Source organism: Passer domesticus, chromosome Z, assembly GCF_036417665.1.
Source record: "Passer domesticus isolate bPasDom1 chromosome Z, bPasDom1.hap1, whole genome shotgun sequence".
NCBI classification, from domain to species: Eukaryota; Metazoa; Chordata; class Aves; order Passeriformes; family Passeridae; genus Passer; species Passer domesticus.
The window spans coordinates 35527509-35786597 of NC_087512.1; the positions used below are offsets into that span (position 1 = coordinate 35527509).

A 259089-nucleotide genomic window follows, 5' to 3' on the forward strand; every position below is an offset into this window, starting at 1 on the left:
CGCCATGACTTCAAATTCTACTGTTTTTGCATTCCCTTTTCTGAGTTGTTCTTCTTTCTTGCAGCCTAAAGTATTCTTTTGATTTTTGGTAAGAATTCACTTGATGTGAATTTTTTTACATAGTTTACAGAGTACTTGAGGCAAGGGAAGAGTGATCCTTACCATTACATACTTCTTTGACCTTTACTTCATTTGTTTGCATTTTTTGCTTTTCTTTGTGGTCATGTTGCACATATAGCAATTTATAAATATACAATAAAATTGGAGGATGGCTTTTATAATGTAATGCATCCCAAAGTCTACTTTTCTTCATGGCATGAGGCAACTTGTATTGAAAATCTCATGGAAATTAAGATTCTGGGAACATACAAATAGAAAGAGGCCTGTAATAGTAAATTCCCTGTAGCACACTGTACTCACTTATAAATGGAACAGCTTTAACCTCTGAAAAGCAATCTGCTCCCACTCCATCCTGTCTGAGCAAGGACGATGGCTATGAGATATGGTAGGTAATCTTGTCTGACTATATAGATCATATTGCACTGTCAGTCTCTAGGCAGATTTTAGAAGCCTTCTGGGACATTCTGAATATCTCAAAACCTCTATGCAAACTGAATAAACAAAACACAATAATGTTTCAAAATTCAAAGCAAGGAACAGACATTTTTATTTTGAAATAAAATTGATTCACCCATTTGCACACAAACTGTCATATCCACCTATTTGGAAGCTGCTAAATATGTATTCCCACTTAGTCTAGAGAGAATTACCTGAGGTAAGACAGAGGCAAAGAGACAGCCTTTGGTGGTCTCCTCACGTATCCAGAATTGTCACTGCCTGGGTGTCCTGCGAAGCTGCAAGTGGATGAGAGCTTGATGAAGTTCTAGTGTGAGTGCCACCAGCAGCTGTCGGTCTCACAGCCATTATAGCTTTTCAGGGAGGCATGAGTTCTTGCCTGGAAGTGTCTGCCCTGGCCATAGAGACCTGGTGGGGCTTTGGAACACACAGAAGAGGCCTCGGTGGCTGGTATGAAACACTGCTAAGGAGCTAAGAGCTAGAGGGGTGGTGTTGGCGGTGGCACTACAGTAACCCCAGACACTTGTTCTTGGGCCACAGTACTCCTGGAGAGAGCCCTGGGTGAGGATGGCCCATTGTGATGTTACCTAGTGCTAGATAGTGTTGTCTCCAAGGTAACTGATGTCACCAAGGGATGTGCTGATGTTACCAGATGATAAATTCTCTACACCCAGTGAGCTAACACAATGCTTATTCTTCAAAATCCACTGGCCTGTGGAACTGCACAATGCCCATTGTGTAAGAAGGAGAACTGGAAGTCCACCAGCCCCAGTGTTCTGCCAGTTTCACCTGGTGTCAGTCAGGACTGGGGTCACCCACCAGTAAGGATCACCAAAGAGACCCCTAAGACAGAAGAATGCATGCATAAAGGGGAGGAAAAATGTGTTCATGATTTTGGGAAAATTATTGTCACATTTATGCTTATTCTGGAAAAATCAATATGAATATGTATGTAAAATACAGTATATAAACAGAGACTTTCCTGTGCTCAGCATGCACAGTGTTTGCAGAAGATATCCCCTTGTGCATCCAGCCAAGCAAAGAACATCTGCTTCTTAATGAATACTGGTGTTAAGGAGTTGGGGTGTTTTTACTGAACTTTTTGCAACACTGAGATGTCCCTGAGTGACAGACTGTGATGCTGGCTACTGACTTCCCCAAGTGGTGGATTGTGATCTTACTGTTTTATCTGAGCACCGAGTCTCACTCAGTCAACTCATGCCTGCGCTCTAGCTGAGTCAAATGTTGAGAGTTGGAGTGTTGAGTGAGGTTTTTTGTGCCAGTGTTGTTTGAGGGGAGTTTTTTTATTGCTGGTCTTAGTGTCCCACCTCAGATCCATCAGAGGAACTTCCTCAGCCTTGACAGGTTCAGGCAGCTGAGGCACCCAGGAATGCTCTCAGCAGCAGAGGTGAACTGGAAGGGGAAATTACCTTGCAGAGCTGGAAATTATTTCTTGAGGGACCTGGGAACTTACACCCTTCCCCAGGGCAGATGGTGATTGCTGCACCTCTTCCCTTTCTAGCGTGACACCCACTGCTGCAGCACTCAACAGCTCCTGGCATCTCACGGCTCCCACCATCCCACTGCAGTACAGAGCATGACCGTGGAGCTGGACAACTGCTGTCCCACAGCTGGACAGCTGGGACAATGCTGCCTATCCATGCATCCTGCAGCAGGCTGAGAGCAAGCCCAAGTGCCTCCTCTGCAAGACAGAGATCCTCTCCATTGTGTGCTCAGCGCAGGTGGGCCATGACTTTGAGGAACTTGCTGTCACACCATGTGCAGTGTCATCAGTTGTTGGCCACTAGGCAGGAGGACCTCATGGCCATCCAGCTGCCCACAGACCTGCAGCAGAGCAGCCTGTGGAGTACCACCTGCCTCAGGTCTCCTACAGGTGGCTTCCACCTGCATACCTGGGCATTCCTTTTCCTCCTTCCCTCCAGTCCTTTCTTCTCTGGGTACATCAGAAACTGAGACTGACTTTTGAGAGTCAACACTTGCAAGTAGTGGAGGACTTTGTAATGCTCACCCTGTGCTGCTCTGGGCTGAGCATAGATTCCTTGATCCAGCATGAGGTTCAGCCTCAAAAACCACATGGCAAGGTTTGTAGGGAACCCCACCAATGTTGCTGTACAGCAGTGCAGCAGGGAGACCCACCATCTGCTGCACCTGGAGGGCAGCCATGCTGCTGAGGAGCAGCAGGGCAGCCCCCTGATGCCCCTCATTCTGCTGCCTCACCAAGGGGGTCTCTCACACCTGGCCCAGGCCCTACAGCAGCCCTGCTGGAGCTGAAGAGGAGTGCTCAGCACCTCAACCACTGTTCTTCATGGGTGTCAGCAGACCCCCAGTGCCCCTTTCCCACCTACAGTGAGAAGCTATTGCCCCACGAAGATCCAGGGCAGGCCATGCCAAGTCCCTTCACTTCCAGCTGGGATAAAGACCATTCACCTGGCAGGCCAGAAGCTCCCTAGGCTCTTTCCAGTCCTGCAAGAGTCCAACCCAGCAGAAGAATGTCCCAAACAATGATGAAAATGGAGCTGGGAGCTGGTCCAGCAACTGGAATGAACATTTGCCAGCCCACAAGTCAATCAGAAGGCTCTCAGTAGACTAACAAGTGAATTAAATGGATGAAAACTACAGAATCTTAATATTAATGCTGCTGGCATTGCTATCCTCATCTGTGCATTCTTTCCCTTTTCCTGGGGCATGGCCTCTGCTTCCTCATGTGTTGCTGGCCTCTATGGGTGAGTAGCATGGGAGAAGGGTTGAGGAGATGCAGCTCCTGAACAGGAGGAGTGGCATGTTAATGCTGCTAGGTCCTTCTGCATTTGCCAGGTACGATTTTATTGCTTCCCCAAAGGCAAATGCTCCCCAGCTTCAGACCTGAATCTCTACAACAGACCCCAGGCAGATACTCCCAGACAGAGGTCTTCAGGAGCAGCCTGTGTTCCAGTGTTTATCACTCCAGGCCTGTCCTTATCTTCACCACACCCTCTGCCTTCCTGGGGTTCTGCTCTCTTACCAGCCTGCATTGCTTGGTGCAAGCTTGCTATAGCTGATGCCTTGTGAAGGCTGACCTAGAACAGACTAGACAGAGTTAAAGAACAAAGTAGGTATTTATTAAGAGGCCTCAACAGATCCACCTTCCGCAGCACAACCCAAAATGGCCACAAAATGGATGACAGGTCTCAGGGTCTCACACTTCTATAAGTTTTGGTCCATTAGCATATTGGAGCTAATTGTCCAATTACAGCTTTAGCCTATGAAGTCCCATCCTTCTTGTTTTCTCTCTTCGATCCACCATTGTTTATGCTCTTGGGTCTGAGATCTGGATCATTTGTCCTTGGTCCCCAGTTAGAGAAGTAATTGTTTTGGCTACCTGCTCTGTGAAGAGAGCTTACTATCCGCTAATATGAAGGCTAGACTTACACACTAAAGCAGAACAGAATCTGAAACATATAAAGGTTGAAACCTGAGGCATCATAGCAGCAAAGAAGATCCCTCCTACACAGAGTCATAACTTCTCTCTGCATCCTCCCCAGGGTCATACTCTGCCAGGCCAGGAGCCCAAAAAGCTCAGTGAGGGAGAAGCACAAAGTCCTGCCCCTGAGGACAGGCTCCCCAGGCACCTGCACTCTCAGCTATCCAGCAGGACACCCAGCTTTGCAGACAAAGCCCTGGAGATCATGCCAGGCACCAAGTTGGTCACAAGCCAGCAATGTGCCCTTGCCACTAATGATGTTCTGGACTGCTTTAGCAGTTTTGCCAGCAGGACGAAGAAGCTGATCCTTTACCTGGAGCACTGAGTTCAGTTCTGAGCTCCCCAGTACAAGAGAGCTGCACGTGGTGGACAGAGTCCAGCAAAGTGCCATGAAGATCATCAGGGGACTGAAGCATCTCTCCTTGGAGGATAGGCTGAGCAAGCTGGGATGGTTCAGCCTGGAGAATAGAAGGTCCGGGGAGGATCTGATCAATTTGCAAAAAGGCCTGAACCTAGAAGATCCTGAAAATGATGCTACAAAGAAGACGGAGCCAGGCTTTTCCTAGCAGTGTCTTGTGACAGGAGAAAGAAAATAAAGAGCAGATTGGACATGATTCTGGATAAGTGTCTCTAGCTGTCTCTGCTGAACCAGCAAACAAGATGACATCCAGAGATCCCTTTCAAGCTCAACCGTTGCATGATTCTGTAAAAAAAAAAATAAGTTATGTAAAGAATCTAGTCTAATAATTTCATTTTGGAGATATGAAATAGGAAAGTAAGGAAGGTAGTACAATTCTGCTTTACTTATGTTTGTTAGTCATCTGCAGGACACATACTGGAATGTATGATACAGGTCCAGTTTCTGCTATTAGGCAAATGACTGAAATCTAGGACTGCTAGGAAAGGCTCATAGCCATTATGTTACAGAATAAATGCTTTATTTTCTTCTGCTGATTATTCTTCAGCTGAAACTCTTCTGTCTTTTTGACCTTACTTTTTACTTCCCAGTCTTGTCCTTGTTTTCAATGATAAAAACCACCACTTTTAAAATAATTTTTTCACAAAGAAACCAAAACAGTAACAAAATCATAAAACACAACTATTATTAGAAAGAAGCCAAATCTTGCCTCTGCTTGACCCTTCCTCCAAGCTATTTTCTTCATGTTCTTATTCTCTAACAGATGAGTAATGTTTTCAGGCTATCTGTTCCATGGTAATCTTCTTCCCTTTACAGTGTCTTTAATCTTGTCCTCCAGTCAGGACAATAATCCAATTTTTCCATAAAGTGACAGGATACTCTATGGCCAGCTCAAAATTATGTCTTCCAAACTGAGTAAACAAAATAAAATATGTATGTAGTATGTGAATGAAACAAAGTCCATAATGCATTATTTAATTAGATTAGAATGCATTAACTAATGCATTCTAATCTAATTAAATAATGTGAGCTAAAAAAAAAATCATAATAAAAAAAATAAAAACAGAGAGAAAAAAAAAGAAATGGCCTGTACATTTTCTAACAACTGAATGCCATAATTATGTCTCAGGAAATATTCATACATATATAAAAGATATGTCTTATAAAAATTTTAAAATGCACAAACAGGAATTAGGCAATCTACATGTATTCAACAACCTTTTAGAAAGCTTTTTTTAGCTTGTACTTTTGAGTTTCAAAAATTAGGAGGTTGTCCACATGATTTAAAATCTCAGGCAGCAGTGTGTATGTTTTCAGTAATGTAACCTTATCTACTTCCTCAATCAAGTACACTACAAGTGCCACATAATATAGTGTCCTTTTTCAGCATTTACATTGTATAACAAGAATGTCCTCTGATATTTGTATGACTAAACTTAAAAAATGTGTTAATCATAAAAGGCTTTTGTTCCTGTTGCATAGGCTACATGACAATGTCAGATAAATATTACAGACGTCTTTGCTGTGTACTGTATATACGATACTTAGGAGCATGTGGAAACATCACTAAGCTGCTTTTATTGCACTGTAACAGTAATTTCAACAGATTAGTCCTTTCCCTCAGTACAGTCCTATGTCTTGCTGCTTACTATCCTTTTAAGCATGTAAACCAGCAGTGCATAACTGACTTCTTCATCTTTTAACAATTAACTCTCAATACAGACAGCAAACACACTTTGTTCCAAAATACAGTGTCCGATTCCCTTTCACTCACATGCCTCAAGACAGCTGCAAAGCAAGGAGCTACAGGTCTGGGGACCTGTGATAGCCAGGGCAGAGAAAGGAGCCTTTACCCGTATGTCTAGGTACTCAGTCACCAGTGACACACTCTAGGCGAGAGCTACAAGAGAACACCTGCTCTGACAAGACAAACATTTTCACACAGCCCATGCAACCTTCCTACAAGTGATACACAGGAGCAGAAATTATCTAATTGCATACAGGACGTTAATCAGCATACACAGAAAAAAAAAGTTGGTAAGCAAATGCTTTCCTTTATCATTCAGATGGTGAAAAAAAAAACTGGGTATAAAATCAGCTGAATTATAATGTTGGCCTTTCTTTTATAGATGATTCCTTATTTTACATAAAACAATGTCTACTGTATGCATCAGAAATCAATTTAGAGACATCTTTTTTTTGCTTGCATTAAAATTTTCTGAAGATCTGCTTCAATCAGAGAAACATCTCAGTCTATTCTTACTAATTATATGGCGAGCTTCAAAACTCAGATTTTGCTGCCTATTGTTTAGATTTCTTTTAGCAAAGGTAGCATGTTGTTTCACTGAAAAAGCTGACGGATTACTTGGAAGACAGAAATTCTTACGATAATTCTTGGTAAATATTTGGGCTCCCTTTACTGAAAAACCTTCCCTGTTTGTCATTATACATGTGGTTGCCAGAAAAGAATGAAAAATAGTCCATTGTATTTTGATGACCACTGACTGTTTCCTTTTGAATTTTAATTCATTTTCTAAAGAGATAGTTAAGATAATAGATACTTAAAAATATCAGTTCTCATTAAAAAGAAATGTTTTCAATCCTTGCAATTGCAGAGGAACAGCTGAAAAAAAAAGGACTGACAAAGCAGAGAAAGTAAACAAAACCCTGCTTTTCCCTGCTTTCTGACTCTATGGAACAAAAAAGCCATGACAAATTAAACTTAGTGAGTTTAGTGACCAATTAAGTAATTAATTCAATTGAAATTTTGTGTTTGCAAATGTCAAAGCAGAGGTTATATGACAATTGCTCGAAACACTAAGTATTTTAAAATATATGTCTACCTTGCAAAGCTCATATGAAAGACAGTCTTGCAAGCACTTTTAAGGTCATTGTAATATTAACTATGAAGGCAGTTACAGAAAGTCTCTGTTTTTCAGAAACAGGTATTTGAGAGACATCTCATATTCCTTAGAGAGCTAGGATATGAAGGCATAGAGGCCAACACATAGGGCTGTTTACATTCCCCTGGGACTGGAGAACATGTCTGGACAGTCTTGCTGGATCTTCAAATGACTGAATGATTTTTGTGCTATTGCCCTCTCCAGTACATTCCTTGCCTCCCAGAGTTACCCTTCTTGTGCAAGCAAAGCTGCAGACATGTTGTAGCCTGTGTCTCAGGTGGCAATTCTGTTGTCCTGTTTTCCTTTTCTCTAGCAGAATAATGCCAGATCAGAACCAGGCAAAGAAAAAGGGAGTTCCAACTGAGAAAAGCTAGCAGTCATTTTCCATTGGATTAGTACTTCTTTGGAATAGAATGCTCTCAACAGATTAAGACTAAGGACTAGAAATAACCAGACTGCAGATTAATTAAAATCAGGCTAAAGGAATTACTCGCTTGTTTTAAGATAATTGTTCAGATGCACTTTCCAAGACTGCAGAGTAAATTTACCAAAGACAACATGAGAAAATATCCTAGAGCATCCAAGGCTGGATGGAGCTCTGAGCAGCCTGGTCCAGTGCAAGGTGGTCCATGGCAGGGAGGCTGGAATTAGGCCATGTGTAAGGTCCCTTCCAACAAAAACCATTCTATGATTCTATAATTCTTTACAGACTTCTTGGACTAAGTTTATTTCTGACCATGCTGAGATAAAAATCTTGATACACGTGCAAAAAAATTCCACTTCTTAGAAAATTGGTGAAAATAATGCAAACAAGAGATAACACAATCAGATTTCATACTTTGACAGACAGCCTCTAAAAAACCCAAATGCATCCAACCAAACAAACCATGTGAGAACTTGAAAGTAACTTAGTAGCTGATATTGTGAGAAGGATACAAAGTATTTGGTTAGACTGGAAATTAAGCATGCATTTAATACCTCCTTGGAAACAACTGGTTTGTTACAGCAAAATCAAGACTTACTTGTCATAGCACATGATTTTTTTTTTTCTCAAAGTGTTTTGAATTTGTCAGAATTTGAGAAAACATTTCTTTGTTCTGAGCAGCCCCTTCATTTGGAATGTAATTTAACTTCCTGTGCATACACTTTTGTGAATGCTTTGGAGAAACCTTACAAGCAATAATCAAAAACAAGCTAGGTTGTATTGCCAGAATACTGCAGACAAAAGCAAGCATGAGGCTTTTCATTCCAGGCATACAGCAGGTGACAACAGTATGATTTCTGCACTGCAGATGGGTGTAGGACTGTAGTCTCTCTGAGAGAGACGCATGCTCTTTTACAATAGTCACTCTTTCATAAAATTCACTCCTTCTCTCAATGTTCTATATTTTCCCTTTAATTTTCTTTGTTTTCGGTTCCATAAATAGTATTTTTCTCAAACAATTCTAAAACAAGAATTTATGGGCCTTGCCAATCACATTCAAGTGTGAAAACTAATCCTGACACAGCTTTGAGGACTAATTTTTTTTTACCTGTAGCCTGCTTATTTTTCCCTCTATATTTTTTTTTTTTTAGTTTGAATTCTTACTTATACACCATGGCTATTTTTGGCAATAGAAGTAATATAAGAATGCTAAAAGAAAGCTAGGGATGAAACCTAGTCTAACGTCATCATGCCTTTTATTTATTTTCTCTTAAGATTGTGTGTTTATTGGTTCAGTTTATGAAGTCTGTCAGTTTGACTTTGCCTGGAGCTAAATTTAGTGGTTGATTAATTTCAGTGAATCTTGCATGCTGGCAAAGAAAGCTGAGTAAAAATTTCCAAATCATAGGCAAGACATGACACTCAGGAGGTCTTCTGTTTGTGCCCTTGGCCATTAAACAGTAACATTCTGAGAAAGACAGAAAGGCAATAAAGGAGCCATATGAGCTAAAACACAGGGTCTTTTAATGGAATATCTATTGTAAGACTAAACTTGCAGCTATTTCAATTGTTTCTTAACATAGAAAGATAAGACATTTGGCCAGATAGGTAACACAGTGTAATCAAGAATTGACAGATTGCAAGGTAACTAAGAATGTCTCTTTACAAATTGAAGAGTTCGGAAATTGATGGGTTTAGAATTTTTGCTTAAAACATCAAAACATTGTGCCTCACATGCTTTAACTTCATTTGTACGTTTATGTGCCATTAATGCCAGGATGCTTTCATTTTTAAGTTGCTCTTTTACCAATACATTTCATATGCCTTATGGTTCATACAAGATCTTGCTTTCTGCAAGAATTCCCCTGAATTTTACAAGTATATTCATTGAATATTGTTTAAAATGTAAAAAAAGCTTGAGGAATATGACAAAAGTACAGCTTGTCAGTAAGATATTTTTAAACTACAGAATGGAGGTCACCCCATAAAGAAAAGCATCTCAGTCTGCTGAAGTGTTCCTGAACCCTAGATTGTCACATAAGACTTTTCAAATATTTGTAGTAATCATGGCTGAAACTTTTAAAAGGAGACTGGCCAACACTACCTATATTATGTTCTAAGGATCTTGCATGATCTTCACAAGTTGTCCCCTATGACTGTTTGAAAATATGACAATTAATTTTTGCGTAAAATACTTTACAGAAATAAATAATTGTTATGCTATAAAGGTTGTTTTCCAAACCTCAGTTTGTGTTTGTGCACAATTTTCTTTGAGACTGCAGGATGCTATTGTAAATAATGTAAATGATATAAATATTGCAAAATTATTATTCACCATTTATTGCAAATGCCAGAAAATCCTATGGTGAAAACTGGATACTTCAGAAGTATGCAGAAGTTCCACAGTATGCTGCCTGCAATTTGTGTATGTTCAGTCTGTTGATCAGACTGTTCAAACTTTTGGTCTCAAATGGTCTCAGATTCTATCAGACCAGAAAATACAACTTAGGCAGCAAAAAACAACATTTGGTGCATCTTACAGGTGTATTGTATGAAACATGCTTTCATATTATATATATGATAGTATATGCCTGCCCTCTTGGTTTTCACCTTTTTTTTAGGATTTTTCACAGGACAGTAAAAAATCTAGACATAGTTTTGATTGCGAGTTAAAAATCCTGCACAATCCTTTATTTACTCTTAACTCCCTTTTTCTTGTTTGTACTCTTGTGGGTCTTTTTATTCTAGTAAATGCCAATAAGGTATTTTTGACAGTTCTCAGATTAACTGCTGGAATTGTAATTATCTTGTTAACTTCCAGTCTATGTCTTAAAACTCAGTGTCAATTATTATAATGTATGTATTTTATATTTTTTTTAGGTCACTAAATCCATTATTGCCCTGCTCCAAGCATGCTGTGCACGTGGATTTCAGCAGTTACTGGAGGAATAGTGGTGCTGTGTGTCTCCCTGAAGATCTTTCTCCCCTATTTCTGGGCAGACCTGATCTATTTCTTGAGATGGAAGAGGTCAAAGGCAACAGTAAAAAAGTGGGCAAAAAATGGAATTCTCTCCATAACTGACCTTTTCCGGCAGACAGTGGAAAAAAATCCCCACAAGCCATTCCTTATCTATGAAGGGATGGTGTACACTTATCAGGATGTGGACAGGAGGAGTAACAGGGTAGCACAGGCCTTCCTGCACTACAGGAATCTGAAAAAAGGTGACACTGTGGCCCTGCTGATGGGTAATGGACCTGACTTCATCCATGTCTGGTTCGGGCTAGCCAAGCTGGGCTTCATCGTGGCCTTTCTCAACATCAATATCCGCTCAAGATCTCTCCTGAACTGCATTAATACCTGCGCAGCAAAAGCACTGGTGATAGGAGAAGGTAAGTTCTGTGTTGCGTTTCACTTACTGCTCACTTTCTTCCTGCTCTTATGAAACACAGAGAATTAGAGCCGTTCAGAGCTGCAAGCTCTTTATGTATACACACACTTAAAAGGAGGGAAGAAAAGGAGGGGAAAAAGTAAGGAAAGAGATAGTGTTGTCTAAAAAGGAGAGAAAAAAGATAACGTTTACATTTCAAGGGTATAAGCATAAAATAAGCCCCATGGAATTATTTAGTAAAATAAAAAGCTTAAATCTGAAACTCTCCAAGTACTGGACAAGGTACCAGGAGCAATAATCATGCATCAGCAAGAAAACAGCCTTGGGAGATACTTTAGCATAATTTAGTTTCTATTTCTCTTTATTCATTTATGTGGCTTATATAAAACTTCACTGACTAGAGGAAGACATAGATTCCTTTTGTAGTTGTGAATTCCTTCAGCTCAAAATACCCACATAAAAATTTATGTTACTTTGTAACTACTTTAAGTAGTGATCGCAAGGTAGCATTGCTTGGAGCAAAGATTACAGCACAACAAGCTGCAGTTTTGTCCCTGTTTATGACATATTATGCAATACTAGGCAACTTATTTAACCTTCTACTCTTGTTTTCCCATCTTTTATATAGGTTGGCAGTACTACCATAATTCCATGTGAATATGTGAGGGTTTGGTATTTGGTATATGCACCAAGCTTCAGAACAACTGCGATTAAATTAAATCCTATATACTAGCATCACTAAGTTCATGGTGTTTTATCAATTACAATTAAAGCCAAATGAGAAATATAGAGAAATTAAACATTATGATGATTTTTTTCACTGTCCAGTAGGCAGGTTAGCCCTCCTATGGGTGCGGTAAGTTTATACAGTGGTATAATATATCATTTCAGCACTAGTAATCAGGTCTGCAGTTGCATTTATTTTAATAATTACATTGGAGTTTTGTTTGTTTGTTTGTTTGTTTTAACTTGGCAGATTGTTTGGAATCAATAGAGAAAGAATTTATTTTGACTCTTTTGGAAAATGATGTTGCTGTCTGGCTGATGAGCGCCAGTTCTCCTTTCCAGCATGTTCACACCCTACCAGACAAACTAGACAAGGTGCCTGATAATCCTGTCCCATCTCATCTTGGAGCTGTCACTGACACAAGAAACACAGCTCTGTATATCTTCACATCAGGAAGTACAGGTGAGGACAGGTACTAACAAAGTACAGCTGCGCCTCTGAAAATTAAGGCAGTATAAATTAAGCAAAAAGACACAAAAAGACTGAACTTGAATTTCCAAGTCAAGACAGGGAGGATTAATTATTTAGAAGCACAGTACACTTTAAGTCATTTTTGCCATAACTTAACAAGAGCGTAATTTCAGTTACTGGACTTCTACATTGATACTCCATGGCTGAAATTAATTTCTTGAATATAAAGCAAATAAAGTCAGTCTCTAAGAGTTGCATAGAAAAGGAAGAACAGTGGACCTTTGCTTTTTATTCTGAAATAGGAGTTATTTTTAGAGTGATAGAATGGGGAAATCTGTCCACTAGTCAACCCAAACAACATCCTAGAAGTTATTTCTATTGCAAATAGAAGCTGAGTGACACAGTGGGTCTCCAGAAAGTTCTCCCATTCTCACAAGGAAAACCTGTATGCAGAGTTGTTCTGTGAAAGGCATGGACTTTGTCCCCCAAGATGAAACAGACACGGCAGGGGGGTTGGTAGTAGATTATCTTACACTATCATTATCCCTTCCAACCCTAACCACTCTATGACTCTAGGATTGAATAGTTTTACAGGGAGAAAGAGTGAAGGAGCTGAGAGACTAAGGAGATATACTCACAAAACAGCAAAGCATAGGATGAAGACTCAGAAGAAGAGAATTCTCCCTGTACCTTCCCAACATAATTCTACTTAGATTAAAATTATTATGTGTGCAGTATATTTATAGTTATCTGCTCTTTCCCACTGGCAGGTTTCCCAAAAGCTGCTATCATCACTCATCGCAGAACTCTGGCTGCCTCCTTAGTACTGACTCAGTGTGGTGCGGTTTCTCAGGATATTTTGTATGTCACTCTTCCCTTGTACCACATCAGTGCTTCTCTTCTTGGCATCAGTGGATGCATTCAGTTAGGTAATATTTACCTTCTAGTGAAGTTTCATTAACTTGACAAGGCTATAACATGTTAGTATTAGGTGAATAACTGCTTGGTAAATAAAATATTTTGTTTACAAAAAAATCTTTTGTAATTTTATCATTTTTATCACCTCTGCCATTTGCAGGCAATATCTAAGGTGTATGCATAGTTTTTGAAGCATAGAACAGACTCTAATTGTTGTATAAATCCAGCATAAAATGACTTGAGGTCTGTGTAAGCACCACTGCATATATTCTGTAGGTTTAACCTGAAATCATATTTCTACCCTATGCCAAAAGTCTGTAAAGGCATGCACACAGGCATCTGAGGCTTGATTTTTAGCGTCAGAAACTATAAATGCATTGTGAAATCCCAGCCTTCAGAATAAGATTGACTAAATGTGTTGTGGAGCTTTTTCAGTCTCTTATTTGAGTAGGGCCTACAGAGTTAGATTCATCATATTAAGATGAAAAACAGGAAGAAGGAACAAATCTCCTCTTCTAAATTTGATAATGGGAGTTATTTGCAGAGAGATAGCAACCAGATATTTCCCAGGTATGTCCTTTTCTGTTGTTAGCCTTGCCCAGATGCTGGGTTTTGGCATGCTAAGTACATAACTGGAGTGTTTTTAAAGACATTTCAGTGTTTTGTTTATTCAGAAACAATGCAGGCAGGCATGCTGGCTTACAATAACTGCTGGCAAGGCTGCTTCTGTCTAACAGAAACACAAACGGGATGGGAAAATGAGTCTATGAAAAGGTTTGAGGCTATGAAGTTTTTGGAACAGAAAATGTAAATGTAGGATCACATCTTTCTTTGGTGTTTAGATAGAGATCTGGGAGTTGGATTTGAATGACAAAGCTTTGAGGAGGTTTCAAGATCAGGGAGGAACAAGCAAGCTGGGAAAAGTGGACTAGAAGGGATTCAAAATTTGGAAGGCCCTGGGAAGCCTCATACAGGACAAACAGGACTTGGGCAAAAAGGAATTTTTGAAAGGATAGAAACAGGGAAATTCTTGACTGGCAACACGTAGGAAGGGATGGGGTGGCAGATATGAGAGGTGTAGAATGAAGTGGCTTTTAGAATGGAAAACTCTGAAAGAACATCAGGGTCACAGAAAAAAAAATAGCGTTGATTCTCAGTTGTCAAGGAACAGAAAAAGGGGAATGAAACAGAAAAAATAAAGACTCAGTCCATTTCTTTTCCACCACTTTTCACACAAATGAAGCTCACAGAGAAGCTGTGAGCTATCATTTCCCCCATTCCAAGATCTTATTTTTTAGAGTTAAACTGGTTCATGATCTTGACAGAAACGAAATGTTTAGGCTGTGACCTATTCCTAACAATGGGAGATCATTAAAAGCTTTGGTTGTGTTGCTTCTGTTACTCTAATTTTTTTAGTTACTACCCAAAAAAGAAGCAAGGCTTAATTGTGCAAGTTTCATTTAACAGACAGATCCTGTTGGAAATCGCTTACAATTTATTTAATGAGCGGAATTTATCATTAACTGAGTTAAGAGAATGACAACTTTTTTTGTTTTGTTTTGCTACAATAGTGGTAGAAGAGAAGGGGTTTATTTTAAAGTTTGTTTTGAAATTTCTTATCTGTTTTCATCACATAGGAGCGACCTGTGTTTTGAAGAAGAAATTTTCTGCGAGACAGTTTTGGAATGACTGTAGGAAATACAATGTTACCATGTTTCTATATGTAGGAGAACTCTGCCGCTATCTCTGCAATCAGCCCTGTGTAAGTTCCATTTGCAAATGCAGCTTTAGATATAGTAAATCTGAAAGTCAGATAGATTCCCACATTTCTGAATAGTTTAGTATTTTCAATGTTTGATAGCTTTTTACAGTGCATACAGAATTTGGGTTTTGTGTTCCTTGTTATTACCAATAGCAATCAAGTTTACACCAGCAAATGAAGTGGTGACAGAGGAGCAAGCCTGGCAGGATAGGACACTTGTGACACTCACAGAAGTGCCTCTGCAAAGCCAGGCTTGTTGGCTTTTCATCTGAGTGACCAGCAAGTCACAGGCCAGTCAGGAAAAGGTTTAAGCTGTAAAAGCTTAATCATACATGATCCCAAACAGGAGTCCAAACCAGATTGAATGATTAAACAATTTCAGTGCTCTGTTCCAAAGTAATTCTTTATCTAGAGAGGCCTATTATGTTCAGCATTTCATGGATGATAGTTATTTTTTAACTTTGAAATTGATGAATGAGTTTTTATTATTTTAAATATTTTTCTTAGAGGTCTTCAAAGGCACATTCTCTTCCATGCCTGTATATATGATGATGGATATATCTGTATGGAGCCAAAGTACTAACAGTGTGGTGCAAAATCTTGATCCCCCTTGAGATAACAGTCCTAAAGGTCATGACAACTAAATCATGATCAGGTTTGGAACAAAGTAAAATGTCACCAAACAGTGACAAGTAAGTCTGAAAATACTTACTAAGTTGGAACTCTCATTTCTCAATGACAGCTTGGTTAATTTTTTGGGAAAGCTTGGGTAATTTTTTTTAATTTTATGCTTGGGAGTTAGGATATTACTGAAGGGAGGTGACAGGAAGTTTTCCTACTTACCTCAAAAAACCTCATGTACAAGCGCAAAGTTCAAATGATCTCCAGTGGTACGGGTCAGAGATTGATGCAAGGACTAGGAACAAAGAAATATCAGAAAGAATTCTCCAGCTGGTTTGAACAGAATCTTATTATTAGGTGGTCTGGACTAGGAGAGGGATCAAAGACAAAAAGTACTCAAGGGTACAAGACAGGATAGCTGTTGGCCAGAACTCAAGCCTGTACCAACGAGCCTGAAACAACGCAAGCCTGGCCAACAGCTACTACTGTATCAGTAGTCCATGGATCAAGAAACCAAAAAGGAATAATTAGCTAGGCCAAACCAGTTGTGTAAAGGTTTCTCCTGCAGGAAAAAGCAATGAGAACTATCTTTTCTTGACTCAACAAACAAAAATTTAACAGAGAAGAAATAGATACTTAACTGGCAACTGGTAAGAGGGAAAAACAGATGGCCTGGATAAGTTGAGGAAGGTGAAGTTGCTAACAGAAGTGGATCAGGTACATCAGGAGCTCTGTCAAGATCATATCTTACTAGACTATGACCACATATAACATATAACCAGATGTTATATACATATATAACATGTAACCTCTACTGTACTACCCTGGTGCATCTACACTGAAAGAAACCCGTGCAGGGTAATAGGTCTGGTGTGGCTCAGGACTAGGACTGAACATGAGGGACCTGTTGGAGTATGCTCTACATCATACACAGGAGTCTGTCCTTCCCTCATTTCACTGAGCATGCCCAGGTCTCACAATTTGAGAAAGAACATGGATTTGGAAACTAGGAGGCACTGGGCATTTCTTCATGTGGACAAAAACTCTGTGACTAATTACATCTACTGCAAGATAACCAGCCTCATGTACCTATCAGAAGTAAATATTAAGCCCATAGAAGGTAACAAAATACTGAGAAAACATGTTTTTAAAGGGAACCATGTAACTTTTAAATAAAGACATTTAAAATTCAAGGTAGTTCAGGGAAATGCTGTAGATTGTTGAACCAGGCATGAACCAAGGTAAGAATAACAGTTTGTCCTACTGCTTGTAATCTCTCAAACTCTTAAGTTTTACTTCAAGTCTTACAGTACCACAAACTACCTTGGGGAAAAAATCAAAACCCATAATTTCTTCCTGAAGACAAAGTGCTGAAGAAGGGACAATATTACGCATGAAGGAAGTCTCCCAGTCAGCCTCCCAGCTGGTTTAAAATTGAGTTGGATTGCATACATATGATCAAAACAGTTATTCCTTCAGAGTTACCATTAAAATTGCAAAAGAAAACACATCTGATTAGGCAGAAGCAAGGGATAGCAAACTCTGGTTTGACTCCTGTGTTTAACAGTGAGGTTTAGTCTGCATTACAGTTGATCCTGTCATAGCAAATAATTAATCTGCCATAAAATGCAGTTCTAGATCAAGTGAAGTTGTCTGCTAATGCATAGATCACAAAACAATATGTGAATGTTTTTGAAAGTCAAAAGTTTGAAACTCTGCTAAAATATTTCAGTGTTATTACAAGGCAAAGCTCCGTCTTTAAACCACCTTAATAGTATTTAGAAATCAAACATAATTTTGCAGTTTTAAAGATCAGAATGACACTGCAACAAAACCAAAGGCATTTATTTGATTTGAAGAAACCATTCCTGTTTACCAGAAATAAGTTTAATTTCTGCTGACATTTAGCCATAACAGTAACTTCATTAGTCAATCCCAAATACACCTCCCAAAAAGTGAGGGCTTCTGAGAGTGTTGACCACAGTCCTACAGACAGGGGACTGAGCAGTCCGCCTCTATGGAGAAAGCACTTAAGTAAGTAAACTTTTTAATAGTGTACCACAATAATTACATCACTAACATGTAACAATAACACATTAGCCACGACATTTTGACTGCAGATTTTATTATAATCTTTTGATGAATCTGGATTTAAGACTAAAATTGAACCTAAATATACGAGGTATTTTAAGCAGCTTTGAGTTATTCTGCTGCTTTTTCAGGTTCCATAAGGAACATGGCAGATGTGCAAAATTTTCTACCAATTATTATTACAAAAAGAATCAGCCTTTGTGCATCACAAGTGTTTTCTAAGGCACAATTTTGTTGATACAGGAAATTTCTCTTTTTGATGGGAAAGGAACTTCTATTCTATGGGAAATGGCACTTCCTTAAAACTTATTTATTTACAACTAAAATCTTTTTAACTTTGTAATATACATCCTCATTAGAGAGTTCATAAGTGAAAATTCAAATAATTACAGAAATAAAGTTTTCACCTTGCAAAACCCCTCAACCTCAGACCAAGATTTCTTATGCTTTTCTGGTTTATTTTTAAAAACAACAACAACAAAATCATTCTGTGAAGTATTTTAGTCAAGGTGGCAGTTCACAAATGAAAATTGTTCTGTTAGAAAGTATCAGGTCAATTTTAGGTATTTTTCCCAGCTGCAGAGTGTTTATTTTCTGTTCACAGAAGGAAGAGGACAGAGTTCATGAAGTGCGCATTGCTCTTGGAAATGGAATTAGACCTTCTGTATGGAAAGAATTTCTAATGAGGTTTGGCCCAGTTAAAATATTTGAATTCTATGGGTCCACAGAAGGAAGTCTTGGTTTCCTGAACTACACTAATAAAATAGGAGCTGTGGGCCGTGCTGGCATCTTCTCAAAGGTAAGGGTAAGGGTTATCAAATCAACCAACTAATCAACCAATTAACCGTACAATCATTTTAAAAAATTAAAAGGCATGGGAAAGGCAGAAATTATAAAGAACAGGAAGGAAGAAAATGCTTCCTTCTTTCCAGATTCAATAATAATCATTGGTTTATGAAAACAGAAGCCTTATTCTTAGCTGCTTCCTTGCTTCCTATTCTCTACCTATATTTTGAAGCCACAGTAAATATACACAATGAGTACACAGAAGGTTGTGTACCCAACTTTTCCCCCAGAATATATTAAAAAAAAACCAGACTGGCTGTGTAGAAGTGACTACTTACAAGACGGAGCAATGACAATTTTTGTTAAAGTTTACTTATCGTCCTGAAAACCCGCATATAATAAATGATGAGGCCAGAAACTAGTTTTGATTTGACTTTTGGTATGAATCAGCAGATAGATATTCCAAAGCAAACTTACACAATTTTGTTTTTTTGCTGCATCTTATTTCTCTGAAATAAGATTAGCAAAACAAAAAAATGCAAAAGTCTCAGCAAATGGAGCAGAAAAATATTAATCTCAAAGTATCTAAGCTATAAATTTACATATACAAACACTGTTGAAAGTCTCCATATTTCTACCATTAAAATGCCCTGACAATCTACAATGTTTTTCCAATTTGTACAGTTTCTGTGAATCATGGACTATTATACTACAATTACATACTATTTAAACAATACTAAAGATTCAGATCAGTTAAGATCAAGACCAGATTAATGACTTCCAAATGATTTTTGCTTTATATCTGAGATGCCAAAAACACCTTGGCATGACAATGATAACAACTGTGCAAGACTTTCAATCTTCTAGCAATCTTAACCACATGCATGGAGGACTGAGGCAGGAAAGATTAATTAACTCATTAAGCTGAAAGTTTCCACTTGCATCTGTCTGGTATAATTATTGAGATGTCTGTAAATTTATTTTGGGTTTTTTTGGTCAGAGAATCATCTTGATTTGCATTCCAGCAATATTAGAAATGGATGGCAGTTTTAAAGCAAAACTGACAATTTGATCAAATGCACTTTATCAAATTATTTGAATCTGACCCTACTCTTAGACAACAGGGTTCTTTTTATCAATAAAGGAGATTAACACTTACCTGTATATGTATACTTAGCATTGCTTATCATGATATAAACACTTTCTGACAATTGCATCTTAGAATAGTGTCAGTTTATTTCAGGCTGTCTCAAGTGTCCAAAAGTCAATAGGGACTATGCATTAATACAAAGCAATTCTTATCAAAACTAGGAAATTTGTAAGAAAGAGGTGATTAAAAGTATGCACATATGTTTTTTGGTGTTTTTTTTTTTTTTGTTTGTTTTGTTTTGTTTTTTTAGTTTCTACATTCTTTTGAGTTGTTGAAATACGATGTATGGAAACAAGAACTTATAAAAGATGAAAATGGCAGGTGTAAGAGAGCATCCATAGGTAAGGAAAAATATTAGTTATCTATTAACTAAAAGATAACTCAATTTAGATGATGATATTTTTGTGATCAACAGATTTTTGACATACACCTAGAACTTCAAAATAGAAAAAACAGGAAAATAGATCCAAACAGAGTTCTGTTGCTAATATATGCAATCATATATCTAAATATTTATAAAGTAAAGAAAATTTAGAAAAGAAATAATTACAATCATAATTGTAAAGAAAAAATACAATAATATAAGAACGTTAGTAATATTTGGGACACATAATATTTTTATTCTCACTTGAGAAGCACTTCTTTCTATTCCTGGAAAAATCAGATGGTTTACTCCTTCTTAAAAAAAAAAAAATACAGCAATTCCCAGATACGTTTTGCTCTGAGGCCAGATGTTTAAAGATGCTTTCTAAGTTTCAGATTTAAAATTCTGAGGAAGAACAGAAAATTTTCAAATTGTGGATCACATTTTTGTATTTAGTGACAAAACCAGATTTTTCTATTTAGTACCTAGCGTTGCACAGTCTTTCCAAACTCCTACTTAAAATGGAATACTCCATTTTCAAAGCTCCAACTCTAAATAGTTGAAGCTCTCAGACTGAAAATAACATAGCCTCTTAGTTGAGAATATGCTTGAGAAAAATCCTGAAAACTGAGTTTCATGAAAGACAGCACTGCATTTATTGAAGCCACATCAAATATTCATGTGCCTGTGTACACATGCATGAATCCATCTCTGTCAAAGTTATCAATTCTGGGGAAAAGGTCTTTAACATCACTAGTTTTAGTATGTAGATTTAATTATCATAGAGATAAAAATCCTGAAGGTAGAAGAGAAGCTTGTGCAGACGACCTAATAAGTTATGATAATGCCACATCTCAATGACACACAGTAGTACTGGTCATCAAATCAGTAATTATTATTGCTCTTCTTTGGTGATATGATATGATATGATATGACATGACAATATAATATAATATAATATAATGTAATGTAATGTAATGTAATGGAATATAATATAATATAATATAATATAATATAATATAATATAATATAATATAATATAATATAATATAATATAATATAATATAATATAATATAATATAATATAATATAATATAATATAATATAGTATAATATAATATAATATAATATAATATAATATAATATAATATAATATAATATAATATAATATTGTTTTGTTTATTATATATGTTCTATTCTATTACATTCTATTACATTACATTACATTACATTTTCTAGTAGCAGTACTGGGGGAAAAAAAAGTAGCAATCTTCTATTATTTCTGATAAGATATTATTTGCTGATAATGTCCAAATCAAGAAAAATATTTATTCTTTTTTCTAGAAAAGAGCTTGCTTCCTCACTACAGTTACATTAGAAACTGCACAAAATATTATTGGGTTCTCAGTGAAATTTATAAAATTCCCAGTTTCATGACACAACCAGCAAAATTTTGCAGGTTGTTACATATATTTTTAGATAACTCTGAAGCTGTCACTTGATGAAAAGCAAGATGGTAATGACAGTAAATTTACAAACTGGACTAGAGGATCCTCCTATAAAAATGACTTGGGGCAAGAGCAACTCCTTTTTTAAATGCAACATTTTTGTTTGGTGTTCTTTTGTTATAAATTATGCATTGTATTTGCCAATTCCTCTTCTGAAAGGTAGTATGAGCTTTCATTCCATTTTCCATATTGAGTGTTCAAAAAATGAGGAGGATTAAATTTAAGATGCAGAAATACAGCTATGAAGAAAATTATCTGTTTGAGAACATCTCCTTACGTCTGCTGAAGGAGCAAAATAAGTTTTTTGAAGATGGAATTATCTTTTAACATCAGGAGCACATTGAGAAAAAAGGCAGTACTTACCACAGATAAAGAATAATAAAAGAAACATGTTTAATGGGTATTCTGAATCAATTCCAGCAAAGTCAATGGAAGTTTTGTCCTTGTTATAAATAGACAGGCAGCAACAAGCAGTGATGCCCAGTAGGGATATCCTTCAGGCTCCAGAGATTCCTTGATGATCAGGGGCACACACTGGGGCTTACAACTTGTTTTGTCACACTAGCACACCAGCGCTAGGGCAGTAGCATCCCCATCCTCTGGAAAATCTCAAAGCCCTCAAAGATCTTAAGAACTATACATTTTGCCTCTACATGTATTGTTTGACTACCATCACCCTTTTCAAATGACAGATAAATCAACTTTTCAAAGGGTAAACACTTTTTACCAGATAACTGATGTACAACACACTCCAAAAAATCTCTTCCCTGTGGTGCAGATTTTTGGAAGAGAAGGAAGCAAAATTATGTTCCCTTTTCCACTGACTCATTTCTTCTGTTCAGGGAAGAACTAAGGAAACATAGCAATAAGACACATAAAATCGATGTGGCTTTCCAAACAGTCTTAATACGATAATTTATGCTCTTAATAGCCCACTCTATATATATTTGTTTGCATCCCCTTCTCATGGCCTGCAGGTAAACCTGGTCTTCTAGTTTTTCAAGTTACTGAAGATGGCCCATTTTCTGGATATGTTGGAAATAAAGAAGCCTCAGAGAAGAAACTCCTGCGTAATGTGTTTGTGGAAGGAGATGTGTATCTCGACACAGGGGACCTCCTAGTGATGGATGAGGATGGGTTCTTCTACTTCACTGACCGGGTGGGAGACACCTTCAGGTACAGCACAAGGTTAAGAGTAAATCCAGGGAGCTTGGAAGAAATCACACATACACAGGCCTGGATTACACAGGTCAGACTCAAACATGATGAATGTCAACTTTGTTTAAACAAAAACACTAAGGACAGGATTCAAGTGCACCAAAGTTCTCTCCAACATATTGGAATTTTTCAAATTTGGCACTTCTTGTATGATGGGGATCTCAAATAAGATGGCACTAAACCAGAAAAGGATTTTGTCTGTCCATCTACATTCTTCAGTTAAGAATGTAGCCCATTAAAAGTCCTCTGTCACATATAGAATAAAACATGTGTAAGCTGTCATCTATATTAATATAAGAAATATTTTTAACAGGTGGAAAGGAGAAAATGTTTCCACTTTAGAAGTTGCAGAGATCATTGCCATGATGGATTTTGTCCAAGAAGTTAACGTTTATGGTGTAAGCGTAAAAAGTAAGACATTTCCGATAATTTAAGAATATAAAAGGAAGATTGTAATTTCTTACTGTAACTTTTCTGTTCTTGCAACTGCATGCATAAGTACATGTAAGGATATAAGTGGTTTCAGCTTGGTAATTCAGGCTTTTCTACAGTGTTTTGAGATTTCAGTTTCAGCAAAATACTGCATTTAATAAATATGATGTGCTGAAATTTTGTAATGAATGGAAAAAAATTTGGATAAATTAAAAATTGTAACTCAGAAGTGAGAAATATTAAGTGAGAAATCCAAGTTATGAACTACACAAGACTTCTCTTAGGATACAAGTTTTCGTCTGAAAAATAGTAAGATAGAGTATATTAAAAGATAATGTCTGAAAACATTATCTTATGAATACTGTCCAAGAACACATATATTTTTTCATAATTGGAATGTTCTCAATCATATATGACGCTTCATAAAAATATACAATATCATGCTGAAAAGCTGTAGGAAACCAAATTACAAAATTTAAAAATTTGTCAGAAGATGCAGCCATTGAAGGAACAGGTTGAGGAAGACAAACTTTTGTGGTGTTGAGTAACTGTTCATCATTTCCTTTGGAGGCAAATAAAGTCTAGTATTAAAAGAAACTAGTCACATGAACAAGAAACTGTCAAGAGACAGCACTGAGAGATGGGAAACACAATGGGTTCAAAGAAAGAGGATACATAAAAATAAAATTAAAAGGCCATCATCTGAATGGTTGATCAGCAGGTGGCAGTCATGCAGTGCATGCAAATAAAACTGTAGGCTAATGTTCAAAGCATCTCTCATTATCATCTACAGCTGGAGCTGATGGGAGCTCTTCTAAAGGGTTATTGCTGCCTCAGGCAGTAAATAGCACATAGAAAAAGGCCTCAAGATTCACATCAATTTTTTGTTGTAGTGTCAATAATGTCTAGATAGCATAGTCTATCATATTTCTATATTGACTTGAGTCTCAAGTATTGCCATAACAAACTTCACAGCATATCACCAGTTCAGTAACAGCAGATTTATTTTTGGGAAAAGGAATACCCATATTTTTTCTTTCCAGTGCCTTTAGGCAGACCTCAAGGCTGCTCTTTTTTCCTGAACAGACTAAACTGTGTCAGCTGATTTCTTCCAATGTAGATATTTTCTCCACTTAAAATTTTTACTTGAGTTTCAATAAATAGAATGCAGGAACTATGTCTGGCACATATTTTTGAAAAGGGTTTTGTTTCAGTTTGTGTGTCAAGCATAATTTGATGCCAGTAATTTACTAGGAGTCACTTACATTTTTTGTCACAAATTTGTCTGTGGGATAGAGTGCAAAGCACTCAGCATTGCCTTTACAGTGTACAATAGGCGTTTAACTTTATGTAGAACAAGTACAGTCTCATACATGTCTATATCCATCTATTACATTAGTCTTTGTGTGAGTGCATTCAGGTTTGTTTGGGTTTTTTTTTTTTTTTTTTTAAATTATGCTCCCTCTGATTTAATTAGGCCATTATGTTACCAGTGTTCAGGTAGGAATAAACCTAACAGGCAGTTTCCAGCTACAGAGAATTCGCAATAAAAAGACATCAGTGACTTTTTTAACTGAATAAACCCACTGAAAGTAACTTTTTAAAGTTTTCCAATACCATGTATAAATAAAATAAGTAAAGTAAATAAAATATCATATACCTTATAAATAAAATATCATATACTTTATACTCAGTGATGTCTGATAAAACAGGATGGATACTTCACTGTATCAATATATTTGTTCTGAATATTACTAAATCCCCCCAAATGATGTAAAACATTTACATATACTCTTACTTGTCATACTATTTTTCAATTTTCTTAGATTATGAAGGAAGAACAGGGATGGCAGCTATTGTGCTTAAACGCTACTACAACTTTAATGGAGAAAGACTTTATAAGCATGTTGAGGACTTCCTTCCAAGTTATGCCCAACCACGCTTTGTGAGAATCATGGTAAGACCATCAGGTGTCTCCCACTTGTATTTATCTTCTGTCTGACTTGAAAATTGGTCTCTTCAACCATGTAATGCAGAATGCATTTTACAAACTGTTTCAATAATTGAAAACAAAAGGAAATAGTAGCCTAAATTACTGTTCCTATGATTGTTATTATGATGAATTTTAGCAAATATATGATGAATTAAACCTCTGTTTTGTTTTATGGATCCACCCATACCTAAGAATCCTAGATGGGATTAATAACTTGGCTGTCGGATTTTGCTTCAAAGTTCTTTAACCAGTGTTTTCTTCTACTCAATAGAAGACTAAGCAAACACATGCATAGCCTTACTCATAAGAGTGTGTTCTTATAACAGGGTGACATGATCCATTTCAAACCTCTGCTGATGTGGCTGTTCTTGATGTGATTATTATCCACTGTTACTCACAGGACACCAAAGAAATACTCGACTATTTACAACGGATAGTAAGAGAAAAGTTTTATGGAGATTTCTTAATGTGAGAATTAAAATGCACTCACATGTTTTACAGTACAAAAGCAGAACTGGGATACAATTATTTTTAATGTCCACTTTAAAAGTATCCCTTCACAAGGATTATACCCCTTGTGAACACATCATCCACAGGGTGATCTGCAACCAGGCAGGACAGCATGAACTGCAAAGGGTAGGAGAAGGCTCCACATGACATCATCTGAAAGTTTGTAGCTCACAGTTTTCTACAGTTTTCAGGGGATGCTGAGAGGGATTTGGCAGTTTTACCTTTCCTTAAATACTGATAAATTGTCAAAAAGGTACAGATTTAAGAATTTAGAGATTGAGAAAACCTTTTTTTTTTCACTGACAGATTACTGTACTAAGCAAATGTACCTTCACATGCAGTAAGAATAGGTTATACTATATATACACCTATGGTGAATCAGGACATAAGTGGTGTCTTCTGGGAAAAGCTTTTGGAACAGATCTGTCTTTACAGCTCCACTAGACTGAGCAAATCTATACAGAACTCTAAGATTTATATATGTGGAACCGATTAAACCTGTTTGCATTTATGTGTTCGTGACTAAATTTTTTTTGATAACTGAGGAGGAGCCAAAGTAAACGAGGTTACTAGCAGTACTAATTAAATTTTACTAACTAATATTTACATGCCTGCAAATTTTTATTAAAGGAGATAAATTCAATTTTATTTTAAAAAAATCAAAATGAGAAAAAAAATTTTTGTTGCTTTATAAAATGTCTTAGGGGAGTATAACAGGATGAATGCCAAACTCACAATTTTCTGTTTGGAAGAAAATTAATTCCCTTCTCTAGGTCCTGAGAAAGAGGTCATCCTAATCAAGAGTGGCAAACAAATACTTGAAATCCTCATGCAATATTGGATTAAAAACAAAATCATTCTTGAAAAAATTTCAGCAGTCTGTATGTAGGTTTTTTCTAATATGACTTACAATTATGGTTGACTGGTCTTGTGCAAATCAGACAGACTGATTTTCTGTTTGCCATATTTCCTACTTGATGCTAAAAAAATAGTAGAGGTACGAGGACAAGGATGGAAAAAAAACAGGGAAATCCGGGGCTCTGTTATGTTTTCCACCTGAGTTTTTTTAACTTCCTTCCAACAAGAACTAAAAAGTGGTTCTTTTCAGCGTGGGAAGAAAAACAAAATGTTCACTACACTGAAAACACCTTATAAGTAATAACAATGCTTGAGAACAGTCTGTTTTAAACTTTTCTGTTAATGTAAACAATATTTGAAAGGCGATTTATTTATATACCACTTCTGTTTGAATACACCAAACATTGTCTGCAGAACAACTTGTTCATGAATCGGCATTTTAACAATTGCTGTATAGAAACTCCTTATACAGGCAAATAAGACAAGAAGGCATTTAACATTGTCAAGTTTAATGTTTTAAATTAAGTTTAGCAGTAGGAAATCAGAAGAGAGCCAATACCACAAAATCAGTCAGCTCTTTGCAGGGCATCACTGAGTACTCTACTCATTCTGTACTCTACTGATTTTGTGGTGGACTGCTCTAAGGAAAGTTAAAAGAAAATGCATATGTTGAAACAGAAACTTGCCATCTTGTGTGTTGCTTTAGTAGGAAAATGAATAAGAAATAAAATATTCATTTTGACTTAGATTTCACTGTGCTTGTGAACCTGAGAACTGTTTAATTGAAGAAATTGCATAGTAAATTGTATTATCTATTTTTTTCAGTAAGTACACCATAATTTCACTTATATAGACTGAAATGGAATATTGCACCTTACTTGAATTATTTCTTTTGTAGGATGTTATGCAAATTACTGCAACTTTCAAGCATCAGAAAATGCATCTGGCAAAGGAAGGATTTAATCCAGAAATTATATCTGAACCTCTGTATTTCATGTATGAACCTGCACGTTCCTATATTCCTTTGACAAGAGAGATATACCAGAAGGTGGTTTCTGGTGAAATACGTTTATAAAGCATAGAAATAAAATTACTCTATAATACAGAAAATTTCAGATATACTCCTAAAACCATTTCAGCAGGAGCCACTATGCAATATTTGTTTTAAAAATACAAGAAATTCAAATTAATCTTATGATATTCAAATCTGTTGCTTCCAATGATACAGACACAATAGTTATGTGCATTGTGTAGCCTGCACTGCATCTGCTCATATTATTTCCTCACACGTGGGCTCACATATGCAAATTTTTATTTTACATTTCTCACTGATTCAAATTATTTTTGTCTTAGACACCATTATCTTAACCTAGCTGAATATTTTACACACCTACATTTTATTCTGACACTGCTTCTAAAATGAATAAATAATTAGATCAATAATGTCCTTGGCATAAATAAAGTGAGCCATCAGAGACTTAAGCAAAATACTGCACAAGCACTGCATGTACACCTCAGTTCAATGTTTGATAATTATACAATGTAATATTTAATTGCAGTATTTTATGTGATGCTCAACTTCAGACTTTTATGGAAAATAAACAGTTAGTGGTGAAATATACTTGTAGTATTTAGTGTACATTATTTTCCACTATTTACACAAGAACACAGATTATTTGCAAAAATTCATGCTTGATGGTACATTATATCTTCTTTTACTTACCAGTTGTCATATTCCTGAAGCTGAGTACTCATGAAAATGGGACAAAATTTACTATAGCTTTTACTGGAACTGAACACCTAGAAACTCTTAAAAGGAGCTAGAAAGTTTCAAAGGTAGAATCAGATCAGAGAATATAACATTACCATACCTGCTGGATGTACTTTCCTTGAGTATACATATCTGGTTTCATTTAAAAATCAAACAAGTCTGCGCTTATGTGAGGTAAAACCTCTCTACTGTATGATTCCTTGGATTCAAGTGAACTTTTGCCTGGATTAATAAAATATCTGTACTGTAAAGCTAATGTTCATCCCAGTTAGAGCCTTACACACTTGCATGATTTCCCCAAGCATAAGAATTATTTTTTCTTGGTTTTCAGTATGTGCTGTTACTACCACTGCTAACCCTGCTATGTCTGCCATGATGCAGTGGTGCACAGTAACTGACCCAAACACCTTTGGTGCACTGTAGGGCACAGGACACAAGCAGCCCCACACCACAAGAACTCATCACCTAAAGTAAGGAACAATTTAACTAACAGAGAAACTCTGTTATGATCACAAAGGTCCAAACCCCTTGGTGATACCACGTATATACCACAATACCACTCAGGATTCTCTGCCATTCCAAGTCTGTGTGTGGCAGAAGCAGACACAGCTTGAGGTCTGGAATGCAATAAATGTGCGCAGAACTGGACAGATGATGTCAGATACACCAGATACACCTAGGACACACCAACATCTCCTATGAGACAGAGGAACTTGGAGTGAGAGAAGTAGAACTGCAAATAAAAACATTTACTTTTAAGAACTGTCCATTTGTGGACTAGGAAGAGTACTGAACAAAATACAGGTTTGAGGAAGACACAAGGAATTTCAATGGTTTGAATACATTATGGGACTCTCAAAAAATCTCCTTTGACTGAGGCAGTAAACTTCTTATATCCTGCCCAGTTTCTGGGAATCCTATAATCAAAAAAGGAAGGGAGTGGTTATTCATGACTGTTTAATACAGTGGTTTCTCCAACTACTTCTACTGTGGTCTTCTAACACATGAAACAATAGTTCTCACCTAGAACTCTCCTTATAAGATGCCATGTAAATTCCAAAATGTCAATAACTTTCAAAACATGACATAATATTGAGACAGCTCTGAATTGGCCACTACAAAAAAAATACTTGTATTTTTCCTACCATCTAAAGGTTTATATAACTATGCATACATATAACACTTGGACATGTAGAACATTAAACTTTATGAGGACTATCCCTATATAACTGCTGTTACCAATACACTTAATTAAGTTCACAACATTTACAAAGCTCCAAAAGCCTCAGAAAACAGTGTAATTTTCTCCTGTTATTTGTATTAAGGAGATGTACAACAAACAACTGTCTTATTGCCTGTTACTTCTTCTTTTCTCCTTCACCTTTTTACTCTCTACATTTAATTCTTTCCCAACATTTATTCTCCAGAAAAGGTTAAAATGGAGCACAAGACAACAATTGCATTTACCAGGATCTAAGTAGGAGATGGTTGAGGAATGGGTCTCTTACACCACAAAATTAATGTGGTTTCAAGATCCAGAAGAAAAGTCCCATGCTTGTGCAGAGAAGGATGACTACCTACAACTCTTAAGCATCTAAATCCTTTTCTTCCTCACCTGTTGTTATGAGTAGTTTTTTGGGCTTTCGATGGTGTAGTTTCCTCTCTTCATTTCCACAGAGCAGAAAAAGAGGATATAAGAAAAAAAAAACTAAGAAAGTGAACAACTATTTTTGATACAGAATTTTAAAGACTAAAATTTTAGAACATAACCCATTTATACCAGTTAATAAAGTTGTCTTCCACACAGAAGACACAATTGGAGAAATCAATGGGAGGGAAGAAAAAGAGCAGCAACATTAAATGAAATCTGGCTTTAATGCTGATCATGTGCTTACAAGGCTCTCCAAGGCTATTCCTCTCTGGAAGGGCAAACTTATGTAATGTTAAAGTCCTAGATCTAATGTTCCACAAAGCAAAATGCAAATGATGCCTTCTAGTCTCCTACATTATTCTATTTTGAGCCAAGACACATAAGTTTTCATATCTGACAGCTACTAAAAAATGAATTGTAATACTATTCTCTACATAGTATAATGTTATATATTTACTATATACTGTATAATACTAAAATTAAATAAATAGCTAACATTTCAAATTTTTTTTTTAACCATAAACTACCAATAATCTCTTACATCTAAAATGCTTTTTTTAGGACAAGTTTCTTCTTTTCCCTCAAAAGCCTGAAGTACTTCACTTCTCTGGTACCTGTGCTACTAAAAAAGCATTATAATTATCTAAGGTATATTAGTCAGGTTCAGAGTTAATGCAAATATATATACATGTAATATTGTATTGTCTGGATATTAAAAGGATTAATGTCTCAAAGCCCCTCAAAATGAGGTTTGGTTTTTTTTACATTAACAAAGCATTTCAGTATTTGGTGTATGTTTCTTTGCCACAACGAGATGTTATAGGGAAATTTTTTTGTTTTATCTAATCATATTTTAAAAAAAAACTTCACTCTGAATTTCACCAGAGGAAAATTAAACTGCTGCTTTATATTTTCTTATTGGGTCATTCCATACTCCAAGTAATCAAATTGTTTTGAAGGGAAATTGAGTATAATAATTACAGCACAATAAATAATTCATGGCACTATGGTATGAGTTTATGAGTTCTACATATGTCAAGAATAAAAATTATTCCAGTTAATGGCGTGTAACAAGAAGCCAAATAACACATATATTTCTTGTTATACTTTGGAGGTTTACTTATTTAAAAACAAATTTTAAAATACATTTAAAATATAAGAGGTTTTAGAGACCTTTTAGACATAACCTTTAGTACCTCCTTAAAAGGTTTCTTCACAATATGAATTTTCCACTTGCAAGTATGTGTTATGTTAGCAATTTCAATCTCACAATAGCACACAGTTTTCCCCAGACTTCTTGTCTTATCCAGTGTGGCATGTGGCAACTTGAACTTGCTTAACAGTTCAGTAGCCTGTGTTGCACTTATTGACCTATGCAGTTAATTTTATCTTCACTGATGATAGTAATTACCTTACATTAATTGAAATAATTCATTTCTTTATAAGCCTTTCAAATCCCATGCTATTTACTTAAAAAATATTAATAAATATGCATACATCTGCATTGGATAAAAGCCCTGAAAGTATAGAGGACAAAAGTATTGAATGCAAATTTAACCTACCTCCTAACTACAGGGGCTAAACCAGCTACCCAAATTGAGGCATCTTAGTACCCTTGGGATGCATGATGTTTTTAAGTCCCACTGCACACTTCAGTTTCATTTACTACAGTATGAGCACTTCATAAAAAATCGAGATTGAAGGAAAGACTTTGGTAAGAATGTCACAGGAGTGGGTACCTCTAAGCGGTGGTTATGGGAGATAAGTGTAGAATTGCCCTTTCACTTCCTGAAAATTTCAGCCTTGAAATATATTTTGAAGGATATCTATACACAGACAAAAATTAATTAAGTATGAACACTGAATTTATTTTAAAATACACTTTTTAGAGAGATTAATACTATTAAATACTGGAAATTATCAGTAAGCCAAAATGAATACAATAGTCCTCATACCTGGTTGAATAACATCTCAGAAAGAAATAGTTTTATATCAGAAAAGACAAATCTAGAAAATGACTACTTTCTCACATTTAAAATAAGTTATAATACTTCAACTGGAAAGATTTTACAGTGCCATAACATTACTTTTTAATTATTAATTTATAATTTGCTAAATTACAAGGCATATTACACTTCAGTCAGCTAAGTAACATCACAAAACAATCAGTCGTACTTATTTCCTAACAAAATAGTTCTGAATTTTAAGACTTTGATGTTACTTCCAATAAGGTATTTGAAGCCATAAAATATGGCTCATCTCACTCTAAGTGAGATTAGAAGTTGGGGACTTTTAAGAATGCTTAGATGTATAGGTTATTGGACATCGCTAAAACTATTTGAATAAGCCTCAAACAATGTAAGTATTTCTATTTTTTCTGCTACATGAAAAATAGACACACAAAGAAATATCAGCTAAAATTCTCACAGAGTGCTTGAAAGTATGACAGGACATGCATGTACATGCAGCTGACCATTCTAGAAGTACTTATTTCAGTTTTTTCTGAAATAAAAAACCACCTAATTTCAAGTGTACTTTGTCCCATTAATATTTGTCACCAGTTGTGGAGATGTTCCTCATGGAGCAGAAATCTTTTTCTTCCTCTCTTGGATTTGAATGAATGCTATGTGTGAATCACCTGTTGAAGGTTAATGGGCCTCTCCTAAAGTTATTAAGTTTTATTTTCACTACAACTTGGAGAAAGACAAAGCATAGTACAAATTCTTGTGTTGGTGCATGGAAGTGCCCAGTGATTCTGCCTCCTTCCTATTCCAGTATGTATATAGGTCAAACTCAACTGTATTTCTACAGTTTTGAACAAAAACTAAACCTTTTCATTTCAAACTTAATGAAAAAATGGAAGGATTGGTTGCATGTGGTGTTGTTGGTTTTCTATTCTATAAACTCAAATCACAGAACAGTATCACATAACACCTTAGAAACCTGGCATAATTAACTAGAAGAAGAGTTTTAATTTTTTTTGTTCCGCTCTTCGTTATCTTAATTGTATTCTTTTTAATACAGTATGTGGACAGAGTGAGTGAGTGAGTGAGTGAGTGAGTGAGTGAGTGAGTGAGTGAGTGAGTGAGTGAGTGAGTGAGTGAGTGTTTGGGCTGTAGTTTCTTATACTATTTTTGGCTAACAGTGAACTTTTAGAAAACTTTCCAGGCTGACTTCCATTTTTCTGACTTACAGTAACGCAACAAAGATTATTTAGCAGCACAACTGATGAACTGTATTAATCCTTCTGGTTATCTCCTGAAATAGTCAGGAAGTATTTTCTGATCTTTATTGTTGTTTCACATACCTATTCACTCATGTCATGTATCTAATTCTGAGTTCTATTACTGTTCTGTTGTGCAGAGTCTAAAACAGAGATGTTCCTTGTTTATAGGGAAACCAATATTAATTTTTAAAACAGACAGGTAAAACCCATAAAGCAGCATTACACATTTGAGGCACTTTATGAGTGAATGAATAACCTTGTGATCCTAGCAGAAAGGGTAAAAAAATCTCATAGAATCTGGCTCTGCGGAAGGTACCAAATGTGGCAGTCCTAGCTTCAAAAAAGAATTGCTGTAGGCACATGAAAGCATAAATGTCTATCCAAAACACATAAACACAACCATGCTATTATTTTTCTCCATGTGACTCTTCTGAGTTCTGTCTCAAATGTGCCTGCAGGTGGAATACCTCCAGCTGTAATGTAGACAAATCTCTCCAGCCACTTGGAACCAACTTTCAGTTAGGAAGTTTCAAAGAAAACTGCTGCTGCTGCAGAAAGAGATGATGCTTTCCTTTGCTATTAATCTATTTTTAGCTTGTGCTGTAGTAGGATATCAGGATATGACAGACCAGCATCATTTTTTTCTAGCATGAAATTGGAGTCATCCTGTGAGACATATTCCTGCACAGAGAAAAAACCTAAAAGAACAGAACAAACAATTCCACAATTTACAATACAATACAAATATCTATGATCAGACTGTGATATATCCCAGCAGAGTCCAGAAAAAAATCAAAACTGAGAAAACAGTACTGATTGAAGGTATGTTTCAACAGATAGAAGATTAGCACAGGAAGTATGGGCAGATTTGGGGACTGAAAACTTAATTTTTCCAGTTCAGAATTGCATTAAATTAGACTAGCAGTGTTTCTTGTCACCCATTTTGTATGCTTTCATGCAGGTATCTGAAAAAAATAAAGAAGGTCTAAAAAAAGAATGTATTCATAGTGCCATCAGACCAAGCAACCTACACCTACACCTTATCAGTAATGAGATCTCTGTGACCATTTGGAAAGGCATTACTGTCTTCCTATTAACAAATTCTGTAGCAATTTTCAGGTTTTGTACCTAAGACTTCCAAGAACTATGAAGAGTTTTAGCGCTGGAATAGACTGAATGGGCAGAGCACAACAGTAGCTTCTTAAATTAATTTAGCCTTAGCTCAAGAAATGGCACAGCATGAGCAGTTTCTTGGTTTCCAAAAATAGAGGAGATGAGCTAGATGTATGACAAAGTAGTCATAAAGTAGATAAAGTCACAAGAATCAATGTGACATTAAGGCAGAGCCTGGCCTGAACAGGACTTTTAAAGAGAAGGTGTTTAAGTTTAGGTGAAAAAAACCATATAGAAATGCCCAAAGAAACAAACACCAACCAACAAGAAAGTACACATATTGGTAAAAGCAGCTCAGTAGGTCTGAAACAGTACATTTTTGTCTTCAAAAATCCATAAGAGCATAACAATAATCCAATGGAGTCACTCATCTGGAGTAAATGCTCCATTTATAGAATACAGTTAGTTTGCAGTAGCCTCTGATCCATGATTACATAAAAATTTCAGATTCGAACATCATAAACAGGGGACTTCTACATGCTTACCTTACAACCAGAAGAGCTACAGACTAAATTTTTCAAATAGAGACTTACAGGATCCTCAAGTAAAGCATGGTAGTAGACATTAGAGCAGAAAAAATACAACAAAACAGTTCAACAACAAGACATGAGTAAGCATTTGTCATTACATAAGACTTGGTTTTATGCAAGGACCAGGTGCAGGAGATGCAGGAGAGATGAAGTCTCCAAACTGGCATTCTTCCCATGAAGGCAGGAAACTCTGTTATTAATTAATTAGTTCTCCTGCAGCATTTTTGCAACAACCTGTCATACTTTCCTGAGTAAAATTTTAACTGACAAGTTAAAGATCTTTAGATGACTAAACCCGGTCATTTGTGGTTTTCATTTAGCAGTGGTTCAAAGGTCAAGGATAAACATTTTACCTTATCACGACTGGTTTTCTTTGCAACTTTGTGAGGCTCTTTTGGGGGAACCTCTAGCTATATAACTACAAATAATACCCTGCACAGGTTTCAGTAGGAAAATCTTCTGTATCACAACTGCTCATTCTACAAAGTTTTACATATTAAAAAAAAAATGTTTTTAAATAAAAGAAAGTGTAATTCACTCCTTTTGTTGGCAAGAGAAGTGTACAAATTGAGGCATTTAAAAATTTATATCTGATTGTAACATTAAAGGCTGTCACTTATGAAGCATATAAAGACCACCTGCTTGTGTACATTCCCCTCTGCAGGTGGTTGGCAACTATTACAGAAAAAAACAAAAGCTGCTAAACTGAGTAAATATTAAAGGCAGGGGGCAAGGGGCCCGTACTTCACCTTAAAAATAAAATTTTTTATTTTTATTTGCAAGGCTTTAGATGTTCTTGAAATTGTATTCTTCAGCAGTAGTTAATCTATTCTCAATATAACAAGATAAGAAGCCTATTTTATTGCTATTTATTTCTTTTATTTTACAACCATTACCTTATCAGGACCAAGGTTGATTTTAACTGTAATTCAGCTATGCTTTTGGTTTAGTTCTTCACACTCATAACCAGGGTTAAATTTTTAAAACGACACAGAAATTAAACTAAATATAAGCCAGGATAAAGTGGATAAATGCAAAGAGAAATTAGTACTATATATTACATAGATTTTAGAAATCTCTGACAACAGAATGGAGGACATCCAACTGCAGGCAGACACCAGAAAGAGAGGGGTCTTTACTTCAGCTAAGGTTTTGGAGTAAAGTGAAACACATTCCTTAAAACTGTATGACTGTCCAATATATTAACAACTACTCTACATTTTTTCAGACCATGTCAAATGACCAGTGTCTAAAAGGGGAAAAAAAACTTTAGAATTTACACAGCAGTGGGGATAGAAGAATGGAAAATGTGAATACTGCTTAACAAAATGAAGATCAAACATCTAGCTTTCTTAGACTATTCCTTATATATATACACACACACACATATATATATATATTTGAGCATTTTGTGTATAAGCAGGTTAAAAATGTTTATGCACTAGCACAGCTAGGTACATGTAGAGGCTTGAGAGAGACTTGGACTACACTCTACCCCCAGGGACATTGAGACAGACTGGGCTGCTGTACGTTTTAATCTGCTCTGTAGAAAAATTGGTCTTCAGCAAGAAAGAAGATAAAAAGCAAATACAGACAGTATGTCAGTGAGAGAAAGAAATTATTTAAACTCTTAAGACCTTGCCAGAGCAGAAAGCCTTGCAAGACATCCACATCCTTCCACCGAAAATAGCTAAGGAAAATAGAACAAAATTATCATTCTCCCCAGGAAGGATGAGAATTACAGGAAAATGGAAAAGGCATTTTAAAAAGTCTTTGTGTCTGATTCTTCACTCTGCTAAGTGGAGTAGCTAGTGGTACTACTAATCCATACCAAAATATTTAACTAATACATAAATACAGGAAAGAGGCTAGCCAAAGCTTTCTTCAAGAAAACATGGAGCACTGGGGTGGTCTCTGCAGCCCCCGCCAGCTGGACATGAGGCACACCTCTCCACCTGCACTTGGCTTAAGTTCAGATGGCAGAATGAGTTAGTGGGACAGACCACGCTGAATAATACTGGCTTTTTTTGTCCCCTAGCGTAGTCTGCAATAATTTTGCTAACACTCTGACTATAAAGATTCACTAATCTTGTATTTGCACTATTATCTCTGAAAAGGGAGACCTTGAAATTGGTCAAGATACTGTGCTTCTGCAATCATTATTTTTCCTTCCCACTACCTGACTGGCTGGTGTGCTCAGCTGAAAAGGATTTCAACTCTTCAGAAAGGAGAAATGGGAAAAAAAAAGCATATCAGAGTGGGGATGAGGTGCTGATACTTGCCCTAACTGCAGCCTTTTCTAACAATCCTGATTTCTACCTCTCAGAAAAATTTGTCAGCAGCTCTTCAATCAGACATCCTCATCAACATCCAGGTAAATATGCTGCACCTGGACTCAGTGACTCAGATGACTGTTTCCAATCTCAGGGACCTGAATTACTGCTTTTCCTTCCTGTCCCACTACACCATCCTGCTCAAGCTAGCATCTTCTGGTTCATCTTGCTCCACTACTTCTGCATTGAGGTGACTCCAGAGAGGTGCAGTCTGGCTCCTGGTTGCTCTTGTTGCTCAATGAAACTGACTTCAAGTTCTGAGTGTCCCAACCCACTCTTCTTTTGCCTCTGACATCACTGTGAAAGGCAGACACCTGGTTTGCTTGCCCTTAAAGCTCCCCCCCTGCACCACAATTAGCTGTGGCTGCCAGGAGAAACTGGAGCTGACAAGAGCAAATAAGAAAGCTGAGCAATCACCTTAGAGGAGAGAATGGCCCTATGAATGTAATTGGTTAAGGCTATGAACAGTTTCCACATTAAATGTCTGTGTCAATTTATTTCCTTAAACAAAGTTAAAGCACATCAACTAGAAGCATTAAATGTTTAGTATAGCTTATATCTCCTGAACTCCTTGGCCATTGCTCACTCTCCCTTTCAGACCCTCAGTTACGCAGCACAGGCTGCAAGAGCTGATATTTTGCCGGTGTCAGCACCTCGGCCTGGGTTTCATGCCCCACATTTCCCTGACAGTCTGCATCTTTCTTCTGTTATGTGCATTATATGAAGAACCCTGCCAGGACTCTGCAAATTCTTCAGGGTAGATGATGGAACGATGACAACAGGCAAAAACCAAAAAGGTGGAAGTTCATCACAGTCCTTTCAGTTCATGAAGAGCTGTTTCACAAATTTCAAAATCCCAACGAAATCTGCTTTGTATGTACACAGAATTTCAAAATGAGGATCAGCATTCACTTTTTTTAAATACCAACCTTCTCCTGCTAGAGATTTCACATATGATTCTTTGTGAAGACAATCAAAAGTTCTCAATGTGTATTTGAAGGAAAGTTAGATTACTTCTTTTTTGCGTTGTGATATTGTCTTAATTTTCTTCTAGAAACGAGAGCATTTGGGTGTGTCCCTTGTGCATACAGATAAAGTTTATTGAGTGAAATGTGCAAGTCAGGCTGTTTTGCAGATGAATACAAAGTCCAAGAGTCACAAGGATAAGAGGTGGCCATTTGGAGGCATTTTCTTCTGTGATTTGTATACTGAACTTTTAACTATTGGACACAATGTGAGCAATGTAGAATTTCCTGCAAGGACAGGTTGTCTTTTGATATTTCTCGTTTCCAGCTAACATGCCACTGTACAGTGAAGAAGGCTGCTACCCACCCTGCTGTGGTGACTTCAAACTGGCAGACAGCCCAGGTTGCTTTGACTAGCAAAAATCGAAGGTATGACCTTGCTGAAGAGCAGTACTGGCATTTCAGGACTTTATGACTGACTACACTACATTTAAAATGAAAAGCAGAAAAAAGCCAAAGCATGAGCTGAGCTGAAAGCACACAACATGCCTCTGCACCACCACCAGAATAGGCCGGGCTTACTTGAAGCCGATTTGCAACATGTCACCTTTCCTCCTACATTTTTTAAAACATCTGCACCATCATAAAGCAGTTGACTAGAAAGTACCTATTTCAATGGATAGCAATCAATATCATCATGCCAAAATTACCTCATTGGCTTTGAAACAGCTACAGCATCTTGCATATAGAGTGAAAAAAATATCATTAAACCAAACGGATAAAAATGCAGGTGTTAAGGTGATAGGTGCAAGTTCATGGGATGCTACAAATGGATACAACTGGGAAAACCAGGCTCAGGCCACACAACCACTCTTCAGTTTTTTATAAAGTTAAAAATGTTTCTGAGTGTTTTGTGTTTCTAGCCTAAGGTTTGAAGTGAGATGTATTTGTGTCCCTGTTAGCTTCTCTGCTTCTGACTATTCTTAACCTAATAAAAAAACCATATAACTGCCCTACCAACCCTCTTTTCTTTAGCCTTATACCATCAGAGCTATGAGAATACAACTGCAGCTTTGGAAGGCTAAGACAGTATTTACAAAACATTAAAAATGGCACTACATTTCTACCAGGTCATTTAAAACAAAGACTTCTCCTACTTGACTTCACATAATTTCAATTTTTAAAATTACTATTGTCAGATGACTGTGTAATATAATCCATCCTACCACCACAGAAGAACATCCAAACCACTTACTTTCTTGCCAGCTGATTTGGCTTTCCTTTCACTTGGAACCATGGATCTGGGGAATAAAGCAAGGCAAAGCCACAGCTCTTAATGGAGGAGGGTATGAGAGGCTACAAGTCAATCTGAAGTCTTTCCTTCCCACAAAAGCAACTACTGCAAGAACAGGAAGTGATTGAGACTGGAAGTGAAGATATAGCATATATGGGATAGGATGGCAACAGTTCAACACATATTTCAAAATGGACTTCTGGGGGACAAGGAAGATGTATGTGAATAGGAAGGAAATCAGTGTTTTAGAGAAATTCTTACTACTTTATGGATTTTCTATGCTGCCTTTCTTACAGAATTACTGCACTGTATTTAAAACTTTCCTAGCATGCTGAGCTCAAGACTTCAGACAACAAAGATCATGACAAGGACATGGTTTCTGAAAGCAGGTTTTTTTTCAAGCTTTAACTGACTATTTTCCAGGCTTTCAGATGCACACTGCTTTGGAGAATGTATTTCTGTCCACTCTTCAGAGAGCAAATCCTTTGCCAATACGCACGTGAATGCATTGTAACTACTACAACCATCCACTCAAAGCATGTCCTTGCACTTTTACCAAAAACCATGCCAATCACTACCAAAACACAAAGAGATAAACAAGAATTATGTAATGCCACTGGATGGGTGCCAGTAGTTTACTATGATGGAATTATAGTTGGAAAGCAGTTCATAATACAGTAGCCCTTGTACCCAGACTTGTAGGTATCATCTGTGTTCCCCAAAGTTGATGGTTTTTGTCATAAACTTGTAGCATGTTTCCCAATGGAACTGCATTTATGACATGACTTCTTCTGCCAAGCACCTTCACAGTATTCCTCATTTGTTTAAAAAATATCAGAAATATTCTATACGTCATCAACACCTAATTAATCTAATTCCAGTGGTTTAAATAGTGTTTCATCACAGAGAGCTTGAATTTATTGTGAAGTGAAATACAGAAGTACACTGGCAAAAAGGACTACTTCTGTCTTCTTCATGATCTTCTTGGGCTACAGAGAACTGAAAAAAACAGCATTTACAACAGAAATTTTCCACTTACCTTTTAAAGTGGTTCAGCACTTTCAAACTATGCCAAACGGAATACATAGCACTCAGTGGGTAATCTACCTTAAAGGGACATAACAAAGCAATTTTTTAGCATTGCTGGATACATAATACTACAGAAGAGAATGCTCTTTATAGCTCCTTGCTATGAAGAACAATGTCTTCACACAAAAGTGCATGGAAGTGCTGTTATTTGTTGTCAGTATGGTGAGATGGCTAAGAGAATACACTGAGCCTTCAAATAGTTCCTTCACATTTTTGAAAATAAACAGCTCTAGAGCTGTTAATCACTTAAGACTTATCTTTACAAATTAATTAATTTTGAAAAGGACTAATGTTTAAGCCATAATTCTTGAGTGGATTTTTTTTGTGTTAGATACTTCTAAAGGCCTCATGATCACCCTGTAACTTTGACATTGTTTTGTCACACCACACCTGCAGTAACAAAGAGGAATACAAAATCATGTGAAGATTTAAAAGTTCAAATAAGACAGTCACCCCCATAAAGCTTTGCCTAAAACTGAAACAACTAACATTGCTAGGAGTGACAAAGGAAAGGAAATCCAAGACAAGAAGGATAACTTTGTCAATTACAGTTCCTTTAGTAATAGTACAGTGCAACATCATCAACCAAAATACATCTACTTGTACATAATACAAAAATAAAAGTTTATACTGTGCTAGGAATTATCTAGTGAGCTTAAAGAGTGATGCGTAACATTTTCTCTTAAATAATATGGCCAGGTACACTCAGCCAAATGGATGTTCTAACACACTCTCTTTGAAGACAAACACATAAAGAGCAGTTTCTTAGTTCAGTGTATCCATATATCACACCTCAGCTAGGGTTTGAGAGCAAGTGAAATCTTTCAAGTTTTCCCTTCGCTACTGCTCTTTAGCCATAGCACAGCAATTCTACAATCAAATGGTGAGTTGAATTTTTGATAGTGGCATTTATTAGCAGATACAGAAAAGTACTATTCAGAGCCAGCCTAAGGCACCATAGTTTCCACAACACACCCAAGACATTACTGGCAAAAATCAATTTTAAAGGCAGCTATGAATGTTTAGCTACAGTACCATGACGAACAGCAACCTAACATTGACAACATTCTCTGTTGACTAGTGTGGCTCTGTTTATTTTCTAGAAGGAGTAGTAAAATATATGATTTTAATGTTACTACAATCCGAAGAATGCATAAACTCTTAGCAAAAAAAAAATATTTTATCTCTCCTTTTTAAAATTCCAATCATCAATCTTGCAAGAAAATACTTTTACAGACTTTTTAGAAATACAGTTTCCAACACGTTACATAGTAAAAAGCCCACTAGATTATCTCCTTCTTTTAAAAGAAAGTATACTGTCCCATGTCCCTCTCTCCCAAATGCATGGTATCTGCCTCTGCTATCAACACCACTGGTGAACAATTAATTTAACCAAAATCAAGTTCTCTCCCGAAGTCCTAAAAAGCAAACATGAACCCTTGATTTCCTCAAGACTTCTTCCCTAATAATAGCCCATGATACTGGCTAGAATTTAAAGCAATATGAAGTGAAACTATCATCTATCATCTTGACAGCACCTGCCACAAAGACCAAAATAGCTACCTTGCTAAAACTCTTTTAAATTCTAGAGTGAAAAGTAGGATTACAATAGGAGTAAATTAATCAAATTTCACTACAGAAATTGTGCGTTCCATATTGAACATTGTAGTTCAGACAGAGAATCACAGCTGAGACATACTTAAATAAGTACTTTGAATTTCAGAATATGTCCCAGACACACCACAGTGTGATGTCAGAAAGTTGATTGTGACAGTCACTGTAGCTAATCTCCTTCCATTCACCAAGGGATAGAAAAATTTATCAAAGGAAAAGAATACTTTTTCCAAGTATTTTTCAAATTACCATCAACTCTCACCATACTCCTTCCACTTATCTAACACAGAATAGTTAGGGTTGTAAGGGACCTTCAGAGATCATCTAGTCTAACCCTCACTTGTATCCCCACATTTAAGAGTAGGACTGTCTGCAGCTACTTATAAAAAATAACTAATATTTTTTATAGTGTTGATACATTATGTAATAAATCCCCAAACGTTTTCATTTGTGTATTTATGTAGTTGGTTTGCCAAAACCTTGGCTCTCACCTGCACTTAGCGCAGAGTGCTGATGAGATTTTTCTGTGCCTTACAATAATGCCAACCTTGAAGTCAGACATTTTATTGCCAGTGCAGTGAATAACCTCAAGATTTTCCAATGAAAAATACCAGCAGCACATAAAATGCAAATTTGCATCTCACTACCTGTTTTCCTCTAAGGTGCAACGAGCAGCAGTCTCGTAATATTGTTTCTGCATCTTTTATGCCTGAACCTTATTATCAGCTTTCACGCTTTTACTCATTTTTTGAAATTACGTGAAACACCTCTTCAGAACTAAAGTACAGAATCATATGTTATATATGTTCAGTCAAGTGTGAAGAAACATAGTTCAGATTCTAGAAACACAATGAGCAACAGTGATTCCTCCCATTTCAAACAAAATAAATAATTTCAATTAAAGTAACAGCTTCAACCATAACAGCTGTGTAGCATATAAAAAACCAAGAACTATAGGGAATTAATTTTGCTATTGTTATCTAATCACACGAATTTTCTGAGTCAGTCAATACCAATAATTTCTAAGCTAAAACTCAGATCTAAGAATGACATAGAAAATGGGACAAGAACATTATGTTAAGAACAGACATTCTTCATCAAATGAGCTAACCACACCTCACAGTTTCAAGTAACTTTGGTCATGTTCTGAATGTGCTCAGATCCCCAAAGACCTGGATATATTGTACATTGCTTATTGATAATCACATAGTACAGCCTTATCGTTCTTTTATATGACTGGGCTAATGAGGACTTAACCAAAGAAAACTGAAGTCATCTTGTATGGTCGGTTCTGATCTCAGTCACCTAACACATGACACAAAAGTATCTATGAGAGCAGTGCAAATACAAAAACTCCAGGGGAGAAAATAACAAAAAAAACCCAAAAAACACCATCAAAACAACAAAGAAATAAAAAAAAAAAAAAAGAAAGAAAAAAAAGGCTGTATGGTTTTTCTCAGCAATTGTTTACTATTTTGCCTTCTGGCAGATGAAAAAAGTTATCTTCTTTGAGTTTAAGATGTTCTGGTAGATCTAGCTGTCTTTTTGCTTCTTCAATGTCTTCCTGAATTGCCGAAATGAGCGCATCTGAAAAAGGTAAGAATCGGGATATTTAAAAGTTGGTTTGTATTCTGAACACAATACCAAGTAAAATAAGGCACCATAAAAATAAAAAAACAATCACAGAAGTAGAATGTAACTATGAGGTTTGAAAGGCAAAAAAATATTTTAAAAGCAGAGAATTCTAACATGCTGAAGTTGCATTTTTACCTGTTACTAGTACTATCCTCTTCGTTTGCCAAAACACATATTAGCAGCTCTGTTTCAATATTAACAAAACTGCATTTTAAGCAGAAATTAGTACACTTGACTTTTATGACAAGCCCATGATTTTAATGTAACTCCTCAGACAAGCAAAAGAAAAGTGCAGGTTTTTAGTGTGATATATAAGAATATGTGGGTTATGTTTTTTGTTTTTAAATTACGAAAACATTTTACTAATGTTTTAAAGGTTAACCAATAATACATCTCAGGAGGGAAGGAGGTACGGTGAAGACCCAGAACTTGCATGAGTAAGGCAAAAAAGAAACTACTCTGAGGGAGACCTTCAATACTGACCTAAGGAATCAAAGTTTTTTTCCGGTCGAATGTATCCAGTTATGACTATACTAAGAATTTCTCCATAAAAGTCTTCTTTGAAGGTGTGGATAATGTGTGTTTCCTACAGGAAGAGAAGAAAGTGGACAATTACCGTAAACTTAAGACTTTATTCTTCTCTCTGTAAGCATGTAGACCCGATTTCCAACATTCAAATACTCCTTAACAGATAAAAAATAAAAGGGACATTTAGCACAGCATGTATAACCCAAAATTAAAAGGCCAGGGCTTTTGTTTGTATTAGGAAGTAGAACTGCATTCTGCATGGAATTAAAAAAAAAATTACTTCCTTAAAGAGTAAAAAGTGTTCAAAGAGAAAAGGAATGGAAAAAAAAAAAAAAACAGAAAAACAAAAAGCCCCCAAACAAAACAAAAAGACCCAACAAACCAATGAAAACCAATTTAAATAAAAAACCCAAAACCCACACCCCCAGACATCAGGAGCTCCTCAGAGTTAAGATTTCCAAGGCAGGAAATGTTAATGTTTCATCAACAAGTTGATACATTAAAATAACTATGAAGATTTTGACAGAAGTAGTTGCTTCAAGGAGAGCTTTTACAACTATCTCCTAAGTGAACTGAATGATAAAACTGAATGATAAAAGAGCAATTCCAGACTAAGACACAGACTTGACACTCAAAGCTTTTATGTACATGTTGATCTCCAAAATAGGCCAACCCATAGCATCTACCAGCAGAGCTACCATTTGGGAAGCTTTTAACTACTCGCTCAGAATAGTTATCTGCAAAAAAATATTGAAGTATAGATTTGCCTAAGACAAACACTTAGAAGTAGACATTCAGGTACAAATAAAATTGTTTTTAACAAATTTAGGAGAGCTTTGCAAGACTGAGGAAAAGCACCAGCACTTAACAGCAAAAGAAACCCACAGCTGTCACAACTCAGGATTTTAACTTCTCCATCCTTACATCCTTATATGCCTTCAAATATTTATTTGGTACATTAAGCTGCAGCATCTTATGAATCAATTTCATCATTTAAGAGAAGAATTAATTAAAAATTCATTACAAATTAAGCTGCCCCAACATCTCCTATCTGAAATGCAGATACATTGCAGAGAATAGCAGATTATTACTATGTTCCAGCTTATGCTAGGGTCTCATAACCAGTAAATTCAATGCACTTACCAAGTTAATGCTTAATTTGCTATCAGCAAGTCAAGCAACCACCATGTCAAGTACTATTATATTTTAATTTTGGAAGCAGTTAAGAAATGGTGGAATAGAAGAGAGGAATATTCAACTTCCTCTGCATACTCTCTGGTTACAGAGAGTATATATTCTTTTCAGAATATTAATATTAATAGATAAAATAGATAAAATATTAAATAGATAACAAATGCATTTCTAATGGCGCACAAATTCCTAGATACCATTCATCAATCAAATTCTGCATACCTTGTTAACATTCATTCAGTCTTTTATTACAATAAAAATCCCACAAAAAGCAAAATTCTTACCACTGATTTCTTAATATTCTTATAGAAGGGATTCCATCCTATGCTCAAAACCATTTTATGCACATCTCCATTTCCAACACAGGCCCATCCATAGTATATACCAGTAGGGATATCAGATGGAAAGCTTTCAACCACTTGCTCAGAAAAGTTAGCTGTAAAAATTTTATAAAGTGTGAGTGACTTTGTGTAAATCAGGTATATAACAGGATCTTCAAATACTTAAAAGCCAAACTCTGCCTACATACTATTTACAAACACAACACTGGTGATGATAAGCATAATGAGACATACCATCGGTGAATATAAAACAGCTTCATAAAATTCAGTTACTGTGGCAATACCAGAGTTATTACATCTCTTACACACATACACACACACACTGTGTTGTATATCCTTTTCTTTCTCTTCTGCAGTAATAATTAAAAAATGTGTCATACATACAGCCAGAAAACATCTCTTAGGACAATTACATCAGCTTTACCATGAGAAAAAATGAGAGGGGAAAAGTCAACTTTCTTCTGCACTATAAAATAGCATCTCAGAACCATTTATTAGTAAAATATTTACTGATGAAATAAACTATGAAGAAGCAAATGTAATCATTGTTTACTCATCTGTCATTTTTGCACAAGCTCCCATTCAGAGGCATCTGTGGACTTGAGACTTCCTTTGAAAACTACATATTTAGAGTAAAATAAAATTTCCTTCTGACTGAATTGAATCTTCTCTCAAACTTACTATCCTACCTCTATTTCCAAGCTGAATAGGTCTCTTCACTCAAGATACCAAACAGTTTTGAAAGAAGAGATGGTTACCAAATTTTTGTCAAAGCTCACAGATAGTTTCAGCTTCCTTTCCCTGTTCCCTAATACCAACACATTGTTTATAAACAACCAAGAGAAAAACGTGAAATGTTCACAGAAACAGATGTCAGAAATCCAGCACTACAAGAGTGGTCTTGAAAAGTTTCACGTCTGTTAGATGTAGTGCAATATGACTACTCATTTCAGTGTCTGCTTAAGAACAACCAAAATTCTCTTGCGGTATTCATCTGTCTGCATTTAGACATCTGAAACAGAGCTGGGCAACAGGAAAATATATTCTCTGTAGGCCAAGCCCACCTGCTCTGTTTCAAACTCTGCTTTACTCCCCTTAAAATTTCTTCCTTCCAGCGATTCTAAATGCCTCCTCCCTTTCCTATTCCTATCGGAGATTTATGCCAAGGGATATTTTCCCAGGCTGCCACACCACTGCATCGAGAATGTGACACTTATCTACATCCTGTACATCGTGACGATCACCAGGTGAGAAAAGGAACAATCATCAAGATTTAGGGAAACCTCTTCACAGACGGATGCAGGAAATAACACAAGAGAAAGCACAAGACTCTAAGCAGTGCAGGAGGGGGCGGAGGGGAAAGGCGTCAGCAAAACGCTAGTAGGTAAGAAGGCAGGGCCGCTCTGGGAAATCGCAAGTCACCACAAAAGCGCAGCTGTGCAGGGCAGCCGGGCGGCCGCCGAGGTCAGGCGAGCTTCGTCACAGCGCTGCCCCCGAGGGGCGCCACAGAGCGCGGCTGCAGAACGCCCGGCCAGCATCCCAGCCCCCCCGGGAAACCCAACCCCACGGCTGGGCCCAGCCCCGCGGACACCCCGCCCGCGATGTTCCGGGAAGATGTGCCCTCCGCGCCCGCTCACCGGTGGGGATGCCCAGCTCCTTGGAGCCCCTGCCGAAGCCCTTCACCACCTCCCCGCGGCAGAAGTACGGCAGGTGCCTCATGGCCCCGCGCTGAGGCGCCGGCGCCCCGAGCCCGCCGCGCCGCGGCGCCGCTCACCACCGCCTCCCGCGGGGGCGCTACCAACGACAGGGGAGGAGCCGCTCGGGCCTGCGAGCCGCACAGCGCGGCTCCTGCCCACCCTCCAGAGTGGACGTGCCCGCGCCGCATGCCCAGTGTGCCCTCCCTCGCCGGGGGACGGCCATCCCGTCCGCAGCGGGGCGGAGCTGCGTGGCGGGGCGGGCGGAGCTGCACGGAGATTCCGGCCCCAGCGGGGCGGAGCTGCGTGGCGGGGCGGGCGGAGCTGCATGGAGATCCCGGCCGCAGCGGGGCGGAGCTGCGTGGCGGGCGGGCCGCAGCGGGGCGGGCGGAGCTGCCTGCGCAGGGCGAGCGTTGCCGTGCGCAGCGCGGTGCTGAAACTGGTCTGGGCCGCCGCCGTGCTCTTTGCTCCTGCCCTTTGCTCCTGCCCTTTGCTCCTGCCCTTTGCTCCTGCACACTCGGCTCTGCGGGGGCAGCTAGGTCTGGCCCGTCCTGCAGTTTCTATCGAAGAAACTTCCATAGAAGCTGCAGTGACAGCTGCGCCTGCCGTGCTCCAGCTGCCACATCCCGACCCTGTTACCCACGCGTGTAGATAGGGATTGTTGCTCCCTTGGTAGCCCTAGATTTGCCTGTTGGCTCAGAAAAGACAAAATGCTTCAGTGCACAGCAGACATTCAGGAAAGCCGTGAGAACAGGTCTTTTTGTAACATGCTCCAGCAAACTGCAGTTCCTTGCTTAAAACAAAAACAAATAATGCAAACAACCAAACCCCAACAGCAAACTAAACTAGAACCAAACCAAATACCAAACCATTTTTACCCAGCCTCTGGTTTTACCAACGTGCTCGCGTCTCCCCTTCTGCCATTACCGCTGCTAGTGCAGGGGTCTCCTTTGGAAGGAAAGCACCAAGAGAGCAGTGCTCATTCTGTGTCTGCTCAAAGGAAAATGAAGGGCTACATGAGCATTTCCTTCACTTCCTGTCTCTTCATTTTGATAAAGCTTACTAATGTGCTCAGATGATTAGCACTCTTTTTTCTATTGCCCTGCCTGATCCAACTTAAATAAATTTGAGATGGTATGAGTTCAAAATAGTATTACGTGAAAGATATCCATAGTCTTAGTAAATTACAGAACATTCAGCCACCAGCAGACAGTCTCTTTGTATCAGTGATACTATAGGCCATTTGAGTTCTGGGGTCTCATTCAGCACTGCTGTGCTACATATAAGCATATTTGTGTGTAAGCACATAACTGTTATCCAGAAACACCATCCAGAAAATCCCTGAGGTGAACTGGCACTTTTTATCTATTCCCCCCGCCCCCTGCTTCTAGAACAGCTTCTAATTTCAACAGTTTGATATTAGCCATAAAAATATTTCAGGACTTACCTCTAATTTGGTTTGCTATTTTTTTAATGTGGAACACAATTCTTCAGAAAAGCAGTATGAACATCTATGGCTTGTGCTTGTATTTAATTGTATTCCAAGTAAATAACTTTTTTTAATGGGCATTGTTTGAAAAAATGGACTTATATATCATATGATAAAGCACTGACTGTTCATGGAAGCTGTGGACACAAGTAGTTTTATATAAGAAGGCAAAAAAAAATTCCAAGTGATTTTGCCTCAAACTTATCCTCTTCTTCTTTCATTTTTCTTAATTCCCTGCCATCCTTTTCATGATAACATTTAAATTCATTACTTCAGCTTGAGTAGCTTTGACTGTCTTAAGGAATGACCATATGCATAGCTGGAACTTGCAACAGAGTGGTGATGGTAAGAAGAAAAGTGGAAGGTATCCTAAGTATGCTGCGAGCAGATCAGTTCTGTTCTGCTGTCTCTGAGTGGGTAGAGAATAATGCTACAAGGGGTGTTTAAAGGTTTTGTAATGGAAATGTCTTGCACAAGAAGACTAAATCTTGAAGTCATTGCCTAGTTGCTTAACTAATGACAGACCATTAACAGTTGACAGTGTGGCCTCACAGCCACTAGCACTGCCAGTTTATTTTAACTGAAAAGCAAGAAACGAAAACAAAACCCCTCTATTTTCTGGAATGAGTTTCCTCACGATATTTGTATTGAAGGACATACACACTTGTGTTCTTCTCCCTCGTCCCCACGCCTTTTTTTTCTTCTTTTTTTTTAAAAACAAATCTATCTTTTCAGAACAGATGTTGCTGTTCTTGTGATATCCACACGATGGCACGCAGTGACTTCTTTTTCAGCGTCTTTTGGTTTGGACAAAAGGTTTACAATCTCAGTAATACCTTGAGAATTACTAAATCAAGGAAGTATTTGTTTAATAACTTTATGGTTAAGTATTTTCACAGAAGTCTTGCTTGTGACTTCTATCTCATTCTCTCAAACAGTTGTAACATTAATAATTTTTATCAGTAATCATGATAGGCTGCCATGATTCAACTAAAATTTTAGCCATCTAAGGCAATTTTTGGGAGACTGATTACATATTATGTCCTCGTTTTTCTTTTGTTATTAAGTATACTAGTTCATATTGGAGAGGGGGGTAGATCTTAAGTAGAATTTAATTACTTCCACTGACATTTACAGTAGTTAACTCTACTAAAATTTAGTAGTGTTAGTAGACATGTTTCTTCGAAAAACTTAATGAAATTCTAGTGATGAACATGTCTTCTAGTATTGTCAGTCAAAAGAACAACTATTTAAGTGTTCCTACCTCCAGTGAGAAAACTGAAGTGCTATTTCAGGCAGCTAGAGAAGAAATTCTGTTCCCTAATGATGCTACTTTAACTATAGTTATTGTAAGTGAAAAGTATTTTTCTTTTTTTTCTAGAGCCAGAGACATCAGAATAAAGAAAAGAGAGCACGTGTTATGTCACCTGTGTAGGGCCCGTGTCAGGTTACCTAACTGAACACAAGCTTTGAGGACTCATCATACTAACCAACATTTAATGCAGAGTAGAACATACTTTGTTCATCTTGTTTTGCAGTAAAACATAAGATTTGCATCACATCACAAGCCTGTGCCAGAGTCCCTGTCTCTTACTACTGTGCTGCAAAAGCCTGCATTCCTATGCAAGGCTAAAGGTGAGAGCAGGAATATCCTGTTTCCTTCATGTGGTGTGGAAAAATAGCAGAACCATATCTGCTGGATACTGAAGTATTTTAGGGCTGTCCCAGCCAAACTGGAAATTCTGGTTGCACCAGGCTCAGTGAAATATTCAGGAGCTGACTCAGAAAAGAGTGACATGTAGTAAAACTAGTAGCATTTTAGCCAGTTCCTTGGAAGTTTCCATTCCCAGCATGACAAAACACTCATTGATTCAAGAGTTCAATTCAAGGACGCTCTGGCACTTACGTTCAGTATGCTGAAACCAGGTGATGAAATCACAGATATGTACAAAACACTCTTGCTACAATGTCTAACAAATACCTGCTTTGAAAGTACTTTTTCTGTGTTTTAGTCTGGAATAGAAAACCACATAAGTTATTCTTTTACTTTTTAAAAAAAATTATCTTTATTTTTAGTAGTCTGAAGTTTTGTTCTAGTTGAATAGATGACTTTCTTCTAGGAAAAATACCTGCACATCAGTATGATGGTACTGAGACTCTTAGATTACAGTGAAGCAACAGGTACTATGAATGTCTGTCTAATAAGGCATAGCTGATATTATCTGCTGAACATCTGATAATTACATAAAATTCTAAGAACTACCATTTGTATGTTAGTAAACTGTGTGTGAAAGACAAAACTGGTGTATTTCAGATATTGCAGAAATATTACATAAAAGTGTAGAACTTGATGCTTTTTGAAAGTTTATGTCAATTCTCAATAATTCCTCCAGCTTTTGAATTCCTATTTCTCTTTCTGGTGTCATTTCTCCACACCAAATCTCCAGTTAGCTCCTTGAAAAATACAAAGTGTTGCTTTCAGCTAGCTTCCCATTATCTCTGCACAGCATTGTATTCTGCCATGTGGACATATTCATGTTTAGTGCTCAAAAATAAGCCTTTAAATGTGTTTCAAGTCCTTCCCTCTTTGTCCATTTTCCTAAAATGGTTTAATATGTGTCTGAGATTAAATATCTGTAATTAACTGATTAGACTGGATTATATGGTGACCATCTTAATGGCAGGTGTATTGTCACACTTTTTTTTTTGCAGCGACAGTTGACCCAGATCAAAATGTTTGTGACCACTCTGTCCCTTATTATAAAAGCAACCTTCAGTTAATTGTATGGCAAAATATTCAGGAGAATATTACCTATAGAGACTTTGGCAGCACAAGAAAAGTTATGCAGGACAAGGCAGCTCAGGCAGCTTACCTCATTGAAGATAACAAAATGAGGTTCTCATATGTTTGACAGATTCTGGTCCAAAGTATCTTGCATTTCTCAACAATCAACACACATTGCTGTCAGAAGACTCACAATGGAATGTAGAAGAACAAGACTGGGAATCTAGGTGAGAGGTTAGAAGATGTTTACTGTATTGTCATGATGTTTGCAGATGAATAGATGTTAAGCAACTCAGAGGTCAGTGTCAAGCTACTTCTACAGAAATGGTGTGCAAGAAATGTAGGAAATGGCATGCAAGAAATGTGTTACAGGAAGTAACTGAGATAGATGAGATCTTTTAAGAAAGTAATAAACAATGGGACAGGCAATGGATTTTTCAGCTAATTTAATTTAAGAAATACCAGGAATAACTTAATTACAGATTTTGGTGAATCTGCATAATATCTGCTTCTTATGAGTTGTAAAGCAAACAAAAATTAGATACCAAAATATCTTCTGACCTAGAACTTAGTATGACTTGGCTCTTATTTTCTGCTTTTCATGGGGAAAAATAGAAGACGAAGGTGCTAAAGGTTTATAGAAAAAGGCAATCACTCAGAGGGAAAAGCCTGTTAGAAGGGCATAACCTCAAATGGGAATGAGTATGGAGATAAAAGGAGCAGATATTTGATGTTCATGAAGCTTCTTAAGTTTGGGAACACTTTACAAAATAAAGTAAATCAACAAAAGAAAGGCTTTGTCAAAACTGTTTGTCTTTACTACAGGAACTGGTTTCACAACAACATAAGATTGAACCAGTAACCACTGAATTAATTCATGGAAATGCCATGAAGAACAGTACTCTCTCAAAACCACAGGAGATGTACTGCCCCAGTGGTAGATTTGCTTTTTATTTATGTCCAGGAATACCCTGCTTAGGCAATGACCTCTATTCTCTTTACAGAAGAGATTTTGTTCGTTTTCAGTGTACGAGTGATAAAAGTTTTTCACCGATGCAGTAACATCAGAAAGAGCAGAAAATGAAAATTATTGTTGTAGTGACTAACATTGCAGGGGGGATGTAATGAAGGAAGTAGCTACAATGTTTTTCATTGCATACTAATTATAATTTTTAAGATAATTTACTTATTACCTTCTCTGGGCTTGCTGTTCAAGCCTTTATCACAGAGTATGAAACAGGTGAGCAAACAAGAAAGACTGATGAAAATTTCTCATTGCTAAAAGGAACCTGTAGTTTGTAATACTCCTGCTGCCACCAATACGTGATGCATGTTCAAGGCATACCTGCATTTGTGACAGCACTGCCATCTGTATATGGTAGTGCTCTTTCAATAGCAATCTTCTTAATATTGCCTATTGAAGAAATAGCCTTAATTATTACTCGTGTCTGCCACTGCAAAGAAATCCTTCTCTCTTCAAATGTGCCATTTGAGTGCAAACTCATTTTCTTAACACCAGAAGTATTTGCACAACAGCAATGGAAAAGTGTTAGCCATAATTTCCTTGATTCTTGGGCTCGATCCCATATGCACACAATCCCACTAGTCCTGCAAGAAGCCTGTGTGAGACACGACAGAGCTGAGGGCAGAAGAGTAAGGCTGCATCAGTCTCCCAAAAATTGCCTCAGTGTGGGCAGAGTGCCATCACTTGTCCTTGCTAGTAAGCCTAGCTGGGTGCTGCCCTACTCATTTTCCTAACCACACCAAAGCTATGAATACAAAAGACATGTACAAAGAAGAATCCCAGAAGTAATGCAAGGCTTGCTCTGAATAACACAGCTGGTATGTTTGTTGCTAAATCAATTATATTGTGGAAACTTAATGCTGTGTGCTGCTTCTTCAGTTTTCCCAGTTTAGCTGCATCCAAGTGCAATGAAAACTAGTTATTTTTCTCATTGCGAGTTACAATCAAAAATAATTCTTTCCCTGCCCCCCGCCCCTCAAAAAAAAAAAAAAACAACAAAACAAAACAAAACAAAAACCCACAAAAAATACACCAACAAAAAGCTTCCAATCCAAACCAAAGAAAACCTAACAAAACCCCAAAGCTCAGAATTGCTCTAGGACATCTCCTATTCCACTTACTTTCTCAAGGGTATCCTGAGCTGCAGAGGTTCAAAACAAGTTATCTAAATCAGTACTAGCTTCATGTGGAGATGTTCTAACCAGTTTTTCCACATTATTAATATCCCTACCTCCTGCACATGGATTGCTCATTTTGCCCCACACTGTTTACCTTGGCAAAGAAATAACAGTGGGAACCCATAATTTATGCTACAAAACAGGTTGAACAGAAAATTCAGTAGAGCCTGCTTTACATAACAGAACTAATTACACTCAAAACTAAGGTTTTTCATAGCCATCTTCAGCGTAGTATCAGACACATTTAATAAAAAGATTAACATAGTTCTTCATTGCCTAAAAAATAAACCAGAGATTCATGAATGCTGTCAACCCTGTACTTGCACATGTACTTGGCAGCCAGAATGTACTAACATGGAACAGATATTTTGAGATATTGCAAATATCTCACTCAATGAGTGAGAAAGGGCACCATATCCTGGGTGGTTTGAATAATCTTCTACTTCCTTCCTTGACAGCAGCAAAGAAATAGTATTTTCTCACATCGGACAAGTGACTTCAACTATCATTAACTGTCTCTGTAGATAAGTAAGAAAGTGGCACAAAAGTACTCAAAATGTTTTATCTGATGCCAAGAATATATTAAAAAAACCCAACTGAACAAACTAACATCATCTTCTTTTAAGGAGAAATCAAGCCATGGAAGAGAATCCATATAGACATCTGTTTTGATCCACACATTTGTTTTTATGCCAAATATTTAACAAATGTTTACAGCCCATAGTAGGCCTATAAACTAGAATATAAGTTTCTGAATCTGTTGCCTTGTGAAAGAACTTAGATTCATAAAATGGTTTGGGTTGAAAGGAACCTTAAAAATCCTCTTGTTCCAACCTCTAGCACGGGATGGGACACTTTCTGCTTGACCAGATTACTCAGAGCCCCATCCAACCTGGCGTTAAATACTTACAGGGATGAAGCATTCATAGCTTCTCTAGGCAACTTGTTTCAGCACCTCAGCAGCCTCACAGTGAAGAATTACTTCCTTATATATATCAAGAATATTCCTAATATATATCAAGAGTTTAACACCATTACTCCCCATCCTATCACTAAATATTCCTGTTAAATCACTCTCACCCTTTTTCATAACCTTGCTTTAGGAACGAAAGGCTGTTCTTAGGTCTCTCCAGAGTCTTCTCTTCTCCAGCCTGATCACCACCTCTCTCAGCCTGTCATTCACAGGAGAAGTGCTGCAGCCCTTTGATGATCTAAGCGGCCCTTCCTTGCATTTGCTACAAAAGGTCCTTATGTTGGGGGCCCCAGAGCTGGATGCATTACTCCAAGTGGGGTCTCATAAGAGCAGAGTAGGACAGAATCCCTCCCTGGCTTGCCCTGCTGGCTATGCTGCTTTTGTTGTAGCCCAGGATAAAGTTGGCTTTCTGGGCTGCTAGCACATGTGGCTATGTTGCTTTAAAGTTTCTTGTCATACAACACACCCAAGTTCTTCTCCAGGCTGCTGTCAATCCATTCTCCTCCCAGCTTGTATTGGTGCTTAGGATTGCCCTGATCCAAGTGCAGGACATCATGCTTGGCCTTGTTAAACTTCATAAGGTGTTGTGGTGTGCTGTCATGTCTTACCTCAGTTCCCTGGGTCTCTCCCTGAAATTACCTTTCCCAGGTGGGCTGTCAATCACCTCTCCTTTTCCCCACCCTTGACCCCTGCTGGGCACTGTCTATCAACCCAGAAATTCCAAGAGAGCATCGAGTGATTGGCAGGTTCAAAGGATGCTCTCCACCCTCTGGGGGGCCACTGGCCCACCCAGGTGTCCCTCTCACCTGAGACCCCCTCCTCCTGTGCCTGGTTGGTGCTCCCTGGGTCCCCTCCCCTGCCCCTCTCCCCAGGTAAAAGGACAAGCAGAGCACGAGGTCAGGAAGCTGGTGGAGAGTTCTGGTGGGAGCGTTCAGGGGACTGTTGCAAGATTCAGAGGCCGTGCCACCAAAATAAAAACTCTGGATTAAAAACTCTCCATCAGGACCTGCTCCTTTCTTCACCTCGCCTTAAGGGTTTCTCCAGCTCGGGAAGGCCTGAGGAGTGACCCCCTCAGCAGCAAGCTCCAGCCGCAAGCTCTGGAGCTCGGGACATGCCCGGACTTGTCTCCATGCGCCCAGCTGTGACCACAGGTACTGAACAGCGTCTCTGGGGAGAAAACTCCACAGGTGCCGCTATTTGGTCAGCAGCCGAGGCCAGACAGACCAAGGCAGTGCTGTCTGTAATACTGGCAACACCAATAATAAGGTTTGCACAGGCCCACCTCTCAAGCCTATCAAAGTCCCTCTGGATGGCATCCCTGCCCTCCAGGGTGTAGATAACACCACATAGCTTGGTGTTGTCAGCAGACTTGCTGACTTAATACCAAATGACCCAGAAGTTTGATATATTTTGAAAAATCTTTTAGAAGCTGTGAAATAACACACAGCATCACCAAATACAGTTACACTTTTTTTAGTCTTCCAGTCTACCACACTCCCCTGTTTCTGACACCTCACTCTCCACATCACTCCTGAATCAACAACTCAAAATCCTCCAGAATGTTGAATTTAGAAACAAAGAAACCAGCAAATTTTGTAAAGCATGGCACTGTGATCGTTTCCCTGGGGAGCCTGTTCCAGTGCCCAGCCAGCCTCTGGGTGAAGAATCTTTTCTTGCTATCCAACCTAAATCTCTCCTGACACAACTTCAGGCCATTCCTTTGGGTCCACAGAGAAGAGATCAGTGCCTGCCCCTCTTACCCTCAGGAAGAAGTTGTAGCCTGCAATGAAATCTGTTCTGAAGTCTCCCCCACACCAAGTGACCTCATCTGCTTCTCATACAGCTTTCCCTCAAGGTCCTTCAGCCATCTTTGTGGCCCTTCTTTGGACACTCTCTAACATTTTAATGTCTTTCTTTCATTGTAACATTCAAACCAGCCCCCAGCACTCGGGGTGAGGCTGCCCCAGCTCAGAGCAGAGCAGGACAATCCCTCCCTTGCCTGGCTGGCGATGCTGGGCCTGGTGCCCCCCAGGACAGGGCTGGCCCTCCTGGCTGCCAGGGCACTGCTGACCCATGTTCAACTTGCCATCAACCAGGACTCTGAGGTCCCTTCCTGTGGCCCTGCTTTCCAGCATCTCATTCCCAGTCTGTCCGTACATCCAGGGTTGTTCCATCCCAGATGCAGAATCCAGCACTTTCCCTTGTTGAACTTGATATGGTTGGTGATTGCCCAGACCCCCAATTTGTTGAGCACTTTCTGCAGGATCTCCTTGCCCCTGGAGGAGTCAGCACCTCTTAACAGTTTTGTACAATCCGGGAACTTGCTCACTATCCCTTCCAGTCCTACATCCAAGTAATTTATGAAGATGCTGAAAAGCACAGGGCCGAGGATGGCATGCTGTGGTACCCCACCAGTGACAGGTTCCCAGTCTGCTGTCACCCTCTGATGTCACCCTGACCTGATGTCACTGTAACCCTTTGTGGCTGACCTGTGACCCAGCTGCTCACCCATCCCATGATGTGTTTATCCAGCTGTGGGCTGCACATTTTGTCCAGAAGGATCCTCTTGGAGAAAGCACTGAAAGCTTTTCTGAAATCCAAAAAGATTGCATCAACTGACATAAGGATACTTAAAGATCAAGCTAATTCTGATTTCAGATAAATAATCAGTAAATTAGCTTAAATAATCAGTAGATTTTTTTTAAAAAATCAATTGAACAATAATGGTGCAGGTAAAAATAAATTACAGGAGCGCCTCCCTTTATACTTCACTTTTCACGATAATGAAACCACATCAGTTTTGGTCTTGTGGGATATTTGTCCATGTCCATATTTCCCAGGAATATGGATTTTTCAGTTTCAAACTGGTAAAAAAAAAAAAAAAAAAAAAAAACAAAAAAAAAAACCCAAAAAAAAAACCCAAAAAAAAAAACACAATAAATTTTTTTTATTCATAAATTCCAAAGTTGAGGTAATTATTTCCTGTGCATTACTTGGTGTTATATATAGTGATTTTTTTTCAATCAACTTTTGATCCTGAACCAATTTCTGAAGAATCATGACTGATACAGAAAAGATCCTATGACATGCACTTGCTTTATTACCAAATCCTTAGTATGTTCAGCATGAACCATCTACTACTTCACTTCATGACTCTTCACAATTAGAATATGCAATGCAATATTTTGCTATGGGGGGAATGAGGATTTCTTAAGATAATTTTTTTCTTTGAACATAGCTCTTGCTATGTGTGTATACAAAAGGAGTAATAGGATGAATGATACATGCTTGTGTCTTTATTTTTGTGAGAGCACCAGACCAGTTTCCCAGCATATTCTATCAATACACTACTTCATACAGAAACCCGTAGCAGTACGCCAAAGAAACAAAAATGTCAACATTGGACCTCACTCTGAGATTTAAATTAATATTTCCATATTTTGTGTTCAGACCATAAATTGTCTTGATCATATCTCAAAATATTACTCAGGAAGTGGCTGCAAGAAGCAAAAGTTGCAAAAGATTTGAACACTAATGTCAATGACTGCAGCAATGCAATCTCTACATCTATGCAGAACATTTAGTCAGTAAACCTAAAAGCACTTCCCTGAAGAAACAACTTTCCTCTCTATTTAATTCAGAAACTACAGATACAAGAAAATCCATACATCAAGTCCTCTTTTGTCTTGGTTTTTTCAAAAGTTTCATTCTTTTGAGCTTTTAAGATAACTGAGCTGCTACTGAGGACTTAAGTACAGCATTGACAACAAGAAAGTAAACCTTTCTTTCTCATAAGGTTCTGACCTGTAACTCATCCTCAAGACATAAATACTTACTGCTTTTTTAATTATTATTATTATTATTTCCATTTCAAAAATATTTACTTCTACCACAAAACACTACCACTTGTGTTTATCAGAGCACTACATGATAATATAAGGCTTAGAAATAGAAGGACCAATGAAAAAACCCGTAGACATCCATCAGGAATTTTGTCCTTCAGGAAGGTTTACTGAAGCTGCTAGAAAAAAACCCTGAAATGCGCGAAGTGGGATTTTCTTCACACTGGCTTTCATGACACTGTGTTTTGCATTTGTGCTGGAAACAGTGTTGGCAGCTCAGGGTGTTTTCATGAGCAGCCCTTACACAGTGTCAAGGTCTTTTCTGTTCCTCATCCCCCCAGCGATTCGGCTGGGCAGGCACAAAGAGTTGAAAGGGACATATCTGAGACAGCTAACTCCAACTGACCCAAGGGATACCACAGTTCATATGGCAGCGTGCTAAACAGACAAACCTAAGAGAAGAAGAATAAAGGGGACAGTGTTTGGAGTGATGGCATTTGGTTTTCTTTGTTTTCTCTTATGAGTGAGGGGGCCCTGCTTTCCTGGGAATGGCTGAACACCTGCCTGCCCATGGGAAAAGGGGAGAAAATTCTTAGTTTTGCTTTGCTTATCTGCACTGTTTTTGCATTACCTGTTAAACTGTCCTTATCTCAATCCATGTGCTTTCTCACTTTTACCCTTCTGAATGTCTCCCCTATCACTTGTAAGGAAGTAAGCAAGCAGTTACATGGGGTTTGGTTCCCAGCTGGGGTTAAACTACAACACAGAGAAACTTGTTTTGTCCTGGATATTGAAATGACATTACTAATTGATACGTAAATTAAACTACATGTTCATCAGACTGTACAGTAAAGGTTCTAAGTATTCTTGACTTAGAAAGTAGGAAACAATTAAAAGGTATCATGTACAAAGAAGAAATTTAGGAAATTCTTACAAGAGACCTCAATTTTATCGGCAGTCTTAAAATCTTAGGGAAGTTCTTGTTCAGTATCTTCCATGACAAACATGAGACAGGCAAATCTGAATAAAATATTTACATAAGACACAGATTTAAACTTAAGAAAACAAAAAAGAAAAGGAGCAGTGAAATGCAGAACATAAACTGACTGGTTTGTAATTAGGACCCCACATGTACCCTCCAGGGCAGAACAATAACCAAACCACTGACTCCTGGGAACATAAAGAAACAAGGCAGATTTGGAAACTGCAGTCTAGAAATTCAACAGGACAAGTTTGGAAAGGGCCCTGTGAAAGATATATAAAGGTACAATAAAATACACATCCGAGCAATATCCACCCTTTTGATAAAATTTCTCCATTTCCACAAATTTACACCATCTTCAAAAGCCTGTGGACAACAATGAAATTCCTAATAAAAATGAAATTACACTCTTATGCTGCAGTACACCACTCTAGGAGCTACTCAACAAGCAGCTGCATCTAGTTGTATGAAAAACTCATTGTAATTTATGGTAATGTGCAGTTTATATGATTGTATGATGAGCTTACAGTAAAGTCCCAAAAAGGAAATAACTGAATCACATACCAGGGAACAATCCTTATTATAGATTCAAGTTACTAAATATACAAGTGAAAGGCAGTCTTGTGTTGTGGGAATTATGCAGCTACCACCTAGTTCCATGTTAGGAATTTTGCAGATGCCACCTCAACAGGGCTCAGCCCTAGCTTCCTGCCTGAAGGAGACAGGCCACCAATCTGCTGAGTAAATAACTTGTTTCTTTATCTGACATACAGAGAAGCTTGAGCTGTGTGGTCCAAGGAGGGACCCCCATTTCAAACCACACACCCCAGGTATACTTTGGTTGTTGGGCTGACATTTGTCTGAAAAATTACCATGTTCCCTTAGAAATGTTTCCCTGGTTCCTAGCTTCATTGTGATTGCATCTGCACTTTTCATCTAGTTTGGTGGTTGCATCATTGGCTTTGTAAAAAGGTTTTCTCTCAGAGAGTTCTTGCAGCCTAAGGCCTCAAATACTTTAGCTTCAAGTGCTATGCAAGGCTATTAATCCTAACAATTCTCAACACTTGGAAATACACACTTTATTATTTCTTAGGGAATGGAACACCTATTCCAGGGACAAAAAATATCAGACTATGAATTTTATCCACAATTGACATGATACAAAAGAATTCTCGTGGTAGTAACACATGAAAAAATTCATGTGTTCAGATTTTTTACCTCCATGCAGTTTCTTAGGAATCACATATACAGTACTTTTGTGAACACATTATATGGAGACTGACTGCCCAGAGGGACAAAGAAGGCCATTCTGTTTCCTGCACAAGATTTAGTAAAAAAAATCCTTAAAATTGAAATCTTGAAAAACTTTTTGCTAATGCCAGTAGAGCAACCTTGCTATAAAAAAGGAACCCACAAAAACAGATAACATACAGTGAAAGTCTAATTGGAAAAAAAAAATCCAGAAATAACAAAAATACTGCCTTTTTTACAGAATTTGCACAAAATGTCATAAGGAAAGCTGTACAAGGAAATTATGAGTAGATGTTGAAAGGTTAATGCTAAATATAGAACAAAGTAAAGATAAAAAGCTTATTCTGTACATACAAACAACACTTAAAGGAACTTTAGGTTCATGGTCCTAAGCTAACATTTCTGTTTGGATATACTGGAAAAAAGTGTTGATACAGAATTCTTTTTTTTTCTCCTGTCTACAAGTAGCAATACCAGACAATATAGCATGAAATCATATTAACTATAGATCTTATACCAACAGTGAAGCAGCTGTGCCCCTGCAGCCCATGGATATACATGGTAGAGCAAAATACTCACCTACTGCCCATAGAAAATCCCACACCAGAGCACCTGGATGCGTGAAGGAGGCTGTGACCCCATGGAAAGAAGCCCACACTAGAGCTTTTTGCTCTGCAAGTTTTTTGGCAGGACTTGGGACCCCACAGGTGGCCCACGATGGAGCAGTCAGTTCCTGAAGGACTGTGCTCTGTGGAAGAGACCTGTGCTGGGTCAGTTTGTAAAGAACTGCAGATTGTGGAAGAACTCACCATGGAGCAGTTTATGGAGGACTGTCTCCCATGGCAGGGACCTCACACTGGAGCAGGGAAAGGCTGTGAAGAATCCTCCCCCTGAGGAGGAAGGAATGGCAGAAACAACACATGAAATGACCACAGGCTACATTCCTTGTCCCCTGTCTCACATGCAGAGAGAAGACAGAGAAAATCAGGAGTGAATCTGATCATGGGAGGAAGGTAAGGGGAAAGGTGTTTTTTTAGATTTAGTTTTATTTCTCATTAACATGACATTACTCTGATTTGGTCAGTAATAAAATTTCCTCAAGCTGTGTGTGTTTTGCCTGTGACAATAATTGCTGAGCAATGTCCCCCTGCCCTTCTTTGGCCCACAAGCTTTTTGTCATATTTTTTTCTCTCCCCTGTCCAGCTAAGGAAAGGGAGTGATGGAGCAGCTTTGGTGGGCACCTGGCATCCAGCCAAGATTAACCCGCCACACAGCTGTAACAACAGCTTTGATGCCTTGAGAGGCTGAACCTGGAACAGAGACTAGACAGAGTTAAAGGAATAAAGTAGGTATTTGTTAAAAGGCCTTAAAGGATGCACCTTGGGGAGTACAAGAACCTGGCCAGGGCCACACCCAAGATGGACCCAGAATGGTCACAAAATGGATGACCAGTCACAAGGTCTCAAATTTTTTTTTTGGGGGTCCATTTGCATATTGGAGTTATTTGTCTAATTATAGCTTCAGGTTATGAAGTTCCTTCTTCCTTGTTCCTATCTTCAGCACTCCATTGTTTATACCTTTTGGGCCTGAAAACTTTAACATTTGTCCTTGGTCTCAAGCTGCAAAAGGATTGTTTTGTCTATCTACCTTGTGAAGAGAACTTACTAACACTTAATATGAAGCTCAGAGCTACACATCTAGGCAGCACAGAATCTGAAAAATTTGAAAGCTAAAACCCAAGGCATTGGCTTCAAGTAAGCAAAGAAGGAAAAATGAAACAAACTTCTCTGGGAAAGGTGACTTGTGAACGCATCAACAGACAATCAAACGAAGGGCTTGAGCAGACCACTGTGGATACATGGTCTGCAGTCCTTTCAGAAGTCTGCCATCTGTAAGCAATTTTGAGACCAAGCTCTGAAATTTGTGAAATGTTTCAAAAGTGTAGAGAACAAGTGAAACCAATCCAAACATTAGTTCAGAATTCCTGACACATTCATACACATAGATCTGCATATATGTATGTATTTATTTATGGTTATATACATAATATCATTACTTATTTATTATTACTTTGGGAGAGGGGACATATTTATTTATTTTCATAAATAAAATTTGAAATAGTTCAGAGGGCTGAAGTTTTTCTCATTTGTTATTGTCTTAGGAGGACCTTGACTGATTGTCCTTCTGGTTAAAATTCCGTCTTTGTCAGGCTACACCAGGCTGAGCTTTCACCACTCTTGCCAAAGCAGTCAACAGGAGTTGTTCATTCCCCCAACAGACAGGGTAACATCAGGCTTGCTTCTCACCTTTTCAGAGAAATCAGCAAGTCATTCTTCTTAACTGGATTGGAATAACAAAAAATAATCTAAGTAGTTCAATTTGGTTTATTTGGCAAAGTTGGTGGGATGAGGTGGGAGGCCTCTGCAAGAACAGTTCAGGGGATGCCTCGTATGGGACGTAGCTTGTTCCAGACAGTTCCAAGATGGACCCACTGATATCCAACGCTGAACCTGTCACAGGTGACACCGATGGCACCTCTGTGATAATGTATTTCAAAAAGTGTAACAACCACTCTACAGCAGCTGTAAGAGAGAGGAGTGAGAAAAATATGGGAAAAATAGCCCTATGGACACCAATGCCAGCAATGAAGGAGAGGAAGAGGGTGCTTCAGAGGGAGCAGAGGAGCAGGCCCTGGAGAAGAACGTAGTGGAGCAGACTGTCCCCCGCCCCCCATGGATGACCACAGTTGAACAGATAACCACATGCAGGCCATGGAAGATCTCATAAGGAGCAGCTGAGTGTGTGTTTTGAAGAAGGCTGTAGGCAGTAGAAAGCTCATTCAAGAGGAGGCTCCTGGCAGGAGCAGCTGCCTGGGGTGGCAACCCATGCTGGCGTATCTGTCTCTGAAGGACAGCAGCCCATTGAAAGGACCCACACTAGATTTGTTTGTGAAGGACATGAAAGGGAAAAACAGCACCAGGATGAAGGACTCAGAGAGAGGAGCAGTTATAGGACAATGGCAATGACAATGACAATCATATTTCTGCATGCTCCTGCAGCACTTGGGAGGGAAGTAGGAAGAGTCAGAAATGAAGGGGTGAAGTTGAACCTGAGAAGAAGCCAGAGTGACTAAGGGGAAGGTTGTTTTAGTTTTGTCCTTTTTTTTTTTTCCTCTCACTATTGCACTCTATTTTTAATTGACAGTAAATTAATCTTTCCCAAGTTGAGTCTGTTTTGACCATCATGGTAACAGGTGAGTAATCTCTCTGGATTTATTCCAATCCATTAGCTTTTCCATTTTATTTTCTAATCCTGTTCTGTGAAGGAAGAAGAGAGCTGGGTAGGCATCTGGCAGCAAGCCAAGGTCAAACCCACCACAGTGGTAGGATAAGAGGCCCCTGTTTTACCCAGTATATGTTCTACAGTAATTTTGGCAACTCAGGGTTGCCATGCACTCCATATTATTTTTGATTCTGTAATTAGTACTAACTGCCAGCCAGTGTCTTGGAAGAAATTTGTCCTAGCATGTCCTTCATCATGCAGTACTGACATAGTCTATTCATATTAAACTTATTTTAAACTTACCTGAAAAATTTGCCTCTCAAACAGTATCAGAATTCTGTGTTAGCACACACAAGCAAAGTGAAATATTCTTTTCAATATGTATTACACATAGTCTGAGGAAGAAAACATGACTTTCCCCAAGGAACTTTAGGCATGAGCCACTCCTGTCCCTACAAATTAATACTGACCCACATCAGTAGACATTTGTTTCAAAAAGAAGCACACTACAATGTGCTTTTCTTTATTTTCAAAAGTGGGTTGAGGTGTCTTCCGTCAGACGGTATTTTGTGTTAAAATGGTTTTGGCAGCTGCAATCATCTTTTTTGGACCTTTTACTTCAGCACATGGTGTTTGCATTTTTGGCACACTCCACCCCCATCCCCTTATTTAGGTGGAGGCTCAGCCCTCAAGAGGTCATCTGCAAACTGAAGATTACTTTTTTTCTCTTACTCAGGTACAGAGCAAGCAGAATTGGGAATCTAGGACAAGAACATTAAGTCTCATAAACTTTACAACAAAGGTAAATGTTGCTAGGGACATTTATGGAGAAGATAATAAAAATTTCTGGACTGGAGCAACTCTTTCCTTAGAGAAGGCTAATACAGTAAGATCACACTCTCTTTATGAAGTAACATTCAAGCCCTAGCAGGATTCAAAACTGAGGTTAGGATCCTCTGTCTGTCTGAGGATAGATATTAGGACCTTGCATCTTTCTAGTGTTAGGTCTGAATTTTCAGAAGAAATAGATATTTGGGTTACACTTATATGACAGAAAAATTAAGACAAGTAATTTTTTTACAAAGGTTAGTAGGGAAGGTCTTATTACAAAATGCTAGATCGTTGTCTGACTTTCCAGAAAAACGAAACTTTACTTCCTTAAAACTAGTACAAGAATTAGCAGTAAGCATGAGGTTTAAAAATTCTCTACTGCTTAAACTTTTTACATAGCATAAAAAATCTAGATATTTAGAAACATTTGGTATACTTTATGTTTTCCAAGAAAAAGCCTAAAATCCTGGAGGCAGATGTCAAATTACAGATGAGATGCTAATATCAAATCAAATCACAGAAAGCATATCTGTGAGACAGCTGTCCTCCTTATTCAAAATACATTTAAACTGTATTCTCCTGCATCATAACTATTACGTAAGTTTAGCCATTCACAGAAAACTGTTTTTGAAACTTTCTCAATGTTGTTTGCATGCACTTGTTCTCACTGGGTTGTTAGTCTTACCTCATCAATCAAATATTCCTGTACAAAGTGATTTCATTCAAACCAATCAAAATTCACAGCAAAATAATTTATGTATTTTAAATTTCCCATATTTGTGACTTGCTTTTTGTTCACTTTTGTCTTTATTTTGCCTCTGAGATCCACTTTTTCTATTGTTTTATCTGTCAGTAATTCCAAAATTGTGAACAACATAACTTTTTTCTTTTGTTTTACAGCTGCCATACAGTCACATCTGTCACTGGCCTGTCACATGTGGCCCTGTCATCTTCATATTCCAGGCTCAAGGTTAGAAGAGTAAAAACCAGGCACAAACCCATTTAATCTCTTTTTTTCAGGAACAGCTAACAAAAACTATCCATGAACAGAAACATAAGTGAAACACAGTCCTTGAAATGTCACAAAGCTGCCCTAAAAACATGATGGGTCTCTGCCAGCATGGTCAGCTAAGGATCACAACCTCTGTAATTATGTCAGTGTATAGAGAACTCCATTTTTTACTTGTGCCAAAGTTAGAGAATAACAGACTTAACTTCAGTACTCTACCTGAAATAATTACACACAGTAATGACTTCAATGCTTTTTTTTTTTTTTCCTTCTCCATAGGAAGTACTTGTTAGACAGTACTTTGTTAGTGCACCAATATATATCAACTCTAGTTGGTGACTCTAGCATCAGACATTTTTGCATCTGTAGCTTTGTAAGTAATTAGGGCAGGGTGGATGGAAAACAGTGAAATCAAACATCTGCCCTTAAAGCTTACCCAATTAATTCTTAAGAATACTGGTGTTCTGCTCTACTGCTTGTACTGTGACTGCAATACTTTTGCAGGTGGTTTACCAAGAGAACAAATACTTAAATTTATGTTATGATTTATTTTTCTCATTTACATGGAAGACAAACAAGACACAGTCATTGTCTATAATCATAAATTATGAGTAATTATAAAACATTACTCTTCATGGGGAAAACTAATAGGAAATCTTGTCCACTCCCCCAGATTTCTGTCTCCTGCTAGAAACCTCTCTTACCATCCTCTGCTGGATTTACAGATAAAGGCCTTTTTGGCATGGTGCTCCATAAACAATCAGAAGTGAACAAGTTCAGCCTTATAAATAACAGACACACTAGAAAACCAGCTTCCCCTCCCCATCTCTCAGGAAAGGGGGAAAAAGGGAGAAATGCCAAGCTGGCATGCAGTTACACACTAATTCTTTACCCTATATATAAATATATAAATATGTAAATAAATAAATATGTACAGACATTAAACATATTAAACATTATCTTGACAACATGATGATGAAAATTTGAGATCTTGCAGTCCATTCCTAAAATAAGCTGTCTGATCCATGTGGATGGATATGATGTCTGGACACAATTCCCTCTCCTGCTGGCAGTGTGTTCCAGTAAGAGCCTTGAAAGCTAATCTCATTTTCTTGTTAGCTTCCAGTCTCTTGATCAGTGCAGATGTGAGACCTCTCAGTACAATTTCATGACTGAGATGAGAAATGGCCAGGAGAGTCCATTAAGCGTGCCTCCAGCTAACAAATCAAGCTGCATGCCAAATAATACTGATGTGCAAAGATTTTTGGGGAATTCTGTAAGCACTGTTCAAGCTGCTGCAGGCTGCAGTACTTGGGGTTTTTTAATAAGGCACACACTCTCTTTGAACTTTCTATTTCCTTGAAATTTAATTTTCTGTTTTCTTTCAAAATACTTCGCTAAAATAATAAGAGGCTTGCCCCTAAGCTCCACCTTCATCTTTCACAGCTCTCCAAACCCCGTGGACTATATTTATCGTCCGACAGATATTTGAAGCGACAAAAAGAACAAGAAATCTGAGTCCTCTTCACACTCTGCCTAGACACGTCTTACTCTTCACCGCTGCAAGTTTCCTGCACCCCTTCCCAGCCAGGTCTGCTCCCCTTCCACCCCAGCCTCCCTTCGACTCTCGCTGCTCCCTCACGGCGCCCTTCCAAGCCCCCACGCAGCAGCCGGCGAGCCTCGGGCCGCGCAGTGCGGCCCAGGAGCCGCGGCCCCGCGGGCTCCTCGCTCACCGAGGCGCGGCCGCTGCAGGCGCCCCGAGCCCGCCCGGCGCCTTCGCCCCCGGGGCACCCGGCCCCCCGCGCCGCCGGGTGCGCGCTCGTTCGGGGCTGGGACCCACGAGACAGCCCTTCGATCCCATGAGCCGCAGACGAGCTGCTCCTACGTGGCTTCCAACGTTACCGGCACTGCAGGAGGAAGCGTTAAAGAGAGCAACAAAAAGGACGAACACGCGCAGCTGCCAGGGCCGCCGCGGGCTCCGCGGGGGTGAGGCGGGGGCCGGGCGGAGCGGCAGGGGCGGGACGCTGCGGGGGCCGCGGCGCCGCGGAGGGCCGGGCCGGGCCGGGCCGGCAGGGCCCGGGGGTGGGAGCCGGGAGGGGCGCGGGCCGGGCGGGGACCCGCAGCCCAGGGCAGGAGCCGGAGTCCGGCTCGGGGCCGCGCCCGCCGGGGAGGTGGCCGGGCTCCGTGCCTGCCCCTGGGCTGCCCCGCACCTGGTGCTGTGGGCGTACCGGGAGCGGTCCCGAAGCGGGTGGCAGCGCGGGCTGGTGTGGAGCATCGCTCTTCCCGGGCGCCGTACCCTGCGGAGCCTCGCAGTATTACTCCAGGAGCCGCCGTGTCGTCGGGCAGGTGCTGCACTGGAGGGCAGGGAGACGCATCTGTTGTGCCTGTGTCCTTTTTTCCCTTCTTTCCTTCTTTTTCCCCACTTTTTTTTTCTTTCCTTACGCTTTTCCCTCTGTCCCACTCCTTCCCCTCCTCTCTCCCCAACACCACCCCCCCGCCACTTTCCATCTCTCCTCTCCTTTTTTGTTCCACTAATGTCTTTTTTCTTCTTTCTTTTCCCTATTCTTCTCATTACTATTTTCGCCTTCTTTCCCTGCTTTTTTCCCTGTCACACCTTCTGTTTTCTCAGTGTTTTTTTGTTTCCCCGCTTTCTGTCTGTCTGCCTTCCGACCCTCCGTTCCCCCTTTCCCGCGGCAGTGCATGCGGAGAGCCCCGGGCAGGCTGTTGCCCTCCGGGCAGGGTGTTGCCTTGGTGGGAAATCTGCTGGCCATAACAAGGATTAGGGTTCATGATGCTCCTGAGGTGTTGCAGTCGTAGGTTGTGGTGCTTTCTCTCTCTTTAACCCAGTGTAACTGGGAAAACCCTGAAAAAAGTTCTTTTTGATCAGAATTAAAAAAAAGGGCTGTTTAGAAGGTTGTAAATAGTTTTTTTGTGGCCCAGGTTGGGTGAGAGGACTGAGAAAGAAGGCTGACAGGAGACTCAGTTGTGCTCTGGCACTTTGCCTTCTTTCAGCTTTACTGAAAGTGGACTTCTTTGTGGGAAAGAGGAGGAGTGGCAGCAGGAGGGAATTGCCATTTTGGAGTCTGCTATTTTAAATTTAATTTTTAATGGAATATGAGGTATTTGACCACAGAGTTGGCAAGAATGAGAGTCAGAAATGGTGGTGAGAGAAGAGGGGACAAATCTAGCTTTTCTGTCTTTCAACTTGAAAATCTTTGTGAAAAATAGTGCAGTATTTGTAGCTCTAGTTGGAGATCACTTAGATTTTGAAAGTAGGTGTTGGAGGTCACCTGGATTTTGAAAGTAGGTGTATACCCAAGAAAACGTTTTCTCTCCTCAGTGATTAACTGTTTTGCCTATAGTGTATACCAGTTACCAGCATGCCTTTCCTAAAAAATCTGAATTATCTGGGGTAATACTCACTTCCTGAGGCGAGAAGAGCCAAAAGTTGCTAAAAAAACCTGATGAATACCTTTGCCAAGTCTGCCTTTTTCCTAGCATAAACCAAATGCAAAGCAAACATACAAGCTAAAGACTTGCAGTCTATTTGCTGAAAATACTATGTTTACTGAGCAAAATCCTGCTCTCCAATTTTTTTCCACATTAGAAAACCCACTTCTAGTCTTATTAAAAGAGTTAATTTTGGTTTTTTTAATAATCCTTCTCAGATTTGCTTTGGATTTTAACATAATTCAAAAGTTCTCCTTTTACACTAGTTCATAAGCTCCTGAAACTGGATAACACCTATCAACATAGAATTCTGTCTTAGAAAAGGCAAAAAAATGTAGTTCCACAGAAATGTATCCTACCCAGTAGTACAAGTAGAGTAACTTTCAGTGTTAGGTTTACTTCATAGCTCCAGAGACACCACTTTTTGCAATGTGCAGCATTATTATACATAGGATAATTGTGGTGCTGTTAGAGGAACTTAATAAAATGAACAGAAACCTCCTCTTGGAAAACTGTGGTAGAGTATCTCAGGAAGTTCACTGATGATTCTTTAGCTCACTGATGAACTGTAGGCATGCTTTAAAACGCTGGCTTCTCCATAGGGCTGAAGAAAATCTCAGAATATTTTCTGTGTTGTGCTTGAAGAGGGATTCAAGTACTCAAAAATTTGACAGCTTCTTACTTCCGCCTTCCTTCTGGTTTTATAGATAACTTTTCCTGCTAGTGTGTCCAGTTATGAAATACAGCATTGTCACAAGGCAGCAATGAGCAAAATTTTTTATGTGGGCATGAGGAGTGCAGCAACTGCTCTCTTCCAGGGGATTATAGGTCACAGTTTAGAATAATGTGAAAAAAGTAGGTGTTTTACCTTGAAATAGCCAACGTGTGCAAATTACCTTGAGGAACAGCGGGCAGTTCTACTGCATGTTAAATTGGTCAACATTAGTTTAAAGATTTCATTATTTTTTGTTTTGTGATTCCTACTTTCAGTGTTAGTAACCTTAAGGTAAAACCTATCTTTTTGTCCTTACTAAGAGTCACAGGCTTCTTGAGGTAGGAACTGGTCACTGAACTGGTCGCTGCCATAACATCTTTACTCTCCTTAGTTGAAATATCTTACTGTTAGCTCTGTCTGAGGGGCCTCTAAGGACAGACAGGATTGGAAATAGTAATAAAGCTTTGAACTGTTCTGCAGAAGGTTTACGTGATACAGTAGTAGAAGAGAGTACTAGAAAGGCTAGTAAAACTGACTGCCTTTTCAATTTACAGTCTACACAGAGTAGTAGTACAATCTACACGGCTAACATGTGAGTGTTACTCATTTTTTGAAACAGAAATATTTTAGAGTGTAAGATTCCTAACAATTGAATATAACATCTCCATGTAACCTGGAGGTTTGAATTTATTTTCGTATTTTTTAGCTCTGAAAAAACAGTTGTCTACTTTTAGCTACTCTCAGTATTTAACTTCCATGTAGTGGTGGATGTAGCAGTACTAGTCACTTGTGGACTTTTGTCTAAAGCCATCTTCCAAGTTGACAAAGGACTATAAATGCATTTGGGTTTTTTTTTTGCTGTAAAAAGGGAGTGTATTTTCCCTTTTTTATTGTTTTCTTGAGCACCTCTGAGGGAAAAACATCTACTCCTAGAGTGTTGTAGGAGTTGCAGACAACTGTGCCCATATGCATATGCATATGATTTTGGAATTAAGAGTCCCATAAAGGCTTATGATAAGCCAACTACGTGGCTTATGACCGGTTCTCATTTTCACTAAGACCCGAGACTCAACACTACCTAAGAGAACAAATACGAGTTCTTTGATTCATTTACAGGCATATCAACTTTCAAGATTGTGCTGCTTTGTGTTATGGAAAGCTGAGTAAATGACTTCTGTGTCTGGCAGATCTTTGCAGATGACGCACAGGCTGTCTTTGTGTTTATGCATGTTTGTGTTTATACAAGCTGCTTACTGGTTTGAAAATCACTTCTTCCTCAGAATGAATGTTCTGCATAACTGAATCTGAATGGAACTATGGTAATTGTAGTAACTACAGGATGTGTGTGCTTTGAAGCATTCTGGATATGCCTTCATAAAATCTTAGGACTTCCCAGCAAATCCATCTTCATGGCCCCGCTGGCTGGAGAGCTCCCCAGTGGCCGTCTGGTTGGATTTGTTGTTGCACTCCTCCTGGCCCAAAGTGTGTGTGCCAGAGGTGGCAGTGGGGTTGCTCCTTCCCCAGCAGCACATCATGGTGCCAGAGCAGTGGCGCGGTGAGGCAACACAGGCTGTGCTGTGCCGATGGCCAGAGGCTGGTGTCCTGGCTGCTGGAGCAGCGCTGCCCTGCTGGCTGTGCACCCTCACAACCACCCTCATTTGTAGGACCAGCTGCTCCAGTCCAGCCTGTCTGCACAAAATCTCCACACCAGCTCTGGTCTCCCTCCAAGCTGTGGTATACTATTGTAAAAGTGTTTTGTTTGGTGGGGCTTTTTTTCTTTGTTTTGGAGATTTTGGGTGGTTTTTGTTTTGAAGACCTAGGTTTCTCATGGAATTTTGTGTTTGCTAGAAATCTAGCTGAAATTACCTTGGTTTTGTTTAGTCATACCATACAATTTGTAGACGGTTTGTAGACAGCAATAAAGAAAAATTTTGGCAGGAAGGAGGGAAGTGGGCAGCTAACTCAGCCTTTGTACTAACTTCCCCAACTACCAGCAACGGCTGTAACTTTCCCCTTTTAATGGTGACTGCTTCAGAAACACAGATTTTGACTTGAGGAGAAAGCAGAAAAAAAGGAAGCAGGTCAGGTATGTAAATTTGCAACTGAACTTCAGTTGACAGTGAAATGAAGGCTGCCATATAAAGCGTTTCCTCCACAGCCTTGCAACCTTCCTCCACGTCTCCCACAGTGCAAAGTGCTGCCTCTGATAAGGTAATTCTCTAGTGTGCGCACTAAGGCTGTGCAGAGCTGAAGCTTTAGTGATGTTAAAAGCTTAACTGAATGTAGTCTGAAACTATATTAATGAGTGTTCTAGGATCAGTAAGTCTGTTAGGTGTGTTATTAGATAAAAGGCAGCAAATCTTAATGCTGTAAAGATCAGCTTTTGTGAATGGGATATGATCAGATTTTAGGACTCTGAAATTCTGAACATAAGCAAATAGTAACTTATTGTTAAAATTGGTCTGAGGAAGCAGCATGCTAGTGAGAGAAATTTACCGGGGAAAAAATTCCTCATAAAGATAAGAGCCATGTTAATGTGTAAATGTTTGCAGATCTCTTGTTTTGGTATAATGAAAATGCCAGGTCTGATTATTCTGAGCTCTGAACAATAGAGGAATTGCACCCAGCTGGGTATACAAGGTCTTTCTGAATGGGATTCTTTATCTTACACTCAACTAAGTTTTATTCTAAAATGGGAGCAGGAAAGACTTCTTAGCAAGCTGTATTCTTGAAAATTTTAGAAGGTGAAGACTGCCATAGTCACTTCCAATTAAGACTTTCTCCCTCCATTTGAACAGTGACAGGTTGGTAATCTTCTTGAGTGTGTGATTTCTCAATGCTGGTGCTCCTATAAAAACTAAGAATAGGATAAAATAATAATGCCAACAGCCTAAAGAAAGGATTCCAATGTCTGTCAGCTAAAGTATCACAAATATAACTGTATTTGAAGTACACTAAGTTCTAGAAATGTCTTAATTTTTAAGTTTGTAGGCAGAATACAGTAATTGAAGGTTAAGCAGTATCACAGGCTTCATCCTATGAAACTATATACCCAATGGACACTATCATATATATACTCTCCTTCCTCTGTTAATGTAATATGCAATGAATATTATTTTTGGAGGATTAGATTTACTAGTGAAAACAAGCAGGACATCAAGTACAAAAGTGTGATAAGTTACAAAGTGTGTTAAAACATGTTCTAAATTATGTTGTTTGGTTCAATGTCACATTGCAAATTGAAAGATAGAATTCTAGAATTCTCCTTTTAAATTTTTTTAAAATTCAAAGTGTAAGACCTCATTGTAAAAATTTGCCTCTGTGTGCTTTCCACTGTAATTTCATGCTAGCTCACTGGGCTACTTTCCTTAAGTTTTAAGTTTTCTTCCAGTTTGACTTCACTGTACATGAAAAACACAGTGTGAACAAATGTCTGCCTTCCTTAAAATAAATTAGAAATGCAGGATAAAATACTTACAATTGTAATTCTGAAAACAAGTACACTTCAGTGTAAATAAAATGTTTATATGATGCTGTTAAGTGACAAATTTATGTCTAGTTATGTCTATGTCTGCCTGCTGTTGGCTTGAAATACAAAATATTTGACTGTAGTACTTCTATAGTCACTTGTGCAGTGTTCCACACCTTCCTCCCACCTGCTGCTTCCCCCAGTCAGTTTGCAGTGCCATGGGCAAAGTGGTGGACCCAGAATGCAGTGCATCACGGACAGCACTACTAAGGAAAACTCTGGGTGCCATGCCTCAATTTCTTAAATGCAGCTGTTCTGAGATCTGCAAGTAGCAGCTTAAGAGCCACAGTTTAGGAATTAAAACTTAAAAATATACTGGAGCAGGTTAAAGAAAAGAGGGAGGAAAAGGAAATTCTTATGCTGAACAACCTATGGCAAAAGAGCAGTGGACACAATACCACTTATTTTTGTTAAACAAAGTTTCTTATCAGTTTTTCTGAGTAGCTGTTATTTTTACAGCTATTCAAAACGTTTTTATGAGGCACTATCTTTTTTCTTGAAAGTAGTAAAAATGTAAGAAGCCTTGTATCTCTCAAATACTTTTTGTTTCATAAAATTACAGAATCACGTTTTGGAGGACATTCTCTGTAAAGTGTGTGGGCTTTTGCAATTAGAGCCTGGTTTGAAATTCAAACCTGCCCTAAATTATTAGGCAGTGAATTTGTGATTCACTCATCTGTGCAGCAGTGTAAGTTATTTGAGGATATCCTGTTCCTGACCAATTTACCTGCATGACATAGTACTTTTAAAAAAAATTTAAAAAGACACACAGTTCTGCGATACAGTTCTAGAGTGCAGTTTTCTCAGCAGCCAAAGCTGTATCTGCTGCACAACTGCAGTGATTCTGTTCACAGAGTATTGAAACAGAAAAAAAGGTGCTTAATGAGTAACAGAACTAACAAACAAAAATCATCTAGGGCTTGTGCAGTAAAGTAGAAAATAAAATTGGCTAGAAATCATGTTGCAATCCAGCATTGTAGCATACCTCCACATAAAAGTAATTGCTGAATATTAAAAACAATTGTGTTTAAATGATGGTAATGCAACACTGCTGTGCATTCAGATTAGTGCACTTGCAGTAACTTGATACAAATCAGCTTGAGATACAAGTTGCAAGTATTGCCTCTTACCTTAAAAACCTCTCTCAGCAATTCAGTAACAGTTTTTCTCACAACTCAAAACTGAGGTGCCCTGCTATAATAACTTTTTTCCCTCGCCCTTCTCATCAGCTCTTCCCTGGTGGTATTTCTAAGCTCATATGAAGGATGTTGAAGAGACTGTCTCACATAAAGATCTTGAAAGGCTGCAGGGACTTCTTTGCCAGCGAGAACTAAAGCATGGCTGCCATCCAGGAAGTGAGTGGTAAGTCATAATGATAAAGAAATCTATGTCAACCCCGAAGTGGGTATTAAACATTTTTGTCAAACTCTAAAGCATGAATTAACAAGAAATATTTGATTCTTAGTGTATCTGACTTCAGTTTTGTTTTAGAGGCAGCTGAATCAGCTCTGTTTTTTTACTGAACTTCAGTTTGTAGTGTTAGTCATGTGGAAATTTCATGAACACTGTATGCTTCTCCCAGTGTTTTTCTATTAAAAAAATTATTTGTTAATTTAAAATTTTCTATGGAATATCTTTGGCTGAACTATTCAGCTTTTTACTGTCACTAAATAAGAATGTAGTTATTAATCACTAATATGTTTAAGAAACCTTTTAGTCTAAGAATGACTATCATATTCCATTTTGTTTTAGGATTTTTCATTCTATTTCCCTGAAAAACTTGCCAAATTCCTGAGAAACAAGGGTTTTTTCTGAAGTTGTTGAAGCTTATATGAACAGAGAAGAGGAAATTTTTTTTTAGCCCTGGAAAGCTACCTGGTATTTGAAATGCTGAAGAGGAAATTACGGTTTTGCTACAACTCACGCTTCAGGCTTTTCTTGGGTCTAACTCTCATTTTAGTAGTAATTTCAGTTTTGAAAGTTAACCAGAAAGAAGACTTCCTAAATCGGAGGCATCTGGAGCTAACAAAAGAAGATCCTATTAGCAATGTTAACTGCACCAAGATAATTGAGGGTGATATAGAAGAAATACAAAAGGTACAGCTTGAGGCATTATCAGTATCATTTAAGAAACGCCCCAGACTAACAACAGATGATTATATTAACATGACTGCAGACTGTGCCTCCTTCACCAAGACTAGGAAATACATTATGGAACCTCTCAGTAATGAGGAAGCAGAATTTCCAATTGCTTACTCAATAGTGGTTTATCACAAAATTGAGATGCTTGATAGACTTCTAAGATCAATCTATGCTCCACAGAATTTTTACTGCATTCATGTAGACAAAAAGTCTCCAGAATCCTTTTTTGCTGCTGTGAAGGGAATAGTCTCGTGTTTTGATAATGTCTTTATTTCCAGCCAGTTAGAGAGTGTGGTATATGCTTCATGGAGCAGAGTGCAGGCCGACATTAATTGCATGAAAGATCTCCACAGAAGAAGTTCAAACTGGAAATACCTAATAAACCTATGTGGTATGGACTTTCCTATAAAGACCAACAAGGAAATAGTAGAGAAATTGAAAGCTCTTAAGGGTGAAAACAGCTTGGAAACAGAAAAAATGCCTGTTTATAAAGAAGTAAGGTGGAAGAAACACCATGAGATTATTGATGGTAAAATAAAGAACACCGGGATAGACAAACAACTACCACCTCTCAGTACTCCAGTTTTTTCAGGCAGTGCCTATTTTGTAGTTAGCAGGAGTTTTGTAGAATATGTACTAGAAAACAGCAAAATACTTAAATTCATTGAGTGGGCGAAAGATACTTACAGCCCAGATGAGTACCTGTGGGCAACAATTCAAAGAATCCCTGAAGTCCCAGGCGCTTTTTCTTCCAGTGACAAGTACGACGTTTCTGACATGAATGCCCTGGCCAGGTTTGTCAAATGGCAATACTTTGAAGGTGATGTGTCCAAAGGTGCACCCTACCCACCATGCAGTGGAGTTCACATTCGCTCTGTCTGTGTTTTTGGAGTAGGAGACTTGAACTGGATGCTACGAAACCACCACTTATTTGCTAATAAGTTTGACACTGATGTCGACCCTTTTGCAGTGAAATGCTTGGAAGAGTATTTGCGGCACAAAGCTCTGTATCTGCAAAAGAACTGAAACGTCTGCTCCTCGTAGGAAACATAGGTACACATATTCTACTGCGACGTACTTTACAGCAATCGTGGTGGTGCTGATAATGGGTATAATAACTCTCACCATGTTGGTGTGGTGCTGCTCATGCCCTGCCTTGTCCATGGACAAGGGGGAGAAAACATGTCTTGAGTATGCCTTGTGGCACACTAAAGTTTGGAGTTTAGGTACAAAATCAGACAGCAGTTTTTGGAAAGTCAACTATTTGGAATATTTATTATCTAGAAGATATAATTAATGGACTTCCTTTGGCTAAACTCTTAAGGCATAGAAAATGCATGTTGTTCATGGTTATTCTCAATTTTTTTTTCCATGAATGTAATGCTAGCTGGAAGAGAAAGATGACGGGGTGGGGTACAAAGCAGCTGGACTGCACTTCATACTGAATACTAAAAGATCTCAGGTATATAACATTAGAAATTATCTAAAAGCTATGCAAAAGGGGATATGCAAAGCCAGCTGTTACCATTTTACTTTGATCTGTTTGCTGCAGTTCTGTTACATGTAATTCTTAATCCTCCTGAAAAATTTGTCTTCAGCATGGAGTATTAAAGAATTCAAATCTTTTGTATTCTTAAAGCACCCTGATATTGTGATATAAAGTTTATACACTAGTTTGTAATTACTTCTTCTCAGGGAAACTTCAGTTTTGTGCCTGATGAGATTTAGACTTGTAATTTTACATTTCTTACTGTATGGGGAGTTTTGCTTTTGTATCCAAAATTGCTGAAGTTTCTCAAAGAACTGCAGTAGTGGCTAAATATTACTGATGGAACTGCTGGTTTCTACTTTCTGTCAAGCTCAACTTGCATTCCAGATTATTTTAACACTAAGTATGAAAAAAATAAAATTATTTTTTTAAATTATATTGTCTCTTCCTACAATTGAAGTCCCCCCCTAAAAATACCACAAATAACTCCTAATGATGAAGGCCAAATATATTTTTGGTATGGTTTTCCATACATGACTGAAGATAAGCCCTACCTTACCTACGTATGGTCATTTGTTCATGTGTCTGTGCTTGTTTAGGTTTAACTTGTTCATCTGATTTTAATTCCACTTATGCCATTGCTTAGTTTAGCTGCTACAGTGTGGCACAGAATCTTGGGGTTGAAAGAAGAGGACACTGTGAGGGATAATATTATTTCCTTCTGTATCAATTCAGTTTTGTCATGCATACTGCCAGCTGTCTCTTTCCTGAAATGGCAGTGGACTTCATTACAAGTATTAGCAAATGGCAAAACAGACTTTTTTATTTGTGAGCTGTTGCTGTAACTGCAGCGTGTGTTTCTTACAAAGGCAGTTTATTCTGAAGTTTCTCCTACTTAGACATTAACATAAGGGACTGCTTGCTGTTGATCATGCAAACAGCTAGTGAAGCAAGAAGTTTAACCTGAAATGGAGCCTGTTTCTGCCAGTCTCTGCCTTCAGAACCACCTGAAAGCTGTTCAGGGAGTTTTCAGAAACTTTCACATTAACAGGTAATTAAAGCCTGTGAGCAAGGCAGTTGAGGGAAATACCCTGTCTTCCCCACCCTCTGACTTTTCTACAAGAATGCTCTTGTAGACAGTTGTGCTTTACCACCTTTGCACAAGTTACAACAAACTTCACTACATACAGTTCTGGGAATTTTGAAGAAGTCATTTTTAGCAGAAAGCAGTTTTTAAGAATTTGCACATAAAAACAATCTGCAAAAATATCTTCTATGATACCAGAACTGCTAGTTCAAAAAGACTGAAAAAGTGATGGTAAATAATAAAATACTCTGTGCAGCAGATGGACTGCTGACTCAGTTGCTTGAAATCTACTTGTCAGAGCATTTTTACCCTGCCTCTTTCAGCCTGCTTTGTACTTAATCATTTGTGTAATACCCTGTGTACTTAATCATTTGTGTTTCTGTTTTTAATAGTACTAGTACTATAGGTAGCAAAGATTAGATGCTTCCAGTATTACTGTTTAGATGGAGTGAAGGGAGATCCTGTGCCTGCTCACTGTATCTTCTGTACAGAAGGCAAAGTAAGAGAGCATAGCTGTTTAGGATACATTTGCCTTAAGATAAGGAAGAATTTCTTCTGGGAAAAGTGAACTAAAAAGAAAACAAACCTCTAAAACCGACTAGAGAACAGTCACCCTACTCTGGTAGAATTTAAATGCCGAAGTCACATATCCAGCTTACACCAGCCTTCACACCATGATCCTGTCATCCTGTGGGCAGCTAGGAGGGAAACTGGTTTGCATTCTGCCTACTGACTAACCCTTTTTTTTTTCTTTCTTTCTTTTTATTTTTTTTTTCAGTGGTTTAAAGCTGGTTCAGTTTCTCAGTTCAGCTGACCACCATTACTGGGAAGCAATGAGTAGCCACTGAAATTGTGGCGGAAGTACCATGTATGCTAAATCCCCTAATATAATTTCTTTTTCATAGCAGAGCTTTCTAAAAGAGCTCAGTGCATTGAAGACACTGCTCTAGTTCAGTCCCCACTTAACACATAAGCATTTTGAGTGGCATTAATAATAATATCAACCACCATTTACTTGGTTTAGTGATGATAACTGTGGTAACAAAGTATCCCATAATACTAAGGATCTCCAGGCGGAAAGCCTTTAGGATCAAAGGGTGATTTGATCCCAGAAACCTAATACTTGTGCTTTTATCTTTTGCCTGCCTGAGGTTTGGTTTGACAAGGGAGCATGTGATTGGCTCTTGTTCCTTCCTATGGAGCACAAGAAAAAAATGACAGAAAACCTACAACACTGCAGTTATAATCAAGGTCACCAGTCAGATCACCATTACATGGTGCATTTTCAAGTGGGCTGACAATTAAAAATTGACCTGGGTCATAACATGAATGCAATACAAGATAAAAATGAAAGAAGAGGTCATTGCTTCAATATACATGTACTATGCTGATCAGGAGGATTTAATCCCTCCAGATTCAGCACTGTTGCCAGCTCTGAATTGCTGCAGCGGTCATTAAAAGTAATAAACATGATTTAATATAACTTCTGCTACAAGACTTCACTTTTTAAATTTGTCTTCTTTTTATGAAAATGATAGTGGTGGTTTTCCTTTAGTCATGGAAAAACTAGAACAGCTAATAATGTTGGGAGTACCTCTTCAGTCAATTTAAATAAGGAAAATTTTGTAATGTAAAATGGCTTCCAAATTCCAGCTAACAATACTATTCATCTATTCCAGCTAACAGTACTATTCATGTTAGCTTAACATTTCAGTAATCTAGGTAAGTTTTCACAGTTTGCAAATTATCTTCTTTTCAATGGATAATTTTGGTGAATTTTAATGCCCTAGACTACAGTGTGATAAATTAACAGTAACCTGCTTTTGACAGACAACAGCATTCCAGGTGCCTTAACAGACATGAAAAGCAATTACAGATATACTTAGTTTTTAAGAATCTAACTATAATCTGATAATTTAAGTTGTTTCAGGATGTTACTGTATCTTTCTGGAATATGTATCCTAATTCTTCTGTCTTATAGCTGAAATGAATCGGTTTTGCGTACATTCCTAGCATACAGATAACACTTTGGATATTTTTTCTTCTTGGTTCCCCCTTCCTCCCTCCCCCCCCCCCCCTTTTTTTTTCACCTGTCTTTTTTTTTTTACCCTCTTCCCTATTCCAGATCTGAGAGTTCTTCATACAGATGTCTGTACTTGTATCATTGCCTTACTTGCTGTGCCTTAGGTACAGCATCTTCAAAGTGGAACATACTCTGCTCAGTGCCCTCATTTAAATACTGTGCTTCTCAAACTGAGCTTTGCTGTTGGAGTCTTAAACATGGTTGCATTCTTCTAGGATCTGCCAGTATTTGTTTTAGTTTGTCTGTTTTCTATATCTATAATAGAGCTTGACAAGAAAAAGTTAAGAAAACCAAATCCATGAAGTAAAACAGTATATTTAAAAATACATTGTTTTCTTCAAAAAACCTGATGCTTTTGAAATTTCCTAAGAAAATTATTAAGTTGTGTAAAAGATGAAAAAAATTCTGCTAAGACCATGTCAGGATGGGCCTTGAGCAGATGCCATCTTTTAAATCCATGTCACCTACTCCAAGACAGGATACCGGAACTCTTTCTGACAGATACAGATCTAGCTGTGTTTTTAAAAAAGTATTTCCTTTGGACTTGGAAATGTAGCCTTTTGGGAGATCTAGTCACATACAACTAATAGTGTTTTATTCTGTACCATGAAAACATATTAATCTTGCATATCTTTTAAAAAAAAAATTCAGGAATATGACCCCCTTAATTCTCACAGTTAAAGTAGTAATATTTCAGGAATCTTTTAGCAGAAAATGTTTAATTACTAAAATCTTCTGCATCTTTGACGAAGTTAGTTTATCTATAATCAAAACCCTTTATCTCTCTTCCTTTCAGACAACTTGCCTTTGATACATGTGGGGATGGGGAGCAGAAATGGTCATAAAGCTTCAAAGTGTATTTTAGTAACTGGTGTGTGATAGTGAAAGTGAAAATTGTGGCTTAGCATCAACAGTTATGAGTGAGTCTTTAGTATATTTTGGCAAGAGCTGTGTGAATTGCGTTAGTGATGCTGGAAATAGAGAATCCCCAGTGTTGATGTGAAATCATGTTAGTGTGGAAAATGTACTGGAAGAGTGCATGTGACAGGTCTGTAGATAATGCTCATATTCTCATCTAACAACAGACTGTTGTTAATTAAACATGTTGTTTTCACTAGACAGTTAAATTACCCCTTTGAACCATGAGATTATTAGGATGATTTTGTAATACCTCATCTACAAGCAGGAGTTGAAATGCTGTTGACCTTAATTTTGAGTCCAAGCCACCCTTTAAGCCTTTTCAAGTTCTGCAGAAATAGCAAACCTGTTTTTAACAACATACCAAGCAGTGATGTTACCCACCTGGCATGTCTTTGCTGGGCATGCAGAATAAGGAGGTGCTCTTAAGAATTAACATATGATAAGCCTTGTAAGCCTTGCATCCTGGCACATTCAATTCCTGTTCCTACAGGGGCCCCCAAGAGCAGAAGGGATTTGCTTTTACACCAGAGCAAACGCAGGTGAACCTAAATTGCGACAGTGAGACCAAAAGCATTTATTCTTTCTGCTGTGCCTGTAGCACTGAGCAGCTGCTGCCTGTGAGATATATAAATCCTCAGCAACGAGACAGCAATGAGAGAGCAATGAAAAAATAAATATCCAGACTACACAATTAATTTATATCTTCTTCAAGCACTTATAATAGAAGGCAAAATACAAGTACCACACATACTCTTCCCTCACTCTCTTCTTCCTCCCTCCCCACTAAATTTAATTCAAATAACTGCTATGCCAGGAAACCCTGCAAACAAATTATTTCACTGAGATAATGTCACTGCTCCCTAGGGCAACAGACCTTTGGAGAGCTCTTGTTCTCTTCAAATGACCAAAATCAGAAGGCCAAAGAGAAACTTCACTTTGTTTTCACAGCAATTACTCAAAGCATTTTCCTTTGCTGGTTTTTAAACATTTCTGGCTGCCTTAGTTACACAAGTAACTAAGGGCACAGAGAAGGAAGTCTGTTCCTCCAGTCTCACCATCTCCAGTCTCATGGGCTTTCTCCTTAATTAAAACACAAGACTTCTCCCACCCTTGCCTCCTTCAGAGTTTCCTACCTCCTTTTCTCCTTCTGCCATTATCTGTGAAGAGAGGGCACATGTGAAAGAAACACTAAGAGACCTTCTAAACATTACTTCAGCTGGCCAAGGTACAAAGTGAAGTTTCAGGGAAACTAGTTTCAGATTAATTAGATCTAGCATGTGAGGGGTGACTCTGTTTCTCAACTTGGTAGCTGTTTTTTAGCTTAATTTTTTAGTAAATTCAGCATCTCAAACCCTCTTAGGAATAATTGCTTTTGCATGTCTGCCTTTTATTTGGCAAACTACATTCTGCTAGGGTTGTATTTTTGAAGTCACATTGCTTTTACCTATTAATGTATCCAAATCTGCAGTCAATAGAGAGGACCTTTGAAGCCTGAATTTTCACTAGTAGCCTGAAGAATCTTCAGAAAATTCTAAATCTGCCAGACTGGCAGTGCAGCCATGTAATTCATGTACTTCACTTAATTTGGATGAAATTATGAGAACACAAACCTATTTTCATCGACTGAGCATCTTTCTAACATTGAAACAGTCACAGCAATTTTTAAATGTGGGAAAATCCTCCACAAGGCTACTTTCACAATCCTAAGATGAATGACACAGACTGGAACAGTCTCTCTAAAAATTGGAAATATGCTAAGAGCAGAAAACACTGAAAAGAAAGTGACAGAGCAGAACAGAATGACAAAATATCAGAACACTTTACACAGCTCTTTCCAAGATGCGACAGTCACCAGTTGCTTTACAGCCTGTGGATGTTAAAAAGCATGTTTGAACCAGCTGCTTGAGGGAGGGCAGTGATTTAGTGACAGATTATGAGGTATTTGGCTTTCAAGTGAGCTGTCAACCTATCCGTGCCTGCAAGCACAGCTGGTCTGCACCCAAGGGTGCTGAGGATGCTGTCTGGTATCCTCAAAAGGCTGTTCCCCTTCAGCTCTGAAGAAGAATAGAAACTGAAGAAGGCCCCAGATGGCCAAGGTAAAACAGACTTTGTACCCATCTAAAGAAAGGGCAAATGGAACAATGAGGAACTGCAGGCTGATTGTCTCATTTTCAGCTCCTGGGGAAAGCATCTCTGAAGCAACAACCCTTAAGCAAGTACAAGCAGACAAGGCAGAAGATGGAGACTGACTAAGTGATGCCTGATCTGATGATCATCTTTGACAAAGTGATTGGGTTTGTGGATGAGGCAAGAGCTAATGCTGCCCTGGTTGTACACGAGTAAGACTTCAGCAGACACTGTGAGGAAAAGCAAGCTGGACGGGAGGAGGGCAGCTTCAAGGTCTCTGCTCTGCCTACAGGGAGGTTACAGGGGGCTAGGATTTTTTTACAATAGTTGCCACAAGTAGAAACAGAGTTTTCAGCTAGAGAAATTTCCATAGCATGGTAACTAAACAGTGGGACAAGCTACCTGGAGAGGCTGTACCACCTCTGTCCTTCATGGACTTCAAATCCCAGTGAGACAAAGCCCTCAGCAACCATGTCTGACCCCACAGCTAAGCCTGTTTTGGGTAGCGGATTGAGTTTGGAGATCTGCTGCACTCCGCATCATTCCATATAACTGTTTTCCTATATTCTTACAAAACCACTCCAGAGAAGTAAGAGCCAAAGAAAAATATTTCCTATTACTTATGAATCAAATGTTTTAAATAATATGTAATACCAGAGGTTTGCTGTAACTCATTTTCCCATGTTGCATGTATCCACTTTGTCACCCCACAAGTACCAGTCCCCACAAAGTCCCAGCATATTGGTTTTCACCAGTTGTCTTATTTTTAACTCAGTATTCCTTTCACAAGAATACTGCCATATCTGTCTGGGATTAAATTGTGTCAAATGATTGCTTACATGAATGACAGTTTCACTCTGAGAGGCCCAGGATGCTTGCTGCACGTAATGTGATGGTATCTCCCCATTACTCACACTGTCACATTTCAGAGGCTCACATAGCCCAGATGAAGCTGGGAATAATAGGGGTTTTTTTGGTGAATGAAAACACATAGCACTTTCTGGTTCTGTTCTAACCACCATCTGGCTTTGCTCACACCACCAAATGAAGTCATGAACTAATCCATTTGTGAGATACAACAATGGGATTATAGGAAATATTTCCTCTTTCTTTCTTGGAGCGCAGTTAGAAGGAAAATGAGTCTGCACTTGTACAAATCTCACTTTGGACACAAAGAAGAATCTGCAGGAGCAAGTCGATTTTCTATATATGTCTCTAAGAAGGTATTTGGCTTTTGGCTACTTAAAAATTGTTTAGTAGCTATAATGATGAAGTTGCTACTTCATCAAAGTAGCTGTGATAACGAACTGTAGGAAAGCAGTTCTGTTTTGTGTAATTATTTTCATGTGTACTCCATCTTGCTCCAGAAAGTCTGTATGTCTGGACTTGTACAGTACTTTTATGAACAACTGAAAGAAAGACTAGATACTTGCTTGATTGTGTAGCTTGCCATCTCTTTGGACAGAAGCTGTATGTAAGATATGTAAAATAGCTTAGACTGAGAAACCACATCATAGAGACCTGATGGGAATTTACTATCTGATACACAGTCGAACAATCCCAAGGAAAATCTTGTCTTAAAGTTTGTACATCAGAATATATCAGTGGTGGTATTATTATTTATATAAAGGCATTGGGGTTATAGTAGTATAAATGGCTTTTGGCAGAAGGCAGTATTTGGTTAATGTTTGTTAAGTGCTACTCTCTTTAACTGCTGGGTAAAAAAAGGAAAAATAACTCTACCAAAATTATTTCGGTTTCTGCTGAGTGCTCTGTGTCATTTGTTGGCAAAGGTAATGGAAGGAAAAATATCCCTAATAAGCAACAAAAAATGACCATGAAATGGTTTTTTAACATTAACAGCATTGGCTAATATTTTCTTTCCCATATTTGCTACTGCCAAAACTGTAGGAAAGGACTATGATACAATTAATATTTCATGCTGCTAGCCTAGGACCATTCTTAAAAAGAAATGAAAGCACCTAATGTGGTACACTGAATAGTTATGCTCAAAATTACATCCACGCCCCACCACACCTCAAATTAGAGGCATCTTGTTTCCATCACCATCTTATCTTTGATCCTTCACATGTGCTTTTACACATCTCCCATCTGGCTCAGACCATACTGTACAGTCCAGCAACTGATTAGTTTTAAAGCCTGCACAAAGACATATGCTGTAAGCACACTCAGAAGGCTTTCCTTTTCTTCCCCTCCCTGTGTGAGAACAGGGCAAAAACTAATTTTTTTGAAAGAATGAGAAATACATGTCGCTGTCTATGAAAGAATTTGATCTCTTCCCTGAAGAAGTCAGCAGTTCTGTAATTCCGAGTGGGTTAAATACAAACCCTTCTCCATACTCTCCGCTGCCTTGGCCAGCCCCAAGCAGTTGGTAATTTCCTGTGCTGGCCGTTCATGAGGTTTACGTAGCTTTGTGCTAATCTCAGATAGGGAATCAGGCACATAATGCCAACATCCCTTTGGGAAAACATTTTAAATGCAGCCCACTGTGTACATCTTCACTGATGTTTGCAGATCTTTGTGCAGATAATGCATGCTATTTACACTTTGTAACTGCTAAGGAGGAAGTGTCACTGTGCTTGTCTGACACATTCCTTTTATCTTTCTCTGAGGTTGTGGTACAAACCAATCAATACCAGAGGCCCACTGCTAAGCTGGAAGAGTGGCTCAGAGTGATGGCAAGTCTCAAGAACTGACATCTGAAGAATGCCAGGCAGGAGAAGTCAGGAAAACACAACAAAGCAATGCAAGTTACAGGAGCCTGGACCCTGCATAGTTTCAGAAAGGAAAGTTTATCAACCTCAAAAGGCTTACGCAAATAAACCTCAGCTGGAGAAAAAAACAACCTTTACTACCCTGCCTTTTAAACATCTCTAGTTACCAGACAGAAGATTCTCTATCTTTATTTTTAAAATGGCAAAATAAAAATGGTAGAATAAATTTTCAGACTTGGTGTTAAATTAAAATCTGCAAAAAAAGGATTAGGCTGTTGGATAAAACACTCTCAAATAACACTTAAGTATATGTCAAGAGGCCCTTGGCATTTTTCCTCACAGAATTTATTCCAGTGCTGCAGTTCAATATGCACATCCTGGTTTCAGAGCTGCTTAGTCCACATTATCACATTATTTCTGCCATAAGGGAGTCCAGCTGCTGGGCAGATTTGGGACTCCTCTGCAATCTAATTCCTGTGGCTCTACAGTGTATATTATGAAGGTTCACACAGTACATTTTTTACAGCAGAGGCTTGCAAAACACAGTGACTTCTAGGGAAATTGAAATTATCTACATTAACTTAGAGACCAAAAATGTCTTAAAAATAAGCTGTGAAAAGCAGAACAAGTGATGAGACTCTGCTTAGCACAAGCACTTGCTTTTTTCCACATAACACGGAGATGGTAAGAAGGGACAGAAGATTCAGTGTTAGATGTGAAGTAGAGAAGTGGCTAGGGAAGCCCATGAAAACCTCGGAAACACAATAGTATAGAAAAGAAAATGGCACAGACCCATTCACTTTTTCTGGAGTCCTGGCAGTGGACACACACTGAGTGGACACGTAGTGAGGGGAAAAAGATGAAAAAAAATCCTCAATATGACTTGTTACTGGAGTTAAATATTAACTTGTCCAGAGGAAGTAAAAGGCAGCAAAATAGCACAGGGTTATTGATTTCAGTGTAACTCTATCCAAGTGCCCTACTGTGGCCAGTGTAATGTAAACAAATGGGAAGACAACCACTTCCTCCAAAGAAACTACATCCAAAGAATCACAGGGCACTGCACTAAAAGGCAAGGGAGATGAAGAACATATTTTGTTATACTGAGAAAAACAGAATGAGAAAATAATGTATAATAAAATCATAAATAGACTGGAACTAGAAAAATAGAAAAAACCCCAACAATCCCAAAACAGGAAAACAGGAAGGCTGACAAAAGGAGGAATAGAAAAAACTAGTAAGAGGTAATGATAGTAAAATGGCAGGATATGGTGGAAGAAACTGTTCCAATGAACATTTTGACATTTTAAGAAGTAGTCCATTCTGTCTCTACCCATCCTGTCCACCTCAGCAGTGGTGAAGCATTATAAATGACTTGATATTGTACTTGGGGGAAACTGCAAGTTTTGACTGGGAGACTAGTGCACATATAGGAGGCAGTGACTCACACCACAGCTCTGCTGAGCAGGTGCTGCATGCCAGGCTGGTGGTCAGGCTGTGCTGAGCCACACTGTGCCATGTCACACCGTGCCACACACCTTCCTCCAGCACAGCTGCTGGAGAGCCTGTGGGCAGCTCCCACTCAGCACTGTTGGTAAAGCCCTGTGTTTTAACAGGGCACAAGAAATTCTGTGGGGAATGCCTTTCTTTTTTGACAGTAGAAATTATGAATAAGTGGCTTTCTTGTTAGGAAATCCTGCAACAGCTTGAATGACTGTCAGGGGTGACTTGCTTGCTCTCTCTGTCATAAATAGGGTCAGTGGAGTGTCTTGCTAAGAAGTGCCATTTTGAATGATAAGTGAATGATCTGAGTGTTTTTTCTTATGGGGGATGGCAACAGACCCGCACCTCCAAGGCAAAACCTGAAGCTCTAAATGAAAATCACTCTAAGGAACTAAAATCAGCACATAGTTAAAAAATTAAAATATAATAAAGCTACAATCTTTCCACTAACCTCCCCAAAACAACTAACAAAATCTCCTCTCACCTGCAAAGTAGTATGTATGCATTCAGTATAAATGACATCAGGCAGTGTAAAAAGATTTGGCAGTAAATTGAAATAAAATCTTTTTACAGGCACCAGGGGCTTCTCCTCCCTGGAAAGTTGAATTTCTAGCTTACCTAAAACGGAACAACTGTTTCGGAAAATCTTTCCTTGTGGAAAATTAATTCAATGTAATAATGCTTTTGTGCTTTTTAGAATCTAATTCTGAAACAAGCTCATCCACACTGACTTCTACTAAACAAACAAGTCTGAGATAGCTTCACAAACAGATTAGTGCAGATCAGGATGCTCATTTCTATCTGAAAGCTGAAAGAACAGGAAGCCTCACACATCAATCATCTTAAACAATGACATATCTCTTGCACATAGTCATATCCTAGTGTTTTCTCACAAATCATCCATTATCTTTTCTAACCCATAACAGGAAGTCCTCTGGTAGTTACACAGCACTCACCTGGTCTGCTCTTTGGGCCTAAAAGTAAAATAAATTGAATTTTTGGATTTACTACTACCAGACAGCTAAGAATGCTTTTCTTCATTTGGGAGAACATGCCCTGTTTACTACAGCAATTTATGAGATACTGTAATCCAGCCTTTTTTTCATGAGACATACAGTCACTATAACTAGTATTAGAATAGATTCCAGATACTTCACATGCAGTAAATGGAGATCAAACTACATTATGCTTATACTGCAAGAAAACATTTTTATCCTCTGTAACCTCTGCGCAGGGGTGATTTCAAGGTCACCCCAAGGTTAAGGTACAAGATTACAATGTACAAACTTAACGTACAAGTTAATGTACAAGAATACAAAACCAGCCCTAGCAAAGACTTGAAACAGTGCAAGAGATCTCAAAATTCCTTCCTATTCCATATAGATGTGGAAATGCACTGTCACAGCAAAGCAGGACTGAGGGAGAGTCATGGAGATGGGCAACACTGCCCAAGCCTTCCTGCTACTGCCAGCTCTGCAGATTTAGCCTCCAGCTTTGGGTGAGGCAGCTGCTTCCCAGCACAATGGTCTCCCGGGGCTGCAGACAAGTTCGATGGTGGCCAGTCAGGCACAGTGAGCACTGCAGAAACACACAGTGGCCTTGTCCCGGGGGGCAGCCAGATGGGAGAGTGAACAGGGGACATCCTGCAACTCGAATGAGGCAGGAGTGCCCCAGGCTGGGGAATGATGTGCTTTGAATTTTTTCTGCATTGATGATGAGTTACTCTTGGTGTGACAGTTAAGATTGATTTCAGCTATCTCCACTCAAAAATACACATACCTTGTTCGATTTAAAAATCAGAGAGTTCTAGATATCTTAACAAAAAATTTAAATGTTCAAATACTTTTTATTCAACAGAAATGGAAAAGGATGAGAGTAGAAGTGGGTTACAGCCATCTACTTGTGGCAAGCCAAACAACCAAACATATTTTAATTTGTATATGACAGTGTTATCTTTTCTCTGCTAGGCTGCTAATCATTAGCAGTAGCATTGCCACAAGGATTGCACAGTTGTCTATTCTTGTAACCACAAGCAAAAAAATACTAAAACCCACTGAACATTTCTTTAGAGAAGGTGACTGACTGACCTCAACAGAGCCAAATAAGATTTGTCTTATTTACCAGAAGATTTTCAAACAGAAGCCTTTTAGCTAACAGCAACAAGCTGTCCTCATCTCACTATTCTTTCACCACTAAAATTTTCTCAAGATCCTGCATTTTATCTTTATCCCAATTCTTCCAGCATCATGTAGCATCACATGTGGACATGTGCATTTTTTGCAATATCAGACTTTTATAAAACTTAAAAATTAGGCATTTAAAAAATAGATTAGTACATTATTTTCATCACATACTTAAAAAAATTAATGTAGTCTTATGCCTTCATCCAGGGTAGACCTGCATAGCAATCCATATGTTTAGTTAGACACATACCTGTGCAAACACATACAGAAATTAAAGAACAGGCACAATGCCTTGGCAACAAAGAGAGGTTTCATTGCATTGTACAATGCATAATGTTTCGAATGCCAGGGATGGTGACACTATTGGTTAAGAAACCCCCAAAAGAACAAAATAACAGGAAGAAGATAAAACCTTTCTCCAGTGCACACTGCACTGTTTTTTATTTCACATGCATAATTTGATTTCACATACAAGACTGACAAAAGAGTGCTGTGTGCCTAAGTTTCCCACACACACTTTCCAGGATAGAGGACATATGAATTTGAATGCTCAGATCCTGGAAAGGACATTTGTAGGTGAATATGTGTTCACAGAGCAGACATTCAAGCTTGCATCATAAGGAAGCCAAGCTGTGATGCAAAAGAAAATCTCCTTTAGCCCCATCCATTGGGACTTACTTGTCTCACCTGTATCTGGATCCTCACTCAAGCAACAGATAAGTATTGAGCAGCTCAAAATCAGGTAGTTTTGGGTAGCAACTGAGTAGTGGGTAGTATTTTTGAGGCCAGGTTGTAGAAGCAAACAGATGGCAGTTAAGCAATCATCCAAGGTGTCTGAATCTTGCTTTACCTATGTGCAATATTTAGTGGCTCTAATTTAAGGCTAAACTGACAGTCCTCAGAGGAAATACAATCCCAAACCCACAAACATGCCAAGCCCTTTGCACCTATCTTACTTTGAATCAGTAAGTATCTTCTAGTTCAAACATGTTTTCCTTTCACATTTCTTCAGTCATCTGTTTATTAGCCTTGTCCTGGACAAAGGAACAAGCTGTCTGGAACAAACTGGTCTCGGACACCATCTCATCTGTCACCTCATCTGGACACTGAGGACACCTGTAATATATTTTTGGCTTCAAAAGTCACATTACTTGGCTGTAATGTGGTGCACAAGAGGACTTTAGGCTAGCCTAGATGCTACGGGTAATTTTAACTCCATTTGCTTTAACTGGTCTTAAGCTTTGCATCTTCGTCATTACATACTAGCAGCCTCAGAGAACACTATGTAGCTTAATTTCATTCTTCACATAGTTGAGCATTTGCTTATTTCCAGCTCCCTTTCTCTCCCCATCTGGAAATAAATGATGGGAAGTCCTGTCAGCAGTTGCAATACCTTTGGGAAGTTTGATGCCTATAATTTGTGTCACGTATATTACCCACTTGTAATTTGTTATGATGACTGATGACTTCTTCAAAGACCTTCTAGGCTCAACTACTTGCACTCTAGCACTCTAACACTCACAGCAACAGGCTGAACAGAATACGGATTCATCCTGTCTCCTGTGCAAGTATATAAAATAATCCAAATCCTATTTATAAATCCAGGGTAAAGAAAGATACTTGCAGATGTTTTCTACAGGGAATAAGATCAATAACTTGACTAACTCCATCTGGGTAGCAGTAGTTCGTATTCATCAGGCTTTGTTCCATGCATAAACTGAAAGAATTACTGTGCTAGTTTTGGTTGGGGTAGAGTTAGTTTTCTTCCCAGTGGCTGATATGGGGCTGTGTTTTGGATTTGTGCTGAACATGGGGTTGATAACACAGAGATGTTTCTGTTATTGCTGAGCAGGGCTTACCCACAGCCAAGGCCTTTTCTGCTTTTCGTGCTCCCTGCTGGTGAGGAAGTTGGGGGTGCCTGCAGGCTGGGAAGAGACACAGCAGGACAGGTGACCCAAACTGACCAAAGGGATATTTCAGATGATATAGCATCATGTTCAGCATATAAAGTGGGGGAAGGAAAGTGGAACGGGGGTATATTGGGACTGATGGCATTTGTCCTCCCAAGTCACATGTGATGGGGCCCTACTCTGCTGGGGATGGCTGAATACCTGTCTGCCCATGGGTAGGGCTGAATGAATTATTTTGCTTTACCTGTCTGTGTGACTTTTGCTTTCCCTGTTAAACTCTTTTTATCTCAACACATGAATTCTCTAGCTTTTACTCTTCTGATTCTCTCCCCAGTGCTGCTGGTGGGGGAATGAGCAACTGTGGAGCTCGGCTGTTGACTGGGGTTAAACCACGACAATTACTCACACAGCAAAAGAAAAAGACAAAAATAGACCCAAGAGAAGACAGAACTTAACACGCCAGAAAATAAGTATTAATATTAAAGAATTACGTATATTAAAAAAAAAAAATCAAGGGCAACCATGAAAAAAGGTCATGTACTGGTAGGGTAAGAAGTAATGGCTTTAAACTGAAAGAGGGCTGATACAGTTCAGGTACTAGGAAAAAATACATCACTATCAGGGTGGTGAGGCACAGGAATAAGTTGCCCAGAGAAGTTGTGGATGCCCCACCCCTGAAAGTGTTCAAGACCAGGTTAGATACACTGAACAACCTGGTCTAATGTCCCTGTGGGTAGGAAGGAGATGATATTTAAGGTCCCTTATAATCCAAATCATTCTGTGATTCTATGATATGTGGACATTTGTGAACTGAGCCAAATCTGAGGTAAGTAATTCTTGCTTTGTTTTTAGTTTTTCCATGACTTTGCATCTGGAATATCGCCATCAGTAGATCAGGACAATTTCTTTATCATATGAAAAAGGTCTTCATAAAGCACTGATCAAAAAGAGCTTTATATTGCAAAATGTTGTTCACTTCCCATCAAGTTTTCCATGAAGCATCTGACTTTTATCTAGCACTTTAAAAGATTTATCCCAGATCTGTCTCTACTGGTATCAATTCCATCCTATTTTCTTTTCATTGTGTTTTTTTTTCATTGTGGTTTCATTGTAAATAAAACCTACCTCTGTAGCAGTACTTCCTGTTGTACTTCCTGATGTACAACTACAGTGCTGATTTCCCCATATGGAGAAAGGGACCTGTCCTGCATTTTACCTTGTCAATGAAAGATGAGAAACAATTGTTTTTCTTGGCTGAACATTTGGTTATTAGTTCAGTACACAAACCATAAGGTATGTTTGTTTAAGGCTCATAGAAGGGTAGAGGTCAGAAAAAAATATATTAAAAAATGTTTAAAGTTTAGACTAATTTTCATGACATATAGGGTTATGAAAAAGAAAGAAAAACTGTTTGGTAAGTTACAAACCAAGAGCACCAGGAAATTCCAGATCCACAGATGTTCCACAAGTGCCGGAAGGGTCACTCTATTTTCTTTAATATCCTTTTAGCTTTAAAAGGGATGTAGTAGCTTTTTACATTTATTAACCAACATTTATATTTCACTTTTTAAGCTGTGGGGAAATACTTACAAATGCTTACACAGAAATGTGTATACCTTCTTAAATATTTCATTGATCTAATTTTTACAGAGCACACTGTCTTTCTAGGATAATTTTTTTCAGATATGTATTTCTATGAACAATGAATTTATTTTAATTATAAACTCAATCTCAGTGCTAGCCATCTGTAATAGATCATTTCACTCTTTAGAAACTTCACTGGCTTCAGTCAGCGTTTCTGAATGCTGCTAAACATGCTGACTGCAGAAAAAACAATAGAATATTTAGATTTAGCCAGGTGTTAAATTTTAAAGTGACTTAAACTGTAAGTCACTTTATTGTCCTCATTACAAGCTGGTTCCTTTCTGTACACAAAAACGGAAACAACTCCCACCCCAAATGTTCACTCAGGAGTAGCACTTCAGCCACAAAACCTTCAAACTGGTGATAATCTTGGAAGACTTTTTCAAGTGAAAGGATTCTGTGATCTGTGAAATAACTCCTGATTATCTAATCCTCTCCAGCTGTCCAGAAAGCCACAGGGCCATGGCACAAACCTGCTTGCTCTGAGGCTCCTCCCAGCACTTTTACTGCCACTGCCTCCACAGCTGCTGCCATTGCCACATCTCTTCCCACTCCATTCTCAGCAGGGACAGCAACACAACACCTGATGAGGGCAGTAACACTGGTGATGCCAGCAACAAGAAGGAAATCATGGACAGCAGCAGAGCTGAGGACTGGAGCAGCAGCAGGGGTGCCCAGAGAGGAATGAAACTGAACCTAAATGTGAAAAAAAATGCTGTTTAATTAAGCTTATAATCAGAATCCAGCAAGCTGCAAATGGGCTTTAAAATTATTTGTGCACAACACACTACACTACAGTAGTGGTTTTAAATACACTTGTTTATAGCAAATGGTAACTATTTCTGTCACAACTTTAGTAAACAAGAGGCAGTCATGGTGCCCTTCAAGAATGGGAATGTGTCATGAACCGTCCCAGTTCTTGTTTTCTCACTGAAACACTGGGCTTTCTGAAGTTTTTGTGCCTAAATGTGAAACTTTTCTTTCCTAGACTTTTAAAAAATTCGGCCTGTGTTTCTGCAGAAGCTTTCCTGGATACCTAGATTTTACTTCAATGTTTAAGCCATAGGCTGCCCATTATTTTGTCAGGTCTATTCTCAATGAACTGTAACTGTCTGTAGGAAAAATATGTGTTTATTATGCACTATTTCCCCTGTAAGGGATTAGTCATGGCAAAGATGGGTAGCAATTGTATCCTTTTGAATAATTTTGGCATCCCACCCATCTGTACTTACACACAGCACCCTGTCATGCTAGGCTGTTCAGGGCACAGCATCACAAACATCTGCCATATGCTGTGATTGTGAACCCTTCAAGGAAACAGGAGAGCTAATCTAATAGCCAGTACTGTTTGGAAGCAAGAAATAACACTTACCCAACTTTCTGCTCTGGTTTTGGTTTAGGAATACAAGTTCTCTATGTCAAATCCCCACAGGATGAACAAAAACCACTGACTTTAAAGCAAGCTGCCTGAATTAGCATGGGCAGTCCTCAAGAAATGCTTATCACATTGAGTGAATTCTCATTGTTTTGTCTGTTTACATGGATAGACCAGTTTTTGCAATTCTCCTTTTAAATATGTTTAACATATTTAAAGTCTGAGGCTCTAGCCCAGACAGCTCACTTCATCCATCCAAAGGGAATTCACTGATGTAAAGGGCGTCTCAACTAACTATGACATGATCCTAAAGTCACTTCTGTTCACTTCAATCTGGAAATGAGGATGCAAAGCAAAGAAATTATACAGGCCTGACTAAAATGACACAGACTTTCCTCCTGTCTAAATGAATGTGAACAAGAGTAAAACTGGAGAAAAATAACAGTTCTGTTGAAAAGTCTGGAGCACATGCCCATGGAAACTTTTAAGAGGCTAATAAATAAGACCATCTGAGTGAAAGAGGCTTTTATTCTCAGCTTGAGACTGCAGTGGGTGAAACTGATACCCAGCCAAATTAGTATCAGGCACTCCCAACAGAACTGAGCTCTCTCATTTAGTAGTAGTTACTACTGTTCTGAAGAAAAAGCTTTAGCTAGTGTGTGATTAATACTGCATATTGATTTGGTGAGAGCACCAAATGAAAGAAAAAGGATTTAAAAGGTAATTGTATCTGCCAGCTTGAAGAACTACTTTCCACATTTGATGAACAGAACAGCAAACAGAAGACAGGAAGTCTCTGAAGAGAAGCCAGCTAACGTGCGGAAAAAATGTATGCATACCAAGAATGTCTGGAGGCAGGTACTGAGATAAGTGAGCCAACTGAGGTTGCCTTTGTGCTAGTGAGCAGCAGCAGTCAGTGGGCTCACCCTCCTGCCACAACCTCCAAGACAATGCACTCACTTTTTAAAATATTGCTGACTGTTAAAAACAAATTTATAGTACAACACAATGCAAGGATATCAGTACTTTGCCAACATGTAGCATCTTCTCTGCATTTCCTATCTTAACTGGTTAGTACTTAGAAATCATCTGTGAATGTCAAGAAACGCCAGACTAGATTGTTTAATTCTGTTTTCACACTACTGATGTTGCCCCATTTACAGCAAAGAACAAAAGTACACATGTAACTTTTTAAAAATTATAAACTAAAATCCATGCAGAGACATTTAACCTTCAAAAGATGTTAGCTGACCACTCCATCACTATTTATGACCAGTGTGGCTACAAATTAAATTTAATTTGTTATTTGGTCAAAGTCACAAAAAAAAAAAAAAAAAAGAAGCAGAACTCCAAATGTAGTAAACTTACTACATGAAGCAAAGTTTCATCCTAGCATTCACAGAAAGAGCTTCTGGTCACCAATATAAGTGTTCACATTTTAGGAAATGGGAGAGGTTAGCAGTTTGTTTTCAGCTGCACACAGTTACATTGACTCATTCTGAAAAGTTTTTGTAAAGACGAGTATACACATACTAACTTGTACTACTTATCAGGTACTCCCCACCTACCAGTAGTAGAAATGCTAGCAAAACACTTTAGGGCATGCTAGCTTTTCTACTAACAGTAATAACAGATGGCTCCTTCTGCCTTTGAAATAGAGGACTATTAATAAAAAGAATGACTAAATTGTTAGGGGACTGCAGTAGGACTAGATGAACACATAAAAATAACAATATGATTCACCTTTGAGCTAAAGAAGTGTGAGTTCACTGTTCCAGTTAAGCAATCTCTTCTTAAAAAATGTCAGTCTTCAGATTAGTAGGTACTTTGAAATACGCTGTGGTTTTTTTTGGTTGTTTTTTTTTTTTTTTTTTTTTTTTTGTCCAGACTGCGTTTAATCTGGTGCTAAGCACAGTGCTGTGTAACCAAATTCACCTTTGCTCATTGGAAGTGTAAGCAATGGAACATGGTGGTATGCTGGTGATCATCAAAGGCAGGTACAGCTGCTTATAAATGCAGTAAAGCATACTGCTGACAAAAATTACAAGCTTTTCTTATTCCTTGTCTTTACTTTTCACCTGAACTTTGTCTCCCACATTGTTAAAATGCTGCCTTAAGGATAAGAGGAAGAAGAATCCATCCTCCTGAGTCTGAGACCAAGGCAAGGGGAAATCTTGTAAGATTTTCACAGAGCCACATTTTTAATGTTTTGGCTAAAGCTGTGCTATCCCATTTGCTATGCCACTAGAATAGCTACAGATCTACTTACACCTAATGCTTATCAAACACTGAGGCCTTCACAGGCTGAATATTGTCAGTGGGTTTGGGGATCTACTTCCACAAACGGTCCTCTCCCCAGAACAGAAGTAAAAAAATAAACATTAAAGGACATTTAATAGAAAGGGTAAGGAAGTAAAAATGAAGGTAACACACAGAATAACTGGAAAACTATGTAGCCAGTATTGAGATGTGAGACTTCTGAAACTGAAAAAAGTCTCACTGGGGAAGGGCAGAAAAACCTGCAACCAGACTTTTCCTGGGGGATTTATATACCTGTAGAAATTGAGCCAAACAGTTTGAATTCAACACTGTTGCCAGTAGCTACCACGTGTTTGTTACTTATTGCAATTTCCCCACCTCATAATGACCTGCTTGTCCCAGGTAGAAATACAGTTCAGCAAAACTTCAAACTTACAGGAATTCGGTTACTTTTATTAAAACTATTTCCTGAGCTAAATCCAATTTTAGAGATACTGGGTAATGTCTCAAATGACAGTGTGTAAGAAAGCCTCATACAGAAGTCTTGCAATAATATTTTTACTAGGTAGCAGACTATTTGTATCATCCAGACCAGTTCAGAACTAGTTTCTATCGAGCAGCAGTTTTCTCCTTAAGGAGCATTGCAATAATAGGTAAAACAGTCTTTCCCACGTTTCACTGCAGTTAGGACAGACTATTGCACTGTTAATAGAACAGCCAGAGAATGTAGGTGTGCAAGTGTACTGGCCCTAGGCTATTATTTTGCTTATGCAAATAGTTACAACCTATTGCACACAGTCCCAGAAATGCAAGAACAGGAAGAAGGCTGATCCAGAAGGCCAGAGAGCTCGAGGGGGAAGGGTGTGCTGAGGGACAGCAGCAGCAGCAGGACACTGTACGGCCACAGGCAGGAGTGAACCTGGCAGCTGATAAAGAGCTGCTCAGATAAAATGCTCACTCTAAACAACAGCCTCTCTGCAGGCCATCTTGGGAAGCACGAATTGCCCAAGCCTGGCGTTGTGAACCAATAGTGAGGGAAAGGCATTTGCTGCCATAAGCTGTGAGCTGGGTAAATTAGGCTTCTGTCTTTCTGAGCCACTGCATGGTCTTGAGGGAGAATCCTTAGGAACAGGGAAAAAACATTCCTTTATACATGTATTTACTTTTAAATCGTGATGTGGTTCTACAGGAAGAAGCTACTAAAAACCAGACACAGTCAGGTTTTCACTTTTCTTGTTAATATAATCAGAAAAAATCTCAGCTGCTCAACCTGGATCCCCAAATGACTAATTTTTATTTTTGATTTCCCATCTGCACCCAGTTTCTAACTCTTGACTGATTTTGTAACAGATAACAGAAATGTCTCTCTTATGAATCCGTCTGCTGATGACTGCAGCAGCTGATGACCACTTCATTCAAAAACTTGTACTTTCCAAGCAGAGGCACTGAACAGGCACCCTGTAAAACCTGAATGTTCAAAAATGATGTGCAGTCAAAGTTTGTTCAACTTCCCGGATAGAGCTTACTAAATATTAAAAAAAACCAATGGAGACCCACAGAATTTCCAAGTTATTCATATCCATATTTATATCAATATTGATGTGGAAATAATCTGGAGTTTTCTAAATAAATTAAAATATTGTTAGGTTTGCCCCTTTTTTTATGAAGCAATTAGATTTGTTTGCTCTCTTCTCCTCTTTCTTCTCTACCAGGTGTTGTTAGGGATACTTGTGTTGACTTCCTTATTTGTGTTTCTTCACTGAAGACAGAATGTCCAGGCACCCAGCAAGCTCAGTAATTTACAAAAACAAAATCCTAAGTGAAAGCAGCACAATACAACTCAAGATTTTCTCTCACAAATTATGCCTTAAGTTTTAGCTTTCATATTCTTCAGATTCTGTGCTGCTTAGGTGTGTAGCTCTTACAAATCTCTATTAGTCTTCACCAATAACTCTGAAAGGCTGTCATACGTCTGCTCCTCCATGCATGCCACGAGGATTAGTGGAATGACAAATCAAGCAGGTTAAACCAGGTGCCAGTATATGGGGTAGGTTCCTCATGGCCTCCATGACAGGAGGACACCGATCACGGGGGAGCTCTGAGCACTCTCAGAAGCTACATGGCCTCCATGCTTCTCCTCCCATGGGAAAAGAGGAGGAGCTAGAACCATATGGGCACCTCATGGATTTCAGCTCTGGATGTATGGAAGTGAAAAGAAACCAAAACAGGCAGACCCTCCAAAGGTTTTTCCTCCCCCTGAATTCACAAAATCTTCCTACAATTTACACTTAAGAATGAAAAAAAAAAAAGCAAATAGCACTGAGATGTAGTGTTACCAGGTGGCAAATTATCACTGAAATAAAGTTAAAACTAAAAGAACCACAGACTCTGCATTTTTGCCTGAAGAAATTAGTAGATTTATTCTCTTGGGCATAAAAATGGCTGTATCCCTAGGACAGCTAACCTAACATCCAGCACACCATTAGGCAGCAGAACCACAGATGTAGATCTTTCAAAGCTTGAATGCAATATAATCTTTCTCAACTCTGGCTTTGTTCATATATTTATGCAGCTATACATATGCATATATATTTATTAAAATGCATCTAGTGTAACACATCATACCACACCTGTCCACCTAGGTGAGTTGTCACCACTCTGTTACACAATCTCTGAGCTTCAGGTTACTAAGGATTCTGAGAAACCTTCTTGTCCTTCCTCAAGATTTCCACTGCACCACATTCCTACTTCAAGAGAAAGTACCACTTCAAGAGAAAGTAGCACTTTAAAAAGTGCTATTTGAATCTGAAACGTGGAAAAACGAAGCCATTCATCAACACTAATTATTCATTTGAAGTTGGCATAAAGTTAGGAAGATTATAAATGGAAGAAGTGCCAGTGAATTGCAACAGGCAAGTAAAAACACCTAATATGGATTATTTTTATTATTATTACTAGTAGTATTTTTAGTAGTATATTAGTAGTAGTGGTAGTAGTAGTAGCAGTAGTAGTAGTAATAATAATTATAATGATGATAATAATAACAACAACTTACCAGGCTAAGCAAACCAGAGAGATAAAAATCCAGAGTAAGCTATTAGGGCTGAAAACACTGTCTCTTCTGGGTTCTATTCAGCAATCACAAAAAGAGCCCACCTTTTTCCTAGGCTGTTCCTGCTCACATGAGAGGAAAAGAGAGATCCAGCTTTGCAAAAAGTGCAGGAGCTGAAATCACAGTTGAAAATGAGAAGGGTGTCTAGGCAGCCTAAGACAAGTAATTCTGAGGGGACTTTACCCCTTTACCTCCCTTTGTCCCTGTCTGATTTGGCACAACAGAGTGCTTTTCCCCCCACCACCCCCGACACCACTCGCCCCCTAGGACCTGCTAGATCAGGCAAGTAAGTTAGCAAAATTGGTGACAACATTGTTTCTTTGGGTTCACATCACTAGCCTTATGCATTTTTACTCCCTTCATACACTGGCAATTGAGAAAGGGATCCACAGCAGGTACTGAACCTGACTGACAAGCCTCCCATGAATTGAAAATGTCAGAACACCAACAGCATCTAGACCAGCATCTAGCTGATCACTGCTCTGTTTAAGGCACAACATTTGAAGCTAAAGATGCCTGAATTCAGATTTAGCAGGCCAGAATTATGTTTGTTAACAGCAGCTTGGTTTTGAGCTGGTGTACTAGTTTTGACTGGGATACAAGTTAATTTTCTTCATAGTAGTTTGTATGGCTCTGTTTTGGATTTGTGGCCAAAATGATGTTGATAGCAAATAAATCAAAGAACCATAGAATGGGCCTGAGCTGGAAGGGAATTTAAAGATCATCTAGTTCCAACCCACCTGCCATGGACAGGCACAGCTTCCACTAGACCAGGGTGCTCAAACCTCTGTCCAATCTGGCCTTAACCAGAGGTGGGGCATCCACAACTTCTCTGGGCAATCTGTTCCAGTGCCTCACCAACCTCTCAGTAATTTCTTTTAGTCACTGCTAAACAGGCTTACACGGAGTCAAGCCACTTTCTGCTCCTCCATCCCCACCACCAGCAACTGGGAGTGCTCAAGGAGTCAGGAGGGGATACAGTCAGAACTGCTGAACCAAACTGATGTCACAACCTGACCATAAGGCAACATTCACAGCATACAGAGCTGGGGAGAAAGAGAAGGAAGGGGTGTGTTCATGGTTTTTCTCTCCATCTAACGAGAGCTGTCAACGAGAGACACTCTCACCATTACTGTGTGTCACAGCCTACCAGACAGAACACAGATTCCCAATCTCCAACTACTGAAAACTAAACAAAATTCCATTTTAAAGGAAATTTTTTCAAAGAAAATTGATTCCAGAGAAAACAGCAGCCACCAGTACCTATGAATCTTTCCTACTGGGAGTACAGTGACCACCTGGATAGTGTAACCTTATTGGTGAACCCTCTTCTGGGTTCATCTGTTCAGTATGATCTTATCAGTCACAGAACTCCACCAAAGCCAACTCTTCTACTTACAGAGTATCAGACCAACTTTAGTGGGTCGTCAAGGTCTCACTAATTTTGCTGCTTGATCCCAAAATCTGCAGTGCTCAAGTCACTTATTTCACCATATTGATTTTCTTTCCTCTCCCAGTAGCGATGCAGTAGAAAGTGAGCCAGCAGATAACTTGAGATTTTTATTGCTCTATAAATCTGTGCCATCATATACCACTGTGACACCTTCAGGAGATGGCAGCTTCTTGTCTGACCACTGCTATTGATCCATCAAGTAATACAAGAATTCTCTCCTGAGGCAATAAGCTTTCTTTTTAAAAATTATTTTACATTTCTGGTCTCCATTTTTCCTCTTTGGCATACTTCATCTTCTATTCTGTCATTTCTCTCCTGCAGCTATTTTCCACTATGAAACACCATGTTCCATATGCCTCCCTATTGCATCTTGCTCTTTCCTTTCTATATTTAATTTGTTTCCTAATTCATACTTATGACGTCTTTTGCTTATTCTGTGCAAGTCAGTAAGAAATGTGCAAAATTCAATTTTCTAAATTTGTGCAACATTTCCCATTTCTTCAGCTTTTTCCCCTGTGCTGTCTATACACTGGCTGAGTGGGTTTTATTCTAAACTGATTGAACACCAGATTAAGCCACTTATCTCCTGGTATTCCATAATTTGTTTAAATTAGGGGGGAAAATAACATTTGGAACAGAGCTCACTTGTGCTTCTTTTAAGCAATGGCTCCACACAAACAGGCCTGCTATGCTTCAGAAGCTCTCCCCAAGGAGAATCAGAATTTGGAAGGAGTCTGGAGACTCAAGCAGAAAGATGCCTGTAACCCTCCCCTCCCCCAGTCATTTCTCTGACCTGTCCTTCCTTCCCCTAGTTTTCCTTTCTCTGACTGATAATTTTAGCTGTGTTCTTTATTCTTACATTTTACATAATAAAGGCCAAATTTCACATTAATATTCTGTGTGTTCTTTCGGCTGACTGTTTAAGACAATGTTACTCATACTTCAAAGGGATGAAGACAGAGATGAAGTTTTATAGTCTTGATGGCTTAACAGAGGTCTGTGCTAGAAAGCCAGCACTTCATTTTCTCAGTCACGCCCTCATGGATAGAGTCTGCTTTGCATATCAGGCCTCAGGGAGCAGCACGGGAAGTACTCTGTGGATTATTTTCCTACCATTGCTAAAGGCTGCTTTGCTTGCTGCCTACTGAAATACATAATAGAGATAAGAAGATAAAGTTTTGACATGGTGGATTTGAATTTTCTTTTAACTGCTTATATTTTAGCAGTGAGTTTGGACTTATAAACATCTAAACAGACAATACCGAGAAGTGAAATTAAGGAATAAATTTAATTCATTTGAACAGTTAGCTTGAATGCTTAGAGTCGATCAGTTTTTCTGAGCAACACTGCACCTTTTTTTTTCTGCAGCACCCCCCACAGAGGTCACAGCTGGTCAACTCAAATATGACAGAAACTTTATTCTTTGGAGTCAGTATTTACTCCTAAGACTGTTCATAGGTCACTACTGTAGCGTTAGGACAGGCACATGGGTCTATTGATATTACCCTCGAAGTATTTAAGAATCATTCAGAAACAGTGCTGTGCTGCATTCAAACTACTTATTCATAATATATGATATTGGCTTGAAATGACATTTCTTCTGTCTTTACAATCCAAATATGATGCACTATAGTGGTAACATGGTACAGTGCATTTTCACACCTAACATAATTCTGGTGTCAAGACTAAAACCTTCACCCTTTCAAGCCAACAAAGACCTTGCTAACAATGCTAATGTATATGCACATACTATCACACAAAACTGATTTTTTCTAATAATAATAGTATTAATTTCATTAAAAAGAAAAAAAAAGCAATTTTGTCTTTTGATTCCTGTTCTATATAAAAGACCAAGACACTGGATTTGTCAAAATGAAAAAAAAAAAAAACCCCAAAAAAAAGGAGATTGCAAGTTTACTTGAAAAATCAGTCATGTTTTTTTTCTTTAAAAATAATAATTGCTGCAGGATCAACTGGCACAGATACATCAAAAAGCCTACAGCAGTCTGCACCATCTACCAAAAGTCTTGAGAGAGGTTCTGCCTTATTTCCACAAAGCTACATTTAAGAGGGTTATCTCAAATGCAGGAAAACAACAAGGAATATTTTAAAAAAAGTGGCAAGCTTAGGCTGCAGTTCCTTTCAGATTCTCAAATTTAGCAGGGCAGAGCACAGCCCAGTTAATTCTACTGCTTGGGCTGAATGGACAAACCAGAGTCACTAGGACTGCTTTCAGAATTCACACTGTGTAAGCAGTAAGTGACCACTTCTGAAATGGGTGAATGTTCCCCATTAGGAAAAATAAGTGTAAGAACCAAGCATACAATTTTTGAAGAGATTTCAGTACCTTTGCAAAGTAGTTGTTTTGGGAGGACAATTTGTATTTTGTAGCAGTTGGCGTTTGTCAAACAGAGTACAGAACTGTAAATCATGACAGTGGAAGTAGGAACAGCTAATATTTTAACTTCACAGTGCCATTCTCTGGTCTTCTCCTGAGCATAGGAGATAACTGTCTGCATGGTAGCTGCGTTTTGCAATAGGAACAGGGTGACAGAGGGGTTGCTGGAGGAAAGGGACAGCAAATGAGAAGTTAAAACTGCTGATCTTCTGATGTTTGCTCAGCTGGCTTCATCTGTGCCAGGCAATACAGGGACACCCCTCTTGTTCCTAGAAATAAATAAATTTGGCTGCACAGCAAACACAATCTGGCCTGTCAGTTATTCCCACTAATGCCACTAGTAGGAAATTGAGGGTCACTTCTTACACTTAAACTGATAATGTGGTAAACATCTGATAAATCTCCAAACCTATCAGAAGTCAAGAAACCTATTTTCAACAAGTATGAAAGGTTTGTTAAATCCAACTTCTTTGACTCTGAAAAGGTCTAGGAGCACTCACAGACCTCCTTTCACATGGGGGGCAATTAAGAAGCCACAGCTCATCCCCTTTAATCTTGTATTTGGTGCCTGCTGGACAATGATCAGGACAGCTGCAAAAACCAGCCAGGTTTACTTAGTGGCAGTACAAACTGGCCCATCTGACACAGATGTGGAGTGGCATGTGGGCACAATGTACCAGGCAGGTGAGAGGACTCCACGTTCACCAGCAGCTCTGACCCCTTCCTTCACTGAAGTCAATCAGGTTGTTAGCCTGCTCAGGGTGGTTTCACAGTCAATCTCCTTCTGCCTCGTAGCTGTTACTTTCTGACATATAAGATGGACTGTCGCAGATTTGATTTTACATAATAGTACAGACATAGAAAGAAATGTAAAGAGTTCCTTCTGCTTTCTTTCAGGAACAATACTGCTAGTATCAACAAAGCCAGGATTTTAGTATGAGGAGATGGGGAATAATACCATGAAACACAAGATTGACTCCATTTCAGGTTTTGGAAGGACAGACAGGGAATGCAAAATAAAACAAAATATTTCTAACTATAAAAGAAGTGATCTAAACCAATGAAGTGTTTCCATGCACCCAGGAAATAAAAACCCCTGCAATCTGGAGCTGAAAGGAAATATGTTCAGTGGTGGGTTGCAATGCTTTATTTCTGATTCATAGGTATATATATCCATACAATGCTATTAGATATCCTTGTATTGCTTAATCTCTAATTTAAGTCAGCATAAGTATTTTAACAAAAAAATTTGCAACTACTAATTTATATTTCATCTGAGCACTTTGATACACAGTAGAAAAAATCCATATATAAAAGCTTGTATCTGTGCAATTATACGTACTATATTTCTCTTTCAACAAACTACTGATTTATTAATATTGATATGTTATTGTTAGTATAACATAGAATTGCCTTATCATAACATTAAAAAACTTTTCAAAATATATTAATAAGCAAAGATAACCACACTCTGATCCTGCAATCATATTTTAACTATCACATCAATGTCCCATTTTGTTTTAACGTGCTATTTGGCTTAAACAAATTTCATCTCAGGCTGCCACCATTATTCTGCCCATAATAATAATATTAATTTGTAACTTTGCTTCTTAGTAATTTCACACAAAGCAAGTAGAATTAAATTCAACTCTGAGCTGATGTCCACCATCAAAATCACAAACCTCTCATACCCCACATAGGGTCTCAAAGAGTGAATGAAGATTTGTGCTGAACCTCTGCTTTGTGGTGAACTTCACTTCTAGTGGAAACTTTTCTTATCTATTGCATAACACAGGTCATGTGGCTTGTCTTAAGAGGCTTCAACTACAGGTCTACAAAAGATGCAACTTCATGCTACTAAATGCTTTTAATCGTTTAGATCTTAGTGAAGCTTAATTAGCATCTGGAAGTCAATAGAAATATTAATCTGTACATAAAACATTATCCCCAATATACTAAGTGACAGCACTTTTATAAGGCAGACACAAGCCAGGATTCAAATATCTGAGAAAAGGTGGAGACTACCAGACCCTAGTTTAGGACAAGGTTACAGAGCAGCAACAATGGTCAGCAGGATCAGGACCTTCCTTTGTGAAAATTTACAGGAACTGACAGACGTGATACAGCAGACCAGCAAGGCAGACGAAGATACCAGCACAGAGCAGAGGACACATATTTCGGTTTTCATCTTGGCCAATAAGAAAGCACTCTTCTGCCTTTCTGACAACTTTGTAAGTCTTCATTGCAGTAGCTGAACAACTATGCACACAATGACAGACACTTGCTTCACTGCCTGCAGACTCCCTTGCAAATACAAGACACAGAAATGGACAGAACTGGAAATGTGCAAACCACAAAAAATCCCATCAAATCTTTAAATGAAGGACTGAATAGAACTTGCAGTTTAGATCCTGCTGAAAACATGAAGGCTCATGCTATACTGTTTCTGCTTAAACTTTATGCCCCAAGAAAAACTTTGCTTGTTTTCTCTTTTATCACTAATTCCGAACTGGAAGGACTAGAATTAGACCATACCAATGAGGTGCAACTTACCTTGAATTGTTATGTCTAAGGATTTCTTTACAAAGTGAAAAATCCACAGACACAATACTAAAGCATAGAAAAATCTTGTGAAAAAAGAATAATGTTTCAGTGATTATGTAATAGTAAGACTCCCATTAGGACTTCCCAAAAGGCAGGTGAGTTTGGAAAGGTCAGCAGGTTTGGAAAGTGCCTACGTGTATTCATTAGGGTAAGAGAAAACATTTATAATTTTCTTGACTCTAATCTTTTTAAAGTAGTCAAACAGAAATCACTAGATAATTAATTTGCACACTTCTGTAGAAGCATGATCTGAGAAACTGAAGCTATTTCCCAGTAAGGAGTAGGACTTGCTGTAGTATCTTTTGTGCAAATAAATAGGACCCCAGCAAACAAAAGATGCTTAGGGTTTTTCCCATTTATGGTTTTACTGGTGTGTTCTGTGACACAGACAATAAATACCATTATAAGACTTTTTTTTTAATCTAATAGAAACTCTTGGAGCAAGATTTTAACAAATATTCCTAACAAATGAGTATGACTCCCAGCTTTCAGCTCCCAGTAGGAAATAATATTTGATTCATATTCAGATAAATAATAGCCTTTACAACTGGAGACAGGATGTCATTTGAAGACTCATAATTTCAAAAAAGTGCTCTGGAAGAAACAGACTTAGAAAGCAGCAATAAATTAATGCTCCAAGGATTTTAGAATACATGAAAGTAATTTACAGGATTAGCTGCTTCTAGGAAATTATGCCTAAAATAAATATACCAAACTGAATTATTAAATTAAAATTAATTTCAGTTATTCATCCTCTGGGAAGTCTAATGAGACTAATTATTATTTTTTACTATATCCCAGTTTTCTCTGATCAAACAAGAAGTCATTTAATGAAGATGGAAAGACTTTTCAGACCTCAAGAAAAACAAATTCATAAAAGTATGAATACTTTGAGTCAGAAGGGCCCTTAAGAATCATCTAGTTCCAGCCCCTTTGCCTTGAGCAGGGACACCCCTTCACTATGACAGGCTGCCCAAAGCCTGATCTAACATGGCCTGTCAAATTCAAGAAAGTCCTGAATAATTTCTGAAGTTACTTTTAAACAGTAAAGTTGCTGCTGCTCTGTGACACAAGCAAACTAACACTTATTGTAACAATAACTATAGCATTCAGCTATGCATAAACATTAATATGCTGAAGACAAAAAACTAAAAAATCCCCATCCTCATTGACCTATTCATGAGGCACACTGTTGGTAAAATGGTATCCTTTTGAACAGAAATGGCACACACAGAGAAACCAATGATAGATGATATAGCTTTCCTAATGAAAACTGTTTCTGAAAACAACAAAAATAACCAGGACCCAAAATTCTGCTCTTTCTGTGGCAATAGGATTGGCCCTTTTGGTCTTCCTGGACTGCTGAATGACAGGGGAAACTTATAAATCAAACACAATTGACCAAATCACTTATTGTACGGCGTGGTTGTGATCGTCTGGGTGATGAAAATCCATGCGAACCCTCTTCTTCAAATGCCTGGCAATGATGCTTCTTACTTCAGGGTCATGTCGATGCTATTTATTAAAGACAAAATGACAAAGAACAACAACAAAAAATTAATGAGTGCGCTGAAAACACAGAGCTAGTTATTTCCCCAGTCCTGAGCTTCCACAAAATGTTTACAGCCTTATCTCTCATTTACTTAAATGCAGTAGTATGAAATAACTTACATCCTATGTACCTCTATGAAAGTATATATCTTAGTAAGTTCTGTTACTGTCTTATTGAAATTAACAACTCCTTTTTCAGCAACTCCAATCTGATGTGTATGAGGTGGGGGAAGACCAACTGGTGAATTACACGACAGTGAGGCAGGAATGGGTACCCCTAAAAATGTTCCTAAGCATATAGTTTTGGTACTTAGTGCAAAGCACATGTTATCAGAAACTTTAGAAGCATTCTTTAGAGTAAGAAGTTGTCTTCATACATGTTGTCTCTAGATACAGTCTTCCTTAAAGAATACATAATTTAAAGATTCCTCAATATTTATGAACTGTTACACAATGGTTCTTCCACTATTAATTATTTCCCAATATTTCTTTTAAAGTCAAGAAGAAGTGCAAGGAGTTGATAATAGAACACAAGGGAGCATGACAATAGACAAAAGCCTTTGGAACAAAATAAAAGAGACAACAGAAGCAAACTAAGTACTGGGCAGACTCCAGAGGCATGTCTGCAGAAAGTATACAGAAAAACAGCCTGTGTAAAACAGCTGTTCTCAGAGTGAAGGGATTTATATAGGATGCTATTTCCTGAAGAAATGACATAAGAAATAAGGGATATGATCACAGGAAAACTACTGCCACTTCTGAAGACAGATTCATATTTATGCAGAGAAAACAAATGCCATGAATTAACATTAATTTGGCCTTAACTATATTTATTTAACATAAATGTAGATTCTCTTCTCATATGCTTTTTGCTGCCCAGTTTATCGTTTGAGAAAAACAGGAAAGCTGTTCAAGCCACAAAAGGTCAAAATCATACACAAACACTCTTTAACATGTCATTTTTTTGTTCTTACTTTGAAAAACAGGTCTCATATTGACTCACTATAGACTAAAACAGTGTCTGAGGAAAAAAAGAGATGAGGTGTAATGTCAGTTCAGGAATCAGGAATTTAGCTTATGTTTCTAACCTGTGTACAAGGTATGACAGAGTGATAGCTCACTAGAGCACTGTTTTTTTTAAAAAAAGTGAAAACCAAAGGTTCAATTTATTTATGCAACTTTTTGCTACATACACTTGTAATTATTTGCCTGTTTATTAATACTCATGTTAATGGTGGAATCTTTTGCTGAGGATTCAGGTTAATCTATATAGGATTTCCTGTAGAGTGTGAGACAACAGTGTATTCCTACAGACTTATCAGATGGGCAGGGAGAGCAGAGGCCTCAATGCCTCTGCCCTGGGCACACTGGCCAGGACACACACTGCACTGCTGCAGGGCTGGCTCTCCTGACACGCTGCTCCAGCCAGGAACTGACAGCACTCCTGTGACACACTGCACCTACAAACACTCCCACTGATCCCCAGGAAGAGCAGCACTGCAGGGTTTGCCATTTGCATACTACAGTCATGCTATCAGACAGAGCAACGGCACACCAGAGGACTGACACATTCCCATTTCCCAGGGAACAAGTCCATCTTTTGAAAGGAAAAGACAAAGACGCTTGAGATTTAATCAGGAAAATAATTATGAAAGAAGCTGAGAAGCAGAAAAGCAAAGAGAAGGCACATGTTAAGAGTATGGCCCAGAAATCAAAGTATAAGACAAGACTTTTTAATCTTTGAATGAGAATAGCAAGTTTAAAATTTAGGATAATGCATGGAACCATCTTCACTGTGATCATGCTCCACTTTTTCTATCTGTTTTTAATATAATTTAATCAGAATATTCTCAGGCTAACAATTATATCTCTCTCTGCTTGGAAATGGTTAAGGATACTTCAAACACATTCTCAATGCAACACAAATATAATAAATCTTCAGTATATAACACATATATAAGGTATATATAATATAAATATAACAAAGCTTCAGTGCTTTCCTTGTACCACGTTGTTCCTGAATATCACCATAAAAGTATTTAGGTCTTAAAAAAGCTTTAAGGAGTCTACCCAGCCTCAGTTTTTAGCAGTATGGTTGTAAAGTAATGTAAAAATGTAATGACAGTATTAGGCATAAATTCTTACTCCTGCTCCACTGAAGCCATTTCTGGATCATTTGAGAGGCAGCTAGTTCTGGATACAAGGAAAAAGATGAGTAAACATTTTTTTCTGTGTCAATTTCTTTCTCTTTTAAAATATAACATCAAATTTGGGGATGTAATAACTAACTGTAGTGAGTATCTTTGACAGCACAGACACACAAATGTTGCTATTTCTAGGAATGTAGGGATCTTAGTGCCCACAACACACATTAGTTTGAGTAACGAATTTTTAAGCTATTTCTTTAAGTTGAGGAAGGGAAATGCACTACAGTGATCTCATACATCCAACACTAACAATAATCACTGATGCCTCATATGACTATTTCATTCCCCTTTCACTTGCTACACTGCTGCTCTACTATTTTAAATGGATTGACAAGAAAGCAGCTTTTTTCCACAGAGTTCTTATTGTCATATGCGTATGTTTATATGACAATGTTGCATACACAATGCATTTGAAAATGTTTGAACAGAAGGGATAGAATTAGCATTTCAAGGGTAGCTAGGCGTTTTAGTTTAACAAAATAGTCAGATGGTATCAGATAACTACTTAAGTGAATTTATTGCTTCTGAGGCAGTGTCAACTCCTAGAATCAAAAAGCAGTGGCCAGTATTTTAGGTATTTCTCTGTGTTTGTTTTAGAAACTAACCTCAGAAGAACTGAAGGAAAATGTGTACTGCAAAAGAAGGAACTTTTAGAAAAAGTACAGCAAAGAGGAGGCTGTAAGTGGAAAATCCTGAAATGCATAAGCAAAAGGAAGGTGACTGGAAAGAAACTTCAAAACTAAAAATCTTTAGTTACAAAAACTGCAAGGGAGAATGCTATACTAGAACCAACAGACAAAGACTCCTCCTCAGGAATTTTGTGTAAAATACTCTTGAGGAAAGTGCACTGTACACTTTTGAAAGCTTTGCTCAGTGAGACACAGACTGTGAACTTAAGGATTTCTTTGGTACTCTACACCATACTACCACATTATATTCAAGTCAAAGCACAGACTTATCATTCTAAAGTATCTGATCACCACATGGCTTAAAAACTGTATGAATCATCCGACATAATAGGGGAAGAGCAGAAAATGTTTAATGATCCATTTTAATGGAGTACATGATTTCAGTCATTCCCATGACTACAGAAATAATAATCAAAAAACAGCAAAAAGTTTTTTTATAGTGTAAGGGTATGATTATTTATTACTGAGATCCAGCAGTACAAAAGCAGTGAGAGGGGAAGTCAATTCTCAAATGGGGCAACTTACACAGTAATTGAAACTACAAGCTGCCTGTTGTACCAAACACAATGTACTACTGCATTCAAGCTATTCCTGTGAAACAATATAATGCCAGCATTCAGCTGAAAGCTATCTTACTTAGCTGTTTCTGAAGCTTCCCTCAGCTCTTCATCCAGTCTGCATGAGTAAAAGTTATTGATATAAAGAAACAGAGAAGCAAGCAGAGCATAAGAGTGAAGCAGAGCAATAGCAGAGCAAAGAACAAATACAGTACATGCTTTTGTAATAAGCACCCAGTATTATTTAGAGCTAACTCTAAAGCTCTTCAGTTCAGTATGATACCATTTATCCTTGTGCTCAACCCACCTTAAATTTCTAAGTCCTTATTTAGCTCGCTTGGAGGCAGAGACAGAGAAGCAGCAGGGGTCTGAGGCATGCCCAGTGGACAGAGCTGAAAGCATTCAGTGGCTCTATCAGGTAATGTTAAACTAGCTGCAGCCTGGGCCAAGTCAAGGACGTTTACAGTTCAGTGAGTTTTATTTGCAAGGGAGGCTGATCTCAACAGCTTGAAGGGGAAAGTAAGACGCCATGTCATTGCAAATCCTCTCCCATTCAGCTGTTGAGGTCACCTGCAGGTGAAAGGCTGTCACACAGATTCACTCTATTATGAGCAGCAGCACGGGCTAGAAAGCAAGTTTTACCTCATTCTTCTCTTAATACACTTATCTTCATCATACCTTACAAGATAAGAGTGGATGAAGGAAGAGAAAAAATGTACAAGTTCATATACAACAATCATATTTTATAGCGCTTCACTGAAAAACCACAAGAAAACCACATAACCCAAATTCTGGCAAAACACTGTACTTTCTAAAGGTGGGATTTTTCTTGCCCATAGGTGGTATGTTTGTTCTTGGCAATTATGAAGCCAAAAGGTGAGTTGTATTTTTCTGTTTCTCCCCGAGTTTGCAGCAGAAGGGAAGCTATGAACTGAACACTGCTCTTCTCCCTGGGGTATGGGAATAGCCACTCACATATTCCTTGAATGCACACAGCCACTAAATCTTCTTATTACAATATCTTGACAAGCTTGCCACCAATGGGTGCAATTGTCATCTTTCCAGGTCTGTCTTTTTCAGCAAAATCATGATCTCTCATCTGGCTGCTGATGACGTGAAGTAGGCATTACCCTAAAACTCTTTAAGTACTAAAGTTTATTTGGTATTTACTGCTGTGATCATTTCACCTTTGGTCTGAGAGGTGAATGGACTTTTTGAACATTTTTAAGTTTACGGGGAAGAAAAAATGTCTGCAACACATATGTGTGTACTGCCACAGTCCAACAGTAAAACACAGCAAGGAGACAGAAACTCTCTGAGGTTAGACAGAAACAGTAAGGTTTCTATCAAAGGGAACCATAAGAAACTAAAATGTTTACAGGAATCAGAATTGTTAGGGATGTTAGAACATTAGGACAACTCTTTGTCAGTTGACAAACAGCCTCTGCTCCACATTCTTATCATCACTCCACCTCTAAAGAAGTTACAGCAGCAAATGAACCTGAGTGAAAGTCTCTATGACCCCCGATTTTGCAACTGTAATTTACTGTTTTCTCAACTGCTATTGCCAGACCTGAGCTTCCCACCTGCTCCATGGAATTACACCACCAGCTTGACAAAGGAAATTGCTTTACAACTACTGTGAAACAGGTGTGAAAACTCCTGCCTGGGTTGAGGAGATCGATGACAACTTCAAAAGCTGTCACTGACCAGTCATAATGAAAATACAATCATACTAGCAAACTACCTTCTAGAACAGGCTATTCAAAACCTGGGACATTTTTGCTACAGAAGATAGTTAAAAAAAATTCCTGAACAGAACATATTTTTAATAACGACTACATGAAAACCATGATTTTTTTCAGTCATGCTTTCAGTTTTGGTATACCACTTCTTTTTGTTGTTTTCAGGTCTGAAAAAAAGTCAGTTAAGGTGAGTAATGCCAATCAACTTCCTACTATTTTTTAACAGATATTTTCCTTTAGAAATGACTGCATTTAAAAAACCTCTTCACATTAGCAGCAAAAACTAAGAAACTGTCTTTCAGCAGTTGTGAATTTAGCCACAAGAATTGACAAGGCAAGGACCAGCAAACCTACAGAATTTCACTGGTCTTCTATTGAACAGGCTATCTTTTAATTAGCATTTCTGCTAAAAGCTCTGCATGACTGAAACTTTAAAACACTTCCACTTAAATAGAGGTAAAAGTTATGAAAAAAATATGGCATAGATGATACCTCAGAAAAGGCCAAACAATTTTCCCACGCCCCTAAAGTAAAGTAAATATTTAATGTGTTTGGTGTTTCCATTACACTGTGGTCTCCTGCCACTGAGTTTGACAAAGAAATGTTTGAGGAACAACACATAATAATTTTTAAGAAGATCAGGAAAGAAAGTGCTTTTTGTTTTTCTTACAGTCTTTAACACTATTATCAGTTTGTGGAAATAGTTTCCATTAGGACAAGTACATGCTACTGTAAATCACTTACTTGACAATACTGTCTGGTATATGCACATATTCCATTGGAATCATCTCACGAAGCTCTGCCAGCGTGTTGACGTACTGTATCTTACTGCTGAACTTAGAGCTGAAACACAGGAAAAAAGGCATTAATTAATTGACTTTGTCCCCCAGTCTTTTATGACATGCTAAAACCAAATTTAGAAATGTATTAAATGTAATAATTAATTAAGTATTTGGATATTCATATTTCAATTACAGACTGGAGTGGTCAAACGGAGCGGACTGTTAATGATTACTGATTCAGACAATCCATCTGCCACAGCTAAATAAGGCTGGTAAGAGGCAAGTCCTGTGAGTTGGGATAACACTTTTTATCACGCCAGTCCTCTCTAACATAATGGCTCAGGTGTGAAAACTTCCCTGTGGGGAAGAACCAGGACTTTCACACAGAGCCTGAAGGTATTCATCCCTGACATAACTGGTGGAACATAAACGATTCAGTTTCATTGATGTAAGAGGCAGCTCTAACATCTTAGAAGGCAAGGTAACTGGGCATTCCCACCTGAACTTGAGTGACTACAAATGCAATGGACTCTTATGTTTTGTGGGCTTCCCCCACTCAGTGAAGATAGTGACCATAACTTTGACAAGACTGGAAACCTCATAACCAAGAAGACTAGAAAAAGAGGACCAAGGAGATGCCATCAGGACCATGGAGTGATGATTTTTTTTTCTACTTAGTCTGTGTATCTCTCTAATAATTTTAATAACCATATCTTATCGCAGTTTAGCTGATCCTGAGCCTACCTGAATCACATTATTAAGCCAACATCATAAATTGTAATGCCTACATTTTAGACACTGTGATTAGTTTTACAGTCGGAAGAAGATGTGTAAAAATTTGGAAAAGATTCAAATCCCTTAGAGACTACTTACATATAAAAAAAGATATGGAAAGCATTACTTGACATGGTATAATCACAAAGACAGTTATCAAGAGATTGTGATGACTTAGCATTTCTATTTTACACCAATTCTAAATCAAACACAATAAAACTGAATTTCACAATTTATTCCGAAGAGCACAGATCTGATTGTGTCTATTCTTGCTGCAGTGCCTTTCTATGACAAAATACTGTGTTTATTTCAGCTGTGCTATATGATTTATTTATTGTGTTCGTAAAACAATCAGTTGGAAAAAAGACTAAATTGTTCAGAAAACACACTCAAAATACAAGGCTATTTACTTGTCTAACCTAAGTTATTTTATAAGTGTGGGGTTATGAGAAATCTTTCCCATTTGGCTTATAAAGCAATTTTTCACACTGAGTTCTGGTTGTATTTAGATCGTCTTATAATCAATAAGAGTGGCAAGCTCATATTGACCATGTATGTTAAGTGTAGGTCTTGAAAAACATTCTATTCTTTCTATTTACTGCTGACCTGCAGGTACAGCCAGACAACATGAAGCCTTTGAAACAGCTCTGAGCAGAAGGTTACTGCCCCTCCCCTCAACAGACGTATCTTCCCAATAATGCTAAGTGAGAAAACTGAAACAGTAATACATGAAGGTGCTATAAACAGTTGTTTAAGCTTATTCATTGTAATTTGTTTCTGCCCCAATTAGCATTACTAGGCACACACACTGGATCAGAGTGGTGACACTTTAGAGGCAAGACTCACCCACGACTGTCCAGTCACAGTCAAAGCACAGTAACATAGAGATTCTTAGCATTTTATCCAAATTGTTAATCATAGCCTGCAGCATCAGCATCTCCATCTATAGTAACCTGGCAAACTACAAGCCAATCATAAGCTTCTAAAGGTGGTGGGAAGGGATTAAAAAATCTTTCAATGGGTAATTTTTCTTCCTGAGGGTTCTTCTGGGCCCACTAATTCCACTACAGTGACTGATTTCTATTTCCTTCATGTGGGAGTCAGTGTACGGGCACCCCAGATACAGTTTCTTTCAGACTTTAGGGAAAGCATGCTGCCAATAGTGGTAACTTTCCATCATTTAAGTATTTCCATCAAATGCCAAGGATGTTTCATACACCCTTGAAAAACCCCTTTGAAATCTAATTTCTTACCTAACACAGCTCAAATAATTTTTGGCATGAATAACGTATAGGGTTCTAAAAGAGTATCTAAGATCTATATCTGCTACCCCCCTTTAATTCTGTATATTCAGACAATCATTTGTCAGTCAAGATGGGTATACTGAATTATCTTGCCAGATTTTTAGGCAGAAAAAAGATAAAGCTGAGATAGAATTGAGGCAGTGAATTGAGGCACACTCTCAGTGACTTGACTGCCCCTTACCATTTTGTTGTCTTTCAGGTTTTTGATTTCTACTGTTTAGCTCCACATCTCAGCTGATATACAATTAAAATTATGTTGCTTGCCGTTAGCTATCTCTCTGAAATCTCTGCTTGCCTTGTGGCACATTAATTTCTCGCTCTAAAATTCCCACTGTGCTTGTCACGGGCTCAGGGAACAGCTGAGGGCTAGCAAACTAAGCTATAGTCATTGGCTTTCAATCCAATCAAGTTTTTATCTCCTTACCTCCTGAAGAAAGGGAAGGGAACTCATAGTGTTCTTCTGTCCTTGGAAAGGGTCCAAATATCTCATGTCATCCTCCACAAAAGTCACACTAGCCATGTGTCCTGCCCACCTTTTTCAGCTTCTATTTGCCCTTCACTTTCTTCTTGCACCAAGACTGTCTACCTGGCTGAGCTGATCTCTAGTGTGTCTAGTTCTGCACTGCTAATCTGCTTTGCCAGACTATTTAGAGTGAACATTTTCTCCTGTTTTGCAATGAAAAACCTCTAATCACTGCTGCTTAATATGGCTACTTTGAACAAATGACTAATGAATTGAAACAGACATTACTTTTTTAAAAGACCAAACTGTCATTTCTGGGAGGAAATAGGATGGCAACAGAAATATCTCAGGTAACAAATGCAATTCAGCAAATCCTCATAACTACTGTTGATACAGTAGTTACGTATTGTTTCCTTTTACTCTGGTATTCTGAACAGTAACTTTCAGCTTGGTCTTTAAGACACCACATCTAGAAAGGAGCCCCGTTGTGACATTCTGCCTGCTGCACTTTGGCAGCAATGGGACAACTCATGTGCTTCCTCAACCCCATGTCACTCTATCAGGACAGAGCACCCTGGGACTGTGATCTCCACAGGAGATCTCTCCAGTGTCTTCACCTGCAGACTGTGAGCAGAACTCCCCGAGATCTGTCATAACTCAAATCATTCTCTGTGTGGTTTTGTAGCTGAAGGTTCTTCTCTTGCCTGAAGCAACTCTTTTTCACACCTGCCAGTTTGCCCTCCCTCACCGCATACATACCTATCTTCTGCACTAAGTGTGAGGTCTTTGAAGTTCATAATTTTTTTAAAAAATTGTTTTATTAATCAAACCATTGTTTTTGACAGCATTAAACATTTTTGAAGCCAAATGCATTCAAACACCTCAGGGTGCAGGCAGTTTCTCTTGTATGAGCTATGAACAGCAATTATATTTTAAAAAGACAGAACCGCAGCCTAATCTTGTTCCGTAGCCAGGATTTTTTAAATAAGGTGATTATAATTACATGCAGTCCCCTTTTCTATATGCCTTTTATCTGGACTCTGAACAAAGACTATTTTAAGGAACTGAATTCTCAGTACATACACATACAAGTTTAGAAAACTATGCCTATGACTTCTGCAAATAGATACTCATATGGATCACTTTTTTTCCCCTATTCACCTTTGGAAAGTGAAATTCAACTTCCAAAATCCCAACCTGAGCTATAAAATGAGCTTTATTCAGTGAAAGACTAACAGCCATGTTTGATGATGTAGGGTGCTTATGTGTTCTGAATGACATAGGAAATCACAGGTATTTACTACATACCTTATAAAAGGTCGTGTTACAGCCAGAATTGTCCTGATAAACCATGATGGATGAACAATTATAAATGACTTCAAATTCTTCCGTAATCTAAATAATAAAAGCAATAGTTAGAAAAACAAAAACCCCACAAAAGATAAAGAAACATCAAATACAGTAAACTCTGGCATACAGGAGAGTTACAGAAATGGACACTGTTTAAAATACTGGCTGTGGATCAGACAGGAAAACACCACTTACCGTCGATCAATCATCTGATAGCATTTTTTCATCCAACCCAATCCAGGCATCCTTCTTCTTGGTGTTGCTCCATTCAAGTAGACAATCATATAGTCTTCAGCTACCATCAGCTCTAAGGTACTGATTACATATCTGATGAAAGTACAGATGTCAGTGAGCATAGACTGTACACTATCTGATTAAGTCCAAACTAAATGAGGCCACTAGGAATAAATTAAGGCAGAACACTTTATGACAATACAGACTTTCCCTTCAAACAAAAGCAAACACTTAGCACTGATCACAGTGGTACCTGTAGATATACAGCTAGAAAACCACAGTCTTACCTGAGTCTTCAAAAATATGTGGCTTCCTTACAATAATAGAGTTTCGTAGTGAGTTTTCAAGTATCACTGGTGAATTTGTTTTTTCTTAAAAAGTAATTAGATCAGGAGATTTTGCAAGGGAGAACATGGCATCATGTGAAGTCCTAGGAACTTCTGGAATTAACTCTTGAGAAACTTCTATTCACTATTTAATCACCAAGTTTGTTCAATACAATAATAAAAGGTGTCAGAAGATACATTTTATACTTCGTGTGATCCTTACACTCCTGCTATCAGTCTGTGACTGCAAAATACAAATACTTTGACAGTCAAGCCCAAGAAAACCTGTCCATCAACCTGACATCTGATGGAACAGAGCACTCCAGGACATCACTTCATTCTGCCTGCAAAACACTCCCAACAACCATTATCAGACAGTGCTCTTGGGGCGAAATGCATTCTACTTAGAAGAGCACACTACTCATTCAAATAAGATGGTTTTAAATTCTTGTTTGGAACTATCTATGCACATGATCCACTCAGAAGTCCCTACCTCATTAGGGAGCCGATCATCACAGGAATGTTCAAATTGTTCTTTCAACTATCCAGCCTCAAGGCATGCCAATGTAAAAACCAGAATGCAAAACCACAAGTCACACCTTAAAAACCTGAATGCCTGAGCTCACTCACTACAAAAGGCAGCTCTATCCCTAAGCATAATGGCCCCTTTCAGAGTTGTATGGGAATGCCTCACAATCTAATCTGACCCTTAAATTCCTTAGGATGCAGTATCTTTAGAAGAATTATAGGAAATCTAGTTCTCACCAGAGAGTGGTACTATACCTGGGTATAAAGCAGGCAACATTAACTAGACCAGTTCCATGCATTTGGTAAACCCCATCCAAATCACTACCCCCTCAATGCATTCCACTGCTCATTCTTACCTTGCAGCTGTGCATTCCCTGCTTTTGCCTCACATCTGTGAAGGCTGATTTCTAACAGTGATATAAGAAAGCAAGGGATTGCATGGACATTCTGATGCATAAAGCTTCACTTAATAGCTACTTCAGCAAAGCTACTATTTGACAGGTTTTAAGATTAGCCCTTCCCACAGGGCAGAACCTCTAGTGCTTTAAAGGCATTTAACACTGAAACGTACAAGTTTGTAGGTACAGGTGTGTAAGTATGTATTAAAATAGTGTAAGATTTTCAGTTATGGAACACACAGTCTAAAATGGGCAAGTTATTGACAAAAATATCAAATTATACCTATAGAATTATTTCTTATTATTTTATAATAATGGCAATTTCTTAATTATTTGAAAAGATGGACAGTATTTTTCTCATTGACTAGAACAACTGAATCACACAGAAAGCAAAGTGCTGGTTTTGTTTTCAAAATGTAGTTTTTCAAATTGAGATTATTTTTAAAAATTTTAATCTGTGGAATGGCTTTAATCTGACTTCGAGGCAGCCACAAATTAAACAGTAGATTTTTTAAATGTGGTTCTGCATTAGCTACAAAAACTGCTGTAGAAGCTGTTTTAAGCATTTTCACACAAATTCAGCCCTTCAAAGACAATTTTACAGAATTAGTCAATATAAAAAAATAGGAAGAAGATAATTGGAAATGTGAAAGAAATTCAGATGGGAAAGGAGCTATTGAGGACAATTGTTAATCAGAAGCTAGAGGTAGTTTATATGCTGCCAGAAACATGCTGTATAAAAAAAGAGATTCAGTGGTTGGCAGGTCTCTCCAGATTCCTATGTAATTCAATAGTAAAGAATTACCAAATATTTAAAAATATCAGTTACTGTATATTTCGCAAACTGTTGTACTCCCTCTATTTCCATGCAGACCTAGAATGGAAAGAAAGTTTTCTTGTAGAGAGCCAATTGTCTACAAGCCTTAAACTAAGCTGCAAGTTCACAGCCAACATGAGAGTTCATTTATATTGCTACTCCAGAAAAAGGGACTTAAAAAATTGACTTCAGCAATATCCTTATTTCCTAGCCATGTGGAAAAGGCTCTTAAGGCTTTCTCTGCAAAGTTAATTTATCACCAGCTCTATCTGAACAAGGGTCTTGGGTGAAGACAAAGAACAACTATTGAATGTCAGTCATGGTACAGTCAGCTTTGTTCCTTTCTTATCAGGTTAAAACCACTGAAGTAATTCCTTCCTCTCTTCTAAATCACTGGGTATTGTGTGTATCAGTTACTGTAGATGACACTGAGTTCTTAGAGGCTCTACCAGGCAAATGATACCAGTTGTTCTGACCAGAAACTAAAACACTGAGTCTTGATTTTCACACATAGAGACAAGTGTTAAAGGCACTGGCTGCCAACAAGTGCATCTTCACAGGCTGGAATATTAAGGAGACCTGGGTCTGTGCTCTCAGTGCCTTGTAAGCTGCAAATGCCAAAGGCCAGGTCTCCCGCTGGCTTTAGAAAAATACTTACTGTGTTTTAGCACAGAAAACATTGGAATGATTGATTTTTTAACAGCTGTAAGTGGAAGTAGCTGAAGGCACTTCAGGAGAGAGTTGCCTTCAAAATTGTGGGCTGCCAAACCACTTGCTCTTAGGAATAATTTTCCTGTACTAGATTTGGGGTTATGTGGCCAATTTGTGTCCTGCCCAACTGGTCCCTGCCACTTCTAGCCGAATCAGAAGTAGCTGGAGTCAGGAAGCATAGTTAGAGATGCATGTGTCAGCAATTGCCATTTATTCTGCTTTTAAAAAGCAAGTGTCAAAAAAAGCCCAGTAACTCCTAAACCAAAGACAGCATATATTAAAAATATGTCCAGGGATACGTTATAATAATAAACAATGAACAGTAAAAAACAGTCTAAGTCTTTGCTGATTGTTCTCAGCAAGACCTGGAAATTATTAGTGAAACAGTGTAAAGACTGTAGCCCCAGCAAGGTGAAGATATTGCACCTCTTGGCTTTAGAGAGATACTGACAGTCAGATTTGGTCCTGACAAATACACCTTAATTTGGGAAGGTGAGTAGGTAAAGGATACCAAAATCCACTGAGCAGTTTATCTAAAACTGCCATTTTCCTTGTCACTCCCCTTCTAACGGCCAAAATTACCTCTTAAGGAAAGACAGGTTACCTCTCACTGCATAATTCTGATCACTAACTCAAAAGACTTTGTCACACTGCTCATATATCACTCACAGGAAAAGATTTTCCATGACATAGTTGTAATCAGTTCGACTGCTGTCTGGCAAGAAGCATGCCGCGAACACAATGATAGCATTCAGACCATCACCATAGTATCCTGTGGAAAAAAAAATGAAAACGCATTTTTATCTTTGTCAAAGCCTTTTAACAGGATTTTTTTAAAATCCTGTAATAAAGCTACTATGTCTACTGCTGAAGCATCCCAGAATGCTTCATACCGAAAGCCTGAAATATATGAACTATCATAAAATGATAAAGAAGTTGGATGGTCAGCTAAGCTGAATCCTCAAAAACCACATATAGCACAACTACTAGTAAAGTTTTTATAGTGACCAGCAAAAAAGCTTTTTAAGGCTTCTACTTCTGGTTCATTGCAGCTCTATAGCAACCATGTATTGAATGCTCACCTCAGAGTAAGCAACAAGAGGCTAAAGAAAATATCCTACATTTGTTGTCCTGCATTGTTTGAATTATGTTCAGCAAAGTCTTGCAGTCCAATCCAATATTGGCCTGTGCAGCTCCAAATGGCTTTAGACCATTACAACTATGACTGCACTCCACTATTCCTTAAAAACTCCTGGGGAGCAGTTAAATACTTTGCTGCAAGTTTTGTTTAAATTACTTTTTAACCTTCAATACTCCAGTTGTCCAATACTGGCATTCTCTGGGCTGCGTCACTGCCTAATGATAGCTGTTAATCTTCAAAGCTGCAGCACTACCATTCCAGGGCCCAGCACAGTTGCTTATTATCCAAAAGAGTATGTTTCCTTTTCATGATGGATTAATATTGGTTAATCTTCTCCACAACCCTTTGCAGCTGCTATGGATTTTCTGTATTTATCATAAATAGTAAATAAAAAATATTCCTGCATTTCAGTTGAAAGTTTTGCTTAAAGGATACATGCAATAAGGAGGGAATTTATAAAGATGCTGTAGGAATGTCTGTAGGTAGATAGCACTAGCAATGCAGAGACAGAAGACAGATATACTGAGAGAACACGCAAAAACCTTTTGAGTCTAGAAAAAACAGACACTAATGGAGAGACGATAATATTTTTGAAGGAGACTTCAATTCCCCTCAGGAACATGTTTTCATGACAAAAATTAAAGGTTAATACTAACTTAAACAATCTTTGCAAAAGGAGATTCTAAGACTTTTACAGTGCTTTCTGGATACTAGAGAGCAATATCGAAGCCTAACTAAAGTGCTTATGGAACTCAAGTCCTGTTTTCAGCACATATTATTATTCGGCTAGATTATTTGGAATTCTGCTGGTTTCGGCTGGCAGAGAGTTAGTTTTCTTCACAGTGGCAAGTATGAGGCTGTAGTTTTGATTAGCACTGAAATCAGACGGCTGATAATATAGAGATGTTTTTGTTATTGCTGTTCAGTGTTCACAAAGCATCAAGGCTTTTTCTGCTTTTCATTCTGCTCTCCACCACACAGACAGCAGGCTGAGGATCCACAAGAACTTGGAAGGGGAAGGGGACACTGCCAAGACAGCTGACTCCAACTGACTACAGGGATATTCCAGACCATATGGCATCATGCTCAGGAGAGGAAGAAGGAGGAAGTAGGAGGGGACATTTGGAGTAATGGCCTTTAACTGCTCAAGTGTTTTGCGTGATGAGGACCTGCTCTCCTGGAGATGGCTGAATACCTGCCTGTCTTTGGGAAGGAGTGAATGAATTTCTGGTTTTGCTTTGCTTGTGTGCACAGGTTTTGCTTTATGTATTAAATTGTCCTTATCTCAACCCAGACTTTACTCGTTCTTACTCTTCTGATTCATTATGTGGGAGTGAGTGACTGACTGTGTGGGGCTTGGCTGCCAGCTGGGTTTCAACAACAACAAGAAAAAGTATTTCTCTCCCCCTCCGGTTTACAAATAGGGAAATAGGGAGGACATTTCTTTCCTTCCATAAATTTAATAACATTTTAAAAGACTTTGTAATAAAGCAATCTGTCCAGCTGGCAGGCACAGGAATTTGGCAGTAAGAGCACATTATGGCAGGTGCATCCACTAAATTACACAGCACAGTTTGCAGTTCATGGAAAGCAAAACAATTATGTGCAGATGCTAACTAGCAACACACAGAAGAAAAATCCACAGATAAATCTAAGCCACTTTTTCTCACACATGCTTGAAGAGAAGGAATGTTCACCCTAGGGACAAGTGTATTTTAATTCATCACTAAAAGCCAATAAAAGCCATTTGCCCAAAATCTCAGTTAGCCTAAGCAAAGAAAAAGATCTCTAAAAAATTTCTCCATTAGCATATATTGCAGACAGTCTCAAACCTAGGCTGCCAAATCTACTCTCCCCTTTCCTATTTTGTAGCTAGCACCTAGATTCTGTGTTTGCTGTTATCTGTCATTTGGTAGGGAGGCATGTTCAGTAGATCTTTGAACCATCAAGAAACCCTCGACTTGACTTCCAATTGACTAATTTTAGTCAGAAACTATTATTCTTGAGATTAAAGAAAAGACTCCTGGCCCTCTGAACACTCCACTGAAGTACTGCCAAAGGGAACTTCATACAGAAGGGGCCTTGCTGCCATAATGTAGAAACTGTTCAAGTTGTCCGAAGTTTTCCACATTAGATGCAACAATGTGATTTGGTTTCCTTGTCTTCAATCTGCCACTTTATAAATGCAGAATTTAATCCAGTCCTTAACTTACTTTGATTTGCCTAGATATCAGGAAAAATTTCCAGTTTAACCAGCAGCAGGCTGAAACTTATTGTTAGATAAGTTGTTGTTTTTTATGATGACTTAATGCTATTGACTAATAGCAAAACACCCTTTCAAAAGTTAAAAAAAAACCCTAAATGCTCTTTATCTTACATTTGAGTGATCTAACAAAACATCAGACATGTAAAATTTGAATTCATATTATTTCATATAGAGAGGTCAGCTGAATTACCTACTCTCCCATTAAAGACTGATTTTTCACAAAAGCTGATATAAACATAAACTTCAACATCTACTAGGAAATATACAAGTTTTTCCTGCAAATGCATATTGACTAGTCTACAGCACACAAAAATATATAAATAAACAACATTAGCAAGGCCCAAAAATATTTTGTTTGTTTGTTTCATAAATTAAGCCATCTGGGTATGTTGGCTAAATTGTGTCTGAAGTGTCATCACATTCATAAAACTTTGATGGTAATGTTGTAGTAGAAAAATACTTGTTTGGAGGCCTAGACATCTTTTTTAATTCTGATTAAACCTTCTGTACAATGGCCACTATGAATACTTGTAGGCTAGCATTTAGCTGCTTTTAATGTAAAAATTAACCATCATTTATTTATGTAATTTTACCAGACAAAGGCTCAACACTGAAAACATTTTAACTTAGTATCTTTAACTAATGCTGCAGATCAACAAGACTGTGACAAAAGCATCCCCATATAAACTCATAAATCTTACCTCTGAGATGCTACGCTGCCTGTCTCAGTTTTTGCAGGAACAATACAATTCATCTTAACCTAATACCTTCCTTAACAGATAGCAAAGAGTGTCCCCCAGAAATACAGAATCTAAAGATAATCCAAATCTGAGACACCAAGGAAAAGGCACTTAGAGTAATACTTATAAATTTGAATTAATTTATACATAAGTGTACTAGTAACACTGAAACTATAAATTCTCTGAGGAAGCTGGGAAGCAGATAAGGAAATGAGAAAATATAGCAAGCACATGGGGCCATTTTCCTACTTTAAATGTTGTCTTTGATATATTATTTGATAGTTATTAACAAATTATGTAAGAAGTCCCACAAACCAGTTCCTGGTGAAATGCTGCTGACAACTACAAATGGCAGAAAAATAGCATAAGGTGAGTAGCCATATGAATGGAAGCCCCAGGGAAAAGGATCTTTTATCTTTTGCCACTCTACTTGTTTAGATCTGTGCAATCACATGCATCATTCAGCAAATCACAGAGCATTATACTTCCTTACATGAAAGGTTTTGTCAAAACTCACCAAATAAAGTTTTCAAAATTTTATTTTGCTGTAGGCCAAAAGCTTTTTTCCTTGTCCCAGACAGTTTTACCCTGCAATGACCAGATTGTTCCTGACACATATATGCCAGTATGCTGATTCCAAAATAGTTTTTAATTTAAAATTCATATTAGTCATTGCCACATTGAATTTAAAGCCTGGCTGGTTTCAGCCAAAGCTGAAAAATAAATTTTCTCTCCCCTTGTCAATATGATAATGGAACAAAAATAAACATAAATCATGATCAATAAAGCATGAATTTTTAACGTCAATTTAAAAAATGCTTACAGCTGCTCCTACCTCCATGTGAAATGACCTTTTTGTATGGTTCAATGACTTTCATATCAATTCTCTGCTCTTGTTCTCCAATAACCACCGTTCTCCACAACCTGTTGTCCTCTCGCTCCTCTTCAGCAGAGTACTCAGGGATTGATTCAGACTCCTCCTGGGAAGCATCCTTAGCAGCAGTCTGCTCTTCTGAAAAGGAGAACTGTATATATTACCTCTTCCTGTTAAAGCTCTAAATGTTTTTGCTGCAACATACATTTGAGATGGATGACTGAAATTAACTAGATTTTTACCGTACTGGTATAAATAAGAGCAGAATGACATATATTTGAAGTAAACTCTTCTTTCTAAAACATTATTCTGTCTCTGCAGTCATAAGAACAGAATTTGAATTGCAAGTCAGTAAGTGAGATAACAGTAAACAGAGTGATAATGACATACACAAGAGTCATTCTATTTGAAAATACTAACAAGATCTATGAGAATTAAGAATAAACTCAAAGGAGCAATTTTAATTGACAAGAACTAAAGAACACAATGCTCCACAGCTGCCCTCAAACCTTTCTATGTGTTGGGTTATCTACAGATGTGCCTCTCTGATTAAGGCTTCTCCTTGAACCACTCATACAAATCAAAGTATATTGATCCTCAAAACACACTAGTTTATCATAAGAATTAAAAAAGTTACTTATGAAATCAGGAATATGATAGTATACTGTATGTATACCACATATATTTACATAGAAGCTACAGGCACATATACATACATGTACCAATCTATTACTTTGTAATACTGAATTATCCTATAAATCCTACCAATAATTTCATCAGATCTGTTACAAACACCAAGTATCTCTAAGCCCACAAAAAAAGCTTCTGAAAAAGACAGGTTGAGCACATATTTATTGGAACAATTGGACTAACAAAGTCTCAATTTCTACCATTGCCTGTCTTGTATTTTCTGTCCCTAAAACAAAGTATTACTACAGAATTATACTGGCAGAAGGTGCCCCTCTCTGATGTAGATTGTCTCATGTGCAATGAAATCTGAGTCTATAAACAATTCTGTACTTTACCTAGTTTCTGCCTGATGGAATCCTGAAAGAAAGTGAAAGAAAGGAGGAATATTTCACCTCTTTCCTCACTGTCTAAGTAGCTAATGAGTTAAAAACCTACACATAAATAAAATTGTATTAATGGTGGAAACACGGATGGAAAATCAAGAAATATATACATGTGCAACTATAGTGTGACCATGTAAGCCTTTTTTTCCTTAAAAACTCAAAATGAGTTTGAGGAGATCTAAGGTTGGAAAAAAGGACAGTCTGACAAAAAGTGGGGTTTTTTTCCAGTATAGTACTTCAAACTGGTTTAACAGTTGCTGCTCAGCAAATTATATACTGATGAATTGAAGAATACATTCATGCCTTTCTCAGGGCACAATCCTCATGATGTTTAATAACACCATTCAGCTTTGAAATACCACGTATTCTGTGACACTGGGAACAAGCTTACAAAATACATAACCCCACTACCTCCAAACCCAGGTATCTGAATGCAATTGTTTATGTTGTCAGTTTTGCAAAGGTACTGTCGGTAGCAATATGAAAATTACATGCATACAGTCAAGATAGGCAAACTTTGAGAGGCCACTGCAGGGCAGCCCATTCCTGTAAGGGTCTCCAAGGACACTATTATGCAGCTCAGGTACTTTTAGAATAGACAGATGGGATTATCAACACAGCCTACAAAGACTGTCTGGTCAGCTGATTCCTTCAGAAGTACAAAGAACATTACTGAGGTAGAGAAGTGTAGCTGGCAGAACAAACTTTAATAAAAAGAGGCTGGAAAAGAGGCTGGGCTACGTACATGGCTGACCAATGTTGAAATTGTATTTGGGGTTTGATTTTTTTAAAAATTACTAAAACCCTGATAAAACTTACAATGTTGAAATTGGATACATGAATTATATTTTAATAGAAATGGTACTAGATTGCCTCTTCCTGATTAAGTAGCTCTCCTTTACTGCCTGGACTGTTGATTTTGCAGAGAAAGATGCATCAGTGTGAAATTCAGAAAGGAAATAAATACCTGCAGAAAAAATAATAACTATTCGTACTTTATAAATATGCTGATTGGAGAAAAGGCCTTCACAGATACTGATATATGGTTTTCAGAAACTACATTTTTATGTCATCTAAATAAATAATAATAAAAAGCTCATTTCAGAAACTACCATGGCTTGTAAAGGGAATGTTGGAATGTATGGTATTAGTGACTAAAAAGCCCCACCCCATGAAACTGATGATCAACCAATCTCTGAACAAGTCAGGTGCTAGTTCAAGACAAATACTTTAGTACTTCTGCTCTCATCTTTCATGCATATTGCAGTTGTGATAATTGTTCTTCACCATTCATTAGAAAAAGTGGGTCTCAGTATTAACTTATAATACAGAGATATTTTTCAGTGATGAGGCGAACTCCTGAACCATGGTAACAGTCTTGCTTTCCTCAGCTGTCTTTTGTAGTTCAAAGGGACCTTCAACAGTCTGATCATGACAAAAGTCACTGTTCTTTCTGGTCTGTGTTTTTCTTAGTATTTACTTTTCTGGGTTTGGCAGCAGTTAGAAACACTGAACTGTGGGAGATTGCTGGTAACATCGTGATGAGTGCATACCAGCTAACAGCAGAGGACAGGAGTACAAACATAACAAAGGTTATTTACCATGCAAATAAGCCAGTCTGCACTGGTTCTTATAACTATCATCTTAGCTATCAGATTAACATTACATACAGCCAACTTCTTTTATTGCTGGCTTATTTAATTAAAATGTTGGGAGGTTTTTTCCTTGGTCTTTTCTATTATTTTCATGGCTCATCTCAGAGGATGATATTTTTACTATTAACTATCTAAAATAAAACTACAGAACCATATACATGTCACCAACACCAGAGGGACGCTGAGCTCTTCACTTAAGCATTTGGGGAAATTTGTCTAACTTTAAGAATCATCATATTTAGAAAGCAGAAAATGGGAGGAAATGCCATCAATACAACTGCTACAAATATCACTGGAGTTGAATTTAACTACTTGAGGGTTTAAAGGAAACATCTGTTCTACTGCAGACAAGAGACATTTTCTCTCACATGGTGGTCACTACAGTGAAAGCATGTCAGAGTGTGTGTGTGTTAGTTTTAACCTTCACTATGAAATCTTCTAACTATCAAGCAACTCATCACCACACTCTGCATCTACCCATAAGGAAATCAGCCTCCTCATCAGAAGTAACGTTACAGATGCTAATGCATGATTGAGTACTCTTTGGCAATATCATTTAAAATAATGCAACTGTTCTTGTATGCTCCAGCAACCTCACTAGCATTAGGGAAAATAAATGCATGGGAAAATTCAGTTTGAATGGATCCATTTTTAAAGTTTCTTTCTGCTCTCAGCTGTAAAATGTTTACACTTGTTTCCCCCTCAAATAGCTTGTGATCTGTTTGTGTTTACATCAGTAATTACAGTTCTTACATGATTATGTTTTATAAGGTACTAGCAAGGAACAGGAAACACCCTATTTTGAACATCATGAAACTAAGTGAACTGAGTAAAACTTCTATGTCATATTTCTCCAAGAAAAAAACATTAATACATGAAGAAAGAATGAAGTTTCCATTGCACACTTCAGGGTACATCTGTCTTGTACAGCTAGCCCTGCTTAGAAAGGACATTAAAATTAGTGGAACAAGGAATTCTGCTCTTCCATCATCACCTGAGCTAGCTTTATTATGCTATCCACAGACCTTCCATACCTCAGCTTTCCAACCATGGGAATAAAAAGCAGAGCTTTCTTCCTAACAAAAGACCTCTCAGCACATTACGTCTACCTCACTTGTATGCTGCAAGATCTTTGGTGCAGCCAACATATTTTGCACAAAGTTATATTCCTAAATATGAGCAACATAACTGTACTCTAGAGCTGGCCAGAGCTGAAAGAAGCTGCAGTTAGCTACAGCTAGCTACAGCATTATCCACAGCAACAGTTAGCTGCTCTCTCCTTCTTGAACAGTTGTTTTCAGACAAGTCCCATGGTACTGGACAAAGATAGGACTTGGAATTTCATTCTCCCTAGGTAGCTGCTCTTTATTAATTCAGCTGAACTATTTCTTTCTGCACTCTGAATAAACAGAAGGATAATACTTTACACAAGAGGAATAAAAAAATTAGCAGACAGTAAAAATACCTGGATGCCTAGCATTGATGAACCCTACATTTACAATCTAGAATATTACCTTGTCCAGCGTATTCAAAAGAGTCAGCTTCATCAGGAGTGTCAAGGTCATCTACATTAATGTCAATTTCATCAGGTGTATCCAAATTATCATCAGACAATATAGAGCCTTCACTCTGATCCAATGACAGATTGATGTTTGGAGCAGTGAGCTTTATCCTTCTGGGTTGGGAACCATTAAGATCAAGTGAATTGGGAGGTTCTGAATAAAAGGGAAAAAAAAAAGAGAGAAAAAGAACTGTGTCTAGTCCACATAGAATTAATCTCCCAGGTATTTGAAAACTACCTTTAAACACCCTGGGACAGATCAATTCTAGTAACACCATGACATTTAAGACCTCTAAAACAAAACACAAATATTAGCATTAATGTTTTATGAAATGAAACAAAAATCTACAGGAGCAGCAAATGTAGTTCAGAGCTCTTAAATTATGGCTACCTCACTTGTAGATTCATTTTTTTGCAATCATCAAACAAAAATAAGGTTTTGAACATGCTCTGACCCACAATATTTAAGAGTTTAAAGGGCAAATCCAAATCAGGTGAGCTATGAATCAAGACATTGCTGAGTCCTGGGAAAATTTGTATGAGTTAAAAGCCATTGTAAATATTTTTTTAATGCACTCATTGATAATTTACAGATACTTACATCTTTAGCTTTAACTATATAATACCTTACTCAATACAGTAACAAATAAAAAATCTTTGAGTCTCTTAATCAGTCTTAAATATAAGTAGTATTCAACAAGAAGAGAGCTAGATATACCTTTGCTCCTTGCCTCTGCCTTGTATGGCACATTTCAAGCTGTTCTGTCTGAGGTAGTTCACTTAGACAGAGGTCAATTATAAAATAAATAATACAGACTATTAAAACTTTCCAAAGACTAAACAAGTGGTAACAATGCCCAAGAGAAAATGTCACACTGTAATTATCATTTCTCAAGTGAAGAAGAAAATTGACTAAATCAAGCAAACTCAATGTTTTGGGGTTTTTTTAACACTGAACTGATTCTTTACCAGCACAGAAATATCATTCTAACTGCATAATTAAATGCCACAGGAATAAGATACAATTAAGAAAATGAGCAAGAGCTTCTCACCAGGTCTCATCTCCGTAGAACTGGGGCTTCTGGGGCTTAGTACACCCTCAGCTAAGGGGATGTCCATTCCCATATCCTCTTGTACCAACCTGAGAGGTAAATACAAAGTATGATCATAAAGAGATGTACAGCTCATGATCCTATATAGAAGTGAAATTTCCACCAACATAGCCAGTTCAGAGGTCTGATTACAAAACTGATGTTGCAAACAGCAGTATTTCTCATTTTACACAAGTGAAGTTGGTCTTTGGTTATCAAGCAAACGGGAGACATCATTGCAAGGAGCTGCAGCTACTCTTTGTAAAACAGTATATTCATGACTGTATACACAGTTACTGTATAGCAAAAATGAGCGAGTCTTCCCTTTTTTGATATCATGTGTATCTTACAGCAATTCTGATCCAAATCAGTAATACTAATGCAGGTAATCTGACACACAAAAAAGTTACAAAAGTAAAAAAGTGAGAACCAAAACTACATGACAGATTTTCAAAGATTAAATTGTTGCAAATATCTTACCTAGACCCCATTTTTATGTAAGTAAATATTAGAAATTACATTTAACACACATACATACATACCTACATACATACCCACATAAGAATAAGAAAAGGAAAATTCACTGAGTAGTGGAAACAGCAACAAAGATAGTTAAATGTTTAGAGCTAGTTGACTTGAACCATTTTTATATCTACTTGTTATTTAAATATTTTACTAAGTACTTGCTGGAAGAACAGTTCAACTGCAAATAGGAAACAACATAATACATTTTCAGGACACTTTTAACAGCCACCAAACTATCTGCAAATGCATGACTTCAAGAGACTTAATTTACTTTATCATAATACTTGTAGCATTTTATTCTGCACTACTGTTCCAAAATGTGTTTTCTTTTTCTTTTTTTCCTCACAAAAGCTGAAGAACAGACCCTTCTTAGAGTACTTTGACCAACAAAACTGTGATGAGATCAAAGCTGGTAGTTTTCCCTGCAACAGCATCAGCTAGCTATGTTTTGAATGATTCAAGTGATTCAGCTGAACAGATCTGAACAGGTGTGGCTTACAGCTCTTGCAGTTTCTCCCTGTCTTCACTTTTCCAATAAGGAGGACTACCCTCATTATTTGATTGTGTCCAGACAAGACTCTTTGGTCAATCACTGTATCAGAGTAGGCTGTTATTTCATATAAATGAAATAGGCTAGTTATTTCATATAAATTATATAAAAGTGTGCATATTTAGGGCTGCCAAAGGCTTTACTGTGCCTAAAGTTGAAAAAGAACTTTACTTCAAGACCCATGAGATCAAATTCCCTGTACAGCCCAACAAACTAGTAAACTCCCAATTTTCCATGAAACCATACAGAACACAGTTTAAAGCTATGGACAAACATGTTTGTGCTGCTCAGCTTACAACCAAGCCTTGTATCTTAATAAAAACTGATTTTACTAATTTCGATTTTATTCCCACATACTGTATAGTATGACTTTCATAAACACAGAGATGAACAGCTTAATGATTTTTACAAAACATATCAATTCTTGAATATGTTTGATTACTGTCAAAGAAGGCTTGAAACACTTTCTCTTAGGATACACAACAGAATAGTGAAGAAATTTGATCAAAGTACCCTGTTCATGAATAAAATCAAGGCACAAATTGGCTGTAAGTTACCAGTTCCATTTCCCCCCTACTCTGTACAATGATCTGTATTTAGAAGTACTGAATACCACCAGAACTTGCATAGATAATGTAAATAAATCATTAGAGTCTTTGGCTTTTATTTTTTATGTGGTTTTTATACAATCCATAGTAAAATATGTGTAATGAAGTCTGATTCATTCATCTGAACTAACTAAAGAAAAATCCTAATTAAAAAGAAGAGCTGTAAGTAACAGCTGGCTGTAGTGGAGAGGGTGTGGGGAGAGTATGAATATTTCTAACCCATTTTAAATTCAGATTTGTATTTTATGTGGGGCTGTATTAACCTTTTAAATAAAAAAAAAAAATGAAGAGTTCTTCAATTAAACCAGCTCAGGATTAGTCAGATGATGACTTATGGGTACTCAAGGGTTTATATTTTGGTTGAAATTCTGTATTATAGAATTTTTGTACTGTCATTCAAACAATTAATTTGTGGTATTTTTTACAGCTTTATCAGACCAAAGGGCAATTCCTTACCTGCAGAACCTTTGGAAATTACTGGAGGGAATTATTTGAAAGGAAATATTAAAAGCTGTGTGAAGAGTAAGGACAGTGAAATTTCAGGATTTCTGTATTAAAGAGACACTTTTCTCTGTATAAAACAAAAAAATAGTTTAAGAATGAAGATCATCTTTCCCTCTGTATGAAAAGAGCATGACTGAGTTTTACATACTCTATGCCTACAGAAACAGTGACAATTATAATTTGAAAGAAAGCAATTTCCCACAAGTAAGTAATTCACAAATCTAGAGCTGCTTAACGATTTTGCAATGCTCAGAACAGAATTATCCTAAATCATGATGCTTCCAGGATTACCTCAAGACTGCTTTTCTCCCTGTAGCATCCTCTTTTTATTCTTTTCTCAACACATATGTACATGAGTTTGTATTGTTGCTTTCTCTAGGGCCTCTTACACTTTCACAACAAAACTTTGAGGTATTTTTCTGCTTTCAGTGGGGCCACTGCAGCTGAGTTAAACCAGAATTTTTTATCATATTTGTGAAGAACAGTATATTTCTAGGTATTAAAAGCTGCATGTGAAATGCTTGTTTGAATTTCTTACAAAATTCAGCTACAAGCAGTATACTCAAAAAATATCCCTACTACCAGATTACAGTTAAACAGCATCAGGATTTATTGGAGAATTTATAATTTTATTTTGTTGACATAGTGTTTTTAATGTCAATAATCTGTACTGTTCATATTGGTTATTAAATTTGGAATGTAAGACTCTCTGGTCCTACAAGAGCTGGGTCAAAGCAGGCATTTAAAAAGTCCAGCTTCCAAAAGCAGTTGCTGATGCAAGGTTCTCCATTTTATCTTCAATTACATACAATGCTATTATTGCATTTCAGAAGCTTTTTAGCAGAGATTGTGTTTCCTGGGTTTTTTTTGTTTTTTTGTTTTTTTTTTTTTAATTGTGTCAGGTTCTTGTGTACTGTCAAAACTAGGCAACAGGTTTTTGGACAAGAGAAATTCTGCCTTGGGAGTTAGTCTTATTTTTCCAAATCCTTTGTGCTTTACCCAAAGACATTAAAGACCCCTTGCCAGACACACACACCTTCGGTTCAGTGGAAGTTCTTCATAGACCACAGTCAATATTTCACTCACAAATTAATGGGCAATATAGGCACATTTAAAATTGTATTTAAATGTCTGTGATACTGTGCCCCAACATATGGCTTCAGAACTGCTGTCACTAAGAGAATGAGTAGGATATGGATGAAGATTTTTTTCTACAGACACTGCTTCACATTTTCTGACGGATTTTGAGAGCATGTTATGCTGAGCAGCTCAGCACCTTGCAGAGCAGAAGCTCTCAACAGACCTCAGCAGGAACCCTAGCAATGGAAGTCAGACTCCAGAAACTTTAAAATAGGCAACTACCTCCTCTTCCTTTCCCACAGACTACTTCACATGCTTTCAAAATTCTGGCTTATAAAATTCTTTGCCTTGCCATAAGGGTGCAGCTTATAACATGGATGATGTGGACAAATATATTAAGGAAACCTTTTTTTTAATCCCCTTTTAATCAATGCTTCTATTGAAGAAATAAATTAAGGTATTTTAGAAAGCCCATTCTAATCAGGTATGATTTACTGGATTGATAAAAAAAGGATCTTGGAACAGAGGTCAAAGTCATTTAAGGCTTTTTGTGTCATAAATGACTTCTTTTATGTTGTACACAGACCAGTCATTTAAGGATCAGCTGCACTGGGAATCAAGTTACTGATTATTTGCTCTGATATTCAGGTCTATGATCTTGTTCAGAAGCAGCTGAACCCCCCTCGTTTCTCAAAGGTGGAACAGAGACAGATACCAAATTCATTTGAAAGGAGAGGCAGGAGGCTGAAATACTTTCCTTGCTCTTTTTTTTTGGTTCAGACATTTTTACAGCTCAGTAAGTTAATAATCTTGAAATAATTCTTAATGCCCTCTCAAATCAGTATTTCTTAAAACTCAAGTCTTCCTTCCTGACTTTTCTAGGTACAGCAGCATTCTGCTATTTTGGAAAGAGCAGCTTTGAATATTCACTGCAATATGTCATAATCCCTATGGGCTGTGTTGCTTCACCCTTGTGTCATCTGTGATCTATCACCAGTTTCCCAAGTTGCTCTGCAGCTATTATTATAAAGAAGTTAATTTCTTTAGTCTAAAACAAGATGTGCTTCCAATGCACTGCTCTGAATAAATAGACACAATGTGTAAAAGAGATCAACATTAATCCAGTTGTGACTGTCACCACAATTTATTCACCAGCTGGACTTCAAAATATATACATTTTCTCATTTTCTTTACTCATCATTGCAGATTTTTAATCTGAAGTGGATCCCACAACTGCCAGGCACTTTTCCTAGATAAGAAAATCATGTTTCCTCCACACTGTTCCCTTTACATAGAGAAATAATTTTATTCTTAAATTTTCACAAGATGTCAAAAGTTTTTTTATAAAGTTTCAAAACATGATGAGCCAAAGAAATGACACGGATGAAATCACCTTTGTGCATATTAATATAGGCTTGGTTTGGATACTAATTGTGAAGAGGGGATACGAAGTGCAGTGGAAAGGTTAGTCAGAGGCTAGACATTCAGGCTTTTTTCATCTTCTCAAATTCCACACCTCATGCAGGTATCCCTGGTTTTGGATGAAGTAAGCGTCCTGCTGATAGCCCAATTTCTCACTAATTTTGCAGAAAAATTGAGCTGCATTGAAGAATAATGCAGGAAGTGACATTTTAGGTACAAAAACAAGTAGGGGAACTTAAACTCATTGAGTCACTTTTGCAACACACAGGCAGCACAAAGTTCTTTTCCTTTGAACCCATCCCATCCCCACCCTGTGACACCACCCTTATGCAAGTACTGAGCCCAGGAAAATAGAAAGGAGAGCTTGAGGGACTGGATGTGAGAGTATTTTCCTTGGTAGGAAAAGCCCTTGGTATTTATCGAGTAATGACTGTCTACTGAGTTGCAGCACAGCTCTGTCTGAAAGTGCCTTAGCATTAAGGAGGGATAAGTGTTTTGCCAGAGTATGCAGTATCTTGTGTAAAGCCACCTCTGGCCTGCTTGATGGGTCTCACATAATTTTGATCACCCTATCTGGAAGATGTCTAACTTCTTTCAGACAAAACAAGAATTTCTTCCTATTAAGAAGCAGTAAAAAGCCTTAGAAGAACCTAAAGCAATTGTTCAAACACTCCACAAACTGCAATTTACATCAAGGATATGTTTACACAAAATGTTTTCTTAATTGCTTCATTCCTCTTCAGTTTAGGATTACAGAAATGCATATAAATATGTTACCAAATACATGATTTACAAGGGGTGTTTTGCCATCACCCATCTCTGTAGCGACCTGTCATGGTTTAAGCTGAGCTGGCAAGTAAGTATCTCACAGACACTCATTCACTTTCCCCCACCCAGTGGGGTGGAGTGGAGAACACAAAATTAGCCTTAGGATTTCAGTGAGGAGCAACACAACAGCTCAACACTCACCAAGCCATGCCAAACTCCATCCCTGAGCCACGATCGGTCCCCGTTTCGCTTGGTCACTCCCCAGATTATACACCAGGCGTGATATTCTATGATCAGCTTGGGTCAGCTGTTCCAGCTATGCTTCTTCCTGGCTTCCTGTGCACCTACTTGCTTGCAGGGCATGAGACACCAAAACTGTCCTTGACTTAGGGTAAACATTACTTAGCAGCAACTAGAACAACAACTAGTGTGTTATCAACATTACTCTCATACTAAATCCAAAACACAGTACTGTACCAGCTGAGGAAAAACGAACAGTGAAAACCAGGACATTACTCCAACATTCATCTCACTTCATATAAAAGAACAGCAAAACCCATTCTGTTAGCACAATTAAACACTTGACATCTTATTTCATTAAAAAACACCTGTTTTGCTGTTTCACATTTACATCCAAACAGCATATCTTTCCGTTCTTTCACAGACTCCACAACTGTGGCTTGTAATTTCTGCACCATTTCTGTTCAGAAAAGATATTAAAGGTTTACAGACCATCACTACAACAGCATTTTTAGAAAGAACAGCCAATGTCTACTTCCTACTTTTACTGCTTGGAGTGCTCAGAGAAGAAAGTCAGTCTGTCCATCATCTTCCAGTAGTAGATGTAACTGCATAAACTGTTATAACAGAGATGTACTATTTCTGAGACCTTTAACATTATTGGACTAATAACAAATCCTAATATAATCTGCATATGTTTGATTTTTGATGTTTACTGTCCTGGTTACACAGGTAGCAGTGTTCTGCAAAGTCAGAGAAATGCTGAACATACTTCAGTATCAACTGTGTCTACAGCCAAAAGGAGATGCTTTAGGAAATAAAGTGTTTCAGAATACAGAATTTTAGAAATAACAGCTGACAAAATAGTGGGCTTCAGTGTGAAGAAACTTTGATGAAAATACACAGAAAAAAACAGAGAAAGAAAGCAAGAACATTAGTCCCCAAAAACCAAAATGGACTGTGCACTAAGAGATGAAGCAACCCATTAGCATATGTACCCACTAATACCAAAATTACTTCCAGTAACTAGTCCCCTGCTACAAAACTTCCAGACAATAAAAAAGAATTTATGCAGATACCTATTCAGAGATAAAAGAGACTGCAGTGTGATTTTTTTAGGTTCAGCAGAATTAATGATCCCTAAACTGTAGAAGAGTATGCAACAAATCAAATTGACATGCACTGTGCAAGATTTAGTCAGCATCAGTCAGAGATCATGCTTCAGCTCTATCCATATACCAAAAAAATGAGTGTATTGGAAGGATTCCACTCCAGGATATCTGAGACTATAAAAAAGTAATTACTTTTACTCACAGCTGCGTAAAATAATTATACTGTATGCAGGTGACTTGTAAAAATGGATTAATTTTATAACCTCCCAAGACCTGAATTTAGCAACCATATGTCAGAAATTAACAGTGCTTCTCTTGCTATTTATTTTGTAGCTCTTAATCACAAATTAGTTTAGGAAAAATCCATAGATTGAGCACTATAATTTATGCATAGCATGAGACTTTTATTCTCACATCTGTATGAAAAGGAAAATAAAATAAAAAAGCTGTGGTGGTTTGTTTGAGCCGAAAGGTTTATTCATCAAATATCTGTGCAAATGCTAATTCACCATTGTCACTCTGCTTGCTTCCTAGTAGATTACATGCTTGTAATCATATTTTACAGAAATATATGTCATTTATGAAAGCCACAGCATAAGCCATGGCAAAATATTAGCAAAAAATCGTAAGTTCCTTGGTTTTTATATTTCAGTTTTCATGTACTAACATTTTGCTCCATTTTCAGCATGCGAGCTGAATGAAAAAGTCAGGCATAACAATAACAGGCAATATTCTTTCTGTAGAAAAATCCTTACACAGCCACAAGATTTGCAAACATGTTAAAATTCTCACTTAGAGCCACTGAATACGTTTTCAACCATTCTTTATTAAAACATTTCCTAGTCTCCAATCAAATTCATTGTTTAGTATTTGTTTATCTACCCATCTTTTCCCTTGTTACTCTTTTTTAACTTATACTATAAGCCTCATTTCATTCCAGAAAGCCTGTCATAGTGGCAGGCTCTCCTGGCTCCTCGTATCAGCTTAAGACTGGCAAAGAAAAAAGTTGCTATTCTTAAACATATGCTGCTGCTTTCACTGCTGCTAGGCAGGCACACGCCGTCTGTCCTGACCCTTTGCCAGCTCCCTCCCTGTGTCACAGCACAAGAGAAACAGGAAAAGACATGGAGGGATGCAGAGAGCCATGAAGGGACAAATCCAAGTAACAAGGATAGTGGACTTCTAGGCTATTTCATCAACCTTATGTACATGCCCACGGATCAGGACAGCCTATGGTGGAGATCCAGGGCTCCAGCCTTCTTCCAATTATATGTGACTTCCAGACACATGAAATAAAAATGCATCTTAATATAAAATGAGGGAAATTGAAGTTCCAAACCTAGATGTCTTGCCGAAATGGGGACTTAGAAATGCAAGACAGACTGATGCTGCCGGCAGCAGATCCCGGAGTCTCCAAAACCACGTAACAACTTCATGGCACGAACATGGACAGGACACAATTCTTTAGGGTGGTGCTTTTGGAACCACTGTATGCATCCATATAATAGCACTGTCTCCAACTATGCCTCTTACAGAGAAATGTAGAACCTGCTAGGTTACTAATATTACCATTTTAATAATATTCTCTTAGACAATATTCTGTATGCAAAAGCAGAGAGTAACAAATTCTAAGGCAGAAGTAACATATCACTTAACACCTATTTCTTTGCATACCACCACACAGTTTTGTCCTAAGAGCAGGGGTTGTTCTCTGTTAGGTGCCTAGATCATTGCTCCTTACTGCTCTTTACTGAAACAATGGAAAGTCACCAGAATTAACAACACAAAGCTAGGGAGTTTATGGGTGCTCCTCCATCAATACTGAAAGATCACAAGGTCCTGCAATATGCTGTGTAGATTCAAAGCAGTATTAGCATTTAGAAAGCATGTTTCTGATCTCTTAATAGATGTTGTATTCTGCAGATAATATTCCACATATCTAGATTATCTGTTAACAATCACTCTTGAACAAACATTACAAATGCAACATGGTAATGCCAGCAGAGAAAGTAGAAATTAAAACAACCTGGTTCAAAAGCTCCATAAGTATAACCTGAAAATACATCTTCTTTTTAAGTTATATTTTTAAAATTTATTAAGACGCCGGGGTTGTGATTCCTACCTTCTGCTCTCATTGAGTGATTAATTATTCCCTGAGAAAACTCAGTTTCAGTTTTCCTAACTTTTAAACCAGTTTCTCTTCCTGAATATATGGCTCACAGTGACCATTTTCCTGCCATACTGTGCTGTCAGGACCAACCATCAGAATACCTGCCGCTTCAAATGATGCAACTGGCATATCAGAAGCACTTGATAAAGCAGGGTGCACCTTCTACCCAGTGCAGCCATCTGCACTTTCAGGAAGTATGCTAATGATTTGAAAGTAGTTGACAGAGGTGAGGTTGCAGGATCAGAAGCCAAAAAATCTTTAGAAAGTTTTAATAGACACTGGACTTGTCTATTCTCCACTGGACTTGCGGAAAATCCCTTCCAACTGTAACAGTCTATGCCATATCAAGCACATTTGTTTCCAAATGAAAACATGCTAAAATGCCTCACACTGCTCTTAACCATCATTCATAACCATTAATTCTGAAACGGAGCTAGTACCTGAACTTCAGTGGCTATTTCTCTTTACCACTTGGTTTTTCTGTAACATTGGCAATTTCTTGCATTGCTTAATGGACTTGTTTCTCTGCATGTCCACATGATGACATCCACAGTGCTGATGACACTTATTACCATCCTAAACTAGACTGGAACAAAATGCTTCAAAAAAGCATCTTATAACAAGTGAAGTATGACCTGCCCACGTGGTAAAATGTGATAATGACTTTTAGAGCTGTTAATTACAAGAATTCACTTAACATCAAGATATACAGATTTTTTTTCATCCATCCATTAAAGCATTAGTATTTTTCTAACACTCTTCTGATTTCAAGCTCAGCTTTTGGACCATATGTTGACAGGAAATGATACATGACAACTTTTTTTGAAAAGAAATATTGTATGACTTCTATCTTTTCCTCCCCTCATACTCCTTTTCTCTAATCCTATTTATCATCTCATCCTCCAAATATTTCTATTTCCTCAGTACCTTAAATATTGTGAAATTCTGTCTTCTTTTCCCACATCTGTGTCACTGCACCGCCAAATGTATACCTTTCCATCTTTTCAGCGTTACTGTATCAATGATTTCACAACTTATATTATTCAATATTATTATAATTTAGATTCCTAGCTGATCTACTACAAATTTAGGAAAAACCAACAGCTACATTTTCCCTGTCTTGGCTATGGGTGACTTAAAGAAAAAGCTCTGAAAAGGTGTTAATGTCAAATTTTAGTGCCTCTTAAAGCTGCAGTTGCTGAAGATGCGACAAACAGTAGGGTAATTTAAGTGACAATGCAGAATATGGAGTGGGAATTTTAGCCAGAAAATTAAAATGGAAATATCCAATTGGGTGTAAATTGGTAACTGAAATTAATTCCCATCCATACTGGGAAATTATCAACTTGGGAAAATATATAGAAGTCCCAAACATGAGCCAAGGAAGACTCATAATCAGAGCACACAAGCTCTACAGAAGCAGTAAAACTGGAAAACATGCAAGCCTGCAGCTTGCTCTGGCAAGGGGTTTTGGGAGCAGGAAAGATTGTTAAACCCTGCAGCTGGCAGGCCTAAAAGGCATGTGCAAAGAGAGATGGGAGATGCAGAAAGCCACCAGTTATCTTCAGAAGCAGATCTCTGTCACTGAGTTGGAAGTGCCACAAGAAGCAGTAGGAAGATAAAAACCAGCCCAAGTGTGGGAAAGAGGAGTAATGTCAGTCATAGCAAAAATGATGTGAAAGAGTCAGAGTGACAGGAAATGTCAGACCGAGTAAGTAATATTCAGGAGGAGAGAAAATGGGGCTCCTCCTTCCTCCAGATGGCACTTACATATTACAGCTAGGGAAATACATGGGCAAGGTTAGCTATATGCTCTACTTTCTACAAGCAGGCAATGGTGTATTCTGCTGGGCTACTGCCCAGCAGATAGTTCTTTAGAGTCTGCTGCCAGTGTGCAGGACACAGTCAGGTTTCATCTGTTAGCCTAAAATACAGAAGTCCCATCTGCTGCTGTCATAGGTTTTTCATAGGTGCAAGGCTGTAGATAAGAACACAAACTACAACATATACTAAGAACTAATAATGAGTTAATTCTTAAAATCCTGCAACAGCTAAACTACTTCCTTCAACGTCCAAAGGAAAAACAAAGTAGATAAACTATGAAATCTGTCAAGCAACTGGAATGTCACTCCCACCTTCCCCTGCCTCAGTATTATTTGTTGTTGCAGTAGCACTGTCATTTTCTGGGTATTTATACAGGACATGATAGGAAGTGTCTCCAATCCTGAAGACACTACAATGATAAAAAAAAGCCTTATCAATATTCACAGATGCTTTCAAAAACATATTCTCATGTACGTGTTGTCTCTTATTAAGTTTGCAAGCTGTAACTTTTGCCCAAACAAAGATTGGGGCTTTAAGATGGCTTTCTTTTCATATGCCTTTTCCTACAGATACATTACAAGCCGTAAACAACACTGTTCTATTATTGCTGAATTTTATAGAGAGATGCCACAAAATTGCAACAGACTGCTTGCAGCAGGATCTAAGTTTTTTAAAGTAGTGAATGTATGCAAAAACTAGATTAGTCTCTAACTACATGGATTTTCTACTATCCAGATTTATGGAAAGCAAAATAAAAAAACCAGACTAATCAAGGCCAGGAAAGAAAAGGCTATTTTAGATCTTCGTACATCCCTACCCCACATAAGATATCAGTGAAGAGTGCTGCTGAGAGTGAAAGAATGAACATGGCAGCCCTGGAAGAAAGAAATTGGCAGGGTAAGAATTAGTGTGCTTTGTTCCCCGCTCTGACCTCCATGGTTATTTTAATGCCTCCTGATAGTGCTGCTAGAGCTGTGTGCATCCTCCCTTTCTCAAAACAGCTTTGCTTTCCAAGTAAATATACATAAATCCAGAAATTACATCTCTGCCTGCCAATCCTTCCCTTCCCCAGTCCCCTTAGAAGAATTCTGGCTGCAGAAAGAAACAAGCCTGCATACATTTCCTTTCAATGTTCCTTTCCTATAAGCAGCCAATATTTTTACATGTATTTCAATGCCTCCTGTATATCACTATCATCACTATCATTTATGCACTTACCATACTTGGAACTGAAGAATATTTTCATTCCTTCATCACAGACAAAAAAGCAATTTAACTGAATGAGCTGAATCAAGCTCCTATAATTCATTTAAAAAAAAATACTGCCTGCACAAACCAACTCTTGCAGTAATCTAATCTCTTACCATTGAGATCTGCTACATCCTTCATCAGTTAACCTTCAAAAATTACATATACTGTTCACTGTAACATTTTAAGAGGACATTGCAAAAAATTCAAAAATCATATGCTTCAGTTGACAGGGAAAAAACCCCGAAACTATAATGCCAAGTATCCTACAATGAGAGCTGTCACAAACAGTGGAGCTATCAGTAATTAAGCACTTTAAAAAGCAAGATATTTGCTGGCAATGCCCCTTCATCCCTTTTTGCCCATTGTATCCTCAGAGCTAGGCAAAAAAAGCTGAAAATAATGCAGCATATTAGGTGACTGTGCAGTGAAGTTTTGTTTCCTAATTATAAATACCATGCCTGTGCTCAGACAAAAGAAATCCTTCTCAACTGATGTAAGCTTCTCTCATAAAGAGCTGCAACAGAATTAAAATACAGCTGCCCTGTTTTCAGTAATGAGGTCCGGAGTGCTTTGCATCATGCTGACTAGCATTTACCCTTGTTCTGTCTAAAGTAACTGCAATAAAGAGCCATTAATCAGAAAATCTTCTGCACATCTGTCACTCGGAGCCAACAGACGAGAGACACTTACCTTCTGAAGACTTGAAAAGGCCTCTCTACTGCAAAAATAGTAAAGATGCTTCACGGCTGCACTTCAGCATCCCTGGTTCCCTAGCAGTTTACTGGGAATACAGATCCTCCACCATTTTCCCGTCACGTGGGCAGCGGCACTGCTGAACACGGGCGATCACCTGCCCTCACGCAGCCGGCCGGGCGAACCAGCAGCCGCCGGGCTGTGCTGACAGGCGCACTTCCACAGATGCAGAGCTGTGCTTCGGCCGTGAAAATTGCCATTCTTTCTCACACTCCCTGTGGAGCTTCGTCGGAGCATCATCAAACTTTGATGCAGCGAGTCAGCCGGCGGCAGCAAAAAGGCTCCCTGCTGCTTCATTTCCCTGCCTGAGGAAAGCTTATGCTGCGATTGCATGACAAAAGTTCCTATGGATTCAACTTATCTCAGTCCTCATTTCTGTTTGCATTGATAGTTACAGAGCACAAGCACATTCTGACGTGGTTTGGATTTTTTTTTTTTTTTTTCAGTTTGCAATTTAGCACTGGGAATACAGGTGCAAATTTAAACAAAAAATCCAAAACACCAACAACCACCAGTTCAGAAGGCATGGTAGATTCTGAAAACACAAACTATGTGCAGCCGGAAGCTATGCCCACAGCCTGTGGTCCTGATTGTGCTTCTTAGGGAAAGAAAGGATACTTCTTCCCAGGCAGTATGGTTGCACAGTCTCCTTTTATAAAAGTCTATTGCGAGTAGGCTCCCTAAAAAATCCAGGTTCCTTTCCAAATGAAAAACAGCTTCCAATCCTAATCCCCACAGCAAGGCAACAGACCCTAGGACAGCCTAACCTTCATCTGGTTTCTCTCTTCATACTGCACAGATCCTCCTGGAAAAGAATGAGAACTGGAGAAGCTTTCACATCACACTGCTTAGCCAGAAACAGCCAAAAACAAACAAAAGCCTAACCCCATTTTCTCTTTTCAGTACAGCTCCATGCACAGCTACAGCACAGTGTAAATTACAGTTCAGTGGCTCGCACCTTGTTCTTCATGGTATTAGCAATCCTACAGAGAAAGTGGTCATTATCTGAACATGCGTCCTGGTAAGTCAGTCCCAGATGCTATTTTAAAGGACAACAAATAAATACAAATAATTTCAAGAAATTAAAAAACCATCACCAATATGAAAATACATTTCCAAAGAGGACGGTGCTGCAGACACATCATCTTTGATGCTTCTGTCACCTAGCTGTACATAAAATTTCCAGTGATGGTGATGTTTCTAGCACCTTTTCAACTGGCCAAGATTTATTTCATTTAAAATCAAAAGTCCATAAACCTAGTAATCATGGACCCAAAAGTCCATAATTACCAGACTTCCCGTACCTAGAAAATAAAGCTATGAAGTATTTATGTACAATAGAAATCATTAGTAGCAAGATTACGGTGAAATTGTGAAATCAGTTAATGTGGCAGAAAACAAGGTCTTAATTCTCCATGCGCCGAGTACCATAGAATATTTTTGAGATTTTAGGATGTTTTTGAGGAAACTTCCCTGTCTGACCACCCAGGAGCCATTCTGGCAGTCACACTCCCAGCACCTGAGCTGGACCCCACACTCACGTGGTCAGACCAGGTTTCCTTACCAGTGCAACCCCCTGCTTCCCATAGCTGAGTATCAATCTTTAAAATAACCTAATCATGGTGTAACAACAAAAGAACAGCTTCAGCTGGGTGCCTCTGAGGAAGGACCCTGAACACAGGAAACTCTGGGCTTTTATGCCCTCACAGTCTGTGCATGCAAAAACCTGGGGGTCGTCCAGCAGAGTCAGCAGCCACTTGCTGGCACATTTCCCCCGTTGTGCAAAGGGGAGAACCAGTCCATGGATTCCTTAGCTGATGCTCTGCTGGGTCCACTTACCCCACTGAGGCTCACTGCTGAAGTCAGGTCTGTGTGAACAGGGTTAAAGTTTCAAAGCTTGTTAACACTTTAGGCTGACGTCTCTTGTCATCGATCATATTGATTGGAACATATAATTAATTAGGTCAGAAAACAGTAGTGCTTTTAATAGCGAGGGATGTTTTCATTTAACTGCTCAACCATAGTAACTAAGTCCAGGTCTTCTTGCTTTAAGAAAGTGGCTCTATCAGGGCAATCTCACAATTTATTTAAAATTTCAGTACAATTAGTAAATAATAGTAAGTTGTGGGGTTTTTTCCCTTTTGAAGTTGTTTTTCAGTCAGTAAAGTGCTGTTCTTTTCTTCTTAAGAGATTTTTATAAAGGTCTTGATATTTGCCATGTAAATATTAAAGCTGTTTTTACAAAAATGAGATCATCACGACCTTCCTACAAGCAACCTTCTCAGTAGCTGCTCCTTTACTTAGATGTTTGGTTTTAACCTTTAAAGCATGGTCTTTGTGTTAAGTCAAATGTCATGCTTTGTGCTGCCAAGTGGGAGACCCAAGTTCAATTCCCATTTCAAGTCCATAATCTTGTAGTTCAGCAGGAGCTGGAAGCATAACTGAAGCAGCATGCCTGGTCCCCAGAGTGCCTGGAACTGCTTTTCAATGGATCTGGCCAATTAATAAACAATCCTGACAGAAGTGAAAGATGGCAGCCCCACAGATTTCCAAGGCAAAAAAGGAATCGGGTATCCAAAGCGAAGTACATGTTATTTTATTTTTTCTTACAACAGATTTTCAAGCCTTTAAGCATCCTATCTATAGCATCTCTGCTTTGCCCGTAAGAGAATAAGGCAAACCTGGGATCTCTAACTCACTGCCTTATTCTAGCTTTGGGATGACATAACAGACATTTTGAGAAAATATTTGGTGAAACCTCTGGTCACTGGAATCAATGTGAACTTTTTCCAGGGTTCCAGTCTGTCAGTATTTAATTTTAGTACTGGGCATTGATATTGACTCAAATAATTAATGGCTTTGAGATTTATTTGTATTTGGCTAAGTCACAGAGACAGCAAATTCTTCTCAGAATTCTTATTAATCTTGTAACAGTCACATATTTTTCTTTAATTAAATTTGATTATCTTTATTCACTGGCAAGACAGGGAAATGTGATGAAAGCAGGCTTTTCTATTAATGAAATATTAGATTGCTTCCCCTACTGGGCAATTTTAATAGTCAGCAATATAGTAGTGGTCACAGAGGGATATTTCAGACAGAGGCAGTGGAAGAACTATCTTTTCCAAAGCGTAATGTGAGCAGAAAATAATTATTTCTGTTACTTTGAGAAAATACTGTCAGAAAGATAAATGAAGCTTTCATTTGAAGACTTATTCTAGCAGGTTAAATACATTATGGTAGTTCTTCAAAGGAAGTTGTCTTCTGCTCTGTTTTGCCACCAGTTTTTTAAGCTCTCCCTCAAACCTTCCAAATATCTCTGTTCTTATTGCTACTGTTCCCACTGCTTCTTGTATCCTCAAGTCAATACATCATTTAATATTATTTTTTCAGCTCTTTGTAACTCCTTCTAATAAGGAAAAGGATAATACTGCCCTACAGCGAAGGTAAAAGCAAGAATGATCTGGTATACACAGTCACTAAAATACTCTGAGGAATATGCTGGGTAAAAACTAGCTTAGCCATCTGAAGTGTTCTCCCTCTGGCTCCTGACCAATTCATCACCTCCAACCTTCATATAGCTCTGTAAGACAAGACACCTTCTATCAAGAAGCAAATTACCTCCCATCTTCATAAACTTTACTGCTGGCACACCTCCAGTCAGCAGCAGCAGCAAAGTATGTAATCCTGCCCACCTAACATGCTGTATAAAAAGCTGGGGTTTTTTCCCTGAAAGACTGACATTAGTAATGAGCTATCAAATATTTTTGTACTTTTTGTACTTTTTTTAGGAGTCCAAAGAAGCTCTAGGGTTTGTTACTTTTGGTGTTTGTGTATTTCTGAGAAAAGCTGGTGTCTTTTCTACAGTGTTTTAATACTAGTAAATATCCTTATTCTTCACTCCCTGCTGAAGCTTTTCCTTGCAGAAATAGAACAGGAAAGGATGGAAGAACTTCACCCCTAGCCATGGACTTCTTTAAAACACCTTTGAGAGTTGTTACGTGTGACATTGGGATGAAGGGCAGTGACTAGCAGACATCAAGATTTTAAGGCACTTCTTCATTCTAGTTTTTGTTAATGCTTTCTGTTTCAAAACCTTAATTCCCTCTTTGTTGGAATACCAGGATCTTTCTTGCTCCAAGGTCAGGGTGAATAAAACTCGGGAGACATTGTTTTTGAAGTCTGAGTCTGAAGTTTTTTATCCTTATCTATTACAAACTCACAAGATGTCAGCTCTCTCTAACAAGTAGAGAAAGTGAGCTAAAATGGTGTTTATTCAAGGCTATTTAAGTCCAAATTATCCAATAAAGAGCTGACATCTATATTATTTATGCTTCTAACACAACTATGGTCACCTGAAATCTGCAATGCAGACATCTGTCACCCAGAGAAAACCACCCAGATTCGTGAAGAAGAAGGAAGAAGAAGATGCAAATAAGACAACTAACCCACACCCAAAATGCTCCATCTTGGCTCCCTTATATCACCATATACTAAAATCCCAAATCCAAGATTTTTCACCCTGTGAGACCACACAATACTATCCAAACTACACACACAGTTTCTGTGCTATCACTCAATTTTTGAAGCCTTTTCCAAGATCTCAGGTCAAATGAGGTGTTTACTTAAGGGCTGGCACCGTTAAATTCAGAAAGCTCAAAATTTTCAGCTGTCAGAGTTCCAACATCTCTTCTGTGTAACAGGCAGTTTTTATTAGAAGAAGTGGCAGACATCTGCTGGACAAAAGCAGGAAACAATGCGAACTTCATCCTTCACTGACCCTTACTCCACTACAAAAGGAACATACTTCAGCACTGTACACGTAGGAACTTTTTCTTTTTTTTTCCTAAACAGGGGCATATGGATGTAAAAGGGATTACAAGACAGTTACTAAGTGACTTCATAAACTTTGTACTACTAATTCAGCTGTTCATTGGCTAGGTTTGAGTTTGAATACAAATGGTAAGTTTCTTTATTTTTCTAAGATGACAGAACCACAGAATGATTTGGGTTGGAAGGGACCTCAAAGATCACCTGGTTCCAAGCCCCTTGACTGGGGAAGGGACACTTACCACTACATCAGGTTGCTCAGTGCTCCCTCCAGCCTGGCTCTGTACACTTCCAAGGATGGAGCATTCAAAGCTATCCTGAGCAACCCATTCCAGTGCCTCACCACTCTAGCAATGAAGAGTTTCTTTACATCCTACTTTGATGTAAATCTTTGGCAGACTCATCTCCTGATGACTAGCACAATCAGATGCCTTCCAGAAATTTTATTGCAACAATCACAAAAGCCTTAGTTTCTTACTCTTATGTGGTAACACCAGTGTTTCTTCACTAATCTCCCATAGGCTGGCAGTTCTGTTGCATCACTTTAATTTAAATTTCATTGGCCATGAAGGGTAGTTAATTTCAGACTAAAAAGTCAAAAGCAGCATACTGAGTAATGTTTTAAGACGGATCTTCTGTTTTTAAAACTGTCAATTAAATACATTAAGAAAGCATTTCTAATTGCATACTTCTACCATGTCAGTTGCTAGTTTTTCAGCTGTTTATGTAAGAACTTTCGTTAAATGGGCATATCATCTTGAAATAATGATTCCTGTATGTGTTTCATCATAGTATTTTTTGTGTGTTTGCTTTGGTTTCAAAGGAATTAAGGCCTCTGTGATCATGCTGTGGGCATGCACAGGGATGCATTTGTCTGTTCTTCTAGGAAGTCTGAAGTCTTTACCTAACTGACCAAAGACATAAGCTTACCACAAGTTTACTGCATACCAACTACCAAGCAGAGGGGAAACTGAGGGGAAAACCACACCACAAAAGCAATCTCTATTACATACAAAATACTCACAGAAGAGGATTAATTACTTTTAATAAAATTAATGCTTGAAGAAACTTGCATTAAAGTTTACAATTTACCAAGAAAAAAATCTAACAAGAAAACTTAAATCCAAAGCAAAAAAGATTTTACTGGCTCCACGCTGCCACAATTAATTGTTAAGGTTGAAACTGAATAAATTCCTTAATTTATACTGGGCATCAGTATTAGTAGTGTAAAGGACAGAAACAGCCACTGCTATTGACTAAAAAGGCATTTAGTATTAAACAACTTCTAAGATAAGAGAAAAGACTAAACTAGAAGCTATAGTGATCATATATATTCTATACCAATGATTATTTTATCTTTTTCTTGCAGGATGCATCATATTCCATCATGCATTTAAAATTTTATTGAAAACACAAGAACATTAACATGGTCCAGTTTTGGATTTTAATGTGGGAATTACTCTAAGCAAATACAATAAGTTCTAAGAATAATGAATGTACTACATGCAAAATTCCAATGTGAACTATTCTATTGTTGAGTAGTACTTCAGGATCTGCCAAAGTTCCTAAAAAACAGCAGAGCTCTTCTCAAAATGCATTTTATAGCAATTTATAACAATTTATAGCAATAAGATGTTAACCCACCCGTATAAATCCATGGCATGGAAATGTTTTTTTCTAGTACCAGTCTATGTTCAAAAATCAGATTTTCTTCCTGAGGTGTCTAACTAAGAGTCTTACTGCATCAAAGTTATCTCAAGTTGAAAATGTGCTGGTTTACTTACAAATAATTCTAGATCAGATACCTAGAGTTTTCTTTTCCTCTCTACATTATGGGAATGTAAGTATGACAAGTCCCTAGGATGCTGCCTGCATGTAATTAATCAGTGTGACTTAAGACTGGGCCAGCATCTGCCTGGTTTTAATTTAAAATACTTTATGGGAGACAGAGGAAATTACAGATTATTTCTTCATGTCAGATTTGCAAGCCTGCAACTAGCCAGCACCTCTAAACAACTCATCCTGTTTGCTGTCCCAGTCATTACTGGCTGTGAGCAGAACATTTCATGATTCTATGATTTTTTACCAGAAATGTATGGTTTGTCAAAAAAGCATCTTTACTAGTTGAAATGAGTTGTTTTTCATGAAACCCAGTGCAGCGGTTAACACCAGAAAATGGCTTCCAGGGCTTACAAACAAAGCACCTCCTAGTCAAAGGACATCTAGCTTTCCTAGATTTGCAGAATCCTAAGCCACCCTTCCACACAACAACATGGATGCAAAACAGCTGCTTGGAAATTTTGCTTGTTTGGCAAATTCTCCCAGATTTCTCTTTTATAGGAAATTTCAGAATTTCTATTTTTCCTTTTGGAATTTACAAGCTTAGAGGACTGGGTGCAACAGAAATGCTGTGCCAACCCACCATGCTTTGGCTAGTTTCAAGGTCAAGCACTCGATTTTTGGTTTACTTCAGGCTCTACAGGTCTGATGAGTACTCATCTTCTGCTAACACTTCTGAAGATTTTCCTCTCCCTTGATGGCAGCCTGCAGTTTGTAAAGGAGGAGAGGTCAACAACAGAAGCACCCTCTACAATACACTGCAGAAAACGGAGTCAGAAGGGCCACCCCTCACTCCATCTGATGACAGCAGAAAGTCACTTGGCAGGAGGAATACTGCCAGCACAAAGACTGCATGTCCACCCAAAATCAGGTCCACATGTACTCACTCAATATGCTTTAATTGCCAGTTCAATTCCAACAGTCATAAATGCTCCTCTGATCTGACTAGAGCTTGAAAATAATGACAAAGACCACAACTTTCCTTCATGCTTTTCTTTCCTCTACAAGCAGCACTTCTATCATTTTTCTGACTCTGGGCCTTGACTTCTTCCTTTCTTCCTTCTCAGCAGTTTTGCATTGGGCAGAGATAGTACTTCACTTCGATCCCTCCATAATCTCATCATATACTGGCAACATCATCAGTACCTGGCTTGGGCCTGTATGCCCTGGCCATATCTGTTTCAAATTTAAAGGTAGGTAATACAATCAGTGGGACTTCACAGAAGGAAGACAGGTTTACTCCAGCAAGAAAGTAACCTTCAAATCAATTGCAAAACAACCCTAATGTGGCTTATATCATGTAATGAAGAACCAACAATCTGTTTACAGAAAGGAAGTAATACACTGATAGTTAAATAATAATTTGCATACTTCAGACTTGAAAGTCTTGCCATCTGTTCATAATGGCACACACCTCAATAACATAGTAACAAATGAACAGAAGACTTTTGAAAGAAAATAGGTTGATTTTTACTTACCCTGATTTTTGATTAAATTCTCTTTCACTGTTGAAAAGAACCATTTCCTCCTTCATTTCTTGTTCTGTTGCTACGTTGCTCCCAAGCTTCTCTTGAGAATTGGCTTCCCATGTAGTATCACCACCAGCTACCTGCAACTCTGATGTTCCTGCAATGCCTGAACTCATGTTCTCAGCAGCCAGGCCATCTGAAGGAGAACAGCTTTCATGCTCAAAAGGTTTCTGAAGGGGAGTTTCTACCTGAAATTCTGTCCAAGTGTCAAGAATCAGTTCCTGCGCTACAACAGATGCCAGTTCTTCACCAGGATGTCCGGACTCTGATTTTGGCATCTCTGTCTTGGCAGAAATTTCTTCAGGTGATAGGTCACTTACTTCACTTTGTCCCAATATAATCCAACCCTCGTCTTGCCCACAGCTTTCCTGTGATTTCTTTTCACCATCCAGCTTTTGAGGCACAGCAGAAGAATTTTTCTCTTCTAAGTGAACAGTGTCCCATCCAGTCCCACAAACAAGATGATCTTTGCTTTCATTTGAAATGGATATTGCCTGAAATGCATCCAAGGAGCCTGGTGAAAAGCCCTCATGGGATTCTTGAAATGCAAAATCAATTTTGCTTCTTTCAAGGGTATCATTTGTTGCAGGTGTATTTTTTTCCTCAGTAACAAGGATGTAATCCATCTCCAGTGAAGCTGGTAACACCTGCATCCTCACATCTTCTTTACTGTCTGTACTTTCCAGTTCAGGGCTCTTATGGGAATTTCTCAGCTTTTCCTCCCTACAAAGTAGGGAGTCAGTGCCAGCTTCTAAAAGAACAGGCAAATAGAAACTCTTTTTAATTTCTGAATTGCTGATTTAGTCACCATAGTATGCTTTAATCAGTTCTGTGAGATAAAGCTCTTTTCAGTTTTCTGTGCTCTGTTAATATGTACTTGAATTTTATAACATCATCACCATCATCATTATTGTAAAAGGTTATACATTAACAGAGCAATCATCCCCAAGGCACAAACAATTCAGTGTCCCATAGGCTAGGCCCTGTACAAACAACAGAAATCGTATTACTACTTCACTGTTTAAAAGTTTTAGATCTGTCTGTGATGCCTTAAGTTTTAGCTTTCATATTTTCCAGATTCTGTACTGCATTAGTATATGACTCTGAACTTCATATAAAGTATTAGCATCTGGCCCAAAATGTGTCAACAACAGCAAATTGATGAGAGCAGTCTGGTAGATGGGACTTCATAACCTGAAGCTGTAATTGGACAACTAACCCCAATATGTAAATGGACCAAAACTTATACAAGTGTGAAAACTCATGACCAGTTGTCCATCTTGGGTCCACCTTGGATGGAGCCATGGCCAGGCTCTTGTACTGCCCAAGATGCATCCTTTGAAGGCCTTTTAATAAATACCTACTTTATTCCTTTAACTCTGTCTAACCTCTTTTCTAGGTAGCCTCTCAAGGCATCATCTCAAAGAATGACATTAAAGCTCTTTCTACAGTAAATGTCCTGTACATTAGGGAGACAACAAACTCCACACTTCACTCAAAGCCTCCTCCTCATAGGCTTCATAAAAATATTTCCCTCTTTTCTTTGTCTTATGTATTTGCCCTGGAAAGCAGATTTTCTTACCGTCACATGATTTTCTATCTCCACCTGGTGGTGAGTCAGGATCGGTTGTTTCTGTTTCAGATTTTCCTGTCAAGAAATCCATATGTGGGGGGGTTACTTCAGACATGGAGAGCGATGGTACTGAGGTAAAATTTTCCTCAAGACACTCCGTGGATGTCTCAGACACCTTATCTTCCGTCATTAGGATGCCCTCTGCACCTTCCAGAGGAGCTGACAATGGCAATCGTTTTTCCAAAGAAACACTGTCATAAAATGGCTGCTGTAACAAGAGCTTGCCGTTTGCATACTCTCTGCTGCCAGACGGTTCAGCATCAAAAGATGCAGAGGATGGTGGAGTACACATCGTTGGTGATTGGTCATTGGGTATTTCCTTAAACACAGGATCATAATTTTCAATTACAGCTTCATATTCTTTTGCTGTGTCATCAAACAGTTGATTATTTGAATCAGATTCATTACCTTCATTACCACCAGGTAGAAAGGATTTGGGAAAAAGTGTCCGTTCATCCTCTGATTTCCCTTCTGCTGCCTCACTGCCTAGCAGTGTCAGTATGTTCATTCCACCACATGTGCCTGCCAGGACACTAGTCGCTGAGGTGTCCCTGATACTATGTGCTAGCCCTGTGTCAGAGTCATCCACACATTCTTCTGGCCTATCTAGCTCAACACCAGTTATTGCCATATGGTCAGTATCAGAATATTGTACAGCTTCATCCAAGGGACTGATTTCTTTTAAGCTTTGTTCTTCCCTATCAGGTTGACTGAAATCCATGGGAAGCAAATGCATTTGAGAGGTTGCTATTTGAGCTGTATCCCTTGGTGCTCGTTGATGGCTTGCATTAGTGAAACTTCCATGGAAGGTGTCTTTCACATCTAAGGATGTTACTTTTATAACTTCACTGGCATTTTCACTTGATTCAACAGGGTCAAATACCAGCTTATTTTCTAGACTGTGTTCTTCTGGAATTGCAAATTCAGGAGGCTCCTGAGGATTAGAAGAGATGAGCTGATAGAATTCATTGGTCTTTACTGGTTCATAGTCCTGGGGGCTGCCATTTTCAGAGTGCATCTCTTTCTGCACTACCAGCTGACACTTTGAATCAAAAACTACCTCTTTATTCACGTTTGATCTTGTATGAATTGGCTGACTGTCTTTGTCTTCAGGCTCCACTGCAATCTGAGAAGATGGGATAGAGGCATGTTTAGCTCCATATTCCTGGCACACATCAGGACTGCTTGATGACTCTGAACCATTGTCTTGGTCACAGTGACTTAAAATATCAGGATTTTCACCATCTGATTTCAAAGTGACAGTCTCCTCAGCATTAGTCCACAGGTCAGGTTCCACTGAAAACTGTTGATTACTTCCTTGTGTGTTGTCCTGTAAAATATCTGGGATAAGTGCAGTTTGGGGAACTAATATATTCCACTCTGGACTTGACTTTTCTGCCATTTCAAAAGACAAGTCTTCTACAGTGAAAGCATCTGGCACAGAGTTGTGCACTTCTACTCTTTCACAGGTGTCCTTCTGCTGTCCTTGAGGAGTGAGATTTGCATTCCCCTCATCGTCTTTCGGTAGATCCAGTACAGTGACTGCTTCAACTGCTGTATTTGGTATAGCTTGTTCCTCATCTGAAAAAGAGTTCTGTGGAGACAGTTGATTTTCGTCATCTGCAGAAAACAACTGCTCTATCAACTCCCTTTCTTCTTTATCCAGTGTGAAAGAATCAAATTGATTAAATGAACTGTTTTCATTTAACTGACCATCAGGACTACTGATAGAATGTACTAGTCTTTCATTTTCTTTTTCATCAGAGTACAGGGGGGCAGGTGGATTTTCATCATTACCTGTATCTGTGAAATGTGTTTCTGTTAGTTGTTCACCTTGTGAAGGGGAGCCACAGGAGTACTCTTTACTGTTTCCTGGCTGATTTGTTGCAGAGTGACTTGAAACTGAATACTGATCTTCCAATTGCTTTTCTTCACAAGGTTCTGAACTCCACCATTCTGAACTATTATCTAGAAAATCAGATGTTCCTACTGTGGATTTTGGACTAGTCCTTGAATCAGCTTCTAGTGACATACTCCACCTATCTACAGCTTTTAAAGAATGCTCTTCTCTATCACCAGCAGCAGAAGTTGATGCAGGATCTTCATTCATTTGATACAAATATGAGTCTTCCACACTATCTGGTTTTTCATTGAAAATACTCACCTGAGTTATTTCGTCAGGTGTTTCACAGTGGCCTGTAGTAGACTGAATAGTCATATTATAATCAATAAAGTCAACAGTCCCATCCTCCTGCAATACCTTTTTGGCTTCAGTTGTTTCAGAATTTTCATTGAAGGTGCTTACCAGGACCTTCTCTCCCACCTTAGTTTTTGCACCTGAACTGTTTTCATTAGGTGCAGGACTTGCTGCATTGGACTGATCACAATCCTCTTCATTTTCAGCTCCTTTGTGCTGTTTGTTTTCACACACTGAATCTTCATTAATCACTTCTGGACATGCCTCTGAAATCTCTGAATCCTCATTTATGTCAGGACTTGATAAAGAAGATACAGTATCATCATCTACATGGGCATTCCAAAAATCTAAGCTTTTAGGAACTTTGTTCTTTTCAGTGCTTGCTTCAAATCCTTCTTCATGTTCATTCCCAAATTCCTGCTTTTTAAAAGAATCCGCAAGATTTTTATTATTTTTCATCTCCCACACATCCCTGCTTCTTTCATGATGACTAGCAACTGGAAAGTCTCCCCACACATTCACAGATGCATCACTCAAGTCAGGACTTGTTCCACTTGAGTGTGTATAATAATTTATTGAATTATTCCACATATTATCTTCTTCCAAATAGCTTTTGATCTGTATATCTTTTGAAAGGCTGCTTGTGGTATTTGCTATTTCAGGGATTTCGCTTGCCTCAGGACTTGTTCCAGGAGACTGCAAATCTTCACATGGCTGTGAATCCCAAGAAGTTTGGAGAAAATTGTCATTAAGCACTGCAAATGGCTCTCCACAAAGATTTGTAGCAGTTTCTACATTTTCAGAGTCTTCACTTCTCCCAGAAGCTATTTCAAGTGAAAATGAATTTTCTACCACAGACATATGTGTAATATCAGGAACACTAACAAATCCAGAAGGATTTTTCTTCAACTCATCTGTGAAAAAATTTTCATTGGTCCTCATCAGTTCTAAACTATTTTTGAAAGAATTATCAGAATTACAAATGTCTGGATGGTTAAGAGCCATTTCATGTAAGCATTCTTGCCCTTCTCCCAGAGGTTCTTGTGGTTTATCCATCAAAGGAATTGATATGGCTTGGCCACAACCATTCTTTCCAGAGTCGTTCCAGACACCTGAGCTTCCAGGTAATTTAGAAGAATCATTTTCAGGATGATCGCTACCCTTATCAGAACTTTCAGAAATACTTTCCATCTTGGGACTTGTTGCATCCTCTGTCACCGCAGCCTCTTTTCCAGCTCCCTGAGAAAGCAGCTGTGACATTTCAGTATGATTGTAATTTTGTGGTAAGGGGTCATCAAAAAATTCATAATCTCTGCCTCCTTCAGAAATAATTGAAGATTCTAAACTGCACTGCAACACATCTTGTCTCTCTTCCTGACTAACTGGATTGCTTTGATTTGAAAATGACACATTCTCTGTGATTAATACTTCCAAACTATTTCTCAGTTTTTCTGGGGAGCTGGCAACTTCAGTTGTTGGCTCATTTTCTTCCAAATCTGTCTTACCTGAAGATTCATTGTCCTCTTGCACTGGTTTATTACAAATGTCATTAATCATCTGCTGCCCACTTGACACATGTATTCTCTTGCATTCTTGTCCTTCCTTAGAGATGACAGTGTCATTATCCCAGCCTTCCTCACAACTCTGCTCACTCTGTAAACGCCATGAGTCCAGCTGGTGCACTGAATCCTCAATACCCAGCTCTTCATCAATACTGACAGTGTCTTGTGCTGCATTCTTACTAAGCATCTCACTCCCTAAGTCACATATTTTCAGATCCAAACCATTCTCATTTTCTGAAGTTGGCGTAGAGGTGTTTGTGTCTTCTACGCTGCCCACTGCTTCTGCCTTGTCAGCTGCTCTCTGTCTAGTATTTAATTCATTCTGTGATGGTGATAAGTCATTCATTGTTTGATTATATGCCAGTATTACTCTTCTGCTTTCAGATACAGGAAAGTTATTTTCACTGCTACACGTTTCAGTTGAAAAACATACATCAGCTGTTTGTTCTGAATTAAGGCAAGGTTTAGCAGAGGCAGAAATAACTGGAATTTCAGAATTTCTTTCTTGTAACTGGGCGATGTTATTTAGGGGAGTGTTCCAGATATCTGTATTTCTAGCATTTGTAAAAGGCACATTGTTAGGAGATAATGGTTCCTTACTTGATTTCTGAAGTACTTTTGATTCAGCCAAGTTTGTGTTCATGAATTTACCAGTAACTGTTTCTTCTTCAAAATCCTTGTCCTCATTTTCTCTTTCATCTTCCACATATGTAGGTGATATATATGAATCAGATGTTGAATAATTGGTGTCTGGTGGAGAAACAACTAAATCTTCTGCTATATTTGATGAACTAAGATCTGAGTTTTTATATAAGAAGGTATCCTCCCATGGCACCACTACTTCTGTTACTTCCTTTCTGATGTTTTTATCATACATATTCCAGGTATCTATATTTTCAAATTGTTTTGGTCTATATTTAGGATCACCAAACACAGTTTTGTCCCCTGTGTTCAGCTTGGAATTATTTTGCGTATTGTTGAAAACAAAAGTTACATTTTCAGATTTGCCATGGTCTTCTATTGAATAACACCTTCCTTTATCCCACACTTCTGGGTTTTCAGTTTCATTGTCCACTGAGATTTCTGAAGAATGTGATAAACCAGTTTTTGATATGGCCCGAATATCACCGGGGCCAGGAATATTCACTGATTTTAACTCTCTATCTAGTTTGCACATGTTCCATACATTTTCTGAGGATTTACCAGCATTTCCTTCATCAAACTCAGTCCAGATTTTGTAAGAGTCTCCAGCTAGCTGGCTACCTTTTCCTTCACTGCTACACCATGCATCTGACATCACAGGTGGAGGTTGGCTGACTTTCCACAGGTCTGTAAAGCTCTCCACTTCTTGATTTGTCCCATCTAAAGAAGCAGTTTGCAAACAGGAATGTTCACTGTTTTTCTCTTGATTCTCATGGTTCCAATTATCTTCTTTAAACTGATTATCCCATAGACCTGCTTTCATATATTCCATTTGTTTTGGCTGTTTTTGGAGGAACACAGAATCTGAGGCTCTTCTATCAGTATGTTCTCGTAGCAAAGGACTTTCTTTAGAATCTTTCCATAAGACAGGACTCTGAAATACAGATTCCTGTTCACTTGAACTCCATGCATCAGCATTTCTGGAATCTAGATCAAAGCCATCCCACCAGCTCCCATATCTAACACGAGACGGAGAGTAATTTGTGCCATCTATTTCATTAATTTTTTTTATGACATCTTGTGAGAAAATTAAAGGCTGCCCATTATCTAATGGTGAAGTATCTACAAGACTATTCATAGGAGTTGGTGGAATTCTTGAATCAGCAGATTTCAACACTTCTGGTGAAGAAGAATCACCTTCAACTAAATCAATCAAACTTGACGTTTTCTCACATATTTCTCCTGTATTCTCATCAAATTCAGCCAGATTGTCTTCCTCAATTTTTGTTGTAAGTAAGTCAGTTGAATACTTTACTGTATCATTTTCTAATAGGTTTGTCTCATCAAGTTTTTTCTTCAGAGTAAGCTGATGCCCTTCTGATGAATCATTATTGAGAAAATAGTCTTCTGCTGGGGAACAATCAACAGAACGAGAAGATGACTCAGATGGAGCTGTAACCATGGGTGCTAGATCAAAATTGAAAAGATCGAAGTTATCGCTATTGCTTCCTGACTGAGACTTCTGCTCTTCAGCTATTGCTCCTTCAGGAATAGGGCTGTAGGAATCAAAGCCAGGCAGAAGACTGTGATGTGAAGCAGCACCTTCTGCAACAGGGCTATCATCACTAAGAAAAACAGAACTCTCCTTGGAAGACCGGCTGCTTCTAATGGTAGCCAAGCCACTGTCTGGACTCACAAGGTCTACATTAACATCAATGTGGGCTTGCACAGACCCATTTAGATCTTGAGGATTTTCTATAAAATTGGCAGAACTGGGCTGTGGTTCTACATCAGAACCATATAACTCCATAATACCAGAAGATCCTTGTGAAAGTGGAGCACTTCCAGCAACAGCTTCAGTAGAAGAAGTTCTACTGTTTGACACCATTTCTGGTTGCCTTCTATTTATAACTTCCTTAATTAGGAGAAGAATTTGATCACAGGTCACTGAAGAATTTTCTTGATGATAAATGAGAATTTGGTCACATTCACATTCTAGAGGATCCAGCTCCAAACAAGGATTCTGACATTCTTCTAATTCACAGCAGATCTGTTGAAAAATGAGGTATTTCAGAAGTCACTGTAGTCATGGACATAAGGCACATATTGACTACTTCATCATGTAATACAGCCGTACCTATCTCTTCCTATTAACCTATTGCTTGGCCACTTCATTGTAGCATCCTTAGTATGATCCCCAAATAGATTATGTATTACAAAAGAGGATCAAGACAAAATATTTTATTTGTCATATGATTGGTCCAAAATTATACCATTTGAGTTTTTGGTTCACTTCTTGTTAGAAAATCCAAATAAAATTTTTGGTTGTTTCCTTAAGAAATCTGAGTAAAATTTAGTAATTAATTTAGGGATGTATTTCTAGACTGGGGTAATTATATTAATAAAATAAATAAATGCATTTATATTGGTCTTGAAAACATGGAGTCACTTAGCCACCTGTCCCAAAAATCATAAGTTTTCAAGACTGAGAAAAAGGTTTAGAAAGTTGCCACTGAGATAAGTCTCTTCCATCTCGGGATAAATATAGTTTAAAAAAATGGAATGCACCTAGTTCTGGACAAATGTACACAACAATAATGATTTGTTTTGATTTCAGAGCTTGAATTCTTTAGCAATAACATATACATATATGGGTTCTGGTCATTACCACTTACAAGGTGTTTGCTTATCACTCATTGCCAAAGACACATTTGTGTAACTCACAGTACAAACCCAAGTCAAAACTGGGGAAAAAACATTTTCACTGAATTTAAAAATCTTGCCTCTTTCAGTATTTTTCATAACCTTTTACAATTAGGTTGGTCTGAAGCAATAATAAATATCATAATCTTTCATTCTCTTACCATATAAATAATGCAGTCATTTCAAATAGCTGCTCAATTGCTGGTCAACTGTTGCTATGTTTTGACCTCAATTAATCAACGCCTTGATATAGACTACTTAAAAAAACCTCCACTTTTTTTTTCCAGGAAATGGAAAAAATTCTGATTCTTTTTCCAGGTACTTACTTGATTGCCTAGCTCTACATTTTCCGAGTATACTGCTATTTGTTGTTTTGTTTGCTTCTCATCTGACAAGCAGTTGGCCAAAATGACAAGTACATCAAACCCATATTTATCTATGAATACTTTCAGATCACCAATGAGACTCCTGTGTAATTTGCAGTCCTGAAAAACATTGAAAAATTAAAGGAAATGTCAGCAACTTTTCTGGTTCTTTTCATCCAAATATGTTGTAAAAATAGCTGTAAATGTTAAAAAGCATCAGCAGGTCTAAAAAGGAAGAAAATTCCATTTCACTTGTCAAAACAACTATGCACCTAATAAAAATCAAGAACCAGCCCCATAGCACAGTAATGGAAGAACACTAGAATACTAAATGCAGGTTTTGCCTTCCTGGCAAATATGCTGGTGAAACATAATTCTTACTTGTTCCTGCTACCTGCTTTTACAACATTGATTAAAAGCACTCCAAGCTCTACTGTATACCCATGACAAAGAAACTGAGAGAAGGAAGTAGGAGACTTGCATAGATGAGCATGGAACTTCCAGTAAAACTCAAGAAAGAAATATATGCAATGTGGAAGAAGGGACAGACCACACAGAAGGACTCTAGGAACATCGAGTTGCAGGGATACAACAAGGAAGGCCAAGACCCACTTGCAACTCAGTCTGGCAAGGAACAGCAAGAAGGGCTTCTACAATTTTATCAGCAGCAGAAGAAAGATTAGGCAAAATGCAGGGCCACTGCAGAACCAGATGGGTGTTCTGGTGGTGGAAGACACAGAGAAGGTAAAATTACTGAATGCTGTCTTTGCTTGTCTTTACTGTTAAGACCAGCCGTCATGACTCGCAGACCTCAGCAGTAAGAGAGGAAGGCTGGAGAAAGGAAGGCTTCCCCTTGGCTGTTGAGGGTTGGCTTAGAGATCAGCTAGGCAGACTTAACACCTTAAATCCATAGGATCCACCCACAGGTGCTGAGAGACCCAGCAGACATTGCTGATCGGCTGCTTTCCATCATCTTTGAAAAATCATGGAGAATGGGAGAATTGCCTGATGATTCAAGGAAGGCTAATGTCACTCCTGTCTTCAAAAATGGCAAGGAGACCGGGCAATCTACCAGCCAGCCAGCCTCACCTCAGTTCCTGGAAAGGTGATGGAACAGATCATTCTGGAGATCATCAAAAAGCATATAGAAAACAAGGTCATCAGGAGCACAGGAGTAGTAAGGATGGATTCACTGAAGGCAAGTCAGATTGGACCAATTTGATAGATTTCTATGACGGCATAGCAGGATGGGTGAATGAGGGGAGAGCAGTGGATGTTGCCTACCTCAGCTTTAAGCAAGGCTTCTGATACCGTCTCCCATAACATCCTTAGAGGTAAGCTCAGGAAATGTGGGTTAGAGGACTAGGCAGTGAGGTGGATCAGGAGCTGGCTGAAGGCAGAGCTCAGAGGGTCAGAGGGTCATGGTCAGTGCAGCAGAGTCCAGCAGGTGGCCTGCAGACAATGGTACCTCCAATGGGGGACCAATCTTATTCAACTTGTTTTTCAGTGACCTTGGAGGAAGGGATCAAATGCAGGTTTGCTGGTGACACTGAACTGGGGGCAGTGGCTGATCCACCTGAAAGCTCTGCTGCCATTCAGTAGGACCTGGATCAGCTGGAGGGTTGGGCAGAGAGAAACCTGGTGAGGCTCAACAAGGGCAAGCACCAGGTCCTGCACGTGGGGAGGAGCAGCCCCAAGTGCCAGCACAGGCTGGGGCTGACCTCCTGCAGAGCAGCTCTGTGGAAAAGGACCTGGGGCTCCTGGTGGATCACGAGCTGTCCATGAGCCAGCAATGCCCCGGTGGCCAGGAGGGCCAATGTCATCCTGGGGTGCATTGGCAAGAGTGTGGCCAGCAGGCCGAGGGAGGTGATCCTCCCTCTCTTCTCAGCCCTAGTGAGGCCACACCTGGAGTGCTGTGTCCAGTTCTGGGCTCCCCAGCACAAGGGAGACAAGGAGCTACTGGAGAGGGTCCAGTGGAGGGCCACAAGGATGATCAGGGGTCTGGAGCTTCTCTCTCATGAGGAGAGACTCTGGGAGCTGGGACTGTTTGGTCTGGAGAAAAGACTGAGAGGGGATCTCATCAATACATAGAAATAGCTCAAAGGTGGGTGGCAGGAGGATGGTGCCAGAATCTTTTCAATGGTGCCCAGAAACAAGAGAAGAAGCAATGGTCATAAACTGAAACACAGGAAGTTTCACCTCATCAAGAGGAAGAATTTCTTTACACTGAGGGTGGCAGAGCACTGGAACACGGCCTGGAGGGGTTGTGGAGTCTCCCTCTCTGGAGACATTAAAACCCCCCTGCATGTGTTCCTATGTCACCTGCTTTAGATGACCCATCTTTGACAGGGGCCTTGGACTGGATCATCTCCAGAGGTCCTTTCCAACCCTTACAATTTTGTGATTCGGAGATACTGGTCTATTGTTATTTCTTGAATAAATCACAGTTGTTTTGCTAGAAAAAGAAAATACCTTATGAAATTTGTCATGCCAATATTTCATCTAAGAAATAAATGCTAAAATAATAGTATTGAGAACCAAAATCCACAAGCTAATTTAATTTTGCAGCCCTTCAAATGTATCCATGATGACATCAACCTGTGGTAACACACAATTACTACAGATTGCTCCTACAGATCCCCTTGTTCCTGCTCTTTGGATTGTGCAAATCTCAAAAAAACTACACACACACACAAGTAAGAACTGAGGCAAAGTATTTTTATACTCCTTGTATCAAAAAAGTTGCCTTCTTTCACGCACACCCGGCCCCAAATACACAGGAGGTAAACTTTTATGTTTCCTATTCTCATTAATGCTTGGACTAGTCAAGTTTCAAGTAAAACTTGAAATATAAACCATACATCTACCTTTCTCAACTGGGAACATAATATACAAAGTATAAATGCCATTTTTCAGCCCTCACTTCTGATAACTACTGGTCAACAAAGACGCAGAAATTTCATTTTCTCCTTTATGTTTCTGAAGTTTGCATTTAAATAATTTTTTGTCATTTTCTAGCCAAGACTTCTTTTGATGCTGCCAAGCTACACTGGCCTTGAATAAACAACAGTTCATCATGAACATGGTACAACTGTACCTGCAGACTGGCATGTTATTCCCTTGCATCAGTCTCCTACCTAATAAATTACTGTTTTGGTTACAAATATATAAACACTATTTATTAATCTACTCAAATATGTCCACAAAATGCATGACTCTCCCTCTAAGTTAAACTTTGAAAAAAAAATCTTGTTTTATCAAATGCTTTGGAAGTAGATTCCTTTCTGCAGCTAGAGAAGTTTCCCTTTGATGTTTGCACAGCACCTAAAAATTAAGTTTATGTCAAATTCACACAGATTAATGCACAGACAGTCAGCTGGCAGTTTACTGGTGGACATTCATATGTTAAATCTGAATAGAGGGTTATGGTGAGGAATTATTCTGAAAAAGCTTTGAATATCCAAACAAGTAAAATCTTCTGAAGACACAAGTATCATGTAGATTAGAAACAGTTCCCAGAATGTCCTTGAGCATGAAACAGTCACTTCAATTATCCCATTCCTAACTGTACCTGGAACAATTAAAATCTATTCAAATAAAAAATCTGAACTATAGCAGATTCAAAACTGTCTGAAAATTCCTGATAACTCACCTGAACAACCCTAGAGTTATTCTTTTAAACTAGTAAATTCAGATACTCTTTTCACAGGCATTCAAACATTCAAGTAAATAATGACAGTTGCAAACAAGTCTTAAAAACTACCAAAGGCCAAATACTGAAAGACATGATAGATATATGGACTCTCCCATGAATTTGATAATCTAAATTAACAAGGGGAACATATTATAAATTCTTACAGAAAATGAAACATTTCCTTCAGAAATGAAAAAAATTCAAATAATTTCAACAGTTAAGCTAATAAATCCAAAATTAATTACATGCATTTAAAAATGCTGTTGATGAATTAGTATAATATATAGGAGATATACTGACATAGCTAAACAATGACAAAGGTGTCAGTTAATTGGTCATTTTTCTACACTCTTTTTCTTTTACTAACATGTGCTGGCTTTAGTATTAAGTAATGTTTACATAGTATACAGCAGATAAACAGTGTATGTAAACATTACTAGTTGTTATAATGCCCTCTAAGTCACTTAGAAAAATTAATTGTTAGCATACTTGAAATGTATGTACTTGAAACAAACAGAATCTAGTAGTACATGTATTTGCATAGTTAATAGCAGTATAACTACTGGAGTAATTTAATGTCATAACGTGTAATAAAATGGTGCTTTTAAGTAATGCATATAAGTAGTTTCTGCTGAACATAGCAATATGATGAACATTCTGAAATTTACAAATATTTTTGTATCAATTAGGTAAGCAGAATGAGAAAGCCAAAGAAATCCAAAGACAGACTTTTGTGGGATTTTTGAACATGACTTGTTTAGTAATTATGTATTTTTGTTGAGAAATACCATTTTATGTAAGTTCTATATTGCTGGGAAATTTCTTTCTCTGAAACTCTATTTTCTTTCTTGATTCTCAATAATTTCTTTTTAAGTTTAACAGATAATGTACCTATAAACATGGATAATCCTTTAAAAGAGGCAAAATATCGAAGAAATATCTGAAGAGAATCTGAAACTTCTCTGTATCTTGCAACACTGATTCATGAAATCAACAGACAATTACCCAAGTGATCACTGCAAGTGTACATTACACACACTTCTGACTCTTCTAAGCTAGCTGTGTCAATATTAACCTGACCAAATTAAGAACAAACTGTCTCTTTTGTTCTTCACACTTCTCACATGGGGAGCACAATATGGCTTTTGTCAGAGGTGCTCCATCATTTTGGCTCAAGGAAACTGTCAGTACAGTTTGGGATTCGTTATTCATGGGCAGATACCCTGATGGGTCTAATGAAGCCTTTCTGCTGACAACTCATTTGCTAAAAATACCCAACCATCACAAAATATAAATGAGGAATATCGTATCCCATTACAATTTTCACAACTGATGCAATTATCACAATACAGAAGTCATACATACTGCTACCGCATTCTCTGAATATTTCATGGTTGGTACTTCTGCATTCCAGTTTATTTCTATGTGATCACTGATAAAACTTTATGACATACTTAAATTGCAATATAATAGGGTAAACACCAAAGATACAGCACACATGCCGAGCTAGCAGGCTGTGTGCCATTTGTTGTAAATCCAGCTAATTACTAGAAGCCCCCTCCTTTATTAAAAAAAAAAAAAAAAAAGGCAAAAGAATGCGAAAAATACTCATTTTTTTATATAAAGTTTTCAGGTAAAGTTCAGTAAAAATTGAAAGAACAGTATAAACAATATGATGTTTACCAGACTCCAGAAACATAAACAAGTGTATTTTTTATTTTACCTCTTCTTTTCTTCTATCAGCACCACTGGTAAAAATGCTCTATTAAAAATCCCTACCTTCTCTGTAAGGAAAGACTGCATTTTTCTGTCGTGCATTTCAAAGTACCAAATAGCAGCTCTCCTGCACTGATATTTATCAGTCTTCTGGGAAGAACAAAAATAGCAGCAAAATCTGCTTTCCTTATGTCAACAATTTCCAAAGACAGGTCCTAAACTAAAGAGTAGGAGAATCGGCATCTTTGAGCCTTGTTATCTTGCTCTATGACAACCCCAGTCACACATTCAACTTTAGGCATTCCAAACTTAAGTTGGAATGAATTTGGACTGGAAATACTCTAGCATTGTGGAAAGCTCATATTGAATAATGCAATAAGTGCCTGTTTAGCATTCACACCCCTCAGTACTGATGGTGGCTGTGTTTTTACATCTATTTCATTAAATACAGAGTAACTAAAAGAAAAAAAAAGAAAGCAAAGAAAAAATAAGGATTCATGTTTAATAAAAAAAATATAAATTAGTATGCTTTGTTCAATGAAAGCATGTTTAGAGAGGTTCATAATGGAAAAAGCATCTTTTCTACAGCTTTGGTGTGTTTCATCATAGTGTCCTAACAATGATCCATTCTTTAGGAATTCAGATTGCAGCTAAACAGGTTTTACTCACATTTAATACAGGTACAAATTCTGTATACTCAAATTCAGGCTTGGCCATTTTAACCTGCGTTTAAGAACTTACAAAGATTTACATGGTTTTTGTGTTATTTAGCACAGCACATGATTTCTGGGCAAGACTGCGAAGTCTCAATTCATTCATAAAACCTAAGGTAGAAAAATTTTGCTCAGGTATGCTGCAGTTTCATTATTTCCCATTTACAGAACTAGCTGAGAGAGCTCTGAATTTAGCAGCTGGAGTACAGCATCTTCATATATCCTAAAAGACATTATGATATACATGTAACATAAGGATATCATCATGGCCCATTTGGCTTATAACATTCTTCCTAGAGCTGGAATACCTACCTTCAGTGTCTATCAATGCCACCCACCTAAGGAACACAATTTCTTACCCATAAGCAAGGCGGCCCCCCAGGAGTGCTGAGGTGTACAACTAACTCTCTGAAACACAACAGTGAAAAATGCTTCTTGGTGTCAGTGGGGTTTGTGCACATGTACTCAAAATATGTAGCAGTTCAGAAGGGCTGGAGATGAAGCCCTATTAAGGCACTGCCACTATTGTACAACATAAACATTGAGTGTATAGCCCAAAGAAGTTAACAAACATAGGTAATGGTCTGCACTCTCCTGTGTATCTAATAATCATAGTAGATTGCTGGGACCTCAATATCTAGAAGAAAAGAAGTTTTGCACCAGTAAAGGAGTCAGAGAATATCAAAGTACATCATGTAGTCTGGTGTAGAGATGAAAGTACTTTTATTTCCATCTCTAAAAGAAGAAATTCAGAGTGCTTGTAATTTGTCTCACTGTTAATGGATGTCTTCTGTATTAGGAAAACGTGACTGATAAAGATTAAGCTTCCAGTTTTGAGCATTTCTGGTAGTTAAAGGGTAAGTATTTTGAAGTTGCTAAAAATGCAAAATAAATTAAAATATGTAGAAGTAATTTTCAAGTTTAAAGGCTTAAATGACACCTCCCTTTTCAATCTGTCTTTAAAACTCTACCTCTGTAAAATAAGTAAAGGGGCCAACTAGAAAACTTGCAATCATTGCAGTATGACTTTTGCTCCAAGTAGAGAAGTATAGAGAAATGTAGTATATTGAAATGTACTCCCTCAAGATAATTTTAAAGGCTGAAGTAAATATGAACATATTTTTTGGGCAAAGGTACATGGAGAGGAAAGTCTTTTATTCTGAAACCACAAGTATACACAGCCTAAAAGTAAAGGTAACTGCTTATGCACCATACTTTTAAACAAAGATCCCCTGCAGAAAATATGCACAAAATATGTACAAAATTAAAATAAATACCTCCATACTGAAGTACAGCATAGTTTATACACACTAATAATTATTTACCTCAAAAATTTAGAGAAAGAGAAGCGTCATTTTTTATTAATCAATAAGCTAGGTGGAAATAGCCTACAATACACTTTTTTGTTCTGCTTTATATTATTCTGTTTTCTGATTCTAGGTTAAGAACTTGCATCTGATTTTTCCATAGCTTGTAAATCAATTAAAAATACTGAAAAAGACACAACCTATCACTTCAGTTACAAGGTTCATTTAGTCACATACAATATTTGATTTCACTGTTGACTGATTAGCAAGTGGTAACAAGCAAAAGGCTGAATAGACAGAGTGATGGATTAAAACATAAGAAACATCACAACCATACATATACTGACCAGGAGCTGTCTCTTTTAGCCAGCTAAGTCTCAGGTGTAAGGTTATACATAATAATTCATACCTTACAAAATAATCCCCATGCAAACATAATAATGCAAAAACACATTTCTGGCTGTCAAGAAAATTTCTGGCAAAATTAATCAACCATTCATCCATTCAGGCTCTTTGCATATCCTTTTGTCAAAGAGGGAATACTAAGAGATTTCTTTCCTCTTTCACGCGCTCATTGCAATGGTTTGTAAAATCCATCAAGCCTGAGTTGATTTATTGAACTGTCTCTTAGCTCAGCAGTGTAACTATAGCAAATGAACTGGTAACTTCTTAAAAAACAGCAGTGATTCAACAATATCTGGTTTATTTCATTCCTTCTAACTTCAGATTAGCAATTTCTTAAAGGCACTGACTTGCATTACTTAGTAGTTCTATCTGCAATTTTATACCAGCATGTTTTGTTTGCACTGCCCCACATTTTTAATATTGTGTTTTGACATTTGACAAAGGCATTTTTGATTTATAACTGATGTAAGACTCTACCTAAATCTTCACATCTTCAAGCCCGCTAGTATGTTTCTACTGCTATTCAACAGAGCTAGTATGTTTCTACTGCTATTCAACAGAGCTTTCCACTTTAAATACAATACTGCTGTGTACTATTATGTGAGCCATCTCCCTCATTAGGCTATGAATACTGAAAACTAATTACCCCCACCTATTTCTTTAATTACACAGACAACTTTGCATGCATATTCAACTGTTTTTGTATTTATCTATTCCCATCACTAGTAATGAGAATTGTTATAAAAAGTAGTTAAGGCACAAAAGACAGAGATATGCCAAGCCATTTGAAGCACATGGATTTTATTGCTACGCATCGTCCATTGAACCCCATGAAGCACATTCATCACTCACCAGCTTTGCATTTTTCTTCATAAAGATATATGACCTTTGCCTATTAGATTTCATTAGCAGGGCACCATACAAGGCTCGTCTGCAGATGACAGGATAGAAAGCTAAACAACCTCGCCTGAAGGATTTGTGAGAACAAGCCCATCTTCAATCTTTGTCCCTGGGAGGCACTTCTAACACCTGCCAACCACAGCACTATCATCAGAAAAACATTTAGAGATTTATCTTCAGGCTGGTGATTATAAGAGATAATTTGTTTGGAGTATGGATAAAGTTGGTCTAGCATAAACAAACTACAAGCTCAAATTATACGACGAACCTCATTAACTATTGATTTAACCACTGCAAATCCATGAACAAATGTTGTATCAAAATGTTAATTCTTCATGAAAATATAATAAAAATAAATGCCAAGGCAGGATGGCAGGCTATTCTTAGTACACTTTTAATGTTTGCAGTTTAAACTGGAAATGAAGATTTGCTTTTTTTCTAACATGGACTATACTATTAACATGGAGTTTAACTCTATTAACATGGAGTTTTGCTTGGCAAGAAGTGCTAGATCTTTTCAGTTACTGCCACTATAGAGGGATGAAACAGTGTTTTTTCTCCTACTTTGAGGAAACACTTTTTTTGTTTTGAGATAGCAAGACTAGATGTACCACCGAAAAAGTATTATAAACGGATGCCACCACAGGTAGACAAACTGAAAATTTATATATTTATTGATACCTTCTGTATTACAGATATCACACATATCCTATGTTCCATAACAGGAAATAACTTTCTCCTAATCTTTAAAAATTGTTTAAACTCAAGCTGAAAATAAACTCTCAGTCTTCCGCCAACAGTATATTTAGAAATTATACTGCTGCACTATTCCTGAGGTGTATTTTTGAGGGGGAAAGGTTGGGATTTTTTCGTTCTTTTCTAATACAGTGGCATTCAGGCCCGTCCCCTCTTTGGTAACAGAGAGAAAAAATGCTGCCAGACTTCCTGTTGTAATCCAAAGAGAAGGCCCACAAAGTATTTCCACCTGATGTTGGTGGAATATGGCCTCAGAGAATTCCATTGCACCGGCTCTGACAGCAACACGATTCCTTAATATGCCTATCCTGAGAGCTCATTTGTGTATAGAAGGTAGAAGGAAACCCACAGCACCTCCTACACTCCAGCAGTCTAAACAAATAATTCAGTGTGACTTGTATTTAATAACAAAATATCAACATTTTTAACACTATTTTTACTGTAGAAACAGCAAAAATGTTTTGGAAGGAACTAAAAAACATTCAGGTAAAACATTCAGTTGGAGAAGAAATTGTGAAAATATTTTCATGGGATGACATTATCTCTCATTACTAATTGCTTCTGGATGTGCATGGTACTGATTGTGAAATTATTATTTTATCAATAAAAAAAAAAAAAAGGAAAAATGACAAAATCTGCTGGGGAAGACAATCATACAACCTAAGTGTTCCTCACATAGCAACATAGCCATTCAAAGTTACATGGCAATTTTAGTTTTTTCTTTTACTTTTTACCTTTTTCTTCCCCATTAGATTTATTTTGCTAATTTAAGTGTTCAACTCACAATGTCACTTCAGCAATAAACCACAGTTATTTAATTATTAAAGCCATTTCACTCCATATATATAGACAAGAAAATGATGTTGCAATATAATTGATAGAAAATTAAAAATAATCAGCTGATAAAACATCTAAAGAGCCACTTTTGCAGGATTCAGTTATATCACTTCTAATATATTCTAAGCTGTTAATATGTCACTTTTTGATTGTTTCATCAAATTTCAGTAGTTGGTGCAGCTTTCTCTTTCATCTGGCTGCGTCTTCTGCCTTTCTAAAGCAGATGTTTGATTCCTCACAGTCTTTTGACTGCAAATATTTTTTCTCAAAAAATTTACTTCTTCCATTCATGCTCTTGACTCCAAAAGCCTATTTTCTCCAACAGCGCTGAAAATTTTCTTCCTCCAGTGCTGAAAAGTCTTGATTTATATAATTTTTATTCTTGCTGTTACTTGTCATGAACACTCTTGTTCCCACTTTCAACTTCTCATTCTCCTTCCTATTACCCCATATCTCTAAATGCAAAATACAGTTTCACATCGAAGCACAATGTTCTCTAATTACACTTCAGTCTTTTTAATACTTTTGTCCTTTGGTTCACAACAAATGTTGCCTTTCAGCACCACAGATCCACATATTTGAAAAATGCTACTCTAAACAGGTTCTCTTCATATGGGAAAATTCAAACAGTACTTATTACCTTTAGATGTTCAATTTTCAAGCCTGAACAAAAAGGCCTATTCAGAATTCCACAAACAAAAAGTTAATGGAAATCCTATCACCAACTTCACAGGATCTGGCAAATGCCACTAATCTACACATAAGAATTCTCCCAATCATATCCGTGATGACATTCATGGTATTGCTTACGCACTCAGGTTTAGCAAAAGCCCTTCCAGGAAGTAAAAGTTCTCTGCTAAGTATTTTAGTATTTTAGAAATGCCTTTTTCAAATATTTTGATTAAATCACTGACTTTGCACTGCATGCTAAATCACTGGCACTTTAGTTGACCACATATAGTGTCTTGTCAATATGGAACAACTGTCTGGAATACAAATGAAGACAAAAGAGAATTAATTTTCTATTCATTCAGTTTATCTCTCTACTGTGGGAAGCTGAACAACTTTCTCCAAAATACATGAACAAACAAGGATCAATGTATTACCAATGCAACTGACTTTAGCCTCATCTACAGTGACACTGAACTAGAAACTAGAAATTGAACAGAGATGGTCAAATGGTGTACACCAAACTTTTCCACCAAAAATAATTCCGGACAAATAAAGAGTAGCAATTCAGTTTCTTGTAATTCATTTAAGTTTCCTATGGATTCTTCTAATAAGCACTTACAGTTATGCAAACAAAATGCCTTTAGCAACTCGTTTGTTAAACAGTCAGTTCCTTCAGAAGAGAGAACAGTCATTACCAACACAAGCAAAAAAGGATAAAACAAAGTTTTTATGCAGACGCCTGCCAGGGGACTCACACTTGTTTACACCAGGCTGAAGTTAGCTGTGGCCCTTGTCTCTGTTTTACAGTAACCAAGAGAGCAGCTGTACTACTGAGATGGCACTATTTCCTGAGAACCAAATACAAGCTTTCTGTAAGGCTGCTTTTGGACCTACAGGACCAAGTTCTCCAACATACATGATTTCTTCAGGTTGCATCCTTCAGAAAATTGTTCTTCGCTCTCTTACTAGACAAACAGAAGTGAAAAATAAGATGCAAAGCAAAACAGTACCCTAAAATCAATCTGAAGTTAACCACTCTGAGACACAAGACTGCTTTGGAAATAGTGGCATGTAAATGCAGTTAAACAATCACCCAAAAAACTGGAATACATTTCATATTGTTCTATTTTTACTTGATACTTACATGAAATACTCAATGTTTAAAAGAAATTATGACTATGAGTTTGTCAAAAAATAAAAAGGTTTTTTGTTGATGAATAATAACACGGGAATTTTGTTTGGGTCAGTAAACAAAAATGTGCTTTAAGATTTAATATTACAGGAAAAGTAGCATGCAAAATCATTTTTTTTCAGTATGTTCAGCAGCCAGGTCAATTAATTTCCATAATCTTCAGTATATCAGTACCGGCCCTGTGGCATAGCACAAGTCTCAAATGGCCTTTACCAACTTACTGGCAATTACACCATGTGCACTAGTGACTCCAGCTAGCACATCTGGCTCTGCTCACACCATTACAGCCTTCTTCCATTAACTTAAATCTTGAGCCAAGACTAAACATGTGCTTACTCTCTCCTTCATGACTGCATTCATTGTGACTGAAGCATCTTTCTAACACACTAAGAAATAGGTACTTCTCAGCAATAATTATCAGAACCATGCAGTAGACGCTAAGCAATAAAGAAAAGGCTCTTCTAACAACACTAAAAGAGTGCATCATTTAATAGTGTATCTACTATTAATACAGTTTTAGTCCCTTGCAACTGTGTTAAGAATAAACAGCAGTAACACAGACCTACAGCTCCTTAAGCAAATATATCTGTATCATAAGCCTTAAAAAACACAAAACTTAAAACATCCAGATGGCAAGACACAATGGTCCAGACCTTAAAGAACATAAAAGGCACTGACTTAACCTCTCTTTACAGTGAACCACAAGCCCTGATGTTCCTCCCTCAAACAAAAGGAACTGACCATAGTCTTGCTGTATTCTTCAGCAGATCAACATTTTTACATGTAATGTGAGGTTTACCTTCACCACTCTACATCCACCAGGAAGAAGAGGAAGAGTAATGAGAGGAAATAGTACAAACACACAATTCCTTGCCAGACCTTTTAGCAAACAGTTGCTCACAGGTATCAAGAGAAGACAGAAAGGATATGATAAAGAAATTGAGAACAGATGTAAGTAGAGGAACAAAAAGAGGGTACCCATTAATTTGGCTCATGATTTTATACCAGAATAATACTTGTAGAGAATTCTCTGTTAGGTAGAGTTCATTGAGTAAAACATTGAAAAATACAAGGCAGAGGAAGAAACAGGAAACTATGTACAATAGCAAGTATTATGTAATCTGAATATGAGCATTACCAATAAAGGGAGCAGAGAAGTCTTGATTAAAAGACGTTTAAATCTGATTTAATCCTTCTTTTTCAGCCACCAGATGGTGCCCTTGCAGCATCCATGAACAAGCGAAGTGAATCTCTGCCTCTGTCTACAGACACAGACAGGTCATTCCATGTGTTCTCATACCTGGTTCTGAAGGGACAGTTCAGCTGTATCCTTGACACTTGAACTGTTCTTAAAAGAGGAGACTTTTCAGATAGTTCTTGGCATATATATTTTTCAAAATCTCATTAGAAGTCTGACTAATTTTAGTAGCAGCATGATCTACAGGCCATACCTACCCCTATGGCAGCTGGTATCCGCTGCGGTGTATGGATCTGTGAGCAGGAGAATGACAGTTTGGCATCAATTAGGAGAGCACACAAACTCTCAGAAAGCACTGGAGATTTATTTTGTTGCCTGAAACATGGTTTTTAATCTGGAAATACTTCATCTCTGCAGACCTGTGTATTTCTCCCACAGTGATGGAGAAAGCTTTGCATCTGTTCAGGTTAATGTGCTCCTGTTTCTCTGCTGACATTTAAATTCAAGGATACACAGCATTTTTCAAAGCTTGATTGGCATGCGGAAGTAAAATGTGTATTCAGTGTTAATCTCCTAGTCTATTACTACTGTCTTTCATAATCTACATATATTTTACAAAATTCTTTAGTAAGAAAGGCTGTCAGAGCAAATGATGCATCAAATTCAAACAGGCCATCAAGATTGCTAATGGATTTTAATAGCAGCTATTACAGCATAATGGTATTTTCCCAACAGCTGTTTGTTTATAAAATTTTCAGTTTACAAGACCTTTATGTCCAATCCCAGGAGACATCTGTCAATTCATTTATAATCATTTGGTTCAACCTACATGTAAATGCTGCCTTATTTGCACTGGGTGTGATTGTGTATATGTAGAAGACATGAGCAACTACCACAGCAATGAAAATGCTGGGGAACTTTACAAACTAAACTAATTAGTGTGTGCCTTTTGACTTTAGCAGCAAATTAAAGTGTTTTACTTGTTTCTTTCTTTCCACTCCTGAACAGCTCATTACAATTAAAGAAGTGCTGCCTGGATTACAGCCTATTTTATGTACTAAACTGACATATGATTATTTGTTTAGTTCCATGTAGCTACAGCTGTTAAAGATTTTAAAACATAACATAACTAGAAATGGGAGCTAATTATGAACTGAGGAAAGAAAAATTGATAAATTTATTGAATGAGATTTTTTGATGGTGCACCTAAGAGATGGCTGTTTGACCAGCTCTCTTCCTGATTCTCAAGCTGCTTATGTAATATAAATTTCTCAGTAACAGTTAATACTTTAGTCTGGATAAATGCCTTTCAGTGTATGTACTAATGGGTAAGTTTTTTCTAGAAACATCTAGACCTAAATAATTTTACTCCCATATTTAGCAAATACCCTACTAACAACAAGCAACTGAGAATTTTTAAGGACATAGGACAAGACAGAAAGAACACACACTTCACCTTAAACACTGCCCTCTTTAAACAGCAGATGGCTCTAATTTTCCACAAAAGAAGGCTATGACTAAAATTTTCAGCCAGGACTCTTATTTCCATCATACAGGAATAGAGGAGCTGCTATGCAGTAAGCAGGATATGGATAAACAAACTGTTACGTGGGTTCTGTTTGTGAGCAGTGTTAGGTAGGCACCTTACAAACCAGCAGTCTTCATCCATACAACAAGTACTGTCCTGGGTAATTAGCTTATAGTAAACGCCAATTACAGTAAGCTCTGTAGATTCAGATTCTACTGTAGTCTGATATGCACTTAAACATCTCAAGCAATAAGGAAAATTACTAAAATAAGAATATTTTTTTTTTTTTTCTTGGAATGCCTTGACATTTATGGTGCTTTACATGGAGATGCACCATCTTCTCCTCCTAGTTATTTCAATACCATACCATGACTTACCATTACTGTTCGGTTTACTCTGGTTTTTCATGTACATTCTGCACAGCAGAGTTATTAGCAGTAATTTTCATGGCAGAAGAAGAATTAAAAAGTTTAAAAAAAAAGTCTGCCAGAAGAGTTATGGTCAGATCTACGGACATAGAGTTGATATGAGGAAACCAATTAGAAAACACAATCTAAATATGATCAACTAAAAAAAGAGTACTTTCTACCTCTAAATCAATACAGTAGAAGAGCTGGGCTTAACAGAAAACCACCAATGAGATTAGACTGCAACTCATCTATAAACCAGCTGGCCAGAACTGTGGGAAACAATACAAGGAGTTTTTTCAAATACACTAATATAAAAATGCAGCATAAAAATAACATTGTCCCATTACAGGGTAAGGATTGTTCCCTCACAGACAGGTAGATGGAGAAGGCAGAGATGTTTATGCATTCTTTGCCTCTGTCTTCAACACTGATGACTGACCAAGAGCTGACCAAGAGCTTCAGTGCACTGAGCTGAAGGATTGTGACCTCAAGAACAATCAATTCCCAATGGATCCTGAACATGTGAGGGACCTGTTGCTCCAGCTGGACCCCTACAAATCTAGTCATGATGGGATTCATTCAGTACTTCTCTAAGAGCTGCCGTCATTGCAAAGCCTCTCTCAACGATTTCTGATCAATGAGTTTTGGGAACCCAGACAAGTCCCAGCTGACTGGAAGCTGATTTTCAAGAAGACCAATGAGGACCCTGGAAAATACAGGCCTGTCAATCTCACTTCAGTGATGGGTAGTTATGGAGAAGATTATTCTGAAGGTATTGAAAAACACCTGAAGTACAACAGCCAGCATGGTTTCATGAGAGAAGATGCTTTATCAAATTTGATATCCTTTCATAACAAGGTAACCCATCCTTATCAAGGGAAGCCAGTTGATGTGACCTTCTTGGATTTCAGTAAATTTTCCAATACTGTCTCTCACAGAATCCTTCTGGACCTAATGTGCAGCCCACAGCTGGATAACCACATCATGGGAAGGGTGAGCAGCTGGGTCACAGGTGAGCCACAAAGGTTTACAGTGAATGGGGGTGACAGCAGACTGGGGACCTGTCATTAGTGGGGTTCCAGAGGGCCCCATCCTCTGCCCTCTGCTCATCAACATCTTCATAGAGTACCTGGAGGCAGGACTGGAAGGTATACTCAGCCAGTTCCCAGAAAATGAAAAAACTGGGAGGAGCTGCTGATTCCCTCAAAAGGCAGGGAGATCCTGCAGAGAGGCCTCGACAAATCAGGGGTCTGGACAATCACCAATCGTATGAAGTTCACCAGGGGAAAGTGCTGGATTCAGCATCTGGGATGGGGCAGCCCTGGATGTATGGACAGACTGGGAAATGCTGTAAGCAGTGCCATGGAAAGGACCTGGGGATCCTGGCAAGTTGAACATGGGTCAGCAGTGCCCTGGCAGCCAGGAGGGCCAGCCCTGTCCTGGGGAGCATCAGGCACAGCACTGCCAGCCAGGCAAGGGAGGGGATTGTCCTGCTCTGCTCTGAGCTGGGGCAGCCTCACCCCGAGTGCTGGGGGCTGGTTTGGGCAACACGGTACTTAAAAAGGATATAAAGATGTTGGAGAGCATCCAAAGGAAGGTAACAAGGATGGCAAAGGGCCTTGAGGGGAAACTGTATGAGGAGTGGCTGAGGTCATTTGGTCTGTTCTGCCTGGAGGAAACTGAGGAGAGCCCTCATTGCAGTCTACAACTTCCTCGTGAGGAGAAGAGGAAGGGCAGGCACTGATCTCTTCCCTGTGGTGACTAGCAGAATCCAAGGGAATTGCCTGGAGTTGCATCAGTTGGAAAATTTACACTGGATATTAGGAAAAAGTTCTTTACCCATAGGGTGGCTGGGCACTGAAACAGTAGTGGTCACAGCACCAGCCTGAGAGAGCTCAAGACACATTTGAATAATGCCCTCAGGCAAAAGGTATGACTCTTGGGGATGTCCTTTGTAGGGCCAGGAGATGGACCCAATGATCCATGTGGGTGCCTTCCAACTCCACATATTCTGTGATAAAAAACAGACACATCACCTAAAGCCTGATGCAGATTATTCATAACTCAAGAGCATCATACTGGAAAGATATTTTTTTGATGCGAAAGTTATTCTTGAGAACAAGCAGTGATATTTTTGGAGAGGTCGATGCAGAAAAACTTAAGGAAAAAATACTGATTCAAAATGGTATTTTTCCTGTTTGTATGTGGACCCTCCTACATCACACAATGACCACATGCCTATGAACATGATACTGAATATCTTTGATTGGTTTTCATTGAGAAACACATAAATATATGGAAGAAATATTACTTAGCTGCTAGTTTTGGAACTCTGAGAAACTATTTGGAATTGAGCTTCTATGATCACAGCATTATTTAATTTCACTGGATGCCATAAAAATTAACATTGTCTTAACTTATCTGAAAAGCACACAGTGTATGTACAGGTGCCTTCACCTTAATATGCTATAAGCTTCCCAATGTCTTAATTTCTTTTTATCTCCTCTATGATTTTTCTGGAAGGTTTGTTCAAGTACTTCACAATAAATGAGATATTCTGAGATATCATCACAAGTTATCTTTGCATTAGCCAGTTAGCAAAGATTATAGAGACTTCTGGCCTGTTTGTCTTGGTGTGGGCATGACACCACAGTGCCTGGTGAATTTTCCATGTTTAGTCAAAAGGAAATGTAAAGTGCAGCAAAAAATACAACAAAGAAAGATTAAGAAATCTAAAATAAGGGTGTGATGGGAGATGAAAGACCAGCCCTCTCCACAAAGCTTTATGTCAAAATTCTAGTAGCTTTTCAAAGTGAGAAACTGAAAGCACAGTAATTAAAGAAAACACCTAAAAGCTAGTAAAGTTAAACATTCAGAATTGAGGTCACTACTTTTGTTTACTGATAGAGCTGCTTGTGGAAATAAATTTGTTTTTAAACATCTAACGTATACAATTTTTTTACTTCATATGCATTGAGTATTTTATATATACTGTATATAAACTCTATATATACAGAATAGTTCATACTTCCAAAGAGTCCATATGTATATATGTATTTTTCAAGACAGTATATTTCTACATAAATACAGACACACACTACTGCTTAGGCATTTCAATTCAAGTTGATCCAGTACTGCCAGGAAGTAAGTATTCAGGGAATTAAGACTTTACAAACCCTGTCATTCAGAATACTGTGTAGTCATATAACAAACTGTGAGTCAGCAAGTTTATTTACATTATAGATGTTACAATGAAATGTTCAAAAAGTAAAGATAAGCAACAGAACACAAACTCATTTGTAGTGATTTTTAATTTTAGGAGTCTGGGTAAAGGAAAACCTATAATACATTCTAGAGTATATTGCCTCAGAGTCACCTAACTGATATCACTGTTGTGGAAAAGCAGAGCAGTAACCATAGAAGTGAACATTATGTTAACAGTCAAAGAAATTCAAAGCTAGGTAATTAGATATAAATACAACTTTTAAGTTATTAAATACTTTCTTCATAGTGTTTTCCTCACAAATTTATAATAAATAAGTAGCTACAGTTCTGGCAGAGCTCTGCTAAACACAGTATGTGCATTTGTCTTTAGAAGAAGTATTCTGGTTGATGTGCTTCACAAAGTGCTACATTCACACAATTCTGGTTTTAAGGTACAGCTATGCTCTGACACAACCACAGCAGAAACCAAGTAGTGCCTGCAACAGAAACTGTTTTGCAACTTATTTTTTGATTATGGAATACTCAGCCATCTCAATTATTCCAAGAAGTTAGAAGACTTTTTCTTCTTAATTTAAATTGCAATTTTGAAGAACTCCAAGTACTTAATTCTTGCCACTGTTATGTGCTTTCTGTATGATCTCAAATGTATCCTGCATTCTCCAGGATGGTACTCCTGGTACCCCTGACCTAAGGCAATGTCAGTTGAATAACAAAACTAAGAGATTCTAAAGAGAAACTGAAGATATAAAATATCAGAGAGATGACTACTCAAAACAATTTTCAGTTCTTCAGTATGTGTAAAACATCAGCTTACTCTCTGAATAGTTTTCTGTACAATAAATGAAGGGAAGGGAGGGGGAGCCAACACTCATTAGAGTTTTCCTAGCATGTTCCTTGTACTTTCACTGTTGAACAGAATAGTATCCAAATAGGAATGCTATCTCTTCCATATAGAATACATAATATTAACTTATTCTTCTGTACAGTGCATTATATTTCTTTGTACTATTGAACAAATACTGTATTTCTCGCTGACACTGATGAGTGAAATAAGAATTACATGGATCAGATACTCATAGACGAGAATATTAAGAGATTACTGATTTTTTTTGGGAGCTAAATTCATAAATCATTATGTGATCTGTCAAGATTCATAATGATCCATAAGAAAAACATTCCAAAGAACTAGCATGAAAATTTCATATTATGTGATACTCCTCCAGAGTTTGTATGTCAAATGTTTTGCCTCAATAGCAAAGAATTTGCCTATTCCACAGTCAGAAATATATGTAAAGTAAAATGTAACACAAAATTTCTGACAATGCCAAACAGATGCATAGCTGGAGCAAAAAACATAATGCTTTACTTGCTATGACCATGATAAACTGGGAGCCTTTAAAAGGAACAGACAACTTCAACATTTTTTACCACAAAGCAAACATATATCCTGTTGCCACCAACAAGTAAGCTAGCACATATTTCTGTGCCTTGGATTTCTGCTAAATCTTCCCCAGTTATTTTTACTGATCAAATTATGCACTATTTAATTAATTATAAGAAACTACTCCTAAGCCGTTCATAGAACTGTCTAATGAGTTGGAGGTAATCTACCTCTGCTTTCATCAAGTAAATAAATTTAGCTATTTAATTTTATTTGTACTAAGCTTTATTCTAAGAGAGACTCAAGGACAGGTAACTAATAATCCTCATAACACTCAATCCTCATCTTCATGGAACTTATAAATGCTGAGTAAACATTTTTTACATTCATCTCTTAAACAAGCCTTTGTCCTGTGTTCTCACCAAAATTGTCCTCTTTTATGTATCAGTGGAATTTACAATATCTAAAAATTGCCTGTCCCCTTACTAGGTCAGATTCTGATTTCAACTGTATCTCAGAAGATAAGAAAAAATGGCTTCAAATGAGTTAATGTAAGTCATTGGAGAAAATTTAGATTGGACAAATACCAATGCCAATGCACTGAAGAGATACTAATCTATCTAACCAAACATCTTTTCAGATAGAATGAGTTTCCATGTCTTTCATGCTCCTACATTTTTTATTCTATATTATTTAAAGAACTGTTAGTATTGATTTGCTTCACATAAATTAATGGATAAATGCTTTCTAGATCATGATATTTCACCACAGAATGCAAAACAATGTCTAGAATCCTAATAAATACCGTTATGTCTGAAATGAGTTATCTCAGTAGTGACTTGGGCTCAGATTTATTGTACAGTTCATCAACTTCTCAGCATGCTGGATAATGAATGTTTCATTTACATTGCTAATTGCCAAGCCATGGTTCCTTCAACCTTTAACCCTTACGCTTTATCACATTATCACCATATGTCAATATAATTGCATTCAACATTCCAAACAACTAACTTTTTCATGAGGTCAAGAGATTATCTTTTTTAAAGCTTTACCAGTGGGATATCTTTAAAACTACCAAGAAAACCAGTAGTATATAGACAGTGGGAAGCTAAGACAATTTTTTCTTCTGAACAACTGCGTGCATCTTCTGACCCAAAATTAATTCTTTTCAGTTAAAATCACCATTTGCCCACTGCAAGTAAATCACGCACAGTTCTGTGAAGAGCTTCACCTTTATTGTTTGTAATTATGAAACACTATTAACTAAATCCTAGTATTAAATATCTTCGGTATCTGCCTGTCTTTTTTGTTTTGGTTTTTTTTTTTTTTTTTTTTTTTTTTAATCTGTGGAATTATGCAGTTATTTCCTCATCTTGATCTTCATTCTGCATTGTCCCAAAAATTAAAGCGTTTTACTGTAGGTACCATTCAAGATGCTGTCTTAGGCTATGTCTATGTTACAAAAGCACTGCCACTCATTTCTTGCATTTATACTTTCCCTCAATGTAAAATTGGGCTGTATCTCACCTCCAGAATATGTTAACTCACTCTGCACCTGCAAATTCCTTTCTTTCTGTTGACTTTCACCACAAATACTTCTTTCATCCCTGAAACCTGCATTATCAATTGCAAAGTTTCAGCTAATCATACACAAAATAAGTTCTGGAAAAGGATTTTACTACTGAGCATAACTGAATCAGTTTTATGGCTTGTATATGATCTTAAACTTAAAAGAAAAATGTGCCCCTGGCTGGTAATAGTTACATCAGTAGAGACTCTGGCCTTTCTCCATTTCTTTGGAACAAGAAACTTTGACAAGGCACCCTCTTAGAACAACTCTGAAATACAGAGTTAAAAATTTATTTCTCAATATTTGAGTCAGAAATCCAGATGCACTATCACAGACAGAATTAAGCAAACTGCATTAGAATAATGAAAATGGGTAATAAAGATGAAAGACAGTGAGCCTAATTCATCTTCCATGTAGCAAAACTTTCACATTACATGGCAGATAGGTCATATGTCTCAGATATATCTGGTGTATATGCATATATATACACACAGACATAAATGTATGGCACACTTTTATATGGCATGCAGCACCACAAATCAGCAGCCCCATCTCTAAGAAAAATACTGTGGCATAATCCTGAAGCCCACAAGTTGGTGGAAGCTTCAAGCTGATTTATATCACACTTATACTGTCTTATGTCTTTATGTTCTGTACCATAGCAGCTCGCTCCCCTCTACTGCCACAATTCCATATTTCTTCTTTAACTCTTAGAATGTCCTTTCTGACCAAACACCAAATCCATGAAGGCTCCTTTCTGTCAGTTACTTTTATCCCCGACTTCTTCTGCTGGAACCTTGCTTGATTCTACCTCAAGAGCACTACAAAATAATAACTGTATTTGAAAATTTTGAAGTATAACAGAGTTGCAGGCATGAGCACTCAGTATATCATGACGTTCATATACCACTCCTTTACAACTCTGATCTATTAAAAAAAAAGTTTTAGCATACACTGCTGTTAACATAGCCTTCTTCTCAAACTGTAGATAATCCCTTTTTAAATAATCTCCAGTATCCACCCAATAAACATCCATTTATTAGTGTTTAACTGATCATGTTCTTGGACGTCACAGAAAAGGACTGCTTCTGCTCCCTGCTAGCTTGGACCAGACATAACCTTCTGATTTATCTATACATAAAACATGAGAAAAGCCTAGCATCAGAACTATAAACCCCCTTTGAAGTAGATTAAGTCCAGAAATGTATGTTTTCTTCAAAGTGTTTCAATCCATTAAATGTATAAAAAATTTTATAAAATCAAATTCCATGTTACCACTGAGAAATGAATATTCCCTCATGCACACCAGCTGAGACACAACGTAAGTATGCCACTCCTAAATATGAGGAACTTTAGCAGTATATGCCAAACAGTGTGTTCCTAGGAGATTTAAGCATGTGGTTATTCATTTCCAGCTGCTTCTGTGGAGTCAAACTTGGTTCTTATGTTATCAGGTAACATTATTATCACATTTTGTGAAGGACAGTGACATCAAGCACATGTAATCACTGACAGTGCGGAGGGCCATTTGAGACCATGCTTGTTTTCTTCATCTTTAATGTGGATTAAAAAATACAGCCAAATTCTATGTAACTTTAAATGTGTTCAGAATGTGAGTTCATGATGTATACAGTACACGAAGGATCACCTATACTTAATTTACTTTAACCTCCCACCTACTTCCAGTTGACACATGGAACAAAATTAACATTGTTCTAAAATAGTTTAAGGTACAAAATCCAAAGTCCTGAACAGTCTGAATACCAGTGGCTCCAGACTTCAGCTGATACTTGTAGAAATTTAAATGCATAAGTAGTGAAATTACTACTTTCGGGGTTCTGTTCGTTCACCTGGACATCTTTAATACCTTGCTTTGAGTTTAACAGTTTCACTGCTAGTAGCCCAAGTCCACAGTAAGAGAGGCTGAGGCTTGGCTTCTGAGTAAATATTGTTTATACTACAAAACAAAATTCCATTACCTCAGAGGATCTGTGTAAATGTAACTGACTGAAACACTATAAACAATTAAGCTAATGATACAAATGATATACATGAAGGAAGAATTAATAATAGATAAAACAACCAATGCTTTCTATTTATTCAGATATCAGTATTTACAGATTACTTTGTGGAGAAGACCAACAAGAGTCAGTACACTAGAGCAGTACAAAATACCCAAAAACAAACAGAAAAACAAAACTTGTCATTCCAATTAACTCCTATCCATAAGATGGAACAAGAGGAAATCAAACATAACTGCACATACTAATATACAAGCCAAATATGCAACCTGGATCACACTAGCGATCTGTGGTGACCATGCTTAGACAAACATTTAGCAGCATCCAGTGAAAGAGTTTTGCATTTATTTGACCTAAATGCCTCCAGATGGTGTAAACTAACTATTTTATTTTGAAGACATGGAAAAAATGTTGCCTAAAGGAAATTGTACCATGACTGTTCAATGTTCAATGCACCTTCTTCTCCACAGAATCATGAACACTTCTGAATTATCATAGACTCAAGAATGGCCTGGGTTGGAAAAGACCTTAAAGATCATCTAGTTCCAAGCTACCTGTCATGGGCAGAAACACATTTCACTAGACCAGGTTGCTCAGAGCCCCATCCAAACTGGCCTTGAACATTTTCAGAGATGGGACATCCATGACTTTCCTAAGCAACCTGTTCCAGTGCCTCGTCACCTTCAAAGGAAAGAATTTCTTCATAGTATGTAACCTAAATCTACCCTCTTTTAGCTTGAAGCCATTTCCCCTTGTCCTATCACTACAGGCTCTTGTAAATAGTCTCACTCTATCTGTTTTGTAAGCTCTCTTAGATTCAGGAAGGCTGTAATTGGGTCACCCCAAAGCTTTCTCGTCTCCAGGATAACAATCCCAATTGTCTCAGCCTCTCCTCATCGGAGACATGCACCATCCCTTGAAACAATTTGGCAACCCTACTCTGGATTCTCTCCAACAGAGAGGTTGGTCCACAGGTCCTTCCTGTGCTGTGACCCCAGAACTGATGCAGCCCTGCAGGTGGGCTCTCAGCAGAGCAGAGGGGCAGAATCCCCTCCCTGGCCCTGCTGCCCACGCTGCTTTGGATGCAGCCCAGGACACGTTTGGCTTTCTGGGCTGGGAGTGCCCATGGCTGGGTCATGTCCAGCCTCTCATCCATCCCCAAATCCTTCTCAGTTGAATCCATATCTGGAATGGGAACGTGCAGGTCTCTTGCTGGAACAGGCAGCATCCAGGCAGAAAAGAAAGCATATGCATTATCAAGGTCTAACGCATAACAGTAAGAGGGCAGGATGCAAAACACTGCTTTTAAAGGCATTTCCTTTTGTAGCTTTAATGTTTGCAATTACAGTCTGAGGTGCATAATGGCATCTATTTCTATTATTTATAAAAATGCATCAATTTATGCTACTGAGTTTCTTTTGCTCCGATGTGCCTGCTCTGAAATGTAAAACAGGTATTTTGGGGGTATTTTTTAATATAGCAATGCAGACCCGCCTGTGGGGAAAAACTTTCTTTGGGCTGGAAGCATTGATTGAAGAGTGGTCGCTTGGGTTGCTTTTACATACAAGGCCTAGGGTGGACCAAGCTCCAAAGATTCCATGAAGGACAGCAATTGCAGTGAAGTCCCTAGAGAGGAAAAGAACCCACAGAGAGAAAGGAAGCACGTACATGATACTAAGAGAAAGCCTCAGGAGGTCATTGGAGACTGGAGGTTTTCAAAGTATTGATGCTATGGATTTCCATGGCTGTGGTTGAAAATAAACCATACCATTACTTATTTTTTACTTATTTTATACCTCCTTCTATTCTGATCCAAATCATAGCACTGGCCCAGAAGATGAACGCATGCATTTAGTTGGTGACCCTCTTGCAGAGGCCAGGGAAAAGCTAAAGCACCCCACATTAAAGCAAGAAAAGTGATGCTTTCCACCAACTGCCCTTCATGGAGAAAGCACAGCCCTGGGGCAGCTGGCAACATGCCAGACCAGAGGAAGGAAGGTATAATTTACACACTGCCGTGCAAGCTTCAGAAAATCAGTCTCATGGCAAGAAAAATGCAGCACTTCTGTCTTCACAAACTCCCAGGAGAGTGGGAAATATACACACACACTCAACTAAGTGCCACAACTATATAGGCTGAACCTGAATAAGCTGATCTCAGTTTAAAAAAAAATGGAATGATGGGAGAATATGAATATTTTCATTGCCTTTTTTTCTGTTCACTCACTGTGTGTTTACCATAAATTAGACCTGCTGAGAGTGTAATGCTGAGCAACCCATATGGCAAATACTCTACTGAGAGATGTAAAAGGAAAATCACTTTTTTATATCTGAATTATATCTAGTCCTGTTTATTTAGGAAGTCTTCTTTAACAGCAAATGTTCAGAAGCAACCTAGATAACACTGTTTGTATTTGAAAATATAAGGTAACATGCCTTTTAGACCAAAACCAATATATTTTCAAAATAATATGATTCAATATGAGATGAAATAGGAAAAAAATTACACTTAAATCAGTGTTCAGTTAAGATTTTTGGTTCTAAAACACAGAGGTTCTTGGTTGTAAAGCTGACATTTGTTCAAACTTATTCTCAAATCCTTCTTCCAATGCAACAATCTACAACTAGCCTAAGTCCACGGTGTTCTACCAACTGTAGAGCTTACCTAACAGTTCCCATTTAAGGTACAAAATTAATCTATTTCAACACTGACGAGGAAACAAGCATGCACAGAGGGTTGTCATCCATGAAACCTAAAAAACAGTCAAGTTCTACATGTGGAATTCAGTCACAGATTGCTAACCAGATCTCTCTGGCAATCTTGTACTGGGGAAAATAATGAAGAACGGAATGTAGATGATTCATTGTTCACTTATTCGTTGTGGACCTTGTTCACTCTTACTTTTCTTTCTCTGTAAGTCTTCCCTTCCCTTCTCCCCCGTAACCCCCATAAAGGATGGAGAGAGAATCAAGTTTCATAAAATTTAAAATTTCTCTGAGAATGTGACTAAGGCAACAACAGCAGCAAGATGGGTAGGATAATATGCATCCAAGTTACAATATATCTACCAGTGACATTTATCCTCCTGCAGAAAGTGCCAGAACTGGGAACAGATACCATCTGATCCATTTTGTTCCTAAAGATGGCATCCAGGGAAGGAGAGATTTTTTCCAAGGGCTTTAGTTGTTCATGCATAGGAGGAAGAAAAATCATCCAGAAATGAAAATCAATAATTTATCAGGTCCTCTGCTTCGTTTTACTACCAACTCTATAATCCTGACTGACCTGAGCCACAAGAACAAAGCAGCCCATATTCAGACATATTAATTCTTTCTCACAGAACTGAGAGAACTCATCCTCCTGAGGTGTGAAAAGGTTGTATAATTCCCCACAGCTTTAATGTAAAAACTGTGATTTTTTTCATATTTGGGGAAGAGAAAATAAACAGCTGCTACTCCTGTGCTCTGGCATAAACTTGGTGGCCTCAACAGGTTTTTCCTCACCAGCCTAAGGGCTGTGTTTATATTCTGTTTAGAAGTAAGAATTCTGGAAGGCAGACACCCAATAGGCATAAGAAATTCAGACACATTGACAGCTACATGGTTTTATTTTTGTTTGTTTGGGGGGTTTTTTGGTTTTCTTTTTTTGTTTTTTTTTTTTTTTTTTTGTTTGTTTGTTTTGTTTTGTTTTGTTTTTTGGGATTTTTTTGGGGGGTTGGGGTTTTTTGTTTTTTTGTTTGTTTTGGGTTTTGTTTTTTGTTAGTCTAAACAGTAACAAAAAGGTACAAAACCCAAAAAATTATACTACCATAAGAAATTGCAATCTCTCCATCCCTGAATTTTTAGTCTAAGTATGATTTTTTTTAAAATCACAAATAAGTAGAAAGTCACAAAACTCAAAATACTGAGATTTAACCTACTGAAAGAGTAATTAACGAAAAAAAACAGCCAGAAAAATGTAGACCTTCCTACCCTTTTTCTTTCTTTTTGTAATTAATAAATTCAATCTGTACTAAGCAACTTTGGTTAAAGATATTGTTTCATTTCAGAAAAGCCACAATTTCAGGACAAAAAGTGGTATGTTCATGCACAGAATTTCTTGTGGAGAAAATAATAAAAGTCTTTGTCATAAAAGCAATGCAAGATTACTCTGAAGGAATTTTCATTTTACACTTTATCAAGTCTATATGGAAAAAAAATTGTAAAAAAGTAAGATGTTGCAGTACTCACAACATACACGGGAGTTCTGAATGTTGGTTTTACTGGCTCAAAGACTGCAGGTTAGACTTAATACATATTCATTTAAATACACAAAGTATTTAATGTACCCAAACAATGCCACCATGGAACTGCAGAAGAAATTACATTTTTTGGGGAATACCATTCTTGCAGCAGCTTTATGATGAAAACTACATTTGGGTGGAGACACAGAGAAGCTGTGAATAGTTCTGAATACAGAAATGGTGATCCTTCTGAGATAATGTTATATGTCTCCAAGAAAGAAAGGAAAATTGCAGTCTTTGGTAGAATTGGTACTCTTAGCTAATTTGAAAATCCAAAAATTCAAATAAGGGCTGAAGGTTTTTAACTTAAAATGTCTATATTATAAATTAAAAATATAAAAATGCACATAGAATTAAATAAACCCTGAAGTTTCCAGTTAAACAAAACACTTGACTTCAAGTCCTAAGAGAGTACACAGTTACAGAGTCAAAAAAAAAAGGATCTTTCCCATCATCATCTAAACAAAGAACACATGAGCATCGTAAAAATCTTACAGAGCTCTTGATCTGCCTAATTCAAAATTCAAAATTATTCCTACGTCCCAAAATGGATAGCCAATAGTTTCAGATCTGGGCTTCTGATATCTACTAGAAGGTATAAAATTCAGTGGTGCATGATAAAAACATAGGCTATTGTAATGTTTACAAGTATTAAGCATTCCTTTACATTAGAGTTCAGAAGATGTTTTAGGACATGCTTTGCCAAATGGAACAGAAGTATTATTTCAAGACGCATCAGACAAACTTAATGGAATTTCTGCATCAAAATATCACTATTCTAAATAAACATTACATGATTTTAAAAGTGGAGGGATTTTAAGATTTTTAAGTTAAAAGCAGAAAAGCAGTCACCAAGCAGAATATTTGTTTAGAAATACACTGTATCTCTCTCCACATCTTGTCCACAGAATTGCTGGCTTCTGCAGTACTGGAACACAAACACCAGCAAACTCAAAATGTCTTTTTACTTGCAGCTAGAATTACACTAATGTAATGTTGGATCAACAGTTCAACATTTTAATTGTTTCCCACACAACAGCAAAGAAGGAACAAAAACTGAATAGCAGAAAATATAATTTCTGTAATATTCGTATTGTCATCCCTAACTGTTATCAGTTCTTATATCCTTATGTATTACAACCAGATTTTGAAATGTTAAATGTTCATGCTAGGTTTTACACGGTATTTTTTTAAAAAGTGCATTAAATTTCATAGAAACAACTCTTTATGCTGAACATTTCTCAAAACAGCACCTCCCGCTGTCAATGTCTATGCCCCATAAGCAGCTAAGCTGAGTGCTACTGACAAGAACTAGAAGAGTATACAAATGATAAATTAGTCAGCTTTGTGTAAGTCAGAAATACAGGCCAATAATGATACAGTAGATTATAGCATTTTACTTAGCTGGAAGAAAGTGCATATTTATACTGTATTTCAAAAAGAAAATATCTTAATTTATTTAAACACATTTCATAAATTATACAAAAGAAAACAGTTTATCTTTTTGAACAATGTACTTGTGAGCACAAGCACATTTTTACTGTAATGTTAGTAGATTGCTTATGCTCATTCCTTTGATAATTTTCACAGCTATTTTACATTGTTTATTAACTTTTGTACCAAGACTGAACTAAACTATTAAAGGCAAAATCATAAATGATAGCTTGGACCAAATTAGAGCAGATGTCATACTAATTATAACCAATGACATCTATCCTATTTATTCACACAGTGAAATAAAAATTAAATCCTAAAAACATACTACTGTGCACCTTGCACTGATTCCACTATTTACCTTGTAGATTTTTTAAGTGATACTGCAAGTACAAAAAATTCGGATGCTTCTGGCTTACTATCTGTTATGACAGTACTATAGAATAAAATAATCAAATAGACCTTGGAAAAATGACAGTTGAATAAATCATGCATTTATTCAATGTACATGCTGATTTGGGAAGATTCATAAATATAATGGTCTCAGCCAGTTTTACACATTCACATTTTTCTCACATCTCAAGAAACCATAATAACATCCAACATGACTTCATGCAGAAGCATCTCACTGACTGGGGGAACTTTAGTTCGTATCACCCCCACATTATCTTCTGAAAGGAATCTGGTATGAAAACTATAAGCAATCATACTAATCACTGTAATAAATGCCATTTTTTCTGCCATTTGATTTCACATACTTAATTAGGAAGCACTCTTTTGAATCACAGAGTAACAGCTAGAAGAGATCTCAAGGATGAGCTAGTCCAAACTTTTTTGACAAAAACACTCTTGACAAGGTGGTCCAACAGCCTGCCCAGATGAACCTTAAAATGCTTAATGTTGAGGAATACACCACTTCTCTGGAGATTATTCCAATAACTGATTGTTATAATTGTGAAAAAACTTCCTCTTGTGTCTAATCTGAATCTCCTCGGGAGTAACTTGTATGCGTTGTCCTTCATTTTTTTCATGTGACTCCTTGTAAAAACAGAGTCTCTGTCTTTTTGTAGCCACTCTTTAAATACTAGAACTAGGTGTTAAGGTCTCAGCTAAGCATTCTTACAAACACGTCAGGCTTCCCAGCCCTTCGATCATCTCTGTGGCCCTTCTCTCCATGCTCTCCAGCCTGCCCATATCTTTTTTGTATAGCGGAGACCAAAACATACAACAGTATTCCAGGTGTGGCCTGACAAACGCTGGCAAAAATGGGATAATCTCTGCTGCTGATGCCCCTGTTGATGCAGCCCAAGAGCTCCTTTGCTCCAGCAGCACACTCCTCACTCATACTGAGCTTTCTGCTCCCTGGGACTCCCTGGTCCCATTCCACAGAACTGCTCCTCACCCTTGTGCTCCCAGCCTGTGCTGCCCTCCTGGATCTGTTTTCCCAGGTGTAAGACCTTATACCTGTCCTTGCTAAACTTCAAAAGGTTCTGCTCTGCCCACTCTCCCAGCCTACACAGGTTTTCCTCCAGGTGGCTCTCCCTTCCAAAGTGCTCACTTGATCCCTGAGTGATTTTAGTGCTCTGGATGACCATATAGGAAGACATGAAACAGCGTTAGCCCAATACCAATCCCTGGGGGACCCCACTTGTGCCAGTTGGAAAAGGAGCCATTTACCCCCACTCTGGGTGCTGCCTGTGGGTCAGTTCCCCACCCACAGCACGGACAGCTTGTCCAGACTGTTACACAACAGCTGGACAGGAAGCTGACCAGCACAGTTGTTACACAACTTAACAAGGAAGCTGTGGGAGACCATAGAGAAAGCCTTGGAGAAACTTAGGCAGACAACATCCACAGCTTGTCCCCCCTCAACCAAGCAGGTTACTTTGCCCTAGAGGGCAATCAAGTTTGTCAAGCACAATTTGGCCTTGGTGAACCTGTGCTGGCATTTCCCAATCACCTGGTTCATCTGACTGGCAATGAATTATCCTAGAAGGCTTTGTGTCGTAACTTTTCTAGAGCCTGTAATTTCTTGGGTTCCCTTTTAAGCACCTCTTGTAGATGGGGGTGACATTAGCCTTCTTCCAGTCTTCTGGGACCTCTCCTGTTCTCCACAATTTCTCTAAGATTATGGAGAACAGCCTCACAATGACCCCAGCCAGCTCTCCAATACTCTTGAGTGGATACTGTAAGGTCCTATCAATTTTGCAGGAGCCAAGTTCCTGTAATAGCCCACACAGCAATTTTTTCTTCATTGACAGTGGGTCTTGTTTGCATCAGCATGGATTCTTGCTTCCAGCAACTGGGGCCCAGCTGTGCTAGTGACAAAAGCGGTCAAGGAAGTGTTAAGAACTTCTGCCTTCTCAGTGCTGTTGGTGACTAATTCACCTCTCCCATTTAACACTGGGCCAGCAGTTTCTTCCTGTTTCTGCTTGTTGTTTATATACTCAAAGACCCCTTTCCTGTAGTTTTTGACATCTCTTTCCAATTTCAATTCAAGCCGAGCCTTTGCTTTTCTAATGGCATCTCATGCCCTGGCAACGTTCTTGTGGTTCTCAATAGATTTGTAACTCCCTTTCCATCTCTGGTGTGCTTCTCTTTTGGTCCTGGAGAGACTCAGAAGCTCACAGCTAAATCATGTTCCACTTACCTCCCTTCCCTTTGAAGCGGGTGAGCTTGTGTTTTCATGAGAGCTATCTTCAAAAACTCACAGCAGTCGCTAGCTCCTTTATTCTCCATGGAAGCTTCCCTTTCAATTGAGCTCTGAGCAAGCTGAAGCTTCCTCTTCTAAAATCTAAAGCCTCTGCCTTAGTGCTAACCTTCAGATTGCACAACCAGACCCCAAACTCCACAATACTGCTTTGAGATGACCCTTTTAACCTTGACCCAGAGGCATTTGAGGGCTTCTATGGTCACTGTAGTTGACTTCTGGACATTTGAGTTTCTCCTTAACTTACAGTGCAAGTCCCCCTCCTCTTCTTCCCTGACTCTCTTTACAAAACAGCCTATCCATCATATTCCTCCAGTCATGGGAGTTGTCCTACCATGTTTCAGTTACTCCTGTGATACCCTAGCTGGGTGTTGAGTGCCTAGTGTTTATTCTCCTGGCTTTGCATATTTGTCTAAATGCAGATGAAGTGCCAGGTCTTGCTCTTATCTTGGGAGGCAATGAAGAAACAGTTGTCACTGCTCGGATTTGCCTGGCTTATTTCCAGTTGGCTGCAAGAGCAACCACTCAAAACCACCACTTAAATGGCTCTGCCCACCAGATTCTTTTCATGTCTTTTGAGAAAAGTCACTATAGAGAATTCAGTTTGCCTAACCTCTCCAAGCCTTGGATTGCACTCGGTACAACTGAGGTATTTTGGCTGACCTGAGGCATCAACTGGACAGCTGTTGTCCTCCAGAAGACAGCAGTCTGATGTTTAAGCATGAGTATGGTATTTACATTAATGCACGTGAGGCTGCATTACTCAGTCATATGAGGTTATGACTTCAGCCTCTTAATACTTCTGAAAGAGCAAGTAAAAGTATGTTTAAGCTTTGTGTACGATATATGTTATAAATTTTCCTAAGGCAGATATCACACACTGACATTTTAAGACCTTAATTAAGGTTGATTTATTTACAAATGGTATGTTTTCAACTCTCAGAAATGATGTATTTAATGTTTTATTTTTAAACACAATTAAAATATAATATATAAATATATACATACTGCAAATGTAATACAGATAACAAATTCATTTAAGCCCATTTATGCACATTAGTGACACACCATGTGGCAGAAAGACTAGGACTACAAGAAGACCCCGTGGCGATTTATTTTATATTAAATCCCTAATGGCCTCTTCTCATCTTTACAAAAATATGCACAAAAGTCCAGACTATGCAGCCATTGAAATGAATGGTTATTTATTTGCTAAACGAGAACCCTATGTTTAATGTTCCTTAGACATAAGGTAGTCTGCAAAAGTCGCATTCCTACAGCTCTATACATCATTTATTTTACATACCCTAACTTCTCACAACAGGCATCAGAAAAATACTTTTGAACCGCATTGCTATTGTAAGTTGCTGAGAATTTTGTTTCCAATTCCATTACTGGAAGATTAAATGTTAACATGTTTACTTGAGGTTTGCTTCTTGTTTTGTCTTTTTGCATTAAAAACAAATTCATGGACCAATCTGCCATTTAAAATATGTTTATATTTATACCAAGAGAAAAAACTTCCGAAATACACAATATATCTACATAATCATTATAGACAACAGAAGTTCAAATATTGAAAGATATACATTAAAATCTCACTTATATGGGTGTAATGGTCTACCTAGCACTTGTTTGATGCACTTCAGCTAAGACAGAGGTCCTTGATTTGATTTACAGAAGTATTAAAAACATCACTTTTCAAAACACAGAAATAAAATTGTCCAAATTAAGAAACGGTGGCATTTCCTACTAATACTAAAAAATACCTTTAAAATTAAAATCTATCTCCAAGATAAGACTATTTTTCATAGGAAGATGATAAACTGTGCACCCAAACACTTCTACATTTCTTAAATTTCTGTTGCTGGAACTGCCACTATAAGTTCCTCTGAGGCATAAAGCCACAAAGGGGGAAGTTGTTACAAGAAATAGAACTTCCTATTGGTACAATCCCAAACTCATTTGGACTGTGGAGGCTACCTAAGGACTGTCAAGCTTCCTGCAGCAGCATCAATGTGCAGGTCACTTTCTAGAGGAAACAACACTGGTGACAGCAGCCTCCACTGCAGCTCTCACATGTTCTCTGAGCTTTTACATGGCATACAACCCCTACTAATTGGAAACTGTCTTCATGAAGTATGTGGATGCCTCGGCCAGAGGCATGAACCTCAACAAACCTTCAGAGCACCATCTTGTCTGCCACAGTCACTAGCAGACAATCACAGAACTTGTTTTCAACTGACTGACCTGCTTCCTCAGGTGGTAACTGATTTTCTGTAATTGTAAGTTCTGTGAACAGTTTGAATGAATTTTCATGAACAAACAGATAAAAGACTTTGTGCAACAAGCATATTATTAATCTATGTTATAATGAGCTGTTTCAACTGAGGTAAACATTCATGAAACCTGGACTGTTCTCCCAGTGCACTACACTTAAAAAAGCAGAGAAAAGAGATCACTTTAGAACAGACATATTAATTTCTCAGGAGTAATATTACTTTCCCAGAAAGCCACATTGAGAAAAAGTTTCTCATTTGCAAGAGAATTCCAGCAGAGAAGTAGCAAAAGATATTCTAAGGGTATACCAAAATGTAACAGAAATTAACTGTAACACATGCATTGAATTTTGCTACAATATCTTATGAGTAACCTTTATTAGGACTTGGAGAAATTTTCCAGCAAAGGCTAAAAAAATAACTGTGATCTGGGCAGTGTCGCTTTTATTTTGTCTTTCTCATCAAAAATAAAGTGGTTATGTATGTAAAATTCAAGCAGCACATACTCTGGAGCTGGTCACTGGTGACACAGGTCTGATTTCAGCTTACAGCTTTGATGCCACCTAAATCCAGGAAGGCCAAATCGAAAGATCTCAACAAATGCAAAAGCTGCATATGGACTCTTAGAGAAACCTAAACACATTCACACAAAATTACTGCCCTACAGAAAGCACTTTATTGGAAGATACTTTTGCATATTTGTTGATTATTAAGGAAAAAAAAGTGACCTTGTGATACTTCTGAAAAAGCAAACACACAAACACACCAGAGATTCAACACCTGTTGCCAAGCCTGTTCTTCATATTTCCTTAATATTTAATCAGGTAACATCTGTGGAGCACTTTAAGGATGAATAACAAACTACCACTATCATTGCTGCGAAAATAGTGAATTCATTTAAGTCTGTGTATTCTGAGTTCATAACAATTCTAAACTGAATAGAAAGGTCTGGACAGTTTTGTCATTCATTTTCTTATATGTATTGTGCTTCTGACACAGGGTGAAGAAACTATGTGTGATCCCTATCACTAATAAAACTGAGAAAAAAAACATCTTTTGCTGGCCAAGCACCAAAAATTAGGTGTTTTCATTTCAACAAAGAGCAATAATGTAGCAAATGCAAAATGCATCTCCATCCCAATAACTTTACAAACATTACGCTTAGGGGAAAAAAAAGCAGTTACACTCCTGAAAACTTAGTCCTTTATGGCACAAACTATTCACAGCACAACAACAGAGCAAAAAGCAAAGGAAGACATCTGCGACTTCCAGAAAGAAATCCCATCAGAAATACTAGTAATAAAATTACTTAGCAGACTGGGACTAAAAATCAGCTATCAGTAAAATCTGTTCAGTTTGTTCTTACAGGCAAATGAGTCTCCTCTGCCCACCAAATGACCACTAGCTATGCAAGAAAAAGAACTATGAAACATTTACTGCTTGACCACCAGATCTTAACGCTTCTTGGCCAAGGTAAGTCAGAATCACATGTTACACTGCACTGAGAAAAGGTTGAAAATTTGCCTGCTTTGAGAACTAGGAACACCTATTCTCAACAAAGTCAAACTGTGAGATCCAGCCAAAAGGAAGACAAGTTCTGAGTTACAATTAATTTGAGCATATAGAGTTGCAAAGACAAGGTCAGAACAGATTTACCTGGAGCTTAAACCTGTGGAGTGAAAGGTCTGTACTCTAAATAGTTATCAAACATGATTTAATGCAAAATAAACAAAAAGAAAATCTAATGCTAAAGCTAGCTCCTAGCTCAGTCCATTAACTGAAACTGACTGCATAAAAGAGAAAGATTTAAAACAAAAGAAGATGAGGATTTTATTAAGAACTTTATAAAATCCCATTTTCTCTTTTGGGGATTTATCCTACCACACTCTTTGCCCATGCCCTTTTTGCCCAGCCTCAGCCTAATTTTTAGGATCAAATTATGGTTCATAAAGCAGTGCTGTTTTGGTAGTAAAGATTGCTTAATATTGGAACAACTAATTGAAAACTAACAGATTCTACTTCATTTTTTGAAGCTTTGCTACATAATTTGCTTTCTGTATTTTAGTATGCAACCAGAAATCTATGGGTAATTATTAGCTGGATTGTAACCAAAACTTGTTCAACCACAGAAGCATCTTATTTTTTGTAAAATAAATTTTTTGTAAAATAAAAAAAACAAGACACATATTATAAAAAAATTTCTTAGGACATACAAGGCAAGAACTATTCAAGAGACTTGATTTTTTTTAGCAGCATTCCACATAAAAAAAAAGTTTTTATTTAGTGCAAAAGTAGATGAAAATTTCTTCTACATTTCAAATACTTCTGTATACGTGACTTTCATGCAAATGAACAGACGGAAAATTACAAACATATACTATATAAAGATGTTTCTGCTATTGATATTTTCTTCAGATCACTTAGGTTTTATTACTAATCAATATGCCAGTATGCAAACTTCAATCAGAAATAACAGTATCATGTTATACTTGTTCAGTGATATAAGCGTTCATATTTTTAAAGTAATATTTTTACATAATAACCAGAAACATGTAACTCTCTTCACATCAAGGTAGAAAGCTGACACCTTCAATTCACCCAAAGGTTCCAAATTGTTTATACCACTGTTTTTAACACACCACAGCACAATCTAAAGGGAGCAAATAATTATAATATCATAATAATGGAAGTCAGATAACAAATAGCTACTACTTCTCTCAAAGTTAATTAAATCACTGAAAATTCTGTTCATACTGGAAAATATATTGGGAAAATAACTTGCTCACATTCTGTTTAAAACAACTATCTCCATATGCAACAAGGCTGTTAAACATGTTTTAAGTTTCCTCTTACCTCCAGTGTCACACACACAGTGCTAATCGCTACTTTGATTTCTCCATCTGAAATCTCCTTGAGATCCTTGAGCATAACCTCCTCAATGCTCACACCTGTTTAAGAAAATAAACACAGTTCCATATATACAATTATCTACAGCTGACAGATGCACAAGCATAAATTAAAAACAAAGTTTAGACCTTAATGCTGAACCTTCTTTCGGTATTTCAGGACATCGTATGAGAAAATTAAAGATAACATTAATATTTCAATGCTTAATGTTTCTAGAGGGATTGTTTTAAGAAAGGAAGAGATTTAACAGAGGATACACACTAACAACAAGTATGAAGAATTAAGTCTACTGCAACACCTGTGTGCCTGTGTGAACACTGAAGTTTTTAAGTGAACGTAATTCCAGTTGATGATAAATGTATAGCTAGGCAATTTCTATGGCCTAATATGAAATCACAAATACAAAATTACTTCTGAAATAATTAACATATTGAAAGCACCTGTGGACTACTATGGTGTTTATGAAATATTCAAAAGCAAGGAACTTAAGATATTCTGTAAACACAGTCATTCAACCTTTCTGACCTTCTTCACAAATTGGTAACACCAATGGGTTTTTCTTATGTACATCAAATCATTTATGAACTAAGTATATGTTCACCATAGAAACATTATCAACAGAAACAATGGTGTAAAACAGGAATTGCAACCAGATATATTGGTATGTTTAAGCCCAATGTTTTGAAAGTTCAAGTGACTAAGTTTCCTTCATTGGATGTGTTTGCCTAACATGTTGCAAAGATTCTCAGAACAAATGGATATTATGTAAAAGAACATAACTGCATCACATGATTGCAAGACAAGACACGATAGCCAAATGTCTATGTAAAGAATGCTGCAAGCCACCTTTACTTGTGCCGGGCAACAAGTAAAACGCCCACCAATCTTTAAGGCATAGCAGTTTAACATCCACCATGTGTTTGTACAAATTATTTTCAAGAGGGAAACAAATACCAACCTCAGTCAAAGAAATTAATCCTTTCATTACTGTTCCTATACTGAGTCCAGTTGCTGCAGTCAATTCCATGAAAGCCACTTTCACAGCCACTTTCCAATCTAGACTGCATACAGTTCATTCCTGAACTGTACTGATTACTTGAGTAGAGGAACTTAAGAGAATTCATGTGAAACTTTATAGACCTGAACTAAATTACCCTGCAGTCAATCTAATGACAAGATGAACATTTACACATCTGTCATTTAAAAAATTTTCTATATAATCTATAAACTTTCTGGGGGGCTGCAACCTATTGTGCCTTAAATAACAAATTAATTCAGGCCAATAAATCATGATTTGTGCCAGAAACTGAGAAATATTTTGGCTGCATGCCCTAATATTGCCTCAAATAGGTGAAATGTGTATTAGGTAAAATACTCGTGTATTACATAAAATACTCAGTAGAGGTTACATCCTTCAAGGAGCACCTGAAACTCAGCAGCATCCTACTAAAAGAAATGTCACATGCAATATATGTGTATGTTATACAGTAAATATGCACCTTGTAATACACAGAAAACAGGAGACATAAGCCAAAAAAAAGAAAAAAAAAGAAAAAGAAGAAAGAAGAATACATGACAGTTCCCTCCCCATGTCTCATGTGACATTTATAAATTATTGGCAACCAGTACCACGCAGACTACACCCACTACATCTGCTCATCCAAGTTTTACATTTAATACCACAGAAGACTTCATGACAAACACTACTAAACCATTTTCTCTGGCAACTGGCAGAACTAAGAACTGAATTCCATGAAAGCCACTTTCACAGCCACTTTCCAATCTAGACTGCAAACAGTTCATTCCTGAACTGCACTGATTACTTGAGTAGAGGAACTTAAGAGAATTCATGTGAAACTTTATAGACCTGAACTAAACTATCCTGTAAAGTCACTGACAGAAAAGGCAAAAGAAGCAGCACCTCAAATTCTGTCCTTATCTACCAGAGCGGGCAGCTGTCTCAGGCTGATGGTCTGAATTTCAATGACTACTTTCTGCACATGGGCAGATAGAGAACAAATAAAGACCCTGAGTCTGCATGGACCCTCTGCTTACCTGATATATCTAACAGAGAAATATCCCTAGGAATTTAGTACTCCCTCTTTGTTAAGAACTTGGCAGCAAATGCCAGTAAAAATTGTAAGAGTTATTACAACAATTTTCTTCAGGCTTTCACAGCAGCTCTTCAACAGCCTGCTACTAAATTTTAGGTTCAAACATTGCTACTTTACAGCACTGAATATTTCTACTCGGTATTTCTGTCAGAAGAAAGGAAAAGAATTGCAACTTTCCTGCTGCTTCCGTAATCTGAGTCTGATGTCAAATTGATTTCACCTGTACACAAAATCTACTTCCACATCACATAGGCAATTGCAATACAATTTCTGCCCATGGGCTGACACATTTTTATGTCCACGTGAATCAACATCAATTCTTGATGAACATACACTTGTAAAAGCAATATGTAAAATAAATTGTTAACTTTATCTGTAAAAACAATACAAGATTATTTATGAGCTAAGTAGTTCCTCAAAAGAAATCACAATTCCATGATTTAGAATGGCAGCAACTTAATTTAAAATTAATATAGAACACTTAGCTGTCAATGAAGATAGCATGTTGCACCTATTTTCACCACACACAATAAAACAGTATTCTGATACAATTACACAAATAAATTTTTAACAGGTCTGAACAACGGAACAAGTTGCACTACCTTGGGTGTTAAACTGAGTCTCCTGGAGAACAGAGATAATTTCCTCTCGTGGTGGAAGATCTGGAAACTTTTCCTCCAAAGCTGACAGTACTTTCTCCTGCTGCTCTGTCATTCTGTCAGCTTCCAAAGACATGCACTTGAAGAGAATGCTCCCTGAAACATTGAAAGACAAAAAAATCAATGCCTCCTGTAGATATCAAAGAGGTACCACAGAAACAAGAAGTTTTACTGTATTGCTTCTTGGAGGTTCCTTCTTGGAGGTTCTTTCCACTGAGACTTCCAGATGGAAACACCTTCCTCACACAAAGTTCCTAAATCAGAACTGAGTGCCTCTTCAGTGCCTCTGCTACAGCTAACTGGCCGGTCCCAGTGCTGCCATGGGTGCAGCATGCTTCTGTACACTAACACGGCTGTGCGGCACAGCCAGCAGCAGCCAACAGCACACCAGCCTATATTCTCCTCTCTCCAGGCATCAGACCAAGTGCTGCTGTGTTTTGAAACATAAATCCACATTGTCCACCTTCCTTCTACAGATGTGTCATTGAACTCCTACAATGTAGGAGGAGGACAAAAGGAATAAGTCCTTCACTGTGAGGATGGTGAGCCACAGAACAGGCTGCCCAGAGAATATGGGGATGCCCCAGCCCTGGAAGTGTTCAAGGCCAGGCTGGACCAGGCTCTGAGCAGCCTGGACTAGAGAAAGGTATCCCTGTTCACGGCAGTGGTGCTTGAATTGAATGATCTTAAAGTCATTGGTCATTGTGGTCTAACTAACTCTGGATAATTCTTGTCAACAGACACACCAAAAAAAACATCAATTCAGACAATCAAAATTTTAAAATTTAAGAGAAACATCACTCAGAAAATAACTTCATAGTGATTGGAACTGTCTTACAATACAGAAGTGAGAGTCAAGTCTTTTCTGACACATGTGTGCTGCACACTAAGTCACCCCTTTCATTCCCTGGAGACTGGGATTCCACTTATCAATATGCGCAAAGACAGTGTTTGCTTCCAATCACACAGTAAATTCAGGATAATAAAATCTTATACTTCAGCCTTGAAATAATTTATTACTTTATTATTCATTATTATTATTATTATTATTACTGTGCACAAGAATTTCAAACAAGTCTATGATTTCATTGCATCATGCTGGGTCAATGAGCCACGAAGTATAATAAGTGAGTAAGACAGTTACTGCAAAACAAAGTGTGTAGGCTTTAGCACAGAGCAAAAAAGTGCAAATGAAAAACCTTGACACTGCCACCCTCAATCTCACCAGATGAGCTAGGATCCAAGTATCTATTATATCTTCATTTTCCTTTTCTCCTATAATATCATCATATGAAATAACAAGTAGCATTTCTTCAACATTCACAAACTACTTGCAACAAAAAATAATTGTGCCATGATAAGTAAACACACCCTTACTAAACAAATCCTGTGTGGATTAAACAATAAATAATGCTTAACAAGCCAAAAGCTGCTCCCCATCAGATACTAATTTCTGGAATTAAATACAAATACATGCAGTTCCATTCTGTGTTTCTATAACAGATATTGTGACTGCCAATAGTCTTTTAATTCACAGCAGCTCTTTATGTTAGTCTTTCAATCACTTTAAGACAATGCTCCTGCTCTGTTTGATAGTATTAAAAAAAATAAATACAGACTGCATGAAAATCACGTATACTGATCCAGATGAATATTTCTAAATCTAGGTAACACAATGTAACAAGCAGATTTTAGACTTCTGCAGGTAAATAACTGATATATAAATTATCCAGATATCCCATTATCAAAGCCTAGTTTTCAGTCCCTCTAAGAGGAAGAAAGTTTCTCAACCAGCAGCCTCCATGATAATTCATCTAAAACCATCTCTTTGTTGTTCAACTCCATAGCAGATAATAGTGCTTGTGCTACATATATACTCTTGAGATACATTCTAAAACTTCCACTTTTCTAGAAAACAGTGGTGACCAGAATGATTGAGACACCCCACAACACGCTTTCACTCAGCACATAGCTGCACCTGGATAAATGGCACCTCAGGGACCAGGCCGCATAAAGTATTTTAGCAACAGCAATTTTCTGCTTTTTTTTTTCTTCCTCCAGAAACAGAAGGAAATTGCTCATGCACACACAAAGGAAATGGAGACTCCAGCAAAGTGCTGGATCTACAATGTGTGCTCGAAGTCATCATACCTACTGGAGCAAGGCTGCAGCATATCCTGTAAAGCCCCCCAGTAGTACAGGGAGGAGTTAGGCAGTCTGTGCATCTGCACAGCACCTCAGATATACAATGTATGAAACTTTTACCACAGCTGTGCATGCTTGAGGAAATGAATATTTGGGTAAGACCAAGAAGAGAAAACCCTAACACAAACATACATGAAAATGCAGAAGAACAAGTGTGAGTTGTATATCCACCCAAGCTCAGCAGTTTGGAAGTCAACATGATGTAACCTTCACTCACAATAGGCAGACACCTCAGAAAGGTTTCTAAAACACTCTGATTTTGTCACTAATCACACCAAAACTGTAATGCTTGCAACTGACAACTTTTCTACTAGGGTGAAAGCCAGAAAAGGATCATTCTCAAATTACTAGGGTGTCAGCAAGCCCCAAGATCAACATTTACTTGAACATTTACTTGTCCTTTAATGCTATGGTCAGTCTTCAATACTCTCCTCATCACCAGGGGTGAAAGGCACACCTTTTCTCCCCTAGGGATCCTCAGCATTCCTGTGAGGATTAAGAAGGTAGTTTAGAAAAAGAGTTCACTTAAGTTACTTTTGCTTGACCAAAGGTCAGTAGTCCATTTAGTCATGTGCTGTCTTATAAATACCTGCTGTAAAAGCAATACATGGTCTCAGAAATCTGCAGATTTTACTGAGTGTTGGTGCAACTCCCCTAGGGTTTCTGAAAGCATAATGGTGGCTGCTGTCTGCTTACAAGCAGAGAAAAAAATATATAATAGGTAATACAAGATTCAATATTATTTCTTGTGTACATCACACTTTACTAAATTTTTTTTCTGAAGAGGTCACTAGAAAATAGGCTAAGGCTCTTAAAAATGTGCATTTTATTATTTTTTTGCAAAGCAGTTTGGAAGCGAAGCATTAGTTTTGCCAAAAGCAATTGCTGTGCATTAATATTAAACATGATCTAATGAAGGCAGAAGTCGTTTTGGGAAAACATTAAGAACAGCACAAGCGTCTCCTGAATTATAAGTTTAAGGCTGAGAGAAACAGTACAAAGAAAATATAAGCATTTCTCCTGTCAAGGTTTTGTTCCATAACCTGTAAAAATAAAGTACAGGAAAAAGGGGAAAACAAACACTCCACTGTGGAAAGTATACTTCAACACTGCTCACTCACCACCCCTCCCCTCCAAAAAAACCTGCAAACGAAAATTGCAAATATATCCAATTAAGCAATCTTTACTGTAATTAACAGGAAATTCAATGAAGCTCGAATAAAACATAACCAGGGAAAAGAGAGGAAAAGCACTGCCTCCAAAAAACCTGCTTCCATATATTAAAAAGAAGTGTCAGTCCAAGTAAGTGCAGTGTTTGGTGTAGGTCAAAATGATCCTTTCTTCCAGGTATATATATTAAGGATGCATCAATGCAGGAGCATGTGAACCATCTGATCAATGTACAAGACAGAACAAAAAAAAATACTGGCCTAATTCCCAAAGTCCTTAAAAGGGCATTTCTTAACATTTGTCTGGGTGGCTAGAATAACAAAATAATCCTCTCTACTGAAAGTCAGACTGCCCCAACAGGGCATGAAAAGACCTCAACTATGCAGCTCATCACTAGCAAAAGAGTCACATTAAAAAAACTGCTGACACTCTTGCTGGAAATCTGTCTATATTTACATGTTGTGGTTTGCACCTTGTGGCATCCTTCAAGGCCTTATACAAATAAACATAAGGAGGCACTTTTGAGAGTGCATTGACCCAAGATACCTGACAGTGAGTGCTTGGAATAATATCCTTGCCAGCTGGCTGCAATGGAGAATGTAATGATTCAGCAGTTTAATGGATCTTGAGTTTGGCAACAGTCCCCTTATAAACATCTCTTGGGAAATAAAATAATACAGGCCCAGGACTGGCAGGTTCTGTAATTGTTTGCTTCTGGCACAAATCCAGGGACAGCACAAGCTCTAACTTCAGGCAAATATGGCTGTACAACACTGTTTCTCCAAGCAGACTCTACTCAAAAGCCCGAGGGTAGAATTAGCTTGTATAATGTCGGATAAGGAGATAAACATACCAGAAAAGCATTCACCTAAAAAATATAAAATTAATCTTTAAATATAAAAATACCTAAATCAGTAATGCTCAGTTTCACAGGAAATGTCTTTTCTCCTGACTATTTTTTTTTTAAACATAGACAAGCAGATAAAGTTCGCTCAAAGGTGAAATTTGCATACATAAACATCTGCCTTTTTGTTGGAATTTAAAAACTGCTAACAGACTTTAAGAAAAAAGAAGTTTCAAAAGCAGTCAACAAATTAAGCTGTCTTGGTCACCACATGATAATTATTAAACCATGAGATTTTCTTTTATCTTAAAAGTCTCCTAGCAAAATACTTACTGGAAAGTCAGAAAATGAAAGAAGGCCTCCCAGCTCAGAGACTCAGATAATAGCATGTCTCAGCATTTTTATGAAAATAAAATCCTAATTCTTAGCACTCTAACTTTTACTTTGGCCTTCTGTTCTGAACTTCACCTGAAATTTCGACAAACTAACCCTATACATATTTACACTGGAAGTAACACAGCAAAATGTGAAAAACACAATAGAGCCTTTTTTGCAGCCTCTGTACCTGTCCTTGCGCTGCTGGGAAAAGTAGAAAAGCACCAAGTCTTAAGTGAAGCTGTGTTCTGTTCCCTAGGCTTTGCCAGTCACTTCTCGTACAATGCAAAAGAATGTATGCAGGGACTTTTATCCATTAATTCCTAAAATTTGTTCTACCGAATGTAATAATCAAAATGTAATTACTTGTTGATTAAAAAAAAATAAAATTAGCTACTATATTCCCCAAAACTGTAAATGCCATCTATAATGCAAACACTAATAAAAGCACTTCATTTTAATCTGATACATATTAGAGGCACAAAACATGCTGACACATTCACATACAGTACTCGAACATGGTCTTGAACATTATTCAGACCTCTCCCTCAGACTCGCCACCAACAAACAAGTATGCCCCAAAACTTTTTTCCTGTTCTGCTTCCAAAACCAATTATTATGCTTGGTCATTTGCTTAGGTTCCTGGAGAGCTACTCAACAGAAATTTGGAGCTTACAAAAATGTTTCATGGCAGGTTAACTAAAGCTTAGCATGGAAAGATACTGCAAGGACAGGCTAAATGCTGTGCTACTGTTAATGCTTATTCTGCAGAATCCTTAAAAAAATTAATCTTTTTGATTTCTTATAACATGCTTCTTAGTTATCATGGCGATGAGTACAATGATTTGCCAAGATTCTCATTGCTTCTGAAATCTAAATGTAGACAAGTTTTCATAATGCTCATTAAACATGCCCACATTAATTTCTTAAAAGGACATTTAGCAGTTTTGCATCATTAAAACTCAAAACCTATAAAATTCATTGAACATTATTAAAACACAGTAAGTAACTTAAAAGCAGTGACTGCTCTTTTCAACACCAGTTTTATTTCCAACGAGAAAGTTCTGTGCAGTAAATAAACCAAGGAAATGAATATAAATTATGAACTGCCAAAACAGAGAAGAAAATACTTCTGCTTGTTGAAGCCCACCCCCAGTTTGTACTCTGCTGGGCATACACTACAAATGAAAAGGAGAGCACAATGAAGATTTGGTAATACTGTTTTTAAACAGCAAAAAGTTTTGCATCAGGCCATTAAAATATCATTTCATAAAAAAAGTACAACCATTGGGAGGGAGAAGCTTTAACTTGTAAATATTAGATTCCAATCCATATTGTTGTCCACAATGCCCCTGGAATCAACGAACTGCAGAGCTTTTCCAGCTACCCAGCTGGTATGTCGACAGCTTCATTTAATATTCTTGTCTAGTGATACAGCAAAGACCTCTCATGTCTATTTTTAAATGCACATTTTTAATATTCAATATAATGTTACTCTTTAACAAACTCTTTACTCCCTGCTTCTTTTATGAAGCTTCCTGTGGTCTTTAAAGGGATTGTTAACCAAAGAATGGATCACACTCTTTCTGCATGAGCAAATTCAGAAACACTCCATTAAACCTTTCAGTATTTAATATAAAGAGTAATCTCTCACCTCTGAGGAGATAAGCCAGTTGCTGAGTGATTAACTCTGGTGCCTTTTGAAGAATCTCTTTTACGACTAAAGAGGAAGAACATGCTTGTAACTCCAGGCTCCTGTCACATTGCTCATCTGGATTGATGACTTTGACAACAGCTGATTCCAAACTTTTATCCTCACTATCAAGCAAATTTAGAAGTTACACATATATTTATATTTACAGCTATAGACAACTCAGTAAGAAAGTGCAACGTAATTTTTTTAATTCTGGACTACACCAGCATTGTTATAGTTACCTGAAACCTGCTATAAAGCCAAAGGATGTCACAGAGGTCCTAAATCCATGATTCTTAAATTAAGTGTTCAGAGCTCTTTAACTGCTTGATATATCACTAAGTACAACATTCCCCTCATCAAAATCTATTAAAAACTATTGAAAAAAAGTATTTCTATTTGTGCTGAAAATAGCCTTCTTTATATAGAGAAAATTTAGGATTTTCCCAACTGAATATTCTGAAAACTTATCAACAGATTTTTTATTTAGATACTTTCTGTTTACAACAGCAGCAACCAAGCCAAAATAATTTTAATAATAAAATCCTAATTGTAATTCTTCGGAAGCGAGAAACACAGGAAGTAACAGTAATAAACAAAAGACAGATCTTACAGATAATTTTTGCTCTGAGGAGGGAATGATGCTCTGAGGAGGGAGTTGACGGCACTTAACACACCAACAGCTACGAGATTCGCACATATTTTTTCTTCAGATTTTCACTACTTGTAGTCTAATCTACAAACTTCTCAGAGTACAATGGGGCTACAGGATGCTATTTGTCTTACATGAAGTTCTAAGGACAACTGGAAGTAAACAGCATCCTTCACTCTGGGGAAGACAGGCAGACCATTATAAAGGGGCTCTTCATAAAAGATTCACAATAGCCTTGTAAATGGTCCCTCTTAAGGATGGGTATTGGGACCCTGATCTTCCAGACATCAACTCTGAGCCTTGTGAAAGGCTGTAATTGGTAAGGACCACTATAATCCATCGGCCATCTTAACAGCACATATCCCAGTGTCTGGGCACCTGCAAATCTATAAGATTCTCAAAGGAAAGCTAACTAAGAAGCAGAAAAAAAACCTCTAATCTCTTATCTACTGGCCACAGGAAACCTCCAGACTATTTAACTACATTAAAATATCTAATCTGAGATGTGTGAAAACATAAGGTTTTTAAAAGTGGAAGTTCCATTAAAAGTGATGCAAAGATGACCGTGCACCCTGTTACACTCATTCAACATAAAGGGAGACAAAATACATTTTAGTTTCCTTTTTTTGGGTCTGTGTTAACATAGCAATATCAATATTAATACAGAAAAAATCTAATTTTTGAAACAGCTCAAACTCATATAATCCACCTTAGTGTACATAAAACAATACCTTGTCAGCATGTTGCTGTTTACAAGCGTTAAAGACAATTTCCCTTCAGCATTCAGCTGATGCAAATTGATTTCATCTCGGAAGATATGGCATGACTCTGGGATTTTCAGCTCGTCCAAAATAAATCTTGTTTCAGTAAAGTAGCTGAAGTCTTTTCTTGGTATATTCAACACAGGTAAGCAGAGAACATCAGGAGGACTGACCTGTAACATAGGTGTGTATTTGTGAGAATTGGACTTGTCTTTCATCAGGATGGCATTTTAACAGAGTAAGCAATTAGAAACAGCCTAGATTTTCTGTTTCAGGTTTCCTCCCCTTCACTTAGTTAAAAAAAAAAGAGGTATTTCACACTTGTCTTTCCTTCACCTGTCACTTTTTGCCTGCTACAGAGTACCTGGGAAACCAAGAGAAGAAAAGGATAAGGAATGAAGCACAGGACTGATTTTCTTATGTTATTCAATAAGCCATCTAATAACCACTCATTTATTTTTGTATGGAAAGAAATGTTGATTATTTTATTTTTAGAAACTCACTTTCGATAATAACAAAATCATGGTCCAAGAAAAATATTTTTACAATTAACTTAACAATAAGATGTCTGTAACAACCTGGAAAAAATGAATTAAGACCACTCAGTCCAGTTTTTCCATTACCTTGTCTAGAAAGTAGGCGTAGGCCAGGGTAGAAATCAGTGAATCCAAATCACAGGGTTTATTCCCAAGAACAACATGGACTTTTTCCAGGCGTTTGCTCCTGTTCTGTAACACAGTAGAAGACAATTATCATGAGTGGAAATGATGAGAAAAATCAAATGAGAAAAGTTCAAAGGACAAGTTAAATACTAGGCTTTGTACTCAGTTGTAGCATTTTTCACCGCTGGCTGAAGGAATGGACTTCCTGTCCACAGGCTTCAGAGCTCCCAAGAAAACCAAAAACTAAATTTCACAAGACACCATAGTTTAGAACCCAACGAGGTCTGAATCTGACAGAAGTCCCTTTCACAGCAAAGTAACAGATAAGCAGCAACTTCATGTACAAGTGGAAAAACTTATCAAAACATTTCGCATATCCATTTAGAAAAACAGTCCAAAAGAGTGCAGAAATATACAAAACAAAATACACAGCAAATAATATGTAGCAAGTTGTAATTTTAATTTTACCTTTTCACTTCACTTAGCTGCAATCAGTAAATAGACAAAGTAACCTTTGACCCTGAATCTTCAGAAGCTGAAGTACTATGAGTTTTGAATAGTTCTGACTTAATAAAATTAAGAGCCTTCCAAACAAGAGGAAAAGAGAAGACAAACCCACTGTATGAAAGCAAAGTATTGAAGGGAAGGATCTACCTTCTTCATAATTACACACACAAAATATAAGACTAAGTTTTTCTCTTGTGCACATCATTGTTGTCAAGCTAGCTGCATGGAAACATTACAGTTTATTTACTTTCAATGCTTCTTAATTGGTGAAACATATGTGACTGATGCTAAGACATATTTCAGAAACAAACACATGAAAGTAAACATTTTTGTTGTGGGCATGTACAAGCTGATGTACTGTCTGCTATTTTTAACTGGAATTTTGGGTGTCAAAATTTTAATCTCTCAAACGAAGCATATAATTATTACATTACCCTTAATAATTATAAATGTGCAATTTTTCTTAAGCTAACCTTTTTTCTTTATGTCTAGTCTTAGGTCTACGTGGACATAAGGAATAAACTTAGGTTCTCCTTCCCTTGATGGAACACAGCCATCAATATACATTTGGGTAATAAATCCAGGAGACAGTCTCCATTCCTTATATTCCCTCCATTCTCAGGAAAGACAGCTTACTGAAGAATACGATGACTGGAAGAGATACACTCATTTATGCTCTAAGTCTTCACTAGCAACAAACTGTCTTCATTAACTCTTTTCAATATAATTTTTGTTATATGTTCTTCTGCAGCATGCATTTCTGCTTGATTTGCCATGATAAAGAACGAAAATAAAGCTCAGGAGCTCATCCTATTTTTAGTACCCTCTCACTAAAGAATTTCTTCATAATACCTTATCTAAATCTGCCCTTTTTCTGTTTAAGGCCATTCACACTTGTCCTATCACTGTGCATCCTTGTCAGAAATCCCTCTCCGCTTTCCTGTATTCCCCTTTAGGTACTGGAATGCGGCTCTATGGTCTTACTGCAGTCATCTCCAGGCCAAACATTCCCATTTCTCTGAGCCTGTCTTCCTAGGAGAGCTGCTCCAGTGCTGTGATTGATTTAATGGATCTCCTGTGGACTCCAACAGGACTCCATGTCCTTCCTGTGCTGTGACCCCAGAGCTGGATACAGCCCTGCAGGTGGGCACTCAGCAGAGCAGAGCAGAGCAGAGGGACAGAATCCCCTCCCTCCCCGGCTGCCCACGCTGCTTCGGATGCAGACAGGACACTTCCTGGCTTCCTGGGATGTAGACACACACTGCCAGGTTATAATGAACTTTTTCTCCACTAACACCCACAAGTCCTTCTCCTGAGGGCTGCTCTCAGTCCCTCTCCACACAGTTTGTATTTGTGCTTGGCATTGCCCAGGCCCAGGTACAGCACCTTGCATCTGGCCTTGTGGTTCATGAGGTTCACCCCGGCCCAACTCTCAAGCCTGTCAAGGTCCCTCTGTTGTAGTGACACCAACTAGCAATACCTTTCTCCCCCCCTTTCCAGTTTTTCTCTTCACTGAGCTGAATTTGTTTCTCTTCTCCTTTCCCTCTTGCAGATCCAAGAGACATGATTTCACCAATATTTCATTTCCTCATGTGCAGCTAAATGGCTTTTTAGCATCTTACTATCATTTAGTAATAACAACCCTCCAACTGCTCTCCATTACACATTATCCATAAATGCAACCCTGAAGTATGCCATCCAAGCATACTGCTCATCTTACATGTCTGAGACTGCTTCCTCTTTCACCATCTCAGATACAACTAGTTTTCTTAGTCTACTGCATGCTAATCAGCCATCTTCAGGAAAAGCAGGCACATGGATGTAAGGCTTCCTCTCACAGGTCTTTCCAAGCAAAAACCTGGGCAGAGAATCCCACAATCCAGAAGACAAAGATGCATAAGCCCAATAAGGCTTAGCTACAATAGGACAAAAATTTGATTACTCCTGCAGTTATCACAGCTAAACCTGACGGGAAACATGAACTGTCAATATCTCTAAGAATTAAAAGAATGTGGAGGTTAATGATGAAGCTAGAACTCTTAAATCAAACTACACAGGAGATCAGTGATTTCTCTTCATGGCAACGAGTTTTTGTTTAGCTAGACGAAAGGTAAATTGTAAAATGGATAAACACTGGATGACTGGGATAAAATGAATTACAGAAATTATGTCATTTTCAGATGGCATCAGTCAGGATAACACAATTTAGATCAGACCTGCATAGATTAACCTTCACTTACTGTGCTCAGGAAAGAGATTTATAAACATTAGGCTACTTCTGTAAGAGATCTCATTCTCAGACATTTACTATGAAAAAGCTCTCATACCTGTTTTGTTTTGTTGTCTATTAATATATAAAAGCATTAGTATGACAACTGCATCTTTATGTAACTGCAGTAAAAATACCATTTACTGGTTCTCATCTGCATCAAACAGCTGATATATTCAAACATACTGAAATACTGCCAATCAGGTTTGCAAATATTTTGAGCAGGACATGTTAACTCCAGTGATTGATCAAACTACAATAATCCAGTCAAAAAATACACTGTCTCTACATTTTTTTTCTTCTGTTAATAGAGAAGCTGAAGTTATCTTGCAAGGTAATAAAACACTGAAGACTCATCCTAGTATAAACAAGAATGCCTACAAAATGCTCAATGTAGCATTTTGTAGCAAAAAAAAACCTTTTCCATTTCCTCCATATACATTCACCCCCCCACATACACACTGCATAAAGACACGTTCAGTAGCCACACACACAGCCTTGCTTTCTGAGTCATTATTTGCTTTTTGCCTCAAATTTCACTAGCTCTGTCCTTAAACTGTAATGAATTCACTGCATTTTACTGCATGGAATGGGACAGCACTTGTCAAGCACAGCAATTCTTTGAAGAAGAAACAATATGGCTTAACACGCAAATTAAAAACAAAGAAGCTGCAGAACCACACAGCAACCTACAGTGTCAGATACAACACTGAAAACTTTTCCAGCCTTGTTGCTGAAGCACCAACCAGGGGGTACAAGCTTCACAGACACAGCTTTCCTGGAAGTGCACAGGCAAAAATCCTAACTGTTTGGACAAAGGCCAAGATAGCAAAAAATCTGTCTTTCAATATTTAAAGTAATCAAATCACATGAAAGAGGATTTCTGTACCTGAAATTCTACCTTCAAACCAGACGTACAATTTATTGAGCAGTTGTTTTGGAGTACAACTTGCATTTACCTTATAGTAACAGGCAGCATTATGCTTCCAGCAGCCTGAGGGCTTTTAACATGATTATACATCTCTGTTGTCAAAGAAATGCTTTTAAGCCAAAGCAAAGTTAATTTAACATTTCATGCAAAGTTCCAGTTAGTTAAATACTTCATAAGTCTTTTCACAAGAAAGCTTTGGTCTGGAAAAAAATAGATGGTCTCTTATTCTAAAAAGAGATATAAGAGGGAATCCTTGTTTTCTCCTGTTTTTGAGGTCAGTCAAAAAAATTATTGCATTTCTCTGCCTCTGTAGTATCCGATTTATCACGCAGAGTATATGACACATAGTAATCTAAAGTACTAGCTGTTAAATACCTGGTTACATAAGCATTCTTCCCTAAGGAACACAAGTGTAGTCACAGAAATTTCAAGTGTGACATGTTTTAATCATTACCTATTGAATATTCATTGTACAGTCTTGCTTAACTTACAAATATGAAAAAAACCCTATTACAGCAAACAATACCACTAGCAGTACACAATATAAAACAAAAGGGGAATTTTCTAATCCCACACCATCTGCTTTTGTGCCAGAGACATAGCCTTATCACTAAGATAAACAAAGGTGGAAGGATCAAAAACTTAACACCATCCTCAGAAATGGCTGGATAGGCATAAAACTTTATCTGATATTTTGCTTTGAACGGGATACAGTAAGGCAAGACTATGATGAGACCACAGCAAAGACTAGGAGAACTTCTTCACACCTTAGGTGTTGTACACATAGCACTTGTACACATGATTTATCCAGTTGCACTTGCACTCTGATTATGAGTGCACTTCCCACAGCAGGTTGAACACAGCCTTATGACTACATCTGCTCTTCTGAAATTAGTATTTTAAAAGCTATATTTAATAATCAACCTCTTGATAAAAGGAGTTTTATTCATTTTTTATTTTAAAATGTTGCTTTCCAAATTCACAATGTTCCACAGAATTGCAATGTTCCATCAAAATTAATAATGGAAATGAGGCAGGGTAGCTATCCGACATGCCAGCCAGGCAAGGAAGTCTTATCTTTAGAGTGTTCCCAGAATTTCCACAGGACAGGAACTCTCTTTTCCACACATTTCTAATCAAGAACTGATATGGTCAACTATTACTGATGAGAATGCAGTTCAGTATTTCCGCATTACCAAGAGGCTCTGACTCAGAATTCTGCATGCAGACAAACTTAACACTATTCAAGAAAGAAGTCTGAGGAACCACAAATATTTATTCCTTTTCCACTTTCAGTCACTTTTACAGCCTGTAACTGTAGGGAAGTCTGCTCTGCTTTTTTTTGGAATACCTTCTCTCTAGCTTATTACATACATTCATTCACGTTGCAAAAAATCCAGAAATGAATGAACAATGATTTCTACATCAAGTTTTCACTTGAAAAAGAATAGGTGGAGGAATCAAATAATACATAAATTCTATTAAAATGTAAAAAAAGAAGAACTACAGAACTCAAACATCAATCAAAATATTGTTGGCTCCTTTTAAAATTAGATTTATTCCACCAATTGGTTTGGCATTGATTTTTCAGCATGTTTTATAAGCTTTACATGTTCACACTCTCCTGCTTCTACAAAATTTTGCCTTCAGGATCAACGTTTGAGGCACCACTTCTACTAGATCATGGAGTGTATGAATTTGGAATACCCAATAGCATGTGATTTTCAAACTGAATCATATATGGGGTACATATATATGCCCCCTTGCACACACATTTTGGGAGTGTGACTTTGACATCATATGTTTTGATCCCATCTTCACTGCTACATCAAGATAAAAAATGCTTTAAGTCAGACCGACATTAAATATGCTTTGTCTTAGAGAATTAGAGAAACCTAAGTTTTTATGATACAAGATAAACAAAATGATAAAGCAAAGTCTTATTTTAATGGCCTTAGGCTGAGTAACAATATCACATTACTCCTCCTGCAAAGACAAAACAGGATATGGTCTCCTATGGCTGCAAAAGGAAAATGTTCCCAGCACAATGATTATTTAAGCTTGACTTAGAAATACTCCAACAATCTGTCAATGGGATCCTCTATGATACAGATTACTAAAGTAAAAATCAAAGTCTCCTTTCATTTATGCTGCATTAATTAATTTGTTGTTTAAATTAACCTGTCTTACACAAGATTAGTGCTCTCACCTAATAACTGAGTATACAGCACACAGAAATTCAGCACACTGAAATTCAGCAAAAGAGCAAGTTATAGTTCTAGTGCAGGTCATCTTTAGTGTTTAAAGTCAGTCACAGCTAATCTTTGAATTTCCACCTCAAGCTACATAATTCCTCTTCCCACTTGCCACTTAACATGCAGAAGTGAGACTAGGATGCCTAATCTAGTTTACAGGACTTGATTGTATTTGTCTTCCTTAGGAATTGTTTGGCTTACTATAGTACCAAACTGTTCTTTGAGATATTAGGCACAAATGGCTTAAAAGTAAGGAGTACATTTACGTGAGGAACAGAGTGCCCCTCGGGTAAGTTTATCAGCCCTGTGGTGCATCAGGAGAGGACAGGCAGCAATAAACCCCTACATCATACAGTGCAGATGCTAAAATGATACAGAGCAAAGAGAAAGCGTATTCAAGAAAAAAAGCTGGGTTTGTTTTGATGAAGGCAGGGGAATGCAATACAAACAATGCAATTAATTTACCTGTCTCTCACAGACTTAATATCTGACCTTGGAATGTCTAAGTTTTGCTGCGTCTTTAAAATGCGAGAAGCAACTCTGCAACTGAGAATGAATTTACCAAGAGTCAGGCAGCACTTTAACACTGCATTTTACAGAAGGCTTTGGAGTTAAGCTTCATCTTTCTAAAGTCAGTGTAACCCTTAGGTGATGGAGACAAGCTGAACATGAAACCACAGCCTGAAGTAAGCCAACAACTCAGTAGAAGTATCATTAGTGTACAAGAAAATCATAGCTGGAAGAGAAGATCAGACCAAAGTCACTTCCTCTTTTGCCTTTTTTGTTCAACAGGTTATCATACCGTAATTCTAAAATGTCTTTGGTTTTTTAGTCATTCTCTAGTGAGGATGATGCTGAAAAGATGTCAGTTTTTGTTTTGGCTTTTGTTTTGTTTCAGTTTTTAGCTTCAGCATTATTTCAGTTGCTCTTTCTTATTCCACCTATTCCTCTGTAGCAGCCAGTACTGCCCTGCTCTATACATCATTCTACAAAAACTCCTTTATTATCATTGTCAGCTTCTTTCTCCATAAGGAAATTCTATGACTGTAATATGTTTTACTCCTGTTGTCCTTCTGAAAGATAAATATTTGGTTGATTTGATGTAAAAGCTGAGTACAGAATAAAAAAGTGCTTGTTAGTAAAATGACAGTGCACTCAGAATAAAACCTGACTTTAAAAAAACATGTATTTTTTAATTTGCAATGTTATGAGAATAGAAACATATGCTTCATTATGAGAATGCACTTTTTATTCATACAGTAATTAGTTATGTCTACACTGTTTAGATCTCTGAATTGTCCTCACCATAACACTAATATCAGAGCCACAGATATATCACAAATGAGAAACAGAAAATGCATAATTATATTCCTGTATTACTTTTAACATGCATATTATTTCAGTGGAGGGCTAGTCACTAATAAAATTATGTTGCTTTAATGCCTAATGCTCCTTTTTACACAATGACACAAAAGCAATAGAAGTTTTTCAGTAGTTTATTTAGTAATTTCATCTGGGTTCACACTACAGAAAGAAACTGTATGCTACCTCTTGAACACATATGCAAAGGATGCAATACATACAACATCAGAAATATCCACATATGGAGTGGACCTCTTTCTCTGATCATTTGGGCTGTGTCCAAGTGCCCAGTCTGCTCACGAAATCCAAAGAGGCCATTAATACAGTGACCATGGAACACTTCTTGGAGCTGTCTGAAACTACCTTGATCAATTTGCCTTAGCAAAGAACCCAGTTTGGATGCTCTCTACCATGACACACCTCCCCTTCAGCATAACCAAAGAGGAATAATCTGTGTCTATACTATTAACTAAGGCCCTTGCATGCACTGAGATGACTGGGGTCTTATCAGTCACTCATGGTCGCTTCCTTTTGCACTGGCCATCTTTTTCCAGAGCAGAATAATGCAAAAATGTGCTACTGATGTCTTCAAAGCCAGATATAAGAGATTAAGGAGCTGATCCTCCATTTCATTTCATCAGCCTGTATCACTGCATTTCTTCAGAAGTCAGTAAGCCTAGGCATAACAGGTATTTTGCCTCCGCAGTTCCTACAGTCACTTCTCTTTTGATGGCATGTAGACTCCACAGAGCTTTCAGACTTGCTCTCAGGTGACAAAGTATGTTTCAGTATAAACATTACCCAAAACCTTTTCTGAATCAGACTTCCCCATCAATCCCTGAAGCATTAAGAAGACATTTAAACATATTTCCTTGATACCACTTGGCTCACTGCAGATTTCTGCTGTCTTTTAAGCACACTACTGACTGCATTAAATAACCTCATAATCACATTTAAAGGCTTAGTGATATAGTGCCACCAATACACTAAAATATATGATAAATGCAGTCAGCATTTTCCATACCATATGCTTGTAAATGTTATTCTGCAGGGAACCAATTAAAACTATAGAAAATTTGGAACACAGACATATGGAACAAAACAAAGCAACTTATCTTGTCACCATGGTGCTTGCTCAGTACATCGATTAGGGAATGGTGATATTATAGGACAAACAAATGTCACTTTAATTAAAGTATGCTGAAAGGCAATATTCAATAGCAATCTAAAACATTAGTTTTTGCTGCACTGATGTTAGTTTTCCTTCTAATTAGATAAAGCAGGTAAAATACACTCCTGAAAAAAAACAAAACCACAAATATTCCTCTTTGAAGTAATGCAACACTAGTCCTCATTCCATTTAAAAACTTCCTCTTTTAATATTCAATGAGAAAAAGGTAAAAAACTGAAACTGAATGTTTGGGTTTCAGGAAAAACATTTAAAATACTCCTGAGGATATATGATTTTTCAGGGAAAAAGTAAGTTTAAGCAGGGACTTAAAAGTTTTTCTATGAAAATTTTGTACATCAGGGAAAACAGTGAAACTAATCCTTGTAATTATATATCACAATTGACAATGTAAATATAATAAAAGTACTGGAAGAAATAGCAATCACTTTAAAGCAAGAAGTTATTGGGAGGTAGAATCATGATTACTTCATTCTGAAGGCAAGTTGGGAAAGATAGGAGGAGATATGCTCAAACTTGCATTTCCCACTCCTTCTTCCACTTCAGAGTTCAGCACTGCAGTAGATAAAGTCCCACAAGGCACCACAGTGCTCATAAGAAAGATTACAAAAAAATTAAAAACTTGAGGTCACACATTCTGGGTAAGACTCCTGTCTTACTACTCTTGTATTGTGCCACCTTGGCAATGACATACATATGACGATACTGCAAACAGTATTTATGATGAAGATTATTACTTTCCCTCTGAAACACACCTCCATTTCACAGTACTTTGTCTTACATAGAATATATGTGTAACTGAGCCGTGTTTTTAATTTAATGCACTAGAACAAGCGGTAGAGAGGGGGAAAAAAGGAATTAAGTTAATTCTGCAGTCATCAAGTAATGTTCCAACATAGACAAGATCTGTCAAGAGCCAAAATACAATAAACACATCTTCCTTATATAGAATTATAGGCAGATTGTCACTAACTACAAAAAATCCCCACCTTGAATGGAAAGAAAACTGCAGTAATGATAAACAGGATATTGATTGCAAAAGCTCTTATCTATCACAGTAGTTCAATTTCATCTCCTAAGAAATATGGTATAGAGAGCTGAACCATGGAATCAGAGAGCATATAGAATTAGAAATTATCTTTATGGTAAGCATATCAACTCCTGCTTGAAAAGTATGGAAAATCTTAGAAAAAAATATTAAAAGTGTAATTACAAAGTAAACTAAAGCACTGTTTGGACTATAAAACTATAATACTTTATTTAAGGGTATCACATTATTTCAGTTAATAAAAATTGATAATGAACAGAAGAACTAAAAACACTACTAGAAGGATTTTTTAATTTAAGTTTTGGCTCAGTTTCATTAATTTGCATTAAGGTTTTCACAATGTATTAATTAAAATTTTATTAAGCAGAAGGGAACAGGGGATATAAATTGACAAATTCACATATGACGAGACATTAATGACTGATTAAGACATCGTTCTCAATGATTTTTGCTGAATCCTCTTACTTAACACCAAAATGGGTAATTCATCATCCCTGGCAAATCTGCTGCCCTAGCTAATTCAAAAGACCAAGAAATATTTTAAAAAATATATGGTTACAACAAACAAAGTAAATTACATTAATATCCCAACTTTCACCTTTCAATATCTTCCAGTTTTGCACTGAAGACACTATCATGTATTTTTCATCTATGAAAATCACTGATATCTGTGCCCTCCCCCACAGAGGGACTTGCTAAATTTTCTTCAATAGTCAAGGTCTTGGTTTTCAATCAAAGAGGACACTGTCAGGAAAAGAAATCTCCATGGATTTCTATGCCAACTGTAGTTAAGAACAAATGATCCAAAGGTAAGGAGAAGTATGTAAGCTAGCAAAGAACAACCTTCTTCTCTGGCTTGGCTTACTTCCAATAAACCACAGAGCTCAAACTTGCTTAAACTCTGATTCCAAATGTAAAAAAATCCAAGGTATAACATCCTTCCTAGGTCTTAAGTCTGGGACTGGGGAGAAAAAAACCTTCATCCAACTAACAAACAAACAAAAACCCAAAACAAGCAAAAAAACCACACAAAATACCCAAACAAGCATACCAAACCCTAAAAAACCGAACCCAAAGGAACAAAAACATACCCGGGAACAAGAACCAAAACAAAGAACCAAAAAACCCACAAACAAAAACAAAACCCCTATGTCCATAAAAGGGATATATACAAGCCAAAATACCTATGCACACAACTACTCACAGCATCCACGCCCAGATTTTCCTACTGGTAAACTCTGAGGACACTGGTAGGGCACCTAAAATTGTAACCTCACCTCAGCAACTAGCAACACAACTTACTCTAACTCACAGACATGTATTCTGTGCTGATAAGAGAATTCCTGTATTTCCAGTCATAAGAATGCTACAACGTGTGAACTAAAATTTCTCTGTATACTCAATGTGTTCAAGATGTTAAAGGGATTCACTGCCCTTGGAGATACTGACAAGCATCCAGAAAAATACTTGTCATTACAGAGCAGTAACATCAGAAACTGGTGATGATTTCACGGCTTTGCAGTGTAAGGTCACTCTCTGCTCCCTGTCTGGTATTTTTTAGCTTATTATTTCCACTTAGTTACTTGCATACATGTCAGCATATCAGAGGACAATTACCCAGTATTTTGTGTAAGTATTTTTCACTGAAAGAATAAATTGAATAACTACATGTAGCTTCCTTTCCCTTAAATGGGAAGCACATACTGGTCTTGTACTGCTGTTGACAGGGTATCTGTTCACCATTAATGGAATTAGGAAAGTCTGTTAAAAATAAACAAAGCGTAATTCTTTCCTTTCTTTCACAAGTTAAGTAGAACAATAATTTTTCTTAGCATCAGCCAAACAGAATATGGTACAATGGCAATATAATTACATTCAGTTGTATTCAAACATTTAATCCCCAGCTGTAGAAAGAGTTCATATATGTAAACACCAACATATACATTGCTATTTCTGAATAAAAAAAGCATGTCATATCATAAAAAAACATACTGACTGAAAAGAGATTTGAGACACTCTACTACAAGATTACAAGATATTAGTAAGCTGTTTAAATTTATAGAAACCCACAGAGGGTTGGTGATTTGAGTCATCTATTATACACAGCAGTATATGAGAAGCAAATATTGAGGATGAGGTCTACTTATAAAAATCGACTGCTATGCTTGTCTGAAGAGATCCACACTCACTGAAACCAAATGAATTTTACATTCCTGTGATTTAAAGGCCAGCCTTACAAATACATTGTAATATTGTCCATTAATTTGGGGAACTAGGATGTTAACAATTATGGCAATTAGTATCACAATTAGTACCAAAATAAAACGTTTAAATTTTATTTATTTTTTTACTTCAAACCAGCCTGTATGATATACAAATATCAACATATTTTAATAAAAGCATGACTTAAATAACCTGTTTTGCCATGAAAGGTATGCTATGAAGCATTTGTTAAGCAAAAAAAATCTGCAATTGTTACTCTGCTGACAATTAGTCTGTGAAGTCAATGTGATACAAAGCAATACTTAACAATAAGATGAAACTCCAAATGCTCTTTAAAAATGTAAAACACTAGGAAAGTTCATAACATAGTTAAATGAAACCTACACCTAACTGCTCCTCAAAAGGGAATTTCTTTACAGCATAAAATGCTGGATTTTAATGCTTTAGCATAGAAACAATATTCAGAGAATGCAGTACAAAATATTTAAATTACAAGAATTTTTAATAAATATATAACACCTCAGAAAAAAACTGCCATCAGTTTTGGATATGTTGGAATACTTGGCAAACAGGACACTGATGACAGATACCACCTCTGTCTAAGTGATTCCTTCATCAGTCTGATGAAGAGAATGATCAGTACCCAAAAATTAAACCAGCAGAGTCTCCATATAAACATTGTGAAATGCAAGAAGGAAAAGGGGAGAAAGGAAAATGGGAAAAAGTATTAGGTGCTGCATGACAGACCAACCCTGTCCAAAACAGAAATAACCTTGTGGCTCAGCATGGCCTTCTTCAGAAACAACAGAAAAAACTTTTCTTCCCACAGATCATTCAGCAGGAGAAGCTATGAGCACCAAAGATGAGAGAAAGGGGAAGACTCATCTCTCTGTGACTGGAAACACCCTGTTTTCAACTGACATTTGATTCCCTTGACTTACATTGTTCTCTGCCTCCCAGTAAAACTATCTAATTTATGCAGGTGTTTGTGTAAGAGCTAACAAGGAAAAAGACCTAGCTATTAAAGCTCAGTGAGTCTGATCTACTTTAAACTTTATGTACATTGATTTATATTAATTCCATTCCCTCAGAAATATTTGCAATTATGTAAAGTTGGAACACTCTCTAACAATAGTTACCAAAAAATGCAGACAAATACTGGAAGTGTAGTGAAAATAAGTTTCCATTATTCAAGTTAAGTTTGCAAGTTTATTTAGACTTTTGACAGAATCAGAAACTAAATAAGACACTTCTGCATTCAATAAATTTTACCATTTTACTTTCATTTTTGTGTTTTTCAGGGTTTTGATTTATTAGTTGCTATGGAGTATTTGTTTTGCAGGGGGGAAAGGTGTACAGGGATATTTTTGCTGGAGTTTTTTGTTTTGATTGGAGGTTTCTTTCGTTGATTGTTTTTTGTTTGGGAGGGTTGTTTGTGTGTATATTCAGTCCCCAGCCCAAACCCTGTCTTACTCAGCAATCATGTCAAATAAGGTTTTATGATTTCCAGCCATGTATTCTTAACTTAAATGTGTCACACCACATTCTTGTTCAAAACAATAATCAGTGTTAATGAACAGGAGAGAATGAGGCTTGCAAGTATCCAAGCATTTCTGTGTCTCCAAGTGACAGAGAGTGTACATGTGACCTACACAAAAGTGGTAATTTTTAAATAGTGTGGACTAAGTGAAAACTGCTAAGGCTGAGATGCCAGGTTGGACATCTACAGTCAGTGTTTGCAGCCACTTTCCGTCTTCCTCAGTCTTACCTTCCTTGACTATCATATATAGTCTCTTCCTAAAGAATCTATGTAGTCACTTTGGAAACATTAAAATTCAAACCCATGCTTTAAAGTGAGCACCACATTCTCACAATGCGATAGATCTGTAACAGAGATTTTCATGCATCTGAGAGAGATGCTTGCACCTTACAATGCCTGGAATTCAATCATGCTCTGTGTTTTTAAATTGGACAGAACATATCAGATTACCAATCCAGCTGTAGCTTCTGATATTTTCCTATGACTCAAACAATTATATGAAATACAGATGTACAACCACTCCCGCTTTATGGAAGCAGAGAGCAGATTCTGCTCCTACAGACTGCTGTTAATTCAGTATCAGTAATTACTATCTGGTTAGAAGAAAAACAGCTAAATTCTAATCACCACTTAACAGGGCAACTAACTAGGTTGCTTTTGCCACAACATCATCAAGCAGCACTGATTTGGGGTCTAAAAATTTGAAATATGCAAAGACTTAAATAAATTCTAACTAGTTTAAAAGGTAAGTAATGAAGCATTCAGTTAACAATGGAGGACACATGCAAACAAGCAGAGCTAGAACTACATCATTTCACATCTTGTTTAGCATCTTTGTTTATTTTTCAGTGCAGCAAAATGCAGAAGTAGGTAGCATGATCTGTTTTTTTGGCAATAGACAGCTTGTTGTAAGGTAGAACTTAAAGTGGCAGTTCATAAACAATTACATCCCAAAAGGTTAATTTATCCTAAAACAAAAGATGACAAAACGCATCTGTAGCTCATTCACTGGCACAGAAGGAAAAGACAAACTACACTATCAACACTGATGAAGAAGCACAAAGTACTTACATGGCAGTGTTCTGAACTGTTGAAATTTACTAAGAGTATATAGTAATTTCACACGCACTGTACACTACTCTTAACAGCAACATGGCAGCATCACAGCTCTGCCTGTTGAGTACTGTAGTGCTTGGAAAGCACAATGAGGAGAAAGAAAAGCATAGGGCAAAGGAAAATCAAAATAAAAATATATGTAAGTATCTCATTACTTCAGCCTCTTTGGAAACTACAAAGTTGAGGAGAAAAGGACATAAGAAGGTTAAGTTCACCTGCTTATTAAAAGAGAGCATTTTTATATTTAGTGTTCTGTTTTTCCATACCAAGGCCACTCTCTTCAGTTTTACCCAGTATAAATGTAAGCAAGATCCCAGCATTTTTAGTCAAGCAGAGCTCAGTCTTCACACCTACCTAAATTTAAACAAAAATATTTCTTTAGATCAGTTCATTTTCTTTATCAACTGTAACTTTTGTTTTACTTAGAATATGTAAACAGATTATATTTTCAGGCCATGAGATTATAACTGGTTTAATGATCATACAGGGTAGGGGTGGGCACTTGATGGCTACTTTGGTATTTCCAATGAAGGCTCAACACCTTGACATTGAGACACGCTCATACCATACCACAACTATTGTACACACTTTGCAAAACAGATCAAGCAAAATACCTCTGACCCAGCCTCAGAAACTCCTCTTCTGCACAAAAGGTGACAGTTAAAAACTGTGCAATGATCTTTAAGATGTTAACAAATAGCTAACATTAGATTATTTCATTCATTTTCATATGTGATTTAAAGAGGATATAAGCAAGCATCTCTGGATATCAAGGACTAGAATTCCAGTCTACAACATTCCATTATCCCTGGAATGAAGGCTTTTGTGCATAGTTACACCACTTCAATCAATGAAACCTTTTTATTCTTGCCCTAGGACTGTCAGTGCTGAAGTTCTAGTGTGTATCAAATTTTCAAAGAAGTGAAGGCATCCTTACAGTAGCATGGAACTGCCTTTATGCAAGTTAATGCAGTTTGCCTTTTAGAATATGCAAAAAGCAATGAATCATACAAAAACATCCCATACCTCTTCCTTTCATACCAAAAAAAAATTATATAAAAAAGTAGCCAAGTTTGGAAATTTTAAAGCTGTTTGCAGTGACTACACAGTTTATCTGTCATCACCTCTAGAGTCCCCCCCATCTTGTCACAAAGACAAATGCACAGATTTCCTTTAGGGTGGCAGAGAAGTAGTATATAATCCCTTTACCACAGACAATGAATGCCCTAGTGATACCATTTGGTCTCCAAACCCCTCAAAGACTGAGTAATTAATTCTGAATTTTAAAAAAGTTTGTAGTTCAGGTAAACTTGAATTACAATATTTTTGCTAGTCAAAAAATGACCACCCATCTTATTTCAACTACATCAAGAGAAAGAACAGTCAAGTCCATCTTTGCAAAAACAGAAAATTTTGTTCATTTTCTGAGCTACAATTATTTAAATTGCATGGGTTATTGCCATTTTTATGTTAGTAATTTTTTTTTTTAAACTTAAAAAACCAAAGAAGCACAGAACCAAATCCAAAACCAGAAAGAGACTGGAAGTGAAATGGGGTGTTAAAAAGTATCTGGTCTTTTAACTTTAAATGGCTATTTACTTAATTAAACATGTAAAAGAGAGGAACTCTGCAGACTAACTTTTCTAAGATGTCATATAGTCCTAAACACCCTCTTACAGACACAATACTCCATATATCACAAAAAGCCATTTGTTCTTCTGAGTAATGTGACTGCTAAGGATAAAGTCTCAAACAGATTTATCTGTAAGAAAACTAAGTAAACATAAATGAAACTAATGTGGACTGCATACAGGCATTGTCAAATCTAAGAGCTTACTTTTCCAGCAGGTTAAACCATCACAGTGTACTCCATATGACTCTGCTGTAACACAGCCAGGCCTGCAAATTACTTTGACTGAATGCTGAAACCTTTCCTAAGTCAAAGAAAGGCTGCTTAGTCAACTGTTTATTTGCCAACTGTCTATATTTAGGACTGTCCCTGCAAGTGTTCAAAAGTTTACCATTTATCACTGCTTCAGAAAAAGACAAATATATTCCAAGCAGAATTCCAGAGGAATTCTGTTTCTCATCAAAGGGAAGTTTTCCTCTTTCTACCCATCCCACTGACTCCAGATCAACATACAAGGTTAATCAAGCAGAATATGCCTGTCTCTGCAGCCCTCCAGATTCTAAGTCTCCATATATACTCAGGATTTATAAAAGCATCATAGTAGCTGAAAAAACAATTCAGAGTTCTCTTCTTCCCTACCAACTCCTCTTTGATTAGGCTTTTGTAATCACTACTGTACAAGAACAAGGAAGTATTTATTGAGAATGGTAATTTTTAGGCTGTGTAGCACAATAAGATTAACTATTAAGGAAAAGGTCACTACAGCATGATGGGGTCTCACAGGCAAGGGCTGGCTTAGCAGCTAACTTGGTTAGACAGCTTAAGAGGCTTCATACAGCACCACTTCCACACACAAGTCTAAATCAAAAACCAAAACCGTGCCAATTACAAACAGACATGAACACAATTATTGCAATCAAAATACGGCAAAATCAAAATTTCCTAATACAAAACAGGTAAATCATTAAGTAGCACAAAACAAGTACACTGCAAAATCCAACTGTGCTCTAGATAGAATTTGTTTTAAGGAGGCTTAAGATTAATAAATTACAGCTAGAAGGAAATGTACAGAAGCAGGTTATGACTGTGCAAGATGGAACTGGGCCAGTGCATTAGGTCTATTACGCCTATTACACATTATTCAGTTACTGTCAAATTATTCAGTAAACAAGGAAGGAGAACTATCTGACGTCCTCCAGATGTCATCATTTTCTGAAATCTTCCGAGTTTTTTCACTGTCTATCCTCTGTCCTTACTGTGTCACCATCTATTTGGATCTTGTCAGAACAAGATCATACCTGTTGTTAAGGACCTGTCTAACTGTTTTTTGGAACAGACGTCCTTCTCTGAAGAAAAAGAACATAACAGGAATGTTATGAAGTCATTTAAATCCCAAGTCTGATCTCCCTCAGGACTCCAGGCTGGCAAATAGGACTTCCATGCTGCTCCAGTCCTGCCCTTTCCAAACTAAAATCCTACACCTACTCACACCTTCCCAGTATAAACACAATCATACAGTCTACCCGAGCATGGTTAAAGCTGAGGTTTTACTCCCTCTCCTTTTACTATGCCTCTCTCTCAGAGGAGCATAAATCACAGATATATAAGGAACTCATGAAAGTATCCTACCTGTAACTCCAGTCTGTAATCCTGGCATCACATTCAGTTTAGACACTACTTAGATACTGCAAAGTCCTGCAGGCCTGTTTAGTTCATTAGGGCTAGGCCTAATTCCTGCCTACCCTCAGAGCTAACACTCTGGCTATCATGACCTGATGGTTTAATCACATAAACATTATTTGGTTTCAGCAAAAGTAACATACCAGCTTCCACAGCCATGCTGTGGGAAGCCGTCCCCTCCTAGCCCAACTCTGACTCTGGCTATATAGACCTCCCTCTTCCCACCCTCCTTGCTCCAATATATTCAAGAAAATGCCTCAACAACATCTTGAAACCTTTTCAAATCCTTCCCTGCTTCATCTATCATTTCCTATTCAATAATGAAACATTAAGTTTTATCTTCAGACAGTCTATAGCAGAGGAACAGAAAGAGCAGTCAGATATCATTTTTCTGTGATGCTGTCCTTATGCTTAAAGACATGTTTCCAAACCTCAGCAACTTTCTGGTTTTTTCTAATTCTTATGCAAAACTGTCATTTGCTAAAATGCTAACTAATAGGTTAGGAAACATAAAACCAACTACTACCACCATAGTACTACTTTGGATTTATCCACTCAATCTATGTCCAACAGACTCCTAAGATAGGAACAGAAATGATTTTGAAATTAAGTATTTGCATGCAAACTAGCACAGCACAATCATGGCCACACTTTAATAGTTGTGTGATACCCTAGTAAATACCCTACAACACTGAAATGCCTTTGGAATTTATTTGTGTGTAGAACAAAATATAAAGTATATCAGCTACATACACAATGATTCAACACCCCAAAAGTTAACCAAGACAGAATTTGACCTAATCATCACCAATATGGTGTGCTTCACTTATCACTGCACCAGAGACTGAAGAAAAGAAAGGTATGTAGGTAATTGTTTAAAAATGCTATTTCTGTCATCCCAAACCATGAAAATCCATGAGGAAAAAGCATTTTTAATTTTCAATTTCTGCCACATGTTTGTAGTCTGTCTGACTTTATTGGAACTGTAAAAGGCTATTAAATTACCCAATATATTTTCCTTACAATTACATGTGGCTTTTTAAAGCAGTTTAACATATGTTCATCCAATTCAGGTTTTATTTTGGTTTGCATATATGCAGAGGCCTTCTCTCACTCCTCTGGGAAACCCTCTTCCTTGCTAATAGACCTAATTTGCTGGAAATAGTCTCTTTATTAAGCTTCTATTGACTGTTTTGTAATTACATATTTATACCTATGTTTCTGAATTAAAGATTCCTTCCTTTCTTTGTATTGCTTCTAGCAATTCATAGATCCAGACTGCTCTCATGTCTCAGTGCAGCAGGAATTTAATCAAGTTTTATGTTGAGTTCTTTTTTTTTCTTGGACATCAATTCTTTAAATATTTTTCTTATGATTCCCTGAATTCTTTTCCAGTTAAGAAATATTTTTGATTATGTGATACCCATAAAAGAAGGGAGTATTCCGTTTAAAACTGTAGCATGATAACAAAAACCAACCCTTCAATATTACTGTATCTGCTCATAACTTTGCTTTGTTTAAAAATTTACCTAAGAATTATGCTGGTGCAATGTTTATTCTTTTTTTACTTATTATTAATAAACCCCGACTCCATAGCTGCTGCTGCATGATTTCTTCTGACAGATTTAAGTAATAAAATGTTAATCAGCTGTAATACTCTGATTCTGCAACCATTTTAGGTGTATGTACAACTTCTATATCTGAGCTTTCCAACTGGAGTCAATATCATTACTCATACTCTTTAATTCTTACACAGCATAAGTGCCTTGCTAAGTGGAGTCAAGTCCCTTGTGTGCTGCTGGATGAATGCAAAGAAGACACATGAGAGGGTAAGACTTGACTCCTTGTCTAAATGTTTAAAAGCTTTTTTACTCCTCAGCTTGGAGATGTCCAGCAGTTTCTGGGAAAGTAACTTCTGCTTCACTTCTGTAGCATCTCTCACTTCCTGTAAAGCCAAAACAATTCCAACTAAATCAAATACTATTTTCTAAGTAACCACTGCCTGTATAAACCATTACAGTAACCATTGATAAAAAAACCAAAAACCTCCAGATAGGAAAATAAGAGGCACTATGAATAAGCATGTAAGTGACTCAGCTTGTTTTTAAACTGCGGTCACATAAATCTACTGAAGTCATGCCATCATCACTAACTGTTCTTTGAACTTCTGTGCCTCAGAAACAAGCACAACATTCATTTTTCATATCTATCAAAGCAGTGCCTTAAAAGCCTTTTTAACTATTCTCAAGGGCATCTCCCTGGTCAAGGGTCTGGCCCTCGGTTATATTTTCCTCAGACTGGAAAATGTCCAGTCACACAGTCCAGTATTTATTTGGGCTCACCTGTCTGGGCTCATAATACCCCATTTGACCAGTGTGTATCCTGCCAGGTGTAACACTGGTCTAGCACTCTGGTCTCGTTTCTTGTATCAGCAAGGGATTAAAAGAACGGCAATTTTTAGAGGGTTTGGGGTTTTTTTTCCAAATACCGTTAACTGCTGAAGATGACATAGCATTTAGAAAGATTATTTCCCCAGCTAATTTGCTATTCTCTGCAGGAGGAGGACCATCTTTCAATTACTAGTTTGAAGCACTTTGCTGCAGTATGTGGTTATCTCAGTATCATCAGCACATTAAGCCTTTCTGGGGCTCACTCTGTTCTCTGACTTCCCTGAAGCCAGCATACAAAGCATTAGGTTCTCCATTAGGCACAGACCTAAAGCCAGGGGAAAAGCACTCTCTGGCAGTCCTTGTTTCAGTATCTCTCAGAGGCAATTCTGTAAATTTGTTTTTAAAACTCTTAGAGCTTCTTTCTTGACATATTCCCTTGATTTAGCTTCTCACAGTCATTCCACTTCACTGTAACAGTCTGAAGCACGTAAGATTACTTGAAAAATACCTGATTTAAGTACCTTCCTCAGTACACAGCATTCCATGTCAGATAATTACTGAGGAAGTACTTTCTGAATGTTTAGTTCTCTATTTGATTGACTTTAACATCTTGATAACTGCTCTGATAATCAGTATGAAGCTACACCACTGAAACCTTAAACTTTTGATTTGTTTTCTTGAATAAAGTATACAAAATTTTATACTGACTGATCAGTAACTCTTCTTCACCTGGGTGGTTTGCCTGTACCTGGAAAAGTCTAATCCCAAGAGATTAATAACATAATACAGTAGGGAAAAGACAATGTTTGTAAAGCATGACATTTTTTGTACAAAATTGTTTAAAGTTAAGTAAAGTTCTTAAATAACTCAATAAGCATGCACAGAAGGACAGCAAGTATTATATTTGGATCTTCCAAAACATTACTGAAAAATTTCCTACAGGCCAATAAAGGAACAAAATCACCCAAGAAAAAGGGGTGTCTTCCCTGCATGACATACCACACAATTAAAAGTTCAGGAAGAAAAGGAAAGGGAACAAATGATCCGTTTTTCAGTGAAGAATAATCATGAAGGATTCTCCAAAAGAATATGTGCTGAGATATGTGCTGTTTCTCATATACATAAATAATAAATAATATTACTTCTAGTAGGAAAGGCAGGGAAATAATGAGGTGGGGAAAACTGCAGAAAATACCAGATTATTTAGGAGAGTCAAATCCATAACTGGCTACAAGAACTGCAGAAAGGACTCATGGCAGTGAGGGACTAGGAAATAAATCAGTAAATGGAACTGAAGGCCAAGAAGTGTAAACTAGGGAAAATGTGAGAAAACAACCAGTCTTCACTTTTAACTGTACTGCGGCGCTGTGCACTGTCAGATGAGCTTTAAAAAAGGTATTACTAAGCAGCAAAAACATCATGAATTCACATTACACGATACTCTGAAAGCATCAGAAAAATGCCTTCTAACAAGAGTCAGCAGGATAGCAAGAACCCTTAAGAAAATAGAACAAGAAAAAAAAAAAAAAAGAGAAGACAATTGTACTACTGTCAGTCTTTTATGCTGTTATGACTTAAACCTGACAGGCGTTCTGGGCTCCCCAGCTTTCAAACAGTTAAATAAAATCTTCAGAGAAAGGGCACAAGGATGAGCAGAGTGATAGACTTATGCTCACGTATGAAGAGGCAATAGAAAACTTTAGCTTAAAAATGTCTGAAAGAAAACAAGAAGAATATGGTACTACTTAATTAAAGTCCAGAGACAAAGTGAAATAAAAAATATTCACTCAGGTAGAATCATCAGAGAACACACATTGAAATTCTCAGGCAATTTAAAGCAAACAAAGAGGAATATTGTCACTGTCAAACAAAGCACATGATAAAACTGTAAAACTCACTGTCTCAGGGATTTTGTTGAAGCCAAAGCATAAAAAAACCCCAAGCACATGTCACAGCTGAATGTATGGAAGATGGTTCTAGCTAAATGTTAGTTCAGCTATACATTTTGATCTAAGCTTTCAACACCTGATCAGCCTGTGTATTCTACTGTTTAGTCTCCCACTAGACAAGATAGAATGGTTTAGAAGAATCTTTGATCTCATCTAGTCTCACCTATTGTCGCTTTATTACTAGACTTACAAAAAAAAAGAGAAAAACCTGAAGAACTGAACCATAAATGTGAAAAAATGTCAGTATGGCATTTCTTATATCCCATCATGTATTGCCTTCAAAAATTTTGCCTCCTTGGTTTTACATAGATTATATGTAACAACTTTAAAGATTGATACTGAAAATTACTGAGGGTAATTGTTTTCTAAGAAGGAATAGTCTAGTTGAGGCTTTATTATTAATAGATAATACACAGAGAATTTTCCTCTCAACAACTGATGAAGGTACACAATACAAGGACTTAGAAAACAAAAAACAAGCATGCCCTTTGTGCAGCACAGTCTGAGGCTATAATTTCCTCCATGTGGATAAATAGCTTTGATTAATGTTGTGGCTGGATCCAGACCCAAATGAATGACAAAGCACTTCCTGTAATAGGTTCCCCTGCATGGTCTGGAGCAAATGTAACTGTTTTTCTGGAGAAAATTTTCCTTTACTCATGCTGAGTAGCAGCCATGTAGTCAGAGCACTGTAATCTGTTTAACCTAACAAGAATACCTGTGGTGTGAAATGCCAGCACTGTGACATTGGCATCAACAGGCCTCTCAGACACAACTGCAGGCCTTTTAGCATCTTCCACAGATATGGCTGCAGTAGCACAACACACAGCAGCTCCTTCCTCCTTAGTCATTCACCCATTCCCCTGTACAGCTTTACCTTACATCAGTCTCAAAGCAAAGACTGCTCATTGCTTTGCCTCAACTCAGCCTATGGCTAACAGCTGAGAGATTCCCCACAAAAGGCCTGACCAAGCTGAAAGGAAAACACACCATCAGCCTCTCCTGTTGCAGAATGCAGATCTTGAATTTTTCTGGGTTACCCCTTTCAGGCCACTGTAGTACAGAGTAAACTGGCAAATTGAAGACAACCTGTAAGATTTATGGATCTGTTTTGAACTGAAGACACCAGTGCTGAGATGCTTCATCCCCAGCCGTGCTCAGCTGACATGCCCATAGATGGGCAGAAAGACACCCTCCTACCACAATACCACTCCTGCAGAGGAGACCTCCTCCAAAACAAGTCTTTTCCTCCCACGATTCAGAAGGTACAAAGAATTCTGCATTTCTTTTGAAAACACATGTTACAGGAATATAAAAGTGCTCCTGTGGTGTGTTCTGTTGCTGTACCCCTCCCTTGACATAAATGAAAGAAATAATTTTATCTATCCTCCATGGGCCTCTTTCAATTCTGGTTTTCTAGACAATTCCTTTCTGATCATCAAAAGCTATTCAGAAAGATTAGTGTAATATATGCTTTTAGAGGTAAACAAATTGTTTTTACTGCTTGCCACTTACTAATGGGAAGCATTATCACTGCATAATTAATGTCTACCTATGATGCTCTTGAGCAGAAAGTTTGTCAAAGCCACCATCTCCGTCTCAAATTTTGTAATACATGAATGTCTAATGTGAAAAAAGCATTAAGAATTTGTAACTGCACTGTGCAGTATCTTTTAAGAGGGCTACCAATATTACAATTGCTTATATGAAAACAGAAGGGAAATGTTTTAAAAACTACTAAAAATACATTCTAAAACAACTTCTGTTGGCATGCGACCAGAATTACACACTTCATGTTTATTTACTCTTAATATCTGCCAACATAGTTAAATATTAAGGAAGCAAACAAGGGATTCATTTTCTCATCTCTTTCTCCACTCCTTAAAAAAATTAGTTGATTCTCTGACTTCCAACAATGCATGCCAAGAACAGATAGTATAACAAGTCATCTTCTACAAATCATTTTAGATACAGAACCACATCTGTCAAAGAAAGAGTATCTTGGGCTTATGACTGCTCCCTCTCCAGAGATTCTTAACAGATCTATGAAACTGGGACGGCCCTACAAGTACCAAGTACCCAAACACAAAGGATAAAACAAGCAGGCATGGGATAAACCCAGTCCTACTCCTATAACAGCACATTTCTTAAAGCTGGAGAGCTAGTGGGCATGCAGGCTACACATGAAAGGTCAGAAGTCAGTAAAATCGAGTTTTGCAGAGAAAATCAGAATGGAAAACAAGCTGGCCTAAGACCATCCCAGTCTTAAAAACATCCTACTTTTGGAGTCCGCATAAGGCGGAGAAGAGCTCACACTGTCTGGGGTAGATTAACAGCCACTGTAAACAAAATAAATACTCGGCAGTTTCAGCACACTACCATCCTGAAAAGAGGATCTATATATCTCTGTGATTCCTACCACGGCATTAACGACCGATGACTACTGAGACAGAGTTATGATGCTGAACCTTGGGAATCTTTGCATATTGTGCGATTATTTAATATCTTGCTTACCCAAACTTATCCCCTACTGCTAGTGCAGTTTAGACGACAGAAATAATACTTCTCCAGCGACTTCGCGTATTATTACCCTCCCTTCAACTATGCAACTTGATGCATCTCAAAGTCCCAAGAAACGTGCAAATAATCCTCAAAGGGCATGCTGACACCTCCCGCAATGCCTGTCAGATACGGGCTCGTGGGTTCGCAAAGCACAGCATTATTCAGCAGTAATTAGAGGGCAGCAAGGTGTGGGAAGAAAACGCACCCCCAAAACACGCCGCAGCCCCAGCCGCTGCGTTGGTCACCAGCCCCATCCCCTGCCCGCCGCCCGCCCGGGAGGACCGTAACACTGTCCCGAGAAGTTTCGGAGAGCACCCGGGGCTGCGGGGCGAGGCCGACGGCTGCAGTCCCCGGCAAGTCGGGCGAAGTCCCGCGCCCGCTGCTCCGCGCCGTGACTCACCAGCCGGGACTGGGCGCGCTGCAGGAACTCCTCCATGGCTCCGGCCGGGCGCAGGGACGGGCAGGAGCCCGGCCGGGCTGCGCACCGCCCGGCGCTGTCCGGCCCGGCGCTGTCCGGCCCGGCGCTGTCCGGCCCGGCGCTGTCCGGCCCGGCGCTGTCCGGCCCGGCGCTGTCCGGCCCGGCGCCGCGGCTGCCCCGCGCCCCGCCGCGCTGCGGAGCGCCCGCCCCGCCCGGCCCCGCCCGGCCTGGCCGCCGCGGGCGCTGACGTCAGCCGTGCCGCAAGGGCCGGCGCGGAGCCCCGCGCAGCGCGGCTTGCTCTCTGACAGGAATTCCTCACCCCAAGGACACGGCGCTCCGCGACCCGCCCCACGCAGGGGCTCCCAGCGACAGGCACCGGCGGGTGGCTGCTTGGGCTGCGGTGTCTCGGTTCCCACTTCACGTTTAGTGGGACTCATCAGTGGAAGGCTCGAGGGCTTTGGGGTCAGAAGCAGTGACTGTTTCGGTGTCCCCTTTCCATGGTGACGAAGGTCTGGAGGGAACCAAGGAGTGGGTTCAAATTGCAAGAGAGCAGGTTAGATCAGATGTTAGGAAAAAACCTCTTCTGAGGGTTGTGAGGCACTGCCCAGGGAAGCTGTGGATGCCCAATGACTGGAGGAGTTCAAGATCAGTTTGGATGGAGCTCTGCGGAACCTGGATAACTGGAAGGTGTCCCTGTCCGCTTCAGGGGACTTGGAACTAGATGTCCTTTAAGGTTCCTTCCAACTCAAACCATGCTATGATTCTATTTGTTTCACAGTCAAGCCTCAGTAGATGCTGTCATGTACCTCAAACCTAGGATCATTTATAAATATTGTGCCCACAGTCACATTTTTTATATATATATATATATATTCAATTGCTCACAAGGAGCTCACAAAGGAGCCTTCTAGGCTAGAATCCACTTTGTAGAGAAATAAAAAGAAACGTCAAAGAGTTCAATCCAGTACTATAGAAGTCAATGGGAAGTCATGCAATGAATGCAGAATAGACCAGAAAATAAACTCTAGGGTTTGCAGCATCTCCAGTGCTCTCACACCAGTAGTATTCCCCACAGTGTGGGGTTTTTTCCCACTCTAAATAACTAACCTGAATAGTGTGGTTTTATTATTCCAATCAAGTTGTGCCTCACTGAGGAGTGAGTGATGGCTAATTGTTAATAAATTCAGTGCTATGAGATCTGGGATTTTTCTCTCTTGTGTATTTTTTGCAGCTCATTGAAGATATTACTGTAAGAGCTAAAAGCTCTTGCTTCCTTATTAACAAACTTTTTCTTGTAATTTACTCTCATTTGATTTGTTAATTCTTCCATGATATCTTACAGATCCTGTTACTGAGTTTCCTGCCATAATCAATCTGCTCTGCCTAGTCATATGTTCCAATGGGACATTGTTCTGGGGAACAGAAAAATAAACCTTCATCTGTATCATAACAGTCTAAAATTGGAAGGTAAATCTTCATTAAAATACTTGAGTAGACAAATTGCTTGTAGCAAAATATTCTAAATGACAGTGTTCTACAGGAAAAAGATAATTCTCTTTCATTTACTGGAACATTTCTTCTTCTGAAATGCATTTGTCTGTTTGCACATTAATTTATTCCAGAACTCTATCTGAATTTGGGTTTTCTGGTTGTTCTGTAGAAAAATAGGTCTCCTGAAAAATTACAGGTTTTGCACAACATACTGTCATACTTGTAATTTGAAATTGAAGTGTTACAATGCAGAAATTGCTGTGTAACTTAGGATGCAGAGATGACGTTGACTAAGAGTGTATTGCCAAGTAAGAAAACTAAAGTATATCGCTCACTTCAGTAAAGTCTGTGAAACAAAATTAAAAGATACACCTTGCTACATGACCTAAACTGAAGTTTGGGAAACAGCTTAGAAAGGTCATTTTTGGTGCATATGTATTAAAAAAATAAATTTTAAAAGTGCCAGAACAGCAAATAGTAGAATGAAAAAGCTGAACTTGCTAAACAGGCAGGAAAATTGTGTTCTTATGCTTCATACCAAAAAGCACACTCACTCTTATACACTGTAAATAAAATGCATTGACTAATTACTTCTTTGTACATCCACTGAGCAGACCTGTGCGTGTAAATATACCTCTGCATCGTAGTATCCAAGTGGTCCTTCACTGAATCTAGAAGGACCGTGTGGATACTTTGTGATCCATGTGTTGGATTTCAGAGATGGCCTCAGTACAGCTGTGCTGAAAACAAAAGAGTGCACCTGAGCTCCCTGAAAACATTAGGACTAGATAGCTTTTAAAACTGCTTTTTTTGAGTAACTTTTTTGCCTTCATAATTATTGTATGAGTTACATATTGAATAATTAATTATTCATATCCTATTGTGCAAAACCATGGACAGAGTACCAATCTTTGTATCTGTTTAATATTTAATAGAAATTCCTAAGCCTTCTTCTCCTCTTTTCTACCCCACTTCTAGCCACTAATTTACTTCCACTTTACTGAAGGGTAAATTAGAGATGAATCAGGACACAGATTATTTTTTTATCCTCCTACCTAAAGTAGCTAAAACCACTTCACAGTTATCCAGAGGCTCTTCCTAAGGTGTGTTCTTCATTTAACATGTGCAACTCATCTCCTTAATAAATCTGAGGGAATTATGTATGTGTCCCAAATTTGCTCAATCTCTCATTTGTAGAATCAAATTATTGAAAAATAGATTTGCTGATCAATACTGGGGTTTGACTTGTTCATAAGCACATTTGCAGTACATCTTGTCACATTGAAGGGATTTAGGCTGTGAATTGAGAGTTCTGCTTTTATGTCTTTGTTGTTTTGAAAATGGAAGTACAAATAATGTCATACTTCTTCAGAGAGTATAGTTTGGAAGTGAATGCTTCTCTGTTCACATGGCAAAGTTCATTTTTGAATTTCAGCCTTTATTCAAGTATGTGTAAATATATATGATTACTTTGCTCAGTCTTTTTACTGTGTCCTGAAAACCCCTGTAATTCTAGTAATGATGAACAATGTCTTACAGTTCATGTTCTTCTAAAACTCCTCCCATTTTCACTGTGGTCATCCGGGGAAAAGTAATTTGCATGATACATAAACTATCCAACTAAAACCTTATATCCTCATACATATTGTGTGCTACCAGATAATACAGACTTTTGCATCATTCCATAGTTTCTGTGGTTCATATCCATTTTATTTATTCTCCAGGCATACAGTTCAGATTGTTCTATTCTAAATAATGGAGAAACAAAGTCAGTGATTACACATGTCTCAGAGCAACTCAGAACTAAACTCTGTAACTCAGTTTAGCAGTTTTACAGTTTACCAAGGAAATAGAAGAGCTGTCATGATACAGCAATCTAGTGGTCTAGCATTTCTATCAAAATGTATTTGTATGACAAACACTTCAATAATATATTAACAATCATTTTCATGTTAAATAAGGCCAAGGTTTCCATTGCAAGACTTTTTATACTACCACAGTATGAATAAATTGTTCCTGCCCATGGAATGAGAATGTAACGTAATCATTTTCATAACACACCAAAAGTAGCTCACAGCTCTCAGCTCTTGTAAGAAGATGTTATTTAAAAGTTTGACAGGAAAAGGTGATTTCACAAATTGCTGAAAGACTAGTTCTCCAGACAGCCACCCAAAGAAACAAAAAAGAGCAAATCTGTGTATAGCAGCAGTAGGCTGACAGTCATTTGCATTGGTACTCAAGTCATTTTACTTTCAGAGTCACTATGATTTCCAGGTATACCTATGAAAGCTACTATTATTTTCTTGAAGAGTTTTACTAATATGTCATGTCCTCAGAATCACCAATTATCCAGTCTTTGGTATCAAGTGTCTTCACTTCCTGTGTTTAGTATTTCCACAGTTTTTCATGTTTCAGTTGCCCTGGTCCCAGGATCATAGAATTGTTTAGTTTGGAAAAGACCCCTTGTATCATCAAGTCCACCCGTTAATCTAGCACCAGTGTGCACCACTAAACTGTGTCCCTAAATGCCACATCGACAAGTCTTTTCTCCAGATTAAACAACCCCAGCTCCCTCAGCCATTTGTCATAGGGCTTGCACTCCAGACTTTTCACCTTCTTTGGATGCTCTCCAACCTGTCAGTGTCCGTCCTGTTGTGAGTGAAGGGCCCGACACTGGATACAAAGTTTGAGGTGAGACCTCACAGGAGTACAGGGGCTGTGCTTTGCTCCCTTTGCTAGTCCTGCTGGCCACACTGTTGCTGATGTAGGCCAGGATGTCAGTGGCCTTCTTGGTTGTCTGGACTCAGCTGGGTCATGTTCAGCTACTGTCAACCAACAGCCTGTAGCTATATTTTATTAGAAATACTTTCCTAGGATTTTTCCCTCCTGAGAGCTGAGGGCCTCAGGAAAGAAATGTAAACAATAACTCTCTGCTGCTGTGGAATGCCACAGGTGCATCTTCCATTGGTCCATGTGGATTGTTTTCAATCAGTGACCAATCACAGCCACCTGTCCCGAGGCTGTGAGCAGTCACAGGATTTTGTTATGCATTCTATTCTCTTCTTGTTCTTTGTACCCTTCTGATCATTCTTTTCTCTCTGTTCTTTCAGTATAGTTTTTATGTAGTATTTTAGTGTAATATATAAGATAATAAATCAGCCTCTGAAATGGGGTCAAGCCTCGTGTCTCCACACATGGAGCATTCACCACAACAAACAGCCTCTGGTCCTTTTCTGCTGGGCAGCTTTCTAGGCACTCTGCCCCCAGCCTGTAGCACTCTTTTGTGGTGTTCTGGTGACCCAAGGACAAGACCCGCCACTTTGCCTTTTCGAGCCTCACATCACTGGCCTTGACCCATCAATCCCATCTGCCCAGATCCCTCTGTAGAGCCTTCCTGCCCTCAGCAGATCACTCCCACCCAGCTTGGTGTCGTCTGCAAACTGACTGAGGGGCACTCAGTCAACCCCTCACCCAGATTATTGACAAAGATATATGTAACTGGCCCCACGACTGAGCCCTGGGGAACTTGTGACTATAAAGACAGACAAAAAGAAACCACATTGAATATCAGGAGACTCTTCTCCAAACATGAACACTGTCCATCAACAATGCATAAAACCTCTGTGCTGTGAATGCCTCGTATCTTTCTGTAGTGAAAGTGAGCATGAAAATTGAGGTAATGAACTCACTGTCCTTTTACACTTCTGGTTTGCCCAATGCAAACCAAGTAATATTTAGAAATTTTGCTCTCCAAGGAAACAAAAGAACTTTGTTCTTTTATTCGATTATTTCATTCCTAACCATAAATTTCAAGGCAAAACTTTATAACATGCTCTATTTCTTTTGTAGAATATTAGTTGTGGAAAAATGAAATTGCCACTGCTTTTTTTTGAGGTGCAAAGGAAGAGAAAGAAGCCATGCCTGGCTAGGTGACTCCTAAAAGTCTGATACAGATATCTGTTGAGTTTTTCAAAGATGGAAGGCATTAACCATATTTTAGTTGTGAATAGCACATAATTCCTGCGTTACAATAATTGTCTTTTCTGTTCCTCCTTGCAAGACTGAATAAGATACCAGAGTGTGCATTTTTGAGTCAAGGCTAGCTGCTGATTCAAAGCCAAAAAGCAATATTGAATCAATACCAAATGTACTTGGAGGTATCCCAAACAATGGATGATTGAATGGCTTTCTGTGTGGGAAAGTACAGGCTGAAGGTGAACAATAGAACTGCCAGTTTAGTCCGCTCCCAAACTACAGTTTGTACCAAATAAGCATGAAATTAAGTGTGAGAAGCCAGAATCCAGATTCATTTCCCATCAGCACCATGTCCACGGAAACCGAGTTCCCTGGTTGCTCATCAAATATCAACACAGCTGTATTCTAAGACAGATTATTATAGAAGTTCACCTTCTGTGCTGTTACCTCTTTCTTACACCTTGTATGCTGATAATTTAGGCAAATTCCATGTGCCATGTGAATACATCCCCAACTGTACAAATGACAGATTATGTTATGTCATTTGCACAGCCTCAGTACAGGCTACTTGTGTGAAGCTAGTCCCAGGTCTAAGTAGTAATTCTGGTTTAAGCTATTACCAAATCTCCTGTTCACTTATCTCTTGGAAGTTAATTGAAGGAAATTTATTCCTATTATGCTGCTGTATACTAGTAGTATTTAAACTAGGCAGAAAGCATGTTTCCAAGGATAATCTCTGCAAAGTAGGGGGCAAGGGCTTAAGATACTTGACTTAAATCATTAACACTGTTTGCTTCCCATGTACATGGGTCAAAGTCCTCAGAAGTTTTAGGCTGCAGTGAGCACAAGGCATTTTCCAGTTAACTATAAGAAAATTAGAATAAACAGTACATGAAACTTCTGTCATATAGATTACCATTGAACAACTGAATATAGTATGTGTATTATTTTTGCATTTGGAGATTTTGCATTCTAAATGCATTTTTGCATTTAGAAGTCCGCAAGGGAGCATACTTATAACTATTAGTTTCAATACAGGTAAAAAGGGAATAAGAATGATGCCAGATTTCAAATTATTAAAAATAACATGAAGAGAATATTGGCTCTCTGGTAATAATGGTGAAATACATTACACTGAATAATATAGTGGTTACTATTTGAAAACCGAAAAGTAATGTAAGAACTTCTCATTTTGTAAATTGACCAGAATATGCAACTGCTTATTATAGACCAGCTAGAAGTAATTTTTAAGGCAGAAATTACTTAATTAGTAGAATATCGCATTATCGTTTTTAGACAGGTCTTCTCATTCCATAGACAAGTAACATAGCTAAGTACAGTTACGGTCCTAAAAAAATTAGGAAAAGAAAAAAATCTATCCTATTAGATTGATAGATAGATCCTTGACCTTTGAAATTCATACATACTCAGCAAATTTTTAGGACCTTTGCTTTGAGGACAATGCTATGTGTTTAGCAGATATACTGATAAGAAAATTAAGACTTATGAGTCTTTAAGTTTCAGGTCAGTTTCTTTATCCTGCTCACAACAGGGGGACTGGAACATGATGATCTTTAAAGCCCCTCCCGATACAGGCCATTCTCTGATTCTACAATACTATGAAGGTCCTAAATACAAGTTAAAATATCCTATATTGTTAATAAAACATAATAAAGGATATTTATGGATATTACCTCTAACTTTTGGGATTTTTTTCTTTAAAAGAAATACAGTTCTTTTAATGACGCAGAAATGCAACAGTAGAATTACAAAACTGGTATTGATCTGAATGTGCAAGTGAGATGAATTCATGTGTAGGTAATGTTGGTTTGGACAAAAAAAAAAAAAAAAGCACGCCATGGCAGAAGGGCATGGAACTCTCAGAACACTCAAACTTTCCTTCAAGTCTGAGTTACAGTTGCTGATTCTGTATACCTGTCATAGTTTTGGCCAGGACCCAGAGGTTTTTCTATACCTTTTCTGTATCCTTTTCTTGCTCAGTCAGTAGATCATGAGACTCTTAATCCCAGGCTTGTGGGTTGAAGCCCCACTTTAAGCAGCAATGAAATTATTTAGGAACAGTACTCCCTAATCTTATGCCCACACTCAAGACTTTTCAGTACTAAATGCCATTCTCGATCCCTCTTTCCTTCCCCTTCTCTCTAAGGCAGGATGGAGTTGAGAATTGGAGGCACAAACGGTGGATATCACATCTTTAGATCAGAAGAATTTACTGAAAACAGCAATTAGGTAAGAAACAGCAACAATATTAATAATAAAAATTTATTACTTTTTCATGGAAACAAACGAAAACTACAGTTTTGGAATATTTTCTGTTGATTGTGGTTTATGTTTTTATGGACTATTTTACTATTATTAAACCAATGGGATTAATGCCAAGGACTTGCATCTATTTTCTGCTTCAATAATAGTATCTCTTGTGTTCAAGACTTTGGCTTTTCAACTGCTAGAATTCATACTGTAAAGAGAATTCATACTGTAAAGGTAACAGGTTTGGCCATTAATGATCATCAGCGTCACCACTAAGAAAAATATCAAGAAACAAATATGAATGTATGCATATTATTTTAAGAGCATGTATTCAGAATATGTTTTAGAGTCTTCACATTAATTCAGTGGCCACTGACTGTGTGGTTTTTGCTGAAGTATGTACAAGATGTTTATTATTGATTTCAAGCATTGTTAAGCAGAGACCACTAATACAGCTAAAAAGATCACATTCTGCTTTCCTCATATGAAGCCCACCTTTTGTTTTTAGGAAATACAATTGAATATGCTTTTTCCAAACCAATTCTAGAAAAAAAAACACTGTCAAAAGACACCATTAAGGTCTTGATAAACAATCTATTTTATTGTTTGTTTCAAAAGATTCATGATTATCTCAAAACCCTTTAAAAAAATACAACATTGTTTAGGCCACTTTCCCAAGGGGAATTTTTTAGCTGTGAACTGACATGCAGCCAGTGATATTTTCTGAGGGATAGAAAACATTTTGTTAGTAATGTTGGTCTGTGCTTTTATGTGCGTTCTCCTCTAGATTATATCTCTGTGGGGATGTTTATTTGTTTCAGGAAAGAGGAAGACAATCCAGGATGCTCTTATGACATAGCACCTCCCAGTCTAAGCTATAAACTCAGATACAATGAAATATGCTGCTTATTGAAAAGAGAGAATAGTATTTCTATTCTCTATTCAGAAACAGAGGATGAGGAAGAGAATACAGGGCTAACCAAATGCTCATTTTCAACTGAGTTCAAAGATACTGTAGTGCTTTATGACAGCCACAGTTTCCGTTTTTAGAATTAAACTAAAACGTGGTATTGGGTACAGTATCTTCCTCATAGTGTCTCAAAATTTTGTTATACATGCTGATTTCCTTTTTTAGCATTATTCTATCTTCTCATGTTTTTGGGATTATGTGTGCATGACACTATGAAGAGAGTCCTAGAAACTCCCTCCTTTATATTTATAGTGATTATAGCTCTTGATAAGTAATTCCTTTGGGATCTTTTCCCTTGGCAGTACATAGCTAATCTAATTGCACCTTACAATAGTCACTTCCTAAAGAACTCATATTTATCCAAAATATGTGCAATTATTGAGAAGATATATTTGAACTGTGTTATTACAGGCAGAAAAATGGGATTTTGTTTCACAGCCCAAAGCTTCTGTAAGCAGAATCAGAGAAAGGTAATTCTTGGAAGACAGCATACAGGCACCCTCATGCCTCTCATCGTTTACAGTCCAGAAGCTTCCTGTACTTTTCCTACTTTCCTATAGAAAAGTAACTGAGTAAAAGTAAACTAAGTCAAACTGATCATTTTATGAGGGCAAAAGTTTTTTGAAGCTGATCAACTTTGAATTAGTCTCAGCAACTGTTTTTTCTGAGAACCGTTTACTGAATTCGTGTTATTTGCTTCAAATAGGACAGAGCATAGAAGAAAGAATACACTTGATTTTTTATAGCAAATTCTCAAGATACCCAGGAATTATTTTCTTGGTGGGAAACTGACCTATCCACTTTTTCAGCTAGATTGTACTTCTACTTCTCCTCTAGCTCTCCTTCAGATTAAGTCCAAGGTAGGGATGAAGGATAAGAGGCTAATGGATCTGTCTATATAGAATTGTTTCCTACCTTGGAGAGCCAATTAAACATAAACTGCCTTGGGCTTTTAAATGTCTTCAGAATGCCAAAGCTAATGTCTCTTTTTTTTTTTTTTTTTTTTTTTTTTTTTTTTTTTTTTTTTTTACTATTCAACAAAAATATTTTAGTTTACATAGACCAGGTGTTATTTCTGTAAATGGTAGCTGTTTGGAAATTATTCTGATTTAACTGGCAATAACTAATTTTAAGACTTGGTGATTTGTCCTTGCTAGTATCAGCGATAACAGTAGTCAACAAAAAAAGAAAAATTAGCTGGCTGGTGTTACCCTTTTTTTCCTTACCTGCACTGAGCTCTGACAAAAGGTTGTCTCATTTTCTTCCATTTACTTTAATACATGAAAACCAATATTGTCTCAAACCGTTTGTAAGGCTCAGATCTGACAAGCACACAAACACTAAGTTTTATTGAAGTCCATTGAATACACGTGTTAGGTCAAGCACATCTTTTTATGTTATTTGAACAAGGACCTCAATTCCCAGTATTGTTTACTGAAGTTACCCTTCCCCTTTTATTTAAAAATATTCATAATATCTGGGAAATTATGTCAAAACATCCAGCTAATGTTTTTTACTCTTCCTTTTGATATAATAAAATAACAGTAGTAGCAGCAATAATTATCACTTTCAACATATAAAAATTGTACCATAATTTTCTAAGTTTGGCATGTCATTTGACTGTAATTCTCCTTCCTTTCAAATACAAGAAAAGCATCAGTGTTGGTGTTTTTAAATGATCCATGTTATATTCATCTTTCTGTCTCAAGGTTTCCAAAAGTAGAAGTAACAATGCCATATGTGATGGAAGTCCATGTACAATTCGTGAGAAGCGTATTTGTCTCAGCAATTGGAAGGGATAGTAACAAAATAATTTTTCAGTGGATGAATTAGGGATAGTAGACTGAAGGACTCATTGTCTCTTCAGCTGAAGGACATGCTGCTTGTCTTTATATTCCCACTCTAGTGGCACATAGCATCATAGATCTTGGAGATATACAAGCAGTTTCATGGGATTCCACTCTGGCCACCAGTGGATTAATTAACAAAAGTGATGAAAGTTAATTTCTGCTTCAAGGCTCAAAAAAGGACTGAGATTTTGATTGAAAGAATAAAACAAATGTTCTCCATATTAATTTCAACTTTCAGAATGAGTTAGCATTGACTTCTTTGTTGAAAGTCTCCTCTGGTAACCCTTGATAGAAGACAAACAATTCCTCTGACTCCCAGCAACTATTGGAAAGAAAACATGATACAAACATTAATAACTAGAGTAAAACTAGTTAAAATGGAAACTCTAAGGTATTTAAGTTAATTGAGTTGAAAGAATCTGAGAAAACCAGTCAGCTCATGTGTATTTATAGGCAGATAGAAAATTACAATATTCATCTGCATGCCCTTCTTTATGTTGGAACTGCATCTATGGTTTATAGTTGGACGGTAACTGGAACTTTACCACTGATTTCTGCTAGAATGTCTTCTTCTGCTTATTCTGGGTTTTGGTAGGGTTTTTGGTAGCAAGGAGAGTGGGTGTCTTCTATGAGATAAGCCAGAATCTTTCTCCATGTCTGACAGAGCCAGTTCCAGCTGGCTCAAAGAACCAAGTCTGTAAGCAATGGTAATAGTGCCTCTGGGAAAACCTTTTCTTGAAGGGGGAAAAAAATAATCAAAAAGGAGCCAAAAGAGAGGACTGAGAATATGTGAGAGAAACAGCCCTTTAGACACTGAGGTGAGTGGAGAAGGAGGGGGAAGAAGTCATCCAGGCATCTCTGCTCTCTTGCTCAGAAGTAGAGGTCCCCCTGCAGCCTGTGGTGCAGCCCATGGTGAGGCAGCTGTGTGCCTGCAGCCCATGGAGGTCCATGGGGATGCAGAGATCCACCTGCAGCCCTTGGAAGAGCCCACTCTGGACCAGGTTAATTCTGGAAGGAGGCTGTGACTGCTGAGTCACATTATGGATCCATGTTGGAGCAAGCAGTCTTTCCTAAAGGACTGCATCCTGTGGAAGGGACTCACTCTGCAGCAGGGAAAGAACATGAGGAGAAAAAAGCAGCAAAACCAGTATGTGATGAACTGACCACAACCCCCATTCCCTGTCCACATGAACCACTGCAGGGAAGAGGTGGAATATTTGGGAGTGAAGTTGATCCTGAAGAGAAGGGAGGGGAGGGAGGAAACTGTTTTAATATTCGGATTTATTTCTCCTTACTGTACTCTGATTTGATTAGCAATAAATTAAATTAATTTCTCTTAATATAGTCAGTTTTGGTGAATGGTCTCTTCCTGTTCTTATCGTGACCCACAATCCTTTTATTTTATTTTCTCTCCCCTGTCCAGCTGAGGAAGGGGAGGGATAGAGCATCTGTGGTCAGCATCTGGTGTCCAGCCATGGTCAACCCACTGCACAGCCACAAGCATCAATATAATAAGAAATTACCAGCCCAAACTATTTAAAGCACATTGATGTTTCTACAATTGTGTTTCTTCTTACATAATTAATTCCATCTGTATTTCAACAGCACAACCTGAGAGGAGGAAACTAATTAAAAATTCTTTCTAGTTGTCTCATAAGCGCACACAAAAAGAAAAGGGAAGAATACAACCCACATAGGTCTTGCAAACTTTACAAAATTTTTTACAACCAGAGCCTAGACTGTCAATTCCTCTGTGTTTAAAGCTAAACAAATTACAATATGAAAACATGAAAAATGTCTCCTCTGAACCCGTTGAGATCCCATCATAAGTACTGTATATTTCCAGTATATATGCAAGTGTTGTTCGTTCGTAATGAATATCAATTTGGAGAAGAGCAGACACTGATTGCTTTAAGCAGAAAAGAAGAGCAGAAAGCTCTGCTCTTAATTCTACAGCTCCTATGTGGCATATACATAGACATATATATAGCAGGTAAAATAGGAATTTTTGAAGGTCTTGTAAAACATCAGTGTAGTTCAGTGAGCTGGCCAAAAAAAGCTGTGCTTCAATTGGAAAAAAATAACAGTTTTTTCTCAGGGCTATTTCATGCAGGATGGTCAGGAAAGGAGACACTCTAGCATCATTCTACTAACCTGATTCATGTTCTTAATGTCCCATTGCCTTTAAAATGGCAATAGCCTGAAAGGTGGAGGCATGTTTGGAAATTATTTTAAGAAAGGATAGTATGTGTGTGTACTTGAGACAAAAGAAGAAAAGTTCAAAGCTAAGACTAGATGAAGCCTGGTCCAGTAGACTTTTAGAATTCCAAAAGGTGCTGGAATTAAAAATTGTTATGAACGACTGCAACTATCTTTTCACACTAGGAATATGTAGTCTTATGCTCCTAGTAAGCTAAAAAACAGTGAATGTAACAGTTGCTTTTTTAACTGGAATTCAGTAATGGCACAGATCTTTCCAGCGGTAAACTATATATCTATATAAACAAATTAATACCATTAATTCCTTCCTTTCTTAATGTATTATATGATCTATGGGTTTGTGTGGGAAAGAGAACTTTTCTTACACATTACAGCCTTTGTGTTAGTCTCCAACTGCTACAGTACTCCAATTCTGAAAACCCACAGTCCTGGAATGATGCCATGTGCATACGTTGTCACGCAGTCCAAACAGGTGTCCTTTGCCCAGAAATCACCATATCAAGTTTTGTCATAAACTTCATGTTCAACTTATTAACCATCAAACTTTTCCACAGTACGCAGCCTCAAAGATAGAGGCTGAGCTAGAGGCAGGGCATTTCTATGTTAATAGTGCCAAATTTAAGAAATTCCTACTTTCCTACATGCTGCCATTTAACATTCATAGCTTTCTAGAGGTTCATAGAAGTTCATAGTACTTTGCCAAGTAGAGAAGGGTCTTTATCTTGAAAACAGTCTTGTAATACAAAACTATCATACAAATGCTGGTACCACCAACAGAAATCTGCAATAACATCTTAATGAAGTATTTACCTATGGAGATACACTTGCATTTGTGAATAGCTAACAAAACAGACAGCTGCACAGTTTGCTGTTCTGGTTTTTTATACCATTTATTTCCTTAGTGTTAGAGGTAAATTGTATGATTTACAAGCTGGAACACTAATTTCTTCCAACTTTTAAAAATCTCTTATATCCTTCAAACATTTCCCAAAATTAAGGTGTTTTTCAAAATCCCAAGCTTCCTGTTTCCTCAAAACATTCTTTGGGTGTAATAATGTCTCTTCTGGGAACTGCAATTTTACTTTATAATGTTGTCTTTTTCTCTCACTGCAACTGGTATTCTGCCTGCTGAACTCTTTGCAGTCCTCTTACATTTGCACAGAGACAAAAACAGATATTTCTTTGTTAGTTGGCATATTAAAAATTTATGGTGCACTATGATGTTTAATATTTAAACACAATGTTTAATGTTTTCTGTTGCCATTTTTTCCTGAAAAAAAAAAAAGAAACAAGTATCATAGAGAATGCTGTCCTTTTCCAGACAATTAGAGATCTTATTTTGACTTAGCATTCAGGACAGATAACATCAGTAAATATTTTTCATAATTTGAAGATCACACTACATTTTGTTTCCCAAGGCAGCCAGCCTTGATACACTGCAGTACTGTAAATCAATTTAGTTTTTTACTCTTTTATTTTTTCTGAGGACTGCTGCTGACATATAAAAAAGATTACCAATCAACTACCTGAAAGGAGCCTTAATTACCTAAAGGGAGCCTACAAGAAATCTGGAGAGGGACTCTGTACAAGAGCATGCAGTGATTGGACAAAGGGCAATGGCTTCACAATGAAACAGAGCAGATTAGATTAGATATTAAGAAAAACTTATTTACTGGGAGCTTAGTGAGGCATTGGCACAGGCTGCCCAGAAAAGTTTTGGTTGCCCCATCCCTGAAAGTGTTCGAGACCAGGTTGGATGGAGCTCTGAGCAACCTGGTCTAGAGAAAGTTGTCCCTGCTCATGGCACTTGGGTTGGAAGGAGATGATCTTTAAGGCCCCTTCCAACCCAAACCATTCTATGATTCTATTATATGCACCATTAACATTAGACTTGAAACTATTTTATCAGGGAATTTTCCATTTCCTAGTTAATCTGTTAAATACTTTCCACACAAAGCTTGGAGTCTACCAAGTACTTAATTCCCTGGTGGGACAGCTAAATGCAAAGTCAAGATTTCAATCTTCCTGCTTTAAAGCAAAAAAGCAGAATGTCACAATTTAGACTGAGAAAGATCAGTGTTTAAAGTAGAACATGAAGAACCTGGGACACTTGCATTAAATATTCTTCTCACCCCAGGCTATTTCTCTGTTTTTAAGAAAATCAGCTGCAGCCCACTGACTTTCATGGACCAATTTAAGACTATGTTCTCCTGTCTGTGCACAAATCAAAAAATGCAAGTACAAAAAATAAAATCATTATACATTACTGCTCAACTTCCAAGGGACTTGTACAAGCACTAAGAAAAGTACCTACAAAAATGTTTAATTCAAATATAAACTGTCAAGCTGAAGCAGTAAGATATTAGAACAGGCCAAGACCCACAAAGATTGAATTATTTTGTCTAATTCACCTATGTCTCACCCAGTCCGGCAACTGGTCTAAGGAACTTTCCATGCTCCTGAGCATTTTTTCACTTATAGGATTAAAATCATAGGATGAAGCTTACCAAGCTTTCTGTTCTTCGCAGAAAGAGTGACTGGGCATTGGAATGGGCTGCCCAGGGAGTTGGTGGAGTCACCATTCCTGGAGGTGTTTAAGAAAAGTCTGAATGTGGTGTTTAGTGCCATGGTCTAATTAAAAGATGGTGTTTTGTCATAGGTTGGACTCAGTGATCTCAAATATCTTTTCCAATATAATTCATTCTGTGATTCTTTATTATTCCAGAGGATGAGTCAGATGATCCAACTAATAGCTCTTTATTTTTCAAAGAGGCCCTGCTTTCTCTTGGCTGACCAGTCTTGCTTTGCACTCCTATCACCTTTCTTAGCACCACAAGTTCTTATTGGGGCTTTTCATTGAACTATTTGAAAGCATAATTCCCCTTCTTCACGGGAAAAGAAAAGAGAGAGAAGAGAAGAGAAGAGAAGAGAAGAGAAGAGAAGAGAAGAGAAGAGAAGAGAAGAGAAGAGAAGAGAAGAGAAGAGAAGAGAAGAGAAGAGAAGAGAAGAGAAGAGAAGAGAAGAGAAGAGAAGAGAAGAGAAGAGAAGAGAAGAGAAGAGAAAAGAAAAGAAAAGAAAAGAAAAGAAAAGAAAAGAAAAGAAAAGAAAAGAAAAGAAAAGAAAAGAAAAGAAAAGAAAAGAAAAGAAAAGAAAAGGTTTGACTTTGGGATTTACTGACTATTTCCCCAAAGAAAGCCCTTTTTCATTTCAAATCTATGAACCTTCTACAAAAATGACAGTTTTGAGCTGGAAATAATTTTTGTTGCCATTACTCTTTTGTGCTCTTAAATGTTTCTTCTCTTATGTTGTCTTTGCCAACCCATTCATATGAAAGAAAATAATTGGGCAGATATTCCAGCTTAACGATAGAAGTTCCATCCTCAGAACAATATTCAGGATTCCACAGCTGAAGAAAACTGTGATACTTACTTTTCAAGATTATCTTATTATTTTACACTTAATTAGTATCTAGTCGTGCCCAAATTTGCTTGTTTCCTGCTCACAGTCATCCTTGGAAATAAAGATTGCTTTGCAGAGTTAGATCTCTACATCTGATAAGTTATGCCAGCAAAAGCTGTTTATTTAAAATCAAAATAACCAGGACATATAATGCCAATAAGTAGTCCAGTGACTTGGAAAGGTATTTTATTTGAAGACGTCATCTTAAGTAACTATTTGAAGGTTTGTAGTTCCAGAACTATTAGGCAGCTGAAAAGGCACTGCATTCTGGACTCTCCCATTTCCAGAGAACAAAAGCTTTTTTTCTTGTTCATAACTGATTGCTATTTTTTACTAATAAACACTAAAGTGTTGTGTTTGTTTTAGTTATTTCAGTTTTTTAAAACAAAAAAATATAATCTGTAAAACTTCTTTTATAAAGTTGGAGAAAAATCTTGAAATAGAGATCAAAAAATTCTGTTCTAAGAAGGGTCTGGCAGGAGTGCTATACAGAAACAAAGCAGTTGGTTTGATTCTGAGGCAAAATTTGTGCAAAAGTAAAACAGTAATTCACCAGACTTCAAATTAACTCATATGCATAAACAGAGTAGCATATATCAGACCACGCTCTTGTTTGTCTCTTCTGGCTTCTTCTTATATTTGTCAATTATTATTTCTCCCATGGTGTTTCTTTTTAACATACAATGAGGTTATACACTGTTGATGACCAGGCAACATTAGAGAAAAATTATAAAATAGCAGATGTGAATCACTAGGCAAATGCCTTGGGAAGGAGTTTTATTTTAACATATTCAGCTGCAACATCATGATTCTAGCTGCAACAGGCAGCCGCAAATTTGACAAGTAATTTCAATATCTGGCATCAGATATTTTTGTTTTTCTCATGTCATTAAAGTACATACAGATAGAAACATTTCTTTGTGTGTGCTGTTTCATACTTCACCTGTGGCTCTGCTTTGCCCAGTGACACAGAAGATGCTAGGCTCACTAGGACAGCCAGCCACTGTCTGAAATGAAATCTGGAATATAATGGACCTGTCTTTGCCTAGTATCCACAGTTAATGGTCATTTAGTCACCTTGGCTTCACTTCATTAAAAAAAAAAAAAAAAAAAAAAGCAAAGGACTTCACTCTCATAACAGAGGAACACGTAAAAACCTACTCTAAAAGCACCCCATGTGCAGCCAGCATTTGGGTCTGGGGGAAGCAGCACTCAACAGAAGGGTCATCCATGGTCACCTGACATACTCACCCTGTAGGCAGAGCACCCATCCTCCCTTTCGGTGTGTGGCTCTCACTGGACTGGCTCCAGACAACTGAGCGGAGAAGGTCCAAATATTGAATGGGAGGGATCTAACCCTCAATGCTTATTTTCCCCAGAAGAGGTGGTATTTTCCCAGCAGAAGAGGAACGCACCATGCTACATTTAATTGCGAACAAGGCTGGCTTAAATATGTCAAACCTATTAAAAATATATGCTATTTGGAATTTTAATAAGGTCCCAAACAACTCCAATTGGATATGATCTCAAAATATCTACTAGGTTGGTGTATATACCTAGGTGCATTATAATAGTTCACTGTAAGTACTATTAAAAATGCCTTTACTAGGATAATTGATAATACCTAAGAATTAATACAGATTTAGAGGGAACTGAATTTATGAAAAATGCTGCTGTGTGAATTTGAACGAAAGGTATGTAAACTTTCATTTTTTTCAGAAATACTACATGAAATAATGAAAAAACATATAGAATTTTAGTAACTCAGTATACTCTGATAATACTGAGTTACTAAACCCTAAGCAATATATTGCACATTTGATATAAGAATTTACCCTTTTATCCTATGTCCAGTATCTACATGCGAATGGCCTGTATTTAAAGACAAAAAGGACTCAAGGGCACCAACTTCCTGATTAAAATACTAGGCTTTTGAAGGAAATAGTGCTGTCTCCTAAAGAAAGAATGCCCTCTACTGCTTGGTTAGAGAGCTGCTCCATAGCAAAAGGAACTCAAAACCATGTTTCATATGGACTGGAAACTTTGGAAAATACATATAACAAAAATACTACTCTTATTACTGTTGTTGTTGCTGCTGTTGTTAACAACAACAACAACTACAATAATAAATTATATCTCTGAAACATGAGGAGATGTGTTATGCTTATATAAAACCAAATGTTCTTGAAAAGCATTCCTATCTGCTCTACTGTCCATTTTTCATTGCATACCTGCAGAGCATAGCCCAAACATCTTACCCTAAACAAATATATATGTGGAATATTTTCTCCAAAATATTCAAGTGAATAAATTTTAAAATATCTAATATCTTTATTTTCAGTAATTGTTTTCGCATGTAATTTCCTTAAACTTTATATATTTGCTGCCTGTCCTCAAACTTAATATACCCCACCTTATTAATGTATAAAGTCTCCTTCAAAGACTCATGTATATTGTTTGTCCACAGTGCTTTGCCTTTGGAAACCAACCAGCTGAAAGTCTTACACCTCTAAAACCTTCATAGCCTGCAATTTTGAGGCATGCAACTATACAGAAGTGCTTTAAAGCATCATCAAGAAACAGGAGAGACATGCATGCTGATTTGTTTTACCTCTGCAGAGGAGAGGCTGATGTATGCTACTCTAGAAACTTACCTCAGATGTGATTCTGTTTTATATCAATGTTTTTCCTAAGGAAACTGTATTTTCTTAAAGCAATAGAAAATTTTCTGAAGTGGGCTTTAAAAAGTCAGTAACTAGGATCTCCAGAATCATATATTCATCTTTTTCCTGCCATTTTTCCACTCATTTATTTGGCTTTCCAAGTAAGTAAAGAGAAATTCTAGGGATGTGCACAGTAGGCTAATTTTTGTTTCTCTAGTAAGAGTTCTTTTGATTGTACGACACTAAAAATACAAACTAAAAGACAGTTTAGTTCATGGCTGTTTAAAAGCACATAAATGGTGAGAATCTGGAATACACGATGCTTTCTGTTTCGTTCTTGACAGTACTTAACATTCTTGCCCATTCTCATAGCATGAGCTTTTAGGCAGTGTAGGAATTCAAAAAGTTCATGCCAAAAGACTGAGGGATTGCACCACCAGCAAACACATCTGAAACTATAGCTTTGTCTCCCCTGGCCCTAGATGTGGAAAAACAAAAAAATTCATGACCTTGAAGTAATTTTTTTTTTTTCTGCCAGATACGAATTTGAATTTTCCTTCATTCCCAATGTCACACTTGCACTATCTGGAAAAAGGCATAGAAAAAATAAGAAGACCCTATTTTCTCATATGGAGAAACATAGAGGTATAAGACCAGGCTATTAGATCGGGTAGTTCTACATTAACTGAAAGAAACTTACAATGCATACTGTAAGACAAAATATGAGAAAAAGAATTCCAAATCAAACATGGGCCAGTATTCTCCAAACACTCTCAGATCTTAAACAAAGAGGCCACAATTTCTACGAAAAGGAAATATATGTTTCTACTATTCAAAAATAAAACAGAAGCTTTTATTTATTTAAAGAAAGAATGACAAGCATGTATAATTTCATACACAGAACTTAATTCAGTTTCATGTAAAAACCAGAAAAATCCAGTTTTATGGCAAACACACTGAAAACATCAATAAAGAACAACTTATTTAGAGATATCTCAGCCTTCCTACTAGAAAACTACTTTATTTTGAGAAGGAAGGAACTGCTGTATTGATGTATTGACGAAAGTTGTTACAGTGTATATACAAAAGGACCAACTCTCGATTCCAGACTAATTCTTAATAAACATTATACTTAATTTTCAACAAGTAATGGCAGATGTAGCTACCATCATGGTTATTTGTGGACATTCATACATATTTTCTGCAATTATTCTTATGTTCTAGCCATAAACTGACCTAATAATTTTAAGGACATGCTTCCCAAAGCCTGCATAACAGTAACGACCACAGTAAGAATGACTACAGCAAGTGTGTACAAAGGTTTTTTATTGTTCTTCATCTTTTTCTATTACACCCACACACACATAACTTGAAGAGATAGATGTCTCAGATAGCTTTCATAGTAATAATAGTGTATGTGCCAAAATTGGCACATTTTCAGATCAGTGCAGTCAAAATTTTACCAGTTTAAGAATTTTACCTTTCTGGATAAACTGAGTGTTCAATTTTCAGCAGTAATAAACAAAATCTCATGAATATACTGTCCAAGATAAAATATAGCATTTCCAAATAGAATAAATTATCAAACACCTTTTGCTTTCAAAGAATATATACAAGCTCCATGTGCATTTGCCCACAAATACTATCCATTGCACGCAAGCATACATATATGTGTATACACACATACCTATCTATTTATGTATAGATGGATGGATCATTTTCCCATATCAAGAATCAAGGATTTAGCAGTATGCTAATGTAGCACCAAAATGAAAAACAAGATTGTAATGACAGCAGTACTATTTTTCATTGCTTCCAGGACTAAACCTAAAGGGAAAATGATTGCTATCCAACCTCTCTTTCCTCTGCTGGGTGAATCAAGGATATCAGCTGTTTCAGAAAGGACTGAAACTCGAAAAGAATCAGGCTTGTTTAAGAAACAAGAGTCTTCTGCATTCACACAAAATAGTGATAATTGAAAGAATTTTTTCTTGAATTGGAAACAATAAATTAATTTCATAATATTTTATTATTTTGTTTTTAATTTAAAGTTTCTTTTTAAGCACATCCTCCCGTACAAATGAATTTATGAATTACCACCAAAAAAAAACATATCAGCAGTAATGATAAGCTGGTTTCTCTTAAAGCTATCCTCAAGCAAACAACAGAAAGCATTAAGAGTGATTTAGAGTAATGAAATTTAGACTAAAATGATTCATAAAAGTGGAGGATCCCTAACACAGAAAGAGAGAAATTATTTTTCTGAAATCATTCAGACATGAAAGCATGTTTGTTGAATTCTTTTCTAGCAGAACTACAGTTAAAAAAAATAGGACAAGACTGGCAGGAAAATTAATCAGCAGCATTACTCAGCAGCATTATTGAAGTCACTTAAAATGATACTGCATGCTTGTAGATTTTGCTGTCTTAGCTTAGAGAATGGCATATAACAGACATCTTGAAATACCTGAAGACCATAAACTAGATATACCTGAACACCATAAACTCCAAAATTCAAGTAATTACTTAGCATTGCAAAGACAGTGTAATTAAAAATAGTGGGATAATTGTAGACAAAGTGGGAAAAGCTTCTTGACCATGAAATTTGTACAAAACTGAAACAGCTTTCTTAACAGGGAGATCTGTTGCTCAAGTAATTTGAGTTAGAATGCAGAGCACACACAGAAAAGCCCTATAGGGAATGCTCTGCATTGCTTTGGCAATAAACCTAGTATGTCTTTCAGCTATAATTTGTATGATTTCTTGGGTTTGGATATAAAACACATGGGAACACAAGTCAAGAGTTCATGTAACTATTGTTTTTGATTGAGCTGAGTACCATATGGTGCAATCCAGGCAAGCTGATAAAGTTAATTTTAGGTTATGGAGAAGCGAGACATGTTCCTGTCAATATTGTGGCCAAAAAATGCCACCTCAATGTATAGAATAATTGGATATAAAATAAATTTAGATAAAACACACTGGTAGCATCAAGGACTCTTCAAAATCTTCTTTACATATTAATCATTCCAAAACCTTCCTCATGTTTCTATCACAGTGAGATCTGGCATTCGAACTATCTATAAGGAGCTCTGTGGAGGAAAGCTGGAAAAAAACAAGTGAGGCTTCCTACCCAGAGGTTGCATCCATGTTTTTTGCATTAAAATACTGATTGTGCTGTGCTTTTATCCAAAATAAGCCTTCTGGGTCTCCAAGGCATCTCCACAGACTCAGCTATGACACTATCACTTGTGGACTACTTCTTATTTCAGTACATTTTCTAAAGAAGATTAAGTCAGACATCTTTAGTTCTGTCTTTCTTAGCCATTCTTTGCCTTCATTAACAAAAATAGGATATAACTATAAAAACCTGGCAACAACTGAGTGACCTAAATGAGTGACTTAAGGCAGGCCAAGTTGTCTTTCCTTTCTGATCCCCCTGTCCTCATCAATTATTTGGGAAAAAATCAAAGGCATATGAACAAGACAGACTTAGGTACATATCACTGAGTAAATATCATATCATATCATATCATATCATATCATATCATATCATATCATATCATATCATATCATATCATATATCATATCATATATCATATCATATCATATCATATCATATCATATCATATACTATTAAACAAAGCCAAAAATATGCATGCAGAATTTTTCAGTCTTCTACAGCACCATGCAATGTAGTGCTTAACACAAAAAAACCACTCCACAATATCAAAATGCACAATTTCTAGTGATCAGCAAAGATCTCATCCTGAAAGAGGGCTATTTTTCCAAACACAAAATTTTACAAAATTTTCATCTTCTTGCTTCATTTTCATACATCTGAAGTTTTATTCCAGGATAAAGTAACATAATGAGAAAAGTAATGTATTTTAAAAAGTAATCAGTTAAATTATTTTTAAAATTGCTCTTGCCACTTAATAACAAAATCCCTATTATGAATATGTTAATACTTGGTGCAAAACTCTGTGGAAAGAATTAAGCCCCCAAGCTTTTACAGTTTCATAAAGACATTCTACATATAGGAAATTAAACTGAAATTTATGTCACTTTGATAATGGCATCACTTAAAACCATAACAGTTAATTAACTAATTAACAACTTAATTAAGTCAGCACTTAATTTACTTACTTGAGTTCATTTAAATTCCCAGATGAGATTTAATGAACTTCTAGAATAATTTCTGACTAACCATGTGATGTATGTTTCTCTTACCTAGGAGATATTTCATGAAACTAAATGATTTAAGACAGAGACTAGGAGGAAGTTTTTACTTTAGGAGGAAGTTTTTACTAATTCCAAAACTTTGCAGCAGTTTACCTGCATGTAAATCTGCAGTTTGTGTGTACGCGGGAAGACAAAGCCTTACAGAAAGTTTTCTTTTTTAGGGAGTAACCACAGGAACATTCCAAGAATTTTCAGTCTTGCATTCACTTATAGTTTAATAGTTTTTCAATTAGCTCTCATAACTAGGACACTCACTTCTGAGGATTTTTTTTGAGTCAGGGATTTTACCACACTCCCCCAGTCCAAAAGCACGAATTTGCACAGTTCCAGCAAAATCAACACGAGATACCTCTAGAGAGTCTATATGAGGCTGCATAAGCTAGAGCTAGGAAAACTTTTTTAAAGTTTTAGACCTAAACCAACATTGTTTTCCTAAAACTTTTTTACGTATCCTTGAGGAAACAGAAGAAAAGAAAGACAAAAGCAAGTCTAAAAAAGCAGAAATCCTACTAGGCAAAGTCGTACCATTACACGTCTCACAAACTTTTTCTCAGCACAGGGTCAGAGCTGCTTGCACATGATGTGCGAGCTGGGAAGAAGCTTCCACAGGGCAGCCAGTGCGAGCCTCCGCCGGAGCGTCCTAAAGACACGCGAGGCAG

General features: G+C 37.8%; 4 protein-coding genes and 1 long non-coding RNA gene across 17 annotated transcripts in view; 2 read left to right on the top strand and 3 right to left on the bottom strand.

Moving 5' to 3' along the window:
- The first annotated feature begins 6223 nt into the window (after nucleotides 1–6223).
- On the top strand, nucleotides 6224–28221 carry LOC135289274 (long-chain fatty acid transport protein 6-like). Of its 2 annotated transcripts, none has more exons than XM_064402750.1 (11): nucleotides 6224–6508; nucleotides 10683–11192; nucleotides 12168–12380; nucleotides 13160–13318; nucleotides 14945–15069; nucleotides 18389–18580; nucleotides 19968–20058; nucleotides 22567–22765; nucleotides 23121–23218; nucleotides 25066–25196; nucleotides 27499–28221. In XM_064402750.1, the coding sequence occupies exons 2-11, from the start codon at nucleotides 10715–10717 to the stop codon at nucleotides 27673–27675; spliced, it is 1863 nt and encodes a 620-aa protein (XP_064258820.1). In that variant the 5' UTR covers nucleotides 6224–6508; nucleotides 10683–10714; the 3' UTR covers nucleotides 27676–28221. The 2 variants fall into 2 exon arrangements, with proteins under 2 accessions (XP_064258820.1, XP_064258819.1); XM_064402749.1 differs by having other exon boundaries at nucleotides 6225–6508; nucleotides 18386–18580.
- Nucleotides 28222–41520: 13299 nt separating this feature from the next.
- Nucleotides 41521–47881, bottom strand: RFK (riboflavin kinase). The gene is made up of 4 exons (XM_064402751.1): nucleotides 47579–47881; nucleotides 45885–46036; nucleotides 44365–44467; nucleotides 41521–43833 (listed from the first exon to the last, which is right to left on the bottom strand). Exons 1-4 carry the CDS (start codon nucleotides 47658–47660, stop codon nucleotides 43703–43705), a joined length of 468 nt encoding a protein of 155 aa, XP_064258821.1. The 5' UTR covers nucleotides 47661–47881; the 3' UTR covers nucleotides 41521–43702.
- A 20227-nt stretch (nucleotides 47882–68108) lies between these two features.
- On the top strand, nucleotides 68109–86785 carry GCNT1 (glucosaminyl (N-acetyl) transferase 1). Of its 6 annotated transcripts, none has more exons than XM_064403485.1 (4): nucleotides 68109–68267; nucleotides 75205–75337; nucleotides 75728–77170; nucleotides 86458–86785. In XM_064403485.1, the coding sequence occupies exon 3, from the start codon at nucleotides 75863–75865 to the stop codon at nucleotides 77141–77143; it is 1281 nt and encodes a 426-aa protein (XP_064259555.1). In that variant the 5' UTR covers nucleotides 68109–68267; nucleotides 75205–75337; nucleotides 75728–75862; the 3' UTR covers nucleotides 77144–77170; nucleotides 86458–86785. The 6 variants fall into 6 exon arrangements, with proteins under 6 accessions (XP_064259555.1, XP_064259554.1, XP_064259557.1 ...); XM_064403487.1 differs by lacking the exon at nucleotides 86458–86785 and adding an exon at nucleotides 73188–73250 and having other exon boundaries at nucleotides 68130–68267; nucleotides 75728–78040; XM_064403486.1 differs by lacking the exon at nucleotides 86458–86785 and adding an exon at nucleotides 72441–72532 and having other exon boundaries at nucleotides 68131–68267; nucleotides 75728–78040.
- An 18743-nt stretch (nucleotides 86786–105528) lies between these two features.
- PRUNE2 (prune homolog 2 with BCH domain) lies at nucleotides 105529–235392 on the bottom strand. Of its 7 annotated transcripts, XM_064402631.1 has the most exons (20): nucleotides 235269–235392; nucleotides 210179–210283; nucleotides 209526–209728; nucleotides 208104–208267; nucleotides 201799–201951; nucleotides 199029–199123; nucleotides 161906–162064; nucleotides 154425–160926; nucleotides 152792–153593; nucleotides 131799–131887; nucleotides 130700–130900; nucleotides 126419–126595; nucleotides 122106–122208; nucleotides 118618–118749; nucleotides 118381–118467; nucleotides 114494–114592; nucleotides 112647–112682; nucleotides 112084–112122; nucleotides 110697–110744; nucleotides 105529–108515 (listed from the first exon to the last, which is right to left on the bottom strand). In XM_064402631.1, exons 1-20 carry the CDS (start codon nucleotides 235302–235304, stop codon nucleotides 108494–108496), a joined length of 9252 nt encoding a protein of 3083 aa, XP_064258701.1. In that variant the 5' UTR covers nucleotides 235305–235392; the 3' UTR covers nucleotides 105529–108493. The 7 variants fall into 7 exon arrangements, with proteins under 7 accessions (XP_064258701.1, XP_064258702.1, XP_064258703.1 ...); XM_064402632.1 differs by lacking the exon at nucleotides 112647–112682; XM_064402633.1 differs by lacking the exon at nucleotides 112084–112122.
- A 9667-nt stretch (nucleotides 235393–245059) lies between these two features.
- The window catches only part of LOC135290130 (uncharacterized), a 59523-nt gene continuing 45493 nt past the window's right edge, over nucleotides 245060–259089 (bottom strand). The window contains exon 3 of the long non-coding RNA XR_010352838.1: nucleotides 245060–246165. This is a non-coding gene — a long non-coding RNA (uncharacterized LOC135290130). The remainder of the gene's footprint in view (nucleotides 246166–259089) is intronic.

Bases quoted from the DNA above. Each gene is read 5' to 3' on its own strand.
- LOC135289274 (XM_064402749.1), top strand. From the start codon at position 10,715: ATGCTGTGCACGTGGATTTCAGCAGTTACTGGAGGAATAGTGGTGCTG. The intron at 12,381-13,159 runs GTGAGGACAGGT...TCCCACTGGCAG, and splicing joins CTTCACATCAGGAAGTACAG to GTTTCCCAAAAGCTGCTATC. The intron at 15,070-18,385 runs GTAAGTTCCATT...TTCTGTTCACAG, and splicing joins ATCTCTGCAATCAGCCCTGT to AAGGAAGAGGACAGAGTTCA.
- RFK (XM_064402751.1), bottom strand. From the start codon at position 47,660: ATGAGGCACCTGCCGTACTTCTGCCGCGGGGAGGTGGTGAAGGGCTTC. The intron at 46,037-47,578 runs GTGAGCGGGCGC...AAATTTTTACAG, and splicing joins GGAGCTGGGCATCCCCACCG to CTAACTTTTCTGAGCAAGTG. The intron at 44,468-45,884 runs GTAAGAATTTTG...CTCTTCCTGTAG, and splicing joins AGAATATTAAGAAATCAGTG to GAAACACACATTATCCACAC.
- GCNT1 (XM_064403485.1), top strand. From the start codon at position 75,863: ATGCTGAAGAGGAAATTACGGTTTTGCTACAACTCACGCTTCAGGCTT.
- PRUNE2 (XM_064402631.1), bottom strand. From the start codon at position 235,304: ATGGAGGAGTTCCTGCAGCGCGCCCAGTCCCGGCTG. The intron at 201,952-208,103 runs GTGAGAGATTAC...TCAATGTTTCAG, and splicing joins ACTGGCTTATCTCCTCAGAG to GGAGCATTCTCTTCAAGTGC. The intron at 122,209-126,418 runs GTAGGAGCAGCT...TTTTTTCCACAG, and splicing joins AAAGGTCATTTCACATGGAG to GATACTATGGTGATGGTCTG.